This window comes from Nomascus leucogenys, chromosome 12 (assembly GCF_006542625.1).
Source record: "Nomascus leucogenys isolate Asia chromosome 12, Asia_NLE_v1, whole genome shotgun sequence".
In the NCBI taxonomy this organism is placed as follows: domain Eukaryota; kingdom Metazoa; phylum Chordata; class Mammalia; order Primates; family Hylobatidae; genus Nomascus; species Nomascus leucogenys.
In genome coordinates, this window is record NC_044392.1 from 60,915,336 (window position 1) to 61,173,412 (window position 258,077).

Consider the following 258,077-nt stretch of genomic DNA (forward strand, 5'->3'; position numbering starts at 1 on the left):
CTTGTATAAAATTGTGTAGTATTTGCATATAACCTATGCATATCCTCTCATACACTTTATTTTTTTAATTTTTACTTTTTTATTTTTACATAATAGTTGTACATACTTATGGGATATATGTGATATTTTGATATTAGCATACAATGTGTAATAATCACATCAGGGTAATTGGGATATCTATTACCTGAAACATTTATCATTTCTTTGTGTTGGGAACATTGCAGCTCTTCTAGGCCTTTTAAAATATATAATAAATTGTTGTTAACTATAGTCACCTTATTGTGCTACCAAATATTAGAACTTATTCATTTTATCTAACTGTATTTTTGTACCCAGTAATCAACCCCTTTTCATCCCTCCCTGCCTGCTACCCTTTCCAGCCTCTGGTAATCACCATTGTATTGACTACCTCCATGAGATCAATTTTTATAGCTCCCACATACGACTGAGAACATGATTTATCTTGATGATATTTGTCTTTCTGTGCCTGGCTTATCTCACTTAATATCCTCCAATTCTGTCCATGTTGCTGCAATTGACAGGATTTTATTCATTATTCAGCCATTGTCATGGCTGAATAATATTTCATCGTGTATATATAGCACATTTTCTTTATCCATCTGTTGATGGACACTTGGGTTAATTCTGTATCTTGGCTATTGTGAATAGTGCTGCAATAAATATGAACATGCAGACATCTCTTTGATATACTGATTTTCTTTCTTTTGGATATATACCCAGCAGTAGGATTACTGAGTCATATGGTAGTTTTCTGAGGAACCTCCAAACTGTTTCGCATAGTGGCTGTTGATTGTTTCCTTTGTTGTGCAGAAACTTTTTAGCTTGATGTAATCCTATTTGTCAATTTTTACTTTGGTTGCCTGTGCTTTTGAGGTTTTATCCCAAAAATATTTGCCCACACCAGTCTCCTGAAGCATTTTCCCAGTGTTTTCTTCTAGTAGTTTCATAGTTTCAGGTCTTACATTTAAGTCTTTAATACATTTGAATTTTGTGTAGGGTGAGAAATAGGGGTCTGGTCTCATTCTTCTGCATGTAGATAACCAGTTTTCTCAGCACTATTTGTTGAAGAGACTGTTCTTTCCCCAGTGTAAGTTCTTGGTGACTTTGTCAAAAGTGAGTTAGCTGTAAATGCATAGATTTATTTCTGGGTTCTCTATTCTGTTTCATTGGTCTATGTGTTTGTTTTTATGCCAATACCATTCTGTTTTGGTTACTATAGCTTTGCGGTATATTTTGAAGATAGTGTGATGCCTCCAGCTTTTATTCTTTTTGCCGAGGATTGCTTTGACTATTCAGGGGTTTTTGAGTGTGTGGATCCATGTGAATTTTTTTTTCTATTTTTGTGAAAAAATGTCATTGGTATTTCGATAAGGATTGCATTGAATCTGTGGAACACTTTGGGTAATATGGTCATTTTAACAATATCAAGTATTCCAACCCATGAACATGGAATATTTTTCCATTTTTTTCTGTCCTCTTCAATTTATTTCATTAACATTTCATAGCTTTCATTATAGAGACCTTTCACTTCTTTGGTTAAATTTATTCCTGAATTTTTTTGTAGTTATTGTAAATGGGATTGCTTTCTTGATTTCTTTTTCAGATTGTTCACTGCTGGCATATAAAAATACTACTTTTTTTAATTTTGATTTTATATTCTGCAACTTTACTGAATTCATTTATCAGTTCTAACAATTTTTTTGGTGGAATCTTTAGATTTTTCTAAATATAAAACATGTCTTCTGCAAACAAGGATGATTTGACTTCCTTCTTTCCAATTTGGATGCCCTTTTTTTCTCTCAATGAATTGCTCTGGATTGAACTTCCAGTTCTATGTTGAATAGAAATGGTGAAAGTGGGCATTGTTGTCTTTTTCCACATCTTTTAATTTTTGGCCAGGTGCGGTGGCTAACGCTGGTAATCCCAGCACTTCGGGAGACCGAGGCAGGTGGATCACGAGGTCAGGAATTTGAGACCACCCTGGCCAATATGGTGAAACCCTGTCTCTACTAAAAATACAAAAATTAGCTGGACATGGTGGCACATGCCTGTAATCCCAGCTACTTGGGAGGTTGAGGCATGAGAATTGCGTGAGCCTGGGAGGCAGAGGTTGCAGTGAGCCGAGATCACACCATTGCACTCCAGCTTGGGCGACAGAGTAAGACCCTGTCTCAAAGGAAAAAAAAAAAAGAACGGCTTTTAATTTTTTATTTTTCCGTGTTCGATATGATGTTAAGTGTGGGTTTATCTTATATGGCTTTTAATGTTTTGAGTTATGCTCCTTCTATCACCAGTTTGTTGAGAGTTTTTATTATGAAGGATACTGAATTTTATCGAATGCCTTTTCAGTATCTATTCAAATGTTCATATGGTTTTTGTCCTTATTACTATTAATGTTTATTGATTTGTGTATGTTGAACCATCCTTGTATCCCTGAGATGAATCCCAGTTAATTGATCATGGTGAATGATCTTCTTAATGTGTTTTTGAATTCTGTTTGCTAGTATTTTGTTGAGTATTTTTGCATCTATGTTCATCGGGAATATTGGTCTGTCATTTTCTTTGTAGTTGTATTTTTGTTTGGTATGGCTATCAGGGTAATGCTGGACTCATTGAATTAGCTCTTCAATTTTGGAGAATAGTTTTAGTAGAATTGGTGTTCTTTAAATATTTGATAAAATTTGGCAGCGAAGCCATCAGGTCTTGGGCTTTTCTTTGATGGGTGACTTTTATTACTGCTTTTACCTTATTACTTGTTATTAATCTGCTCAGGTTTTCTACTTCTTCATGGTTCAATCATGGTAAATTGTATGTATTTAGAAATTTATTCATTTTTTCTAGGTTTTTCAATTTATTGGCATATAGTTCAAAAGTCTCTAATGATCTTTTGTATTACTGTGGTATCAGTTTTAATGTCTCCTTTTTTGTCTCTTATTTACTTAGATCTTTCTTTTTTCCTAATTAGTCTAGCTAAAAGTTTGTCATTTTTTTGTCTTTTAAAAAATCTCATTTTTCATTGTTGCTCTTTTGCATTGTTTTTTAGTGTCCATTTTATCTCTACTCTGGTTTTTATTATTTCTTTTCTTTTACTAATCTGGGATTTGGTTTGTTCTTGCTTTTCTAGTTCTTTAAGGTACATCGTTAGTTTGTCTATTTGAAGTCTTTCTACTTTTTTGATATAGGCATTTATTACTATAAACTTCCTTCTTAATACTACTTTTGCTGTACTCCATTGGTTTGGTATGCTGCATTTCTGTTTTCATTTGTTTCAAGAATTTTTAAAATATTTTTAATTTCTTCATTGACCCATTGGTCATTGAGGAGCATGTTGTTTAATTTTCATGTATTTATTCAATTTTCAGTGTTCTTCTTGTTATTGATTTCTAGATTTTATTCCATTGCAGCCTGAATATTTGATATTATTTCAATTTTTTGAGTTTATTAAGACTTGTTTTGTGACCTTGCATGTTGTCTTTCCTGGAGAATGTTTTTATATGCTGGCAAGAAGAATGTGTATTCTGCAGCAGTAGGATGAATGTTCTGAAAATACCAGTTATGTCCATTTGGTCTAGAATGTAGTTTACTTTTCATGTTTCTTTTTTTTAATTTTCTCTCTGTATGATCTATTTATTGGCAAAAGTTGGGTTTTGAGGTTCCCTACTATTATTGTACTGGAATCTAGCTCTCTTTTTGTGCTCTGATGTTGGGTACAATTATATTTACAATTGTTATATCCTCTTGCAGAATGATCCCTTTACCATTATATAATGACCTTCTTTGTCTCTTTTTACAGTTTCTGACTTAAAAAGAGACAAAGTGTTGGGTCTTGTTTTTTCATTCATTCAGTCACCCTGTGTCTTTTAAATTGGAGAATTTGGTCCATGTTTACATTCAATGTAATTAATGATGGGTAAACACTACTGCCATTTCGTTGTTTGTTTTCTGATTCTTAAGTCCTTTATTTTATTCTTACTATCTTTCTCTGTGGTTATTTTCCCTGGTAATACATTTTAATTCATTGCTTTTTATTTTTACTGTATCTATTATAGGTTTTTGCTTTGTGGTGGTTATGAGACAAAAAAATCGTATAGTTATAATAACTTGTTTTAAACTGGTAACTTTGGTCACAAAGAAAAGAAGCAAACAAGCAAGTTTTTTAGTTGTTTTTAGGAAAAACTAAAAAACCCTACAATTTAACTCATCTTCCCCCACTTTTTGACTTTTTATTGTCTCCATTTATAAGTTTTTATGTTGTTTATCTCTCTCTCTCTCTCTTTTTTTTTTGAGATGTAATCTCACTTTGTCGCACAAGCTGGAGTGTAGTGGCGTGATCTCAGCTCACTGCAACCTCTGCCTCCTAGGTTCAAGCTATTCTTCTGCCTCGGCCTCTCTAGTAGCTGGGATTACAGGCAACTGCCGCCACGCCTGGATAATTTATTTTATATTTTCAGTAGAGCCAGGGTTTCACTATGTTGGCCAGGCTGGTCTCGAACTCCTGACCTCGAGTAATCCACCCGCCTCGGCCTCCCAAAGTGCTGGGATCACAGGCGTGAGCCACCACACCCAGCCTTACATTGCTTATCTCTTAACAAATTGTTGTAGTTATTATTTTTGATGGATTTGTCTTTTAGTCTTCATACCAAAGATATGAGTGGTTTACTCACCACAGTTAATGTATGAGAATATTCTGAATTTGTGTATTTACTTTTACCAATGAGCTTTATACCTTCAGATGATTTCTTGTCACACTTTAGCATTCTATTCTTTTTTTTTCTGAAATGGAGTCTCGCTCTATCGCCCAGGCTGGAGTGCAGTGGCGCTATCTTGGCTCACTGCAAGCTCCGCCTCCCGGGTTCACGCCATTCTCCTGCCTCAGCCTCTCCGAGTAGCTAGGACTACAGGCGCCCGCCACCACGCCCAGCTAATTTTTTGTATTTTTAGTAGAGACGGGGTTTCACCGTGGTCTCGATCTCCTGACCCTGTGATCCACCCGCCTCGGCCTCCCAAAGTGCTGGGATTACAAGCGTGAGCCACCGCGCCTGGCCTCTATTCTTTCAGATTAAAGAACTGCCTTTAGCATCTTTTGTAAGTCAGATCTGGTGCTCATGAACTCCCTCAGCTTTTGTTTGTCTGGCAAAGTCTTTATTTCTCCTTCATGTTTGAAGGATAGCTTTTTTGGGTACAATATTCTCAGTTGAAAGTTTTTTTCCTCCAGCACTTTGAATATGTCATCCCACTTCCTCCTGGCCTGTAAGGTTTCTGCTGTGAAGTCTGCTGCAAGACATATTGGGGCTCCTCTATATGTTATTTGCTTCAAAAGAAAAGCAGCCCTTGCTGCTTTTAGAATCCTTTCTTTATCCTTTACCTTTGAGAGTATAATTATTATATACCTCAGGGTGGTCTCATTTGGGTTGAATGTGCTTGTTGTTCTCTAACCTTCTTGTGCCTGTATATTCATAACTTTCTTTAGGTTTAGAAAGTGATCTATTATTTCTTTGAATAAACTTTCTACCCCATCTTTTTCTCTACTTCCTCTTTAGGCCAGTAACTCTTAGATTCGTCCTTTTGAGGCTATTTTCCAGATCTCATAATGTACTTCCATCTTTTTTCTTTTTTCTCCTCTGACTTTGTATTTTCAAATAGCCTGTCTTTGAAATCACTCTTTCTTTCTTCTGCTTGATCAGTTCTGCTGTTAGGACACTCTGATTATGCATTTTTCAGTTAATCAGTTGTACTTTTCAGCTACAAGATTTCTATTTCTTTTTTATTATTATTATTTCAATGTCTTTGTTAAATGTCTTTAATAAGTTTCTGAATTTTTTCTGTCTGTTTTCTTAAAGTTCACTGAGCTTCCTCAAAACATCTATTTTGAATTTCCTATCTGAGATATCACATATTTCCACCACTGCAATGTTGGCCATTGGCCCCTTATTTAGTCTGTTTGGTGAGGTCATATTTTCCTGAAGTTTTGTGCTGGATGCTTTTGTATGCTCATTGATGTCTTGGCCCTGAAGAGTTAGGTATTTATTCCAGTCTTCATAGTCTGGCCTTGTTTATCCTCATCCTTCTTCAGAAGGCCTTCCAAGAATTCAAAGGCAGCTGAGTCTTGAGTTCAGTAAGCCTGTGTCATTACAGCTATTTCAGCACTAGAGGGTGTCCAAAGCCCAGGTACACTAAGATTCTTTGCAGATTCCTGGATACCCATCCCTGATGGACTTGGGGAAAATAAGGGAATTCCCTGGATACCCAAGAAAATTCCCTCACTCTCTTCCCTCTGTTTCCCCCAAGCAGGAGTCCCTCTCTGGGGTTGGCCACCTGATGTTGTGGGAGGGGTGACTCAAGCACTCTGTGGCCATTGCAGCTGGCAGTGCACTGAGTTGCATCTGATACCCATGACCTCCCAAACCAGCATAGTACTGGGACACTCAAGGCCCATGGCTGCTATTGTCTGACTGCACTGATGTTTATTCAAGGCCCAAGGCCACTTGTGTCAGCAGGTAGTAAAGCCAGCCAAGAATTGGGTCTGCCCTGCCAGGGCAGTGGATTCCCTCCTGGTCTGGAGTGGGTTTAGAAGTGTGGTCCAGGAGTAGTGGTCTAGAAATAGGGGCTTCAAGATTCTGCTAGGTGCTTTGTTTTGCTGTGGCTGGGCTGGTACCCAGTTGCAAGACAAAGAGTAACATCTTGTTCCCCCAAGCGGAAGGAGTCTCCATCCTTGCTGCACTGCCTGGAGTTGGGGTGAGGTGACACAAGCACTCTCGTGGCTGCTGCAGCTGGTGTTGCACCAGGTCACATCCCAATTCCACTGCCTCCAAGACCAATGCAACACCAGGGTTTGCCCAAAGATGAAAGTCACTATGGCCTGACTGCCACTTGAATTTATTTGGAGCCCCAGACCACTTTAGTCAGCCTGTAGTGAAGCCAGCTGTGACTTGTGTTCCTCCTCCTGCTGCAAAAGATTCCCCTCTGTCCCAGGACTGGTTGAAATGCTCCCTTCTTGAGTATCAGAGAAATTCTGCCTGGTGTTGTGTTCTGTGTCAGAACAGCTCTGAGTTCCAATGCAAAATCCCTCATATTTTGCTTTCCCTCCACTAAGCACGCAGATTCTCTCTCTGTGCTGCACTGCCTGGGATTGGGAATGGGGTGGTGTAGGCAATGCAATACTGTCCTTCCTACCCTCTTTAATGCGTCTTTCCTTGTTATTTTATTAAAACCAAGTGCTATGATCTCTCACCCGATTTTTTAGTTCTTTTGAAAGGGCTTTATTTTGTAGATAGTTGTTCAATTTGATGTTCCTGCAGGTAGGGGGCACTATCACTGCAGGGTTCTATTCTAGCATCTTGCCCCACTTCCTAGCTCCTCCTGTATACTTTAAATCATTTCTAGATTACTTATTTACTTAATTCAAAGTAAATGCTATGTAAATACTTGTTATGCTGTATTGTTTAGGGAATAATGGCAAGAAAAATTTTATACATGTTCAGTACAGATGCAACCATTCTTTTTTTTTTTCATCCAAATTGTTTTAATCTATAGTCGGTTAAATCCACAGATGCAGAACCCACAGATACTGAGGATGAACTATAGTTGTATTTTAATTAATATTTTTTATGTAAGTCATACCTCTTTTCTGCAGAATTGCTCCTTTGTTATCCATGGTTCAAGCTATAAAATTGCACACTGATGCAGGGTCCAGTGTGGTTCCTCATGCAGTCAGCAACTATAATTTATCTCCTTACCCTGTGAGCAGTGTATATAGATTTGGCTGAGTGAGAATGAGGCTGGTGGGAAGATGGCAATGAAGGAGATAGCATTTTTTCCCTTCTGAAACAAGTTTATTGAAGATGAAAAGGAAGAGGTACCCTTCTGTCATGGGTAAAATGCAGTTTCCATGGCCACTGGGAAAGCCACTGGACCTTTAGTAGGTGCACCACACCCCAGCTTTCCTGGTTCATGGCCCCTTTGACATCCTCTTTGACCACCAGCTCCTCAATTTCAACAACTTCATTTTCACCACCCCCGGGAGAGAACACTCATGGGCCTTCAAAGCTAGTAGATTAACTGCATCATCTTAGTTCGCTCATCCAAATCAAATTTATGTTGTTATATTTTAAGAGGGACAAAAAGTTTCTACTTTTTTTCAGCATGATCTTTCATTTTTTACTATAACATGTACCTGTAAGGTATTATATGTAAGTTTCTTTTGAAAGGTAAAAAGACTTCACCAATGCAAAATGATTTTTAAAAATATCCTCATTATAACAACAAAGGCTAAATACATTCCAGGAATCCACTGTTCATATAGTTTATCTCCTGGGGATAGGGGAACCATGAAGAACAGGAGTAACATGTCCTGAGTGTTGCAAAGCATAATCTATGCTGATTTCATGAAGTTTTTGGCTAATGTATCAGAAATCCTTTCAAAGCTTTGGTAGTTGTTTGTGGCGGGAGGCAGCATGGACTGTATAATTTATGATGTTCTTATATTAAATGGAAAAAATTTAAAAGAAATTACCAATATAAAATGCCTAGCATGCCTGGCAACTAATGAATATTATCTGTTGTAATTATGTTAATACTCTGATGAGGAGAGGTCTTGGTTTTTTGGGTTTTTGTTTTTGTTTTTGTTTTTTTTGAGATGGAGTCTCACTCTGTTGCTCAGGCTGGAGGATAGTGGCATGATCTCGGCTCACTGCAACCTCCGCGTCCTGGGTTGAAGTGATTCTCCTGCCTCAGCCTCCCTAGTAGCTGGGATTACAGGCATGCCCCACCACGCCTGGCTAATTTTTGTATTTTTAGTAGAGATAGGGTTTCACTATGTTGGCCATGCTGGTCTTGAACTCCTGACCTCAGGTGGTCTGCCCACCTTGTCCTCCCAAAGTGATGGGATTACAGGTGTGAGCCGAGGAGAGTTTTTTGCTAATTACAAGTCAAACAGTTTTCTAGAAATGATGCAAAACTGAACATATTTCATTATGATACCAATTATCCATTTGAACACATTTATTTGTAGAATTAATGAATAGCTTTTGATATCTTTCCCAATTCTATTTTAATTCAAAGACTTGAGATCACTAGCCATAGCTAGAGTCCTTATGCTTTTCTCTGGGCCTACTCTACCTTATAAGATGAAACCCACACTAATATTGGATTGGTTTTTTACTTTGGGGGTTACTATTTTGTACATTTGGAAAAACTATAAGAATATTGATATGCTAAGATGGGCAAGACAAGTCTCTGCTGTCAAGCAGCTTATTATGGAAAAAAGCAAGCAAGCATATTACTATAGATAAGTGTTATGATACTCATTAACACAGAGTGGGCCCACTCACCTTTGGAGAGAGTGGTCAGGAGAGAGGCTTCCTTTATGTTGGAGTCTCTAAACTGACTCCTAAAGAACCCATACTAATTAGCCAAGTCAAAAGTAGTAGAAGAAGATGAGGGGATTGCTGGGGAACAGCATGCAAGAAGAGCCTGAAACATTAAAGGCATGGAAACATTCAAAGAAAATGAGTCAAGTGCTAAGGAGATAAACAGTCCTATTAAAGTATACTTGAGTGCTATCTTTGTCCTGAGGCCATGGGGAAAATTTTACATGGTGAGTTACAAAATTAGACTTGAACCTTTTAAAAATCACTCAGTCTTAATATGAAGAATTACTGGATGGCAAACACCAGAGCCAGGAAGATTTGTAACTAATGTACTGGAAAGCCTACTAAGAAGTAGACAGACTTAAGAGAAATTGGATGTGAGGGATGAGAGAAAAAGAGGAATCTAGAGTAATTCCCAGGTTTCCGACTTGGCAGGTGGAAGATAGTGGTACACAGGAGGAAAAGCAGACTGTGATGATGACATGGGGTGGAGATGATTATAGGATACCCAAGAGGAAATATAAACAGGCACTAAATATATGGCCCTGAAGCTCAGGAAAATAAGTCTGAACTAAAACTATAGGAATCAATATAAGCATGGTAATGCCCATATTTGAACAAGATAAGCCACCTCTTACGATTAAATCCCCAGCAAGAAAGTTTTAAACTTACTTTAGTAAGTTAAAAGCCCACAGTAATTCTTTGTTCCCCACCTATTTCTTATCCTAAACTTGGAGAGTCTCTCTTAGCTGCCTGTGTTTCTTTAACAACTGCCATCAAAACTGTCTTTAATGAGTATAAATCCTTAGGATATCCAAGGCTGAATTAATACAAACCCAAGTTTCTCATATGCTGTACATTTAACAATGTCCAAAGTGTCAATACGACACATAAAGTTATCACCACACTGACCCTCCTTTCACAAAGTTTAGAATCTTCATTGCTACAGAATCAAGCAAAATCACCAAGCAAAAGTATAGTCCAGACCTACATTACTGTTGCCTGCTAAAGACCATGGCATAGATTTTGAGTCATCTTGGAGAAGGAGGGTAGAAAGAAAACATGAAAAAAGGAGAAAATGTGGATTTCATCTTGATTAAGACTGGTTATAAATGCCATAATGAGGAAAAAGAAAGAAAGGAACTAGTTAGGCAGATAGCTAGGATAAGTCCTCTGTAGGATTCTTTTGTCTAAAAAAGGAACAACCTGAAAGATCAGACTGCAAGCATAGATAAGGAGGCAAGGTCCACCATGAAGATGCCTTCTGTGTAATTAGCAAGGGTCACTTATACACAGCAGGCTTCAGTAAGCACATTCCTTTCCTTTTTTGAACATACTGAGATAAGGGAGTTTGCACAGGGGAGGGAGGAGGGGGCTTGCTTGAAACATGCCCAAGAGCAGTAACACAGAACCCGGCACGTCCACAATGGAGAATTCCGCCCCCTTACACATGCACAGTAAGGGAAGCTAAGTAATATGGAGTAACTTAGGCTAAGAGTCCACATGCACACTAAAAGGACAGGGAGGAACTGTCAGGAATTTGAGTCTTACGGAAATGAAACACCTAGTCCTAACCATTTTTTCACACCTTATGTAAATGAAATATCTTGCCCTACTAGCCTGTTTATAAAAGCCCTTGTATTCCACTGTAGAACGGCAACCCTCTTTCAGGTCCCTGCTCCTCAAAAGGAGAGCTTTCTCCTTTCACTTATTAAACTTTCGCTTCATCCTCACCCTAGTGTTCATGCTCCTTAATTTCCTTGGTGGTAAGACAAAGAACTCTGGATCCTACTTAAAAACAACAAAACTAAAACATTGTGGTGCATTGGCAAGGCTGCTACAATAAGATGTATTACATTGTGAATCCAGATATGTGAGGACCACTGGGCCCTCTAGGGAGAAAGGGAGGTCAGGGCAGATTGGGACTAACAGTTGTCCTGTATATTGGCCCATTAGCAAGTCATTGTTGACCTTACTGAAAACAATTTCAAGAGGGGACAATAGTGGGAGCCAAATTGTAATGATTGTGAAGAGAATGAGAAGTGAGGAAGTAGTTGGTTAGTGTAGTGGGCTCTTTCACACACACACACACACACACACACACAAACTTGAAATAAGAACTCAAGGAGAGAGGGGGCAAATAACTAGATGGTTGCAGAGGATCAAGAGAGGGTTTTTTTTTTTTTTTGCTTTTGCTTTTTTTATGATGGGAAGAGATTTAAGGATGCTTCATACTGAAAAGAAGGAATCAAGAAAAAGGAAGCAAGAGAAAATACAAGAGCAAACAACAAAGTCCTAGGGGAGATGAGGAATGGAATTAGGAGCATCTTCTGAAACTAGTGGGAAAGAGCTGAATCTATCAGAACTTCTCAGTTGCAAGTGTCAGAAACCTAACTCTAACTGGGCAGAAAAGGGAAGTTATGGTTTCTTTTAAGGGGTGAAGCCAGCTTCAGGTTAGGCTCAAATGATATCAGTAGGCCTCTCTCTCCGCAGTCTCTCTTGCTCTCCACTGGGTTGGAGAGCTAGCTGTTTCCAAGGGATGCCAAAGATGGCCAGCAGCAACTCCAGGCTCACATTTTATCAGTTTAGGAATCCCAACAGGCCAACCACTTCTCTTTCTAATAGTCCAGGTTTGGTTGAGCCTAGTAGCATACCCACCCTCATCATCCCCACTGAAACCACTTGAACTCAAACTGGAGGTGAAGAGAACCCCAGAGGGAAATCAAGGTGCAACTACCAGAAGAAGAGACGTGGATGCTAAGCAGGCAGAAACAGCAGGTAGAAGGAGGGTAGCAGAAGTAGAGAAAGTGAGATAGAGTTGTCTTATAAGTGGGGATTAACCAGGAGAGATGAGCAAGTAGGGAAGAACCCAACAGTGAACAGTAGAGTGGAAGTTACCTTTATAAAAGAATTTTTATTGCACTTAGACTCAGACAGTTCAAATCCTTGAGAAAACTTTTTCAGAATCCATGAAGGCATTTGTGACTAGTGCCAGTTAGATTTGAACATTAGACTTTTTATTTATTAATCAAAGATCTATATTTGACATACAGTTTAAGTGGTATGCAGCCTTAAATGTCCATGTTATCAGCTGATATGAGAACCCAAAACCCTAGATTAATATGTGGAGACCACACAAATTTCAATTTCAGATATTAAAGTAAAATAATGTGGGTTCTGACTTTTGTATGTAAATACACATCTATTCCCTCCCCGTTGTACTAATCCATCTACAGGACCCCACCACTACCACCACCACCCTCCTCAGCCCACCCCGTGCACTGTCAGCATACAGACATTTACAGTATGCCTAGCTGAATTTAACTGGTGGCTATAGAATACAGCAAAGGCAACTGGCCCTGCTGACAACTGTTTTTCGCCTTGGTGGGGGCAGTGTGAATGAAAAGGAATGGACAAATAGAGGATATATCAACTTTTTGAGATCAAGTCTACAGGGCACTACATCTGTCTCACATCAATCATCTGTTAAAACCAAATTCTCATGAAAGAGTATCTAACGAAGGAGAAGAAAAATAAACAGCTGCTTACCAAGCACATTTACCAGAAAACAATGTTTCAATATTGATGAAGGTTTAGATTAGAATTTAGGATAATTCCACTCTCTCAAATCCCTTTGCACTCTCCCCCATCCCTAAAACCTTTTATTGTCATACCAGTTTTTCATTACATTAAAAGCCAAAACAACACCAGTTGCTTTTGGTATAAATGCTGAAAGGCATCTCCTATTACTTGAAGGCCTACGAAAGATTTAGACTTCCGCATGTAAAATGATCGTGACCTCTTTTCTAGGCTTTGTAAACTGACTTTTTGGGGTATAACTTTCATAGGTCACTTGGCGCACCAGAGTAATTAATTAAAGAAAATAGTTCCTAGACTCTTCTGAGTTTGGGTGGGGTTTTATCTAGTGCATTTGAATGACCAGGAATGAAGCACTCCATTGCAGATTCCACATGCTCCTTACTCACCACCTCCATGCCAGCCCTGCTTCTAGCCTTTGGAAGTAGATGTCTCCAGTATCCTGACACCATGTGTTCCTTCAGCTTTTGATCACATTACTCTCTCTTCATAACTCTGTAGTCATCCCACATTCACTTTCTATATCATAGAAACCTCCTGGCCCTCTGTTAGGAGAGACTGCTCAAGGTGAGCTTTTTGGCATTTCATATCCCTGTTCTCCATTTTACCTCCACTCTGCTTTTTCACGTGAAAACCAACCTTCAACTGAGCCCAAAAGGCCCATTCATTCACCTTTTCTTCTAAAACCGCTTAAGCTCTCTAATGCCTGTGTAGGTATGGGTATGGATTAAATAATACTCAAAATGAACAGAAGATATTGTGAAACATAATATTTTTATTGGCTTTATTTCAGGCAAGCACATTTAACCAAATTGCAAATTATATCACTATTAGACAGAAAATCCTACCAGATAAGACTTCTGAGGTTTGGTACAGTAGTTTGTCTTGATGGCCTCATGTATGCAGTCACTATAGTCAGTATTGCACTTGCCACACTTACAGCTTAAAGCAACAGGATAGGAAAAATAGGGAGCAACATGGAGTGGGCATCCTGGTATTTCTACAGTCCTGTAGATGAAGTTTCTGTATGTGCAAACATCCTGGGACAGAGCATATTTGGGAAGAAACAGTTTGCCATTGATATCCTGGGGAAAGAACAGAAAAGAGAGCATAATGTGACAGGACTTTAGGAAACATATAGATAATAGAAACATAAAAATAAATTCACTTATATTCCTTCATCACAAATACAACTGGGAAAGAACTTCTTAGCCCCATTCTCCAATACCAACTTAACCACGTTGAATTCTACAGAGACAAAAGTGACACCCTCCTCTCTTTTATCGTTGATCATGGGAACAAGATAAGGTTTAAGTAAAGCTGGGACATAAAACTGTTATGAAATTATCTGTATCCATTGTGCTGAGTAGATTCACATAATATTGTAACCTGTGTACTCTGCTTCTAAGGAGCCAATAACCATTAGATTTGGGAAATGAGGTTGTGATTTATTTCATTTCCTTTCTATATAGGAATGGACTTCTTCAGGGCTTATATAATTTACAGCCAAAAGAAGTGACATGAACTACATACCCGCGTCATACAATATCCAGCACAGATGGTGGTGTTAATGGTTAGGCAATAAGCACACTCTCTCCTTTCGATGTGCATTGTATACTCAGTTGGAATACAAAAAGACATCGCTTGCCCACATGCAAGGCCAAAAAGCATGGACATCAGAAAGACAGCAGTCATGCTAAGTCAAAGATAAAATTAAAGAACCTATTGGTTAAAATCAGAAAGGGCAAAAAAAAAAAACAAGAAAAAGTATAACCAAACTTCAGTACCATCCCAATGTATGTAATCATGCTTATAATTCTACCATTTGTTCAAGGAAGACACCAGAAAGATACAGTCCAAAAAAGGTCAACTGAAATTACAACTGGTGTTAAGGGGCTAACTCAGAATTCTAGGAACCCCCTGATCCCACTTCCAAACCCTTAGGATATCCCTTTAAGGTTGCAATATGTACAGTTGGAACAAATTAAAGATTATTTTACCCAGAACAGGTATGTAATTTGTTCTCAAAAAGATTAACAGGCAAGAGAAAAAAGGTTGACACAATTAGAAGAATACAATCAAGGATGACAGCTCCATTATGGGTTAGCCAGGAATATTAAATAATTTTTGGATGCATGGAAGAAAATAGAGGATCCACAGTGCCTCAGGCAGAAATAGAACATGCATCTCAATAGAGCTTGCATGATGAAGAACTTGTTCAATATCAATTGGATATCATTATCAATATGTATTGATTGGATATAGTTATCATATTGATATGATATCATATTGGATATATCATATCAATATGATATTGATATGATATTGATATTGATATTATCCCTCTGGATAATGTTATGACATAATTATTTTAGTTCTACTACTGAGGAAGGGTAATTAAATTTCAGACTTTTGAATGTAAGTTGATCACCTTGAAGATTAAGAAGACTTTTTTTAATCTTACAAATATTGTACAGCTAGCTAGATGTGTTTGGATTTTTTTCCTTCTCAAGTATCATTGTCAGTAAAGAAAATATATACCTTAATGGAGTAGTATTGTTGTCTATAAACATAAACTTGTTTGCTTGTTCTATTAAATAAATTATAATTTACTAAATATTTTGTTCAATAATCAGAAGTACCAAGATTTCCCCAAATCTGTCAGGGAAGTTATATCCCAACAGCATCTTTAAGCTATATACACTAAAACCTCTGTAAACTGAAACCTCAGAGGTTCAGCCTTGGTTAACCAGGATTTTTTTTTTTCAATCAACTTATAAGAAACCATGAAAACCACATTACACAGGTTACCAGGGATTTATTTTAAATGTCAAATTCCAGAGATTAGTGGTCATTTCAGTCAACCTTCTATTCCTAGAATGAGAATTGCAGATAAATTAGATAAACATATATTGAGCATCTGAACCAGGCACTGACAGACACAAACGGAAAAGATACAGTCCTTTACCTAAAGGGCTGACTGTCCAGTGGAGGAGCTAATATGAACACAAATAATAAAAACACAGATTGTTCTAGCGCTCTGAAAGAGTCCAAATTAAGACTTTAAGACCTACAATTATCAAAGATTTATGTTTACTCTACTTCTTATTACACAAGAAAGTAAACTAACCCATTTTAGGAAGACAACTTTTAAAGGTTAAAATAACAGGGGTTTTTCTCACAAATTCTTTTAAATGAAATGTTGCATATTCAAACATTCCTTGGAGGGTTTTTTTGGTATTTGAGTTAAGGAGCAAAAACATACAAATTCCTTACTCATGGAATCTGGCTTTCTCAAGCGCTTCTCAAATGTGAGCTCCCTCTATGGTACAGAGTTGGTTCCAGTATTTTAGAGATACAGATCTTGATGACCCTCTGTAGGATCTTAAAATTACTAACTGGTAAATTATGTAAAATGCTTACCCATCATGGTCATTATAGTTCTTGCTTGTTTAGACAGCCAGCTACTGAGTTTTTTCTATAGGAAACAATTAACTTCACATATTTTAACTTTTAGCTCTATGATTCTGTATAAAATCAATGTGGTGACCTGGTGATGAAAATATTGGTCTAAAAATTAAGAAACAGAATTCTTCCATAAATCTATGAGAACTTGACTAAAATGTATAATTTATTTGAGTGTTATTTCCCCATCTGCAAAATAGAAAATGACAAGTACACCTGACCCTTTTTAAAATGTAGAATGAAAATTTGTTTTGGTTTTCCTGTTGTCATACTAACTATGGATACTCTATGTTTTTTTGAAGTTTCTCCTATAAATGTAGAACTCTAAACTAACAAAAGTAGAAAATGAAAGTGCTGAATTACCAGCCACAGGAGCTGTACAACTTTGTGGGCATAAAGAAAGCAAGAACTTTTCTTTTTCCTTTACTTCTTTATTGCAAATAGTAAAACTTCACCCACAGAATCTTTCTGGGCCTCAACTTTCTCACCTATAAAAGGAAGGCTTAGAACCAGAAGATGATCATGAAAATCTTCCCAGCACAAATAGTCTATAATTCTATATGATAAATTAGTGTCAGATCTGATTGATTGGTAAGAGTTAGTGATCTAAATTCTACTTTAGGATTTAATTGCAGTTGTGTGCAACTGAGCAATTTAGTATCTCTGTGCTTTCATTTTTCCATATGTCCCTTCCTAAAGTCATAAAAAGAATAAAACAATACATGTGAAACACTTGGCACTCTATATAAGAAAGATCATATAGCTATATAACACTGTACAAATTAGCATTAGTTAATCCCTTCCTCTGTGATATGCCACAATTTCTTCCTCATTGTCATCTGGGTTCTCATCTTTGCCACTTAATTGCTTATTCTGAAATCATCATAAATAATTTGTTGGGTACCTAAACATAGAAGGCATGGTTTCAGGCAGGACTTAAATAATGAGATGGCTTCTTCAGATGCATGACCATATATGTCCCTACTTTCAACATATTTTCGTATTCCAAGATATGTTCTTTCCTTTGCCCCTTTCCTCTCTTTTTTTCTCTTATTTTTGCTCCCAATGCTTCATTCTTAATAAACAATTTCCTCTCTGCTCTGCTAACTTCCTTCACTAATTTTTACTCTCCAAATCCCTTACTATGAAAAGAACTAATTGCCCATCCTATGAATAATCCTAGAGCTTCACTAAAGCAGTATATTTTTCTAGAAAGCAAAATGTACTGTACAGCAGCTGTGTGTGTGTTGAACACTATCAAAGGAGGTTTAGCTATTAAATAACTAAAAAAAACTTATAATACAGAGTGCATTACCCCTGCAGGTACTCAAAAATGAATTTGCTCTAACATTCCCAGAAGTATATTTTCATAAAAGATGACCATTAGTATAGTAATTGAGAGGATTTAATACACAGATCATTAAATTAATAACAATATTTAAATCAAAATGAAAACAGAAGAAAGTCATGAATATCAAATATCCTTCATTAGGAAACTAATCAGTTGTTTCTCTTTCTTTAAGTCAATGAATTTTTTCCTTATCCGTATGTATGTAGTTCTCTCACCTTCATCTACTACTAAACAATTTGGAGCAATAATTTAAAATATTAGAGCCTGTTGAAGCAAATTATCTTTCAGCATTTGCCACTTTCTAAAAAATGATAAAATGGTGAAAATGAAAAAAATAGCTTAAGAACATTTCATTTCACAGAGCCTTCTCACTATAGACACCTACCTTACTTTGCATTGGTGAGCAGATGCTGTGATGACCCAAACTAAAAGCTCTTGGTTCATTTTATACCCTTCAGGATAATCCCTCTGATCTTCTTGTTTATATAATTGCATTTGATTTACTGCTTTCTTATCTGAAAAGCATCTATTGAAAATTCATACTGAACTCTAAATAAAATGAATTTAGACAAACAAGCTCACAATATCTTTACCTGGAAACTGACATTATTAAAGCATGCATTTTCCTCTCTCCTGTTTCAAAATAAAATTACCTTTTAAATATATTCTTTATCAATATTTATTAATATTAATAAAAGATAGATACAAAATGGGAAAAACCAAATTCAAAAAACATTCTAACATCTTCTAAGTCAGTCTTGGGAATAAAAATTTATTTAGGGCTTGAGTGCTTCAAGTTTTACCTAAATGTTCATGTAAAGATATATAAAATTATTCCTCATCTAAAAATTTTGTTTAGAACAAAATGTGTAGTTCAAAATATTTTGGGGGGATTTTAAGATATTAAGTAAAATTTACACGTATGAAAGAATGACTCTCTGAGGAACATGGCCACATCTGACAGGATGTCAAGCTGACCTGAGATAAAATTTTGGCCCTGCCATTTACCTGCTATATGACATTGGCATGCTTGACCTCTTCCGTTTCTATTAAAAGGTAATATCACTTCTCTAATGATTTGTGGTGTTGAGCGTTTTTTCATATGCTTATTGGCCATGTATATATCTTCTTTTGAAAAGTGTCTGTGTCTTTTGCCCACTTTTTAACGGGGTTCTTCAGTTTTTGCTTATAAATTGTTTAAGCTCCTTATAGATTCTGGATATTAGATCTTTGTCAGATGCATAGTTTGCAAATATTTTCTCCCATTCTGTAGGTTGTGTGTTTATTATGTTGATAGTTTCTTTTGCTGTTACATCAAGTAACAAAAGTACACGATCCTAGAGAGATGGGAAACAAACAGTGAGAAACTGCCCGGAGAAAGTTTCTGGGCCATAATGCAGAAGCTCTTTAGTTAAAGGTCCCATTTGTCAATTTTTGTTTTTGTTGAAACTCCATTTGTCGTCTTTGTCATGAAATCTTTGCCCGGTCCTACATCTGGAATGATATTTCCTAGGTTATCCTCAAGGGTTTTTACAGTTTTAGGTTTTACATTTAAGTCTTTAATCCACATTGAGTTGATTTTTCTATATGGTGTAGGGAAGGGATCCAGTTTCAATCTTCTGCATATGGCTAGCCAGTTATCTCAGCACCATTTATTGAACAGGGAATCCTTTCCCCATGGCTTGTTTTTGTCAGTTTAATTGAGCAAAGAACAATTGTCAAATCAGGCAGCCCTCAGAATCAGAAGAGATTCATAGAACTCTGCTCCTCAATGTGGGCAGACAGCATTTATGGACAGAAAGTAGAAATGAGATATCGAAACAGCTTGATTTCATTATACATCAGCACTTGCCTTACTTGGACAAAGTCTGATCAGCTGGCTGCCTGTAATTGACTGAAGTTCAGCTGCTGTGATGAGCTGAAATTCAGCTGTCTGTTACAAAAGTATACTCCTAAGTTAGGCTTTCCTAAGTTAGTGTACATACTAAGTTAGGTTGCAGTTCATTATGTAGGAACTCACAACACAGAGGTATCCTCAGGCCACATTTAGTTTAACAGATATATACCTAGAAATGGCCATGCCAGGGGCTCCAAAGTCTTGGGAATGTGAGCTACTATGTAATAAGATAATTTTGAAAACAGGGAAACTGGAAATGAGGGCACCAACCTAATTTCAGACAAGATGGTAACACAAGAGTATGATAAATGGAAGAATGTTAGATGTGTGTTTCTAATGGAATTAATGCCTCCTTTGTATAAAGCATTGATTCAGGAACTCATTTTCTAGTGGATTTATATACCTATCCCTGGGAGATATATATATATGTATGTGTGTGTGTACATATGTAATGGGCAACTGATAGACACTTGGCCTGTTACTAAAAGAACTATAATAAATACCATGCATTTGGGTAGTGATTTTCTTGCTAAAGAGGCCTTGGTGTATATGATCTCATACTGTTAAAAGAATCCAGGCATGTTGAATTTTTGCTTCTGATCCAGGTTTACTTTCTCGCCTAAAATAATTATAAACCAGTACAAAATATATAAAATAATGTCTCTATATATATTGGACATCAGGTAACAAAAGTACGTGATCCAAGAGAGATGGGAAACAAACAGGGAGAAACTGCCTGGAGAAAGTTTCTGGGCCATAGTGCATGAAAAGTTACCAAGGCAGAGGCCAGAAGCATCACCAAATTGAAGAGATAGACCTGGGAGTCCACCGATCCCCAAGGCAGCTAGAGTTCACAAGAAAGACATTATCAAAAAAGAAAACCACAAACTAATAACCCTCATGAAAAGAACATAGATGCAAAAATTCTTCACAAAATTTAACAAAACAAAATAAACAATATATAAAAAGAATAATACATCATGGTTGAAGTGGAATTTATTTCAGGAATGCAAGTTTAGTTTGCATTCAATTAAGAAAATTCACCCTACTAACAGACTAAAAACTAAAAGCCTTATGATCTCAGTGGAAACACACACACACACACAACCACATACACAAAAAGCATTTGACAAAATCCAACATGGATTCCTGAAAAAATTTTCGGCAAACTTGGAATAAAAGAAAACTTCCTAACTTAATAAAAGGCATCATCAAAAATTTATGATTAATATCATACTTAATATTGAAAGACAGACTACCTTTCCTCTAAGATCAGGAAAAAGGCAAAAACGTCTGCTTTTGCATCTTCTATTAAACACTGTACTGTAAGTGCAATGTTAATGCAATAAGTCAAAGGAAAAAAGACATTCAGATGGGAAAGGAAGGAGTAAAATTTTATTCACATACAACATGACCATCTATGTAGAAAATCTTATTGAATCACTGATTTCAAGATTGTAAAACTATGGTAATTAAGAAAGTGGTGTTAAGAAAGATCATTGGAACAAAATATGGTCCAGTAATAAACCTGTACACATGTGGTCAAATGATTTTCAAGAAAGGTGAAAATGAAATTAAGTAGAAAATAAATAGTATTTTCAACAAATGGTGCTGGAACAATTCATTATCCAGATATAAAAATAAATATTTTTTAAAATAAATAAATAACTTCAATACATATCTTGCATTATATACAAATGTTAACATGAAATATAAAAACTAAAATTCTAAAACTTCTAGAAGAAAGCATGGAATAAAACTTTTGTTAGGCAAAACTTGAATTAGGCAAAACTTTCTTAGATATAACACCAACAGCATGATCCATTTTCAAAAAATGTTAAATTGGACTCCATCAGAATTAAGAACTCTCTTCAAAAGGCATTGTTAAAAGAACAAAGACATACCACAAACTGAAAGAAAAGAAACCTGCAAATTATACATAAGATAAAGAACTTGTATACAGAATACATGAAGAACCTGCTATACTCAATTATAAGAAAAAATTATCCAATTTTTTAAATAAGCAAATGTTTGAATAGACATTTCACAAAATTATATAGATGGGAAGTAAACAGATGAAAAATTTTCATCATTAGTCTCAGAGATAAGCAAATTAAGACCTCAATGACAGCACTACACACTTCTTGGGCTGCCTAAAATTTAAAAATTGGAAATACCAAGGGTTAGCAAGGATGTGGAGCAACCGAAAGTTGTATACAATGTTTGATGGAAACATAAAATGGTACAGGTTCATCAGTCCATAAGTCTCTCAAAAAGTTAAACATACACCTACAATATGACCCAACCATTCCACTCCTCAGTATTTATCTAAGAGAAATAATAAGATATATCCATACATGAACTTGTACACAAACATTTATAGCATCTTTATTTTTAATAGCCCCAAACTGGAAACAATCTGAATGTCCGCCCACAGGTGATAAACAAATATGTCATATATATGCAGTAGAATATTTGTCAGCAATAAATAGGAATAAACTACTGACACAGCAGTGACATGAACATCAATAATTATGTTATAATCTTAATATTATTAAGATAGACCAAAACAGAGTACATGCTATATAATTCTGTTTATATAAAATACCAGAAAATACAAATTAATGTAAGACAGAAAGAAGATTAATGATTGCCTGGGGATGAGGAAAGGCAAGGAAGGGGAAGAAAGAGGGATTTCCAAGGGGCAGAGGAAATATTCAGGAGGTGAAAAATATGTTCATTATCTTGATTGTGATGATGGTTTTATAGGATATACACATGTTAAAACTTACCAAAATATATGCAGGGTTAGGTGTTGAATTATGTACTCTCAAAATTCAAATGTTGAAGTTCTAACCTGCAGTATATCAGAATGTGACCTTATTTGGAAATAAGTTCATTATGAATGAAATTAATTAATATGAAATAATACTGGAGTAAAGTAGGCCACTAGCCAATATGATTGGATATATCCCCTTCCAAAAAGAGGACATTTGGACACAGACACACAAACAAGGAGAATGCCATGTGAAGAATGAAGTTATGTTGCCTCCAACCAAGGACTACCAGAAGCTACAATAGAGGCCTGGAATACATCCTAGCTCAGCAGCTTCAGAGGGAACATGGTCCTGCAGACACTTTGATCTTGGACTTTTGGCCTCTAGAACTGTGAGAAAATAAATCTCTGTTGTTTTAAACCACTCAGTTTATGGTACTTTGTTATGGCAGTCCTAGGAAACTAATATATGCATTTTATGGTATGTCAATTATACCTCAATAAAACTGATAAAATATATGGTAGGTGGAAATCATCTGTGCCTACTTGTCTAACTTCATGTCATACCCACCTCTCTCCACCTTTTATTTATTATGTCCCTTAGAACATTCCAAACTTGTTCTTGGAACAGTGCTTTTACATTTGCTATTTGTTCATTATGGAGCAACCTTACAACAAGTCTTTGAATGGCTTTCTCCTTATCATCTCAGCTTAAAAATTACTTCTTTAGAAAACCCTTCCTTGACCACCAAGTCTAATGCAGCCTACTGCCACTGTCACTTTCTATCCTGTTATCTCATATTTTCTTCATTGCACTTAGCATTTTCTGATACTATATTATTTGTTTATATACTTATTCTCTGTCTCCCCCTTTCCAACCAGACTGTAAGCAATTTAAATGGAAGCTTTGTCTTGCTCATCACCATATCTTCAGAATCCAAACCAGCCTCTGCTATATATTAGGTACTCAGTAAATATTGATTACATAAATAAATGGAAACATAGATCCTATTCTGACATTTCACATCCATGGAGAGGTTATTTAATGCTCTGATGTTCTATAGATAGTTATAGGCAAAGTCAGGCTAAAATCCAAGTTTGTTGACATCGTTTTTGTTGCATTAAAATTTTAACTCATTTTCAAAGAAAAACAAACACTCATACTCTTTACTTAGCTAAACAGAGAAATGGCATTAAAATATGAATCAGATTTACTGACATTATCCTTTAGCCCAAAGACTGGGTACTTTTCTAGCTCCTACTATTCTCTATATCCATAAAATTCTAAAATCCTGCGCAATATAGACACTTTTAAAAAATCAGTTTAGCCATCTTAAGCCTGAGTTATCAGTAAGAGTCATATTAAAATGGCCTGCAACATAAAACAAAACCTGTTTGTTTACTTAATTCCTTTCAATGCTTTTTTTCTTAATACAGATAATTGGTAGCAAATAGAGTTCACCCTATTTGCATATTGATCATTTTATTATTTTAAAGCTCTCAAGTGAGAAGACAAAATTGATTTAATATGTATAAAAATTATGTCAATTTGCTTTTCTCTTTTGGTAACAGATTAAAGCCCCTTGTATACCAGATTTACATGAATGTATGCAAGTTCTTTTCTATTTCAAAACATTTTTTGAAATTAAGGTCATCTATAAATGTTAATAGAAATTGCTAACATCTTCTGTAATAAAATTTGTAGTGTTATAAAGTCAGATTGGTATCCAATTTTCCTTACCTGTATGTCAAAACTAGTTTCTCTATCCCTTAGTATAATATCTTTCTTTCTACTTATGTTACTTTATATAACCTCTTGGTAATTAGATATTATTTATCTGGCTGAATAATGTGAGCAGTATTAATTGTACTCACAATAACAAGTATAACCACTTCTCAGCAACTAATGAACGATATGCTATCAATCTCACCCTAAAATTTTAAACTTTTCTTATCTTTTTTTAGCACACCTTTTATTTCTAAAGAAGTTCGCAGTATGATTATATGCAAAAATTAATCAAAAATTTAGTTAGCAAATTAATCAGTGGTAGTCACAGAACAACAAATCCATAATGTAGTTAACTTGTCTCACTACGTATATATGAGTTTTCCTAGTGTTTAGAATTATCTTCTATTGGGAACAATGGCTATTCATGAACTCACTAATTCATTTGTTCAACAAATCTATGGGATTTCCACCTCATTCCAGACACTGCCCTCAAGAAACTCCTTCTTACCAGTCATCTTCTTCACACAGCTATAAAATAACAGTCTAGACCTCTCCTTGAGCCCCAGACCCATGTATCCAACTCCCTACAAGACATCTCCAATTACATGTTCCACAGGAACTTCAAACTCAGTGAGCACCCTGAATCCCAGGGACTGAGTTACGTGCCTCCTTCTTATACCAGCATATCACCCTCTGGGCTTACTCCCAAAAGAAGGCAGGAGAACAGCACTAAGCCAGCTTTTCTAGCCCAAAACATGAACCAGGTTTGGTGAACCTCCCCATAGGTAAAGTAAGTAAAGGAATAGGGAGAGGACCAAAATGTGCTTAGGTAAACACATTTTGATTTCAAGGAAGTCAAGAGTAGGGAAAAGCTCTTCCCTGCCTGGCACAAGAGGAGGCCTCCCAGTCTCTACTCCAGCACTACTAACAATTGTTTTCATTGGTCAGTGCCCAGACTATTCAGCTTCTCCCCAAAGCCCCACATATTTCTGCTTTCACCCATCAAGGATTAACTGGTATAAGAATTTCCCTTCTACTAAAAACAGTTAGAAAACAGGGCAAAATATATGAACCAATTATTCATAGACTTTGGATAACAGGCACCAGAAGGCTGATACTGAAAGAAAAGAAACAAATAAGTTAAGCACTATGATTGTCCTAGAAACCTGAAGGCAGTTTCTAGGCTACAGCACAGAGAGGGGGAAGAAAACAGAGATTATATTCTTAAGGAATTGTGAAGACACATATAGAAGTTCAGGGAGGCTGAAATGCCTAGAATTTTTAGGACAGAGAAATGAAGAGGAGGGAGCTGCCTAGAAAGAAAATCTGGAGATCTGAAAGGGGTTTTCATTGAGTCTTCGAATGATGACCAATTTGGATATGACGGGATTGAAACTATGAAGCCAAGGAAAGATCACTGAAAATCAGGAGGCTGAACAATTCCTAGAGCTTACTTATGTCTAAAAATAGTTTGTGCTTCCATAAGCCAGAGTGGAGAAGTATTATAATACATAATTAGGTAGAGTCCTCAGAGAAGTCATACTTTAAAAATGAGGATAAATTAACTCTAGAGTTAAGGCTGCTCTGAACCTTCCTGAACAAAGATAAAAAGGAACTTTCAAAAGGATTGAGCAAGCCAAGTAACATGAATGTCTGCCAGAACAAAGTTCAGTATTCCTTTAAAAAATACAACAAAATATAACTCACTTATTAAAATGTAAAATTAACAATGTCTAGCATCCAATAAGAAATTACTAGGCATGCAAAGAAATGAAAAACATGACCCATACCAGAAGGAAAATCAATAAATAGAAACAGGCTCAAAATGGCAGAAATAATGAAATTCACAGACAAGAACCGTCAAAGAGCTTTTACAAACATTTTTAATAGGCTTAAGAATCTAAATGAAAACATGAACATGAGGAAAAGAGAAATAAAAGGTATAATAAAAGACCCAAATGGAACTTCTAGAGATTAAAAATACAGTATCCAAAAATGAAAAAAGAAAATTCACTGAATGAACTGAAAAACAGAGTGGATAGTTCAGAAGAAAGTATCAGTACACTTAAAGACATAACAATAGAAACCATGGTAGCCAACCTCCAAGATGGTAACCATGGTAGCCAACCTCCAAGATGGTACCAGTGATCCTCAATTCCTCGTACTTGTGTCATTGTGTAATACCCACCCATTGTGTAATACCAGGAATTGATATGTCTGTGTGATCTTCAGGATGGAGCAGAATTGAAGTTATGTGATTCCTAAAGCTGTCATAAAAGACATTTCTACTTTCATCTTGCTCAGTTGAATCACTTGCTATGAGGGAAGTCAGCCATCAAGTCACAAAAACACTCAAATGACAGCAACTATGGCACAGTCCAAATGGCAAAGGACAGAGACCTCCTGCCAACAATCAGAACCAACTTATCAACAATGTAACTGAGCCATCTTGGAAGTAGATCTTCAGCCCTTATTAAGTCTTCAAATGACTGCAATCCTAAGACAATATCTTTTTTTTTTTAAATTATTATACTTTAGGTTTTAGGGTACATGTGCACAATGTGCAGGTTTGTTACATATGTATCCATGTGCCATGTTGATTTCCTGCACCCATTAACTCGTCATTTAGCATTAGGTATATCTCCTAATGCTGTCCCTCCCCCCTCCCCCAACCCCACAACAGTCCCCGGAGTGTGATGTTCCTCTTCCTGTGTCCATGAGTTCTCATTGTTCAATTCCCAACTATGAGTGAGAACATGCGGTGTTTGGTTTTTTGTCCTTGCGATAGTTTACTGAGAATGACGTTTTCCAGTTTCATCCATGTCCCTACAAAGGACATGAACTCATCATTTTTTATGGCTGCATAGTATTCCATGGTGTATATGTGCCACATTTTCTTAATCCAGTCTATCGTTGTTGGACATTTGGGTTGGTTCCAAGTCTTTGCTATTGTGAATAGTGCCCCAATAAATATACGTGTGCATGTGTCTTTATAGCAGCATGATTTATAGTCCTTTGGGTATATACCCAGTAATGGGATGGCTGGGTCAAATCATATTTCTAGTTCTAGATCCCTGAGGAATCGCCACACGGACTTCCACAATGGTTGAACTAGTTTACAGCTAAGACAATATCTTGACTGCAACTTGATGAGAGACACTCCAAGCCAGAACCATTAGCTAAGTCACACCCAAATTCATGATCCACAGAAATCATTTGATATATGTTTATCATTGGTTTAACCTATTAATTTTTAGAATAATTTGTTGAGCAGCAACAAATACCTAATTCAGAGACTACTTAAAATGAATAGCACAGGGAAAAAAAGTTTTTAAAAAGCCTTAGTGGAGGCCGGGCGTGGTGGCTCACTCCTGTAATCCCAGCACTTTGGGAGGCTGAGGCAGGCAGATCACAACGTCAGGAGATTGAGACCATCCTGGTTAACACAGTGAAACCCTGTCTCTACTAAAAAAATACAAAAACATTAGCCAGGCATTGTGGTGGTCGCCTGTAGACCCAGCTACTTGGGAGGCTGAGGCAGGAGAATGGCATGAACCCAGGAGGCAGAGCTTGCAGTGAGCCGAGATCGAGCCACTGCACTCTAGCCTGGGCGACAGAGTGAGACTCCGTCTCAAAAAAAAAAAAAAGCCTTAGTGGAATAATATCAAGCAGAATAAAATACATGTAATTGGAGTCCAGAATAAAAGGTGAGAATTGAAGTGGGGACCAAAAAAATTGAAAAAATGTGGCTAAAATATTTCCAAATTTGAAGACTATAAAACCACAAATCCTAAAAGTTCAATAAAACCCAAGTGAAATAAACATTTAAAAAACAATTCTGCTTTTCTCCCCCATGATGGAAGATTAGATGCTTTTCTAGCATCCTTCACCTACTTGGAAGAAGCAAAACAGTGTTTAGAGATTCACACTGTGATCTTTTATTCAAGAAGGAACACGAGAATTCAACCGAAAAACAAAGGACAGTTCAGATCTCAGGAAAGACAAGGTAGGCAGGCAGTTTGCATAGCAGCATCTGGCTGAGAAATGTGAGTGAAGCCCCAGTACATGAGAAGGGGAGACGGTGTCTTTCTATGAGTTAGTCCATTCTCTCATTGCTGTAAAAAAGACCCGGGACTGGGTAATTTATAAACAAAAGAGGCTTAATTGGTTCATGGTTCTGCAGCCTGTACAGGAAGCATAGCAGGTTCTGCTTCAGCGGAGGCTTCAGGAAGCTTCCAATCATGGCAGAAATCGAAAGGGGAGCAAAGTGTCTCACATGGCAGGAGCAGGAGCAAGACAGAGTAAGAGGGGAGATGCTGCACACCTTTAAACAACTAGATCTTACGAGAACTCACTCACTATCACAAGAACAGTGCTGAAAGGATGATGCTAAACCACTCATGAGAAATACACTCCCATGATCCAACCACCTCCCACCAGGCCCCACCTCCAACACTGGGGACTAGAATTCAACATGAGACTTGGTGGGGGCCACAGACCCAAAGCATATCACTCTACATTCTAACTTTCCATTGGGGAATTGTGCCTCCCAGGCCAGAGGAAAGCACCTTGTCCCTCCCAAGCCCTGGAGCTAACTGGGGGAAAGGCTTGGATACTGTGAGAAGAAAAGACACTGAGCAGCGTCCTAGGCATTTTCTCAAATCTAGGACCCAATTGGAAGATACTATTCTCAATCCTGGCTCATCCCAAACTTGGTGGGATAGGGCTACTTAGCAGCAGTGCCTGCCATGGGCATTAGGGAGTCTTGGGCTGGAGATTGGAGTCCTGGGTCTGGAGTGAGGGAAGAGCTCCCACAGATAGAACTGAGGAGCAAGTTTGGAGTGTACTGCAATTACGGACACTGGAATTTGGCTCTGCCTCTTCATGGGATCAGAGAAGGAGGAAGTTTTCTGGAGACCTGTGGTTTTGCACAGGTGGTGAAATTTGCAGACATGAACAGCTTTGCAATTTAAAGCCAATCTGCATGCAACTTTACTGAGTGCCCAGCCTTGCTCTCCTGGTCAAAATGAGGGAGTGAGCACAGCTGGATCTGTGAAGTGAGAGATAAGTAAGTATCACACTCACTCACCTAGTCTAGGAGCTTGTGCCACCCCTCCCTTCCCATGCAAGAAACTTTGTGCAGTGGCTGTTTTTCACTCCTTACCTGGGAATATCTCCAGGCATTTGGCAACTGCCCCCTGGGCTCATCGGAGCAGATACTTGCACCCACCATTAGGAAGCCTGAGTGCAGGCTAGCCCAGCCCAGCTCCAATAGCTTCACCCCCACAACTCCCACTGAGGCTGAGCATAGAACCCAAGCCACTGAGCATTCCACAGCGCAGCCCAATGCCTGGGACACTGGAAAACTTCTCCTGGTAAACAAAGATCAAGAGAAACCCAATTGCTACCACCATAGCCATCTCTTACCTGCAAGTGCCACCTACTGGCCTGGAGGTCAAGCAGCACAACCAAATACAAAATCTGCTGACACAACTGCACAGCAGTTGAGAATGAGAGAAGCTTCTTTGGCCTCCACTCCTCCAGCTTCTCAGAAGACCATAAGCCTGTTCAGCCACCTGGTACACAGCTACTACAGCTGGCATTTGAGAAACCTACCACACTAAGGTTATCTGTAACTAGTCTTTGCCACCAAACACACTCAGAAGCAAAGTGAAATGGCCCTACTCAACATATCTTATAGTCACATCCTCAAGGAAAAATTAAAAAGTCATGTCTATGGCTGGGGAATTCTTGTGGAGGTCAGAGTGGAAGCAGGTGTGGGAAGCTCCAGCAGAAGGAAACATGACTGCCAAAGTGTTTGAGCTCATTAGCAAGTTTGGACCACCCTTAGCTGTTGCAGGAGGTGTGGTGAACTCTGCCTTATGTAATGTGGATGCTGGGTGCAGAGCCATCATCTTTGACCAGTTCCATGGAGTGCAGAACATTGTGGTAGGGAAAGGAGCTCACTTTTTTATCCCATGGGTATAAAAACCAATTACCTTTGACTGCCATCTCAACCACATAATGTCCCAGTCATCACAGGTAGTGAAGATTTAGAGAATGTCAACATCACACTCCACATCCTATTCTGGTGTTTTGCTAGCCAGCTTCCTCACATCTATACCAGCATTGGAGAGGACTATGATGAGCATGTGCTGCTGTCCATCACTATAGAGGTCCTCGAGTCAGTGGTGGCTCACTTTGATGCTGGAGAACTAATCACACAGAGAGAGCTGGTCTCCAGGCAGGTGAGCAATGATCTTAAGGAGTGAGCAGCCACCTTTGGGCTCATCCTGGACAACATGTCATTGGTGTATCAGACCTTTGGGAAGGAGTTCACAGAAGTGGTGAAAGCCAAACAGGTGACTCAGCAGAAAGCAGAGAGGGCCAGATTTGTGGTGGAAAAAGGCTGAGCAGCAGAAAAAGGCAGCCATCATCTCTGCTGAGGGCAACTCCAAAGCAGCCAAGCTGATTGCCAACTCACTGACCACCACAGGGGATGGCCTGATTGAGCTGCACAAGCTGGAAGCCATAGAGGACATCATGTTCCAGCTCTCATGCTCTTGGAACATCACTTACCTGCCAGCAGACAGTCTGTGCTCCTCTAGCTGCCCCAGTGAGGGCTCACCCTGCCTGCACCTCCATGGGCCAACTGAGCCACAGCCTTGATGATTCTTAACACCACCTTCTTTCTGCCCTGACCCCAGAAATCACAGTGAAATTTCAAGATTGGCTTAAAGTGAAGGAAATAAAAGTAAAATCACTTCAGATCTAAAAAAAAAAAAAAGTCCTGTCCAAATAAAAGTAAATGCAAAAATAAAAATTGATTGTTTCTTCAGATGAGAAGAAAACCACATAGCAATATTAAAAGTATGAAAAAGTAGGGTATTATCACATACACCCCAAAAAATCACACTAACTCTCTAGTAATGGATTCTAACCAAAATGAAATATTTGAAATGCCAGATAAAGAATCAAAACATTGATTTTAAAGAAGCTCAGTAAGTTTCAGAAGAAATCTGAAAACTAATACAAAAAAATCAGTTCAGGATATGAATGAGAAATTTACAAGGAGATAAATATCTTAAAAATAGAACTTCTGGAAATGAAAAATATTGAAGGAATAACAAAATACAGTTGAAAGCTCCAACAGTAGACTAGAATACGCAGAAGAGACATCAAAACTTGAAGACAGGTTTTTTAATTAACCCAGTCAAGCAAAAATAAAGAAGCAAGAATAAAAAAGAATAAATGAAGCCTTCAAGAAATATGGAACTACATAAAGTCTCCAAACATACAAATCATTGGTATTCCAATGGAATACCAATATATAGATTCATGGTATACAATGGATTCCATGGGAATACCAATGATTTGTATGGGGGAATAACAAGCAAAAAGTTTTAACAACTGATTAAGGGAAATAATTGGTAAAATGTTCCCTAGTCTTGCAAGGGAGTTAGACATTTAGATACAGGAGGCCCAGTAAACACCAGGAAGATACATTGCAAGATGGACTTCATCATGACATGTCATCAGACAGTTTAAAGTAAACATGAAGAAAAAAAAATCCTATAATCAGCAAAAGAAAAGAATCCAGTCACCTATAAAGGAAACCTTGTCAGACTAACAGTGGAAATTTTAGCAGAAACTTTACAAACCAGAAGAGATTCCATTTTCAAAGTGCTTAAAAAAAAACCTGCCAATCCTGAATTTTGTGTCCTGCCAGAATAAGTTCCATAAATGAAGAGGAAATAAATTATTTCCAAGACAAGCAAATGCTGAGGGAATTTGTCAGTACTTGGCCGGCCCTATAAGAAACGTCCAAAGGACTTATAAACATGGAAAACAAAAGGTTGTTATTCACCATAACAACCTTATGAGTTTTATTCATCATAAAAATTCATGACGTATAAAACTCACAGGTCTTATAAAACAATCACATAAAGGAGAAAGAGAAAGAAATCAATGGCAACATGACAGAACTCCACCAAACCACAGATGGGGTGGGTGGGGGAAAGAAACAAAGAATCTACAAAGCAACTAGATAACAATATTATGACAATAATGAAAAATCAAATATCAATGTTAACATTAAATATAAATGGATTAAATGCATCACTTAAAACATATAGATTAACAGAAGGAATTAAAAAATATGAACTAACTCTACACTGCTTACAAGAAACTCACCTTCTGGAAAAGACACTTATAGATGGATGGTAAAGGGGTGGAAAAAGATATTCCATGCAAATGGAAACCATAAGCAAGAAGGAGTCGATATACTTATATCAGATAAAACAGACATTAAGCCAACAACAGTTAAAAAAAAAAAAAAGACCGAAGTCATAATATGATAAAGGGATCAATTCAACAAGAGGATATAATGATCACAAATATACATGCATCCAACATTAGAGCCCTCAGATTCATAAAACAAATAATGCTAGACCTAAATAAAGCTATAGACAGCAATACAATAATACCAGGGGATGTCAATACCCCACTCATAAGACTAGACAGATCACTGAGACACAAAACTGACAAAGAAAAACTGGGCTTAAATTGGACTTTGAACTAAGTGAACCTGAAAGACATTTATAGAACATTCTACCCCAAAATGGCAGAATAGACATTCTTCTCATCAGTTCAGGGAACATTCTCCAAGACAGATAATATATTAAGCCACAAAACAAGTCTTAATAAATTTTTAAAAAGTGAAATTATACCAAATATCTTCTCAGCGTAATAAAACTAGAAATCAATACCAAGAATAACTCTCAAAACTATACAAATACATGGAAATTAAAAATACTCTTGAATGATCTTTGGGTCAATGACAAAATTAAGATAGAAATTTAAAATTTTTTGAAACAAATGAAAATGGAAACATAACATACCAAAACCTCTAGGATACAGAAAAAGCAGCACTAAAAGGGAAGTTTATAGTGTTAAATGCCTACATCAAAAAAAAAAGAAAGATAACAAAGTAACAACCTAACATTGCACCTCAAGGAACTAGGAAAAAAAAGAACAAACCAAACCAGAAGCTAGCATAAGAAAAGAAATAACAAAAATCAGAGCAGAACTAAATAAAATTAAGAACAAAAGAATTCTGAGGATTAATGAAACAAAAAGTTAGTTCTTTGAAAGATAAAGTTGATAAACCATTAGCTAGACTAACCAAGAAAGAGAGAGAAGATCCAAGTAAACATAATCAGAAATGTAAAAGGAGGTGCTAAAACTGATACCACATAAATACAAAAGATAATCAGAGACTATTGGGAGCAACTATATGCTTACAAACTAGAAAACCTAGAGGAAATGGATAAATTCCTGGAAACACACTACCAACCAAGATTGATTCAGGAAGAAATAGAGATCCTGAACAGACCAATAACAAGTAGTGAGACTGAATCAGTAATTTTTAAATTTCCCAAGAAAATACAAGCCAATGACCACAGGGATTCACAACAAAGTTATGTAAAACATACAAAGAAGAATGGTACCAATTCTCCAGATACTCTTCCAAAAAATTGAGGTAAAGGGAATCTTCCCTAACTCATTCTATGAATCCAGTATCATCCTAATACCAAGGCCAGACAAAGATACAACAAAAAAAGAAAACTATAGACCAATACCACCAATGAACATAAATGCAAAAATCCTCAACAAAATACAAGCAAACTGCATCCAAAAACACATCAAAAAGATACTACACCATGATCAAGTGAGATTTATCCCAGAAATGCAAGAATGGTTCAACATATACAAATCAATAAATGTGATTCATTACATAGACAGAATTGAAAACAAAAACCATATGATCCTCTCAATAGATGCAGAAAAAGCATTTGATAAAATTCAGCATCTCTTCATGATAAAAACCCTCAACAAACTAGGCATTAAAGGAACATACCACAAAATAATAAAAGCAATATATGACAAACCCACAGCCAATATCATACTGTACAGGTTAAAGTTAAAATCATTTCCGAAGAACTGGAACAAGGAAGGGATGCCCACTTTCACCACTCCTATTCAACATAGTACTGGAAGTCTTAGCCAGAGCAATCAGGCAACAGAAAGAAATAAAAGGCATCCAAACTGGAAAGAAGGAAATCAAATTATCTCTGTTGATGATATGATCTTACAGCTAGAAAACCCCAAGTACTCCTCCAAGACTCCTAAATTTGATAAGTGAGTTCAGTAAAGTTTCAGGATAAAAAAAATCAATGTACAAAAATCAGTAGCATTTCCTTATAACAATAGTGATCAAGCTAAGAACAAAATCAAGAAATCAATCCCATTAACAATAGCAACAACAACAAAAATACCTGGGAATATATTTAACCAAGAAAGTCAAAGCTCTCTACAAGGAAAACTATAAAACACTGGTAAAGGAAATTATAGATGACACAAACAAATGGAAAAACATCCCATGCTCATGGGTTAAAAGAATCAATATCATTAAAATGGCCTTACAACCCAAAGCAATCTACAGATTTAATGCAATTCCTATCAAAATATGAATGCCATTTTTAACAGAAAAATACAATCCTAAAATTTATATGGAATCAAAAAAGAGCCTAAATAGCCAAAACAATTCTAAGCAAAAAGAACAAAGCTGGAGATATCAGATTATCTAACTTTATACTACAAGGCTATAATAACCAAAACGGCATCCTACCAGTATAAAAATAGACACATAGATAAAAGGAACAGAACAAAGAACCCAAAAATACAGCCACGTAATTACAGCCAACTGATCTTTAACAAAGTTGATAAAAACATACATTGAGTAAAGGACACTCTTTTCAATAAGTGTTGCTGGGGAAATCGGATTGCCATATGCAGAAGCATAAAATTGGAGCCCTTCCCCTTTCATCTCATACAAAAATCAACCCAAGATGGTTTAAGAATTTAAATGTACGACCTGAAACTATTAAAATACTAGAAGAAAACCTGGGGAAAACTCTTCTAGACATTGACCCAGGCAAAGAATTCACAAAAATTATGGCCTCAAAAGCAAATGCGAGAAAAACAAAAATAGACAAATGTGGCTTAACTAAAAAGCTTATGCACAATAAAATAAATAATCAACAGAATAAACAGACGACCTGCAGAATGGAAGAAAATATTTGCAAACTATCAATCTGACAAGGGAGTAATATCCAGAATCTACAAGGAATTCAAACAACTTAACAACAAAAACAAACAGCCCCATTAAAAAGTGGGCAAAGCAGTTAGAATGGCGATCATTAAAAAGTCAGGAAACAACAGATGCTGGAGAGGATGTGGAGAAATAGGAAAGCTTTTACACTGTTGGAGTGTAAATTAGTTCAATGATTGTGGAAGACAGTGAGGCAATTCCTCAAGGATCTAGAACTAGAAATACCATTTGACCCAGCAATCCCATTACTGGGTATATGTCCAAAGATTATAAATCATTCTACTATAAAGACACACACACACATATGTTTATTGTGGCATTGTTCAAAATAGCAAAGATTTGGAACCAACCCAAATGCCCATCAATGGTAGACTGGATAAAGAAAATGTGGCACATATACACCATGGAATACTATGCAGCAATAAAAAAGGATGAGTTCATGTTTTTTACAGGGACTTAGATGAAGCTGGAAACCATCATTCTCAGCAAACTAACACAAGAACAGAAAACCAAACATGGCATGTTCTTACTCATAAGTGGGAGTTGAACAGTGAGAACACATGGACACAGGGAGGGGAACATCACACACCTGGGCCTGTCAGGGTGTGGGGGGCTAGGGGAGGGATAGCATTAGGAGAAATACCCAATGTAGATGACGGGTTGATAAATGCAGCAAATCACCATGGCACATGTATACCTATGTAACAAACCTGCACGCTCTGCACATGTATCCCAGAACTTAAAGTATCATAATTAAAAAAAAAACAAACAAAAAGTGGGCAAAGGACATGAATAGACATTTTTCAAAAGAAGTCACACAAATGGCCAACAAGCATATGAAAAAATGCTTAACATCATGAATCATCAGAGAAATGCAAATTAAAACCACAATGAGATATCATCTTACACTAGTCAGGACAGCTATTATTAAAAAGTCAAAAAATAATAGACATAATGAGTATGCCTAGAAAAGGGAACACTTATATACTGTCAGTGGGAATGTAAATTAGTGCAACCTCTATGAAAAACAATACAGATATTGCTCAAATAACTAAAAAAAAGAACTACTATTTGATCCAGCAATCCCACTACTAGGTATCTACCCAAAATAAAAGAAATCATTATATCAAAAAGATACCTGCATCCATATGCTTATCACAGGACTATTCACAATAGTAAAGACATAGAATCAACCTAAGTGTCCATCAACAGATGATTAAAGACAATATAGTATTCCATTGTGTGTGTACACACACATGCACACACAATGGAATACTACTCAGCCATGAAAAAGAATCAAATAAAACTGCTGGCCAAGATGGCCAACTAGAAGCAGCTGTTGTGCACACTCAAGGAGAGAAATTGAAAGGGCAAGAAAATACAGCAAGGGCAAGTAAACACAGCATCTTCAATTGAAACATCCATGTACATGCATTGAGACTCATCAAGGAAACAACTCAACTCAGAGAATGAAGAATGGAGAAAAGCAATGCAAGAAGACCACATATCTGGGAGCAAAATGGAGCCAGGGGAGCCTCCCCAGCCTAGGGAAGCAGTGAGTGAGTGAGCCACCCTAGGGATTCACACTTTTCCCATGAATCTCTGCAACCCTTGGGTCAGGAGATCCCCTCATGAACACACTCCACCAGGGCCTTTAGTCTGACATGCAGAGCTCCGTGGATTCTCAGCAAAGTAGTTGCTTAGGCACACATGGAACCTTGAGAGCCTTAGATATCTGGGCTTCCCAGCAAAAGCAGCTGCAACTCTGGCAAAGCAAGAGGTTACACACACCCCTGCCCCACAAATACCCCTAGGAAAGGGGCTGAATACAGGACGCCAAGCAGTGATGAGATGCAGGCCCTGCTTCCACAGTATCTTGCAGGATAAGACCCACTGGCTTGGGATCCAGCTAGCCACTGATAGCAGCATTACACCTCCCTGAGATGGAGCTCCCAGAGGGAGAGGCAGTCCCCCATCTTTGCTGTTTCACAGAGTTAAATGTTGTTGTCTTCTGTACAGCTGCCCTACAGAAAAGTGGCCAGACTGCTTTTTAACATGGGTCCCTGACCCTGCTTCTCCTCACTTGGGGGGCCTGCTGAGCAGGTGTCCAGCCATGCTCAGCAGTGTTTTCCATCCAAAGATGTCCACCATCTTTGCTGTTTCACTGCCTTAGCTATTGTTGCCTTTGGACTCCAGGGAGTCTGCAATGACTAGGGACTGGAGTCATCCTCCAACATAGCACAACTGCCCTACAGAAAAGCAGCCAGACTGCTTATCCACATAGGTCCTGAATCCCATTTCTCTTCAGTGAGCAGAATCTCCCAACCAGGGCCTCCAGCTGCCCCTGCTACTGTTTTCCAGCTGGCAGCGGTTTCAAAGCTCCCTGGGACAGAGCTCCCAAAGGGAGGGGCAGGCCACCATTTTTGCTGTTTCTTAGCCTTAGCCATTGTTGCCTTCAGGCTTTGGAGACTTCAAGGTGACTGGGGGCTGGAGTAGACCCCCAGCACAGCACAGCACAGCTGCTCTACAAAAAAGTGGCCAGACAGCTTTTTTACAGATCCCCAATCCCATTCCTCCTCACTGGATGAGAACTCTTGACTGGGTCTCCAGCTACCCATGCTGTGTTTTCCAGCCAGCAGCAGTTTCAAATCTCCCTGAGACAGAGCTCCCAATGGGAGAGGTGGGCCACCATCTTTGCTGTTTAAGCAATCCTAGCCATTGTTGCCTCCAGGCTTTAGAGAGTTTACAATGACCAGGAGCTAATGTGACCCCAGCAAAGCACAGCTGCCCCACAGAAGAGCAGACATACTGCTTTTTTACATGTCCCCGACCCTATTCTTCTGGACTAGGTGGGTTCTCCCAACCAGGGTCTCCAGCCACCTCCTGCCAGTGTGTTCAGGCTAGCAACAGATCTGTACCTCCCTGGGACCAAGTGCCCAGAGGGAGGGGAGGCCACTATCTTTGCTGTTTCATAGCCTTCAGTGTTGAAACCTTCAGGTACTGGAAAATCTGAGGTGACCAGGGACAAAAGCAGGCCCCCAGCATACTGCAGCAGCCCTATGGAAAAGTGGCAAGACTGTTTGTTATGTGGGTCCCTAATCCTGTATCTCCTCACTGGGTGGGTCCTGCCTGTCTGAGTCTCCAACCACCCCTCACCAGGCTGTCAAGCCAATATCAGCTCTGCAACAACTTGGGGGACAGCTCTCAGTGGGAGGGGCATGTTGCCATCTTTGCTGTCTCACAGCCATTGCCCTTGTTATCGCTAAGCACTGGAGAGTCCGTGGGGTCTAGGGGCTGGTCCAGATCCCCAGCACAGTACACCTACCTTATGGAAAAGTGGCTGGACTGTTCACACAGGTCCCAGTCCTCACTTCTCACTGGGCAGAACTGCCTGACCTGGGACTCCAGCACAACCACCCTGCCCCTGCCCCACCACTTCAATCAGAAGCATTCCAGAATTTCTCCAAGGAGGAAATCTCAGAGCCACAACCCCTCCACCATTGTGGTTGCAGTGTTACCATCCTAGCAGTCCTCAGGCGGGGGAAGGAACAAAGGGCCTAGAAACCACACTGGCACATCCAGCACACCACAGCCACCCTGGAGAGAAGTTCACCCCCTCTTCTCTGGGAACTTTCACCCCCAACTCTTCACTTCACCAAGCAGGGCCCCCAGCTCATGACCAAAGTACAGTCACCCCACCCACCGCTGAGCATACATACTGGTAGTGGCCCAGAATCTCTCTGAGCAGAAGCTCCCAGAGGCATCCAACAGCCCCTCTGCCACTGCTACAACAGCAGATCTATCCCTGCTGCCCCTTGGTATTGGGAAGAAACAAAGAGCCTGAGGACTACACCCAAGCTTATAGCACAGTCACCATATAGAGAGACCAGTCTCTTCTCTCAGTGGCCCCTTGACCCTCTGCTCCCTGACAGGAGGAGCCCAAACTCACACCAGCAGGGCAGCTGCCCCACTCCATTGGCTGAACACTCCTTGTAACAGCAGCTCTGTGTTTCTCCGAGGTGGAACCTCCAGGGGCAATCAAAAGCCTCTCTGCCACTGCCTCTGCAGTGGTACTACCCCTGTTACCATTGGACTAATGAACGAGTAACAACCTCAAGTAACTTATCTACATGTCCAACAAGCTGCAATCGACCTAAGGAAAGGAGGCCAGTCTGTCTCCCATGGGTCCTACCCACCCTCCCTGCTTATCACCAGGCAGGAAGCCCACAGCACAGACCATCCCCCATCCCAGGCTGTTCACACTAAGCAATTGTGGGCCTGCATCTCTCTAGGAGACAAGTAAAAGACTCTCAGCCACGACCACTACTAAAGTCCCTTCTTCTGCTGCCTCCAAGTTGTGGAGGAAATATAAACCCTGAAATCACCCTAGATCTGCAGTGCATAGCCTGTGACTGCCAAGCCGTGATCTACAGTCAGCAAGTGGGACAGGAGCCCACACTTTCTAAGCCTTAAAGGGAGCATGGCTGCAACTGTGAGGAAATATAGGAGAGTGGCACAACTGAGCAGGAGCCTACCAACTGACCACTATGTTGAAGCACCACCTACTAGATCAAACCCCAAAGCTTCAACACCAAAAATACCTCACCAACATACCCCCATGTGAAGCCAAAGACAAGAATCAGCTATAAATAAAGACCTTGTACAAAGCCTTGGTCATGTGAAAACGTCCAGAAAAGAAGTCTATTGACTGTACTTAATCTATACCACATTTAAAGGAACACTCACACACAGAGATTTAAAAAAACAATGCAAGAACTCCAGCAACTGAAATGGCCAGCATGTCTTATGTCCTCCAAACTACTGCACTGGTTTCCCAACAAAGTTTCCTAACCAGGCCAAGTTGCCTGAAATGACAGAAAAAGAATTCAGAATGTAGATAGGAATGAAGATCATCAGGATTCAGGAGAACAGCAAAACTCAATCCAAGGAAACTAAGAATCATAACAAAACAATGCTGGGGCTGACACATGAAATAGCCAGTATAAAAAGGAACCTAACTGATCTGATAGAGCTACTGATCTGAAACACACTACAAGAGTTTCACAATGCAATGGCAAGTATTAACAGCAGAATAGACCAAGCTGAAGAAAGAATCTCAAAACTTGAAGACTTGTTTTCTGAAATAAGACAGTCAGAAAAAAATAAAGAAAAAAGGAACGAAAGTGAATGAGCCAAACCCCTGAGAAACATGGGAGTATGTAAAGAGGCAAAATCTATGAATCATTGGTATCCCTAAAAGGGATGGGAAGAAAGCAAACAACTTGGAAAATATATTTCATGATGTCGTCCCTGGAAACTTTCCCAACCTCACTAGAGAGGCCAACAGTCAAATTCAGAAAATACAGAGAATTCCTGCAAGGTTCTACACAAGAAGATCATCCCCAACACACATAATCATCAGATTTTTTAAGGTTGAAATGAAAGAAAGAATGTTAAAGGCAGCTAGAGGTAAAGGGAATCCTATCAGGCTAACAGCATATATCTTAGCAGAAACCCCGCAAGCCAGAAGAGATTGAAAGCCAATATTCAACATTCTTAAAGAGAAACATCATCAACCAATAGTTTTATATCCAGCCAAACCAAGCTTCCTAAGCAAAGGAGAAATAAGATCCTTTTCAGATAAGCAAATGCTGAGAGAGTTAATTACTATCAGACCCACCTTACAAGAGATCTTGAAAGGAGCACTAAACATGGAAAAGAAAGACCATTATCAGCCAATAAATAAACACTTAAGCACACAGTCTAGTGACACTATAAAGCAACCACACAAACAAGCTGGCATAATAACCAGCTAACAACATAATGATAAGATCAAATACAGATGTATCAATATTAACCTTGACTGTAAACAGGATAAATGTCCCATTTAAAAGGCACAGAGTGGCAAGCTGGATTTAAATAAAAATAAAAATGTTTTAACAAGCAGGACCCAATGATATGCTGCCTTCAAGAGACCTGTCTTACACACAGTAACAGCCATGGGCTCAAAATAAAGGGATGGAGGAAAATCAACCAAGCAAATGGAAAACAGAAAAAAAGCAGAGGTTGCAATCCTAATTTCAGACAAAACATACTTTAAACCAACGAAGATCAAAAACGACAAAGAACCAAATTACATAATGGTAAAGAATTCAATTCCACAAGACCTAACTATCCTAATTAGATATGTACCCAACACAAGATTCCTACAGCAAGTTCTTAGAGACCTACAAAGAGACTTAGACTTCCGCACAATAATACTCCACTTACGGTCTTAAACAGATCATTAAGGCAGAAATTTTAAAAAGGTATGCAGGACCTGAACTCAACATTGGACCAAATGGTTCTGATAGGCCTCTAAAGAACTTTCCACTATCAACCACATAGTCAGGCATGAAACAATCCTCAGCAAATGCAAAAGAACTGAAATCATACAAAACACAATAAAAATAGAAATCAAGACTTTAAAAAAGCTCAAAACCATACAATTACATAGCTATTAAACAACCTGACCATGAATAATTTGGAGATAAATAATGAAATTAAGGCAAAAAGTAAGAAATTCTTTCAAACTAATGAGAACAAAGATACAACATACCAGAATGTCTGGGACACAACTAATGCAGTGTTAAGAGGGAAATTTATAGCACTAAATGCCCATTTCAAAAACTTAGAAAGATCTCAAATTAACAACCTAACATCACAACTAAAAGAACTAGATAAGAGCAAATGAACCCCAAATCTAGCAGAAGACAAGAAATAACTAACATCAGAGCTGAACCGAAGGAGATTGAGACACACACAAAAATTCAAAGGATTATGAATCCAGGAGCTGGATTTTTGAAAAGATTAATAAGATAGACAGGCCACTAGCCAGACTAATAAAGAAAATAGAGAAGATCTAAATAAAGACTATTAGAGGCCGGGCGCGGTGGCTCACGCTGGTAATCCCAGTACTTTGGGAGGCCGAGACGGGCGGATCACGAGGTCAGGAGATCGAGACCATGGTGAAACCCCGTCTCTACTAAAAATACAAAAAAAATTAGCTGGGCGTGGTGGCGGGCGCCTGTAGTCCCAGCTACTTGGAGAGGCTGAGGCAGGAGAATGGCGTGAACCTGGGAGGCGGAGCTTGCAGTGAGCCGAGATTGCTCCACTGCACTCCAGCCTGGGCGACAGAGCGAGACTCCGTCTCAAAAAAAAAAAAAAAAAAAAAAAAAAAAAAAAAAAAAAAAAAAAAAAAAGACTATTAGAAATGGGAAAAGGAGATGTTACCACTGACCCCACAGAAATAGCAATAACCATCAGAGACTACTACAAACACAAACTAGAAAACCTAGAAGAGATGAACAAATTCCTGGACACATACACCTTCCCAAGACTGAACCAGGAAGAAACTGATTCCTTGAACAGGCTAATAATTAGCTCCAAAATTGAAGCAGTAATAAATAGCCTGCCAACAAGAAAAAGCCCAGGACCAGACAAATTCTTAGCTGATTTCTACCAGATATACCAAAAAGAGCTGATACCATTCCTACTGAAACAATTCCAGAAAATTGAGGAGAAGGGACTCCTCCCTAACTTACTCTATGAGGCCAGCCAGCATCATCCTGATACCAAAATCTGGCAAAGACACACCAAAAAAAGAAAAAAACTTCAGGCCAATATCCTTGATGTAAAAATTCTCAACAAAATGCTTGCTAACTGAATCCAGCAGCACATCACACAGCTAATCCACCACGATCAAGTAAGCTTTAACCCTGGAATACAAGGTTGGTTCAATATATGCAAATCAACAAATGTGTTTCATCACATAAACAGAACATAATTATCTCAATAGATGCAGAAAAGGCTTTTGATAAAATTTGATATCCTTTCATGTTAAAAACTCTCAATAAACTAGATATTGAAGGAACATACCTCAAAATAATAAAAGCCATCTATGACAAAACCACAGCCAACATCATACTGAATGGGCAAAAGCTAGAAGCATTCCTCTTAAAAGCCAGCACAAGACAAGGATGCCTTCTCTCACCACTCTTATTCAGTATAGTATTGGAAGTCCTACCCAGAGAAATCAGGCAAGAGAAAGAAATAATCCAGACAGGAGGAGAGAAAGTCCAACTATGTCTGCTTGCTGACAGCATAATTCTATATCTAGAAAACCCCATACTCTTTGCCCAAAAGCTCCTTGATCTGATATAACTTTAGCAAAGTTTCAGGATGCAAAAATCAATGTACAAAACTCACTAGTATACCTATACACCAACAACAGCCAAGCTGAGAACCATACCAATAATGCAATCTTATTCAAAATTGCCACAAAATGAATAAAATATGTAGGAATACAGCTAATGAAGGAGGTGAAGGATCTATAGAATGAGAATTACAAAGCACTGCTCAAAGAAATCAGAGGTAATACAAACAAATGGAAAAACATTCCATGCTCAGGCATAGAAAAAAATCAATATCATTAAAATTGCCCTACTGCCCAAAGCAATTTACAAATTCAATGCTATTCATATCAAACTACCAATGATATTCTTCACCAAACTAGAAAAAACTATTTTAAAATTCTTATGGAACCAAAAAATAGCTCAAATAGCAAAGACAATTCTAAGAAAAAATAACAAAGCCAGAGACATCACATTACCCAATTTCAAACTATGCTATAGGCCTACAGTAACCAAAACAGCATAGTATTGTTACCAAAACAGACACATAGACCAATGGAACAGAATAGGGACCCCAGAAATAAGGCTGCACACCTACAACCATCTGATTTTTGACAGAGCTGACAAAAACAAGCAATAGGGAAAGGACACCCTATTCAATACATGGTGCTGGGATAAAAGGCTAACCATATGCAGAAGATTGAAACTGAACCTTTTCCTTTCACCATATACAAAAATCAACTCAAGGTGGATTAAAGACTAAAATGTAAAACTGAAAACTATAAAAACCCTGAAAAAAAAACCTAGGCAATGCCATTCTGGGCATAGAAACTGGCAAAGGTTTCATGATGAAGATACTAAAAAAAAATGCAACAAAAGCAAAAATTGACAAATGGGATCTAATCAAACTTAAGAGCTTCTGCACAGCAAAAGAAACTATCAACAGAGTAAACAGACAACCTACATAATGGGAGAAAATATTTGCCAACTATGCATGTGACAAAGGTCTAATATCCAGCACTATAAATAACTTAAACAAATTTAGAAGAAAAAAAAAACAACCCCATTGAAAAATGGGCAAAGGACATGAACAGACACTTTTCAAAAGAAGACATACATGCAGCCAACAAGCATATGAAAAAAAGCTGAATATCACTGATCATTAGAGAAATGCAAATCAAAACTATGATACCATCTCACACCAGTCAAATGGCTATCATTAAAAAATCAGTGGCTCATGTCTGTAATCCCAGCACTCTGGGAGGCCAAGGCAGGAAGATCACTTGAGCCCAGGAGTTTGAAACCAGCCTGGGCAATATAATGAGACAGTGTCTCTACAAAAAGTTAAAAAAATTAGCCAGCTATGGCCGGGCGCGGTGGCTCACGCTTGTAGTCCCAGCACTTTCGGAGGCCGAGGTGGGCAGATCACGAGGTCAGGAGATCGAGACCATGATGAAACCCCGTCTCTACTAAAAATACAAAAAATTAGCTGGGCGTGGTGGTGGATGCCTGCAGTCCCAGCTACTTGGAGAGGCTGAGACAGGAGAATGGTGTGAACCCGGGAGGCGGAGCTTGCAGTGAGCCGAGATTGCACCACTGCACTCCAGTCTGGGCAACAGAGCGAGACTCCGTCTCAAAAAAAAAAAAAAATTAGGCAGCTATGGTGGCATGTGTCTATAGCCCCAGGTACTTGGGAGGCTGAAGTGGAAGAATCACTTAAGCCTGGGAGGTGGAGGGTGTAGTGAGCACCACTGCATTTCAGCCTAGGTGACAGAGTGAGACCCTGTCTCAAAAAAAAAGGTAAAAAATAACAGAGAAAAAGGAATGCTTATACACTGTTGGTGAGAGTGTAAATTAGTTCAAACTTTGGAGAAAGCAATGTAGCAGTTCTTCACAGAGCTAAGAACAGAATGACGATTCCACCCACTAATCCCATTACTGGATACATACCCAAAAGAATATAAATTGTTCTACCATATAGGTACATGCATGTGTATGTTGATTGCAGCACTATTCACAATAGCAAAGACATGGTATCAACTTAAATACCCATCAATGGCAGATTGGATAAAGAAAATGTGGCACATATACACAATGGAATACTATGCAGCCATAAAAAGAATGAAATCATGTCTTTTGCAGGAACATGAATGGAAACTGCAGGCCATTATCCTTAGCAAATTAGTGCAGGAACAGAAAACCAAATACCACATGTTCTCCCTTATAAATGGGAGCTAAATCATGAGAACACATGGAAACAAAGAGGGAACAACAGATACTGGGGCCTACTTGAGGGTGGAGGATGGGAGGAAGGAGAGGATTATAAAAAATAACTATTAAGTACTAACTTTAGTACCTGGCTGATGAAATAATCTGTAAGACAAACACCTGTGATACAAGTTTACCTATATATCAAATGTGCACATGTACCCCTGAACTTAAAAGTTAGGAAAAAAAAAGAATGAAATCATGTCTTTTGCAGCAACATGGAGGGAACTGGAGGCAATTATCCTCAGTGAAATAACTCAGAGACAGAAAGGCAAATACTACATGTTCTCACTTACAGGTGGGAACTAAGTAATGTGTACACATAGACATAGAGTATGGAATAATAAACATTGGAGGGAGACTTGGAAGGGTAAAAGGGAAGTGAGAAATGAGAAATTATTTAGTGGGTACTGCTAAATCAAGTTTAGCTTAAAGCTGCCCCCTTACATATTAAGTTTGGCCTAAAGGTATCTCTGTACATTGTGAACTATAACCTAAATGGAGTTGTATACAGACTGTAGTCTACTCTTGTGCCAATCACCAAGTTTTGACTAATCAAAGGGGGCCATTTGTTCAAACCATGTATAATTAAAACACCAACCTGTAGCCATTCTGGCTACTTCTGAACCTCACTTCCATTTTCTATCCATAAATCTTTTACCACATGGCTGCACTGGAGTCTCTGAGCCTAGTCTGGCTTAGAAGACTGCCCAATTCATGAGTCATTCTTTGCTCAATTAAACTCTTTTACATTTAATTGGCTAAAGCTTTTCTTTTAAGAGTACAATGTATACCCTTTGAATGATGGTTACACTAAAAGCCCAGACTTCATCAGTATGAAATATACCCTTGAAACAAAGCTGTACTTTTACCCCTTACATTTATACAAGTAAAAAACTATCCCAAATTATCATAATCACCTGGCTGAAAGTTATTGTTAATAAAAATCTTAAAGGCAACTAGAGAAAAAGGACACATTAAGTATAGACAAACAGAGGTGAGAATTACAACAAACTTCTCATTAGAAACTATGCAATCCAGAATTCAATAGAAAATCCCCACTTAGAGTGTTGAAAGAGAAAAATCTGTCAACCTAGAAATGCGATTTCCCACCAAAAAAAGCTTTTAACAATGAAGGCAAAATTTTAAGATTAAAACAAAGGTGACAGATTGCATCATCAGCAGATCTGTATTACAAGAAATGTTAAAGGAGGTTCTTTGAGAAAAAAAATAAACAGGAGAAAATGTGATACTACTCAATGAAGAGATGAGTAAATATGTGAGAAAATAAAATTGTTATCATTTCTAATATTGGCAAAAGATGACTGAAGTGAAAGAAACCAGATAAAAAATGTCACATATTGTATGAGTGCATTTATATGACATATGTATAATAGGTAAATGCATGGAGACAAAAAGCTGACTGGTGGTTACCAGAAGCTGGAGAGAGTAGGGAATGGAAAATAACAGCTTAATGAGTACAGAGTTTTCTTTTGGGGTGACAAAAATCTTTTGGAACTAGACAGAGGTAGTGGTTGCATAACATTGTGAATGTATTAAATGCCACTGAGCTCTTCACTTTAAAATGGTTACTTTCCTTGTGTAAAATTTACCTCAATTTTCTTAAAAAGACAATTGACAGCTTAAAGCAAAATTAATAATTATTGTCATGTTTGTAGAAGTAAATAGTATGTCAAGAATAAAAGAGAAGATAGGAATAAGAAATAGAAATATATTTCTGTAAGTTTCTTACACTATATATTAGTCCATTCTCACACTGCTAGAAAGAACTACCGGAGACTTGGCAATTTGTGAAAAAAAAGAGGTTTAATTGACCCACAGCTCCACAGACTGTACCATAAAGCATGACTGGGAGCCCTCATGAAACCTACAACCATGGCAGAAGGTGAAGGGGGAGCAAGTACCTTCTTTACGTGGTGGCAGCAGAGAGAGTGAGAAAGAGAAGAGGTAAGTGCCACACACTATTAAACCATCAGGTCTTGTGAGAACTTATGATCACAAGAACAGCAAGGGGGAATTCTGCCCCCAAGATCCAATGACTTCCCACTAGGTTCCTCCTTCACTTCAACGTGAGATTTGGGTAAGAACATAAATATCGTTCCACCCCTGGCCCTCCCAAATCTCATGTCCTTCTCATATTTCAAAACCAATTATGCCTTCCCAACAGTCCCCCAAAGTCTTAAGTCATGCCAGCATTAACTTGAAAGTCCAAATCCAAAGTTTCATCTGAGACAAGGTAAGTCTCTTCCATCTATGAGCCTGTAAAATAAAAAACAAGTTGGTTACTTCAAGATACATTGGGGGTACAGGCATTGGGTAAATGTTCCCATTGCAAAAAGGAGAAATTGGCCAAACAAATGGGTTACATGCTCCATGCAAGTCTGAAACTCAGCAGGGCAGCCATTAAATCTTAAAGCTTTGAAATAATTTCATTTGACTCCATGTCTCACATCCAGGACACACTGATGCAAGCAAGGGGTGGGCGCCCATGGCCTTGGGAAGCTCCATCCCATGGCTCTGCACAGGATGGCACTGAGTGCCTGTAGCTTTTCCAGGCACAAAGTGTAAGCTGTCAGTGAACCTACCATTCTGGGGTCTGGAGGATGGTGGCCCTCTTCTCACAGCTCTGCTATGCAGTGCCCCAGTGAAGACTCTGTGTGGGGGTTCCAATCCTACATTTCCTTTCCACATTGCCCTAGTAGAGGTTCTTCATGAGGGCTCTGCCTCTGCAACACCACATGGAAGTCACCAAGTCTTGGGGCTTGCACTCTCTGAAGCAATGGCCTGAGCTGTACCTTGGCCCCTTTTAGCCATGGCTGGAGCTGGAATGGCTGGGATGCAAGGCACCGTATCCTGAGGCTGCAGAGAGCAGCAAGGCCTTGTGCTTGGCCCAGGAAACCATTTTCCCTCCTAGGCCTCCAGGGTGATGGGAGGTGCTACCTCAAAGGTCTCTGAAATGCCCCAGAGATATTTTCCCATTGTCTTGACTATTAACATTCAGCTCCTGTTTACTTATTCAAATTTCTACAGCCAACTTGAGCTTGAATTCCTCTCCAGAAAATTGATTTTTCTATTCCACCAAATGGTCAGGCTGCAAATTTTCCAAATTTTTATGCTCTGCTTCCCTTTTAAATATAAGTTCCAATTTCAGACCATCTCTTTCTTTATGAAAATGAGCATAGGCTTTTAGGAGCATCCAGGTCACATTTTCAAGGCTTTGCTGCTTAGAAATTTCTTCTACCAGATACCCTAAATCATCTCTCTCAGGTTCAAACTTACACAGATCTCTGGGGCTGGGGCAAAATGCTGCCAGTCTCTGCTAAAGCATAGCAAGAGTAACCTTTACTCCAGTTTCTAATAAGTTCCTCATCTCCATTTGAGATGCCCTCTGTCAAGCCTCTGAGCCCAAGCTAAGCCATCATATCCCCTGTGACCTGCATGTATACATCCAGATGGCCCGAAGCAACTGAAGAACCACAAAAGAAGTGAAAATAGTCAGTTCCCGCCATAACTGATGACATTCCACCATTGTGATTTGTTCCTGCCCCACCCTAACTGATAAATTGACCTTGTGACATTCCTTCTTCTGGGCAATGAGTCTCAGAAGCTCCCCACTGAGCACCTTATAACCTCCGCTCCTGCCCACAAGAGCAAACCCCCGTTTGACTGTAATTTTCCACTATCTACCCAAATCCTATAAAACTGCTCCACCCTTATCTCCCTTTGCTGACCCTTTTTTGGACTCAGTCCACCTGCACCCAGGTGATTAAAAAGGCTTATTGCTCACACAAAGCCTGTTTGGTGGTCTCTTCACACGGACAAGCATGACACCCTCAGCCTGGACTTCATTGTCCATATCACTATCAGCATTTTGGTCAAAAGCATTCACCAAATCTCTAGGAAGTTCCAAGCTTTCACTTGTCTTCCTGTCTTCTTCTGAGTCCTCCAAACTGTTCCAACCTCTGCTCATTACCCAGTTCCAAAGTCACTTCCACATTTTCAAATATCTTTATAGCAATATCCCACTCTTCTAGTACCAATTTTCTGTATTAGTCCATTCTCACATTGCTAGAAAGAACTACCTGAGAGTGAGTAATTTATGAAGAAAAGAGGTTTAATTTACTCCATTAATTACCTGACCTCCATAAGCCACTACTTTAACTGGAGGACCACAATGATGTTTTGGGTCCCTTGGAATCAATGTCAGCTCAGAACCAGTGTCCAGTATTCCCTGAAAGGTCTGATCATTTCCCTTTCCTTAATGCACAATTACCCTGGTAAAAGGTTGAAGGTCAGGCCGGGCGTGGTGGCTCATACCTGTAATCCCAGCACTTTGGGAGGCCGAGGCAGGCAGATCATGAGGTCAGGAGTTCAAGACCAGCCTGGCCAACAAGGTGAAACCCCGTCTCTACTAAAAATACAGAAATTAGCTGGGCATGGTGGCATGTGCCTGTAATCCTAGCTACTGGGGAGGCTAAGGCAGGAGAATTGCTTGAACCAGGACCCAGGAGGCGGAGGTTGCAGTGAGCAAAGATTGCGCCACTGCATTCCAGCCTGGCTCTACAGAGTGAGACTCTGTCTCAAAAAAAAAAAAAAAAAAGAAAAGGTTGAAGGTCTCCTTGGGGAAGGATGGGAGAAAGATTAACAGCATGAATTGTTGGTAGTGTAGTGGGGTCCTTCCTCAAGGGGTTCTGGGTCTGTAAACTGGTTCAAGTCTGAAAATTGATTGAGGGGCTGTGATTCTGTTTTTATAATTCAAATTGGTCTTTCGTCCATTCGACCTAGTTTTCTGCTTATATAAATTAAGTAAGGATGCAGTAGGCTTCCTATAAATTTCACTTCTAGCTATATCATGATTACTTAGCCAATGCCAGAGCTCTACATGCATCAGACTATTCTGATTGCTACCTTGCCTCTGCTGTCCATTATGGTAGCTACGCCCACCTTACCTTTGACAGTTGACTGCTGCCACTTAGCCCCTGCCACCTTGGGATCCAAGTGTTCCCATTGCATTTAAATTTTGTAGTTGAATGACTGCAGTTCCTACTGTAACATCTGGCACACAGAGAAGAGCAATTACAGAGCTCTTCAAGGAGGCAAGTGTTCCCCTCACAAATCTGTTTCACAAAGTATTGGTCAAGGGTATATATTCTAGACCCTCCCAGCTGGGATGAGGGGGTCTAAAGTGACTAATGTACTCTAGCATCCCAATCTCCCTAAGCCTTTGGATCCTCTACATTCAACCAAAAGAGATGAGGCTTTTCCAGCTTGCACACAGTGGGCTTTTTTTTAATCCATATTTTAGCTAACCAAGCAAATAAACTATTAGAACCTTTTTCAACTCCCCAAGCTGCAACATTAAATGCAGAATCCCTACTTAGTGGGCCCAAATCAATAAATTCAGCCTGATTCAATCCTATGTTCCTTTTATCATTATTCCACACCCTTAATATCTATTCCTTTGTCTGTTCTCCAGATTTCTGCTTATATAAATTTAAAAATTGAAGCAGTTAATGGAGTTTTAGCTCAGGTCTGACTTACAGTGGGTGCAGTGCATCCCTGGGCTCATCCTGTGGTCATTTCCTCAGTGTCAGTATGCATGACTGGCATAGATATACTTAGCACCTGGCAGAACCCCCACATTGGCTCCCTGACTGGTAGGGTGAAAGCTATTATGGTGGTAAGGGGCAAATGGAAGCCATTAGAGCTGCCTCTACCTAGGAAAATAGTAAATCAGAAACAATATCACATCCCTGGAGGGATTGTGGAGATTAGTGCCAACATCAAGGACTTGAAAGATGCAGGGGTGGTGATTCCCACCACACTCCTGTTCAACTCTCCTAGTTGGCCTGTGCAGAAGACAGATAAATCTTGGAGAATGACAGTGGATTATTGTAAGCTTAACCAAGTGTTGATTCCAAATGCAGCTGCTGTACCAGATGTGGTTTCATTGCTTAAGCAAATTAACACATCTCCTGGTACCTGATATGCAGCCATTGATTTGGCAAATACCTTTTTCTGCATCCCTGTCCATAAGGCCCACCAGAAGCAATTTGCCTTCAGCTAGCAAGGCCAGCAATATACCTTTACTGTCCTACCTCAGGGTATATCAACTCTTCAGCTTTGTGTCACAATCTTGTTCAGAGAGATCTTGATCAGTTTTCCACTCCACAAGATATCACACTTGTCCATTACATTGATGACATTGGGCTGATTGCATCCAGTAAGCAAGAAGTAGCAAACACACTGGACTTATTGGTGAGACATTTGCACGCCAGACGATGAGAAATAAACCTGACTAAAATTCAGGGACCTTCTACCTCAGTAAAATTCCTAGGGGTCCAGTGCTATGGAGCCTGTGGAGATATTTCTTCTAAGGTGAAGGATAAGTTACTGCATTTGGCCCCTCCTACAACCAAGAATGAGGCACAATGCCAAGTGGGCCTATTAGGATTTTGGAGGCAACACATTCCTCATCTGGGTGTGTTACTCTGGCCCATTTATCAAGGGACTTAAAAGGCTGCCAGTTTTGAGTGGGGTCTAGAACAGGAGAAGGGTCTGCAACAGGTCCAGGCTGCTGTGCAAACAGCTCTGCCACTTGGGCCATATGACCCAGCAGATCCAATGGTGCTTGAGGTGTCAGTGGCAGCAGATAGGGATGCTGTTTGGAACCTTTGGGAGGCTCCCGTAGGTGAATCACTGCGGAGGCCTCTAGGATTTTGGAGCAAGGCCCTGCTATCTTCTGTAGATAACTACTCTCCTTTCGAGAGACAGCTCTTGGCCTGTTACTGGGCTTTGGTGGAAAATGAACATTTGACTATGGGTCAAGTCGCCGTGCAACCTGAACTGCCCATCATGAATTGTGCTTTTTTACCCATCTAGCCATAGAGTGGGGTGTGCACAGCAGCACTCCATCATCAAATGGAAGTGGTATATACATGATCAGGCTTGAGCAGGTCCTGAAGGCACAAGTAAGTTGCATGAGGAAATGGCTCAAATGCTCCTGGTCTCCACTCCTGCCATCCTGCCTTACCTCCCCTAGCCTGCACCAATGGCCTCATGGGGAGTTCCCTGTGATCATCTGACAGAGGAAGAGAAGACTAGGGCCTGGTTCACAGATGGTTCTGCATAATATGCAGGCTCCACCCGAAAGTGGACAGCTGCATCACTGCAGCCCCTTTCCAGGTCATTCCTGAAGGACAGCGGTGAAGGGAAGTCTTCCCAGTGGGCAGAAATTTGAGCAGTGCACCTGGTTGTGCACTTTGCATGGAAGGAGAAATGGCCAGATATGCGATTATATATAGATTCATGGGCTGTAGCTAATGGTTTGGATGGATGGTCAGAAACTTTGAAGAAGCACTGTTGGAAGATTGGTGACAAAGAAATTTGGGGAAAAGGTATATGGATGGACCTCTCTAAGTGGTCAAAGATTATGAAGATATTTGTATCCCATGTGAGTGCTCACCAATGGGTGACCTCAGTAGAGGAGGATTTTAATAATCAAATGGATAGGAAGATTCTTTCAGTGGACACAACTCAGCCTCTTTCCCCAGCCACCCCTGTCATTGCCCAGTGAGCCCATGAACAAAGTGGCCATGGTGGCAGGGATGAAGGTTGCACATCAGCTCAGCAACATGGACTTCCACTCACCAAGGCTGACCTGGCTACACCCACTGGTGAGTGCCCAATTTGCCAGAAGCAGAGACCAACACTGAGCCCTTGATATGACACCATTCTTTGAGGTGATTAGCCAGCTACTTGGTGGCAGGTTGATTATGTTGGACCTCTTCCATCATGGAAAGGGCAGCAGTTTGTCCTCACTGGAATAGATACTTACTCTGGATATGGGTTTGCCTATCCTGCACACAATGCTTCTGCCAAGACTACCATCCATGGGCACACAGAATGCCTTATCCACCATCATGGTATTCTACACAGCATTGCCTCTGACCAAGGCACTCACTTTATGGCTAAAGAAGTGCAGCAGTGGGCTCATGCTTATGGAATTTACTGGTCTTACTATGTTCCCCATTATCTTTAAGCAGCTGGATTGATAGAACGGTGGAATGGGCTTTTGAGGTCACAATTACAACACCAACTATGTAACAATACTTTGCAAGTCTGGGGCAAAGTTCTCCAGTAGGCTGTGTATACTCTGAATTAGTGTCCAATATATGGTACTGTTTCTCCCATAGCCAGGATTCACGGGTCCAGAAATCAATGGGTGGAAGTGGAAGTGGCCCCACTCACCATCACCCCTAGTGACCCACTAGCAAAATTTTTGCTTCTTGCTCCTGCAACATTATGTTCTCCTGGCCTAGATGTCTTAGATTCCAGAGGGAGGAATGCTGCCACCAGGAGACACAATAATGATTCCATTAAACTGGAAGTTAAGATTGCCACCTAAACACTTTGGGCTCTTCCTACCTTTAAGTCAACAGCCTAAGAAGGGAGATAAGTGTTGGCTGGGGTGATTGACCTGGACTATCAAGATGAAATCCGTCTACCACTCCACAATGGAGGTAAGGAAGAGTATGTCTGGAATACAGGAGATCCCTTAGGGCATGTCTTAGTATTTCCATGCCCTGTGATTAAGATCAATGGGAAACTACAATAGCTTGATCCAGGCAGGTCTACGAATGGGAGGGACCCTTCAGGAATGAAGGTTTGTGTCACTCCACCAGGAAAAAAACCACAACCAGCTGAGGTGCTTGCTGCAGGCAAAGGGAATACAGCATGGGTAGTAAAAGAAGGTAGTCATCAATACCAGCCATGACCACGTGACCAGTTGCAGAAACAATGACTGTAATTGTCATGAGTATTTCCTCCTTCTTTTGTTAAGAACATGTTTGTGCACGCATACACTTGTACTAAGAAAAGATCATTTTATTTCCTTTTTCCTTTATCATGTGACATAAGATTTATTGACTTCACATCAGCATTTAAGTGTTAACTTTATGTAATAGCATTTGGGTTGGGGATTGTGCATTTCCCATTGTATGAAGTATAGTTGTATTATGTTAGATGTAATTATGACCTTATTATTGCCTTTATTTGAAGATTATGTGTGATTTCAGGAGATGTGTATGGGTTCAAGTTGACAAGGGGTGGGCTTATGATGGTTAATATTGAGTGTCTGGTTGGGCACGGTGGCTCATGCCTATAATCCCAGCACTTTGGGAGGCTGAGGTAGGCAGATCACTGGAGATCAGGAGTTCGAGACCAGCCTGGCCAACATGGTAAAATGCTGTCTCTACTAAAAATACAAAAATTAGCTGGGCATGGTGGCATGCACCTGTGGTCCCAGCTACTCAGGAGGCTGAGACAGGAGAATCCTTCAGGGGATGGATGTTGCAGTGAGGCGAGATTGCACCACTGTACTCCAGCCTGGGTGACAAAGTGAGACTCTGTCTCAAAAAAAAAAAAAAAAATTGTCAACAAGGTTGGATTGAAGGATACCAAGTATCGTTCCTGGGTGCATCTGTGAGGATGTTGCCAAAGGAGATTAATATCTGAGTCAGCGGGTTGGGAAAGGCAGACCCACCCTCAGTCTGGTTGGGCACAATCTAATCAGCTGCAAGTGCAGCCAAAATAAAAGCAGGCAGAAGAATGTGAAAAGGGTAGACTGGTTTAGTCTTCTGGCCTACATCTTTCTCCTGTGCTGGATGTTTCCTGCCCTCAAACATCGGACTCCAAGGTCTTCAGCTTTGGGACACAGACTGGCTTCCTTGCTCCTCAGCTTGCAGATGGCCTATTGTGGGACCTCATCTTATGATCATATGAATCAATACTCCTTAACAAACTCCCCTTTATATATACATCTATCCTATTAGTTCTGCCCCTCTAGAGAACCCTGACTAATACATTGACTTTATCAAAATTGCAGGATACAAATTCACTGGACAAAAATCTCATTACTGACTTCTCCCTGCCACAGGGTATCTGAAGGGTGAGACCATGCCACATTCATAACCTTTTTTTGGATATTGAAACCCAGACACGAATCTCAAGATCCATGACACGCCAAATAAACCTGACAGGCCAAGAAAGTAGATGGGTCCAAGGATGACCCATCTACTTTCTTGGCCCATCATGCCCATCTGGCATGTCCTATACTGTAGCTACCTATCACTGGCCAGAGCCTCCCTGTGGTAGCCCTCATGTGTTAATTCATCGGAACTACAGCCTGCAATCTACAGTTGATCTTTGACAACACAGGTTTGAACTGTATGGGTCCATTTATAGGCAGATTTTTTTCCAACCAAACATGGATTAAAAATACATAATTCAGCCGGGTGCAGTGGCTCACGCCTGTAATCCTAATACTTTGGGAGGCCGAGGTGGGTGGATCACCTGAGGTCAGGGGTTCGAGACCAGCCTGGCCAATATGGCAAAACCCCATCTCTAGTAAAAATACAAAATTTAGCGGAGCGTGGTGGCACATGCTTGTAATCCCAGCTACTCCAGAGGCTAAGGCAGGAGAATCACTTGAACCTGAGAGGTGGAGGTTGCAGTGAGCTGATACTGTGCCACTGCACTCCAGCCTCGGTGACAGAAGTGAGACTCCATCAAAAAAAAGAAAGAAAGAAAGAGAGAGAGAGAGAGAGAGAGAGAGAAAGAAAGAAAGAAAGAAAGAAAGAAAGAAAGAAAGAAAGAAAGAAAGAAAAAATATAATTTGTGGGTTTCTGTATCCCATGAATTCTGCAACAACCACATATATTGTATACACGGGTTTTGCAGGTTAAATTGTGAGGCATGGATTTTTGGTATATCAGCAGGGAACAGAACCAATCCTCCAGGTATGCCAATATTCCTTTTGTGTTTTCTTAGAGATGAAGTTTCCATTATGTTACCCAGGATGGCCTTGAACTCCTGGGCTCAGGTAATCCTCTCACCTCAGCCTCTGGAGTGGCTGGGACAGTGCTGGGCTCTGTACTTCAATTTTTAAAGAACCTGGGAGAAGCAAGTAGGTAATAATAATGGCTACTTTAAGACACCAACCTAAAAAAAAAAAATACACCCATCTGGTAATATGGGTTCTACTTATGTTGCAGGTCCTTCTAGGACAGGAGAGAGGTTTCTGAGGATGGAGAGAGCACATAGAACAAATTTGTAGCTAAGGAACTTCTGGAGCACCAGTCCTCCTATTTCACTGCCCCTGTTGAATTTCCAGTTTTATATGGTGAATCAAATTCATTACTACATAACCACAATGGGTTAATGGGGGAACTTCGTTCCATGCAATTTTCACTTCAGGAACTGAGGATGACAGAGACTTTGTCATCTATAGTACCACAAATTGCTGCAACAGAAGAAGAGTGTGATAGAGGGTCTCACACCACAGAAGTAATTAACACACATCACTTCTACTTAAAATTCATTTGCTAAAACAGCATCACCAAGGAGGGAGGGAAGTATAATCTTCTCATGTGCCTGGGAGAAGAGAAGATTAGATACAAGTGATCAAGGTCTCTACCACACCTTTTAATAGAGAAATAGTGAATTATTATACACCCATGAAATATTATACAGCCACTAAAAAGAATAAACTGCAACCGTACCACATGTTTAGAGAGATTTACCTGTTTTAGAGAGATTTCCACGACACTGAGTAAAGCAAGACTCTAAAAAATATACATATTATCCCATGTTTGTAATTTAACCATAACCAGAAAATCCTATGTATATGTATATATGTGTAAAAGTATGACAAACTACTAAATACATTATAACTATGTCTTTCTGTCATGGAGAAAAATAAGAAAGTTTACACAGTAGGTCTTTGTCGAGGGTTACCTAAGAGAGGAGAAGTTAACAGAGGGGGACTCAAGTGTGTGGAGCAGGGAAGAGAGAGGTTGAGGGAGAAAGCAAAAGAAAAAAAAGGAGGGCACTAAGATTTTATATGCTCATATTTATGCATTAGTGTAAATTATGTATATGTATACTGAAATTGAGTCGTTTTTTAAAAACTATCCTTTCCTTTTCATTTTTATTGCTTTTATAGGACTCAAATGACTGATCTTTTGAAATCAAATGATCCTTTTGGTTCCCTTCATCTCTAAACTGATTTTGTAACTTAAATAATATTGTCTTATCTGTCTCTTGTTTGTCATTTTGTATTTCTAACCCATGGTTGACCTGTCACTGATTAAAGTTCCTGATGTACTACAATAGCCTGTGGAGTATTAATTATACTGAATTCAGATTACCTAAATTATTAATAATTTATTTCTAACCTTTATATCAACCAAAGCAACTTGCTTTGACATCATTGATTTAAATTTACATGAAGTAGAAGACATTTTATTACTGTTAGAGTGATAAAATTATGCATATTTTTCTCAGGACAGGTATTAGATCTAATCCAAAAGTTTGGAACCTAAGCTTTCAACCTAAGAAATTTTCCCATTGTAATCGAGTACCCCCATTTTCCTAAGAGGTGGTTTAATTTTTTTTCCTCTCTTCTCATTTCCCCTGTTCCCTACTTCCTACTTAGCCCTTTAGAAACACTAATATAACCTTTTATCTCCACTCACCAGACATTCCCTACAGGGGAAGTTCATGTATGTGCTCTTAGATGGATCTCTTCTTGAGAGTTGACAGCCAATTTGCAGACCAAAGCATGTCCCTTGCACCCCACTATGGAATTCTCACCTCCAGGAGGTCCCCTTAGGAGGGTATGTCAAAAGCATGCCCACTTGGCCACTTTTACAACTTAGTTCTTCCCAGGACGTCACCAATTCAACTGCTGGATAGATAAGGCACTGAGCTAGCAGGGGGACACTTGCCCTTGCTCATTTCCTCCCTTACCTTATGAAAGTGCCTGATTTCTACTCCCAAAGTGAAGCAGTATGGCAAGACATATGCATCAGACCTCCCATTTGTTATTTGGACTCTGCATGTGGCAAGCAACTAAACTGCATTTTGGTTATGTTATCTCTTACCTGGACTATTCAATAGCTGCAATTGCTTTATCCAGTTCCAATTATTCTTAGTTGTCTTCCAAAAGAAAAGTATTTTCCTCAAGTTGGGGCATGGATGATAGAGTTAGGAGACCTTATACTTTATAACCTTTTGTAAAATTTAAATTTAAAAATACTATATTTTTTGTTCCATATGAATTTTAGGATTGTTTTTTCTAGTTCTGTGAAGAATGATGGTGGTATTTTGATAGGAATTGCATTAAATATGTACACTGCAAAAAAAGAGCCCGCATAGCCAAAGCAAGACTGAGCAAAAAGAACAAATCTGGAGGCATCACATTACCCAACTTCAAACTATACTACAAGGTTATAGTCATGAAAAGAGCATGCGACTGGTAATAAAAATAGGCACACAGACGCATGGAACACAATAGAGAACCCAGAAATAAACCCAAATACTTACACCCAACTGATCTTTGACAAAGAAAATAAAACATAGAGTGGGGAAAGACACCCTATTCAACAAATGGTTCTGAGATAATTGGCAAGCCACATGTAGAAGAATGAAACTGGATTCTCATCTCTCACATTAAGCAAAAATCAACTCAACATGGATCAAAGACTTGAAACCATAAAAAGTCTAGAAGATAACATCAGGAAAACCCTTCTAGACATTGGCTTAGGCAGAGAGTTCATGAAGAAAAGCCCAAAAGCAAATGCAACTCAAAGGTAGATAGATGGGACCTAATTAAACTAAAAAGCTTCTGCACAGCAAAAGAAATAATCAGCAAACAGACAACCCACAGAGTGGGAGAAAATATTCACAAACTATGCATGTGACAAAGGGCTAATATCCAGAATCTACAAGAAACTCAATCAAATCAGCCAGAAAAAAAAACCAACTTCATCAAAAAGTGGGCTAAGGACATGAATAGCCAATTCTCAAAAGAAGATATACAAATGGCCAACCAACATGAAAAAAATGCTCAACATTACTAATTATCAAAGAAATGCAAATCAAAACGACAATGTGATACTACCTCACTCCTACAAGAATGACCATAATCAAAAAATCAAAAAAACAATAGATATTGGCATGAATATGGTGAAAAGGGGACACTTTTACACTGCTAGTGGGAATGTAAACTAGTACAATCACTATGGAAAACAGTGTGGAGATTCCTTAAAGAAGTAAAAGGAGATCTACCGTTTGATCCAGCAATCCCACTACCAGGTATCTACCCAGAGGAAAAGAAGTCATTATAGGAAAAAGACATTTGCACATGCATGTTTATAGCACAATTTGCAATTGCAAAACCACGGAACCAGCCCCATGGAACACTATTCAGCCATAAAAAGGAATGAAATAATGGCATTTGCAGCAATCTGGATGAAATTGGAGACCATTATTCTAAGTGATGTAACTCAGGAATGAAAAACCAAATATTGTATATTCCCACTAATAAGTGGGAGCTAAGCTATGACAACACAAAGGCACAAGAATGATACAATGGATTTTGGGGACTCAGTGGGGAAAGACAGGAGGGGGTGAGGGATAAAAGACTACTCATTGGATACAGTGTACACTGCTGAGGTGATGGGTGCACCAAAATCTCACAAATCACCACTAAAGAACTTATCCATGTAACCAAATACCACCTGTTCCCCAAAGCTTATTGAAATAAAAACATTTTAATACCATATTTAAATAATAAAGTCTGATTTTCTTTGCTTATACTCTATTCCATTTCCCACACCAGAAAAGTCCAAGCTTTGCAAGATAACACATAAAATCCTACATGAAGAGACCATGGCTTGGTTCTCCTAACTATTCTTCACTTCATCCTTTATATTGCGATTTCTTATGTCTTGGTTTTCTCTTGTCCTCCTTATACACCTATAGCACTCCTATTTATGTCCAAAACCCAGAATTCCTTCTCCGATGCCTGCATTTGTGTCATGAAATTATCATTCACTTCTCTGTAGCTCTTATGTGTGTGTACCGTCAAATTAATTTTAGTTGATTCATTTGTTTACATATAAAATTTTGCTCCTTGACTGTCAGTCATTGAGAGCAGAGATTATATCATACAGATAGCCATAGGTCCAATTATTTATTTTCTGCTTTCATGCTCATTAGGATTTCACACACACATATTCCCTTCTTCTCGAATCACTTTATTCTTTAAGCTTCCATCATCCCTTACACTCGCTTTTTCCCTCTTGCAGCAGTCCCTCCTTCTTAGCTTCTTTGTGGCTCTTCCTTTATTGCTTCACTTTCAAATATTCCTTTACCTCAAGGCTTGGTACTAATTCCTTTCTCTTTTATAACTAACATTTATTACTGTAAAAAGAGTGCATTCAGTTCTGTACTTTAAATAGAACCTATATGTCAATGATTACTAAATACTTACCCTTCTGGAGAATTCTAGATTCATTTATACAATGGTCTACTGAATATCTCCACTTGGGTATCTAAAATATCTCAAATATTACATATGCCCAAAACCGTACTTCAAAACCAAACCTTGTACCTTCTCTTTCCCTTACTTAATCCTTATCTCCAGAAATCTTTTTGGTTCCATCATCAAAATATACACAAAGTATTATCTCTGACTGAGTCTTACCTCTTTGCCCAGTCTAGTGTGGCTAATATTTGTTTTTTAATAGCCAATAATTTGGCTGAGGCCCCTTCAGGCCATGCATCTTCTAAAGTTTATGGCCTGCAGACATATTAAATGCTCATTTTTGCTTCAGATAAAGCTTATGCACTATTCACTTAAGACCCAGAACTTGCAGCCTGTTTCTGTAAAAACAGTAACTCATGTAAAGATAAGGCTACCATAAGCTATAATGACCCAACAAGTGAAAATTCCTATGTGACTATTTTCCAGATTAGTGCCACCAAAGCCACATCAGAGTTTCAATATTGGTATGTTAATTCCTCTGAATTCTACTCTATTTCCTTCTCAAAGTGCCCAGCCTATTCATCAAAATACTGGAACTTGCAAATATTCTTCTGAATTTTTATTTTATTGAACTTATCCCCTCACAACAGGACCACTCTTCCAACTGCCCTATAAAACTTGCAGCATAGAGAAGATCATGTGATTCCTGTAGGAAGCTCCACACCCAAGAGAGAGACAGAGAATAGTGTGTATCCCATATGCCTACTCCTAAACACATCTGATTGATCCTAAATGCATCAGATTAAGTCAATCCCACAAAGAGTGGCTAAAAGGCAGGAAGTTTCCTACCAACTTAAAAATAGGCTTTTTCAAAAGCTTCTTCCTATAATAACCTCCAAAATGCATTCAATGTTTAAAAAGGCATTAGTTAATAATCCTGTAATTAGCTTACAAAATTTTCATAATTAAATAATCAAATTATGAATTTGCCAATTGTTCATTAAGACTAGTGGTTTTTAATGGAATAGTTTAAAAGTAAAAACAATAACATTAGTTATAAATTTTTAGGGGGGACTTTATCGTCAAAACTGAACTCTCCAGAGTGCAAAGAAGAGTCAAATATAGGATACTATAATAATATGCTTTTAGAAAATTTCATGATTTTTGTAGTTTCCAATATCTAATCTTATTTTTAAATCAGACACTCAACATTTAGGTTGTAAGGTGCTACTTATTGTAAGAATCACTAATATGGTATATGTATGTTTTTCTTAAATATGTATTAATATTTTACTTACTCAACAAATACTGAGTACCTACTATGGGCCAGGCATGATTCTAGCCACTTGGAAAGGAAAGCCAAAGCAAAGGAAACGAAAATCCCTTTGTGAAGTTTACATTCTTGTGAGGAGAGACAATGAATAATAAACATACCAAATAAGGTATACGGTATGTTAGAAGATATAAGGGAAATAAGAAATGCTGGAGGAAGGAGGGGGGTTATAAAGCAGGAACATACCCAGCATGTTCAAGGAACAGCAAGGAGAAGCAATCTTCCAAAACTTAGGAGGCTTAACTAACTCATTCTGTTTTAACTAAAAGCAAGGAAGAACAATATTTGAAAATTTGAAGACTGTGAACTAATTGTGGCAGTCTGGCTAGTTGTTTACCCTTTTCCCTAATTTCCTGAGAGATAACTGGAACACGGGTCACAGTCTCCCCTGAAGTTAGGTGTGGCCATATTGACTTGGTTCTAGAAAGTGAAATGTGGGTGGAAGTGCTTATCTCTTTCATGCCTAGGTCATTAGAAACTTCCCACATGGATACTCCATGGTGTTTCCCTTTTAGCATAAACCTGGAAGCCAGCTCCTGAAGATGGCAGAATTAGAAGTTGAAAGGAGCCAAGGTTCCTGAATTACTGCCTAGAGGAATGGTTCTCACTAAACAGAAACATTATGTTGGACTTTAGGTAAGTTAGAAGTAAATCAATAGTTAGCCAGAGCAGCTAGTCTTACTCTAAATACTTGAAAATATATAGCTTAATAGACTAGTCTTTTTGTAAATATTTAAATTAAAACTACATTAAATGTATAGATTAATAGTTATTTTAATTTGAAAATATATTTATTTATATTATTATTTATATTTGAAAATATATAGCTTCAAATGTGAAATTTCACATTTTCAAGACCAATAATTCTCCAAAAATGCTTGCTCAGGAGACTTATTATAAAGTTTCAATTAAGAGATCAAAAGCTAGAAATCCCAAGACCATGGCCAGTTAAGAGAGTATAGTTGTAGTCACACAAATTAAAGGAGGAACAAAATAATTTCTGTAACGTTATTGCATTTCCAGTTTTTCTTGGTTAACCTTTCCTACAAACATAATCTGTACCATAAGAGGATTCTAATTTTACTTCACTATAGTTATTTACAGATAACTCTAAAACCATTTTTATTCATGTATTCATTGTTTTCATAAAGCCCATTTACTTTCCTACTCTGAGTCTTTCATGCTTACTTTTCTCTCCACAACCTCCAACACTGTCTTCCCTATCCTCATTCTCAGTGCATGATCTTAATTCCAGCTTCACTGAGAAAACTGAAATTATGGAACCAAAACTTCTACAAACTCCCATACACTTACCATCATCTTGTGACGTATACTCTTTCTTTTTTCCTATTGCTATGGCAGAAGTGTCTATTCTCCTACCGAAGGCCCAACAGTTTCAATTACCCACTAAATTCCATCCCTCTTCCCTGTTATGACATTATACAAAAAATTTCCCTTTCTCTCCCACATCATCATTTTCCCCATTCTGAATCTTCCTCTAATTATTTAGATATGCTATTAATTCTTATGTCTTAACAAAAAAACCTTCTGTTGATCCATTTCCCTTTCCAGTAACTTCCCTATTTATCATCTTCATGTGAAGTACAACTTCTTGAGTTTATTACACCTGATAGAAATAGCTGTCTCTGCTTACTCTCCCTCTTTTTCCTTTAAGCCCTTCCAATCAAGCTCCACTTTACTAAAACTGACATTAAGATTACCAATGACCTTCATATTAATAACACATTAATCAGTTTTACTTTACCTCTGATTAGCATTTAACACAATTTATCACTCCCTCTTCTCTGAAATACTTTCTTGCTTGGCTTCCAAGAAACCATAGCCTACTTTTTTTACTACCACTCTGGCCATTCCTTTGATGGCCCCTTCTCATCTCTCTGACCTGTTCTCTTTCCTAGGTACACTCACTCCCATGACTGTAAATGTTCTCATCCAGTCTGATAGCTTTAAATATGATGTTGACTCCCAAATTTATATCACTAGTCAGGACTTGTCTCTAAGCCTGCTTACCATCTCTATTTGGATGTCTAACAGGTATTTCAAACCTAACATGTGCAAAACTACACTGTTCAGGCCAAAAATATTGCCCATTCTCTTTCTTTCATATTCTACCTATATCTTCAAAATATATCCAGAAGTTAACTACTTTACTCCTCTGCCGCTCTTGCTCCTGTTTAAGCCATTATCGTCTTTCATAGGCATTACTAAAATAATCTTCTGTTTATTTATGTCCCCTTTTCAATCTGTTCTCAATACAGCAGCCAGAAAGATATTGTTAAAACATAAGTCAAATCCTGGTTCTTCCTTGCTCAAAATCATCTACTAATGTCACATCATATTCAGAGAAGCCAAAGTTCTTACAGTGGCCTAAAGTGCTACATAATCTGCCCGCTCAAAATCTTCATCCCATTAACTATTAGGCCTTCTCTTCCTTCTACTCTTTCTTTTGCTCACTATGCTTCCCAGTACTGGTCTCTTGCTGCTTCCCAGATATGCTAGGCACACTCCCACCTCTGGACCTTTGTACTTCCTATTCCTTCTGTGAGAAATGTTATTCCCTTAGGTAACCCCAGGCTTAGTTGCTTTTTTAATCGTATCTTCACTCAAATGTCACTTCAGTAAGGGATATCATGCCTAAAACGTAGCCTTCTTTATACTCCTTAATACTCTTCCCTGATTTATTTTTCTTCTTAGCAGTTATCATTAACTAATAAACTGTGTTTTATTTATTTTGTTAATTGTCTATTTCCTTCACTACAATGTAAGCTCTAGGAAAACACAAGTTATTTTTCTGTTTTGTTCACTATTACATCCCCAGTATCTAGGACTCTGTTTGACTCTTAGTAAACATTAATAAATATTTGCTTTATAAGTGTTGTATAAATGAAATATTTCAGGAAGTCATACTGGTATAGCCACTTTTTCCTGCCACTAAAATCCATTTCTCAATTTCATAAAATAAAAAAGTCAAAGCTGCCTCAGAAGTACAAAACTCCTCTACAATGCTCTCAAGACTTTAAAATGAATAATATTATCTCAAAATTATAATGATGAGCTGTTTATACGACCTAACAGAATCAATAAGAAGCACTTATTTGCATCCAAAATATTTTAATAGTAAAGAATAAAGAATGACCCTCAATAATGCATTCCTAGCATTCAAAAGCTAACTTTACAAATTTGAAAACTTAGTAAAAACAGTTTTCATGAATACAAGAAAAAGTAACAACAATATATAATCATCTAATTATCTGAATATAATGACAGGTTTCCAGACGATATGTAGTTAACATTTAGGCTAAAAATATAAAGAAACACAAATCATTCATGCAAGTATGTTTTAAAAGTCTCAACTTCCAGATAAAATAAGAACAAAACATTAACTATAAGTTTCATGTTATTAGGCTCCTCAACTACACTGATTCTCTGAAATTAAACAAATAACTTTTCAGCTTCTTTTAGTTTTTTTTTCCTATCCATTTTAGCAATTACAGCCCAACGGTCCTCCCGCATTTTTCTTATAGCTCCAAACTTCAGTGTAGATCCAGGGGTTGTTAGAGATGAAGGGGCCTGAATACAAAATAAAATTTAAAAATCATAACATGTTTAATTTTTTTAAGTGCAGCTTTTAAAATTTGCTTTCTGAAATAAAATTTAAAAGCTACCTTTTTTGGTGTTTTGACACAAAGATGAGAAGCTGGTGGATTATTGTTCCTATATAGTGTTTTCAATGTCTCTTCTTCTGAAACCATGCTCTTGAAGAAAAATTAAAAAATATGATGTTGGGCTTACCATAATTAATATTATATTATTAACATTTTGTCAACATATCACATGTGAGGAGAACAAAGAGTAGAAAGAGGAAGGATGTAGAAGGGAGAAGGGCAAAGGGAGGAGGAAAGAGAAAGAAGATTATAGAGAGACAAAAGAAGACCAAACAAAGAAAACAATAACAAAATAAATCAATTGGCCGAGAAAGGACCTAGATTTTTATTCTATTAACTATATTACTGAAAGGCTATGTGAAATACAAGACATGCATAGCGAGTAGCATTTCTCTATTGATTTCTATTTCAGTTTCAGAGTCTTTATAATACCATCTTGTCCTCCTTCCCTGACCTGTTTATTCAAACTCACATTTATAACTTATAACAAGTATTTATAACTCTATAAAAAATTATATTATCTATGACCCAGTAATTCCACTTCTGGATATACACTCAACAGAATTGAAAGCAGAGTCTTGAAGAGATAATTGTACACCCATGTTCATAGTAGCATTATTCACAATAGTTAAAACATGGAAGCAACCTAAGTATCCATCCATGGATGAATAAATAAGCAAAATGTGGTGTATACATACGATGTAATATTATCCAGCCTCAAAAAGGAAGAAAATTCTGATATATGCTACAACATAGATAAACCTTGAGGACATAAATGAAAAAAAAACTAGTCACAAAAGAACAAATCTTGTATGATTCTACTTATATGAGATATTTAGTGTAGGGAAAATCATAGAGACAGAAAGTAGAATGGTGGCTGCCAGGGCCTGGGGGAAGGTGGAAAAAAGAGTTATTGTTTAATGGGTAGAAGGTTTTAGTTGTGATGAAGAGTTATGGAGATGGATGGTGGTGATGGTTACACAACATTATAAAGGTATCTAATAACATTGAACTATATAATTAAAAATAGTTAAGATGGTAAGTTTTATGTGTATTATATCAAAACAACAAATAAATATAATGTTGTCACTTAATTTACAATTATTGTAATTCTCCCAAATAATGATAGCTAACACTTATTTAGTACTTTCTAGTGCAAGTCTATATTTTAATCACTTTGCATATTTTAATTCCTTTTAATCTTCATAACAATTTTATAAAGTAGGTATACTATTATCCCCATTTTACAAGTGAGAAAACTCAGGCACACAAATATTAAGTAATGTACCCTAGATTATATAGCTAGGAAGAGGTGGAAGGAAATTCAAATTCAGGTAATCTGGCTCCAGAATCCATTCTCTTAATGAATATGAAACACAATTTAGTCATGTAAGCAGTCAGTTCACACAATTTTTTCATGCTTATTAAAGCCACATTTAACAAAAACTTCAGAAGCTTCGTGGATGAGAAATTTCAAACAGATTTTTATACATCTAAGATCTCAACAGAATTCAATAAATAAGTCATAGAGCTACCTTGCAGATATACTCAGAATCATTGTGTACCAACTGACTAGCTTAAACAAGATAAATTATCTTTAAAATCATGTTGTTTAAACTATCATTACAATTTTACTTAGTGCAAGGTAATTGATTATTCATCATGAGTCTCCATATAAAAATGATTAATAAGTTAATCCAATTTAAAACAACAAAACCTTATCATCTGTCCTCATGACTCTTCGTAGCATTCATCTTTTCATGTGTTTATAGGCCATTTATGTTTCATCTTTGGAGAAATGGCTATTCAAATCTTTTCTCCCCATTTTTCAATTGGGACTTTTTGTGCTTGTTAATTGTGGGAGTCCTTTATATATCCTAGATATCAATCCCTTGTCATATATATGATTTTTAAATATTTCCTCTCATTATTTACCTTGTCTTTTCACTTTCTTGATAGTCTCCTTTAATTCACAACAGTTCTTAATTTTGATGCAGTCCAATTTATCTTTTTTTCTTTCATTACCTGTGCTTTTGGTGTTATCCATAAAAGTTGCTGCCAAATCCAATATCATGAAGATTTCGACAGTGTTTTCTTCTACAGTTTTATAGTTTTAGCTCTTAAGTTTAGGTCTTTCATCCATTTTGAGTCATTTTTTATATGATATAAAGGATCCAACTTAATTCTTTTTACATGTGGACAGTTTTCCCAGCACCGTATGTTGAAAAAAATGTTCCTTCTGCATTGAATGGTCTTGGAACTCTTGTCAAAAATCAACTGACTATATATGTAAGAGTTTATCTCTAGGCTGTCTATTCTATTCCATTGGTCTGTATGTCTGACCTTATACAAGTACTATGCTGTTTTAATTACTAGCTTTGTAGTAAGTTTCAAAGTTAGGAACTGTGAGTCCTCCAACTTTATCCTTATTTTTCAAGATTGTTTTAGCCATTTGGGGCCCTTTGCAATTCCACATTAATTTGAGTATTTTTTCCATTTATGCAAAAAAGTTGTTGGAATTTTTATAGAAATTGCATTGAATCTGCAGATTTGGGTACTACTGACATCTTAACAATATTTAGTCTTTCTATCAATAAACATAGGATGTCTTTCCATTTATTTAGGTCTTTCAAAATTTCTCTCACCAGTGTTTTGTAATTTTCAGTGTACAAGTCTTTTACTTCCTTGGTTAGATTTGTTCCCAAGTATTTAAATTCTTTTAGATGCTATTGTGAATAGAATTGCTTTCTTTTTTTTTTTATTTTTATACTTTAGGTTTTAGGGTACATGTGCACAATGTGCAGGTTTGTTACATATGTATCCATGTGCCATGTTGTTTTGCTGCACCCATTAACTCGTCATTTAGCATTAGGTATATCTCCTAATGCTGTCCCTCCCCCCTCCCCCCACCCCACAACAGTCCCCGGAGTGTGATGTTCCTTCCCCTTCCTGTGTCCATGAGTTCTCATTGTTCAATTCCCACCTATGAGTGAGAACATGCAGTGTTTGGTTTTTTGTCCTTGAGATAGTTTACTGAGAATGATGTTTTCCAGTTTCATCCATGTCCCTGCAAAGGACATGAACTCATCATTTTTTATGGCTGCGTAGTGTTCCATGGTGTAATTTCATTTTTTGATTGTTCATCACTGGCATATAAAAACATAATCAATTTTTGTATGTTGATATTGTACCCTACAACTTTGCTGAATTTATTTATTAGTTCTAATAGCTTTCTTAAAGAGTCTTCACAATTTTCTATGCATAGGATCATGTCATCTGTGAAGAGAGGCAGTTTTACCTCTTCCTTTCCATCTGAATGCCTTCTATTGCTTTTTCTTTTATAGTATCTCTAGTTAGAATTTACAGTACTATGTTGAATAGCAGCAGTGAAAGTGGGCAACCTGCCTCATTCTTAATCTTAGGGGGTAAGTCAGTCTTTCACCATTGAGAATGATGTTAGCTAGGGGTTTCCATAAATACCCTTTATCATACTGAGGAGATTTCCCTCTATTCCTAATTTTCTGAGAGGTTTTCTACCATGAAGAGTGTTGGATTTTGTCAGGTACCTTTTTTTGCATCAGGATGATGTTATGGCTATTTTCTCCTTTGCTCTGTTAATGTGGTTTATTACACTGCTTTATTTTCTTATGTTGAACCTCCCTGCCATTCCTGGGATAAATTCCACTTGGCCATGGCAAATAATTTTTAACATGCTATTGATTATGATCTGCCAATATTTTGTTGAGTAGTTTTACATCTAATTCATAAGAGATATTGGTCTGTAATTTTCCTTTCTTGTGGGGTCTTTATCTGCTTTGGTATCAGGGTAATTAATGCTGGCCTCATACAATGAGTTAGGAGGTGTTCCCTCTTCAACTTTTTGGAAGAATTTAAGAAGAATTGATGTTAATTATTTTTCAGGTCTTAACAAATATGTCAAATTTTTATTCTGAAAACTTTTTACCAATTTACACCCCTCTATCAGTGTATTTGGATTCAAGATTCCAATAATAATAATCACAATTTTAATATTAATTGATCATTTGCTCTGTGCCAGATGATCTGTTAAACATTTTATAAGCATTATTTAACTTTTTCTCAAAAAGCCTGTGAGGTGATTACTAATATTATCTGCATGCAAGGGATACAGATAAAGAGATGTGTAGGGCAAGATATGGGGGAAGGTGCATGGCGCTTTCATGCCTTCCTTGGGTGTTCCACCCTGCAGGAACCTCCCTGTGTTCAGCTATCCAGAAGCTCTAGTGTTAATTCTTTAAATATTTGGTAGAATTTATCAATGAAGCCAACAGGTCCAGAACTTTTCTTTGTTGAGGTTTTTGATTACCAATTTAAACTCTTTACTTGTTACAGGTCTATAGAGGTTTTCTATTTCTTTTTGAGTTCATCTAAGGAATTTGTGAGTTATAAGGAATATTTCCATTTCTTCTGGGTTATCTAATTTGTTGGCATACAATAATTTATAGTATTGTCTTATGATTCATTTTATCTCTGAAAGGTCAGTAGTATCACCACTTTCATTTTTAATTTTGTTCTCTCTCTCTAGCTAAAGGTGTGCCTATTTTGTTGATCTTTTCAAAAAACCAACTATTTTTGGTTTCACTGACTTTATTGTTTTCTATTCTCTAACTTAGCTCTGTTATAATCTTTATTATTTCCCTCAATCTACTAGGTTTGAGTTTAGTTTGCTCTTTTTGTTCTAGTTCTTTATTAAGGTATAAAGTTAGGTTATTGATTTGAGATCTTTCTTAATAGACACTTAATTCCCCTCTGAGCACTGTTTTGCTGTATCCCATAAGTTTAGGTATATTGTGTTGTCCTTTTCATTAATCTCTAAGTATTTTCTAATTTCCCTTGTGAATTCTTTGACCCACTGATTGGCTAAAAGTGTGTTGTTTAATTTCCACAAATTTGTAAATATTCCAGTTTTCCTTATCTTATTGATTTCTAACTGCATCCCACTGTGGTCAAATAAAATACCTTGTGTAATGTCTATCCTTTAAAACCTATGAGATTTGTGACCTAACATATGATCTATCCCTGGGAATGTCTCGTGTGCACCTGAAAAGTATATGTATGCTGTTGTTGTTGGGTAGAATGTTCTATACATGTCTGTTAGACCTAATTAGTTTATTGTGTTGTTCAAGTCCTCTATTTCCTTATCTTCTGTCTGGTTGTTCTATTCATTATTGAAAGTGGGTTACTGAAGTGTCCAACAATTATTGTAGAACTGTCTATTTCTCCCTTCAGTTCTATGAAGTTTTGCTTCATATATTTAGAAGGTCTGCTATTAGGCGTGGACATGTTTTAAATTGTCATATCTTCTTGCTATATTAAACTTTTTATTATTATATAATGTCCTTTGTGTCTCTTATACTTTTTAATTTAAAGTCTGTTGTGTCTGATAGTAGTATAGACACTTCAGCTATTTTTTGGTTACTATATGCACAGAATATCTTTTTCCATTCTTTCACGTTTAATCAATTCTTGGCTTTGGATCTAAAATGAGTGTCTTGAAAACAGCATATAGTTGTATCATGTCTTTAAAATATATTCTGCCAATCTATATCTTTTGATAGGAGAGTATAACCTATTTACATTTAAAGTAATGATCTGTAAGGAAGGACATAGCTCTGAATTTTGCTATTTGTTTTCAATATGTCTTATTGGGTTTTATCTCCATTATTACAGGGTTTTGTCTCCTCCATTACTGTCTTATTTTCTATTTAGGTGATTTTTGTACCTAAATTTTTCTGATTCCATTCTCATTTCTTTTTGTATATATTATATAATGTAATTGTAGTTACCATGGAGATTACATTTAACTTCCTAATGTTATAACAATCTAATTCGAATTTATACCAACTTAACTTCAATAGCCTATAAAAACTTTACTCCTACACAGCTCCATCTTCCCTGTTTTGTTTTTGGGGGGTTTTTGGTGTTTTGTTTTGTTTTGTTTTGACAGGATCTCATTCTGTCACCCAGGCTGGAGGGCAGTGGTGTGATTATGGCTCACTGCATCCCTGACCTCCCAGGCTCAAATGGTCCTTACACCTCAGCCTCCTAAGTACCTGGGTTTACAGATGTGCACCACAATGCCTGACTAATTTCCATATTTTTTGTAGAGACAGGGTCTCATTGTGTTACCCAGGCTAGTCTCAAACTTCCACCTTCCTCAGCCTCCCAAAATGCTAGGTTTACAGGTGTGAGCCACTGTGCCCAGCCCGTTTTCTGTTATTGATGTCACAAACTACATCTTTATACATTGTGTGCCTAGTAACATAAATTAACCACTTATATGCATTTGTCTTTAAAATCATATGGAAAATAAAAACTGAAGTTACAAACCAAAATAACAACAATACTAGCTTTTATAAATTGCCCATGTATTTATGTTTACCAGAGATATTTATTTATTCATACAGCTTCACTGTCTAGCAGCCTTTCCATCTGAAGGTGTCCCTTCAGTACTTTTTGAAGAGCAGGTTTAGTGGTAACAGACTCTTTATGGCTTTCGTTTATCTGGAAATATCTCAATTTCTACTTCATTTTCAATGACAGTTTTGCTGGATATAAAATTCTCAGTTGATAATTTTGGTCTTTCAGCACTTTGAATATATAAATTCGCTGTCTTCCGGCCTCTAACATTTCTGATGAGAAATCAGCTGATAATTTTGTTGAGAATAACTTGCATGTAATGAGTTGCATCTCTCTTGCTGCTTTCAAGATTCATTTTTTTCTCCCAACAGTTTGATTATAAAATGTCTTGATGTGGGCTTACTGGAGTTTGTTGAGCTTTGTGGATTTGTATATTCATGTCTTTCATCAAAATTTGGGAAGTTTTTAGCATTTATTTCTTCATATAACTCTTTCTACCTCTCTCTCTTTTTCTCTCTCTGTCTACCCCTCCCCCCACCTCTTCCTCTCTCCCTCTTCTCCTTCTGGAACTCCTACAATGTATATATTGGCCCAGCTGATGCTGACCTACAAGACTCTGAGGCTCTGTTCACTTTTCTTCTCTTTTCTTTTCCTTTTTTTTGCCCTTTATCAGACTCAGTAACTTCAATTGTCTGTCTTTATGTTCACCAATTCTTTTTTCTACTTACTCAAATCTGCTTTTAAATCCCTCTAATGGGTTTCTCATTTCAGTTATCATACTTTCAGTTCCAGAGTTTTTTTCTGGTTCTTTTTATAATTTCTAACTCTCTATCAATATTCTCATTTTATTCACACACAATTAGGGTTTTTTTTTCTTTGTCCATGTCTTCCTTTAGCAATTTGAGCTACTTTAAGACAGCTGTTTTGAAGTCTTTGTCTAGTAATTCCAATGTCTGAGCTTCCTTAAGGATAATTTCTGTTGGTTTGTTTTGTTCTTTTGAATGGATCATATTTTCCTATTTATTTGTATGCCTTATGATTTGTTACTATTGGTCTTTTGGTTTAAAAAAATTTTTAGAGACAAGGTCTCACTCTGTCACCTAGGCTGGAGTGCAGTGACATGATCATAGCTGACTATAACCTTGAACTCCTGGGCTCAAGTGATCCTTCTACCTTAGCCTCCTGAGTAATTAGACTACAGGCCATCTGCCACCACACCTGGCTAATTTTTTAAATTTTTGTATAGAGAGGATCTCACTGTTGCCCAACTTAGTCTCAAACTCTTGGCCTCAAGAAACCTTCCTACCTTGGCCTCCCAAAGTGGTGAAATTACAGGTGTGAGCTATTGTGCCTGGCCCTTGTTGTTGAAAACTGGACATTTGAATATTATACTTTGGTAACTCTGGAAATAAGATTTTCCCTCTTCCCCAGGATTTTCTGTTTTTGTTTGCGTTCTGTTTTCTCTTGTTTTACTGTTGAAAGTCTCTGTGCCAGGGATCAGCCTGAGATAAAAGCTTATGGTCTTCTCCAGTCTTTTTTAAGCCTCTTTGCTTGAACATGTGCTGTAGCTAAATTCCTTTTTGCTTTGCTTTTGAATATCCTAATCCTTAAATGCCTGGCTTCCCAAAGGGTAAAGATGGAAAAAGAGAAAAGGAAAAAAAAAGAAAAGACAGATGTGCTTCATGTAAATTCCTGGAAGTTGCTTCAGCCAGTGGGGGTTGAAACACTGAACTCTGATATTTGAAGGACAAGTCCTATTGCCCCCTCTGGCACCAGCAAGTCACTCAAGGAACATGAGCATGGCTTCCTGACACAGGACTGTAGGCTGGGGAGACTGGTAGCTGCTATCATACTTAAGGCTGAAATCAACCTAAATTAACTGCAATTTACCAGCTAACCTTTCCCCTAAAAGCTATAAACATTCAAATAAGACTGCATATTTATAAAATAGCTACTTCAGTTTCTGCCAGTATACTTTTTGTCTAGGTAGAGAGATGGATTCCTGGCACTTCCTACTCCACCATCTTCCTGAGGTCATGCTCAACAACCCATTTTTAAATCTTGATTTTCATAATTTGAATGTTCAAAATTCAACTACATGAGCTAAGAAAATTACAAAATGACTAACAGGTTCATATAATAATTATAACCAGGAAACTGACTGTGAAATGTGTTTTTAGACTACTTTGAACAATTGTGTGCAATTCTATAATACTGTAATATGTTTATTGTGTTGCAAGTTTGTGATGCTCATTCTGAATCTCAGATCAGCTAAGAAATGGGCCTAAACTCAAACTGCTAGAATAATAACAGAGATTACAACCCTAGAATGTTTAATTCTAAAGCTCATTTTCTTTCTAATTATTATTACATTTTTATATATCTGGACTACAGTTTGAATTGGCAGTTATCATGTGCAATGACTTACATAGTCTGTGAAGCCAGATTGTGTTCAAATTTTGGTTCCATGTCTTACTAACTATGTGATCTTGAAAAATATACTTGTGTGACTCAGTTTCCTCATCTGTAAACTGGAAAGAACAGTATATACTGTGATCTCTTAGTATCCATGGGGGATTGGATCCAGGATCCCTTCATGCATGCCAAAATCTGTGGATGTTTATGTAAAATAATATAATATTTGCATGTAACCTATGTACTTCCTCCTGTATACTTTAATCATCTCCAGGTTACTTATAATACCAAATACAATGTAAACACTATGTAAATAGTTATGTTGTATTGCTTTCTTATTTATATTATTTTCTATTGAATTGCTATTTTTTATTTTTTTCAAATTTTTTGGGCTGTAGTTGGTTGAATACACAGATGTAGAACCTGTGAATACAGAAGGCCAACTGTATTTCTAAAGGCTGGAATTGTTATAAGAAATAATTAAAGTAATCTTCGTTGTATAAAATGTTTAGTACCTGGTTCACAGTTTTAATTGTTAAGATGTTAATAATTATCTATGAAACACAGGGGTTCTGAAGTAGGGACTCTGCATGTTAACTTCAATAGTTAGGATTTTAAGACTTCAACTACTCATTATTCCAGGAAAAAATGAAAATAGAGGGTCCCAAAGCAGTAGAAAAGCTTGGAGGGTCTTCTAGTTATAAGTGGGAATAATAAAACAAATGAATTTAACTGGTATTTTGTCATTAGGAATTTTTGGTGCATTGCTTCATTTGCTCTGGTATGGTTCACCTTTTTAAAAAAATTAAATGAATCTAAGCTTCATTATTCTCAATAAACCATTATTATGCCTTCAGAAAATAGTGGTATATGTGAACGGGAGTAACTAGTGAAACAAAGCGCTAGAGGACATAGCCTGCTTAAACATGCTGTCCGTAATACACTAACTTCTTTAGAGTGATGGAAATGTTATAGTTGTCAACCAATACCTTGATATAAACATCAACCAGTGATGTAAAAGGAGCATGTATAATATGCAAAATAGAGGGGACGCCTAAATAACAGATTTGGCTGCAGTAAAATATTCACTCCATCTCTTTTTAAAAATATAGTAAGAACTCCTTTAAGACATTCTTCTAGAAAACAAGACAATGATTAATCATATCATATGCCCATTATGCTATATCAAGTATTTTCAAAGTGCCAGGTTTTCTGAAATTTACAGGGAAATTATTTGAACCCTAATTTCTCTAAAACGCTGCAAAAGCACAAGGATCTGCATTTTAGCAGAGCTCCACTGTATATCACTATTGCAATGGTAGGTACTATGTAAATATATTATACACCTATATCAAGGAAAATTGTATACAAATAAGTAATATAAATAAATACAAAATATTATTTGTAAAATTTTTACCAAAAGATCAGTAGTTTCTGAACTATCTGAATTAGTATCAAATTCAAAGGCCATTTTTCTCTTTTTATTACTTTCTTCAGTGGGTATATTCAAGTTTTCTCTTTGCTGTAGTTTTGGTTTTGTTGGTGTCTTCACTGTATATGCCTATCCAAAAATAAAAAACAATACATTATCATATCAAATAAAATATGCATTATTAATAAAGAGTTTCACAAATAATTTTAAGGCAATTTGAGTCCTTAGTAATCAGAAACCTCCATTATTATTGGCAAGTATATGAGGCTAAAATTTTGGATAAGAATTTAATTCAGATGTTTTTGATACTATAAGTTGTCTTTCTTCAAAAATTTTACAATGGTAGACTTTCTCTGCCCTTCCTTTAACTTGCTGAAGAAAACAAGAAAGAGAAAGAGTGAAACAGAGACAGACACACTCCAGATTCAGCAATCAACAGTCTTAGGGGCCTTAATATTTCTAATCATGATCGCAAAAAAATAACTGAGTGAGCTTTGCTCTCTCCACAAAACTCCTTATTACTTTGTGAGAAAATATGCTTGCTTATTTTTATATTAGTAAAGTAATTCACATTAATCAATGTTTCACATTCTATACTATCTTGTAATTTTTATAATTTGTAAAAGTATCTGTAAAAAGTAAGGTCAAGCCAGGCACGGTGGCTCACGCTTGTAATCCCAGCACTTTGGGAAGCCAAGGGGGGCGGATCACGAGGTCAGGAGATCAGACCACGGTGAAACCCCGTCTCTATTAAAAATACAAAAAATTAGCCGGGCATGGTGGCGGGCACCTGTAGTCCCAGCTACTCGGAGAGGCTGAGGCAGGAGAATGGTGTGAACCCAGGAGGCGGAGCTTGCAGTGAGCCGAGATCGCGCCACTGCACTCCAGTGTGGGGACAGAGTGAGACTCCGTCTCAAAAAATAAATAAATAAATAAATAAATAAATAAATAAATAAATAGTAAGGTCAAAAGCCAAGTACAGTGGCTCATGCCTGTAATCCCAGCACTTTGGAAGACCAAGGCAACATGATTGCTTGAGGCCAGTTCAAAACCAATCTGAGCAACATAGCAAGACCCCAACTCTAAAATTTTTTTTAATTAAAAAAACATAGCCAGGTATGGTGGCCCATCCCTATAGCCTCAGCTACTTAGGAGGCTGAAGCAGGAGAATTGCTTGAGCCAGGAGTTCAAGGTAGCAGTGGGCCATGATCATGCCACTGCAGCCCAGCCCAGGCAACAGAGCAAAAACAAAAATTTAATTTAATTTAATTTAAAAAGTTAATGTCAGAGACATCAGTAAAAATGGCAGAGTAATGAGCTCTAAAAATTCACTCCTCCATAAAAGCCATAAAAATACTGGTAAAAACTTGTCAGAATCAGTTTTTTTCAGAACTCTGGAAATTAACCAAAGGCTTGCAGCCACCTGGAGAGTGCTTACTCTTTAAAAAAAGAAAATAAAATGGCTAAAACTCTTTAGAAACCCCAAACTTTGTGGTGTCTTAACTTCCCGGTCCCATCTCCTGCTCTAGCTCTATGTTATCCTTAAAGAATAACAGCCCACGTTCCTGGTGCAGCCTGGCAACCACCAGACAGAACAGAACAGAACTGAACTGAAGCTCTTTCAAAGCTTTATTCCGAAAGAATTGTCATTGATTTGTCTGGTGGGTCTCTGCAAGATCTCACTTACAAGGCTGATGGCTGATTACATTCAACCCGAGCGCTCACTAGTGAAAAAATGCCTTCTCCTTGGTGTGTGTGTGAAGCAGGGGGCAGAATTTGTCAAAAACAACAACAAATGTTTTAACTTTGCAGCAACATGAAGCAGTGATGAATAGTTGGGACAAACAAAAGACTAACCAGAAACCTTAAAAGAAAAGCTAGGAAATGAAATATCCATGGCAAAGCTTTGAAAAGCTCTGACATATTCCTGGAAATATAGAAGGCCACGCATATGTGTGAGCCTATCTACAGGCTCAGGAAAGTCCTGAAAAGGCCCTAAGTTTTCACCACTGGCTAATCTTGAGGTTCTGTAGAAGCAGGAATGGAAAGCTAAGGCAGAGTTATCAACTACCAGGCTAAGTGTTGAAAGCATGCCCTTACACACATATAACAGAGACCTTTGACAAAGATTGGAAAATTTATTGATTCTAGGCATTTAAAGAAATTTGAGTCCAAACATTAGCTAAAAACTAAGCTAATCAAGGAGAACCTTTAGTGGCACTCACAACAAAAAATACAAACTTTACAGAATTAGTCTAGAAAAGTCACAAAACAAACAATAACTACAACAAGTAGCAACAACAAATCGTGGGAATAGGAGAGAATCTGATTTCCAGAGTTGTTATATTTTTAAATGTCCAGTTTTAAACAAAATTTATGAGACATGCAAAGAAAGAAGAAAGTATGGCCCAAATAGAAAAGTAAAAAAACAAACAATAGAAACTCTCCCTGAGGAAGCCTTGACATTGGACTTAACTAGACAAAGATTTAAAGTCAGCTATTTTAAATATGTTCAAAGAGCTAAAGAAAATTATGTCTAAAGAAATGAAGAAAAGCATGAAAGCAACATCTCACTAAATGGAATATCAATAAAGAGAAATAAATTATCCAAAGAACCAAATAGAAATTCTGGAATTAAAAACTACAATAGCTGAAATGAAAAATTTACTAGAAGGGCTCAATAGCAGATTCAGGCAAGCAGAAGAAGAATCCATAAGCCTGAATATAATTCAACTGATATGGAATAGAAAAAAAATGAAGAAAACAAAGTCTCAGAGACTTGCAGACACCATCAAACACAACTGGGAAACTGAGAAGGAAAAGGCATAACATTTAAGCTTAGTGGGATGGAGACAATTGAGATCCTTTTCTTTTCAACTCCCAAGACAAGTAAGACAGGAACTCCAACAGCATCTTTATAAAGAATACTAGAAGTGCTTCCAAGAAAGAAAGACTGGCATCTCATTCCCTAGTTAGATATGAATGTAGGGAGCAAATTTGTTTGTCTTTGTATCTAGTTGAGGAGAGGAAAAGTAAATGAGAGAGAGGAAAGAGAGATCAAAAGTAGAGCATCTGCAGTGCCATTTAGCATGGCAAAGTTGTATGAATTCCCCATGGATTAAGTGGATATATGAAAGACAGTCAGAATTGAGCCACTTTGCTAGAGGCATCTGCTCCAAGATGACTGCTAAGGACTACAGATGCAAGATGATGTGGGGTAAACAGCAAAGGGAAGTAGTAACTGTGGTGATGCTATAAAATGTCAAGTCAGAATCCGATTTCCTGTGTCAGGGCCTTAAACACTGATACATAACAAGTAAGTTATGAAATCTGCCCAAGATGACATTAAGTTGTGGACAGTGATCGAAAAAAATGAAAAAATTTCATGTTGAAGGCCAGGCACAGTGGCTCACACCTATAATCCCAATACTTTGGGAGGCCAGGACAGGAGGATGAGTTAAGGCCAGGAGTTCAAGACCATCCTAGGCAATACAGCAAGACCTTGTCTTTACATTTCATGCTGATACCACAAAAAACATTGAAACTTTCAAGAAACTAGTTATATATGTGTGCGTGATGCCAGGTATATGGTGATAACAGAACTTTATTTATTTATTAAAAAATTACTACTAACATGGAAAGTTGAGACACAAACCTTTGGTAATGGTGTGGATAAAGCATTTTTGGCAGATGTCCACAGATAGTCTCTTTTATCTTTGGATATGCCATGATCAACTGATGTGAAATTTCGAGATATAGTTTGTGAAGGAACTGCTTTAGAATCAAATTTCCAATAAATTTCAGATGTTTCCAATAAAGATGTCTGTGTTTTCTGCATTGAACAACAAGAGTGAATAAAACCATCACTAAATGTCATATTAATTATTTATTTCTTTAATTAAAGTGCAGCAACTAGTAGAATTAACAACAAAATAAGCAAATTTATCCCTAAATTTATCACTAACTAGATGTTTGAATAAATTACAGTTGTCTTGTCACTTTACTTGCCCATTTAAGATGCAAATGTTATCTGCCCCTGCCTGTCTTCACAGAGCCTCTATGAAAACAAATAAGATATCTTGGAGGTCGTTATTCTTAGCAAACTAATGCAGGAACAGAAAGCCAAATACCACATGGGCTCATCTATAAGTGGGAGCTAAATCATGAGAACACATGGACACACAGAGGGAGACAACAAAACACACTGGGGCCTATCAGAGCATGCAGGATGGGAGGAGGGAGAGGATCAGGAAAAATAACTAACAGGTATAGGTTTAATACCTGGGTGACAAAATAATCTGTACAACAAACCCCCATGACAGAAGTTTACCTGTATAGTAAATCTGTACATGTACCCCTGAACTTAAAATAAAAGTTAAATTTTTAAAAATGGAAACAAATAAGATATCTCAACTCTCTAACCAAAATTTGAGGATTCTCTTTAAAAAATAAAAATAAAAAATCTTTACTCCTCGTGGCAAAAAGCCCTAATCTATGGTTCATTGCGGTAGCCTAAAAGTCAGAAGGAAATCTATTCTAATTTTCATTCATTCTCTTTCATACATTGATACTTCTTCTTTTTCACCTATAAAAATATCAGCCTTTTCCTATCCACCAGCCTAACTTGCTTCCAAAAGCAAGGAGAATAATTATGAAAGTAAAGAATGAGAAAAATTTTCAGGGAAAAAACTGAGAAAATGGCTATTTGCTTCAATTATAAATAAATAAATTGCAAGTTTACTCTAAATACTTGACATTTTTTCAACTCAGTTTCCTCAGTTCTCTTTCACTCTACCTTTGTATACAGCTTCTTTTAGCACCTGACCTAACTTTCTAGTAAAAGCTAGTAATAGTTGCTTTAGTGGGATTCTACATGAAACTCATGCCGATCACTTTCTATTTTACACTTTCTTTGGTCACCACCATCTCCACGAATACAATCGTGGCAATTACTCATAAGGAAATTGTAAGGAAATTGAGGCATGTTAATTTACTCAATTCCACAGCTAATTAGCTGTGAAACTCAAATTCCCCTTTTTCTAGAATTGTGTTCTTTCAGTTCTCCTACTGCCTTTCATTGTAGAGCCCTCCTTTACAGGACCGTGTTCTTCTGAGATCATCTCTCATTTCTCTGAATTCTCTAGAGCACACACACACAAAAAGGGAATACAAGGACAAAATTTGAAAGCATGGTGGCTGAACTTTCAGTGCGTTTAAATTAGGGTATAGGATAAAGAGGCAACTACATGTACTATAAAAAAATCATTGAACTAGGAGCCAAGTACATCATATGGTCTTTTCTCCTAGATCTTTCCTATCTTTCCAGATTATTTAAGTAAATCTACAAGTATCTCCAAGCTTAAATTTATTCATCTATAAATCAAGGGGCTAAATGAGATGGCTTATATCTTTCCTGCCCAGTTCTAGTGATCTGTCATTTCATAATCCTTTTTCTAGCAAGTATGAATTTTTTCAGAATTGCATTTCTGTATCCTTTTCCCTATATATTTATACATCATAGTTGATGACAAAATTTTGATGAAAGCAATTTTTTTACTGCTCTCTGGATTCATCAGGGGTAAACTTTGGAAGCGCCAAAATGTAACTGCTTTAATGGACAAATTGTTCCTCCCTACAGGTAGAAGAATGACAATTTAAGGTCACTGCACCACCTTGTGGCCATATCTGGAATTTGACATTTCCCTGGTAGCCTAAAGAAAATTCTGCATGTGACAATACTGAACTATCCCTTTCCAGAACACATGATGGAAACATGTACTTCCTTACAAGTTATATTCTTTTTTGGAAGGATGTTACATTTATAGTTATTCATGTAGACAGAAAATTCACAATTTTCTCTGTCGCATTTTTCAAACAAACATTTATAAGGCATGTGCTATGTGCCAAGCACTATTTTAAATGTTTTACAAATACCATCTCATTTAATCCTCATAACAACTTTAGGAAATAGGTATTATTATTATCCCTTTATAGATGAGAAAATTGAAACATGAAGAAGTTAAGTAACTTGTCCAAACTCAGAAACGTTTGGTAAATTTAACAAGGCTTATGTTTCAGTAGTGTTGGAATAAAGCATAGCAAAAAAAAAAAGAAAAAAAAGCCTAGTTAAATTTCTTCATTTATCATCTTTTTCATTTTGCAACCTATATATGGTTCATTTTCCAACATATATATCTAGACTCTCAGATAAAATATATGGCATTTACTAATCTACTTGATAATGGAAACATATAGAATTATACATGAATCAAAACATCTCTGTAAGAATATGTGATACATACTTTCATAATATGAACACATTCTAAATTTAAAAAAGAATATTGGAGATTAACCAATTTGCTTATATTCATTAGATACTTCCTTAAGTCTATATCTAACCATTCTGGCTAATTTTATTATGATTATAATTTCTCCAAATATAATGTTTTCACTGTATAGCACAGTGTCTGGAACATACGAAGCACTCAGTATTCACTCACAGGTTCAGTACATCTTTCCTTTATTCTCTTTTAACCCAAATGTAATCAAATGTAATGAACTGTTCTCAAACTACTCTGAGTGTCATTTCCTTCCAGTTTAACTATAATCATAGCAACCTCTGTGGGAACTTAGGAGATTATATCACTATATGTAAAGAAAATTCTTAATCATTTTAACCAAAAATTTGCTAAATCAAAATTCCTCTGCAACGATCCTATATTATCAAATAGGTTAGAAGCTGAGGGGTATTCTTCTTCTCTATGACTGATAGTTTCCTTCCATATACAGGGAGTACTACTAGGGTAACATACCAAACCTCTTCCTGATTCCTTAGGGGAGAAAAAATTACTTAATGTGATTGGTGAATTTAAAGAAAAGGAGAAGGTGGACACATACAGCTCAGCCTCTTCCTTATTCCTCCCTTTGAGAACTATTAGAATTACATATAAATTCTGCTCTTCTCCTTTATACCCTAAGTTTTACAACAGCAGATGATCGAGTGAGTAGACCTATGCTAGTCAAGCTCTACTTGTGACAGAAGATAAATTTGTCTAATTTGGGATTTCAAGATTAAGAGATCCTCTTGCTTTCAAATATAAACTGCATTCTCCAGTATTTAAAATATTGATACTTTTTAATAAAGTCTTCAATAATAAAAATATTATTTTTATTCTCCCTTGTCTTTCTCAATTGGTTCAGAACATAAATGAGGAAAACAGGATGTCATTTATTAAGCCCCCTCAAAACTCAAAATTAGACATAATCTAAATAAACTTTAGAATTGTTTATGAAAATATTTTGCCTCTAACATTAAAAAATTCTTAAGAGAGAAACACAGAGGTACCTAATTAAATTAAAACTACAATAAGAATTGTAGAGAAAGACTGAAACCTTCTTTTTTTCTTCTTTTCTGTTTCTGCATTAGACTGAAATCTTCTCCAAATCTCCAAATGACAAAATTTTGAAATTTTTAGCTAAAATGCTTTTGAATTAATAAATAGCAAGAAAGAACTTAGAAAATGAAATGTATGATATTTAAAATGTTATTTTCCTACTTATAAACAAAAAATCATTTCTAAGTAGATGTTAGAAAATGAATTGATATTTTAAAACTATGAGAATTATATGCTCTTACCTTGTCTTTTTTTTCTTTAAGAGTAGCTGTGTTTTCTTTTGCCTCTCTTTTGAGTTTTTCCTATTAAAAATAAGTATCAAGTACAAATAACATAAACATCATTATGATCACAAATGAATATTATCAAAATCTTTCCTAGTAAGTATTAACAAAGAAAGATGACTAACCTCTCAATCTCATAAAGTAATAAAAAGAACAAAAAGAAAAGTTAGTTCCTTTCTACAGAGGTATTATTTGGTTTTGATGATCTTTTCCTTTATTCTAATCAGTCTCTAGTGTATATCTGCAGACTTTTGAATAAGTCTCTTAAAACTCTGAATCTCAGCTTTCTTATTTGTAAAATAAAGCTAATGGAACAAATTACAGAATGAGAGATACACACAAGTAACTAAGCTGTGAAAAGTTGCAAAAAGATCTAAAATATTGTGAGCCTTTACAGGCAGAATTAGATTTTTCCATGCATGTTGAGAAAAGGTGCAGTTCAGTTAGACTTTCAATAATGAACAAGTTTTCAACAGGGGATAAGTAGAGATGACGGGTAAAAGGAAAAACTGAGAAGCAAAAATCATCACACGAATAAATACAGAAAAGAGCACAATACTTAGGAAATAATACATAACTTTTGCTGAAGAATAGGGTATGTGTATAGTCAAGATAAAAATGGAAAGGAGAGCTGTGGTCAGAGTGGAAAGAGTGATATGCTAATATCACTAGATAGAATTTATTCAGTAAGATAAAAGAAAAGCCTGGTCTACAAAAGTGAATAAATAGGGTGCCTGTAATATGACAACTATCTGAAGAACAAAATTTTTACAACTCCAGGGAGCATTAGAGGTCTTAGAAAGTAAAAATCTCCAAGTGTGCAGAACTGTAGGCAGTAAAACTTGCCCATGATGTCTATGCCAGTATCTATCCTCACTGAATACCTTGCATACACCATGTTATCTCTCCCATACCATTGCTCCTAATCACAGAACTCACTTCACTATGAAAGAAGCTGGCTGTAAACTGATGTAATAGTATTTACTGTTCTTATTATGCATCCTATCACCTACCAATGGTTGATCTTCAGTTATAGTGATAATTAGAGTGTACTCTAAGGGGCTGGAATGCTGTCTTTTAGGACAAAGCACATTTTCTAAACCAGCAATATCGTAATGACTCTCAGAATATGTATCTTGGCTTCTAGAGGACAGACGGGAGAAACCATCGCCTACAACTGCACTGTCTCTGCAATTCTGACTTTTCCTGGTCTGGAGATCTTTGTAAAGTCTGTTCTAGTATAATATATGTTTCCAAGGTGTGAAACAGCTCATACAAGAACGTGTATCTTTAGTGGTAGCTAAATAATCATCAGTTCCCTTAGACCAAAGAGATGGCCAGACCACTAAGGTTCCTATTTAATCTGAATAAGTAAGATATTCCTATAATATGGCCTGGCAAACAGAGGGTTGACTTGATCACCAGAGTAGAGAATGACAGCCTTGTAACCAAATTTTGGATCTAAATAAATTTATCAGTCTATAGCCTTTTGAATAAAAAGGAAGACTGGTACTCTAGTGGAAAAGTTCTGAAATAATATCACAAATACAGACTGCATCCTTCCTACTATCTTGTGCACCAAGGATTAAAATATTAATACATGGGTAATTGCACATCAACTAACATTAATTCTTGGAATCTATAATGCCACTATTTTTTCACTAGTCAGAGTGCAAGCATATCAGCGTCAAGCAATAATTAGAATTTTATCAGAGTCTACTTCATGGTGAACCCATGGAACCATAAACCTATCTTGTGCTCATTTTTTTAGATTCTAAGAATATAGTTTGAATGAACTCAATAAAAGGAATAATCCCCATGTTGGTTCTGACCACAGAGTCACAGAGTAAGAGATTTTAAGGTTGAAAGGACCAATTTTGAATCTCTTTCTCCATATCAAGATAGTAAGCAAATTTCACATTGCTAGGCAGAGATTAAGGCCCCATCAAATTAATGAAAGATACAGGAAAAATGATTTATCATAATCCCAAAAAGCCCATCTATTTTAATTAGAAGTTAAGATGGTCATCTAGTAACAGTTTCCTATGCCAATGGGCTTATAGGTAAAGTGGGGATTGTCATATTGACTGAGAACTTGGAAAAAAGTTGCATATAAAAGATGAGCTGAATCTATGTAAATATAAAGCTCAAGTTAAAGAGATAAAGGAATCATAGTGAAATAATAGAATATACATTTTTATCAATCTTGACGATGTAAAATAATAAATACTAAAATTGTATATGCAGGGGAATATGAAACAGAAGACAGTATTAGATACATTATTTTAAAATATAAATGTAATCAATAAACTAATTTAAAAGACTACATATACCTTCCAAATCAACCAAAGTAAGACACACACCCACACACACACTTTAGAGAATAAGAAAGAAAATAAATATTACTATGTAGTGAAAAATAAGATGACAAAAACATTATTAAAATATATAATCAATGAAGAGTTAATATCCAGAATCATAAACAACTCCTACAACTCAACAACAAAAAAATTGCATTAAAATTATTATTAACCCAATTCAAAAATGGGCAAAAGACTTGAATAATCAAACCACCAAAGAAGATATACAATGTCCAACAGGCATATTAAAAATAGTCACCATTGCTAATCATATGAGAAATGCAAATCATAGCCACATGAGATGTTGCCTACACACATTAGGATGGCCACTATCAAATGAATAGGAAATAACAAATGCTGATGTGGATGTACAGAAATTAGAATCCTTATGCACTGTTGTGTGGGAATGTCAAATGGTACAGTCACTACAGCCAATATAGAGGTTCTCAAAAAATTAATGATACAATTGCCATATGATCCAAGAATCCCACTTCTGGAAATATATCCAAAAGAATTCAAAGCAAGATCTTAAAGAGATAGTTGCACACTCACATTCATTACAGCATTATTCACAATAGCAAGAGGTAGAAGCAACCCAAATGTCCATCAAGAGAAAAATAATAAGGAAAACATGGTATATACATATAATAGAATATTATGCAGCCTTTAAAAAGGGCATCCTGTTACATATTACAACATAGATAAACCTCGAGGACATTACGCTAAGTGAAATAAGCCAGTCACGTAAACACAAATATTGTATGATTCCACTCATATAAAGTATTCAAAATCAGAAACAGGATGTGCAAAGGTGGTTGCCAAGGACTGGGAGGAAGAGGAAAAGGGAATTCGTGTTGAATGGGTATAGACTTTTAGTTTTACAAGATGGAAAACTACTAGAGATCTGTTGCACAACAAGGTGAATATACTCAACACTGCTGAACTGTACATTTAAAAAGTGTTAAGATGGTGCACTTAATGTTATATGTTTTTATCACAATAACAAAGTTAAAGTACAAACCATTCAACTTATGCGTATCAACATAAAAGTGCTAAATAAAATATTGGCCAGCATAATCTAACATTATATTTTAAAAATACATTGTGACCAAATAGAGTTTATTACAGAAACACAAGAATAATTCAAAACTGATACATATCGTATCAACAAATACAATCAGGATAACTAACCTATTAGTCAAAAAAAGACTCTTGGGTTACAGATTCAATCAAGGTTAATAAAAAATAGACAAAAACACAGGAGACAAATACAACAAGAAAGTGAGGGTCACAATATGAATACCAGATAAAGCTGACTTTGGGGCAAAAATACAAAAATAAAGTATACTATTTCCAAAAAAAACAATGAATTAGTATAAACTTTTATACGACAAATAGTATTCATCAAAATATACAATGCAAAATTAGTAAAGAATTCAAAAGGAAGAGAAAGATAATAGTAATAGAACGCTCAACTCCTTTTAGCTCATGATTGATCAAACAGAAAAAATATATAAGAAACTTAAAGTATACACAACTGAAATAACACAGTAAATCAAACTTCTTGGTAAAGATGGTAAAGCCAGATTACAAAATCTTCCTTCTCCTAAACTAACAACAACAACAAAAAAGCAAGAGAGGAAGAGAGGAAAGAAATAAAAGTAGTTAAAAACTGGCAAAAATACATTCAACAACAAAAACATACAATCTCATGCTATAATCTGTAATACTAGTGAGGCTCAGTAAAAGAGCCACAATATACAATTGTGCTCATTTCACCCTACTCACTGTGGCTCCTCACCCTATAACTACTTGTATAGTATTGGTGAAAGAAAATGAAAACATATAATAATGAAAGTAAAGGTCACTAATATACCTGAATTTTATAAGAAGAGATTTGAGGACATAAATAGGCAATACAGGAAAAAGATGCCTAGAAAATGCATATGAGTGATCAGCAGGAAAAAACCACTTAAGTTTCTATTTTGGCCTGTCTTGATTGGAGAAAGGAAGCACAACTACAACCATAAAGAATTAGTTATCCTTGCCAATAAACAGAACATACTAGACATAAAGTCAAAAGATAAACTTCTTAAACAGAAGATTCCCCTAAAAGAATACAAAGCACAAAAGAGACTCACTAAGAGCACCAGGTAAACTTTATATTTTTCTCTGGGCTCCTCTCATCACCCTGTAAGCAGAATATCCCAAATCATGATATTTATATATTTTCACTCACAAAACTGTGCAAGTGACATAACAGAGCTTGAAGAGACTGGTAAAATGCCACATTTACAGTGTAAACAAAGCCACTGGGAAGTTTGAACTGAGCAGAGCCCACCACAGCATGGCAAAGCCGCTGTAGCCAGACCACCTCTCTAGATTCCTCCTCTCTGGGCAGGGCATCTCTGAAAGAAATGCCCTGGAACAAAGCACCTGGGGGAAGGGGCACCTGTGGGTGCAGCTTCAGCCAACTTAAATGTTCCTGCCTGCCAGCTCTGAAGACAGCAGAGGATCTCCCAGCACAATGCTCGAGCTCTGCTAAGGGACAGACACTCTCCTCAAGCAGGTCCCTGACCCCCGTGCCTCCTGTCTGGGAGACACCTCCCAGCGGGAGCCAACATACACCTCATATAGGAAAAGTCCGGCTGGTATCTGGTGAGTGCCCCTCTGGGATGAAGCTTCCAGAGGAAGGAGCAGGCAGCAATATTCGCTGTTCTGCAGCCTCCGCTGGTGATACCCAGGTAAACAGGGTCTGGAGTACACCCCCAGCAAACTCCAGCAGACCTACAGAAGAGGACCCTGACTATTAGAAGTAAAACTAACAAACAGAAAGCAGTATCATCAACATCAACAAAAAGGATGCCCACACAAAAACCCCAACTGAAGGTCTCCAACATCAAAGACCAAAAGTAGATAAATCCATGAAGATGAGGAAAAACCAGTAAAAAAAAAAGGCTGAAAATTCCAAAAACCAGAATGCCTCTTCTCCTCTAAAGGATCACAACTCCTCTCCAGCAAGGAAACAAAACTGGATGGAGAATGAGTTTGATGAATTGACAGAAGTAGGCTTCAGAAGGTGGGTAATAACAAACTCCTCCAAACTAAAAAAGCATGTTCTAACCCAGTGCAAAGAAGCTAAGAACCTTGATAAAAAGTTACAGGAACTGCTAACTAGAATAACCAGTTTAGAGAACGGAAATGACCTGATGGAGCTGAAGAACACAGCATGAGAACGTCGTGAAACATACACAAGTATCAATAGCCGAATCAACCAAGAGGAAGAAAGGATATCAGAAACTGAAGATCAACTTAATAAAGTGTGAAGACAAGATTAGAGAAAACAGAATGAAAAGGAATAAACAAAGCCTCCAAGAAATATGGGACTATGTGAAAAGACCAAACCAATATTTGACTGGTGTACCTGAAAGTGACAGGGAGAACGGAACCAAGTTGGAAAACACACTTCAGGAGATTATCCAGGAGAACTTCCCCAATCTAGCAAGACAGGCCAACATTCAAATTCAGGAAATACAGAGACCACCACGAAGATACTCCTAGAGAAGAACAACCCCAAGACACATAATTGTCAGATTCACCAAGGTTGAAATGAAGGAAAAAATCTTAAGGGCAGCCACAGAGAAAGGTCAGGTTACCCACAAAAGGAAGCCCATCAGATTAACAGTGGATCTCTCTGCAGAAACTCTACAAGCCAGAAGAGAGTAGAGGCCAATATTCAACATTCTTAAAGAAAAGAATTTTCAACCCAGAATTTTATATCCAGCCAAACTAACCTTTATAAGTGAAGGAAAATAAAATCCTTTACAGACAAGCAATGCTAAGGGATTTTGTCACCACCAGGCCTGCCTTACAAAAGCTCCTGAAGGAAGCATTAAACATGGAAAGGAAAAACTGGTACCAGCCACTGCAAAAACAAACCAAAATGTAAAGACCATCAACACTATGAAGAAACTGCATCAATTAATGGGCAAAATAACCAGCTAGCATCATAATGACAGGATCAAATTCACACATAACAATATTAACCTTAAATGTAAACGAGCTAAATGCCCCAATTAAAAGACACAGACTGGCACATTGGATGAAGAGTCAAGACCCATTGGTGTGCTGTATTCAGGAGACCCATCTCACATGCAAAGACAAACACAGACTCAAAATAAACAGAAGTGGAATATATAAATATAAAAGCAAGTGGAAAGCAAACAAACAAACAAAAAAAGCAGAGATCGCAGTCCTAGTCTCTGACAAAACAGACTTTAAACCAACAAAGATCAAAAAAGACAAAGAAGGGCATTACATGATGGTAAAGGGATCAATGCAACAAGAAGAGCTAACTATCCTAAATACATGCACCCAATACAAGAGCACCCAGATTCATAAAGCAAGTTTTAAGAGACCTACAAAGAGACTTATACTCCCACACAATAATAGTGGGAAACTTTAACACTCCACTGTCAATATTAGACAGAACAATGAGACAGAAAATTAACAAGGATATTCATGACTTGAACTCAGCTCTGGACCAAACAGACCTAATAGACATCTACAGAACTCTCCACCCCAAAAACAACAGAATATATATTCTTCTCAGCACCACATAGCACTTATTCTAAAATCGAACATATAATTGGAAGTAAAACACCCTCAGCAAATGCAAAAGAACGGAAATCATTACAGTCTCTCAGATCACAGTACAATGAAATTAGAACTCAGGATTAAGAAACTCCCTCAAGGCTGAGTGCAGTGGCTCACGCCTGTAATCCCAGCACTTTGGGAGGCCGAGGAAGGCCAATCACCTGAGGTCAGAAGTTCAACAACAGCCTAGCCAACATGGTGAAACCCTGTCTCTACAAAAAGTACAAAAATTAGCCGGGTATGCTGGCACATGCCTGTAGTCCTGGCTACTTGGGAGGCTGAGACAGAAGAATCGCTTGAACCCGGGAGGCAGAGGTTGCAGTGAGTCAAGATGGCACCACTGCACTCCATCTAAAAAAAAAAAAGAAAGAAAGAAAACAGGAACTCACTCAAAACCACACAACTATGTAAAAACTAAACAACCTGCTCCTGAATGACTACTGGGTAAGTAACAAAATTAAGGCAGAACTAAATAAGTTCTTTAAAACCAATGAGAACAAAGACACAACGTACCAGAATCTCTGGGACACAGCTAAAGCAGTGTTTATAGGGAAATTTATGGCACTAAATGCCCACATCAGAAAGCGGGAAAGATCTAAAATCAACACCCTAACATCACAATTAAAAGAAATAGAGAAGCAAAACAAATTCAAAAGCTGGCAGAAGACAAGAAATAATTAAGGTCAGAGCAGAACTGAAGGACATCGAGACATGAAAAACCCTTCAAAAAAATCAATGAATCCAGGAGCTGGTTTTTTGAAAAGATTAACAAAATAGATAGACTGCTAGCCAGACTAATAAAGAAGAAAAGAGAGAAAAATCAAATAGACACAATAAAAAATGATACAGGGGATATCACCACTGATCCCACAGAAATAGAAACTACCATCAAAGAATACTATAAACACCTCTACACAAATAAACTAGAAAATCTAGAAGAAATGAATAAATTCCTGGACACATACACCCTCCCAAGACTAAACCAGGGAGAAGTCAAATCCCTGAATAGACCAATAACAAGTTCTGAAATTGAGGCAGTAATTAATAGCCTACCACCCAAAAAATCCCAGGACCAGATGGATTCACAGCCAAATTCTACCAGAGGTACAAAGAGGAGCTGGTACCATTGCTTCTGAAACTATTCCAAACAGAAAAAGAGGGACTCCTCCCTAACTCAGTTTATGAGGCCAGCATCATCCTTATACCAAAACCTGGCAGACACAACAAAAAAGGAAAATTTCAGGCCAATATCCCTGATGAACATTGATGTGATAATTCTCAATAAAATACTGGCAAACCTAATCCAGCAGCACATCAAAAAGCTGATCCACCACGATCAAGTTGGCTTCATCCCTGGGATGCAAGGCTGGTTCAACATATGCAAATCAATAAACATAATCCATCACACAAACAGAACCATGTAAAAGGCACATGATTATCTCAATAAATGCAGAAAAGGCCTTCAATAAAATTCAATATCCCTTCATGCTAAAAACACTCAATAAACTATGTATTGATGGAACATATCTCAAAATAATAAGAGCTAATTATGACAAACCCATAGCCAATATCATACTGAATGGGCCAAACCTGGAAGTATTCTCTTTGAAAACCAGCACAAGACAAGGATACCCTCTCTCACCACTCCTATTCAACATAGTATGGGAAGTTCTGGCCAAGGCAACCAGGCAAGAGAAACAAATAAAGGGCATTCAAATAGGAAGACAGGAAGTTAAATCGTCTCTGTTTGCAGAAGACATGATCGTATACTTAGAAAACCCTATCATCTCAGCCCAAAAACTCCTTAAGCTGATAAGCAACTTCAGCAAACTCAGGATACAAAATCAATGTGCAAAAATCACAAGTATTCCTATACACCAATAACAAACAGCCAAATCATGAGTGAACTCCCAGTCACAATTACTACAAAGAGAATAAAATACCTAGGAATACAACTTACAAGGGATGTGAAGGACCTCTTCAAGGAGAACTACAAACCACTGCTCAAGGAAATAAGAGAGGACACAAACAAATGGAAAAACATTCCATGCTCATGGATAGGAAGAATCAATATCATGAAAATGGCCATATTGCCCAAAGTAATTTACAGATTCAATGCTATCCCCATCAAGCTACCATTGACTTTCTTCACAGAATTACAAAAAACTACTTTAAATTTCATATGGAACAAAAAAAGAGCCCATATATCCAAGACAATCCTAAGCCAAAAGAACAAAGCTACAGGCATCATGCTACCTGACTTCAAACTATACTACAAGGCTACAGTAACCAAAACAGCATGGTACTGGTACCAAAACAGAATGGAACAGAACAGAGCCCTCAGAAATAACACCACACATCTACAACCATCTGATCTTTGACAAACCTGACAAAAACAAGAAATGGGGAAAGGATTCCCTATTTAATAAACGGTTTTGGGAAAACTGGCTAGCCATATGCAGAAAACTGAAACTGGACCCCTTCCTTACACCTTATATAAAAATTAACTCAAGATGGATTAAAGACTTAAACTTAAGACCTAAACCCATTAAAAGCCCTAGAAAAAAAACCTAAGCAATACCATTCAGGACATAGGCATGGGCAAAGACTTCATAACTAAAATGCCAAAAACAATTGCAACAAAAGCCAAAATAGACAAATGGGATCTAATTAAATGAAAGAGCTTCTGCACAGCCAAAGAAACTACCATCAGAGTGAACAGGCAACCTACAGAATGGGAGAAAATTTTTGCAATCTATCCATCTGACAGAAGGGTAGTATCCAGAATCTACAAGGAACTTAAACAAATTTACAAGAAAATAACAAACAACCCCATCAAAAAGTGGGCAAAGGATATGAACAGACACTTCTCAAAAGAAGACACTTATGCAGCCAACAAACATGAAAAAAAAGCTCATCATCACTGATCATTAGAGAAATGCAAATCAAAACCACAAGGAGATACCATCTTACACAAGTTAGAATGGCAATCATTAAAAAGTCAGGAAACAACAGACACTGGAGAGGATGTGGAGAAATAGGAATGCTTTTACACAGTTGGTGGGAGTGTAAATTAGTTCAACCATTGTGGAAGACAGCGTAGTGATTCCTCAAGGATCTAGAACCAGAAATACCATTTGATCCAGCAATCTCATTACTGGGTATATACCCAAAGGATTATAAATCATGCTACTATAAAGACACATGCACACATATATTTATTGCAGCATTATTCACAATAGCAAAGACTTGGAACCAACCCAAATGTCCATCAATGATAGACTGGATAAAGAAAATGTGGCACATATACACCATGGAATACTATGCAGCCATAAAAAAGAGTTAGTTCATGTCCATTACAGGGACATGGATGAAGCTGGAAACCATCATTCTCAGCAGACTAACACAGAAACAGAAAACCAAACACCACATGTTCTCACTTGAAAGTGGAAGCTGAACAATGAGAACATATAGGCACAGAGATGGGAACATCACACACTGGGGTCTGTCAGGGGGTGGGGGTCAAGGGGAGGGATAGCATTAGGAGAAATACCTAATGTAGATGACGGGTTGGTGGGTGCAGCAAACCAACATGGCACATGTATACCTATGTAACAAACCTGCATGTTCTGCACATGTATCTCAGAATTTAAAGTATAATAAAAAAGAAAAAATACTTTTAAAAAAATGAACAAAGCCTCCAAGAAGCTTGGGATTATGTTGAACAAACAAACCTAAGAAAAATTGGTGTTCCTGAGGAAGAAGAGAAATCTAAGACTTTGGAAAATTTATTTGAGGGAGTAATCAAGGAAAACTTCCCTGACCTTGCTAGAGATCTAGACATCCAAACACAAGAGGCTCAAAGAATACCCAGGAAATTCATTGCAAAGGATCATAATCTAGGCACATAGTCATCAAATTATCTAAAGTCAAAATGAAGGAAAGAATCTTAAGAGCTGCGAGGCAAAAGCATCAAGCTAACCAATAAAGGAAAACCTATTGGATTAACAGCAGACTTCTCAGCAGAAACCTTACAAGCTAGTAGGGACTGGGGTCTTATCTTTAGGCTCCTTAAACAAAATAATTATCAGCCAAGAATTTTGTATCCAGTGTAACTAAGCTTCAAAAATGAAGAAAAGATAAAGTCTTTTTCAGACAAACAAATGCTGAGAGAATTCGCCACTACCAAGCTAACACTACAATAACTGCTAAAAGGAGCTCTACATCTTGAAACAAAACCTAAAAATACACCAAAATAGAATTTCCTTAAAGCATAAATCTTACAAGGCCTATAAAACAATAATACAATGAAAAAAAGTCAAGGTATTCAGGCAACAAATAGCACAATGAATGGAAGAGTACCTCACATCTCAATACTAGTGTTGAATGTAAATGGCCTAAATGCTCCACTTAAAAGATACAGAATGGCAGAATGTATAAGAATTCACCAACCCAAGTATGTGCTGTCTTTAAGGGACTCACCTAACATAACGCATAAGGACTCACATAAACTTAAGGTAAAGGGGTGGAAAAAGATATTCCATGCAAATGGACACCAAAAGCAGGCAAGAGTAGTTATTCTTACATCAGACAAAACAGACTTTAAAGCAACAACAGTTTAAAAAGACAAAAAAAAAAAAATAAAAAATAAAAAAAATAAAAAAATAAAAAGACAAAAAAAAGACATTACATAATAATAAGAGGACTTGTTTAACAGGAAAATATCACAGACCTAAAAATATATGCACCTAACACTGGTTCTCCCAAATGTATAAAACAATGACTACTAGACCTTAAAAATGAGATAGACATGCTGGGTGCAGTGGCTCACACCTGTAATCCCAGCACTTTGGGAGGCTGAGGTGGGCCAGATCACCTGAGGTCAGGAGTTCAAGACCAGCCTGGCCAACACAGTGAAACCCTGTCTCTACTAAAAAAATACAAAAATTAGCTGGATGTTGTGCCAGGTGCCTATAATCTCAGCTACTCTACTTGGGAGGCTGATACAGGAGAATCACTTGAACCTGAGAGGCGAAGGTTTCAGTGAGCTGAAATCGTGCCACTGCACTCCAGCCTGGGCAAAAAGGTAAGACTCCATCTCAAAAAAAGAGAGAGAGAGATAGGTGGCAACACAAATAATAGTGGGGGACTTCAATACTTCACTGGCAGCACTAGACAGGTCATCAAGACAGAAAATCAACAAAGAAAAAATGGACTTAAACTATACCCTGGAACAGAAGCACTTAACAGGTATTTACAGAACATTCTACCTAACAACTGCAGAATATACATTCTATTCATCACCACATGTAACATTCTCCAAGACAGACCATATGAAAGGCCACAAAACAAGTCTCAATGAATTAAGAACATCGAAATTATATCAAGTACTCTCTCGGACCACAGTGGAATAAAATTGGAAATCAACTCCAAAAGGAACTCTCAAAACCAGGCAAATACGTGGAGATTAAATAATCTTCTCCTGAATGATCTTTGGGTCAACAATGAAATCAAGATGGAAATTTTAAAATTCTTTCAACTAAACTATAATAGTGACACAGCCTATCAATGCCTCTGAGATACAGCAAAAGCAGTGCTAAGAGGAAAGTTCATAGCATTAAATGCCTACATCAAAAAGTCTGAAAGAGCACAAATAGACAATCTAAGGTCACATCTCAAAGAGCTAGAGGAACAAGAACAAACCAAACCCAAATTCAGCAGAAGAAAAGAAATTACAAAGATCGGAGCATAACTAAATGAAATTGAAACAAAAAATACAAAAGATAAATGAAACAAAAAGCTAGTTCGTTGAAAACACAAACAAAATTGATAGACCACTTGTGAGATTAACCAAGAAAACAGAAGATTCAAATAAGCTCAATTAGAAATGAAACAGGAGATATTACAACTGATACCAGAGAAATAAAAAAGATCAAGGCTACTATGAACACCTTAACATGCACAAACTAGAAAACCTAGAAGAGATGGATAAATTCCTGGAAATATACAACCCTCCTAGATTAAACCAGGAAGCAAGAGAAACTCTGAACAGACCAATAACAAGCAGCAAGATTGAAATGGTAATTTTAAAAAACTGCCAATAAAAGTAGTCCAGGAGCAGGTGGATTCACAGTTGAATTCTGTCAGACATTCAAAGAATTGGTACCAATCCTATTGAAACTATTCCAAAAGATAGAGTAAGAGAAAATCCCCCCTAGATCATTCTATGAAGCCAGTATCACCCTAATACCAAAACCAGGAGAGAACAAAATAAAAAAAGAAAACTACAGACCAATATCCCTGATGAACACAGATGCACAAATCCTCAACAAAATACTAGCTAACCGAGCCTAACAGCATATCAAAAAGATAACACATTTCTCAAAAGAAGATATACCAATGGCAAACAGGTATATGAAAAGGTGCTCAACATCATTGATCATCAGAGAAATGCAAATCAAAACTACAATGAGATACCATCTTACCCCAGCTAAAATGGCTTTTATCCAAAAGTCAGGCAATAACAAATGCTGATGAGGACGTGGAGAAAAGGGAACCCTCATACACTGCTGGTGGGAATGTAAATTAGTACAATCACTATGGAGAACAGTTTGGAGGTTCCTCAAAAAACTAAAAATAGGCCGGGGGTGGTGGCTCACGCCTGTAATCCCAGCACTTAGGGAGGCCAAGGTGAGTGGATCACCTGAGGTCAGGAGTTTGAGACCAGCCTGGCCAACATGGCAAAACCCCATCTCTACTAAAAACACAAAAATTAGCCAGGGGTGATGGTGCATGCCTGTGATCCCAGCTACTCAGGAGGCTGAGGCAGGAGAATCACTTGAACCCAGGAGGTGGAGGTTGCAGTGAGCTGAGATCACACCACTGCACTCCAGCATGGGCAACAGAGCAAGACTCCATCTCAAAAAAAAAAAAAAAAAAAAAAAGCAAACTAAAAATAATCAGCTACTATAGACTATATGATCCAGTCATCCCACTGCTAGGTATATACCCAAAAGAAAAGAAATCCATAATCCATATACCTAAGAAATATCTACACTCCCATGTTTACTGTAACACTGTTCACAACAGTCAAGATTTGGAAGCAACCCAAATGTCCATCAACTGATGAATGGATAAAGAAAATGTGGCGCATACACACCATGAAGTACTATTCAGCCATAAAAAAGAATAAGATCCTGTGATTTGCAACATGGGTGGAACTGGAGGTCATTATGTTAAGTGAAATAAGCCAGGCACAGAAAGACAAACTTTGCATGTTCTCACTTGTCTGTGGGTACTAAAAATTGTAGCCATTGAACTCATGGAGATAGAGAATAGAAGGATGGTTATCAGAGGCTGGGAAGGGTAGTAGGGAGGAGGGGAGGGGGTGTGTGGGGAAAGGGGAATGGTTAATGGATATAAAAAATAGAAAGAATGAATAAGATATAGCATTTGATAGCACAATAGAGTGATTATGGCCAATAATTTAATTGGACATTTTAAAATAACTAAAAGAGTATAGTTGGATTGTTTGTAATACAAAGGATAAATGCTTGAGGTGATGGATACCTCATTCACTCTGATAAAATTATTACACAATGTATGCTTCTATCAAAATATCCCATATACCCCATAAATGTACACACCTACAATATACCCACAAAAATTAAAAATTAAAAGAAAGAAAACTATAGCTCAATAGCTCTCATAAATGTAGATGCAAAAAATTCTCAGCTCAAAATGCTAGCAAACCAAATCCAGCAAAATAAAATGAGGATTATATACCATGACCAAGTAGAATTTCTGCCAAGAATGTAAAGTTGGTTTCACATCTGAAAATCAATTACTGTAATACGTAATATTAATGGAATAAAGGGAAAAACCCACATGATCATCTCAACAGACATGGAAAAAGCATTTCACAAATTTAACACCCTTTCATGGTAAAACAAAAGAGAACAAAACAACCTTTAAACTAATTAGGAATAGAAGAGAACTTTCTCAGTTTGATAAAGGACATCTAGATAAACTGAATTTCATTAAAATGAAAACTTTTGTGTTGCAAATGATACCAACATGAAACTGAAAAAACAACCCAAAGAATGAGAGAAAATATCTGCAAATAGTACATCATATAAATAACATGTATCTGAAATAAAGAACTCTTTTTTTTTTTTTTTTTGAGATGGAGTCTCATTCTGTCACCCAGGCTGGAGTGCAGTGGCAAAATCTCAGCTCACTGCAAGCTCTACCTCCCGGGTTCATGCCATTCTCCTGCCTCAGCCTCCCGAGTAGCTGGGACTACAGGCACCCACCACCATGCCCGGCTAATTTTTTTTTTTGTATTTTTAGTAGAGACGGGGTTTCACCGTGTTAGCCAGGATAGACTCAATCTCCTGACCTTGTGATCCGCCCACCTCAGCCTCCCAAAGTGCTGGGATTACAGGCATGAGCCACTGCACCTGGCCTGAAATAAAGAACTCTTAAAACTGAATAATAAAAAGATAAATTACTAAATAATTTTTATTGATATATAATAGTTGTATATATTTTGGGAGTACATGTGATATTTTGGTATCTGTATATGATACATAACGATCAAAATCAGAGTAATTAGGATATCTATCATCTCAAACATTTATCATTTCTTTGTGTTGGAAATATTCCAATTCTTCTCCTATAGCTCTTTTGAAGTATTCAATATTTTGAAACCTACACTAGCCCTATTGTGCTACCAAACACTGGAACTTATATCTTTTATCTAATTGTATATTTGTACCCATTAATCAATCCCTCTTCATCCCTCCCTCCCCACTACCCTTCTCAGCCTCCAGTAACCACCACTGTATTTACTACCTCCATGAGATAATTTTTTAAGCTCCCACATATGAGTGAGAATATTTAACAGTTGGTTTTCCTGTGCCTAGCTTATTTCACATAACCTAATATCCTCCAGCTCCATCCATGCAGTTGCAAATGACAAAATTTCCTTCTTTTTTATGGGTGATTAATATTCCATTGCATATGGAATGTATACCACATTTTCTTTATCCAATCACTTGTTAATGAACACTTAGTTGATTCCATATTTTGGCAATTGTGAATAGTGCTACAGTGAACATGGGAATGTAGATCTCTCTTCAATATGCTGATTTCCTTTCTTTTGGATATATACTCAGTAGTGGGATTGCTGGGTCATAAGGTAGCTCTATTTTTAGTTTTTTGAGGAACCTCTAGACTGTTTTCCATAATGGCTGTACCAATTTACACTCCCAGCAACAGTAAACAAGGGTTCCCTTTGCTCCACATCCTCATCAACACTTACTATCTTTTGACTTTTAACAGGTTATATCTCATTGCGGTGGTGCTGATTTGCGTTTCCCTGATGATTAGTGATGTTGAGCATGTTTTCATATACCTGTTTCCATCTGTATGTCTTCTTTTGAGAAATGTTGATTCAAGATTTTGCCCAATTTTTAATCAGATAATTTGGGGTTTTTTGCTATTGAATTGTTTGAGTTTCTTATATATTCTGGTTATTAATCTCTTGTTGGATGGATAGTTTCCAAACATGTTCTCCCATTCCAAGGGTTGACTTTTCTCACTTTGCTGTTTCCTTTGCTGTGCAGAAACTTTGTAGCTTAATATAATCCTGTTTTATCCATTTTTGCTTTCATTGCCTATGCTTTTTGAGGTCTTACTCAAATAATCTTTGACCAGACCAATGCCCTGTAGCATTTACCCAGTGTTTTCTTTCAGTAATTTCATAGTTTCAGGTCTCGTATCTAAGTAAACAATGTTTACTTAAGGAGTTCAAGACCAGTTTAGGCAACATAGCAAGACCCCTGCAAAAAAATTTAAAAATTAGCTGGGTGTGGTGGTGCTCACTTGTAGTCCCAGCTACTTAGTAGGCTGAGACCAGAGGATCTCTTGAACCCAGGAGTTGGAGATTCCAGTGAGCTATGATTGTACCATTGCACTTCATCCTGGGCAAGAGAGAGAAATCCTGTTTCCACAAAAAACAAACTAACAAACAAGAACAACAACAACAAAGCCTGGCCATTTCTAATTCTTTGAGAGATCACACATTTCTATCAATTTAGGGTCAGTCTCTGGCACCTTATTTTGTCTGTTTGGTGAGGTTATATTTCCCTTAATGTTCTTGATGCTTGTGGATATGTGACAATGTCTGCACACTGAGAGATTAAGTATTTAATTGTCTGCACAGTCTGCCTTTGTTTGTGCTTCTCAGTGATTCTAGTGATTCTAAGAAGTCTGGTTGTTGTGTTTCCTGAGCCTGTGACCACTGCAGCCATCTCGGCACTAGAGGATGCTTGCCATCAGTCTTGCCATCAGTCTGCTGCATCTGCCATCAGATGCTTGCCATCAGTCCACACTTGCCATCAGTCTTGCAAGGACTCCAAGGTTGACATGCTGTTCCAGCCCAGATAAGACTGGGAAAGATCCAAGGAGGGTACTAGAGCTGTATGGGAATGCTGACCAGGGACCTGAGTTCAGAAGATTGTCCCAGTGGCTGAGATGGACATGCCTCCCAGCAGCTCTCTGCATGGGCAAGATAGGATGTCAAGTGCAGCTTGAGGGGCTGGAGTTGACATAGTTCCCCTCAGGATCTGCTGTGGGTTGGAGGCTGGAGAGCCTAGTCTTGGTGGCTGAGAGAACACATGTCTCCTAGGAGAACCCTGCACAGACAGAATAGTTTCCTAAGTGTAGCAGGATGGACTGCAGCTGAGAATCAGCTCCCTCAGATTACTGTGAGATAGAGGTTGGAATGCCCATCCCATTGGATTAGAGGAATGTACATCTCTCAGCAGGGCCCTGCACAGACAGGATATTTCCCTGATTGCAGCAGGAAGGGCCAGACCTGTGACTGTCCCCCCACCACCCATCCAAGATCTGCTGAGGGACACGGGCTGGAGAGCCCATCTTGTTAGCCCAAACAGGTACACATCTCCCAGACAAGGTAGATCTCAGAGACAGCACAAGGAAAGAGGTTGGTGATCCTATTCAGGATGGCTTAGACTCCTCAGCTGCGAGGTATGGGTGAGTCTCCCTCTGGGTCCTTGTGTTAGCAGTTCTCAGCTGGGACCTCAAATAAAGTGGGCTAGAGAAGTGCCACAAAGCAACTATTATGTTCACTGCCAAAACCAATATCAGCAAGCAGACAAGCCTTTCTATCAAGGCACTAATAGTGTGATTCCCCCTGGACTCTTTGGCAGATGGTTTTGATTGCAAGCTCAAGGACAAACAGGGCTATAGCCAAGCCACTTAGAGGACTGGGCCATTCCTGGGCTTGAACCTAGGAGCAAGCTCAGTAGGTCAGCCACCTGTGACCTACTGTCAGTCTGCACTCTCAAAATGACCCTCCAAGGTCTTCGGTTCCATGAGGGTTTCAGAGACTCCCACTGTTGTCCTGAGGCTCCCAAAGTGAGATTTTGACTGGATAGGTGCAGAATTCTTGTTGTTTTGAGGAGATATGAGTGGGTTAATGGTGACCCTGAAACAGCCTAATTAACCATTACAAAAATTGAATTTATTGTTTAAAAGTCCTTTTCAGAAATCTACAAGCCTGGATACTTTCAGTGGAGAAGGCTACCAGTCTACCAAACAGAAAGAAAAATTAACACCAATTTTATACAATCTCTTCCTGCAAACAGAAGCAAGGAAAACAGTTCCAGACTCACGATATCATAACCAGACAAGATAGTATAAAGAAGAAAACTACAGACCAATATTTCTCATGAACTTAGATTTAAAATCCTCAACAAAATATTAGCAGATTAAATCTAGCAAGTGCCCTCTCTCTCTCTCTCTGTTTCTCACTCTCCATATGTATATGTCATACACCAAATGGGACTTATTCTAGGGAATAGCATTCAAAAATCAACCAAAGTAATCCACCATATCAACAAGATAAAAAGAAAAATCATATGATAATATCAATCAATGCAGAAAAAGCATCTGATAAAATCCAATACCAATTCATGATTTTTAAAAACTCTAATTAAATTACTACAGGGAGATTACATCAACTTGATTTTTTAAATCTAGAAAAAAATCTATAGCTAACATCATACTTATTGGCTAAAAAATTGAATGCTTTTCTCCCTACATTTATCAATACTGCAAGTATGTATGCTCTCGCCACTTATTAGTCTACCACATGGTACTGGAAGTTCTAGTCACTCACTGCAATAAGTCAAGAAAAAGAAATAAATGCCAGGCGCAGTGGCTCATGCCTGTAATGCCAGCACTTTGGGAGGCCAAGGCAGGCAGATCACGAGGTCAAGAGATTGAGACCATCCTGGACAACACAGTAAAACCCCGTCTCTACTACAAAGACAAAAATTAGCTGGGCATGGTGGCATGTGCCTGTAGTCCCAGCTACTCGGGAGGCTGAGGCAGGAGAATCTCTTGAACCCGGATGGTGGAGGTTGCAGTGAGCCGAGATCATGCCACTGCACTCCAGCCTGGTGACAGAGCAAGACTCCATCTCAAAAATAAATAAAAATAAAAATAAAAATAAATAAAAAGCATACTGACTGGAAAGGATAAAATAAAATATAATAATTATTATTGTATTTATTAATTTTTTTATCCTTTCCAATCATCCTGCAGATGACAAATGTCTGCACAGAAAATCACAAAGAATAAAAATAAGCATTATAGAGCTAATAAATAAGTTTAGCATAGGCACAGGATACAAAATAAACACAAAAATCAATCATGTTTCTATACACTAATGATGAGCATATAGGAAACAAAATTAAAAACACAATCTATTGCACTGCATGATGACCACCACTAATAATAAGATATTGCATATTTTAAAATTGTTAAAAGATTTTTAACGTTCTCACGTCAAAAAAATGATAAGCTGGCAAGGTCATAGACATGTTAATTAGCTTGACTGAATCTTCTATAACGTACACGTACGTATATCAACATGTCACATTGCATCTCATAAATGTACCCAATTACTATTTGTCAATTCAAAATTAATAAAAATAAGAACAAATGTCTATTTTTTTCAATTGCATGAAAGGAAATGAAATAGATATACATTTAACAAAACAGGTTTAGAGGCTATATAATAGAAATTATGAAATTCTTATGAAAGAAATCAAATATCTAATAAATGGAGAAAAATACCATGCTATATATTTGAAAACTCAACAAAGATGTCAATTTTCCTCAAACTGTGATCTATAGGTTTAATAAATTTTCTATCAAAATCCCAGCAAGGTTTTTGTAAAAATAAACAAATTTATTCTAAAATATATGGAAAGTAACAGGTACTAAAACATCTAAAACAATCTTGACAGAGAAAAATAAAGTAGGAGAATCATTTTACTTGATATTAAGGCTTACTATAAAATAATCATGGCAGTGATATTGGTGAAGAGACACATAGATCAATGGAACAGAATAAAGACCATAGAAATAGATCCATAAGAACATGCCTAACTAGTTTTTGACAAAAGTTTGAAAGTAACTCAATGGAGATAAAGTAGTCTTTTCAACAGCTGGTGATAGAGCAATCTGAGATCCATAGGCAAAAAACTGAACTTCACGCTTTATATAACAATTAACTCAAAATGGATCACAGACATAAGCATAAAAAATAAAATTCCAAATAAAGCTTTTACAAAAAGACACAGGACAAAGTCTTTGGGATCTAGAGCTAGGCAAAGAGTTCTTAGACTTGGGATCAAAAGCATGATCCATAAAAAGAAAAACTGAGAAATTAAAATTTATCAAGATTAAAAACTTGTTCTGCAAAAAAACCGTTAGAATAAAAAGATAAGCTATAGACTGGGAGCATACACTGGCAAACCACATATTTGATGCTATGGTTTGAATGTTTGTACCCTCCAAAATTCATGGTGAAATTTGGTTGTCATTGTGGCACTGTTAGGAGGTAGGACATTTGGAAGGTGATAGGGCCATGAGGGCTCTGCCCTTATGGGTGGCAGGAATCCCATCATAAAAAGGCATGTTTGGCCCTCTTTTTATTCTTTGCCTTTTTGCCTTCCACCATATGAAGACAGGGCATTTCTCTCTCTGGAGGATGCCACAGAAGGCCCTCACCAGATGCTGGCACCTTGATCTTGAACTTCCCATTTTCCAGAACTGTGAGAAAAATACATTTCTGTTCTTTATAAATTACCCAGTCTCAAGTATTCTGTTATAGCAACACAAATGGACTAGGTCCTCTGACAGAGGACTAATAATTACATTATATAAAGAATTCTCAAAATTCAACAGGTAAAAACAAGTCTAATTAGAAAATTAGTTAAAAATAAAAACACAGATACAAATCTCATCTTGAATTGTAGTTCCCATTATCCCCACATGTTGTGGGAGGGTACCTAGAGGGAGGTAATTGAATCATGAGTTTGGTTACCCCCATGCTGCTGTTCTCGTGACAGTGAGTTCTCACAAGATCAGTGGTTTTATAAGGAGCTTTTCCCCCTTTGCTTGGCATTCATTATCCTTCCTGCTGCCATGTGAAGGGCATGTTTGCTTTCCCTTCCACCATAATTGTAAGTTTCCTGAGGCCTCCCCAGCCCTGTGGAACTGTGAGTCAATTAAACCTCTTTTCTTTATAAATTACCCAGTCTCAGGTATGTCTTTATTAGCAGCATGAGAATAGACTAATACACTGTTCAACAGCAGAAAAATGCAAATTAGAACCACAATGAATTATGACTACAAACCTGCAAGAATAACTAAAACAAAAAATAGCAAGTTGCTGCTGGTAAGGATGCAGAGAAACTGGATCATTTATACATTGCTTATGGTAATGTAAAATGGTACCACCACTTTGGAAAATAGTTTGGCAGTTGCTTATGAAACTAATATGCAACTGCCATACAATTTAGCAATTGTATTCTTAGGTAGTTGTTTCAGAAAAATGAAAACAGGTTCACACCAAAACCTGTACACAGGTGTTCATAACAGCTTTATTTATAACAGCTCAAAACTAGAAACAACTAGGTACCCTTGACTGGGCAAACTCTTAAACTGTGGTACATCCATACCACAGAATACTACTTGGCAATAAAAACTAAAAAAAATTTATTTACATTTTTCTATCTGCTTTCCAACTTTCTATATACTCAGGTTGGACTAACAACTTGGATAAATCTTCAAGGAGCAAAGCTGATAACAAAAGGTTACATAGTGTTTGAATCCATCTAGATAACATTCTCGAAATGGCAAAATTATAGAAATGGAGAACATGTTAGTGATTGCCAGGGGTGGGGGAGGGAGGTGGATGTGGCTATAAAAGGGCAATATGAGGAATCTTTATGGAGATGGAACTGTTCTGTATCTTGTGTCAATGTCAAAATCCTGGTTGTGATATTGTCCTACAATTTGTAAGATGTGACCATGGGGGGAAACTTAATAAAGGATACATGGGATCTCTCTATATTATTTCTTACAACTGCATGTGAATCTACAACTATCTCAAAATAAAAAGCTTAATTAAAAGAAACTACACTGGCACCTATAACTTTCCTCCCTCTTCAAAGTGTTTTTCAGTCTGTTTTCTTCACCTTAGAATCTAAGCTCTTTCAAGAACTATTAAATATTTTGTAAAGAAATATCTATCTTAAGTTTAATAATAATTCTGCAATTCCAATTTCAAATTATTTTTTCCAATAAATTCAAATATAATATGCATATTTTAGTTTAACTAATATGGCATTTTGTTCAAAGGTATTCTTTATCTTTCTTGATATGTGTAAGTGTATCTGACTATGGTTCTTTTTGTTTTTGTTTTTTCATAAAGGAGCCATATGAAGTGATATATGCCCAAAATAAATAAAAGTTATTCTGGGATGTAAACTCTAGAATCCCATCAACATTTTCCTCTACATTTGTATATATTACTTACATTCTTAAAATGTGTATAAAAGTGTAATTTAGGCCAGGCGTGGTGGCTCAGGCCTGTAATCCCAGCACTTTGGGAGGCCGAGGCAGGCAGATCACAAGGTCAGGAGATCGAGACCATCCTGGCTAACACAGTGAAACCCCATCTCTACTAAAAATACAAAAAATTAGCCAGGCATGGTGGCGGGCGCCTGTAGTCCCAGCTACTCAGGAGGCTGAGGCAGGAGAATGGTGTGAACCTGGGAGGCGGAGCTTGCAGTGAGCTGAGATTGCACCACTGCACTCCAGCCTGGGAGACAGAGTGAGACTCCATCTCAAAAAAAAAAAAAAAGTGTAATTTAACATAATAATGTATATATGTATGTATAATTAGCATTCATCATTAGCTAGATAATCAGTCTATAGATTATAATTATACCTTCATTTTATGTCCTCATGTACATTCATAAATACTGACTATATTTTACAGCATAAAGAAAATGCCAAAGAAATTTCCAAAAAGTAACAATAGTATAGACAATGCAATAAAAGTAGACATTTTTTAAATAGAAGAAGACCACCTAAAGGTATTATCTCTATAACTATTAGTCCAATCTGAGTATATAGAAAGTTGGAAAGCAGATGGAAAAACAGTAAACTCTGAGACATGGGTTTGTAGGCTATTCTTACCCTTTTTGTACTTTTCTGTATTAATATTTTATAAAATATAAACATAATGTGTTTTTATTAAACAATATAAATTTATGTATACAATAAATCCTTATATCAACGAGCTCAGACTAAATTATACTGTAGCAACAACCCTAGACCTTAGTGGATTACAAGAGAAGTTTATTTCTCAACCACATTACATGTCAGTTACAGACTGGTTTCTACCCTACTCCTTGTTATCTCCAGGAATCTAGGCTGAAGAAGCAACTTCTACGTCAGTCTCAAGGCCAAAGGAAAAGAGAGGCTGGGAAGACGATGTGGTGTCTCTTAAAGCATCCTCTCAGGAAAGCCACTTTTGCTCACATTCCATTGGGCAAAATAAAACATTTGGCCAAATCTGAAGTCAGCAAGGTGGAAATACATAATTCTTCCTTTGGGAGGGACCCTAATAGAAAAGGGCAGCATACATTTTGAATAAAACAATCTATCACAAGCCCAAATTTTTTAAATATATCTATGTAATGGCATATTTGTGTGTGTGCATGTGTGCACATGTGTGTGTTTATATATTTTTTCATAGATAAATGATCAGAAAGAAACACAATATGATGTAAATGGAGGTCCTAAATTATTTTTGATATGCAAATAAAAAAGAAGCCCTTAAATTTGTTAATAAGGAGTTCAGTGTGACCCAAGACAAGAAAGCAGTTAGGCCAATAGCTAAATTGTAATAGGTGAGGGGATAAGAACTGAAGAAACAGACTAATACTTAAGAAAAGAACAGAATAGTATAGCAGCTTAAGCAGTTTAATGGTTTAAGTTTTTATAAGATGATAGAAATGAGACAGTATAGGGAAGGGATTCAGCCCTGGTAGACCACAGACATGGTAATCAAGACTCCATGGGCCTCACATATCAAGGCATATTCTCTCCCCTACCTTCCTGTCTCCCTTAATAAGCTGACCCAAGTCACATAGCAGAAGGAGGACCTCCCCTAACTTAGCTGACTAGGCTGAATTCTTAAGTATCAAAAGAAGAAACTAATTGTTTATCTCCTTGAAGTGATGTCTCCCAAGGTTACTAAAAGTTGGACTCTAGCATTTCTGATAAGAACCTGACCATCTTTCAAGGTCAGTGAGGCTCTGGCATTCCCGATAAGAACTGGACCAGATCCAGTCTGCTGAAGACAAGACAGACTCCAACACTGACTTTTCGCTGATTTTTTTCCTCATTATAATATCATTTTAATACTAAAATCACCACCCAAGGCAGGGTTTTTCCACCATTTTCTGATCAGGCAATGTATGTCAGAGCATGATGCCCCATTGTGCAAATGCAAAGAAAATTTCACCTAAACATGCTTGTACATCATTTCAGTTTCTGCCTCAGCTTCTAAAATGACAGGAGCTGAGCCTCAGGGAGCTAGCACCGAGATCCGTTTGCCGTAAACTGTTCCCTTGCTTTGACTGAGCCACAAGCCTATTAAACCTTCCCTGAGAAAAATGTCTCTTTGGCCTGGTGTTAATTTCTACTTATGTGAGAGCCAAAGAACTTGGGATACAAGCTACAGTAACAGAATTCTTATTTATGTTTACTGACTAGAGTAAAAAGTAAAGATTGCTGAGGGTTTAATAGCATCGAGAGTTAAGCCATAGAAGAATTCCTCTTCTACTGAAACAGTAGGATAAAGGTAAGCATGAATCTTATCATTGCAGATGAAGGGAAAGCCATTTTGTTAGTTCTTTAATTGAAAATATAAAAATTTCAAAGCCCTGTACTCAGATAAAGGGAAAACAAAGATAAATAAGGCATAATTAGCCCTTGCAGAGCTTGCAATATAACACGGGGCACAGAGTGAAATAACCATTTTAACATTAAAAACAAAGTGCTATGAGAACACACACATATATATATAGTAAGCTCCCAACTATAAGATGAAAGATGTGTGAGATTTTCCAAGATAGAAAAGGATGAAAGGAATTAAATGCAGGAAACAAAATAAACAAATTCTCAGAGGCTTGAAATTGAAAGTGTATGTTACCTAAGCTGCTGCAGAGTGATTAAGAGAATAGGTTTGAAGCCATGCAAAAATAGACCTAGGTTTAAATTCTAGTCATTCTGCTCTCTTACTATGTAATCCTGAATAAATAATGTAATCTCTGTCAAAATAAAGATAATAATAAAGTATTGCATATAATATTGCTGTAAAGATTAAATTAAATGTAAGTAGGGTACTAAACACAGTTCCTATCTCATAGAAACCAAAAAAAGTATTTGTCATTTATAGTGTGAATCAATTCACTTTGCAAACTGTAAAACACTACAGAGATAGCCTTTTTTTCTTAAACATGATGAATAGCTTCAAAAAAAAGCATATCTAAATACATAAGCATTTTAATACGAGATAATATTACTCAAATACAGTATATTTAAAAGTGTTCCGGGGGAGGGATAGCATTAGGAAATATACCTAATGTTAAATGACGAGTTAATGGGTGCAGCACACTAACATGGCACATGTATACATATGTAACAAACCTGCATGTTGTGCACATGTACCCTAAAACTTAAAGTATAATAAAAAAAAAGGAAACATGCTAGAAGGATATACATTAAAAATGTTAACAGTATTTGCAGGAAAAAAAAAGTGTTTCTTTTCTTTTTATTTATTTATTTTTTTTTTTGAGACGGGAGTCTTGCTCTGTCTCCCAGGCTAGAGTGCAGTGGCGTGATCTCGGCTACTGCAAGCTCCGCCTCCCAGGTTCGTGCCATTCTCCTGCCTCAGCTTCCCGAGTAGCTGGGACTACAGCCTCCCGCCACGGCGCCCGGGTAATTTTTTGTATTTTTAGTAGAGATGGGGTTTCACCGTGTTAGCCAGGATGGTCTCGATCTCCTGACCTCATGATCCGCCTGCCTCGGCTTCCCAAAGTGCTGGGATTACAGCTGTGAGCCACAAAAGTGTTCCTTTTCTTAAAAGTACACTTATATTTACATATGTTTTGCATTTACATTAGGAAATTTTCTAAATGTTTCTAGAAAAAAGCTTATTGGAGAAAACTATTTTCTCATCCTGTTATTGAAATTTATCAAATTATTTTATAATATGACATAATTCTAAAAATGCAAAGTTGCTCCTAAACCTTACAATCATTTTATCTATAATGCCAAAAAACCTACCTTCTCTTCTCTTTCTATTTCAAGTTGCTTCTTAACAGACAAAAGTTCAGTTTTGAGATTGGATAGTTCAATCTCCTAAAGAAAAAGAAACATGAAGTTTAGAAGAGCTTCCATGTATTTCTCAAGACAATGAAAATATAAACTAGTGCTCTGAGTAAATTTAATATTGTAGAGAAATAAATTCACTCATAAAATGTAGATACTCTTAAAGTCAATTGATATAAAGGCTGCTAGCTTAACATAGCTAAAAACCTCATTTAAGCAAGTTTTTGGGCTGGGTGCAGTGGCTCATGCCTGTAATCCCAGCACTTCCCTGGGAGGCAGAGGCAGGTATATCACTCGAGGTCAGGAGTTTGAGGCAAGCCTGGCCAACATGGTGAAACCCCGTCTCTACTAAAAATATTAATACAAAAATTAGCGGGCTGTGGTGATGCACACCTGTAGTCCCAGCTACTCAAGAGGCTGAGGCCGGAGAATTGCTTGAACCCGGGAGGTGGAGGTTGCAGTGAGCCAAGATCATGCCAGTGCACTCCAGCCTGGGGGACAGAGAAAGACTCCATCTCAAAAAACAAAAACAAAAACAAAACAAAAAAAATCAAGTTTTTTATAGTTTTCTTTAAAGAAAAATTTAACACAAAGTATATCTCTCCTCATCCTCTCCCAATTTATCCCACTCTCTTCTCCCAATTTCAATCACAGCTCCAAACTTATTTGTTTACTGGAGTTTATAAAATTTCACTTGAAAAAATAGTTTGTTCCACTATTTCAAAAACTAAATTAGAAAAAAAATGTAACTAGAAGATCTATAATATCCCTTTCAGATTTAAGACTCTGATTCTATAGCTCAAAAATTAGTTTTACTTAATATTATTCTTTACCACCAGTCACTGCTGACATTATGAAAACTGGCCGTTACTGCTATTTTTTCTGTATCTCACCAAAGATGCTCTCAGTGATGACTGTTCTTGTTCTTTGCTCTTATAAAGTCCTAATTCTGAGTCTCTTTCTTCAATGATCTTATCATATTGGTGCTATATTAAACAAAGAAGACATTTTAGATATATTAAAACTGAATAGATTATAAGATTGACATCCTAACACATTTTAATATTTAATTTAGTATTTAATTAATTATTTAGTATTTAATTTTGCAGAAACTTATGTTTATAAATTCAGTAATATATATGGGTATATATTTTTAATATTTCAGTTATATTTTTTCATTCAAACAACCTCAACAGTGAAACACACAACAGTCTTGGAAATAACCTAAGAGCAAAAGATAATTCTTTTATTGGAAACATTGAATTTTAACATTTAAAAATGCCAGAAACACCAGGACTTCTACAAAACTGACTGATTCCAAATCTGGGACAGGAAATATAAGCCTCAAACTAGCATTAGGAGATATACCTAATGTAAATGACAAGTTAATGGGTGCAGCACACCAACATGGCACATGTATACATATGTGACAAACCTGCACATTGTGCACATGTACCCTAGAATTTAAAGTATAATATTAAAAAAATTATTACATCAAAAAAAGAAGCCTTAAACATTTTGTCATAACTCAAAGAAAGTTATCAGAGAAAATTACAGTTAAGTCAAAAGGACTTGCCAGTCAGCTTAAAGAGGCTCCTGCTAGCCAAAGGTGGGAAAATGTGAGTTATCAATAAGGACAGATGCTGCACTGGATTGAAACATACCAAATGTGTTTAAATCTATGAGTTTACAATGTTATTTAAATTATTTTTTAAATCCTCACCGGTTCCCTCATAATAATCTTGTATTCCAGCAGCTTTTTTTTTAAATGAATAGGTAGGTATACCCTACCTCTTCTCCAAATCTTAAGGAGAATGAGGCTTAATTCCTTAACAGATGGATGCTCTAAAATAACAATTAAAAATATAAGACACAAACACATCAAACACTAAGTATTTCATCTATTTATTCCTTTGATAAAAATTGATTTAGCCTATTATATGTTAGATATCAATGAGATACTTATCCTGGTTATGTACTTAAAAATATATAAGGTAGAAAGTGCTGTAAGAGACTATTAGGAGAATCCAGAAAAAGAGTGATCACTTCCATTCATCACAGATAACAAAGAGAGATGTCCTCAAGGATGTGACACACAGGCTCAACTTTGTATGGTTAAGATCTGAACTTGAAGAAATGGGCATCAAGGGTATTCTAGCTATAGTCAGTCACTGTTGCATAGACAATAATCTTCTCTGACAAATATGAATACTATCTTGATTTCACCATTATTTAACAGAAATATGGCTCCAATTAATAATTTTCATTATATAAGAAGAAAAAAATTACCTTATGTTTTTCCATAAGTGCTACCATTTCAGCTATTTTATGTTGACATCGTTTATCAATTTCTTTCTGTAATTTTACTGCTTCATCGGCTATTACTTTTGCTTTCTCAACCTATCAAATAAGCAAAAAAGAAGTTTCTTAAAATAAATGCACAAAAAACAAACTTAAGTGTAAAAAGTATATGTTCTACTTAAATAAAAGCAAACCTCAAACACGAGGAAACTGGAAAAACAAGTAGAAAATGCACTGTTTGGGGTTTTTTCAGGGTGTTCTATGAAGTAAGATGACAGTATACCACTGTGGCAATCATTTAATCCTTTCAAAATAATTATATACTCAAATACTTAGAATAGCAAGGATACTTTTAGCTTCTATAAAAACTGATAAACTGACCCTTATATAAATTTACTAAACGTTTTTTAAAATCATAATTTAAAAATTAAGATTTTTTTACTTTTCTCTTAAAATCCTAATAAAAATATAGATTTTTAGTATAATAAGTTCTTAATACATTAAGTTTTTCCCACCTCTTCTAAAAGATTTTCTTCTGATATCTTTTTGTCCTCAATTTCTTTCTGATAGGTGTCCGTGATTTCTCCAAATTTCTGTTTGGCACTTTCTAGTTCTAACTCTAATTTATTGACCTTTAAGTAAAAAAAAATAGCATGAATATTAGTAAATGCTATGGATTACTTGAAAACATTCCATATTCATTTTGTGGTTTTGTGAATCTTAAAAGATTACTTATTCGTGGAAATTAGGTTGGATCACTTTCCTTACATTTTCATATGGTGAGAAGTGTTTTGTTTTCACAAAATCTATCTTCTCCCCTAAAATATGTATTTTGTCTTGACGAGTAATATAAAATAAAAACCCGTGCATTTATTTTTAATGAATTTCTCAACAACATTTACATTGGTTACTCTCACTCAGTTTAACATGTTTTATTAGAATAAGTATTTCCATTGTGCAGTAAACTCATGTGATTCAAAGTAAAGGCATATTCTTAATGAGATTAATTTTCTATAAAGAAGCAACAACTTCCATTTATATTATTCTTACATAGTTTGTGTAAATATTTACTGAGCTGTGTAGATATAATTCAAATATAGAAATTATCAAGAGGGAAGGAAAGCCCTGAATTAGCACCCTTCATATTCACTTTTATCTTAGGGCTAAATTAATACTGGAAAGGTGTTATACGGCAGGGACAGGAATTGGGAAGAGGGTTATGGGTAATATAATGATGAATCAGACTGTATTTTGTACATGAGTCAATCATCGACTTTAAAATACAGACCATTACCAATATTGATAAAAGCTATTAAATGCCCCTCCCTCTTCATTAGTTTTCCCCTACTGCCCTTTCAAGCATAAAAAACATTCTTAATTTATATTCCCTTACTCTTCTTTATAGATTCATTGCATAATTATGTGTCCCTAAACAATATTTCAAGATTTTTTTTTGAACTTCATATAAATGTTTTCTTAGTACATTATTTTTCTGGCTTGCTTTTCTCATTGAACAGTTATGTTTGAGGTATTTATGTGTAAAAATACAGCTCTTTCATTTTCACTGCTGAGTGGTGTTCTATTGTATGAATATAACACTGTTTATGTAATCAATTGTTCAGGGCACTGAGTTGTCTCCATTTTGGGACTGGTATGCACACAATAGTGCTATGAATGTTCTTGTAAACATCTCCTGGTGCAAATGTAGAATTTCTCTATAATATGTACCTAGGATTGGAATTGCCGGGTCATAAGGCAGATTACATATTCAACTTTAAAGATGACATTATTTTCTATATGCATTTATACCAATTTAAATTCTCAGCAACAAGGTTATGACTTTTCCTGCTTCACAACCTCACCAAGAGTTGATAGTGTCAGACAAAAGTATTTGACTGAAGTTTTGTTGTATTATTTGCATTTTCCAGAAAATTATGTAACATGTTTAACTCTTCAGGTTTTCTGTTCTGTGACCATCTCTGTTCATATATTTTACTCATTTATCTACTTGGTGCTTCATTTTCTTCTTAATTACATTTAATGGGTTCTAATCCTTTGTTCTTTATATATGTAAAGTTGGGATATTTCTCCAACTTTGAGGTTCGTTGCTTTACTTTCCAAGTAACCAGAAATTATTATAGCATATTTGAATGTATCAATATTTTCAAATATGGTTGTGTTTTTTAATCTTATTTAGGAAATCTTTCTTTACTACCAGGTCACAAAGATATTGTCCCACATCTTCTTCAAATGTTTTGAAGCCCTGCCCTTCACATTTATTTATATCCTTAAGGAATTTGTGTTTGTATGTAGTGTAGAGGTAGACTTTCATATTTTTCCATATAGATAGTCAAATGTTCTAGCACTACATATCTGCAATATCACTTCTGTATTGTGTCTAGTTACCATGTACCCCTGGATCTTTTTCTAGGCTTCTCTTTTATTCAATTGACTTGACAACTTCTGTGCCAATGTCATACTGTCTGAATTACCTTAGCTGTACAATTAATCTTTATATCTGGTAGGGCACATTTTCCTACTTTGTTCTTAAAGATTGCTTTAGTTATTCTTGGCCTATATGATCATTTTTGTTAAATAAAAAGTTGCACATATTCTAAATAATGTACACCCAATAATATGGCCTTGAAATAAAGACAAGTTAACAGAACTGCAAATAAGAGAACAGAAATCCACAATCATTGTGTAAAATTTTTAAACACATCTATCTCAGTCAACTACTTAATAAAACACAAATACAAAAAAGCAGAGGCTACAGAATAAAAAAAGATACACAAATATAAAGAATATAACTGGTATTCTTTACATAAAGGAACACTCAGTGGGAAATTTATAGCCTTGAAATGTGTACATTAGAAAGACTGAAAATCAATGATCTAAGAATTCATCTTAAGATAGGTCCAGGCTCAATGGCTCACACCTGTAACCTCAGCACTTTGGGAGACCGACATGGGCGGATCACTTGAGGCCAGGAGTTTAAGACCAGTCTGGCCAACATAATGAAACCCCGTCTCTACTAAAAATACAAAAATTAGCCGGCGTGGAGGCGCACGCCTGTAATCCCAACTACTCAGGAAGCTGAGGCAGGAGAGTTGCTTGAACCCAGGAGGTAGAGGTTGCAGTGAGCCGAGATCACAGCCACTGCACTCTAGGGTGGGTGACAGAGGCAGACTCCATCTCAAAAAAAAGGAAAAAAACTTCCCAAATTGACAAACTCCTGGTGACACTGATAAAGAAAAAAACAAAAGAAGGAACAAATAACCAACATCAGATTAAAAACAGGCTATTACTGTTTTTAACAGTAAATGCTACAGACAATTCTGAAACTGTAGAAAATGTGGATGAACTGGATGAAACCCAGAAAAATATTATTTATCAAACTTGAAGAAATAGGACAACTAAGTTATACTGTAACTACGATTAAATTGCTTCAGAAATTAAAAGCCTTTGCATAAAGAGAACTCTAGGCCCAGTAGCTTTCATTGATGAGTTCAACTTCACTGAGACATAATTTACATATAATAAAATACATGGTTTTAAGTGTAAAGTTTAATAAGCTTTGACAAATTGTTTTTAAAACCATGTAATGCCAATCAAGACACAATTTCCATAATCCCAGAAAGTTCCCTCATATCTCTTAACAAACTAATAGTACCCCACTGAGGCAACCATTGTTCTTTCTGTCTCCATAAATTGGTTTTGTCGATTCAAAAACTTCATTTAAATGAAATCATGACAAACATACTCTCTTGTATATAAGTTATTCATTCAGCATATTACAAGACTCATCCATGTTCCTGTGAGTATCAGTAGGTCTTTTTTACTTCTGAGTAGTATTCCATTGTATGAATATACCAAATTTGTTTATCCAGTCTCTTCTTAAAGAACATTTTATGTGTTTCCATTTTTTATCATCGTGGATAAAGCTACCATGAATATTCTTGTACAAGGTTTTTAGTGGACATGTTTCCATTTATTTTAAGTAAATATCTAGGAAAATAATTGTTGGATCACACAGTAGATGCATGTTTAGTTTTAGAAGAAATCACCAAAACATTTTCCATACTGTATGGAATACTGTATGTAGAGGCCACATTTAGTCTACCCATTCATCTGTCAATGGACACATTGGTTGCTTCCAACTTTTGGCTATTGTGAATAATGTTGCTATGAACATAGGTGAACATGTATCTCTTTGAGACTATACTTTCAATTCTTTTAGGTATATATCTAGAAGTGAAATTAGTGGATCACATAGCTATTCTAATTTTATTTTTTTGAGGAACTACAAAATTGTTCTCCACAGTGACTGTACCATCTGACATTCCCACCAACAGCGCTCGAGAATTCCAATTTCTCCACAAACTCATTAACATGTTATTTTCTGTTCTTTCATTAGTACCCATTCTAATGGGTATGAGGTAATATCTCATGAGATTTTGATTTGCAATGATTAGTGATATTAAGCATATTTTCATTTTTATGTGCTTATTGGCCATTTGTGTATCTTTGGAGAAATACCTATTGAAGCCTTTTGCCCACATTTTATTTTATTTTTTTTCCAGGCAAAGATGAATTTATTGATGAATCCTACAAAGCTATTGAGGAAAAAATAATACCAATTCTAAACAAATGGTTCCAGAATATTGAAGAGGAGAGTATAGTTTCCACTCATTCTTCTTTTTTCCTTTATCAAACTTATTTATTTACTTATTTATTTTTTATTTTTTTAATTATACTTTAAGTTCTAGGGTACATGTGCACAATGTGCAGGTTTGTTACATACCTATACATGTGCCATGTTGGTGTGCTGCACCCATTAACTCGTCATTTACATTAGGTATATCTCCTAATGCTATCCCTCCCCCCTCCTCCCACCTCACAACAGGCCCTGGTGTGTGATGTTCCCCCACCCTGTGTCCAAGTGTTCTCATTGTTCAATTCACACCTATGAGTGAGAACATACGGTGTTTGGTTTTCTGTCCTTGCAATAGTTTGCTCAGAATGATGGTTTCCAGCTTCATCCATGTCCCTACAAAGGACATGAACTCATCATTTTTTATGGCTGCATAGTATCCCATGGTGTATATGTGCCACATTTTCTTAATCCAGTCTATCATTGATGGACATTTGGGTTGGTTCCAAGTCTTTGCTATTGTGAATAGTGCCACAATAAACACACATGTGCATGTGTCTTTATAGCAGCACGATTTATAAACCTTTGGGTATATACCCAGTAATGGGATCTCTGGGTCAAATGGTATTTCTAGTTCTAGGTCCCTGAGGAATTGCCACACTGTCTTCCACAATGGTTGAACTAGTTTACAGTCCCACCAACAGTGTAAAAGTGTTCCTATTTCTCCACATCCTCTCCAGCACCTGTTGTTTCCTGACTTTTTAATGACTGCCATTCTAATTGGCATGAGATGGTATCTCACTGCAGTTTTGATTTGCATTTCTCTGATGGCCAGTGATGATGAGCATTTTTTCATGTGTCTGTTGGCTGCATAAATGTCTTCTTTTGAGAAGTGTGTCTCTTCATATCCTTCAGCCACTTTTTGATGGGGTGGTTTGATTTTTTTCTTGTAAATTTGTTTAAGTTCTTTGTAGATTCTGGATATTAGCCATTTGTCAGATGGGTAGATTGTAAAAATTTTCTCCCATTCTGTAGATTTCCTGTTCACTCTGATGGTAGTTTCTTTTGCTGTGCACAAGCTCTTTAGCTTAATTAGATCCCATTTGTCAATTTTAGATTTTGTTGCCTTTGCTTTTGGTGTTTTAGTCATGAAGTCCTTGCCCATGCCTATGTCCTGAATGGTATTGCCTAGGTTTTCTTCTAGGGTTTTTATGGTTTTAGTTCTAACATTTAAGTCTTTAATCCATCTTTAATTAATTTTTGTATAAGGTGTAAGGAACGGATCCAGTTTCAGCTTTCTACATATGGCTAGCCAGTTTTCCCAGCACCACTAGTTAAATAGGGAATCCTTTCCCCATTTCTTGTTTTTGTCAGGTTTGTCAAAGATCAGATGGTTGTAGATGTGTGGTATTATTTCTGAGGGCTCTGTTCTGTTCCATTGGTCTATATCTCTGTTTTGGTACAAGTACCATGCTGTTTTGGTTACTGTAGCCTTGTAGTATAGTTTGAAATCAGGTAGCATGATGCCTCCAGCTTTGTTCTTTTGGCTTAGGATTGTCTTGGCAATGAGGGCTCTTTTTTGGTTCCATATGAACTTTAAAGAAGTTTTTTCCAATTCTGTGAAGAAAGTGATTGGTACCTTAATGGGGATGGCACTGAATCTATAAAATGCCTTGGGCAGTATGGCCATTTTCATGATATTGATTCTTCCTTTCCATGAGCATGGAATGTTTTTCCATTTGCTGTGTCCTCTTTTATTTCATTGAGCAGTGGTTTGTAGTTCTCCTTGAAGAGGTCCTTCACATCCCTTTTAAGTTGGATTCCTAGGTATTTTATTCTCTTTGAAGCAATTGTGAATGGGAGTTCACTCATGATTTGGCTCTCTGTCTGTTATTGGTGTATAGGAATGCTTGTGATTTTTGCACATCGATTTTGTATTCTGAGACTTTGGGGAAGTTGCTTGCTTATCAGCTTAAGGAGATTTGGGGCTGAGACGATGGGGTTTTCTAAATATGCAACCATGTCATCTGCAAACAGGGACAATTTGACTTCCTCTTTTCCTAATTGAATACCCTTTATTTCTTTCTCTTGCCTGATTGCTCTGGCCAGAACTTCCAACACTATGTTGAATAGGAGTGGTGAGAGAGGGCATCCCTGTCTTGTACCCATTTTCAAAGGGAATGCTTCCAGTTTTTGCCCACTCATTATGATATTGGCTGTGGGTTTTTCATAAATAGCTCTTATTATTTTGAGATACGTTCCATCAATACCTAGTTTATTGAAAGATTTTAGCATGAAGGACTATTGAATTTTATCAAAGGCCTTTTCTGCATCTATTGAGATAATCATGTCGTTTTTGTCTTTGGTTCTGTTTATGTGATGGATTACTTTTATTAATTTGCATATGTTGAACCAGCCTTGCATCCCAGGGATGAGGCCAACTTGATTGTGGTGGATAAGCTTTGTGATGTGCTGCTGGATTCGGTTTGCCAGTATTTTATTGAGGATTTTTGCATCGATGTTCATCAGGGACATTGGTCTAAAATTCTCTTTTTTTGTTGTGTCTCTGCCAGGCTTTGGTATCAGGATGATGCTGGCCTCATAAAATGAGTTAGGGAGGATTCCCTCTTTTTCTATCGATTGGAATAGTTTCAGAAGGAATGGTACCAGCTCCTCTTTGTACCTCTGATAGAATTCGGCTGTGAATCCGTCTGGTCCTCAACTTATTTTGGTTGGTAGGCTACTAATTATTGCCTCAATTTCAGAGCCTTATTGGTCTATTCAGGGATTCAACTTCTTCTTGGTTTAGTCTTAGGAGGGTGTATGTGTCACGGAATTTATCCATTTCTTCTAGATTTTCTAGTTTATTTGCGTAGAGGTGTTTATAGTATTCTCTGATGGTAGTTTGTATTTCTGTGGGATCAGTGGTGATATCCCCTTTATCATTTTTTATTGCATCTATTTGATTCTTCTCTCTTTTATTCTGTATTAGTCTTGCTAGCAGTCTGTCAATTTTGTTGATCCTTTCAAAAAACCAGCTCCTGGATTCATTGATTTTTTGAAGGGTTTTTTGTGTCTCCGTCTCCTTCAGTTCTGCTCTGATCTTAGTTATTTCTTGCCTTCTGCTAGCTTTTGAATGTGTTTGCTCTTGCTTCTCTAGTTGTTTTAATTGTGATGTTGGTGTGTCAGTTTTAGGTCTTTCCTGCTTTCTTTTGTGGGCATTTAGTGATATAAATTTCCCTCTACACACTGTTTTAAATGTGTCCCAGAGATTCTGGTATGTTGTGTCTTTCTTCTCATTGGTTTCAAGGAACATATTTATTTTTGCCTTCATTTCGTTATGTACCCAGTAGTCATTCAGGAGCAGGTTGTTCAGTTTCCATGTAGTTGAGTGGTTTTGAGTGAGTTTCTTAATCCTGAGTTCTAGTTTGATTGCACTGTGGTCTGAGAGACAGTTTGTTATAATTTCTGTTCTTTTACATTTGCTGAGGAGAGCTTTAATTCCAACTATGTGGTCAATTTTGGAATAGGTGTGGTGTAGTGCTGAAAATAATGTATATTCTGTTGATTTGGGGTGGCGAGTTCTGTAGATGTCTATTAGGTCGGCTTGGTGCAGAGCTGGTTCAATTCCTGGATATCCTTGTTAACTTTCTGTCTCGTTGATCTGTCTAATGTTGACAGTGGGGTGTTAAAGTCTCCCATTATTATTGTGTGGGAGTCTAAGTACCTTTGTAGTCTCCAAGGACTTGATTTATGAATCTGGGTGCTCCTGTATTGGGTGCATATATATTTAGGATAGTTAGCTCTTCTTGTTGAATTGATCCCTTTACCATTATGTTATGGTCTTCTTTGTCTCTTTTGATCTTTGTTGGTTTAAAGTCTGTTTTATCAGAGACTGGGATTGCAACCCCTGCTTTTTTTGTGTTCCATTTGCCTGGAGATCTTCCTCCATCCCTTGATTTTGAGCCTATGCATGTCTCTGCACATGAGATGGGTCTCCTGAATACAGCACACTGATGGGTCTTGACTCTTTATCCAATTTGCCAGTCTGTGTCTTTTAATTGGAGCATTTAGCCCATTTACATTTAAGGTTAATATTGTTATGTGTGAATTTGATCCTGTCATGATGATGTGAGCTGGTTATTTTGCCATTAGTTGATGCACTTTCTTCCTAGCATCGATGGTCTTTACAATTCGGCATGTTTTTGCAGTGATTGGCTGGTACTGGTTGTTCCTTTCCATGTTTAGTGCTTCCTTCAGGAGCTCTTGTAAGGCAGGCCTGGTGGTGACAAAAATCTCTCAGCATTTGCTTGTCTGTAAAGGATTTTATTTCTCCTTCACTTATGAAGCTTAGTTTGGCTGGATATGAAATTCTGTGTTGAAAACTCTTTTCTTTAAGAATGTAGAATATTGGCCCCCACTCTCTTGTGGCTTGAAAGAATATTGCTTTCTTTTCCCTAAGAAATCTTTGCTGACCTTCAGGCCATGAAAGTACCCCCCTACGTTTTCTTCTAAAGGCTTCTGAGTTCAAGATTTTATGCCTATAACCCATTTAAAATTAATGTTTGTATATGATCTGATGTAAGGGTCAAGATTTGCTTTTTTTCTTTCCCATATGAATATCTGGTTATTCCAAATCATTTGTTGAAAGACTTTCATTTCTCTCCATTGATTTTTTGGCACCTTTGTTGAAAATTAACAGTCTGTACATTTAGTTTATTTCTAAACTTTCTATTAGATTCCACTGATCTCTTTGTCTGTCTTGAAAATAATACCTCATTGTCTTAAATACTATAGCTTTACAGCAAATCTTGAAATCAGGCAGCCTAAATCTTCCAATTTTGTTCTACTTTCTCAAAATTGTTGGGTATTTTGATGTTCACATGCATTTTACAAGCAGTATGTAAAAGTCTACTAAAAAATACTGCTGAAATTATGATGGTGACTCAATCTCTAGATGAATTTGGTGAAATCTGACATTTTAAAAGCATTAAACATCCAATCAGTGAATACGGTACATATGTATTTACTTAGGTCTTCTTTCATTGGTCTCAGTAATGTTCAGTACTGTTCTCTGTATGGGTCTTGCACACATTTTGTAAAATTTATCCCTATTTAATGGATTTTTATGCTACTGTAAATGGTATCATGTTTTAAAATTAATTTTTCAATTACTAGCTGTTAGCATATAGAAATAAAATTGATTTTTGGCCATTGACCTTGTATCCAGTGACTTTGTCAAATTCATTTACTAATCTTGTAGTGACTTTGTAGAAACCTCAGAAATTTCCATGTAGATAGTCATGTCATTTATGAAGAGACAGTTTTACGTATTCCTTTCTCATTTGTATATATTTATTTTTGTTGCCAGAACCTCCAGTACGATGTTGAATAGGTGTGGTAAGAGCAGACATTGCTCTTGACACTGCCTTTCATCAGTAAATAGGATGCTAACTGTAGGTATTTTGTAGATGTTCTTTATCAGATTGGAGAAGTCCTCATCTATTCCTAGTTTGCTGAAAGTTTTTTTTTAGTCATGAATGAGTGTTCAATTCTGTCAAATGCCTTTCTGCAACTATTGAGATAATTATATTATTTTTCTCCTTTATTACTTGATACAGTAAATGACACTGATAGCTTCAAATTTTAAACCAACCTTACATTTCTGATAAATCCCATTCCTAATAAATTGCTTGATGTAATATGGTTTTTATCATGTATTAAAATCTAGATTAGATTTACTGATACTTTATTAAGAATTTTATATTTATACTCATATTCATAGGGATATTGGCCTGTAATTTTCTTTTATTATAATGTCTTTGTTAGGATTTGGTATCAAAAACCTACTTGAGAATTGTTTTCACTCTTCTATTTTTTGTGGAAGACTGGTATTATTTCTTCTAAAGTGTTCGACAGAATTTACCAGTGAAATCATCCAGATCTGGATTTTTCTCCAGGAGATATTTTAATGACAAATTCAACTTCCCTAAAAGGTATATAAGAAATTTGCCCATTTTATCTACATTTCAAATTTACTGGCATGAAGTAATCCATCACAGTCCCTCCTTTCTTATCTTTTTAATGCTTGTATTATCTGTACTTATGATGTACTCTTTCATTCTTGCCTGTAGTGAATTTTACTTTCTCCCCCTTTTTTTGTGGTCAGTTCTGCTAGGGTTTATCAGCTTTATTGATATTTTCAAATAATCAACTTTTGACTTCATTTAATTGTTTCTCCTATTTATTTGATATATCTTATTCTAATTATTTCCTTTTGTCTACTTTCTGTGAATTTAATTTGCACACTTTTTTAGTTTCTAGATAAAAACCTAGGTCACTTCTTCTTTTCTAAAACAAACATTTAAAACTCTAAATTTCCCTCTAAGAGCTGCTTTATTTGTACCCTACAAATTTTTATGTTTTATGTCTATCATCATTCCGTTTAAAATTTTCCTTGTGATTTCTTCTTTGGCCCATGAATTATTTACTAGTCTGATGTTTAATTCCCAAATATTTGGGCTTTTCCAGATATCTTATACTTACCTACTCCTGATTCAATTCTACTGGAGTGAGAGAACATATTCTGTAAGACTTTAGTCTTCTGAAATGTATGGAGACTTGTTTATGGCTCAGCATGTAGTCTATTTTGGTAAACATTCTATGTGAATTTCAACAGAATTTATAGTTGCAGATATAGTGTTCTATAAATATCAATTAAATCAAGGTAGTTAATAGTGATGTTCAGGTTTTCTACATCCTTACAGATGTTTTAATAATTGTTCTATCAGTTGTTGAAAGGGGATATGAGTATGGCATTTTCTATTGCTCATTTTTTCAAGTTTTTGCTTCATTTATTTTGAAGCTCTATTATTAGGTGCAAAGATATACCTAATTAATTGTTATATCTTTTTAATGAATTGACACCTTTATCATTATAAAATGCCCCTACTGATTTTTAATAATACTACATGTCCCCAGCCCCAGCGACACAGAAGACGGGTGATTTCTGCATTTCTGCTTGAGGTACCGGTTTCATCTCACTAGGGAGTGCCTAACAGTGGGTGCAGGACAGTCGGTGAAGCGCACTGTGCGCGAGCCGAAGCAGGGCGAGGCATTGCCTCACTCGGGAAGCGCAAGGGGTCAGGGAGTTCCCTTTCTAGTCAAAGAAAGGGGAAGCAGACGGCACCTGGAATATCGGGTCAGTCCCATCCTAATACTGCGCTTTTCCAACGGGCCTGGAAAACGGCACACTAGGAGATTGTGTCCCGCACCTGGCTCGGAGGGTCCTATGCCCACGGAGTCTCGCTAATTGCTAGCACAGCAGTCTGAGATCAAGCTGCGAGGCGGCAGCGAGGCTGGGGGAGGGGCGCCCGCCATTGCCCAGGCTTGCTTAGGTAAACAAAGCAGCCAGGAAGCTTGAACTGGGTGGAGCCCACCACAGCTCAAGGAGGCCTGCCTACCTCTGTAGGCTCCACCTCTGGGGGCAGGGCACAGACAAACAAAAACTCTGCAAGAACTTCCACAGACTTAAATGTCTCTGTCTGACTGACAGCTTTGAAGAGAGTAGTGGTTCTCCCAGCATGCAGCTGGAGATCTGAGAACGGTCAGACTGCCTCCTAAAGTGGGTCCCTCACCCCTGAGCAGCCTAACTGGGAGGCACCCCCCAGTAGGGACAGACTGACACCTCATTCAACCCGGTACTTCTCTGAGACAAAACTTTCAGAGGAACTATCAGACAGCTGAATTTGTGGTCTCACAAAATCCGCTGTTCTGCAGCCACCGCTGCTGACACCCAGCCAAACAGGGTCTGGAGTGCACCTCCAGTAAACTCCAACAGACCTGCAGCTGAGGGTCCTGTCTGGTAGAAGGGAAACTGACAAACAGAAAGGACATCCACACCAAAAACCCATCTGTACATCACCACCATCAAAGACAAAAAGTAGATAAAACCACAAAGATGGGGAAAAAACAGACCAAAAAAACTGGAAACTCTAAAAAACAGAGCACCTCTCCTCCTCCAAAGGAACGCAGTTCCTCACCAGCAACGGAACAAAGCTGGACGGAGGATGACTTTGATGAGTTGAGAGAAGAAGGCTTCAGACGATCAAACTACTCTGAGCTACGAGAGGAAATTCAAAACAACAGGAAAGAAGTTAAAAACTTTGAAAAAAAATTAGAAGAATGGATAACTAGAATAACCAATGGAGAGAAGGGCTTCAAGGAGCTGATGGAGGTGAAAGCCAAGTTTCGAGAACTACGCGAAGATTGCAGAAGCCTCAGTAGCAGATGCGATCAACTGGAAGAAAGGGTATCGCTGATGGAAGATGAAATGAATGAAATGAAGAGAGAAGGGAAGTTTAGAGAAAAAAGGATAAAAAGAAATGAACAAAGCCTCCAAGAAATTTGGGACTATGTGAAAAGACCAAACCTACGTCTGATTGGTGTACCTGAAAATGATGGGGAGAATGGAACCAAGTTGGAAAACACTCTGCAAGATATTATCCAGGAGAACTTCCCAAATCTAGCAAGGTAGGCCAGCATTCAGATTCAGGAAATACAGAGAACGCCACAAAGATACTCCTCGAGAAGGGCAACTCCAAGACACATTATTGTCAGATTCACCAAAGTTGAAATGAAAGAAAAAATGTTAAGGGCAGCCAGAGAGAAAGGTCGGGTTACCCACAAAGGGAAGCCCATCAGACTAACAGCTGATCTCTCAGCAGAAACTCTACAAGCCAGAAGAGAGTGGGGGCCGATATTCAACATTCTTAAAGAAAAGAATTTTCAACCCAGAATCTCCTATCCCGCCAAACTAAGCTTCATAAGTGAAGGAGAAATAAAACACTTTACAGACAAGCAAACGCTGAGTGATTTTGTCACCACCAGGCCTGCCCTAAAAGAGCTCCTGAAGGAAGCACTAAACATGGAAAGGAACAACTGGTACCAGCCACTGCAAAACATGCCAAATTGTAAAGACCATCGAGACTAGGAAGAAACTATAGCAACTAACGAGCAAAATAACCAACTAACATCATAATGACAGGATCAGATTCACACATAACAATATTAACATTAAATGTAAATGGGCTAAATGCTCCAATCAAAAGACACAGACTGGCAAACTGGATAAGGAGTCAGGACCCATCAGTGTGCTGTATTCAGGAAACCCATCTCACGTGCAGAGACACACATAGACTCAAAATAAAGGGATGGAGGAAGATCTATCAAGCAACTGGAAAACAAAAAAAGGCAGGGGTTGCAATCCTAGTCTCTGATAAAATAGACTTTAAACCAACAAAGATCAAAAGAGACAAAGAAGGCCATTACATAATGGTAAAGGGATCAATTCAACAAGAAGAGCTAACTATCCTAAATATATATGCACCCAACACAGGAGCACCCAGATTCATAAAGCAAGTCCTGAGTGACCTACAAAGGGACTTAAACTCCCACACAATAATAATGGGAGATTTTAACACCCCACTGTCAGCATTAGACAGATCAACGAGACAGAAAGTTAACAAGGATATCCAGGAATTGAACTCAGCTCTACATAAAGTGGACCTAATAGACATCTACAGAACTCTCCACCCCAAGTCAACAGAATATACATTTTTTTCAGCACCACACCACACCTATTCCAAAATTGACCACATAGTTGGAAGTAAAGCTCTCCTCAGCAAATGTAAAAGAACAGAAATTATAACAAACTGTCTCTCAGACCACAGTGCAATCAAACTAGAACTCAGGATTAAGAAACTCACTCAAAACCGCTCAACTACATGGAAACTGAACAACCTGCTCCTGAATGACTATTGGGTACATAATGAAATGAAGGCAGAAATAAAGACGTTCTTTGAAACCAATGAGAACAAAGACACAACATACCAGAATCTCTGGGACACATTCAAAGCAGTGTGTAGAGGGAATTTATAGCACTAAATGCCCACAAGAGAAAGCAGGAAAGATCCAAAATTGACTCCCTAACATCACAATTAAAAGAACTAGAAAAGCAAGAGCAAACACATTCAAAAGCTAGCAGAAGGCTAGAAATAACTAAAATCAGAGCTGAACTGAAGGAAATAGAGACACAAAAAACCCTTCAAAAAATTAATGAATCCAGGAGCTGGTTTTTTGAAAAGATCAACAAAATTGATGGACCGCTAGCAAGACTAATAAAGAAGAAAAGAGAGAAGAATCAAATAGATGCAATAAAAAACGAAAAAGGGGATATCACCACCGATCCCACAGAAATACAATCTACCATCAGAGAATACTACAAACACCTCTATGCAAATAAACTAGAAAATCTAGAAGAAATGGATAAATTCCTCGACAAATACACCCTCCCAAGACTAAACCAGGAAGAAGTTGAATCTCTGAATAGACCAATAACAGGTTCTGAAATTGTGGCAATAATCAATAGCTTACCAACCAAAAAGAGTCCAGGACCTGATGGATTCACAGCTGAATTCTACCAGAGGTACAAGGAGGAACTGGTACCATTCCTTCTGAAACTATTCCAATCATAGAAAAAGAGGGAATCCTCCCTAACACATTTTATGAAGCCAGCATGTCCTGATACCAAAACCTGGCAGAGACATAACCAAAAAAGAGAATTTCAGACCAATATCCTTGATGAACATTGATGCAAAAATCCTCAATAAAATACTGGCAAACCGAATCCAGCAGCACATCAAAAAGCTTATCCACCATGATCAAGTGGGCTTCATCCCTGGGATGCAAGGCTGGTTCAACATACGCAAATCAATAAATGTAATCCAGCATATAAACAGAACCAAAGACAAAAACCACATGATTATCTCAATAGATGCAGAAAAGGCCTTTGACAAAATTCAACAACCCTTCATGCTAAAAACTCTCAATAAATTAGGTATTGATGGGACGTATCTCAAAATAATAAGAGCTATCTACGACAAACCCACAGCCAATATCATACTGAATGGGCAAAAACTGGAAGCATTCCCTCTGAAAACTGGCACAAGACAGGGATGCCCTCTCTCACCACTCCTATTCAACATAGTGTGGAAGTTCTGGCCAGGGCAATCAGGCAGGAGAAGGAAATAAAGGGTATTCATTAGGAAAAGAGGAAGTCAAATTGTCCCTGTTTGCAGATGACATGATTGTATATCTAGAAAACCCCATTGTCTCAGCCCAAAATCTCCTTAAGCTGATTAGCAACTTCAGCGAAGTCTCAGGATACAAAATTAATGTACAAAAATCACAAGCATTCTTGTACACCAATAACAGACAAACAGAGAGCCAAATCATGAGTGAACTCCCATTCACAATTGCTTCAAAGAGAATAAAATACCTAGGAATCCAACTGACAAGGGATGTGAAGGACCTCTTCAAGGAGAACTACAAACCACTGCTCAATGAAATAAAAGAGGATACAAACAAATGGAAGAACATTCCATGCTCATGGGTTGGAAGAATCAATATCGTGAAAATGGCCATACTGCCCAAGGTAATTTATAGATTCAATGCCATCCCCATCAAGCTACCAATGACTTTCTTCACAGAATTGGAAAAAAGTACTTTAAAGTTCATATGGAACCAAAAAAGAGCCCGCATCGCCAAGTCAATCCTAAGCCAAAAGAACAAAGCTGGAGGCATCACGCTACCTGACTTTAAACTATACTACAAGGCTACAGTAACCAAAACAGCATGGTACTGGTACCACAACAGAGACATAGACCAATGGAACAGAACAGAACCCTCAGAAATGATGCCGCATAGCTACAACTATCTGATCTTTGACAAACCTGACAAAAACAAGAAATGGGGAAAGGATTCCCTATTTAATAAATGGTGCTGGGAAAACTGGCTAGCCATATGTAGAAAGCTGCAACTGGATCCCTTCCTTACACCTTATACAAAAATTAATTCAAGATGGATTAAAGACTTATATGTTAGACCTAAAACCATTAAAATCCTACAAGAAAACCTAGGCAATACCATTCAGGACATGGGCGTGGTCAAGGACTTCATGTCTAAAACACCAAAAGCAATGGCAACAAAAGCCAAAATCGACAAATGGGATCTCATTAAACTAAAGAGCTTCTGCACAGCAAAAGAAACTATCATCAGAATGAACAGGCAACCTACAGAATGGGAGAAAATTTTTGCAACCTACTCATCTGACAAAGGGCTAATATCCAGAATCTACAATGAACTCAAACAAATTTACAAGAAAAAAACAAACAACCCCATCAAAAAGTGGGCAGAGGACATGAACAAACACTTCTCAAAAGAAGACATTTATGCAGCCAGAAAACACATGAAGAAATGCTCATCATCACTGGCCATCAGAGAAATGCAAATCAAAACCACAGTGAGATACCATCTCACACCAGTTAGAATGGCCATCATTAAAAAATCAGGAAACAACAGGTGCTGGAGAGGATGTGGAGAAATAGGAACACTTTTACACTGTTGGTGGGACTGTAAACTAGTTCAACCATTGTGGAAGTCAGTGTGGCGATTCCTCAGGGATCTCGAACTAGAAATACCATTTGACCCAGCCATCCCATTACTGGGTATATACCCAAAGGACTATAAATCATGCTGCTATAAAGACACATGCACACGTATGTTTATTGCGGCACTATTCACAATAGCAAAGAGTTGGAACCAACCCAAATGTCCAACAACGATAGACTGGATTAAGAAAATGTGGCACATATACACCATGGAATACTATGCAGCCATAAAAAATGATGAGTTCGTGTCCTTTGTAGGGACATGGATGAAACTGGAAAACATCATTCTCAGTAAACTATCGCAAGGACAAAAAACCAAACACCGCATGTTCTCTCTCATAGGTGGGAATTGAACAATGAGAACTCATGGACACAGGAAGGGGAACATCACACTCCGGGGACTGTTGTGGGGTGGGGGGAGGGGGGAGGGACAGCATTAGGAGATACACCTAATGCTAAATGACGAGTTAATGGGTGCAGGAAATCAACATGGCACATGGATACATATGTAACAAACCTGCACATTGTGCACATGTACCCTAAAACCCTAAAGTATAATAAAAAAAAATAATAATAATAGTACTACATGTCTTATATTTGTTATTAAAATTGTCATTTCTTATTAAAATTGTCACTCCACTTTCTTATGCTTACTATTGGCATGATAGTATTTCTTTCTTTCATCTTTTCCCTTTAAACCTCTTTGTGTCTTTATACTAAATACAATGTGTCTCTTGTAGTAGCATATGGTTTGCCCTTGATTTTTTTAATCTAGCATGACCATTTCTGCCTTTTTATTAAAACATTTGTCCATTGACATTTAATGTAATTATTGATATGCTTGAGTTCAGATCATTATGTTATTTGTCTTCTATTCATGTCTGTTTTTTTGTTTCTCTGCCCTTCCTTTGGAGTTTATCAAAGTGTTTTCATATTCCACTTCATTTCAATTCCTCTACTGACTTTTTTGCTGTTGTTATGGACTAGATATTTGTATTCTCCCAAAATTCATATGTTGAAATCCTACCTCCAGTGTGATAGTATTAGAAGGTAGGGCCTGTGGGAAGTGATTAGGTCATAAGGGTGGAGCCTTCATTAATGGGATTAGTGTCACATTGTAAAAAGGATCCCAGAGAGCTCTCTTGTCCCTTCTGCCATTTGAGGACACAATGAGAAGCTGGCTGTTTATGAACCAGGAATCAGGGTCCCACCAGACACTGAATCTGCCAGTGCCTGGATTTTTTAATTCCCAGCCTCCAGTACTATAAGAAATAAATGTTCATTGTTTATATGCCACCTAGTCTACGGTACTTTGTTTTAGAAACCTAAACTAAGACAGCTATACTTCGTTACTTTATTTTGTAGGGGTTGCTCTAAGGAAGATAGTATGTATCACTAACTTACCAAACTGTATTTAAGTGTTAATATTGTACTATTTCATATGTAATATAAAAATGTTACAACAAAATAGTTATATTTACTCCCCTGTCCTTTGTGTTATGGTAGTCACACAGATTATAAACTCTATAATAGCAATTTATTTTCCTTTAAGCTGGTACAGCTTTTGAAGTCACGTTGTCTTCATTTAATAAAGATTTTTGCTGCATACAGAACTCTGGGTTGATGGTTATTTTTGTTAGCATTTTATAAATGTCATTCCTTTGTCATCTGACCTTCACTGTCCTGATACAAGGTCAGCCATCATCTGTGTCATTGTTGTGCAATGTGAATTTTTTTCTGTCTGCTTTTAAAAGTTTCTTTTTATCTTTGGTTTTAGCACTTTGACTAAGATATGACTGCCTACATATGGTTTTATGTCTATCTTGCTTTGGGTTTGCTGAGGGCCATGGATCTGCAAGTTTGTTTTAAGTGTGATAAATTTTTAAGAAATTTCTCAATTAATTTTATTTGCCCAGGTCAGGTACAGTCACTCACAACTGTAATCCTAGCAATTTGGGAGGCTGAGGCAGGTGGATCACTTGAGCCCAGGAGTTCAAGATCAGCCTGGGAAACGTGGCAAAACTCCATCTCTACCAAAAATACAAAAATTAGCCGGATGTGATGGCATACTCCTGTAGTCTCAGCTACTCAGGAGGCTGAGGTAGGAGGATCACCTGAGTCCAGGAGGTCGAGGCTATGGCGAGCTGTGATCGCTCCACTGCACACTCCAGCCTGGGTGCCAGAATGAGACTCTGTCTCTAAAATGAAAATTTTATTTGCCCTATTCTCTCTCTCTTCTTACTTGGGGACTCCAATTACATACTTAAAAACACTTGTTATTGTTCTACAGGCCACCGAGGCACTATTCCTTTCTTTTAAAAACTCTTCTTCTGTGTACTTCTGACTAGATAATTTCTATTTACCCAGCTTCCAATTTACTGACACTTGATTCATTTGTCTTCAATCTACTATGAGGACCATTTGGTTTTTGTTTTGGTTTTGGTTTTTAAAGACATTTTACTTTTCAGTTCTAGAACTTACATTTGATTATTTTCAGTTTCCATTTCTTCGCTGACACTCCCATCTGATCTTTCATTATGACCATATTTTCCTTTCTGTCTTTGAAGATGTTTATAATAGCTGCATAAAAGACTTTATCTGCTAATTCTAACATTTGGGTTATTTTGGTGTTATTTTTTATTGACTGATTTTTATACTATTGATTGACATTTGTGTTGTCTTCTGTTTGGGGCTAATACAAAGAACGTTGCTATGAATGTTTTTGTACCTTTCTCCTTACTCTACCTAGGAGTAGAAGAGTTGAATTATAAGATATATGAATCTGCTACATTTATATAGAATATCAACAGTTTATGAAAATCCTTACTTGATTTAATTTTTAATCACATTTACATATTTTAATTTCAAATACTATTAAAGGAAGGTATAAGATTTTTATGTTTCCTCCCAAAAAGCACATAATTAATACAATGAGAACTGCTGTTTTCCATTCACAATTCAAAAACTATTTATTGAATACTTACTGTCAGTCATTGTTCAAAGACATAGGAAGAAGATTACAAAATATGGCTCTAATATCAGGAGCTTACACTGTAAGGTTTTAATTTGTTTTATACAAGTAAATGGTTCTCAGTCCCCTTCTGCAGCAGGATAATCACACATAGAGCTTTTTAAAATGTAGATTCCAAGAATCCATTCCACGTATTCAATTTCACTTTTTAATATGGAAGTAGGGAATATGACCACACACAAAGAGCTCATGCATGCACATATATTCTTAAGCTGCTTGAATCCAAGCTTAAGAATATATGTGCATACTAAATCACAGATGTGTACTCTATTACAACTAAAAGAATTGATCTCCTCTATTTAAAAAGATAACAACCTTTCAACTTTTCAATTTATACTGTATAAACAAGTGGAATAAAATGTCTAAATTCTCATCTATTAGTATTTAAAAAACGAAAATAAAGATGCCAAATACCTTTATCTCATAAACATTCAGTTGCTTGCTTTCTGCTGTACCTTTTTTTTTCAAGGCCTTATTCTGTTAAAAGTAAAAATAATTATATTTAGTACTAAAGTTATTCAAATTTATCTTGCCACTGACTTAGACTTAAATTACTAAAGGAAAGGAAAGCATTATTCTTTAAAACTGTGGTGAAAATATCAGTTTGATTTTGAGAATATTTTTAAAAAATACATACCTCCTGCTGAAGTTCTTCAATATACTTGTTTTTATTTTCAACTTGTTTCCTTAAATTGTTACACTAAAAAATTGTGAGAAATTATAGCTATTTTATTCAGTATACCAGTCAAAACAGGCCATTTCAGACTAATAAAAATATTGCATAAAGTACTATAAAGGTCGCTTCAAAATCATGGTAATTCCATTAATATAAAAATTATACTAAAATCACAAATTTCAATAAAGATCATCTAAATACAAATGCAATCATAGCTCACTGCAACCTCCAGCTCCTGGGTTCAAGTGATCCTCTCACCCCGGCCTCCCAAAATGCTGGGATTACAGGTGTGAGCCACTATATTCAGCCTCAGTATCTCTTTTTTTAAAAAAAAATTATCTTTGTGAAGTGATGAATATGTTAACTAGCATGATTTAATCATTTCACAATGTATACATATATCAAAACATCATTTTGTATACCATAAATATATACAGTTTCTCTCAGTCAAAAAAATCATTTTCATGTTACTGCTTATATGTCAACATTTATCATTGTTATCTTTGCAGTGTTTTATCAGCTTTCCCAGTTTATCTCGAATTTTTTAAATTGTCTTGTATATAAACATTTATAATCCCTTAAATATAGCTTTCACAAACATTTATTAATTCTGAACTTTGCAACAATCCAATGAGATAGAAAGAATAGGTATTATCTCTATTTGAGAGATGAGGAAACTAAGGCTCAGACAGATAAAATATATATAAAATAAAAAATGTCTGAACTAAGGTAGCAGATTGGGGGAAGAAAAGTGTAATGAAATTCAATCTCACACAAAATATCTGGGAAATATTTACAACCTGGATTCTTTCTGGGAAACTGTTTTAACAGGTAAGTTGAAATCCAAATATGGAAAACTGAAATATGCTAAAAATCTGTCATGCATTTCATTTTTTTCCTTAAATCGTCACTAATATTTTCTATATTGGCAAAATAAATTATGTTTTAAATTCTTAATGGGGGATTTTATTTTACATTAAAAATTAAATTCATGTTTTTCTCCATTAACAAACAACAGGCTTAATGATCTGCAGTGGCCTCTGATACAAATTTTAAAGTAGTGAATTACATACCAAGTATTTGGCATATTAAGTTCATTTTTTCAGATTGAATTTAACTAATAAATATGAACTAAAAGAAAAATAGCTTTTCAGGGAGGAAAATGTGGTATAGTTTAAAGAATGTAGAAGATCACCTCTACTAATTCTTAGTCATGTAAGCTTTTGAAGGTTTTTATCCTTTGGAGGTCTGATTTCCCAATTTATAAAATAAGAGCAATAATGACTTCTAGTTAAGTAAGATGATACATAGAAAGAACCTAGAATGCACCTGGTCTATTGTAAGCCCTTTAAAATGGTACCTTATCTCATCCTTGAACTATTCCAATAGTTTTACAGCTCTCAAAAGTGTAAATATAATTTTAACAATCCTCATGTCAAAATTCTTCAATGACCTCAAACTCCTAAATGTAGCTTAGGTGGCCATAAATGACCCACCCTCATTTTTCCCCACCTTCATCTCTCCATGCTTACCTCTCCCTACCCTCATCTTTCCTCACTCTGCCCTCTGCCACCACTACCTTAAACTCCATCTTTTAGTCACAATGAATTTTTTGTAGTTACTTAAATATGCCATGCTCTGATACTTTCAGGCTTACCCATATAATGTTTATTTTTTTTAACTTAGAATATTATCCTTCCTGCTATACTTGTGTCCACCACCTGTCCTCCACTAATTCCTATTAATCTAAGGCTTCACACTGAATGTGACTTCTTTCAGGAAGCATGCCCTAGCTCAAGTTCGGATTAGATGTCCTTTCTATAGACTCTAATAGTATCCAAATAGAGAACCTATGTTTTGATCTGGCCAGCACCCTTTACTGCAAGAATTCCTCTTCTATAAAATCCATAGTAGTCCTGCTGAGTTCATGTAATTTGATGGGGGCTAACGCTATCTCTAAGATTCGACATGCAGTTCAGGCTTAGCTAGGTTACTCTATCCCCTAGCCACAGTGATTGACTCAGGAATAAGTGTGAACTGAACTAGGCCAGAGTCCTCTCCAAGATTTTTTTAGAACTTTCAAGGTGACTTTTAATAGCTTTCCAGCTGATTCCAATGCCTTTTATCTCTCCCCATTCCATTCTCAAATATTAAAAGGTGTCACCTCCTCAATAAAAAACTTTAATTAGATCACTACTCTACCAAATAAATGAAATCCAAACGTAACACCCAGAACAGTGCCTGGCACATAGTAGGTGGTCAGTAATATTTGTTGAATGAACGAAAAAAGACAATCAAAGACCTCATAATCTAGATCAATCTTCCACTTTGGCACAATTTTCTTCCACTCTGTATAATATATACTATAATCATGTCACATATCTTGTACTATTCCATTTTCATGACACTCTTCCCTAAAAACCTTATTATCTTAATTTGATATCATATTCACCAAAGCATGACACAAACTTATTAAACAATTTGTCATCCATATATTTTATATTACTGAAGTATGAGCCTTTTATTTAGCCTAAAAAATGTTAAGTCTACATTAAATATTGAACACATGTTAAAAGAAAATCAGAATTATGCCACTATTTCTTCTAGATATAGATAATAGATTAATAGTAAAATAACCCAACTTTTCCTAGATATTTAAGGTTGATGGCTGATGACAGTCTTTAGATCACTATTATTTATACAGCAGTATACTTCCCTTTATTTTAGTTTAGACATATGGTGTTGCTTTTATGATTTGAAATTTTGTGATACAATCTATTATTAAATATAACATACATTTTCTTCACTCTTGTCCAATTTACATTTAACTTCATCTCTTTTCTGTTTTAGCTCTTCTCTCACATATTCCAGTTCATTTCTAAAAGAAAATAGAAGAGTGACATTATACTAAAAATTATTAGGCCTAAAGAGGATCTCAAATAACTTAAAATAAGGAAGTCTTAAAGACCACATTCTTTAACCAAATGTAAAAAACCAAAACTGAATACTTCAGAATATAAGTACAAACAAGAGCCCCCAAATATGTGGAATTCATCTAAGCTACTAATGGATTAAACAGAAACTTAAAATATAAAAACAAGTTGTTTAGAAAATAATGAACATGGAAATACTACATATCAAACACTGTATCATAAATTCATCATTGTGTTCAGAAGTAAATTCATGGCTTAAAATGTTTTTATAGTTTTAAAAAACAGAAAGATAAACTAAATATCAAAATACAAAGCAACAGGGGCAGAGCTGCCCAAGGCCTTAGGAGTCCACCCTTTGCAGCAGTGTTCTCTGGATGTGGCATATGGAGTCAAAGGAGATTATTTTGCAGCTTTAAGATATAATGACATCCCTGCTGGGTTTTAGATTTGCATGGAACCTGAACTCAATTCTTCTGGCTGATTTCTCCATTTTGGAATGGGAGTATTTATCCATTGTATCTTGGAAGTAATTAACTTGTTTTGATTTTACAGGTGGAGGGGACTTGCCTTGTCTCAGATGAGATTTTGGCTTTTGGACTTTTGAGTTAATGGTGGAATGAGTTAGACTCTGGGGGACTATTTGGAAGGCATGATTGTATGTAGGAATGTGAAAAGTACATGAGATTTGGGTGCGGGGAAGTGCAATGATACATTTTGGATATTTGCTCTCTCCCAAATTTCATATTGAAATGTAATCGCCAATATTGGAGGTGGGGCCTGGTGGGAGGTGTTTGGGTCGTGGGGGAGGATCCCTCATGGCTTGGTGATGTCTGCAATAGCGAACTCTTGCAACATTTGGATGTTTAAAAGTGTGTCCTCCCCACCACTCTTGCTCCTGCTTTTGCCATGTGAAGTGCCTCCTTTGCTTTCTATCATGAGTGAAAGTTCCCTAAGGCCTTCCAAGAAGCTGAGCAGATGCCATCACCATGCTTTCTGTACGGCCTACAGAACTATGAGCCAATTAACCTCTTTTCTTTAGAAATTACCCAGTCTCAGGTATTTTCTTTATAGCAATACAAGAATGCCTAGTAGACATGCCTACAAGATCTAGAAAACAGCCTCAAAAGGGCAAATCTAAGAGTCATTGGCCTTAAAGAGGAGGTAGGGACAGAGATAAGAGTAGAAAGTTGATTCAAGGGGATAATAACAGAGAACTTCCCAACCTAGAGAAAGATCTAAATATTCAAGGACAAGAAGGTTATCAGAACACCAAATATATTTAAACCAAAGAAGGCTGCCTTAAGGCACTTAAAAATCAAACTCACAAGGGTCAAGGATAAAGAAAGAATCCTAAAAGCAACAAGAGAAAAGAAATAAATAACATATAGTATGTCTGGCAGCAGACTTTTCAATGGAAACCTTACAGGCCCAGAGAGGGTCATGACATATTTAAAGTGCTGAAGGAAAAAACTTTTACCCTAGAATAGTATATCCAGTGAAAATATCCTTCAAACGTGAAGGAGAAATAAAGACTTTCTCAGACAAACATAAACTAAGAAATTTCATTAATACCAGACCTGTCCTACAAGAAATGGTAAAGAGAGTTCTTCCATCTGAAAGAAAAGAATGTTAATGAGCAATAAGAAATCATCTGAAGATACACAACTCACTGGTAACAGTAAATACATAGAACATTATAACACTGTAATTGTGGAATGTAACTATTCATATCTTTTTTTTTTTTTTTGAGACAGTCTCACTCTTGTCACTCACTGCAACCTCCACCTCCCGGATTCAAGCAATTCTCCTGCCTCAGCCTCCCCAGTAGCTAGGATTACAGGTACCCGCCACCATGCCCGGCTAATTTTTGTATTTTTAGTAGAGACAGGGTTCCACCATGTTGGCCTGGCTGGTCTCAAACTCCTGACCTCAGGTGATCTGCCTGCCTCGGCCTCCCAAAGTGCTGGGATTACAGGAGTGAGCCACCTTACCTGGCCTCGTATCTTAAGTAGGAAGACAAAAAGATGAACTGATGAAAAATAATAACAATTTTTCCAGACATAAACACAATAATAAAATACAAATAAAAACAACAAAAAGTTTAAAACCAGGGAAACAAAGTTATAGAGTTTTTATTAGTTTTCTCTTTGTTTATTTGCTTATGAATCAGTTAACTTGTCATCAGTTTAAAATAATGGGTTATATTGCAAGAGGGTTCACACTCCTATGGGAATCTAAGGGATAGATTAGATTCTATCTGCTGCTGCTCTGACAGGAGGCATAGCTCAGGCAGAAATGTGAGCGGTGGGGAGCAGCTGTAAACACAGATGAAGCTTCACTTGCTCACCCGCTGCTCACCTCCTGCTGTGAAGCCTGTTTCCTAACAGGCCACAGAACAGAACCTGTCCATGGTCGGGGGGTTGGGAACCCCTGTTCTATTGTATGAATATATCACTTTTTGTTCATCTATTTATACATCAATGGACACTTGAGTTGTTTCTACCTTTTGGTTATTACAAATAATGCTGCTATGAACATGAGTGTACAAATATCTATTAAAGCCATCGCTTTCAATTCTTTTGGGCATATGCCTTGTCTTACCATTAGGCTGCTATAATAAAAATACCACAGACAGGGTGGCTTAAACAACAAACACTTGTCTCACAGTTCTGGGGGCTAAGATAAACGCACTGAGAGATTCGGTATTTGGTGAGGGCCTGCTCCCTTGTTCATAGACAGCCATCTTCTTGCTAGGTCCTTATGTGTTGGAAGGGACAAGGAAGCAGCTTTCTGAGGTCTCTTTTACAAAGGCACTAATCCCATTCACGAGGTTATGCCTTCATTACCTAATTATCTCCAAATGCCTCGCTTCTAAATACCTAACATTTGGATTAGTTTTCAACATATAAACTTGGGGGGACATAAATATTCAGTCTATGGCATACTAACAGTGGAATTCCTGGATCATATGGTAATGCTATGTTTAAGTCTTTGATTGGCTGCCATACTGCATTGCACATGATTTTACATTCCCACCAGAAATACACAAGGGACTTAATTTATCCACATCCTTGCCAATGCTTCAACATTTCTGGTTTTTTCTACATAATAGCTATCCTAATATGTAAAGTGGTATCTGATTGTATTATTATTATTAATGTATAAACATGTGTAATGGGACAAATCTCCAATTTTAGAACTATGCATGGATACTGTCATTGCAGCATTAAAAAGACTCAATAGGTAGAGAGGGGTGGCTTAATTGATAGTTTTCTCACTCTAACTCTGACACTACCACCACCATTATTATGTTCCCTGGGATGGCATAAACCTTTTCTTTTTGTTGCTTTTACATAACACAGATAAGCTAGACTAAAAAAATGTCTAGTAAATTTGGAAGAAAAGCATAAGAAAATAGACTAAAAATGTGAGGGGCAAGATAAATCATCTATTAATAGTTGATTTTATAGTTTTTTCTTACTTGGCTGGGTTCAGTTTGGTCTAGAAAAAGTTATTGAGAATCTAAAAAATGTTCCAGGTTCCATTTTATGCACTAGAGACATAGACTTAATTAAGCAAAGACTTTGCCCACCCTCCCACCCCTGTCCAAGAAGATCACTACCAGCTAGTATCAGTCAGTGAGTTTTAATCTATTAAAGTATATTGAGGATAAATCATTACACAGCTCACAGGATGTGCCACTCTACTATCTGGATTTCAGCCTTAAAATATGTCTTAATATAACTGAGTACCTCTTTCCAGCCTGACTCAACCTGTCGAATCCTATGCTACTTAATCTGGGTCTTAAGGAGATGATCAATGGGGTGAAACTATCTGTTTAAAAGTAGCTTCAAAAATCTTTGGAGAGAGGAAACTATCTTTGTCTAGGAAAATGCATTGAAAACCTTCCTGGGGTGGTTGATGCCATCGTGAAAATATGGATTAAATGGGTCTAGGAAACAAAGAAACAGCTAAACCCATCTAGGCAGAAATTTGGGGATGAAAAGAAAAATAGAAAACAGAGAACAGAGATGAACAGAGAGGAAACGGGACAAAAGAAGACCTGAAACGTGCTAGAAGGATGAACATTGAAAAGTGGGAACAATTAATGGACTTTCAGAGACAGAACTGAGTTTTTACGTTTTGTGTGTGTATGTGTGTGTGTGTGTTGTCTCAGTATGAATCACTTTCTATCATTTGATTCTTCAATAAAGTCATCAACCCATGTATAAGACTGTCAAAATGGAATAAAATAAAAATAAAAAATAAAATAATGGGTTATATTATTTGCAAGCCTAACGGTAACTTCAAATAAAAAAATACACAACAAATAAACAAAAATGAAAAAGTAAGAAATTAAAATATACCACCAAAGAAAATTGCCTTCACTAAAAGGAAAACAAGAAGGAAAGAAGAAAGAAGAGAACACGAAACAACCAGAAAACAAATAACGAAATGGCTAGCGTAAGTCCTTACTTATCAATAATAACATTGAATGTAAATGGACTAAACTCTTCAATCAAAAGACATAGAGCAACTGAATGGATAGAAAAACAAGACCCAACAGGCTGTTACCTAACAAGAAACACCTCTTCACCTGTAAAGATACACATAGACTGAAAATATAGGAATGGTAAAAGAAACTCCATGCAAATGGAAAATAAAAAAGAGCAGAAATAGCTATACTTATGCCAGACATTATGGATTTCAATACAAAAACTATAAAAAGAGACAAAGAAGGTCATTATATAATGAAAAAGGGGTGAATTCAGCTACAGAATATAACAATTATAAAGATATATGCACCCAACACTGGAGCACACAGATATATAAAACAAATATTATTAAGCTAAAGAGAGATAGGTTCCAGTAAAATAATAGCTGGTAACTTAAACACCCCACTTTCAGCATTGGACAGATCATCCAGACTTTGATCATCCAAAGAAACATCAAGCAATCTGCACTTTAGACCAAATGAACCTAATATATATTTACAGAACATTTCATCCAACAATTGCAGAATAAACATCCTTCTCCTAAGCACATGGAACATTCTCAAGGACAGACCATATGTTAAGCCACAAAACAAGTCTTAAAACATTTTAAAAATTGAAATCATATCAAGTACTTACTCTGACTACAATGAATTGAACTGAAAGTTAATAACAAGAAGAATTTTGAAAACTGTAAAAACACATGAAAATTTTAAAATGTGCTCCTGAATCGTTAGTTGTTCAATAAAGAGATTAAGAAGAAAACTGAAAAATGTCTTGAAACAAAGGATAATAGAAAGACGACATACCAAAACCTATGGGATACAGCAAAAGGAGTATTAAGAGGTGTGTTTATAAGTGCCTACATCAAAAAAGTTTTAAAAAGTCAAATAACCTAACGATGCATCTTAAAAAACTAGAAAAGGCAGAGCAAACCAAACCCAAATTAGTAGAAGAGAAGAAATAATAAAGATCAGAGCAGAAATAAATGAAATTAAAACAATACAAAACATCAACAAAACAATAAGTTGGTTTTTCGAAAAGATAAAATTGACAAAACTTTAGGAAGACGAACTAAGAAAAAGAGAAGACCAAAATAAATTTTAAAAAGGAGATGAAAAAGGAGACATTATAACCGGTATCACGGAAATTCAAAGGATCATTAGAGGCTACTCTAAGCAACTATACATCAATAAATTGGAAAACCTAGAAGAAATGGATAAATACCTAGACACATACAACCTACCAAAATTGAACCATGAAGAAATCTAAAACCTGAACAGACCAAAAAAACAAGTAATGAGATCAAAGCTATAATAAAAAGTCTTCCAGCAAAGAAAAACCCAGGACCTAATGGCTTCACTGCTGAAATTTTCAAAACATTTAAAGAAGAATTAATATCAATCCTACACAAACTATTCCAAAAAATAAAGGAGGAGGGAATACAGCTAAACTCATTCTGTGAGGCAAGTATTACCCTGATACCAAAGCCAAATAAAGACACATAAAAAAAGGAAACTAAAGGGCAATGTCCCTGATGAACATTGATGCAAAAATCTTCAACAACATACTAGCAAACCAAATTCAACAATACATTAAAAAGATCATTAATCATAATCAAGTGAGATTTATCCCACGAATGTAAGGATAATTCAACATATACAAATAAATCAATGTGATACATTGTATCAACATGCTACAGGACAAAAACCATATGATCATTTCAATTGATGCTGAAAAGCATTTGATAAAATGCAACATCTGTTCATGATAAAAACCCTCAAAAAACTGGGTACGGAAGGAACATAGCTCAACATAATAAAAGCATATATGTCTGACCCACAGTTAGTATCACACTGAATGGGGAAACACTGAAGGCCTTTCCTCTTAGACCTGGAACACAACAAGGATGCCCACTTTCACCACTGTTATTCAACATAGTACTGGAGGTCCTAGCTACAGGAATTAGACAAAAGGAAGAAATAAAGGGCATTCAAATTGGAAAAGAAGTCAAATTATCCTTGCTTGCAGATGTATATTTCTTGGAAATACGTATATTTCCAAGTATAATCTTATACTTGGAAAAGCCTAACGATCCCACCAAAAAACTATTAGAACTAATAAGCAAATTCAGGAAAGTTTCAAGATAAAATAATCAGTAGCATTTCTATATGGCAACAGCAAACAACCTGAAAAATAAATCAAGAAAGTACTCCCATTTAAAATAGCTATAAATAAAATTAAACATCTAGAAATTAACCAAGCAAAAAAGTGAAAAATCTTTACAATGCAAACTATAAAACACTGATTAATGAAATTTAAGAGGACACACAAAAAAAGGAAAGACATTCCGTGTTCATGGACTGGAGCAATCAATATTGTTAAAATGTCTGTACTACCCAAAGCAATCTACAGATTCGATGCAATCTCTATCAAAATACCAATGACATTCTTCACGGAAACAAAAGAAACAATCCTAAAATTTATATAGAACCACAAAAGCCCCAGAATAGCCCAAGATATTCTGGGCAAAAAGAACAAAACTAGAGGAATCACATTACCTGATTTCAAAATCTACTACCTAGCTATAGTAACCAAAACAGCATGGCACTAGCATAAAAACAGAAATATAGACCAATGAAACAGAACAGAGAACTCAAAAAGAAATCCATACATCTGCAGTTAACTCATTTTTGACAAAGGTGCCAAGATCACACATTAGGGAAAGGATAGTCTCAATACACAGTGCTGCGAAAACTGGATATCCATATATCCATATGCAGAAGAATGAAACTAGACCCCTATCTCTTGCCATATATAAAAATCAAATCAAAATGGATCAAGGACTTAAATCCAAGATCTCAAACTATGAAATTACTAAAAGAAACCATCGAGGAGACTCTCCAGGACATTGGACTGGGCAAAGATTTCTTGAGTAATATCCCACAAGTACAGACAACCAAAGCAAAAATAGATAAGTCAGATCACGTCAAGTTAAAAAGCTTCTGCACAGCAAAAAAAAAAAAAAAAAAAAAAAAAAAAAAAAAAAAAAAAAAAAGAAAAAAATCAACAAAGGGAGGAGACAACCCACAGCATGGGAGAAAATATTTGTAAACTATCCATTTGACAAAGGACTAATGCACACAATATATAAGGCGCTCAAAAAACTCTATGGGAATAAATCTAATAATCCTATGGGAAAAAATGGGCAAAAGATCTAAATAGGGATTTTTCAAAAGAAGACATACCAATGGCAAACAGGTATATGAAAAGGTGCTCAACATCACTGGTCATCAGAGAAATGCAAATCAAAACTACAATGAGATACCATCTTACCCCAGTTAAAATGGCTTTTATCCAAAAGTCAGGCAATAACAAATACTGGCAAGGATGCGGAGAAAAGGAAACACTCATACACTGCTGGTGGGAATGTAAATTCGTACAACCACTATGGAGAATGGCTTGGAGCTTCCTCAAAAATAGAGCTACCGTATCACCCAGCAATCCCACTCCTGTGTATATACCCAAAAGAAAGGAAATCAGTATATCTAAGAGACATTTGCACTCTGTTAATTGAAGCACGGTTCACAATGGCCAATATTTGGAAGCTACCTAAGTGTCCATCAACAGGTGAATGGATAACAAAAATGTGATGCATATACACCACGGAGTACTATTCAGCCATAATAAAGAATGAGATCTTGTCATTTGCAACAGCATAGATGGAACTGGAGGTCATTAGGTTAACTGAAATAAGACAGGTACAGACAGACAAACTTTGCATGTTCACTTATTTGAAGGAGCTAAAATTACAACAATTGAACTCATTAAGATAGAGAGTAGAAAGAGGGTTTCCAGGGGCTAGGAAGAGTAGTGGTGATAGGGGGAAATGGAGATGGTTAATGAGTACAAAAAATAGAAAGTGAATCACATCTAGTATTTAATAGCACAACAAGGTGATTATAATCAATAATAATTTACATGTACTTTTTTTAAAAGTAAAAGAGTATAATTGGGTTATTTGTAACACAAAGGATAAATGCTTAAAGTGAAGCATACCCCATTTACTCTGATATGATTATTATACATTGTATGCCTGTATCGAAATGTCTTATATACCCCATACGTATATATACCTACTATGTACCCACAAAAATTAAAAATTGAAAATTAAAAAGAAACCTTAAAAGAAGCAATGGTAAAATCACAAAAGACAATCAAGTTTAATAAAAAATTGAAACCTTTCATATAATAAAAAGTTCTCTGAAGTTAAAGGAAAACAACAGGTTAGGGAAAATATGTGCTATAATTAACCAGTTAAAAGATTAATATATTTTTAGAAGCTCAAGCAAATCAATAAAAAAAAACCTCAAAAGATTAGAGGGCAACAGGTATAAGCAGACAATTTTAAAAAGAAGAATTTCTAAAATCAAACTTGAAAGCTTCCAAAGCTTATCCAAAAAATAAAAATCATAAATCATATCAAAAATGACTTATCCTTATCTTTTAAATTATCAATAAATTAATAATACCCAATATCAATTAAAACATTTTAGGACCAGCATTTTCATATAATATTTGTTGTATTGCATGGTTTACAATGATACAACCTATTGGAAACTATTTAACCATCACACCATAGAAATTATTATTACTATGATCTAATTCAAAATAAGGAAAAAGTATTTATGTGCCAACATGTTTACTAGTATTATTTATGAAAATGAAAAACTAAAAAACATAAATATCCAAAAGTAAAAATGACTAAAATAATGTCATTACATCCACTTGAATGACTGGTAGATGGGCATTAAAATAGATGACTGTGAAAACACATGAAAACATTAATAATGCTAAAAATAATATTAAATGAAAAACCACATATAAAATTATATATGTATGATTATAAGCAATGACCAAATACATTCTTTAAAATATAGAGTGGGTATAAATACTCCAGTATTATAATAGTTCATATGATTAGAAGTAATTTTTAAGATTTCTGTATTTTATGAAATATGATTAATATATTTTCTTAATTAAATATTAAAGAATTAGAAGGTTTATGATGCTTTAAAATTTCTGTCTAATCTCACTAACTTTTAACACTAAGTATAAAGTAGGCATTATTATAATTTTATTTTTCAGCAGGATTCCACAACAGTGATTTATGTCTAATTTTTACTTTATAAAATATTTGACAGCAGTCCAATTTAAATTAATGATAACAAGTTAATAGAAAAGAAATATCAAAATCTTTTGCCAGACAAAAAAAGGCCAATTTGTTAGTCTTGCCTTAATTGGGTTTCTGTTTCTTCCAGATTTTCTATTTGTTTCAACATCCTTTCTTCTTGCTTTTTGTTATTCTAAAGAAATAGTTGTTTATATCAATTATTTTGTTTAAACAAAAATAAAATTTAAACTACTATTTAAGACCTTTATCTATCAGCATAAAATTTATTTAGTTATATATAAAGAAAAAAATGGGCTTTTCAACTTGTATAGTTCCATACTACTTTTTAAGCCTTACTTTAATTATTCACCCAACAATCTCTATATAACAGTTAACAAAACAAGTATCATTTGGTTTTCCAGTGTTACTTTGAGTCTGTATCCTTTGTTCATATTGTCACTTCAAGTAATGTTTTCCATTCATTGTTACCTACTGAACTCATAATTCATCTTTTAAGACCAAAATCAATGCTATATTCTCTCAGAAGCCTTCTCTTTATCCAAAGCAGAAGTGATCCTGCAAACTCTGATAGCACCTTGTTCCACTAACAACATATATGACATAGTATTTTGCTTAAGTTATGTGAGAAATTACTATTTTTTATTAAGTCATAAGTTTTTAAAGAAAAAGGGTGACATTTTATTCACCACTGTATCCTCCACAATCTTATATGACTTAATAAATACCTATTGACTAAATACTTTTTTAAAATCTTGATGCCTAAAATTAGATTAACTTTTTCTAGGAGTGGCCTCCATATTAATCAGGCCTCTGTTGCCTATTACCACCCTATAAGACCAATATGCATATTTTTCTTCTAAAACAAAGTTTTAGCTCTAAAGCAATCAGACTTTAAAGGTCAAACGGTCTTTAGAGGTCATCTATTTTAACCTACTAATTGGAAGAAAACTAAGTCACCAGCACTTTCTTTTTCAACTCACATTAATATCTTCTTGCTGATTCTTGAGTTCTAGGGTCATATCACTTGTTTCCTGTGTGAGCTCTTTGTTTTCCAGTGAAAGCTTGTTGCAGTGTGAAGTTAATTCAGTATTCTTAAGCCTGTTTTTTAAAAAAAGTCATACCAAAATATTTACAAATGTAATGACATAATATGGAATTTAATTCAACATAATGATAGGGGAAAGGGATGAAGGGCCGGGGGAAAAACATGAAACAAAATTGACTATTGATTTATAATTCGTGAAGCTGGGTGATAGGTTGATCATTACATTATTCCCTCTAATTTTTATATTTTTGAAATTTTTTTTTACTAAATTTTCAAATGTCATACAATATATTTCCTTGCATGTTCCCTGTTTGCTCATCCTTTCATACTTTCCACAAATTTTGAAGAGTACATTATTTTCTTCAATAATTTTTTCCTCTCCATTAGACTGTCTCTTAGAAGTTATTTCAAAACTTCCTATAACTTGATTAAAGTAGTACATGAGGCATGAGCTGTGTTTAATTAAGATATTTTTACCTGCACGTTGTGCACATGTACCCTAAAACTTAAAGTATTAAAAAAAACAACTAAGTTTAACTTTTGTGCACAACACCTAACTTGCTCTTAAAAGATCTCAAATGCTCTACATTGGAAGAGAGATTATTGCTGTATTGCTTACATCCAATGTCAATTTTAAATGAAGGCAGAGGAGTATGTGGCTCTACAGAGTGATTTTAGGAGCATCTATTATCTATTTCTACTTAATGATACTGGAAATTCATCAAAGAGGAAATAAAGTGTTTCACTAAGCCATGAAAAGTTGAAAAGCAAATAAACTAAGGATAACAAATTTACATTAAAGTACAAATAACTAACCAGTCCATTCATTAACAGGGACATTAGTTAATAGATGAGTTTAACCTAGGGCCCTTAAAAAAGTACTATTGAAAAGGTACCAGAAATAGAGAATTAGATAAAAAGGAAGGGAGAGGATGCTGCATAAACTGTTTACTTCTCATATTTAATCTAGCACTGAGAAGCCACCAAAAGGGAAAAATCATGCTCACCACCACTATACGAGCTACTTGAATTTACTTTTCTCTGAGCAATAATACCATAATAATTTCCCCCGCTTTCTCTCCAAATTAAACTTACTGAGTAGGTAAAAATCATCTAATTCAATATTTTATTTGGATAATGTAAGAAATAAATTTTTATTTTGACACTTCATCAGCAAAAACCTATAAAATAATTTAGCAAAACAACTAGTTAGAACTGAAAATGATTATTTTTATGGGGAACTAAATACCACTAAGAAAAGTAACACATTGATCTAAAGTGGTTCTCAACTTTGGGATGTACTCTTTTTATGTCAGTGATATGTACTTTCCTTAGCAATGAAATTAGCACATTATTTAGATCCTTAAGAATAAAATACAATTTCAATTCTATTCAAATAAATATTAAATATAATTTACTAAATTATTGTTTATTACCAGAAAGCTTAGGAATTGAGTACATAAGCTATTTTTAGATAAATGGAAAACATACTTCTCATTTTCAAGCTCAGTTTTCAGATCTTTAACCTCTTTTGAATAATACTGTTCACTTGTGGTAATGGCAGTTAACTGTATTTCCAAATCATGTACTTCTTTCTGCAAAATAAACATATATAACTATGGCAAGTGTTTTTCGAATTTTCTCATTTAAAAGGTATAGTCACTGTGTAATTAAGTCATATATTTGGCAAAAATTCGGCAGGTTATGTCAAATATTTAAATGAGTAAATTTAAAGTGAATAATCACCATAATTTTAAAACAATGAACAATGACACATTCAATATAAGTAAATTCTATCTTGATATTGTAAAATTGAACCAGAAAAACATTTATATGCTATAAAATATTCTCATCACTCTGCCAAGTAATTAATTTCTATTAAAATGTTATATTATCAAGGAGAAATATATTAATTGATGAAATCAGATAGTGTCTTAAAAAACTAAAATGTTCTTATTATTATAAAAAGATAAGATGTAATATTGTCATGGACTGGAAACATACTTTAACATGCAAATTCTAAAACTATAACATGAGCACTATAAAAAGTACTATAAACTAAGAACCTAACTTAATGAAGGCTAAATTTCAAATGTACCAATTAAGAAATACTTGGCTAGGCATGGTGGTGTGCCCCTATAATCCTAGCTACTTGAGGGAATGAGCCAGGAAGCACAGGAGTTCAAAGCTACAGTGTGCAATGATTGTGCCTTTGAATTAGCTACTCCACTCCAGCCTGGGCAACATAGCGAGACTCTGTCTCAAAAGAAAAAATACTCAAGACATCAAGAAATATAACTATTATAAACCATAGCATAGTGCATCATATTGATCTTTCAAATGCTGATCTTTCTCACATTATAATATGGAGGTTGTCTAGATGTGTTTTAAATCAATCATAAACATATTAATGTAATAATAAATGCTTGGAAAGGAATTTTGTGAAGAAATCTTTAACAAAACAAATACTTATACCATAATCCACAAATCTATATTCTATTAACAAAATATTTAAAATAAAAATGTTTCCTTAAACAAACCTCTCTGGCTTGGAGAAGACCAATTAGTTCTTGTTCTGATCCTTTTAATTCTTCAACAATCTTCTCAAATTGTTTATTTTCATATGAAAGCTTTTCCTTTTCTCCCTATTTTTAAACATTAACAAATCAGGAACGCCAAACCATACACCTATTGAAAGTAATCAAACTGCCCAAATGGAGCTGTGGAAAGAACTGTGAGCTTCCCCCTGGCTAAAATTCTTTAAAAAGAGAAAATTAGTCAATATTAAGTAAATTCAAAGACTAAACACGATGACAGACAATTCAGTAGACACAGCCCTGGAACACAATAATTAATTTAGTTACAGATGATTAATTTCTCATCATTCCTTCTACTATCCAACACAGCATATATTTATGAACTCACTTTTTACTTTGTCTTCCCAAGCACGACATCACAACAATTTTATAAAAGGCCTCATAATAAAAGGTCCTATATTATTAACCATAAAAACTACTAATTGTAGTTAAGGAGTTTGAATTTTATCTATAGACAATGTGGAATCATCATAAATTTTACTGTAACAATATGTCATCATATTTGTGATTTTAAAAGATAACACTAGCAATAGTGCAGAAGAAAGCTTCAGTAGGGTGAACCTAAAAACAAGAAAGCCAGTAATGCAACTACTGTGCCAAAACAAATGCAAGATGAAAAGTGTTTAAATTATATCAAGGACTGTGGAGACAGATTGATAATAATAACCATGGTTTCATGCTTTCGAATGACTTCTGTATGACCAGCCCTCACTAGATGCTTAAAATATATTTTCATTCTTTACACTACTCTATGAAAGTCAGATTTTTATGTCTCCATTTGACAGATCAAAAAATAGAAGCAGTCTTTTAGCTTTTAGTATTTCACTATAATCTCATGCCCAGAGACCAACTCTCCCACTGAAAACTTCTATAAACTCTGGACAAAATGCATAAATACATATAAATATGTGTGTGTGTGTGTGTGTGTGTGTACAGCAAGGGAGAGAGAGAGGGAAGAAGGAGGGAGGGAGGGAGGGGGAGAGAGAGAGAGAGAGACAATATATAACCTAAGGATTTTAACAAGTAAAAAAAGAAAAATTAACATAAGTGGCTGGAAGAGGAGTGAGTTTGTCAGTTTTTGGTAGCTTTGTCCCAGTGGTGAAATGTCACTGCTAAGCAGTGTGGTATAGGCAGCTAAAACTACAATAGAAACCCCACCATCTCTCTTGCTAGAGGAACCTGGTAGAACCAGGAAAAGGATCCCTGGGAACCACAACCAGCTGCCACAATATAAAGGAGAAATCATACAGAACAAAGAACCACCGAAATTAATCTCCTGATTCTATGTATGAATACTACACAAATTTAAAAACAACCCATGAAGCATACATTCATATACAGAGTCAAAAGTAGTACACCAAAGGCTCAGAGAATTAAACTAAGATTTGAAGCACCATTTATAGAAGGTGAGATAAAGTTTATTTTTGAATCTAGCAAGCTAATTGATAGATAAAAACATATACATTATTCAGAAGAATATAATAGAATCTACATAATATAACCTTCACAATGTCCTGAATATAATCCAAAATTATTCAACATACAAAGAACTGGTAAAATGTCAACATTCTCAAGGGAAAAGGCAATAAATATATGCTAACCCCAGTATAACCAAGATGTGAGAACTTTATCAGATGAGAACTTTAATGCAGCTAATTCAGTTATGCTCAGTCAGGTATAGTAAATACTCTTAAAATGAATAAAAAGATAGAAAATCTAAGGAAAGAAATACAAAATAAGAACAAATGGAAATTTTAGAACTGGTAAAAAAAATTCATTGAATGCTCATAGGAGCACAATGGAGATTACAAGGAAAGATTCAGTGAATCTGACTATCAGAACAACAGAAACGATAGTCTGAAGAACACAGAGAAAAAATATTGAAATAAAATGAATAGCACCTCAGGAACCCGTGGAACAATATAAAAAGATCAAATCAATGTACAATTGTAATCTTAGAAGGAGAAGATAACAAAAATAGGGCAGAAAAATATTTAAATGGCCAAAACTTCCCATATTTGAAGAAAGTCAAAAATTTACAGATTTATGAAGTGCAGTGAATCTCAAATATAATAATTCAACTTCACTTACATACTGCTGAAAATCAAAGTTAAGGAGAAAATCTTGAAAGTATGTGGGTCTCTCATTAGAAAACATGGAGGATCAAAGACAATAAGACATCATCTTTAAGGTGCTGAAAGAAACAAAACTGTCAACCCACAATCCTATACCAAAAAAAAAAAAAAAATCTTCCAGAATGAAGAGTAAATAAATAATATATTCAAAAAGAAAAACTAAGAAAATTTGTCAGCAGCAAAACTGCACTACAAGAAATACTAAAGGAAGTTCTTTAGGCTGAAGGAGAACAATATTAGAGGTAAACGTGGATCTTCAGGAAAAAATAAAGAATATCACAACTGGTAAATATTGCAGTAAATATAAAAGATCATTTTTCTCAAGTTATTTAAAAAACATATGACTACTAAAGCAAAAATTATAGCACTGTCTTGGAAGATGTAAATGCATGTAGGTGTAATATATATGACAACTCTAGCATAAAGGACAAAGTGGGAAAAGAACATAAATAGGGAGGCCAAGGCAGGTGGATCACGAGGTCAGCAGATCGAGACCATCCTGGCTAACACGGTGAAACCCCATCTCTACTAAAAACACAAAAAATTAGCCAGGTGTGGTGGTGGGCGCCTGTAGTCCCAGCTACTCGGGAGGCTAAGGCAGGAGAATGGCGTGAACCCAGGAGGCGGAGCTTGCAGTGAGCCGAGATCGCGCCACTGCACTCCAGCCTGTGCAACAGAGCAAGACTCCGTCTAAAAAAAAAAAAAAAATGTTTCAACATTTAACATGAAGTGGTACAATATTAACTGAATATAGACAAGGTAATGGATACATGTTGTAATCCTTAGAACAGCCACAAAAATAAATGCAGAGAAGTGTAGATAAAATACCAGTAGATACATTAAAACGGAATACCAAAAAATATTCAAATAACCCAAAAGAAGGCAGAGAGTTTAAAACAGAAACAAAACAAAAGGAGCAAACGGAAAACAACTTTTAAATGGTGAATCTAATCTAAGCCACATCAACACTGAAACAACAATTTTTAAAGATATCAATGGTCTAAATTCTCCAATTAGCAGTGAATATTGGAGTGCATAAAGAAAGAAGACCCAATTATATGCAGGCTACATATAAGCACATATGTACAAATATAAAGTCAAATGTAGGTTGAAAGATATATTATGCAAACAACAAGCATAAGAAACATGGAGTGGCTATAATAGTATGTTTAAATAGACTTTAAAACAAAAAAGTATTATCAGAAATTGAGGGCATTTAATTATAATCAAAGGGTCAATTCATCAAGAAGAAATGGTAGTTACATATAAATGTGAAGTTTATAGCAGAAGTTCAAAACACATGAAGCAATCACTGATAGAATTAAAGAGATAAACAATTCCAAAATTGTACCAGTTTTAACACTCTTCTTTCAATAAATAATAGAATTAGACCCAAGAATTCAATTAAAAACATATATTTGTACAACACCATCAGCCAACTGAGCCTAACTGACAATTATAGAACACTCTACCTAACAATAGCAGAATACATATTATTTTCAGTGCACATGGAACATTCACTAAGGTATATCAGATATCTGATATATAAAACAAACGTTAACAAATTTTTAAAAAAGTACATTCTCTGACCATAACAAAGTTAAACTAGGAAAGAATAACAAAAATTAACAGGAAATTCTCCAAATACATGGAAATTAAACAACAGACTTCTAACTGGGATCAAAGGAAAATCCTCAAGAGAAATTTAAAACTATTTTAACCTAAATGAGAATACAACATATAAAAATTTGTGAAATGCAGCTGAAAAGGTGACTAGAGGAAATTTATAGCATGCAAATGCTTATAGAAAAGAAAGGTCTCAAAACAATCTAAGCTTCCACCTTAGGAATCTAGAAAGAGAGCAAAATAAACTCAAAGTAGCAGAAGTAAGGAAATAATAAAGCTAGGAGCAGAAAACAATGAGATTGAAAACAGAAAAACAATAGAAAGAATCAATGAAATATAAACTAATTATTTGAAAAGATCTATGAAATTAAGAAACTTCTACCAAGACTAATAAAAAAGGGGCCGGGCATGGTGGCTTACACTTGTAATCCCAGCAATTTGGGAGGTCAAGGTGGGTGCATCACTTGAGGTCAGGAGTTCGAGACCAGCCTGGCCAATATGGTGAAACCCCATCTCTACTAAAAATACAAAAAATTAGTAGGGTGTGGTAGTGCATGCCTGTAATCCCAGCTACTCAGGAGGCTGAAGCAGAAGAATCACTTGAACCCAGGAGGTGTAGGTTGCACCTAGATTATGCCACTGCACTCCAGCCTGGGTGATAGAACAAGACTCCATCTCCAAAAAAAAAAAAAGACAAAAAAGAGAAATGACACAACAACCAGTATCAGTAACAAAAAGAAGGTAATCTTACAGACCATACAGATATTAAAAAGGATAACAGGAAATGCTACAAAAAATTCCATGCACAGAAATTTGACAACTTGGGGGAAATGGACTAATTTCTTTAAAACCAAAAACTACCAAAATCATTCAAGATTAAACAGGTAACCTGCATATTTCTATAACAATAAAAAAAATTAAATCCATAGTGAAGACCTTGCCGAAAAGAAATCTCTAGGCCCAAGTGATTTCACTAAAGAATTCTACCAAACACTTAAAGAAGAAATTATACCAATTCTATACAATCTCTTCCAGAAAACAGAAAAGAAACAAAAGCTTTAATGGAGCCTAAAACAACTCTATCTTGGAAGCTAATCTACCATGTTGGCTTCTGCTTAACCCCTGTTCCAGGAAGGCCTCTAAGATTTCCAGTTTATCTACTGTTCCTTGTATACAAGAAGGTACTTCCCATAAATCCTGCCCTTAGGACATATTCCTAGTATTGCCTCTGAAGCACATGTGCCCCTCCTCTAAGGTATATAATCCTTGGATCTGGGGGTTAATGATGTAGGGATTCATCATCTTTTCTTACCACTACTTGAGACACACATGGCTTCTGTTTGTAAGTCCCTATTAAACGTTTCCAAGAAACTGGATTTGTAAGCCTCTTTCTTCAGCCTCTAAGCTTCTTTGAACTTTGGGATAGGTTTGCAAAGACCTGCCTCTGTGAAACAGCTTCTCAGTTCATTTTACAAAGCCAGCATTACTTTGTCTCCAAAACCAGACACAGATAGCAAAAGAAAAGAAATCTACAGACCAGTATCTCTTATGAACTCAAATATAAAAATCCTCAGCAAAATATTAACAAATAAAATTCAGTAATATAGAAAAAAAAAGTACAATACTCAACACCAAATGGGGTTTATCCTGGAAATGCAAGGCTCATTCAATATTTGTAAATCAATGAATACACCACATTAATGGTCTAAAGAAGAAAAACCACATGATCATATAAATTGACACAGAAAAAGCATTTGACACAATTCAACATCAATTCATAATATAAACTTTCAGTGAACTAGAAATACAAGAGAACTTTCTACAAAAACCATCAAGTAACATCATAACTTAATGGTAAAACACTGAATGTTTTTCTCTTAAAATCAGGATATCAAAGATTTACAAGCTCACCACTGTTATTCAGCATACTGGAAGTCTGAGCCCATGCAATAAGGCAAGAAAAAGAAACCAAATGCCTATTTGGTAGTTATTTAAAATACCTGCAAAAAGAGAAATACTCTGGTATAAACCTAATATAACATTTACAGTACTGTATGCTGAATACTGCAAAATGCCAATGAAATAAATCATTATAAAGAAGATCTATAAAAATAGAAACAGATACTATGTTCATGTACTAGAAGATTCAACATACTAATGATGTCAGTTCAACCCGAATTAATCTATATATTTCACACAATTCCAATAACAATTTCAGCAAGGGTTTTTTAAGGTATAGAAAAGCTAATTCTAGGCCGGGCACGGTGGCTCACGCCTGTAATCCCAGCACTTTGGGAGGCCGAGGCAGGCAGATCATGAGGTCAGGAGATCGAGACCATCCTGGCTAACACAGTGAAACCCCATCTCTACTAAAAATACAAAAAATTAGCCAGGTGTGGTGGTGGACGCCTGTAGTCCCAGCTACTCAGGAGGCTGAGGCAGAAGAATGGCATGAATCCAGGAGGCGGAGCTTGCAGTGAGCCGAGATCACACCACTGCACTCCAGCCTGGACAACAGAGTGAGACTCCATCTCAAAAAAAAAAAAAAAAAGAAAGAAAGAAAGAAAATCTAATTATAAAATTTATATGGAAATGTAAAGGAACTAGAATAGCTACAACAATTTTGAAAATGAATAATAAAGTTGGAGGAATCATATTACCCAATTCTAAGACTTAGTATTAAATCTACAGTAATCAAGACACTGCAACATTGGCAAATGAATAGACAAATACACCAAGAAAACATAAGAGTCCAGAAATAGACCCATACGAACATGGCCAATTGATTTTTTTAATAAATGTGCAAAAGCAATTCAATGGAGAAAAGACAGTATTTTTAACAAACGGTAATGTCATCCTACATCACTTTTTCTCACTACCACTATGACCTCCCAGACTAAGCCACCATCATCTCTCCTCTGGCTACTGTGATTGTCTGTCTACTCTTAACTGTTCTACCTTAATATACTATTCTCCTGCAGGCCAAATGTGCTTTTTGAAATGCAAATCTGATCAAGTCACTCCCTGCTAAAATTATCTGGAGTGTCCCATTCCTCTTAGGATAAATACAAAATTCCTTTGATATGATTTACAAGGCCATGAATTGTAAGGCTCCCATTCCTCTTAGGATAAATACAAAATTCCTTTGATATGATTTACAAGGTCATGAATTGTAAGGCTCCTATCTAACTCTCCAGCAGCATCTTTCACTTCATCGTGTACTCACCATACTCCCTCCCATGAAAAAAATCTTAGCATGTTTCCTCCATCTGATATGCTGTATTTTTTCTCCAGATTTCAGTTCAATCCTTACTTCTTCAAAAAAGCCTATCCTAACCTAACTAGTTCAAATCCTTTTTATCATAGGCCTCATCATACTATGAACTAATCCTTTAATGCCCCTGTCACCACTGTAATGTTACATTTCAACGAGTGATTGAATTTAAGTGTGACTACTTGATGGCTGTCGTTCCATGAAGGCAGTATATGCATCCATTTGCTCCCCACTGTATCCCCAGAGTTTTAGCATAATTAAAACTCAACAAATGTTTGTTTTTGTTTTTCAGACAGGGTCCACTCTGTTGCCCAGGCTGGAGTGCAGTGGTTCGACCTCGGCTCACTGCAACCTCCGCCTCCAGGGCTCAAGCGATTCTCTGTCTCAGCCTCCCGAGTAGCTGGGATTACAGACACACTGCCACCACGCCCAGCTAATTTTTGTATTTTTAGTAGAGATAGGGTTTTGCCATACTGTCTAGGCCCATCTCGAACTCCTGGCCTCAAGTGATCTGCTCACCTCAGCCTCCCAAAGTGCTGAGATTACAGGTGTGAGCTGAACATGCCCAGCTGAAAAACTCAACAAATGTTTGTTAAATGAGTAAGTGAATTATCTTATTTATTCCTCACAATCACCCTATGAAATATGTACAATTATTTTTTCCATTTCATAGATGGAAAAGCTGAGGCATCAAGAGTTTAGGTAAACTGCTCTTGATCATACAGCTAGCAAGTAAAGAGCTGCACACCAATCAAGACATACGGATCCTGAGAATCCAGATATTGATTGTTGTTCATATATAATGAGACAGCCAAGTAAAAAGAGCACCCTGGAGAACCTCCGATAAGCCTGTCCACTGGGAGGACAGGGCGGGGCCTCAGGAAGCTCCTGCCGTTTGCGGGGTGGGGGGATGAACTTGACCCCTTCTCCTCTTATGTGGTAACCAGGAATTCAATCTGTGATGCAGAAAGCCTGCTAGCAGGACTCTCTTTGCTGAGAGTCCCTGTGGCCCTTTTTGTCCTTTTCACCCAATAAATCCTGCCATACTCACCCTTTAAAGTGTCTGCAAGCCTAATCTTTCCTGATCCTGTGACAAGAACCCGGTTTTTTCCTACAACATATTGTTTGTGAAACATAAGGCTTGAGAAAGGGTGAGTGAGATGCAAACCAAAAAAAAAATCTTTTTCTCTTTCGCTTCTAAGCCTTTTTTCCTTCGGATTTCTTCTGAGGATAGAGGAAACTGTGCCCCCACTCCCATTGCTCCCGGAGATCTGGAATGTCGGCCTCGGTCCAACCCAGCCTTTCCATGGCCTTTTCTTTCTTTTTTTGGTACAGATGGGCAAGCAGCAGTTCCCCGCCGCCCTCCCCTCCCTGCTGGGACGCATGACCCAAAGGCCCCAGGAGGCTGGCTGGCATTCCCTGCCAAGAACCCGTGGAGTCTCCCCCTCCCCTAGCCAGGGAGTCCAGCTCCATCCCACAGCAATTATGCTTCTCTCCCTAGTGGAGGAACAAATTGCATAAGAATAAGTTCTTCCCCCAGGCATCATTTTCTCTTCACCCTGTCAGCAGTTAACACAGCCTAGCATCTAAGCTGTCTCATCCTTTTCGCTACCTTGTCAGCAGGTAACTTTTAAACCAGGTTTTTTTCTTTTTGGAAGACATTTTGCTAGGCCGGGAATGATGGGGATCACTACTTAATATTTTCCGTAGTTTTAGTTGTGAGAAAGGATTTGTGAGGTTCGTCTTAAGCTGCAACCAATCTAGTGTGCTTTGCATGACGTTCTGTATAGTCCTCAGCAAACTTTGCTGCAGGCCTGTGAGAAAGACCTGTAACCACGTAGCAATGTTTTATTCTAGCCTTTGCCATTTTACAGTGGTGGCCCCTGGTTCAATCCTAGCTTAGCGAATGAGTCCTTTATGGTTTCATATCTGCATAACCTTTTGCTGCTTATTGACTCTCTTCCCCTCCACGCACTGCCTTGGATTTTCCTTTCTCTGAGGCTTTAGTAAAGTTTGAAAGCCAGAAGTATTGGTAGCTTGGCCCAACTAAAGTTGGCTAATAATGGAGTTAAAAGGATTTTCTTAAGGACCACTCAGCTTAATTAAAGTGGATATCCAAGTTATAGTTCTATTTATAAGGCCTTTATGTTTTCCTTTTATTGGACCTTGTTGTTCTGGAAAAAGGTTTTTTTCAGTTGACTGAATTATTTTTCTCGATTTTGCCTTGCCACTTTTAATGCACATCTGAGTGGGGAGAGACCTCTGTTATCCTCATGGAACCCCAGGAATTAAATGCAGATAGATCCCTCTCCCCATTTGAAAAGATCTTATGACAACTGGGGTTTCTTCTGCCTGTCTATGTAGTTACATATGTGTGATGTCTCTAAAAAGAGCTCTAATTAATTGGCTTAAAAGAAGATAAGTGCTTGGATCAAATATTTTTTAAAGGGAAGATAAAAGCTGTGGTACCTTTCAGTTCATATAACTTTAATCTTTGTAAAATAAAGACTGGCTTAAAGATTATTGGTAAAAAGCAGATATCATCAAAATATAAATAGGTAGACTAAATTATGCAGGTCAAATGCAAGGTTTGTTAAGTGTTTTAAGGTTATAAACTGCTTTTTGGTTTTTGAGAACTGTTCAACTTGGTAAGGCATGGGGACATATGGAACTAACCACACCCTTAATTACGCAGGAAGGAGTCAAACCTTAGCTGCTCCTAGCACATACTCAAAACAACTTACCAGATTTTACATTGAAGTTAAAAATTGCCAAAAGTTACCATTATGACATGTAATTGAGACTACTGGAAATAGATTTACGTGTGAGGTGTGTAAGAACAGTAAAATGTATTTTTAATAAAAGGTTATAAGAGGCTAGGTGCAGTGGCTCATGCCTGTAATCCCAGCACTTCGGGAGGCCGAGGGAGGTGGATTATTTGTGGTCAGGAGTTTGAGACCAGCCTGGCCAACATGGCAAAACTCCATCTCTACAAAAAATACAAAAATTAGCCAGGCATGGTGGTGGGCACCTATAATCCCAACTACTCGGGAGGCTCAGGCAGGAAAATCACTTGAACCTGGGAGGCAGAGGTTGCAGTGAGCTGAGATCATGCCACCGCACTCCAGCCTGGGTGACAGAGTGAAATTCCATCTCAAAAAAAAAAGGTTATAAGAAGGCATTAAAAATGTAAATTCTTGCCTAAGATTAAAGAATTGTTTCAAATTAGATAAAATAAAGTTAAAAGTTCAAACACATGGTGGAAGGATTGTAAAAATTAATCTTGCAAAAACTCTGTGTGTGCATATATTGACTAAATTCAAAAAGGCATTATAGGGTTTTTCTGTAAATTGAGCATTAAAATAAAAGCACAACAAGGTATTCATAAGGCACTAATCTGCTCTTAAGCAAAATTTGTAGCAGGTTATAAAAGTTTCTGAATCACGATTTTGGCAAAATAAATGATTTATGTCATCTGGAATTCTATTTCATAACATTAAGTGTTTTCAACCTCTAACATATTTAACAGGCTTCCCACAATCAAACTTCAGTTTCAAAATTGCCTTTCCTGACGCCAGGCTTTTCCGATGCTTCAGAAGGGCCTCTGGAGTATCCAGAAAAGAGGCAAACAGGATTATGTGACATGTTTAGTTACATAGGATTGCCAAAATGGTGTTCAATATTCTTTAAGTTATATTTTGGTGAATAATACTAATATATGTTCCCAAATTGTATGGGATTTCTAAAATTCTAATGTCTGAGTATGCTATCAATCACAATTAAGGTTAAGTTATTGTAAACCACAGAGGTACCAAACTTCTTTGTCAATTGTGTTTCTAGTTGTAACTACCCTGGACATTTTGTTATTCACAGACAATTGTTGTCTTGTTTTAATTCTTTTCAAAAGATGGTTTATAATAAGCTATAGAACTTTGACAGGTGCTCTCAAATACAGGTCTGATAACTTTGAAGATTATGACACTGGAATAAAGGGAAATGTACAGAATTCATGAAGAGCTAAAATGTTCATGAATATCAAGGAAAAGAAGAGCTAACTGAATGAATTCAGAAAATTGGAGCAATCTTTTTGACTTTTGCTTGGAATATTGCTAATCCTTGTTTTGTTTTTCAGAGTAAAGGAAACATTTTGGACTATTTACAGCCTTTAATAATTGAGTAAGGTGTACTCTTGCGAACAAAATTTAGAGCATGTTTGTTTCTCTCGGCCTGGTTCCTCTAGAATTTGGAAACTATCTCTGAGTATTCTTAACTTATGGCAATATAGTTGTTTGCATTGGTGCAATAAGAATCCATTTTCTTTTGCAACAGGACACAATCAAAGAAACTGGTTGTTTTACCAAGGCTTTGACTAGAAGGGTATGCTTCCCTTTAAGGAGTCAAACTTGACTTGCAGAGCCAATAAAAGCCCCTTGGGAAAAAACTGGCCTCACACCCTTGTCTGCACAGCCCCATACAGGGTTCCTGACCTGTGGTCAGTAAAGAATGTCACTTTCTAACAGGCCAGGAGTTCCAAGTATGTCTTCAGACCTTAGGAGGACAGGATTACCCAACTCAGAGGCATTTGAGGATACAAACCCATGGCTGGGCTTAGCTTTAAAAGGTGTTATCTGAGATTCCTTGTGGAACAGAGTACCATCAAAGCCAATCTAGAAGTCCTATGTAGAAATAGTTATTCTTGCTGTACTGTATGCAAAAAATCAGGCCAAGTATAAGACTGAAGTCTATTTTGCAAACAACTCAGTCCTATCATGATTTGTTTTTTTAACAAAGATGAGGACTGGAGAGAGAGAAATTATGTTTCAAAACTTATCATACATTTGTCATTACATTCTAAACTCATTAGTTGTTTTTAAGTTTTTGCCTACATTTTAGACTAACCCTGCTTGTTCCTATGAACCAACCAGCATTCTCCAGATGTGGCACAGAAGGAAGAAAAGGGGATGGGTAATGTAAAAATCTGGATCAATATTCTAGTTCTGAGCAATTATCTTGTAAATCCGGACAGATGATGGGAATAAATAGGGTGCCTATCACCTGGAGGTTTCTTTTTTGGGAAAGTAAGACCAAGGGAGCTAGCCAAAGCCAAGCACAATGCACCCAAATCTTAGCAAGCATAATGATAGCCACCAGTTATCTGGGCATGTCACAAGACATCCTTTTCTCTCCCTTGTTGGAGGAAAACTCAATTCCACAGTGTTACCTTAGCATTCAGCTTACAATAAGGAGTCCATGCAACACCCCTGAGACACATTTTGGTCCCAAACTCAATTCTAAGCTTTGGGTCAAAGCACTAGGAAAGAAAACTGGATCCAGAGGCAGACAATAATGGAAGTTAAAAGGCACAGTGCAAGTGAGTGTGGCTGATTCTTGTCAATTAAGCCAAGTTTCCCATTTCATGGATAAAGCCTACGCTCGTATCCATGACATAAATGAGGTCTAGGGAATTCAAAGGCTACTGACAGCAGGGGAGATATAGCATATGTGGGTAAGAGCAGATACTTCCACCCTCTAGGCTCCCCTGTTAACATTAGTGAAAGCCACTAAAACACCAATGGGTGGTACCCTGTCATGGTTGCCAGGACTCAGGGATGCAAGAACAGAGGAAAGAAAGAGGAATGCCTCACTTTCTCTCCCTCACATATCCCAGGTATTCGCTAGGGATGCCTGCTCTCCTTTTTCTAGATGAGTAGCCATTCATTTCCAGTCTGTACCCCTTTCAAATGCATCCTGAACTCCTGGGACTCCTTTGGAAAAAAACCTTCTTTTTTCCTTTTTCCTCCTATCTCCTCTCTTCACTGATAGGTAATTGTGTCTCTGTACTATGGGAGACACCCCTCAGATACATCCTCCAAACTGGGAAGAGTTAATTTCTCAAACCTTAAACTGGTCAGCTTAAGATTGGGCTCAGGGGAAGGGAACCCAGAAGCCTGACATACCAGCAAAAGGGTAAAAGTTTTTCTTACCAGTCAGGCTTTTGGCCCTCCCTTCCCCGTGCAAACTGGTAAAAGGCCTTGGGATTTTTGAGCTGTCCTCACTGCCCACCCCACATTTTATTTTGATACATATTTTCTAATAACCCTGTTTGTGTCTTCTCACCTTCAGGCTATCAAACAAACTCCAAAACGGTCATGCAACCAGAGCCTCAGACATTGGCCCCTTTTGCCAGGAATCCTTAGATCGGTCTCTAAGGGAGATCTGACTGCTGTTTTCCCAAAACAGCACCTCCTGTCAGCAGGAAGCAATTAAGATTGGTCTTTGTCCTTATCCTTATCCTTATTCTAATGGCAGTTAGATGTACTTCTTTAGAATGGAGAATGTAAAAAGGTCTCCAAGTAAAAAGGTCTCCCCACAGAACCTCCGACCAGCCTGTGCACTGGGAGGACAGGGTGGGCCTTGGGTTCATGCCATTTGCAAGAAAGAGGAGCCTGATCCCTCCTATTCCTGTGTGGTAACTCGGGATTCAATCCGTGAGGCAGAAAGCTTGCTAGCAGCACTCTCACTTTGCTGACAGTCCCTGTTTCCCTTTTTTCCCTTTTTACCAAATAAAGCCTGCCTTACACACCCTTCAAAATGTCTGCAAGCCTAATCTTTCCTGGTCATGTGACAAGAACCCAGTTTTTTCCTACAACAATAACAAAACCTCCAAACCAATCCTTGTCCATGCAGAAGTGAATCGTTATATAAAAGCCAATGCTTTAGTATTCATTCAACAAATATTTATAAAGTGTTACAAAGTGTCACTTTCTGTGCTAAGTACTAGAGTTACAAGGTAAACAAGACAAAGACTCCTAACCCTTGTTGAAGCATACATTCATTCCACTATTTATTTATTGAGCACCTACTATGTGCCAGCCACTATGCTAGGTAAGGAGTCTAAAGGGTGAATAAAGCCTTAAATAATAATACCAAAAATAAATGAATTTCATTTGTGATAAGTGTTATAAAGGAAAAATTCAGGGTGCTATGGAAATAAGCCATACAAAGACCTAAACCTAGCCTAGAGTATCAAGAGAGGTTTCATAAAGCAATGACACTTAAGCTAAGACCTGTATAAGTATGCATTAATAAATCTGAAAGCACTGAAAACATTATTATTAGTTACAAAGAGTTTGTCCCAGAGCAATTAATGGAGAAAAGAAAATTTTTTAAAATAATGCTTCCCAAGGGACAGAAGAACTAGGAGCTGCGAAATCAGGTACAGATGTGATAGGTAAACACAAAATCAATTATCAGTCATCATAAACAATATTATATTCTACATCAGGGGCCAGAAAACTGCAGTATGCAAGATAAATTCAGCCTGCAGTCTCTTTTCCTAGACCCTTAAGCTAGGAATGGTTTTTATATTTTTACAAGGTTCTTAAAAATAAAAGAGAGAAGGCAGAGGAGGCAAAGGCAGAGAAGGAGAGAAGAGAGACCATGTATGGCCCACAAACTGTAAAATATTTACTATCTAGTCCTCTACAGAAAGTTTGCTTACCCATGTTCTATACACTGTAATCAGTTAAAATATAATGAAATTTTACCCTACATCTTCACTAAACATGATTTTACCTGAACATTAAATATAGGTACTGAATATATATCATACACTTTTTTCAAAATTGCATCTTTATTGCTCAAAGGGTACAACATCCAAAATTGCCAAATTTACAATCAGCTACATAACATGCAAATTTGATCTTAGTGTGCTATCAACACATATTCAAATGATTTAAACAGCTTGATGAAGACAGTTAACAAGGTATATAAAAATTGGTATAAAAAATGCATCTTTACTTAAAACCAAATATAATTTTTACATTTTAGCTGAAAAAAATAGTATAAAACATCTATAGTGTGAGAGTCTATAAGTCAAGGGATTCAATAGTCTTCTGAAAAGTAATTGCTATATATTAATAGGAAAGACTATACTTACCAAGACTTTTTTCAATTCTTCAAGTTCTACTTCTTTGTTATTTGTAAGCTTAGTCATCTCTTCTAAAATGAGCCAAAAAAATGTGTTAAAAAGCTGGATTAAAAGAATAGGAAAAGAGACAGAAGGAACAAGCATAATACTATGCAAAAGGGAAAAATCAGGAGAGATAAATGCAACTAGAGCAATGTAAAGCATAGAGGGAGTCCAAATCTAACTATGCAAAGCTAATAAAAGATAAATATTAATAGTAATGTTTCTCTAAGTTAATGCCATTGCCAAATAACCCAAAGTTCATAAAGCAAAATAAGTAATAAATCTATATAAAATATATTTGAAATGAGGTCAGAATGTACATTTACCTTCAACTCATCACTACCTAAATATCTGACCTTAATCTTCACTCCAAACTTAAAAAAAGTGATTCTCTTTTCTCAAGCTAACTCTGAGCATTGTACTTTGGATTTCAACATTCCCACCTCCTCTGAGACTTTGTTCTTACACTACCAATACACACAGATTCTATGTAGAGGAATCTTTAATTTCCCCTATCTCATCCAAACATTCTATTTGAATATAAAACAATATCTGACCTTTCTGCTCTTTCAAGCAGCTATCAAATTTCTTAGTTTGTTTTTCCAACAAATTCCTATTTGTTACCTACACGTTTCATTTTGAAATCCAAGTAAAACTAATGCCTATCACCATAATAATAAAATTATCATCTTAAGGATCACCAATAACCATTTTGTGATACAATTCTTAAGTCTTCATCATTGTGGAGGTTTGTACTATTTGATACTATTAACTTCTCCCCGTTTTTTCCTCTTTGATTTTGCACTATTCATATTTCCTGTTTCCTCTCTAACTCTTGTTCTTGTTTTCTTTGCTGACAGCCTTCTTTCTTGCCATCCTAAAAAATAAAGCCCAGTGTTTTTTCTTTCTATACTTCCATGAGTTCAACATTATGCTAATAAATTGAAAAATCTTTCCAGCCCAAGCCTCCCGCATTTTTCTAATTTCTTATATTTTTAACCTGCCCACAAAAAATTAAACCAAAAAAGAAACTGCCTACAGAGTTCCCTAATATGTCCAGCTGTCAGCTAAAAATTTATTGTGTCTGAAATATTGTCCTTCCTCACTGTTAGGGTCATTATTGATTACTGGAGATGTAATAGACTTACTGAAAATTTCTCAAACTCTGTACATTTTTAAAAACACTTGTAATAATTGTCCACAGTCTTTAAAGAAAATTAATAAAATATAAAATGTCAATATAGAATCCAAAAGAAAAACCTGACATATACATAGCTTATTTAACTAGAAAGTGTTATTTCAGGTAAAAATACTTAATTTTTAAAAACTCAAAAATTGATTAAAGACAGTGAACTGAGCATGTCTCTATATGTTCTCTCACCCCAATCCCACAAAATTAGAAAAAAAAGTACAAGAAAAAATATATATAAAAGAACAACATTAACAAAATAAGAGACTATCATTAACAAACCTTGGAGAAAAAAAAAAACTCACACTAATTCAATGAAGGCTATGTGGAACAAGACCAAGTGACCATACCTCTCACCACAAAGCCCACCTCAGGATAAAGTAAGGATCCTAGGAATTTGGGTGGCAGATGAGGTAGTGTTCCAAATAGCTCATTATTCTTAAGCAGGATAAACATCCCCTATAGTAAAAGACAAGCCACTATGCCCACTTTTCCCTACAACAACTCCCACTCACTCCCATAATCAGAAGAATTAGATTGTAATACACAAGTGGGAAAAGAAGAATACTTATACTTAGAGAGTCAACAATCAGGTACCAACAATTTGTGAAGAAAAGCAAAATAATGAAAAAGAAAGCTCCAAATTAAACTGTGAAAAAAACTAAAACCCAAAGAAAAAGAGTTAATAGAGTGAACAGAAACAGATATTTGACTAAGTATAGTGTTCCACAGGATACCAGATCCCTGAAATAGATTACCTAGAGCTCTTAGAAATTTAAAATTTGACAACTGAGATTTTGAAAATAGCAAAACAGACATATTTAAAGATTGAATTAGCAAGGGAGAAACAAATTTAGATAGATACAGAGATGAGATAGAGATAGAGATACAGATACAGATGGAGACACAGATAAAGATAGAGATACAGACAGAGATAGGATAGAGATATCTCCCAATTCAGGAAAAACAACAAAGAGGTAGAAAATGTAAGACGAAAGTTTAAAAACAAGAAAGGTTTCAAGATGGCTGACTAGAGGCATCTGCCCACTCACCTCCTCCACAAAGAATAACTAAACTAGTGAGTAGATAATTACACTTCAAATAGATCCTCTAAGAAAGAACACTGGAATTCAAAAGAGATGTGTCAGGAAACACCAAAGGCAAGGAAGGAGAGGAAAGCTAGGCAGCCTGCTCAGGATGGGCTGGGAGCCTGGAAAGGCTCCCTAATGCAGGGAAAGGGTAAGTGAGAAAGCCCCAACCATCCACAGTTCCACTGCAGACTCCTGCAATCCTAGCCATTGTAGACTCCTTTGGACCCTGAGATTAACATAGGTAGCTGCCTAGAGATCTCACAAAGGCATTGCTCCACAGAGGGAATTTATGCTGGGTCCTACCCACCCTCTGAGTTCTAAGCAGCTATAGCCCAGTGCCATTTTGAGAGCCCGACCCCCAGGAGACTACATCCTGCTCTGGGGCCTAACAACCCCTGCATCTCCATATCCCTGGAGCCCCACTGACATCCCCCACTGCCAATACTCACTGCTGACTACTGCCACCAACACTGAAGTGCACCCCACTGGCAGCAGCCCTGCACCCTACCAACAGCAGGACTGCAGCACATCTTCCCGTGCCCCAGGAAAAGGCTCCCCCTCCCTCAGCTGCTACTACTGGCTGCTGCTGCTGGAGCCAAAGCATAAGCCAATGGCATCAATCCCATGTCACCCTAGCAGCAGGGCCATCACACATTTGCACACACCCCAAGGACAAGCTACCTTGCTCACTGCCACTGCCAGCTACCAGGTGAAGCCAGAGTCACTAGCAGCAACCTCATTGCCCCCAGCAGCTGGGTCACATGCCCTGAGTACAGGCTCACAGACAGCTGATGCCTGGGGCTGAAGCGCACACTCTTCAGAGGCCTGCCTGTAGCTGCTGCCATCTACAACAATCCCACCCTCCCTGGCAGCAGGGCCGCAGCACACTTGCACATGCTCTAAGGGCAGGCTCCCCCAGCTCACCACAACTGCTGCAGCACTCACCTGAGTGCTCCACCAGGGGCCTAGGAATCACCCCACCCCTGCCCACCAGAGCTGGCACCTATAACCACAACTGGGAAGCCTGAAGATAGGCCCACCAGGACTATCTCTGCTCCCTCAAGTGCCTGAGTACACTGTCCAAGAGCCTAGGGATCACACTGCCCCATCCACCACTATTAGCACCTAAGCACTCCTCCTGGGTGCCTGATGAAGGGTCAGCCAGGCCTGCCACTACCACCACAGCTGGCACTCACCCACATGCGCTTGCCTGTAGGCCTGGGGACTGGCCCACACAGTCCATTGCAGCCACTGCATTGCATCATTTTTATTTCCTTCACGGCACTTATCCCAATTTATAATTAAATATTTATTTGTGATTATTTGTTTTGTATGTCTCTCCAAGAAGAGTGCAAACCTCATGAGAACAAAAACCATGTCTGTTACATTGCTCATTACATATCCAAGGCTAAATAAGGAATAAACATCTAAGCCTTAGTTCAATAGTTATTATATTATATATCTAATAATCAAAGCAGAAGCAGTAGAACATACTAGGAGGGGAATCTGTTACATAACCAAATTGAAAGCAAAGATAGATCCAGATATGGAAAAATGAGTACAAGAATAAGACACATTTACAGCAATATTAGACTGAATTGAAGATGGGCAACCCATGAAGCACCAAAGAAAACTGTAACAAGTTAAGAAACTGGGAAAAAATTACTTGCCTAGATTTCCTATTGCAGTTGACTTCAACTCACTTGGTATGCAGTACTCCCACTCTTTAAATGAACAATGAAAAGATAACTGATATCTAAGTAGTCTGAACTTAGGCAATGAGATGCCTCTTAAATTTGCCACATAGAATAATCAGATTTGTATTTTTAAAGAAACACTAGCAGCAATGTAGAAAATGAGCAAAAGGTGGCTATCCTAGAAAGAAAAGGACTGATTCTCAAGCTATTGTAACTATAATAGCACTGGTCAAAGATTTCTGACCTAAAAGATACAAGGAGTAGAGCAGGCTATATCTGAGCAGTACATAGGTTAAAAGTGTTTTGAGGATTGAGACTGCTGAGGAACTGATGGAAGACCACTTTAACCAAGATGTAAGCCTAAGAAAATACCATCAAGGAAGAATGTAAAGTGTAGCCAGGAAACAAAGAAGAATGAGAGTTGTTGGGGTAAGAAAAAAGATTATTAAAGAAAGGCAAAGCAAACAGAAGCTTAGTTAAATATAGCAAGGGATGAATAAAGATTAGGACAAATGGGGGTAATCTGAAGCACGGTTTTATGATTAATCTCACAAATACAATTTTTGTACCATTATGTTCTTTACATGCATCCTGAAACTCTAAAACCAAGAAAGAGAAAATGAGGAATTGAACTGTTCTAGGTCTGTGGAAATCAAGAAAAGGAAAAGATTCAAATGATAGTTAAGAGGAACTTTTAAGTTAGTTATATTTTATGAGTTAGATGTTAAGGAGCACCAGATAACCAATTAGCAGTAAAGCATAAGGGAAAGAGAATAAATAGTACAGAATATCCTTCAAGATTTCTGGTTTTGAGACTATATTGTCACCCAAAGAAGTTGAGTACCTATGTCATTGTTAATCCTACTTTCCTACACATGATGTTTCTTGCACTCCTTCATCCTCTACAACTATCCAAAGCCTTAAAGTCTACTTTTAAATTTAAATCTACCTTTTCCATAAAGCCTTTTCCAGCTATGCAGTACACATTGCTATCTTAGGCTTCCTCTTGGTATCAGTATTAACATACCTCCATCAATAAGAAATCTGTGAGCATTCACCCAAAATATATAAGTATGTATAAAATACAAATGCATATTTATATTTACATAAATGTATAATCAATGTTATAAATTAATGTTTACAAATATAAATTTATAAAATATAAATATGTATTATAGTATTCATTATAAAACATATTTAAAACATAAAAATAAATAAAAATAGAAATTCTAATATTTTCTTCCCTTTTCCTAAAGGAAATTTTGCTCACCCCTTCATTTTGGACACCATTACTCTAAAGGTTTTATGTATTTAAGCTTTCTCCAGCAATAATCAGAGATTTCTCAAAAGGATGGTATTTTACTTCTGTACATTCCTACAACATCTAAGGCAATGCTAAAAAACACACATGGTTCTGTTTCACAATTCTAGAATACTTTTTCAAATTTGTCAAAATATATTGCTCTACCATGAGAAAATCATATAATACAATTGCATTTTTAATATGACAAATAGCAGCCACTTAATTTCAATATTAGACTGAATTATTACAAATAAATATCCATTAAAGACATTTTAAGAAACAAAATTATTCCTTAGCCTAAGACATTAAATTAAACAATTCTAAAGAAAATAAGTACAGGTATACAAAAATTAACTCAAGATGGATTAAAGACTTAAATGTTAGACCTAAAACCATAAAAACCCTAGAAGAAAACCTAGGTAATACCATTCAGGACATAGGCATGCGCAAAAACTTCATGACTAAAACACCAAAAGCAATGGCAACAAAAGCCAAAATTGACAAATGGGATCTAATTAAATGAAAGAGCTTCTGCACAGCAAAAGAAACTACTATCAGAGTGAACAGGCAACCTACAGAATAGGAGAAAATTTTTGCAATCTACTCATCTGACAAAGGGCTAATATTCAGAATCTACAAAGAGCTTAAACAAGTTTACAAGAAAAAAATAAAAACCCCATCAAAAAGTGGGCAGAGGATATGAACAGACACTTCTTAAAAGAAGACATTTATGCAGCCAACAGACATGAAAAAATGCTCATCATCACTGGTCGTCAGAGAAATGCAAATCAAAACTACAATGAGATACCATCTCACAGCAGTTAGAATGGCGATCATTAAAAAGTCAGGAAACAACAGATGCTGGAGAGGATGTGGAGAAATAGGAACGCTTTTACACTGTTGGTGGGAGTGTAAATTAGTTCAACCATTGTGGAAGACAGTGAGGTGATTCCTCAAGGATCTAGAACTAGAAATACCATTTGACCCAGCAATCCCATTACTGGGTATAATAAGGATTATAAATCATGCCACTATAAAGACACATGCACACATATGTTTATTGCAGCACTATTCACAATAGCAAAGACTTGGAGCCAACCCAAATGTCTATCAGTGATAGATGGATAAAGAAAATGTGGCACATATACACCATGGAATACTATGCAGCCATAAAAAAGGATGAATTCATGTCCTTTGCAAGGACATGGATGAAGCTGGAAACCATCACTCTCAGCAAAAATATCACAAGGACAGAAAACCAAACACCGTATGTTCTCACTCATAAGTGGGAGTTGAACAATGAGAACACATGGACACAGGGAGGGGAACCTCACACACCAGGACCTGTTGGGGGGTAGGGGGCTGGGGGAGGGATAGCATTAGGAAAAATACCTAATGTTAATGACGAGTTGAGGGGTGCAGCAAACCAATGTGGCACATGTATACCTATATAACAAACCTACACATTGTGCACATGTACCCTAGAACTTAAAGTATAATAATAATTTTTAAAAAGTAAGTATAGGTATATATAATGATTTAAAACAGTACTTTGTGCTCAGAGGAAGAATAAAAAATGGAATGGTTTATATTATAACCATTCTAATTTAAAGTTATCCTAAGAAGATAAAATTATTTGCATTTGATAGTACAGTTTTAGATGATAAAGGGTTAATCTACAGTGGAAAATAAAGCCTCACCAAAAAAAAGCATAAATATGGTCCAAAAGTTCAACCAAACAACCTAACTACTTGTGAAATGTAAAGCACACATTTCAGATAATATTTTACTTGACAATTTTTTTAATTATACAAGTATTTAAATCTAATAATAAAGCTTACATAAAGTTATAAAAATATTTTAAAAAATACTTGCCAATTCATGAATATTTTTAATTTATAAAAAATATTTTTTCACTAAAATTGGAAAATATTTTATTCTTTGCAATTTTCCACATTTATAGATATGAAGATTTATGAATATGAAGCATATGTTATTAGAATTATCTAATTACATGGCCATAAATTATAAAATAACTGCTGTAGAGAATGTCTCTCTCGTGGCCATGAAAGTTGTTGAATTTTAATAACACCTTATGATAAAATAGGATCACATTTTCCTGTGAATAGTACATAATGTAACACGACAAAGCAATGAAATTTCAAAATTCAATTAAACAATAACAGACATTTCTCACTAAGAATTATTAAGGTCTCTGAATCCTAAAATAAAGAAAACAGAATATCAACCTCTCTTAGTTGTATTCTGTTAGGAGCCTCAGACCTCTCTTAGGCTCCCCACACTTCTAAATATCTATTAACTGCATAATAAAACTGAATAAACTAGTCTTTCTTAAGGTTTAAATTTTCTACCTTCAAATATTGAAATAAAAATATTATCAAGCAATCTCTACTGGCAAATGACAGAGGGGAAATTATATTTTATTTCAAAACAGTGTTTATGATTCTATAATAAGCTAATATTATTAAAGTACACACATTATTCTCTAAGTCTTACCCAGTTCACTTGATTTCTTTTGAAGCTCCATGGTAAGTATTTTCAATTGATCTTCATTTTTTTCCAATCTTGTAAAATATATCATTTTCATTACAAAATATTATTTTAGTCAGAATTCATCTCATAACTGAAATTGGTGCAATTTAGCAACTGATATATCTTAGAATAGATTCACCCACTGAATTGTTAAACATTTATTAAGTACCTACTCTGTGCAATATAGTGTAACATTTTAAAATAAGATATTACTATTATAAATACATAATTGTACATTACATTTATGTAATATACATAGATATACCTTAAAGCTTATGGTATAAGTTTTCTCTTAGCTGTTGATGATAATCAGATTAACACATCCTAGAACTCTGAAAGAAATTGAGTATGTAACTACTATTATACTGAGTTCTGCCTTAGGAACAATATAATTATGAGAACATGTATAATTTGGTTAACTTCTCTGGCTTTCTGTTTCCTCAAAGTATAAAACTGAGGTAATAGGGATAGAGGAATCTTAGGTAACCTACCATTTTAAAAATGAAAAATCACTGGATAGGTCAATCAAAAATATATAAATTAGAGGAGCTAGAAAGACTAGCTTTTCCCTCACCATGCACAAGCAACGGAGAAAAAATATTGCTAAGCCCCAGCTGTGGCTTCAGAGAGAAACCTGTTCTCCTTTATCCTACCAAACTTAATTAACCCTAATGCTAATGAGACAAAAAATAATTATCTAGGCCTCCTAACACAGCTTTATATAAATATTTCCTTAATATAGAGTAGTAAAAAATAGAGTCTTTAAGACTCAAGTGTTAGAAAAACTGCTATTTAGATGAAATGAAAATACTAGTTTATTTTTTATGTAATCACATTTGTTAAACCATTTATTTAATAAGTTAATGATAATTATATTAATTAAATTGATACTGATTAATTGGTTAATTTAATAAACATAGAGTAGTACTTACCTATGCCAGGCTAGCTGTTAAATTTATAAATCAGAAAGTTCTACAGACCTCAGTAAGATAAACCCTACAGCCTGGAAGTTACTTCTAGGAAGGTAATAATAATCTACAGAGTCATTAAATATATCATATCACTGCATCAAGCCTTCATGAGTTTATGTATATAACTAAATTCTATGGCAAAGCATACATGAGAACTATCCTAAAGACCATCTTCTTTTACATCTTTTCCTAAGATATCTGTCTGTCCAAAGAAACTTTTAAAATGTATTCCCACTTTATAAGTAAGAGACCTCACTACAGTTGTTATATGAATTACACATCAGTTGGCAATGCAAAGAAAATGGCATTGAATATTAAAAGTAAATTGTTTTTTATTCACTTATTTCATGTGTTAAAAATAATAAATATTTTACCTTTGCTGTTCTGTTCTCAATAATTCTTTCAAGCTGCAGACAGTAGTTTCAAATTCAGTAACCACAAACGAATGAGCAACTCTAGCTTTATTAGATTCTTCCATTTGAGCTTCTTTTTCTTCAGTTAGCTGACAAATTGTTTTTGTTGCTATCTGTAAATCTTCCTCTAAAGCCTTTTGAGTACTCTAAATGAAATAAAGTATAAAATAAGAGCAATGATCCAAAGGCCTTAACCAAAAAAGCTGAACTCATCTGCTTCTATACATTTACTGCCCCTTTCCCACCCTCATATTTTCCTAACTATTATTCCTCCTCCCTACCCTGGAATGCCCACTCACTACTCTTATTTCAATTCACTGTTCTCCAAATCCCACCTACAGTTCCAACTCCTCCATGGAGGCTTCCTAGCCAACCCAGCCATACTGTTCTCGCAATTCTTAGAACTATTAGTTTATTACCTAAACCACCCTGTTGTCACCTGTCCAGGGTCTTGTATTTTAATTATACTTTTGATGTGTTTTTATCCAATGTCTCTAAACTATAGCATTTTGCAGAGTAGGATTGTGTCTTCTCTAACTATTTGAAACTCCAGGTCCTTGTACATTGTATTAGTATTTAATAAATATTTGTTGACTGATTGATAGTGTGAGACTTATTACACACTAATGAGTTTTTAAATCATACCACGCTTCTTTGTAATGACACTTTAATATCTTCTAGTTCTTTAGTCAAATGATGCTGCTTCTCAATTGATTGTTTTAAGTTTTCACTCTGTAATTCTAAAAGAGAAAGTTATAAATAGATAGTACTTAGGAGAAGATATATACCAAGAAAACTAAGTATTATTTGTGACAATTAGTCTTTTTCTTCCATTAGATAATAGTCCAAAATGAGGGGGAAATATGCAAATATAGACACACAAATATTGGTCACCATCAAGCTTTATTGACTTTTCAGGACTGTTATCTCCCAAGAACTCAAAAATAAATATTTAAGGACTTACATTTTTTATAATAGCAAAACATTAGAAACAACCTAAATATCCAAAAGTAGACAAATTATGGAGGTACATATATGGGATGGTATACCATGTAGCCACTGAAAATGTAATACAAATTTTATTGATTGATTCTTAATTTGGATATTCATAAAATATAGAATAAAAAGAGTGGGTTTAAAGCAATATTTAAACACTGCATGCAAAAGGAAAAGATCCACACTAAAATATGAAAAGTAATTTATCTCCCGATGATAAAATTATTCACAATTTTATTTTCATTATTGATTATCTTGATTTTTTTATTTTTCAAAATATTCTCTTTATTTATTAAATGGTAAATAAAAGCTTCTGTCTCCACTTAAGAGCCCATTTTTAATAAATACTAAGTCTCAGGTACTAGTCTATATGTTTTATATTTGTGCACTCATTTTTAAACATCATAAAAACAATAGGAGAAAAAAGAAGTTCATTATATTCTCTGAATTCAAATTATACGATTTCCTTTTACTAAGCTACCTGGCCTCGGGCATGATACTTAACCAGTCTGACTACTTTTCCCACCTGGCATATTAGAATAATGATAATTGTTCATATTATGAAGAGTCACCTGCTGTTAGAATTAAACAAGATAATGCAACTTAAAATGCTTAAGCACAGTGTCTAATCTATAATCAATAAATGATAACTGCTACTAAGATGATGATAATGGTGATATATGGTAGAAATTGGACCCTAATATTCATGATAATTTACAATATATTGGTCAGGCAGGCAAATAAACAATGAGTGTGCTGATGGGTACTCACTAGAAGTTCTGAGTTTACATAGAGGGGACACCTAAGCCAAATAAGATCAGTCAGGGTTAGAGGTACAGGGAGACAGAAAAAGTTTAAAGACTTCAGGAAAGTAGCAGCTGAGTTGAAACATTTGAAAGACAGTAAGAATTAAATTAGCAAAGGTAATGGGAGTTAGGAGAGAAAAGGTCACGGGCAAGTGTAAGAGCATGTACAAAGGAAAACACAGAAGAGATAGAATGACACGTTCTGGCATCTAAAGAAAATGTATTTTAGGAGCATAAGGCTTGAAGTATAACGAATAAGCCACAGGAGATATGATTGGAAACATAACAAGGACAAGATCATAACAGGACTTTTATAACTTGTTCAGTCTTCTGGTTCATAATTCATGAAGACCATGCAAAACAATAAAGGATGTTAAGCAACAGAAGTACGTGCCAAGTTTATATTTTTAAAATTTCATTCTGAAAAAACTACATAGAATGAAAGGGTCATTGGTCCAACTCTGGGGAAAAAATAGAAAAAGTAAATCTGGGCCGGGCCCGGTGGCTCATGCCTGTAATCCCAGCACTTTGGGAGGCCGAGGCGGGCGGATCATGAGGTCAGGAGTTGGAGACCATCCTGGCCAACATGGTGAAACCCCGTCTCTACTAAAAATACAAAAATTAGGTGGGCATGGTGGTACACGCCTGTAGTCCCAGCTACTAGGGAGGCTGAAGCAGGAGAATCACCTGAACCAGTAAGGCAGAGGTTGCAGTGAGCCAAGATTGCACCACTGCACTCCAGCCTGGTGAGGGAAATGTTGACTAATGATTGTGGTGTCCATTATCATACTATTTCTTATGGTCTGGTGATAAATGTCTCCTCTGAAAAATCATAAGCACAAACTAGCCCTTAGGCATGTATGGGAACAGAATGCATACTGCCAGAATTTTCCAAAGAGCTCCGAGCCAAAATTTAATTTGAAGTGCTCCTGTTTCCCCAGGATCCTAGAAAATGGAATATGCAAATTTTCTCCAGGCCTAATATACTGCTAATCCAGGCCTTAAAGAATTTCCACAAATAAAGTTACATGACCTCACAATCAACAAACACAATAGGAAACAAAGCACCATGAACAGAGTCAGAAAATGAACAAAAGGCTAACTTAGATCTGCAAAGATTTCATATTTTAGAATTATTGGCTATGAAATTTAAAAACAAGTATTATCACATACTTTGTAAACTAAAGGAAGATATCAGTAAATCAATAAAACTACGAGAAGTAATACATAAAATTGAAACTGGAAACTCCAAAGGGATAATGTTGAGCTTTGTCATTTAAACACTCCTGTAAAAGGGAATAAAAATTCAAGATCAAATATTAAGAATATTAAAGCATTAAGCTCCTGAAAAAATAGGAATTTGACAGGCCAAAAATGAAGAGAAAATAGAAACCTATAGAAGTAAGGTAACCACAAAATTTGTTTGTGCCCAGAGGGCATTTGCAGACCCTGGCAAAGTTGGACTTTTAGTTTGAAATATGATGGGATAAAGAATTTAAAATATATGAAAACCCAAAGATTACAGAAGGTAGAGGGTGTCTAAGAAGTAAACGTTTGTACAATAAGTTGGGACAGTTTTGATGTAAGGAGCAAGCAAAAGTAAACCAACTCACAGGCAGATTTGCAGCCCAGGTTCAAATCACCTGAGTAGTTCGGGACACCCCAGGCCTTCAAGCGGCCTTAATGTTGTCGCAAATATAGAAATATCAAGTGCATGGGGGAAAAAACAACAAATTCTCCCAGGGGGATGTTAAGCAGGCCTTAACTTATTCCTACAAGTAATCTTTTTTTTCAAGTAAAAAAAATGAGGATAAAGTCAAAAACAATAAGGCACACAAGCAAACAAGGCACTTCGACTAAAAACTATCATAAACAAGACAGAATGAGAATCACAAACATTTAAAATAAAAAAATCAGAAAAGGACTATAAAACAGCTATGGTTTGTATATTTAAAGAAAAGACAACCTTGAAAATAAGAAGAAATAGAAAACTAGATAAAATAGAATGGCAAGTTAGAAAAAGAAGAATAACATCTGAAAATAAACATCTTAGTAACTAAAAATAAAATGGAGGAATTTCATAATGTGTGAGAAATAAAAGAGAAGAAAATTAGTGAATTACAATATAGGTAAAAAGAAATTAGGATACAGTATAGAAAGGCAAAACTGTTGAAACAGAAAAAAAGAGATTAAGAGTCAAAGAAGAGTTAGAAAATTAATGTAGGTTTTTATTTTGGTTTTGGGTTTGGTTTTGTTTGGTTTGTTTGTTTGTTTGTTTGTTTGTTTGTTTGTTTGTTTTGAAACAGGGTCTCACTCTGCCACCCAGGCTGGAGTGCAATGGAGCAATCATAGCTCACTGTAACCTCGAACTCCTGGGCTTATGTGATCCTTCCACCTCAGCTTCCCAAGATGCACACAGGTTTTTTCCTCAAAAATTTTTTCTTACTCAGAAAATGAGGAAACAGAAAGTAGAGCAAATACAATATCTGAAGAGATTATTGTTGAGAATTTCCAATAAACAATAGTAACAGACAGTAATTTACAGATTGAAGAAGCTATTAAACGAAACTAAGCCTATGAGTTAATATATTATACTGTAAATGCTAAAAATCAAAGATGAAGAAAATCTGAAAATCCATTAGAGAGGGAAAAGATATTACCGACTTCTTAAAATCAACAAAGTAAGCCAGTCATGGTGGTTCACATCTGTAATCCCAGGACTTTGGGAAGCCAAGGCAGGAGGATCGCTAGAGCCCAGGAGTTTGAGACCATCCTGGGCAACACAGTGAGACCCTGTCTCTACAAAAAATGTTAAAATTAGCCAGGTGTGGTGGCATCTGCCTGTATCCCAGCTACTCAGGAGGTTGGGTTGGGAGGATCACTTGAGGGCATGATTGTGCCACTGCACTGCAGCCTGGGCAACAGAGCGAGACTCCATCTAGAAAGGAAGGAAGGAAGGAAGGAAGGAAGGAAGGAAGGAAGGAAGGAAGGAAGGAAGGAAAGAAGGAAGGATAATACCTTCCATGTGCTAAAAGAAATGTCTAGAAATAATGTAGGGTGTGCCAACCGAGAAAGACATATCATGCAAACATATCCTTTATGGATGAGAATGAATAAACAAATTTTCAGATAAATGGAATCTATGACAGCTAATCACAAGCATATTCTCACTAAAGGAGATTCTGAATATTCCTCTTTAAAACAGAAAGAAAATGGTCTGAATGAAAAGTTTAAGATACAAAAAAAAAGAGCAAAGAAATTGAAAAAAATACATGGGTAAAACGAAATAAATATTGTCTGTATAAATCAGTAATAATAATGTCCTGTCTATAGAACTAAAATACACATATTGTAGCACTGTTCACAATAGCAATATGGAATCAACCAGTGTTCATCAACAGATGACTGGATAAAGAAATGTGTGTGTGTATACATATATAAATATATATATACACAAATTGGAATACATATATACAAATTGGAATACTGTTCAGCCATAAGAAATAATGAAATCATGCAAAATCTGATTGTTATCTACTTAAATTTTTGATAATTAATACTCTTGAGGAACCAACTGTTATTAGCAAGTGACAAAATAAATTAAGTAATAACAGGCAAACATTGAAAAGGAAAACGAAAATTAGTTGATCATAATTAATTTAAATGAGTATTTCTAGGCGGGGTGGAGTAGTTAGTAGCATACCAACTCTCACGCTGGAAACAACCAGAAAAGACAGAATGACATAAAAGGACTAAATGGGCTAAGATTCTTAAAAGAAAACTGCTGAAAGTGAACTGATAAAGTACAACTGACACCTGCCGATCTGCGCATAAGCAAAAGACTAAGATGCTGTCTTAACCCAGGCAGAGTCCTGTTGCTAAGGTACAGAAAAGCCAGCTTACTTTTGAGAGGTCTCAAAGAGCTGAAGAAACAAAATTGAAGACTTGAAAAACCTTATATACTTGGCCAGTTTCCTTTCATTTAGCTCAGTCTCTAACTGGAATCAGATAATCAGCCCAACACACCCCCAATTTCTCTCCAGCAGAGAAAAGACAACATCATCGGGAAGCTCCAAGATTTTTCTTATTGCAATGTACAGAATTTAATTTTAAAAATTACTGGGCACACCAAAGGATAAGAACAAATGCCCAAACAGCAAAATAAAAAAGAAAAAGTAAAAAGAAAGAAAATCAAATAGTGGTTGCCAGAAGCTGCAGGAAGAAGGGAATGGAGTGTTATTTTTTAATGGGTACAGAGTTTCCATTTTGCAAGATGAAAAGAGTTCTTGGATGGTGAGTTCTTGGAGAAGACAGATGGTGGTTATGGTTGCATAACAATGTGAACATACTTAATGCTATAGAACTGGACACTTAAATATGATTAAGATGGTAAATTTTATGTTACACGTATTTTACCACAGTTTTAAAAAAGAAACAATAGAAATAAACAAACAGATGAGACATATATTGAAATAAACAGAGAATAGCTATAAAATATCAATGATGAATATATATTTAAGAGGTGAAAAATGAGATTTTTAAAAGAGGAGAAAACTTAACCAGAGTATTGGACTCTTAAGTAATCAAATGGAAACTTCAAAATGAAAAATACATGATTCATTTAAAGTTAAGAATTCAGTAGATGGGTTTAAAGGAAATTAGACACATCACAGCCAGGATTAGATAACAGATCAGTAAAAAATATCCACACTGAACACAGAGAAAAACAAGTAGAAGATACATACCTATGGAAAATAATGAAAAGTCACTTAAATGAACACACTTCAGTGGGTATGAGTCTACAGAAATCATACAGAATTATAGTTGTTTATTACTTTTTTCACTTTATATGATAAGATTAAATATTATTTCATTCATCCAACTATTGAACTCATGTGCAAAACCATATACTGGGCACTACAGTTACAAAGATATTTAAGACCCAATCCCTCCTCAAGACACTCCTAGTCACAGGGGACAAACAGATAATGTTTATGCCCTTACTAAGAATTTAGCCAACAGACTTGGGGTGGAGAGAAGAGATTCATTTTGAGTACAGGAAGTAGCCAAAAGCATGGGGTGGGATCGAAAGAGCACAAAATATAGGTCAAGTTAAATTATTTCAATATATCTGGAGTATATCATATAGTAATGACAGTAAGATGAAATTAGCAAGTATAGATTGGCAGAAACCAGATAATTATTTGCCATGTGAAGACAAGAGAATGTTTTGAAGAATAGAAAAACAACAAATGCCATAAGATCCCTATAATGTTCTGGAAGGTGCATGGTGTTTCACAAACACTATGCCAAGTGTCCTGCCATTTAAAAAAGTTTGAAAAATATTCCCTAATAAGACAGTCTAAACATGACATAACACTCAGGATCCTTCATAAAGGGATCCAAATCTTTTACAATTTCATCTGTCTGAGTTCAATAAGACATTGCCACACCAGTCAGTTTACTAAAAATATACCCTAACATTCCTACTTCCATGACTTGCACAAGCCATTTATTCCACCTGTATTGTCTCCTCCAGTTCACTGTCTAGTAAACTTTTACGCAGTTCAACAGTTTTTCCCTAATGCCTTCTAAAGGTCTCTCTCTGAGAAAAATTAGTAACTCTCTCCATCGTACTCCCATATGATTTGTTCATTCAAAAAATGATGTTTGCTAGGCACAGTGGCTCATGCCTGTAATCCCAGAACTTTGGGAGGCTGAGGCGGGTGGAACACCTGAGGTCAGGAGTTCGAGATCAGCCTGGCCAGCAAGGCGAAACCCTGTCTCTAGGAAAATACAAAAATTAGTCAGGCGTGGTGGTACACACATATAGTCCCAGCTACTAGGGAGGCTCAGGCAGGAGAATCGCTTGAACTCGGGAGGCAGAGGTTGCAGTGAGCCAAGACTGTGCCACTGCACTCCAGCCTGAGTGATAGAGAGACTCCATCTCAAAAAAATAATAATATTATTAATTTTGAGTGCTTTATATGTGCCAGGCACTGCTCTCGGCACTTAGAATGCAACAGTTCCAAGTTAGTGAACAAAAAAGACAAGGTCTCTGTCTCTGTGGAGCATATAGTTGAAACATTTGAAAAAGGTAAGAGCATGGAAAAGGGAAAAGAAGAGTACATGTATTTTACAAAAGCTCCCCAGGTTAATCTATTATGCCCTCCTCCAACCGAACCAACTCAGATTGAGAAGTACAGTACTAGAAAGCATTACAACAAACTTGTAATGAAAGTCAACGTTTAGAACATAACAAGAGGAATACATAAGGCACATTATATTATCTTATATAAATTCTTACTTGTCTTTTCCTCTAATTGATTAACTTTATCTCTGGATTCCTCTAGCAGAAATGTTAAATCTTTCATTTTATTTTCTTTCTCAGTGATTTGGATCAATAGTAGTGATACCTAAAATATTTAAATAATACATTATCAATATAAAAAGTTAAATATGACAACTTAACATTTATAATACCTACAATTATTTTATGTACTTGTCTACATGCTTTTCAGCTGGTCCAGTTAACCCTCCCACCCTGGTCTCTACTCCCTGGCAGCCAATGTAGAGGCAGTGGCATATCAAATTGAAAAAGGCAATCTCTAAACATGGGTATTCCAGGCACAGGGATGGGTGGGGGTATATATAATGGAAAAGTCAACATATATAATGGTAAGATTCAGTCTGTCTTTGCTATCCTGCCCAATTCAGTTCCAGAATGCCATCAGCCAAGTTTATATCCGCAAGCAAGAATTTAGAAACCCCCAGCAAAAAAAGTGTTACAAATAATGACATTTAGGAGTCCTCAGCAAAAACACTAGCTGGCCATGCCATCATTTTACAAGGAAGCCCAACAATCTGTAAGCTCTGCCCATGCACGTAGAACTCCAAAAAGCGTTTTAGTACTTCACTCTATTTTTGTGGTTTTTATTATCCTCTCTGTACTGTGAATTAATTTTTTAAATTATTAAGTAGATATCCCTGTTAACCATATTAGAAGACATCTTGTGGCAAATTAGACAAGAAAAACTGCAAATATAGTGAGAAATAGAAGAGGATTCTATTATATATATTGCTTTCCATTTGGGAAGCAGAAGACTTGAAACTGATAGAGATGGCATAATAATAATCTGAAACATTCTTGTGAATGCCAAAGGATATAGAGTTAACATTTTCAAGTCTTCCACTACATGACATTAATATAAAAAAATCTGCGTCTTGTTTTCTTAGGCTAAAAAAGAAAAAAGAAAGACGCAACAGAATATTTTAGTTCCTCTTCATTGGTATTATGAATAGCACATTTCAAAACAAACTGCAAAATGTAAGTTGAGTAGTCAATGATCATCTATATGTTTCGTGAATTTTTTGTCTGAACAAAAGTTCTCACAAAATAATATATTTTGAGGCAATATCCTATTACCCACTGATATAAATATTATAGAAGAATAATTGATTAAAACCCAAAAAAAACTAGAGTGAGTACATATTTGAGTCAATTAAAATTAAGTGAGTCTAAAGGCTAAATATTTATAGATGTATAATATTAAAATTCTCTCACAGGAATTTATCATACATTCAGCAAATATAAACTTCTTTTGAAATTTTAAGTATTTAATGAATTAGCAAATATAAAGAATACAAAGAGTTGGTTTTTTAAAAAACCTGCTTTTCCTTGTCATTTATTTCCTTCTTGTATTCTTGTTCAAGGTGTTGGATTTTTTCATAATCTTCCTTTACTTTAAAAATAAAACAAATATACTGTAATGTCATAACATAATTGTATAACATTTCTATTACAAACAAAATTTAAAGTTTATTTCACCTCATTTATCTCTAAATTATATTAAACTCTAAAAGTTTGTAATGAGCTAATATTGCTGTTTCCTTCCTTTCTGTTTAGTAAAATAGTAAATATAAATAATATCAGTTATAATAACCTAAAATTCTACAATTCTTATATATAAAAGTTTATTTTCTAAAACACTAATCTGAAATAACAGGTTTTAACTATATATAATATGATACATATACAATTATTTTAGCATGCATACTATACCAAGATATGTAAAAAGAGACCAAATCACATTTCTAAAAAAAAATAAAATTAGTTTGATTTCACGAAAGATGTAGTTTTAAAGCTCAAAACTATTTTTAACAAATATTAATTCCCCGCCACATTCCACAAGATTTAGAGGGGCTTACAGAAATAAAGAAAATAGAAAATAGTTGAGAGCATCAGGCTAAAGAGATGAAAACATTAATGGAATCTGATAAAAATATAAGTAGCAAAACAGTAATAGAAAAATTAAGATCCCTATACCTACACTTAAAAAGCATTTCCAGTCTGGAATTCTCAGCTTGCACACGAAGTTCCTCAAAAGCTGTTATCATTTTCTGAAATATAAAGTTTAACTTTTAAGAATCATACTTAGATTTTTTTCAATATCTTTCTTCAAACTATGAAAAATTACCAAATTTGTATCATGTGATCATTAAATTAAAACCATACAATTTGGAATAACTAAAACACTGTAATTTGAATTACTTACTCAAAATTTATTAAGAGGGCCTTACGTTAGTTTCCTAGATGCTTAAATGCACTGGCAACATGTTATACAATACAAAATAGCAGCAAATGGATTGTTGGTACACCAGCCATTTACTTAATAGCATGTATCAAAATCTGTAATTTTATATTTATTTGTGCTTATTTATTTATGTCTTCTCCAGTAATGTGAGGCCTCTCCCCGTAAATCCAAAGTTCCATCATCTAGCAGCATGTGTTCATTCAGCATTCAACAAATCCTGCTTTGTAAAATCAGGTTAATTAATTAATTAATTACTGAGTGCCTATTATGTGCCAGGAACTCTTTTAGGCAATAGGGATAGAAGACAAAGTCTCGGTCGGGCGCGGTGGCTCACGCCTGTAATCCCAGCACTTTGGAAGGCCGAGGCGGGCGGATCACGAGGTCAGGAGATCGACACCATCCTGGCTAACACGGTGAAACCCCGTCTCCACTAAAAATACAAAAAATTAGCCGGGCGTAATGGCGGGCCCCTGTAGTCCCAGCTACTCGGGAGGCTGAAGCAGGAGAATGGCGTGAACCCGGGAGACAGAGCTTGCAGTGAGCCGAGATTGCGCCACTGCACTCCAGCCTGGGCGACAGAGCGAGACTCTGTCTCAAAAAAAAAAACAAAAAAAAAAAGACAAAGTCTCTACCCTACTGGAGCTTACAATAAAGTGTAAAAAAGAATACAAATACACACACACACACACACACACACACACATCAAATAAATGCCATGTAGCTTTACATGCTCTTGAGAAAAGTTAAATGAGGTGGATATATATAGAATAATCAAATAGAAATTTTAGATAAAGTATTAAGGGGAGAATAACAAAAAAGCAGAATGAAGTTTAGAAATGTGCATAAGATCTTAGACATAAAAGTTCTGAAAAGGGTACAAATTCAAAGAACCACCATCAGAAAGAGCTTGGCAAATTTGAGAAACATAAAAGAGTGACTATAGCAGAAAAGCAAAGTGGACAATGACAGGAGATGAGAAAACAAAGGTAAACAGAAGCCAGACACAGATGAATAATACTTTATATGTTTTCAAATTAACGGTTATGTGTCACAATGTGCTGATTTCTGACAAGAGTCAGTAAATATTTGATAAATTAAGTGATGTCACTAACATGTAAATCAAAAAACTCCTACATAACAAAACATTAATGCTCATAGTATAAAACCTTAGGAATTTTATTGGTGATACAATAATGTATCAACAAATAAATAATAATCTTTTTAGTAAGAATAGTTGTCCATATCTTTGTAGCAATCGCTCTAATTTGCTCAGAAATTCCTATGTTTAAAACACTCAGATTTCATTAACACTCACCTCAATGTTATTATTTAGATCCATATAAACTTGCCTGGTTTCTTCCCGTTCATATTCATCTATTGTTAATATAAAAATTTCAAGATTAAATTTTAAAATAAGATGTCAACAAGACAATACTCAAAATGCCTCCAGAAAACATTAAAATATTTAAAATTATGTGTTAATGATGAACATTGGATTATCTAAATCATTACTGGGTCTTTTTAAGTTGCATCAAAAGCTGTTTGGGTCCAGTCTGTTGTGAAGAAGCTCAGAAGTCACTGCTCCATCCTAACGACAGGTAAAAAGCTGAACAAACTAAAATATTAACAACTCTTCTCAGATCCTTAAGAGAAGTAAAGTCGCAGGACAAACTACTACCCCAAAATTGGAGAAACAGGCAAACACAGAGAGAATCACAACTTACCAAGGCAGAAACCCATAAGCAGAAAACTCTGTGGGAACCAGAGTTAGGGAAAGAAAACCTGAACTATAATTGACGCATTGCTGGAAATTCAGTGTAAACAAATCTGAGAGATACACTTTGTGGAGGCTGGGTGTGGTGGCTCACACCTGTAATCCTAGCACTTTGGGAGGCAGAGGTTGGCAGGTTGCTTGATACCAGGAGTTCAAGACCACCCTGGCCAACGTGGTAAAACCCCATCTCTACTAAAAATACAAAAATTCTCCAAGCATGGTATCACATGCCTATAGTCCCAGCTACTCAGAAAGCTGAGACATGAGAATCGCTTGAACCCAGAAGGCAGAGATTGCAGTGAGCTGGGTGACAGAGCGAGACTGTATCTCAAAAAATAAAAATAAAAAACCTCTGTGGAGACCCAGTCATCAGAGAGGCCCCACATTCTTGTGAGTTTAACCTTCTGGAGCTCTACCAGGTTTCTCACAATGAACATAGGAAAAACATCCCCTTGTGCTTCTGACAGGAAAAGCCGTTTTGAACTATACCAATGTGTCCCATTCTTAACAAGGCCTCCCTTGGGAGAGCAAAATCTGCTGGGAATTTGTCAGAGCCTAACTAACCTGGGGGAAGGGAAATACCCAATTCCAGACAGCTCTAGCCTTCCATGTGAAGTAAGGAAAATGTCCAACTCCATCCCCCTCTAGCCATCCAGATGGAAAATGGGAAATTCACAACTGCAGCCCACTCTACCACCTTGTCCCGTCTAACGAGGAGAGCGATGCAAGGGCTGAGAAGTATTTATGAAATTCATAATCTGGAGGCAAAAATTTGCTAAAAAACTGAGACCTAACCATAGGTCTATAGAACACTCCTCCCTCTATACTTTACCAGCACATTACAACAATTCCTTTACCCAGTACATCATGTGTAGCTATCCAAAACAATAAAAATACAAGCATACTAAAAGGCAAAAAATACACTTTGACAAGACAAGACAAGCATCAGAACCAGACTCCGATACAGTTAAGGACGTCAGAATTATCCCAGACCAGTAATTTAGAACAACTATGATTGATATACTAAGGGCTCTAGTACATAAAGTAGACATCACACAAGAATAGATAAGCAATTTAAAGAGATAGGTGAAAATTCTAAGAATGACTCAAAACAAAAATGCTACAGATCAAAATCACTGTAACAGAAATGAAGGGCTTGTGGGTGTGGGGGCTCATGCCCATAATCACAGCCACTCAGAAGGCTCAGGCAAGATGATTACTTGAAGCCAGGAGTTGGAGACCAGCCTAGACAACATAGAAAGACACTGTCTCTAAAAAAAATAAAACGAAGAAATGAAAGGCTTATTAGTAGACTAGACACAGCTGAGGAAAGAAATCTTTGAAGTTGAAGATACTTCAACAGAAACCTCAAAAACTGAAAGGCAAAGAGAAAAAAGACTAGAAAGAACAGAACAGAATATCCAAGAACTGTAAGACAACTACAAAAAGTATAATGGGAATACCAGAAGGAGAAGAAAGAGAAAAAAGAACATAAAAAAATATTTGTAACAATAATGACGAGAATTTTCCCTAAATTAATTTCAGACACCAAGTCACAGATCCAGGAAGCTCAGAGAACGGAAAGCAGGATAAATGCCAAAAACACTACACCTATGCATATTACATTCAAACTACAGAAAATCAAAGATAAAGCTAGAGGTAAAAAAACATTTTACCTATAGAGGAGCAAAAAGAAAGATTATATCTGACTCCTCCTCAGAAACCACACAGGCAAGAATAGAATGGAGTAAAATATTTAAAATGTTGAGAGAAAAAACCAGCAACACAGAATTCCGTAATTTGAGAAACTATCCTTCAAAAGTGAATAAATACTTTCTCTGACAAAAGTAGACAGAATGTGTTGCCAGCAGACCTGCCTTCCAAGAAATGTTAAAAGAAATTATTTAAAGAGAAAGAAAATGATTTATGTAAGAAATTCAGATCTCTATAAAGAAAAAAAAGAGCAACAGCTCGTCTCAGTGGCTCACACCTGTAATCCCAGTGCTTTGGGAGGCCAAAGTGGGAGGATCACTTGAGGCCAGAAGTTCAAAACCAGCCTGGATAACATAGCAAGACCCCATCTCTACCAAAAAAAAAGAAAAAGAAAGAAAAAAAGAGTATCAATGCAGAAATAAGTGAAGGCTAAATAACTTTTATTTTTCTCTTTCTTAATTGATCTAACATATAAGTTTGTCAAAAATAGTAATACCAATAATGGGCCAGGCACAGTGGCTCACACTTGTAATCCCAGCACTTTGAGAGGCCAAGGTAGGTGGATCACTTGAAGTCAAGAGTTCAAGACCAGTCTGGCCAACATGGTGAAACTCCATCTCTACTAAACATACAAAAGTTAGCAGGGTGTCATGGCACATGCCTGTAATACCAGCTACTCGGGAGGCTGAGGCAGGAGAATCACTTGAACACAGGAGGCGGAGGTTGCAGTGAGCCAGGATCATACCACTGCACTCCAGCCTGGGCAACAGAATGAGATTCTGCCTCAAAAAACAAAACAAAACAAAATAGCAACAATGTATTAGATTATAAATGCTTATTTATGCTTTATATAAAAGAAATTAATGACAGCAATGATACAAAAGGTGGGAGGAGGCCAGCCGGGCCTGGTGGCTCAAGCCTATAATCCCAGCACTTTGGGAGGTGGAGGAGGGTGAATCACTTGAAGTCAAGAGTTCAAGACCAGCCTGGCCAACATGACAAAACCCCGTCACTACTGAAAATACAAAAATCAGCCAGGCTTGGTGGTGGGCACCTGTAATCTCAGCTACTCAGGAGGCTGAAGCACGAGAATCACTTGACCCCAGAAGGTGGAGGTTGCGGTGAACCGAGATGGCATCACTGCACTCCAATCTGGGCAATAGAACAAGACTCTGTAACCAAAATAAAAGAAAAAAAAAAAGATGGGAGGAAAGAATTATAAGGTACTCATATTAACCTTGAAGCAGTAGAGGGTTATTTGAAAGTCGACTTGGATTACTGTAAATATATATTGCAAACTCTAGTGAAATCACTTTAAAAAATAAAAATAGAAGTATAACTAATATTCTAAGAAAGGAGAGAAAATGGAATCACATAAAATGCTCAATTAAAACCACAAATAGCACAAAAAGAGTAAAAGACAAAAATAGGAACAAAGAACAGGACAACAAATAGAAAAACAGTAATAAATGTGGTAGATAATAATCCAACTATATCAATAATCATTTTGAATGACAATAGTCTAAATGACCAACCAAGAGATTGTCGGAGTGGATCAAAAAACAATACCCAACTACATGCTGTCTATAAGAAACTCACTTTAAATGTAAAATCACATCTAGAATAAAAGTAAATGGATAAAGATATACCATATTAACACTAATCACAAGAAAGCATATTAACACTAATCAAAAGAAAATTAAAAACTTCTGCTCTACAAAAGAGAATGTCAAGAGAATGAGAATACAAGCCACAGACTGGGAGAAAATGTCTGCAAAAGAAACATTTGATAAAGGACTGTTATCTATAATTTACAAAGACTCAAATATTGTTAAGTCTTTTCTCTTATTGTTGATTAAAATTCAACAATAAGAAAACAAGCAACTTGATTAAAAAGTGGGCCAAAAACCTTAACAGACACCTTACAAAAGGAGACATACGGATGGCAAATAATCATATAAAAAGAGTAGCTATATTAATTTCAGACACAGCCAACTTCAAAGCAAGGAAAGTTGTCAGATATAAAGAGGGCCATTTCAAAATGCTTTTAGAGCTGGGCACAGTGGCTCATACCTGTAATCCCAGTACTTTGAGAGGCTGAGGATGATCACTTGAGCCCAACAGTTCAAGACCACCCTAGGCAACGTAGCAAACCCCATCTCTACAAAAAATAGAAAAATTAGCCAGAAGTGGTGGTACACACCTATAGTACCCACTACTCAAGAGGTTGAGGTAAGAAGATCCCTTGAGCCCAGGATCTCAAGGCTGCAGTGAACTATGATCACATCATTGCAGTGCAGTCTGGGTAACAGACCAAGACCCTGTCTCAAAAAATAGATAAATAAATAAAAATAAAATGCTTTTGGGTCAATTCTCCAAGAAGATATAATAATTTTTAACATGCATAGGCCTAACAATATGGTGTCAAAATACATGAAGCAAAAACTGGTAGAACTGCATAGAGAAATAAATTAATCCACTATTATAGTTGAAGATTTCAACATCTCTATCAGAAATGGACAGATCCAGCAGGCAGAAAATCAGTAAGACATGTAAGTTGAGTGTCCCTTATCCAAAATGTTTGGGAACAGAACAATTAATATATCAGATTTCAGGGTTTTTTTTAGATTTTGGAATATTTGCATTGTGTTTACCAGTTGAGCATCCCCAATCTGAAAATCCAAAATCTGAAATGCTCCAATAAGCATTTCCTTTGATCATCATTTTGGCACTCAATTGGATTTTGGAGTATTTCAGATTTGGGATTTTTGGATTAGGGCTGCTTAACCTGTAGTTGGATTCAATAAAACCATCAATCACCTTGACATTTACAGACTGCTTAATCCAACAGTAACAGAATGCATAGTCTTCTGAAGCTCACATGGAACACTCATCAAGATAGACCACAGTTTGGGCCATAAAACACACCTTAACAAATTTAAAAGATTATGAATTGTACAGTATCTGCTCTCAGATCACAATGGAATTAAACCAGAAATAAATAACAGAAAGATAGTTGGAAAATCACAAAATGCCTGGAGATTAACCAAGACACTTCTAAATGCCACCTGAGTCAAAGAAGAAATCTCAAGAGAAATTCAAAAACATTTTGAACTAAATGAAAATTAAAACACATATTATCAAAATCCATGGGATACAGGAAAAACTGAGAGGGAAATTTATAGCACTGAATGCATAAATTGGAAAAGACGATCTGAAATCAATCATCTAAGTTTCCACTGTAGGCAACTAGAAAGAGAAGAGCAAATTAAATCCAAAGTAAGGAGAAAAGAAGTAATAAAAATTAGAGCAAAAACCATGAAAGTGGAAACAGAAAATCAATATTTTAAAAAATCAATGAAACCAAAAGCTGGTTATTTGAAAAGATCAATAAAATCAATAAATTCTAGCCAGGCTAAGAAAAAGAGAGAGAGGATTCAAATTACTAATCCATAAATGAAAAAGGAGACATCACTACAAACCTCATGGATGTTAAAATGAAGAAATATTATGAACAATTCTATGCCCACAAATTTGCTAACCTAAATGGAATGGACCAACTGTCAAAAGACACAACTGCCAAAACTCACAGAATTAAAAACAGGCAATCCGAATAAGCCTATATCTATTAAAGAAATTAAGTCAATAGTTAACAACCCTCCAGAACAGAAAGCACCAGGCCTGCCAGCTTCACTGGTGAGTTCTATAAACATTTAAGGAAGAAACTATACCAATTCTGTACTATCTCTTTCAGAAGATAGAAGCAGAGGGAATATTTTCTAACTCATTCTATGATGCCAGCAGTACCCTAAAACCAAAACCAGACAAAGACATTATAAGAAAATTACAGACAGATATCTCTAATGAACATAGATGCAAAAATACTCAAAAAAAATTAGCAAATCAAATCCAACAATGTATAAAAGGAGCCTGACACAGTGGCCCACACCTATAATCCCAATTCCAGCTACTCAGGAGACTGAAGTGGAAGGATTGTTTGAGGCCAAAAGCTTGCGACTAGCCTGGGCAACATAGCAAGATCCCATCTCTAAAAAGAAATTTTAAAATTATCTGGGTGCAGTGGCACACACCTATAGTCTCAGCCACTGAGGAGGCTGAGGCAGGAGGATCACTTGAGCCCAGGAGTTCAAGGCTATAGTGAGCTATGATCATGCCTGTGAATAGCCACTGCACTCCAGCCTGGGTGACAGAGCAAGATTCTGTCTCAAAAAAAAAAAAAGTATAAAAAGAATTATACAACACAATCAAATTGGATGCAGTCAAGGTATGCAAGGCTGGCTCAGCATTTTAAATCAATTATTGTAATCCATAACATAACAGGCTAAAAAATTACATGATCATATCAATAGATATAGAAAAATTATTTGACAAAATCCAACACCCATTAATGATAAAAACTCTTACTAAACTAGGAATAGAAGGGAACTTGCTCAACCAAGTAAAGAATATCTACAGAAACCTATAGCTAATATCATACTTAATGGTGAGAAACTAGAAGCTTTTCCACTAAGATCAGGAACAAGGCAAGGATGTCCCCTCTCACCATTCTTTTTCAACATTGTACTTAAAAGTTTTAATTAATACAATAAAACAAAAAAGGAAACAAATGGAATCAGATTGAGAATAAAGAAATAAAAACTATTTTATTCACAGATAACATAACTGTCTATACAGAGAATTTGAAAGAATTAACAAAAAAAAATCCTGGAACCAATCAGCAATTACAGCAAGGTTGCATAATACAAGATTAATATACTACTATCTGATCTTTGACAAACCTGACAAAAACAAGAAATGAGGAAAGGATTCCCTATTTAATAAACGGTGCTGGGAAAACTGGCTAGCCATATGTAGAAAGCTGAAACTGGATCCCTTCCTTACACCTTATACAAAAATTAATTCAAGATGGATTAAAGACTTAAATGTTAGACCTAAAACCATTAAAATCCTACAAGAAAACCTAGGCAATACCATTCAGGACATAGGCATGGGCAAGGACTTCATGTCTAAAACACCAAAAGCAACGGCAACAAAAGCCATAATAGACAAATGGGATCTAATTAAACTAAAGAGCTTCTGCACAGCAAAAGAAACTACCATCAGAGTGAACAGGCAACCTACAGAATGGGAGAAAATTTTTGCAACCTACTCATCTGACAAAGGGCTAATATCCAGAATCTACAATGAACACAAACAAATTTACAAGAAAAAAACAAACAACCCCATCAAAAAGTGGGCAAAGGACATGAACAGACACTTCTCAAAAGAAGATATCTATGCAGCCAAAAAACACATGAAAAAATGCTCATCATCACTGGCCATCAGAGAAATGCAAATCAAAACCACAGTGAGATACCATCTCACACCAGTTAGAATGGCCATCATTAAAAAATCAGGAAACAACAGGTGCTGGAGAGGATGTGGAGAAATAGGAACACTTTTACACTGTTGGTGGGACTGTAAACTAGTTCAACCATTGTGGAAGTCAGTGTGGCGATTCCTCAGGGATCTCGAACTAGAAATACCATTTGACCCAGCCATCCCATTACTGGGTATATACCCAAAGGATTATAAATCATGCTGCTATAAAGACACATGCACACGTATGCTTATTGCGGCACTATTCACAATAGCAAAGAGTTGGAACCAACCCAAATGTCCAACAACGATAGACTGGATTAAGAAAATGTGGCACATATACACCATGAAATACTACGCAGCCATAAAAAATGATGAGTTCATGTCCTTTGTAGGGACATGGATGAAACTGGAAAACATCATTCTCAGTAAACTATCACAAGGACAAAAAGCCAAACACTGCATGTTCTCACTCATAGTTGGGAATTGAACAATGAGAACTCATGGACACAGGAAGGGGAACATCACACTCCGGGGACTGTTGTGGGGTGGGAGGAGGGGGGAGGGACAGCATTAGGAGATACACCTAATGCTAAATGACGAGTTAATGGGTGCAGCAAAACAACATGGCACATGGATACATATGTAACAAACCTGCACATTGTACACATGTACCCTAAAACCTATAGTATAATAAAAAAATTTAAAAAAAATAAATAAATAATAAAAAAAGATTAATATACTATACAAAAGTCAATCATTTTCCTATACACAAGCAATGAATAAGTGGAATTTGAAATTGAAAACACAATACCATTTACATTAGTATGCAAAAAAATGAAATACTTAGGTACAAATCTAACAAAACGTGTAAGATCTATATGAGGAAAACTATAAAATTTTGATGAAAACAATCAAATAATAATTAAATCAATAGAGAAATATTCCATGATCATGGATAGGAAGATTCAATATTGTCAAGATGTCAGTCCTTCCCAACTTGGTCTACAGATTCAATGCAATCCCAATAAAAATCTCAGCAAGTTATATTGTGGATATCTACAAACTGATTCTAAAGTTTATATGGTGAGGCAAAAGACTCAGAAGAGCCAACACGATATTAAAGGAGAAGAACAAAGTTGGAGAACTGATACTACTCAAATTCAAGACTTACTATAAAGCTACAGTGATCAACGTAGTGAGGGATTGGTGGGGAAAAAAGACAAAGAAATCAAGGGAACAAAACAGAGAGTCCAGAAATAGACCCAATAAATATAGTCAACTGATCTTTGACAAAGGAGTCACAAATAGACCCAGACAAATACAGTCAACTGAAATTTGACAAAGGAGTAACAGCTATAAAACAGAGAAAAGATGGTCTTTTCAACAAATGATGCTGAAACAAGTGGACATCTACATGCAAAAAAAAAAAAAATCTGGACACGGATCTTACACCCTTAACAAAAATTAACTCAAAATGTATCATAGACCTAATGTAAAATACAAACCATAAAACTCCAAGATAAATAGGAGAAAACCTGGATGATCTTGGGTATCACGATGACTTTTTTTTTAGATACAATCCATGAAAGACATAATTAATGAGCTGGACTTCATTAAAATTAAAAACTTCTGCTCTCCGAAAGATAATGTCAAGAGAATGAGAATACAAGCCGCAGACTGGGAGAAAATGTCTGCAAAAGAAACATCTGATAAAGGACTGTTTTCTATAATATACAAAGACTCAAAATTGTTAAGGCTTTTTTCTTATTGTTGATTAAAACTCAACAATAAGAAAACATGCAACCTGATTAAAAAATGGGACAAAGACCTTAACAGACACCTTATCAAAGGAGACATACAGATGGCAAATAATCACATGAAAAGATTCCCATCATATGTCATCAGAGAAATGCAATTTAGAACAACAAAGATAGACCAATACACACCCCTATTCGAATGGCCAAAATCCAGAACTTTGACAACACCAAATGCTGGTGAGAGTATAGAACAAAAGAAACTCTCATTCACTGCTGGTGGAAATAAAAAATTGTACACCCACTTTGGAAGACAGTTTGGCAATTTCTTACAAAACTAACATACTTTTACCAGGTGATCCAGGAATTGTGCTCCTTGGTATTTACCCAAAGGAGTTTAAAATGTCCACACAAAAGCCTGCACATGGATATTTATAGCAGCTTTATTCATAACTGCCAAAACTTGGAAGCAACCAAGGTGTCCTTTAGTAGGTGAATGGATAAATAAGCTGTGGTATGTGCAAACAATGAATGGAATATTATTCAGTGCTTAAAAAATGAGCTATCAAGTGATGAAAAGACATGGAGGAAACTTGAATGCATATTACTAAGTGAAAGAAGCCAATCTGAAAAGCCTACATACTATAGGATTCGAACTACGTAACATTCTGGAAAAGGCAAAATTATGGAGACAGTTAAAAGATCAGTGGTTACGGGAGTAGGGTGTAGAGAATCAACCGACAGAACACAGAATTTTAGGGCAATGAAACTATTCTGTATTATACTACAATGGCAGACATATTTGTCCAAATCCATAGAATGTACAACACCAAGAGTGAACACTAATGTAAACTATGAACTTCGGACAATTATGATGTGCCAATGTAGGTTCATCAATTGTAACAAATGTGCCACTCTGGTGAGTATGTTCATAATTGGAGAGGTTATACATGCATGGGGCAAAAGCTTTGCAAACTGGACTCTGCATAAAACACTACCCAAGTCCCAGAACTATCCTTGAGTACAGCATACATGAAATAGACCCACGGCAGCACAGCAAAGGCATTGAAAATTGAACTGATATTGGAACACCCACACTGAAAAGGCAAGACAGAACCTATTCTAAACCTAAGTGAGCTGACTGCCTGTTAGAAAACAAACAAATAAACATTCTCTAGGAAATCTGAAGAGGACTCAGATTCTCATAACATAATCCAGGATATAATCCAGAATTGCTGAACATTCAATGAACTAGGAAAATTTAACCATTCTAAGTCTCAAATTATTAATTATTATCTAAGATAGCTGATGAGATAACCAATAAAACTAGGATCTATGGCAAAAAAAATCACAGAAATGGACCCCAAGGTATTGCAGACATTGGCATTATTGGATACAACTATTTTTATTATGTTCATAGAGATAAAAAGTAGAGCTTTAAAAAGTCAGCAAAGAACTTAAAATTCTGGAAAGTGACACTACAAATTTTTAAAGAACCAGCTAATACTCAACCAGTAAATGCAATAACAGAAATTAAGACACCAACTGATAAACTTTAAAACAGACAAGAATTAACTAAATAGAAAATCAGTAAACTGGAAGAGAGATTAGAAGAAATTATGTGGGCCAGGGCAGTGGCTAACACCTATAATCCCAACATTTTGGGAGGCCAAGGTGGGAAGATCACTTGAGCCCAGGAGTTTGAGACTATCCTGGGCAACATGGTGAAACCCTGTCTCTAAAAAAATACAAAAATTACACAGGCCTGGTGGTGTGCAGCTGTAGTCCCAGCTACTTGGGAAGCTGAGGTAGGAAGATTGCTTGAGCATGGGATGCGGGGGTTATGGTGAGCCAAGATGGAACCACTGCACTCCAGCCTGGGCGACAGTGTGAGACCACCCCACCCCCCGCCAAAAAAAAAAGAAAAAGAAAAAAGTATCCTGAGTGGAGTGCAGTGAGAAAAAAGATGAAAAATACAGAGTCAGAAATACAGAACAGTGGCCTCATTATTGTGACCTGAAAAAATTGAACAGGCTCTCATCTCAGGGACTTTGCATTTAACTGCTTCCTCTGCCTGAAATATCCTTTCCTAAAATAGATGGCCCACTCCCTTATTCAGGTCTCTACCCAATGTCACTTAACCAGAAAAAACTTCCCAATCACCCTGTCCCAAAATATTCTCTCCTTAAGCAGTTATCACCTAACATATATTTTATTTATTCATTAATGATCTGTATCCTCCTCCCTCACTAGAGTGTATACTCTTTTTTTTTTAAGTTCTGAGATACATGTGCAGAATGTGTAGGTTTGTTACATAGGTATACATGTGCCATGGTGGTTTGCTGCACCTATCAACCCATCATCTAGGTTTTAAGCCCCACATGCATTAGGTATTTGTCCTAATGCTCTCCCTCCCCTTGCCCCCCACCCCCTAACAGGCCCCAGTGTGTGATGTTCCCCTCCCTGTGTCCATGTGTTCGCATTGTTCAACTCCCACTTATGAGTGAGAACATTTGGTGTTTGGTTTTCTGTTCCTGTATTAGTTTGCTGAGAATGATGGTTTCCAGCTTCATCCATGTCCCTGCAAAGGACATGAACTCATTCTTTTACAGAAAAAAAAGAACCCCATTCAAAAAGTGGGCAAAGGCTATAAACAGACACTTCTCAAAAGAAGACATTTATGCCGCCAACAAACGTGAAAAAATGCTCATCATCACTGGTCATTAGAGAAATGCAAATCCAAACCACAATGAGCTACCATCTCACGCCAGTTAGAATGGCAATTATTAAAATGTCAGGAAACAACAGATGCTGGCGAGGCGGTGGAGAAACAGGAACTTTTTTTTTTTTGAGACGGGCCCTTGCTCTGTTGCCAGGCTGGAGTGCAGTGGCATGATCTCAGCTCACTGCAACCTCCACCTCCTGGGTTCAAGCCATTCCCCTGCCTCAGCCTCCTGAGTAGCTGGGACTACAGGCGCGTGCCACCACGCCCAGCTAATTTTTTTGTATATTAGTAGAGATGGGGTTTCACTGTGTTGGCCAGGCTGGTCTTGATCTCTTGACCTCGTGATCTGCCTGCTTCAGCCTCCCAAAGTGCTGGGATTACAGGTGTGAGCCCCTGCGCCTGGCCTAGGAACACCTTTACACTATTGGTGGGAGTGTAAATTAGTTCAACCATCGTGGAAGACAGTGTGGTGATTCCTCAAGGAAATAGAACCAGAAATACCATTTGACCCAGCAATCCCATTACTGAGTGTATACCCAAAGGATTATAAATCATTCTACTATAAAGGCACATGCACACATATGTTTATTGCAGCACTATTTACAACAGCAAAGACTTGGAACCAACCCAAATGCCCATCAATGACAGACTGGATAAAGAAAATGTGGCACATATACACCATGGAATATATACTCTTGTAAGAGTAGAGCCTTTGTTCACTGCTGTTTTTCATCAGCATCTAGAAGATTTCATGACATAGCAGGCACTAAAAAAAATATTGAATGAATGAATAAAAAAAGAAAAAAGCACAATAACAAAAAGACTGGTCAACAACTTAAGGCAAGAATCTGCATAGAGTTTAAACTAATAATAAGGCAAGTATCAAGACTTTAAAAAAAAGAAACTTTCTACATGTCACATCAAGACATACCTCAACTTTAGTTTATTAAACAGACCACCTTGAAAAATGTTGGGTTCTCTAAACCTTCCTCACCATCTGATTTCTAACTTAGCTAAAAACTAAATGTAAGAAAGAACTATTGCCCGGCGCAGTGGCTCACACCTGTAATCCCAGCACTTTGGGAGGCCGAGGCAGGTGGTCAAGAGATCAAGACCATCCTGGCCAACATGGTAAAACCCCATCTCTACTAAAAATACAAAAAATTAGCCAGGGGTGGTGGCGGGCACCTGTAGTCACAGCTACTCAGGAGGCTGAGGCAGGAGAATCACTTGAACCCGAGAGGCGGGAGGTTGCAGTGAGCTGAGATTGCACCACTGCACTCCAGCCTGGCCACAGAGTGAGACTCCGTCTAAAAAAAAAAAAAAAGAACAAAAACAAACTATCAGACTTGTCTCTCTAACCCAAGTTATTTTCTGCAAGACAGCCAATGTACTATCCTTCTACCCTACCACTGTACTTTTCACCACTTTCTATATCTAGGCAGAAAAATTAATCTCGAATGTTGAATACACAGGATATAGTAGAGGAGCTGGTAGTGGTATGGTACATTCTGGAAGATATATATAGTGTTGAAAAGCAAGGTACTACAGGCAGGGACTAAGAATAAAAAACCTGGCTGGGCGCAGTGGCTCATGCCTGTAATCCCAGCATTGGGAGGATCACCTGAGGTCAGGAGGTCGAGACCAGCCTGGCTAACATGGTGAAACCCCATTTCTACTAAAAATACAAAAAATTAGCTGGGCATGGTGGCGCACACCTGTAATCCCAGCTACTCGGGAGACTGAGGAAGGAGAATTGCCTGAACCCAGGAGGCGGCGGTTGCAGAGAGCCGAGACCACACCATTACACTCCAGCTTGGGCAACAAGAGTGAAACCACATCTCGAAAAAAAAAAAAAAGAATAAAAAATCCTAACAGTCAATGTTAGAAATAATGACAATAATAATAATAAAATACCCAACATTTATTGAGCACTTTGCATTGTTCTAAGCATATTTATTAACATTTAATTCTCAGGGCAATACTAAGAGGCATTTAATTAATAAACAGAGTGACAGAGAGACTACATAATTTACTCAAATTATTCAAGCTCCCTAGGTGGACAGAAACTGAAAGTCTAAATTTGAGCACAGGCTATCTAATCCTTAAGCCCAAGCTGTTAAGTAGTAAGCTGCATGATACAAATTAAAATTTTTAGCTAAGAAAAATAGAGAATATCCTGAAAAAGCAGGTAGACAGTATTTCCCAATGGATTCTTGGCAGAAACAAAGTAAAGCTAGTGTCAAATTACGGCAAAAATAAAGAATTATATTTTATAATCACACATTTTTATTTTTCATCAAAATGGGAAAAAATCCTACTTTACAATTAAAAAAATGAAAACATGCTTAAAAATGTTTAAACTGTTCTTTCACATACACAACACAATCATATCAGAATATTTTTAAAAAATGTTTCTTTAGGAAAAATTTGAGAATTCTATTTAGATTGAAAATAAACATTGCACCACTATTCATAAATACAATGGCTTTAGCAAAGCCTCTACTGGTATTTTCTGTTACGAGCATGGCTATGTATCTTATTCTTGATTGAATTTCCTAGTTGTTCCAGACAGAGGTTAGTCTCAAAATCATACCTTACTTGAAACCAGGATTAACTATAAATATCAAGAATATACCTTTTGACATATATTACCTTTCAAAAAATTTTGAGATTTCAAAAGTCAAAGAACTGTGACTCTCCTTATTACTTATATAAAAATAGTCTGAGGCACATATAATTTGTTCAAATCAAATTGGTTCCAAAAATTAAAAAGACAATTTCTTCCTCTCTCCACCTCTACCAGTAAAATAAATTGATAAAATCACATAAAACAAGAAAGATATTTACATTTCTTTGTCTTTTCTGCAGATCTAGCACAGGTTTCTTTGAGTAGATTACATAAATGCCTTGTGGCATTATTCCTGAAACAAAGGAAAGAGTTTGCCTGTGTGTAATCTGATCTCAAAGCAAAATCACAATATGTAAGTTATGAAATATATTGTTACAATTTTTAAGAAATTTTTAAAATATTATAATATTTGGCATAGATCATATTATTCATAAATGACTATATGAAGAAACAGTGGGTTGACTGTACTACTAGCAAAGATGATTTAGTAATTGCCTCCCTTTAAAAGTAAAAGTTCTAGTAACGGGCCACTAAAATAAATAAACAAATAAAAATGACAGCTCCTTAACAAGTTTCTACCCAAGTTGCTATCAATAAACGTTCAGTAGACAGGTCTAGATTTGCCTAAGGAAAAATAATGAGAATACATTGGGCCATTCATTAACAAATTAATATATGTCTAACCTTCAAAACACAAAATAAGGTAACTTTCTGATTAGGCATTCATTATGTGAATAATGAGACCTGTGGCTATCCCGAAGTTACTAACACATATGGCAGTTAGACTTAATTTTCTAACATCATTTTTCTGTAGAAATAAACTGTTACATTTTCAAAAACAGGAATTTGAGTAAGAATTAACTTGGAACTAAGTTAAGCCCTATTTTATAAGTACTGTACTCAAGGCAGCAGTGAAACAGACAACATATATAGGTAGTTGTAGACACAGAATTATCAGGCATCTTTTTTGACACCAAGGAATGTTTATTCCTGATGCTTGACATTTTAAAAAGTTATTAGTCAGTGACTACAGTTTGCCAAACACAAGAATGTATGTCTTCCTTTTTCCATAGCACTCAGATATAATTCTACTTATACATTCATATGATATAACATATAGAAAGTGCTCAATACGTTTTTGAAAATTATTTTAGTAGTAAATTTGGAATAAAAAATGTGAAAAGAACAAATTCATTAAATTACTACTTACTCTTTTATTAAATCTTTATTTTCTTGAATTCCTTCTTCTAATTTCAAACTTACTTTTTCATTTCCAAACTAATTTATAAAACAGAACAGTTCATCACATTTTGCTTATTAGCAAAAATAAACATGAATATAATCATTAAGCAGTATTTCTTTACTAATGCACAATAGTCTAAAAGAATTCTTTTCTTTCCACATAAAAAGGAAACATTTTTGTAATAGCTTATGATTTCCCTTAAGAATATGGCCTTCATCAATCTAAAATAAAGATGGCTAAATCATCTCCAAAAAACATTCAACAATATTTTAATGCAATATTATCTTCTCTAAATATTTTTGAAGTAATGTTTTTTTCTTTGTCCTAACACAATGTCACATTTTCTCAACTTTTTTTCACTTATGCTACACATAAAGTTACACAGTTTCAGCCGGGCGCAGTGGCTCACGCCTGTAATCCCAGCACTTTGGGAGGCCAAGGCGGGCAGGTCACGAGGTCTGGGAGTTCGAGACCAGCCTGGTAAATATGGTGGCATCCATCTCTACTAAAAATACAAAAATTAGCTGGGCGTGGTGGCTCGCGCCTGTAGTCTCAGCTACTTGGGAGGCTGAGGCAGAAGAATCACTTGAACCAGGGAGGCGAAGGTTGCAGTGGGCCGAGATGGTGCCACTGCATTCCAGCCTAGGTGACAGAGAAAGACTCTGTCTCAAAAAAATAAATAAAATAAATAAAGTTACACAGTTTCAAATTTAAAGTGTTACCGACAACTATTGTATTCTAAGAGAATATATTTATATAAAACATCAATAGGAATAAAAATTGAAACTCTTTATAATAAATTAGAATCATTAAATCAATTTTTATATAGTGATTTATTATTTCCCTAATCATTTGCATTAAGCGTTATACAACTTGTTGTCTATGCTCATTCTTAAAGTTAAGATGTATCCAGTATTGATGTAACTTTTAAAAAGCATTATCCTTAAAATATTCCTCACAAAATCAAGATCCAATTTATCCCAAATGATACTCTACTTTCAACAGTATTATGATAAGATTTACTATACTATGTTTACAATTCAAAATTGTGTCATACCTGCAGTTCCTGAATGGCTTTTCGCTGTGCTTCAATTATCTTTCTGTTTTCTTGCAACTTACTTTCTTTCTGTCTCAGTTCAGCTTCTATACTTACTTTCCATTTTTTTATCTTTTCAGCCTCCTTATACAGTTTTGAATACACTCTGCTCAATGCCTCTGAATTCTATTAAAATAGGTTTTCAAAAATTAATTGTTCAAAATTCTAATATAACCAAACTACGGCTGCCTACTGAAAATATCCATATACTAATAGTTGAGACCAAATGTCTCCTCAATTTAAGCACTAATAGCATACTAAAAGCCACATTAACTCTTTTAAACTACTAAGGCAATATTAACTACTTCATTAAAGTTATCGGTCACTTGACTAAATTATACCTTGCTGAATAAAATGAAATGGCTCCATAAAAATATTTCAGTTAGTGAGAGAATCTGGCTGGTTAAAAGCTAAAATAAATCACCCTATAAGAAATCTATAAATCTTAACAATGGTCTTGAAACACTTTGATTATACAAACAGTTTGAAGATTCACTAAAGGACATGAAGTTTAAAATATAATGACAAGAAAAATAAAAATGAACACAAGATATAATTTTCATCAAGTCTGATTTTTATATAGATTTCCTGCCTTTTTAAAAATCCACATTATATTGCAAATATCAGAGATTTTTAATCACATCAATTTTTGCTGGTTGATAACTTTTTCTTATAAAAATATATAAATAAGTTCTATATATTTTAAATTCTGTGATACTATAATCACAGCAACAAACATACAGTACCTTACCAGGCTATGGAATTTCTCTTCATTTTAAAGACATCTATATGCCATAAATAAGAAATATTTTCATAACTAAAATCAAAAGTATAAGGAATATATATATTCCTTATACAATAAACCAGTCAACCAGTCCATTTCATCTATTAATTAAAGGCTGATTTTGTAAAGTACTCTCTTGATACTATACTTTTCACGTATAGTACCCATTTCCCCTCTTCTTGATTTCATGGTTTAAAATTAAATTGCCTCTACATAAATGGAACTTTCATAACCCAAAAAATACAGAAGCAGAAAAAAAGGTTTTAAAGGATATATCTTAAAACATTAATCAAATAATAATCCTTTTGAAGCTTCAAAAGAAATATACATATAGGTAATAAGTTATATTCCAGTTACAAGAAATTTAATATGAATGGGAAATCTTCTGACCTCCAAATCAGAGTCTTTTAGTCCTTCCTGATAGTGACAGTCAGAATTACCAACCTAAAAAGATAGATGTTTCTATAAGAAAATACTTCTGATAAGAGCTTCCAAATAATAACAATGAAATACAGAAGACTAGTAATGCAATAACTAAAGACTTTTTTCTTCTTCAAATAAGCAGTTCATTACCTAAACAGATTATATCTATATGTACTATGCTTAACTGACCTGCTCAAGCATGGGCAAGAAATTAACTTTTTGTAAAGCAGGATCTGCAAGATAAAAGACAACAGGTATTAAATATGCCAACATCTTTTTCTCTTTCTTTCTTTTTTTTTTTTTTGAGAGAGAGAGGGCAACTGGCTCTGTTGCCTAGACTAGAGGGCAGTGGCCCATCATGGCTCACTGCAGCCTCAAAGCCTCCATCTCTAGGGCTCAAGTGATCCTCCCACCTTAGCCTCCCAAGTAGCTGGGACTGCAGATGCATGCCACCATGTCCAGCTAGTTTTGGGGGTGGTGGGGTTTGTTTATTGGTTTTTTTTGTACAGACAGGGTTTCCTTATGTTGCCCAGGCTGGTCTCAAACTCCTGGCCTCAAGTGATCCCCCTCCATCAGCTTCCCTCCCAAAGTGCTGGAATTACAGGTGTTAGCCACCGTGTCCAGCCTTATTTTTTATATTAAGTATTATATCTAGCTTTTGTGTCAAGAATACTGATATAATACTTATGTTATATTTTCAATAACTACCGATGTATATAACACAATGTTTCTATATAAGCTGATACGCTGCTTTTCCAGGCTCCTACCTGAATCAATGTTTTCCCCATTTTTGGAGAGATTAGTCTTTGCAAATGGAAACTCAAAATCATCTTCAGTACATTTGTTGAAACTCTAGAGACACAAAGAAGTTCTTAAATATGCTGTTATATACTAATATACACTCTGATATACTAATAATGTAATATATACATACATAATATACATCTGCTTAAAGAGGTTGCTATAATTGCAAATTCTTTAATGTACATAGTGTTTAAAATATCAAATGCCTTTTCTATATAAACAAAGAAAAAATTCTAATTAGGTATTTCCACTTGTAAGATGAAGCTAAACTATAAATTACTCAATATATGGCTTTGTAGGTATTCAAGAATAATAGTAAATCTAACTAGTAGTATAGAATAATATTAGTAGATTTCTTCAGTTTATGATTTCCCTTGATAGAATTAAAGATTGTCTTTATTGAATAGCATTTAAAATATATTATTGCCTATAGCAGCCACAAGAATTGTTTTACAGCATATACAATAAAATATTCATTACATCATCGCATCTCCAATATAAGGATCCACATGATAAATTTTTTAAAATAATTTTTAAAGCTCTGTTTCACCTGAGAAACTTGGTATAATTCCTCCTATCCAACGATAACTCCATTACATAAATGAATTTCCCTCTTTGCCCTATCCACTAGGAAGCTCAGAGCCAAATCTGAAGCTCAGTCACAACACCAATTATTACTCATATATAGGCATTTGTCCAAATAGTCCTCATTTTTCTCGATAATTTTCCTAATTTTCTCCTAACATATTCTACTGTCTCGTAGTATCTGTCCTTTAAGTTGCCTCGAATCAAATACGGAAAGAAAGAGGATTAAAATAAGCAGGTTCCACTATGTATGCAGAGTTCTACGGCAGCAGTCATTATTTAAATGAATGATGCCTAAACAATAATGCTCACTGTTCATTTAAAGCAGTGGGATTCAAAATTCTTGGGTAAATGAGACCATTTATTGAGAAGAAATAATTATAAAACACCACCAGGAAGAAAGTACACTTTTCTTCATTTCCCTAAAGTTAAGAAGAGTCCAATTAAGAGTCACATGGAAATTTACCTTGAAGAAAGTGGAATCTCCTCCCAGGGTCTGAGGTTTCACCGCAGACACCTGACTGCTGCTTAATCTTGGTGGTACGAACAATGCAAAGGGCTTTTGCTTTTCCATTTTCTCTGTTACGGTTGTAAATATCTACTGCCCCGGGGGGCGGGAGGGGAAGGAAAGTGTTTTTCACCGTGTGCCATGAATACACTATGTATTCTTTGAAGTGATGTTTACAAACTAAATGGCTAAAAAAAAAAAGAAATCCACGGGGCTCTCGCTACAGTGGAGTCCTACAATGTCGCTTACCCGCGGAGTGGGCAACGGGATAAACCCTCGTTTTCTTCTCCCTTTCGCCCCACCGCCCGCCGCCACGCTGGCCTGAAAAGAAAGCCCGTTCCCTTCTCCTGCCCCATTAAATTCCATCACATCGCCAGGAGGAACTGTCTTAAGTTCCTGGACCACTACCCAAAAGAAAACGGCGGAGGGCTGCGGCGGGGAGGTGCAGTAGCACCATATCGCCCCGCTCTGGGCTCAGTCCCCAGGAAAAGAACTCGGGGCACCTGCCCTCACCTTTGAAGAACTAGCGGGAAACCATGGGCTCTGTGCCCACGCGAACTGCTACATATGGTCTATGAGGGCAACAGAAAGAACCAATAGCTCCCGCCTCAGAACCTCAGAAAAGGCGGGAAATCGCTCAGCCTGAGCGGCCCGGAGCGCGTGGGCCCCGGGCGGCTGGCAGTTCAACGGCTAAATAACCGTCGCTGCATGGGCTTGTCAGCCTCCCAGGACCTGAATCTCGCGAGATTTCCCTAATCGCTAGGAACAATTCTTTCCCGGATTCTGTATTTCCTTGGAGTGGAAGTTCTTTAGGCTTCTGCCATTGTCAAAGAATGCTGGGGAAACAGTCAGGCGCTATGACAGACTGAAGCTGAAAGTGAAAAATCCATTTCTGCCCTCCAAGAGGTCACAATCTTAGGAAGGAAACAGATGGGCAAGCAATTACAATGTCGTATAATCATTTAGGGTAATTCCTATGATAAGGACGTAGGCAAAGTTGCTCTTAGGGTGGCTTGGGGAGTCAGGAGAAGCTCCACAGATGTGGTATGGTTCTGTTACTGCTTCACGTAAGAATGAGTGAATGGAGAGTTGGCTAGGCGGGCCGGTGGCTCACGCCTGTAATCCCAACACTTTGGGAGGCCAAGGCGGGAGGACTGCTTGAGCCCAGGAAGGAGTTCAAGACCAGTTTGGGCAACGTAGTGAGACCCTGCCTCTCCTAAAATAGCCGGGTGTGGTGGCACGCACCTGTGTCCCCAGCTACTTAAAAGGCTGAGGTGGGAAGATCGCTTGAGTCCTGGAGATAGAGGCTGCAGTGAGCTAATGATCCTGCCACTGGCTCCAGTCTGGGCAACAGAGCCAGATTCTGTCTCAAAGAGAGAGGAGACAGAGGAGAGAGAGGAGACAGAGGAGAGAAAGGAGGCAGAGGGAGGAAACGGGGGAGAGTGGGGAGAGAGGGGAGAGAGGGGGAGAGAGGGGAGAGCGGGGAGAGGGGGAGAGAGGGGAGAGAGAGGGGGAGAGCGGGGAGAAGCGGGAGAGGGAGAGGGAGAGGGAATGGGGAAAGAGTATTACTGGCTGACGGAAGGCGAGCAAAGGCATTGGAGTTGTGAGAGACATTAGTACAACTAATTCCAAGAAGCGTTCTGTGTGAGGATTAAGTGGGGAAAATGGCAAGAGATGACACTAGAGATTTCAAGAGCAAGTATTAGCCGGGCGCAGTGGCTCACTCCTGTAATACCAGCACTTTGGGAGGCCAAGGAGGGCGGATCACTTGAGGTCAAGAGTTTGAGACCAGCCTGGCCAACATGACGAAACCCTGTCTCCAGTAAAAATACAAAATTAGCCAGGCACGTGGCACACGCCTGTAGTCCCAGCGACTCGGGAGGCTGAGGCAGGAGAATCGCCTGAACCCCCGGGGAGGCAGACGTCGCAGTGAGCCGAGATCGCCCCATTGCATTCCAGCCTGGGCCACAGAGTGAGCCTCAGTCTCAAAAAAAAAAAAAAAAGAAAGAAAGAGAGAGAGAGAGCAAGTATCATAGAAAGGCCTTAGAAAAGTGTCTGGATTTTTGACTTCGTGGACGGAGATCTTGAAGACTTTTGAGCAGAAAGGATTACATGATCGAATTCGGAAGAAAACTTGTAGTATGAAGAATGGTTTAGGTTTAAGAGACCAGAGTAGCGAGACAGTTTTAATAGCCTGGGTGAGACATGAGGACCTGAGCAATGACACGGACAGTGGAGCTGAAGAGGAGGTGTCAAATGTAAAAGATATTTAAGAAGTAGAATTAGTAGAATTTGATAACTTTTTAATAGTAAGAAGTGAAAGAAAGGGAGCAGTCTAAGATGACTACCTGGTTTCAGGCTTGAGTAACTAGCTATTATCATTATCCTAATTCTAAGTTACTTAATTTTGAGCAATAAAATAATGAGCTCCATTTTGAATATAACATTGACTTTGTTTTCCAACTTTCTCTGGGCAGCATAATATAATTGATGCTTTTTCTAAGGACTTTAGCAATATTTTAATAGCTCATTTTGTATAAAGTAATCAGAAACAATCATTCCCGATATAACAAAATTTTTGAGCAGTAAAGGATGATCCAGTTTAAGTCCTTCATTTTACTATTTAAGGAAACTGAGTCTAGATACTCTGAAAAAGATAAGATACTCCCTCAGAGAGATGATACTAAGAATATACACAAAGTACCACCAGAGGCAATAATTGATCTAATTAAAAATTTTCATTCAATTGAGGCTATAAATCTAATATCCCGATATTTTTAAAAGTTTTACAACAGTGAAAATTTCAACTATGGTCACCTTTTTCTTTATTGAAAACCAAAATGCTACTCCTAGTGTTATATTAAATTTACCATATTTTATTTACTTAAAATCAGTCTTTCAAAGCAATAGTGCCACCATAGAATTTCTCACTTCCATGTATTTCACATGAAATTTAATTTAACATATTAACATCCTGTCCATATAAGGACTTAAAAATTTGTAGAAAGATTTCTGGTTTTAAGAACTTTGTTTTTTTCCACAAAAGATGTTGGCAAAAATGTTAAAATATTCTGTGCCAGAATGAGAAGTAAATTATGTTTAATTTCCTAATATATGTTAAAATATTCTAATAATTTGCATTTGAATTTTTCATTATTCTTGCCATCACAAAATTTCTACTTTGTTTTTATAAAGCATCTCTTTTTTTAAGGCATTAAGAAACGATAAGATTTGAACGGTTTTGCTCGTCTTTAATCATTCATAAAATGCTGTAACAGGAATAGGTTTAAAATGTTACTTCCTTATTCCATCAGTCTGGCTTTAGTTAATGAAGGTCACAAACTCTCTTTATTCTGCTGTTGTTGTCACTGTTGTTGTTGAGATGGAGTTTTGCTCTTGTCGCCCAGGCTGCAGTGTAATGGCATGATCTTGGCTCACTGCAATCTCCACCTCCCGGGTTCAAGCCATTCTCTTGCCTCAGCCTCTGGAGTAGCTGGGATTACAGGCACGCATCACCATGCCTGGCTAATTTTTGTATTTTGTTTTGCATTTTTAGTAGAGACGGGGTTTCGCCATGTTGGTCAAGCTGGTCTTAAACTCCTGAACTCAGGTGATCCACTCGCCTCAGCCTCCCAAAGTGTTTGGATTACAGGTGTGAGCCACCACGCCCGGCCAAACTCTCTTTATTCCGATTACAACTGTTTGCACTAGCTAGCCTTTCTTATATCCATAAATTTATATATTTTCATTCAATGTTTTACTGAATGAAAAAAGTGAAGCTTCTTCAGGTAATAACTCTCTGGCTCCTTTTGAAGGAACCATGAGGAAACAACTTTTGCTTCTTTTGAGTCCAATCATAGGAAGAGTCCTAGATATCCCTCAGTGATAGTTCTATATTGTACAAAATTTTGATAAAATTTTGATGAGCATTGATGATGTCCATTTTACGGTGACATATTGGTAACACAGCAATACCGTTCATGTTGTCCAAATCAGTCCTCCTATATGATAAAGGAAACAATTCAGATTTAGGAAGTTTAAAACAGACTACAACATTCTAAAATTTCAGCAAGAATACAAATTTCACTTCTCAGAGAGTAAAGTAGCCAATTTGGGGTCCTTTGTTTTCCAAGTGCTCAGTATTTCTGAATGGTTATAATTCAGAGTTCTCAGTTCAGTAAGCTTCCATATGAGATGAACAAAATGCTGTGGGTCTTCTGGATGATACATTTTTGAATATTTATACAGTATTTGTAAAACTGGTTCTTGTAAATTTTCCATATATTGCTTATTTTTAAGGCATGGACGATCTGAAAAATATCATCATATTTATCTTAATGTATATTGGAAAGTAGCAAAAGATACATAATCTTTTAAAACAATGCAGCTTTTAAATAACAAAAAACAAATATTTACAGAGCCCTTAATATATGCTAAATATTATGCTAAGTGACTTGCCTCTATGTATTATTTTATGTAGTTGTCACAATACTGTATGAGGTAGGTTCTATTATTACCACCGTTTTCCAGATGAGCTTCTTGAAACTTAGAAAATTAAGTAATTTCCACTAAGTTACATAGGAAGGAAGGGTCAGTAAGTAGTTATAAGAATACAAAAGCAGCCGGGCCAGGCATGGTACCTCACACCTGTAATCCTAGCACTTTGGGAGGCTGAGGCTGGTGGATCACCTGAAGTCAGGAGTTGGAGATCAGCCTGGCCAACATGGTGAAACCCCATCTCTACTAAAAATACAAAAAATTAGCCACGTGTGATGGTGGACGCCTGTAATCCCAGCTACTCGGGAGCCTGAGGCAGGAGAATCACTTGAACCCAGGAGGCAGAGGTTGCAGTGAGCCAAGATCGCACCACTGCACTCCAGCCTGGGTAACAAGATCGAAACTCCTACTGAAAAAAAAAAAAAAGAATATAAAAGCAACCAAGGGCTTACTTGAAACTTAAAAAAATTCAGTAATTTTCCCAAGGTCAACAGTAACTAAAAGGCAAAGCTGTTTGTTCAAGTATCCAGCTGTAAAATATAAGAGCCAATCAATAATTTATTAATGTTTAGGCAGCATTCATTCATCCATCCAGTCATTGTGCTAGTGATACAGCAGTGAACATCACAGACAAAATTTTCTCCCCTCACTGAATTTATATTCTGGGTCTGAGAGGAGTCGGGGAGGAAAGAGACATATACACATTTTTTAAAGTAATAACGTAATATACCAGAGTGGTGTGTTATAGACCAAAAAAAACAGGGAAGAGGATAAGAATTTAGGGTAAGGGGTGGCAACTAATTTTTCAAAGGCGAATCAGAGATAAAATGGCATTTAGCAGAAATCTAAGATGGTGAATGAGGGAGTCATATGACTATCTGGGGAAAGAGGTTTCTAGGCAGAAGACTTATCAAATACACTAGAACCTGTACCAGGAGCCTGCTTGAAATTTTCTAGGAATATCTGCATCAAAAGCAGTATGGCTGGAATGGAATAAGAAAAAGGAATAGTAATAGGCAATGATGAAAAGAACTTTGGCTTTAATCTGTGTAAAATAGGAAGCCATTTAAGGGTTATGAGCTGAGGTGTATCACATGATCTGACTTACATTTTCGAAGAATTACTCTGGCTGCTGTATAAACAATAGACTGTAGAGAGGCAAGGGCAGAAACAGAAAAAGCCAGTTAGGAGAGTAGTTTAAAGTAGGATGGTAAGGATAGAAATACTAAGTTCTGGTTAAGTTCCAGATATGTTTTGAGAGCAGAGCCAGTGGGATTTGTTGTATATTTGATATGGGTATAAGAGAAAGAAAGAAGTTAAGGATGACAAAAAATTTTAGCTTATACAACTTCAAGGATGGAAAATACCATTTAGTAGAGATGGAGAACAAATATAGAAAGATGGAGGGGGAGGCAACTAGGAATTCACTTTCAAGCATGTTAAATTTGATATGTCTACTAGATATACAAGTTAAAATCTTGAATAGGCTATTTAATGGGGTTTGGGATAGCACTCCAGGTTGGTATATATAATAAATTTAGGAGTGGTCAGCATACACATGGCCTTTAAAGCCATGAGATAGGATGAAATTGCAAAGAAAGTGAGTACAGAAAAAAGACAACTGAGCTCTGGAATATTCTTGTCGTTTGTCACTGTGGGAGATGAAGAGGAATTAACAAAATAAACTGAAAGTGCAACCACTAACGAGAAAAATCAAGAGTGTGTGGGGTCTTGGAAATCAAGAAAAAAACATGCATGTCAAGAAGGAAGAAAGTGATCAACTGAAGCCAAGTGATCAAAGTGTTCTAAGAGAGGGGACATGATCTGTTCTGTCAAATATAGCTCATGGGTCAAGTAAGCTGAAGACTAGGAATTGACCACCGGAATCAGCAATGCCAAGATCCTAAAGATATTGACTAGTTATGGTGATGTGGAGAGGAGAGGACATAATCTTACTGCAGAAGGTTTAGGAGTTAACAAAAGGAATGGAGACGGGAGTATACACAACCCTTTAAAGAAACTTTTTCTGTAAAGTGGAACAGAGAAATAAGAGTAGATGAAAGTGGATATGAGGTCAAGAAAGCATTTTTTTAAGTTGCAAAAAATTATAGCATGTATATAAGCTTAAAGGAATGCTCCTGTAGAGAAGGAAATTGTGATAAAACAAAATTGGTACATTTGGCTGTAATTAATAATTTAGTAACCACAAACCTCATCATTTCATTGCCAAATTTAATACAGATTTTTACCACTGAATGGTTTTTACCTAAAAAAAAGTTTTTACCTGAAAAAACAATTGTTGCTGCAAGCAGAGCATATTCAATATTAGTTATATCAAATTCGCTCATTCTTTTGTAGAAGTAAAACAATGTGTAATAAATTCTTCAGTAACACCTAAAAAACTGATATGAAAATGTATTTTCATCCAAACATAGGGTAGAATCAAACATGGAAATCATCATTGTATCTCAAAGCGATATAAGAAAGTGAAACATTATATACAAATTTTTCCATCCAATATAATATTTCATATTGAGTCATATTACCAGTTAGAGTAGTAGAAGGACATTCTTCATTGTAAAATTTTTCCATAGAACAAATAAGACTTCTATCACCACTCCTACTGTGACAATTTGGTATATAATCTGAATGATTTAATATTCTCACAGAACCTAGTAAAAAGGAAAAATATAAAGCCTGATTTTCTTTCTAATCTTTAAACTCAATCTTTCAGAATCCAGCATAGTTGTTAGATCAGAAATACTCCCAGCAAATGATAGATTTATAATTTTTATTACTGAAACATGAAGTCAAATTAATAGTTTGTAGTTTCTAGAAAGATTGTATAAGAGACCCTCCAAAAACGTGTTTTCCATGACACTATATAATAAAAAATAGCTTTTTATTAAACTACTTATAAAGAGCTATTATTAAGTATTTTTGCCTATAGTAACTGGCAAAATTAAAATAAAAATAGCTCAATGTTATACAATTTGTTGCTAAATTTAACAGTAACTATTAACATTAAAGTTAGAAAGAAATCCATTTTTACTTTCAGAGGCTGATTCTTTCTGACTGTAAAGTTGGGCCCCATGGAGAAATATCACTTCAGTTTTTGATCCCTTCTGTAGTGCAGTTTGATCCTCACTGGTCAAATTTTCAAATCCTTTAAAGAGAAGATCACATAATTGTTTGAAATCGATAATCAAAAGATAATTTTCAGATGTAGTATTTTAACATTTTAAATTATTCATATAATAGTATGAATCTTAAATGCTCCCTTAGAATAATCATAATATGTTATTTCAAATTTGAAATAAATTCTTGATTCCACATGGTAATATTTTGGGGCACTTCTATCAGAACTGAATAATATTTTTCCTATGGCAAGAGCAAATTAAACATAGTTGATTTAGCCTTGAAGAATTTATGTTTACAATGAGATATCTGTACATGTAAATAGACAGCTAATTTTTGGCCAACAGTGGTTTGATTTTTCAGTATTATACAGGGAATTTTCTTTGTTACATGCTTTATAGAAAAAAAAGTCATTTTCCAAAAATAAACAATTAACCTTTTGTTTGTCTTAACTCTCAAGTCTTTTTTTTTTATTATACTTTAAGTTTTAGGGTACATGTGCACAACGTGCAGGTTTGTTACATATGTATACATGTGCCATGTTGGTGTGCTGCACCCATTAACTCCTCATTAACCCTCAAGTCTTTGAAGTCATTTGAATAATTTCACTTTTTTATTTTTAATTCTTATGGGTATATCGTAGGTATATATATTTATAGGGTACATAAGATATTTCGATACAGGTATACAACGTGTAATAATCACATCAGGAAAAATGGGTATCCATCACCTCAAGCATTTATCTTTCTTTGTGTTACAAATATTCCAGTTATAGTTTTGTGGGGTTTTTTGTTGTTGTTGTTTAGAGACAAAGTTCTCACTCTGTTGCCCTAGAGTGCAGTGGTGTTACAGCTCACTGTAACCTGGAACTCCTGGGCTCAAGCAATCTTCTAGCCTCAGCCTTCTGAGTAGCTGGGACCACAGGCACACCCCACCAGGCCTGAGATTTTTTTGATTTTTTTAATTTTTTGTTGAAATGGGGTCTTGCTGTGTTGACCAGACTTGTCTCAAACTCCTGGGCTCAAGTAATTCTCCTGCCTGGGCCTCCCAAAGTGCTGGAATTACAGGTGTGAGCCACTGCATTAGCCTCTTTTAGTTATTTTTAAATGTACAATAAATTATTGTTGACTGTAATCAACATGTTGTGATATCAAATACTAGATCTTATTAACTCTAACTATATTTTTGTACCCATTAACCATCCTTACTCCCCTCACCACACTACTCTTCCTAGCCTCTTTATTTGAATTCTACGCTCTGAGCAGTATTTTTTAATATTTAGATTTTCACCCATCTGATTAAAGCAGACAAAATAAACATGTTTTTGCATTGAGAGGCAGCTTTGTGAGCCCAGGAGTTTAAGATCAGCTTAGGCAAAATGGTGAAAGCCTCTGTTTACAAAAAATACAAAAATTAGCCGAGCATGGTGTGCATGCCTATAGTCCCAGCTACTCAGCAGGCTGAGATGGGAGGATCACGTGAGCCCAAGAATTCAAGGCTGCAGTGAGCCGTGATCATGCCACTGCACTCCAGCCTGGGCAACAGGGTAAGACCCCGTCTCAAAAAAAAAAAAAAAAAGGAAAAAAAAAAGAAAAAAGAAACAAAACGTTGGTGAAAAAATAGAGGGTTTTTTTCCTTTTCCTAAAATATCCACTTCCCTTAAAACAGGGAACTTTTTATAAAATTAGCTTAAGTATTAAATTAATTTTTCCCAAAGGTAATTACGTGGGAGCCCCTTGGTAAAATTCATTAGCCCACGTATGTGTAGGACTGCTGTCTCTGAGAGTCGCAAAAAGCTCAGTTCAGGATTTGCATGTTCCTGCAGCTAACCCATAAAAAAAGCAATAAGATTAATGAATTTTATTTTTTCAAGTATCTTTTGAAATTTTAAACTGTTACTCTTGTGCCTTTGTTTCCTAACATAATTATACATTATTTCTTTCACTAATGAACACATACAAATTTGTTTCTTCTATAGGAATGGTATATTTTTGATGAGCAGCCACAATGTTATTAATGAGTTGATGTTCCTCTTGAGTTAGTTCCATGCTTTCCTGAATCTATAAGAAAATACAAGAGGAAAATTATAAATATAGAATTCATAGTTATTAAACAAAACACCATAATTAAAGAAACAAATTTTATAAGAAAAGCCTTGCCACTTTTCCAGATCTAGTGGTGGATGATAGAAATGTGTTGTCTACTCCTTCCTCTTCCACTTTGATGTTAGAGTAAAAATGATTCTTCTGCTTAAAGTTCTTTTGAAGTCTCTTTGATTTACATTGGATTTCTGTGAGCAAACCTGTGTTATTACAAAATTCATATAAAATGTTTTTGATATGACAGATAACATGATAGGATTAAAATTCTCTTATATTGTGCACATATATATACATATATCATCATAGACTTGTCTTTTTACAAAGAATCCTTCTTTGGGGCAAGTATGTACATAGCAATAACATTTACTACATTACTTTCTCCTTTTCATTCCACAACTATCTTGTCTACTTAAAAGTACATAGCGATCCTAGACATAAATTATACATTAATTTTGCATCTCCAAGTTATAAATTTAGACTTTTTAATATTAGAACAATTTTCACGTTAATTATATTTTGGAAACAACATAAAATATCAACTCACAAAGCAGTTGAGCTACCTTAGCTACAGGCTTTTATCTTTGATTTTTACATCATATGGTCAAGAGAGTATCTTGTGATGTTCAAAATCAGCTCAGTCAATTTTTTTCTTATAATCAAGACAAGGCAGTGGACACTCTTTATAAAGTGAACAATTTTTATTTTTGGCTTGCCACCTTTACACATCTTTGAATCTTCAACTAGAACTTCTACCTGAAGAGCAACAGTTGTTGTAAATAACTACTAAAACTAACCAAATATTAATCTTTATCATTTATTATGTTCATCATTTTTTCATAAGTGTTTAAAACATACCAATCACATAAAAAGTGTATCAAGAGCTGAGGTAGAAAAAAAAAAAAGCCTTAGCCTCTTTCTAAATTATTTCATTATTTTATTGGGAAACAAGAATATATCAAAATATGAAGCCATTTAAAGAATATCAAATATTAAAACATTAGAACTGAATACACAAATGCAAAAATTATATAAAGAAAAGGAGTCATTAGAATCAGAGGGAATTAATTGTGGGGAGGCTTACTAAAGATGTATATTTTAAGAGGTTTTAGTTATGAGAAAGAAGAGTACCCTAAAGGAAAATGGAATGGCAGAGAAGTGAAGATAAGTCATGAAAGGGTGAAAAATAAATTCATAAAATCTTACACAGGCACAAGAGGAAATGGTGGTAAAGAATTTCAACTACAGAAAGATTTCAAATTAACAATTAACTGTTTGGAAAGAGAAATTATAGACTCCTTTAAAGAAAGGGGCCATGCAGGAGTTTGAGAACAGCCTGGGCAACATGGTGAAACCCTATCTCTGCAAAAAATATAAAAATTAGCCAGACATGGTGTGTGTGTCTGTAGTCCCAGCTACCCAGGAGGCTGAGGTGGGAGGATCTCCTGAGCCCAGGAGGTCGGGTCTTCAGTGAGCTGTAATAACACCACTGCACTGCACAGACTGAGCAACAGAGTGAGATCCTGTTTCAAAAAAAGGAAAAAGAAAAAGAAAAATAAGAAGCCATGTCAAAATGGAGTCCATGATATATGGGAAAAGGGCATGTTTTTAGTTACATTCAAAGCAAGAAATTAGACTCATAGCTTGGTGCCTGTACGTAATATTGATGACAACTTAAAGGAAACAAGTCAACCTTTTTGGACAGCACAAAATAAAATGGTCATCTAAATGGGTGAAAAAATTCTTTAAAAGCAAGTGTTCTTAATGCATTTATATCTCTTCAACTGAAAAACATTTGTTTCTATAGAATTGAACTATAGTCTGATATTGGAGGAATAGTAGATAATAAGGGAAATGTCATTAGAAGTCAGAATGCTTCATAATGATTTTCAAAAAGAGGCAGAAAGATAAATTCATACAAACTAAACCTGAACAATTTGTTTATGGAAACTCAAAAGGAAAAGCAATAATCAGTGAAACCCAGTATAAATTAACAGAAAAACTAATCATGTCAGCTTAATTTCAATTCTGTCTTGGACAGATTCTTAGAATGGAAGATCAAGGAAATACTTTAGACAAAGTATATATGGAATTTAACACGTCATTTAACAAGTCCTCTTAATATATGCTTAGAGCCAGAATGGAGATGTAGGTTGGATTCAAGATTGTTGGTGTAAAGTAATAACTACTTGAGGAACCATACTCAAAGAAAGTTGATAAATAGATAAATGCCAGTCTATAAGAATATTTTTAATGGTAAGTCATAAGGTTTCACATTTCATCTAGTTCTAGACAATATTTTAAACCACAATATGGATCAAATTGTCAATGTTATCTTAAAGAAATAACCCAAACATCATATGACAAAAAAATTTTAAAAGCTCTTCAGACTTAATATTATGCTGAAATATAACAAAGGAAAAGTTTACTGAAGATAGATATTAAGACCTGCACATGATGTCAGTCCCTGACTTTTCCAGTGCTCTTTAGCAGGAAGTGCTAGTATCTTTAACCTGCAAGGTCGGCTTTGCAATGTTTTTGAACCAATCTTGAATAACATGAAGGAGGACACAGTCACACACATTGCATTTCTGACTGTAGCACCACATAATGTTTAACATAACCAATACTGGAGCTGGTCAGCATGCCTGGGTTTGAATGTTGGCTCTACCACCAAGTTAGCTATGTGACTCTATGACTTGCTTTCCTCATGCATAAAATGGAATGATAAAATGCGTATTTCATTGTGGTTATAGTGAGAATTAAGTAAGATATGTGGAAAATGGTCGGTTCTATTTTTTATTTTTATTAGCTTTCTGTTCAGCTCCCCAGTGAGAGTGAAACCTTCTCTTGAGCCCTCGCCTATTTTTCTAGTGGCCTATAAACATTCTTAGATCTCACCAGCTCCCCTGAAAGTAGAGGACTTGGTCTCCTATGTCTGAAACCTTTGGCTAGGATCTTAATTCACTAATAATCTGGAACCATGACATTACAACTCATCTCACTTCAAATGACTTCCACTACCTGGGATATCCTACGGTAATCATACCTCAGAGTGTGGTTAGGGGACACCCTTGCTAATAAATCAAATTTGTCCTTGGCATACAACTTTTGAACTTTGTAGAGTGAACTGGTTAGTAACAGTAAATTAATAGCAGTACATGTACAAGCAAAAGGAGGTAGTCTGTCAACTCTTAGCTCAATATAAGATAATAGTTTCAGGGTCCAGACTTACTAGCAGCCAGTAAGATTGAGCTGAGATTAAAACAGAGAAAAAGGATCTATAGTGCAGCCACCTTTAAAAGCCAATGTGTTCTTAAACTATATTAATATACCCATAGTACCTAGAAAGACTGAATTCCACTCTGCTTTGCACATGTTTGATTACCATGTTTGGTAGTGGACATGATACTTTAAAATGAGAGAAAGGAATTCATGAGGAACAAGATAGTTATATTCAGATACTTAAAGTATCATCATATGGCAAGGGAATTAGGACTCCACAGGAAAGAAAGTAATGTTGTACAGGCTCTGTTTGTACAGGCTTCTATAACTACTTATGAAACTGAAAAAAAGAAAAAGTATATTACTTCAATTTAATGGTGAGTGTAGTATGAATATCTATGGTAATGGTGGCAGGATCATAAAAACAAAGTCATGCATTACTTTAGGGCAAATTTGGGGCAACCCTCAAATCACTAGGTCTTGACAATTTCAAATTTTACCTGAGTCCTATGCTCCTATAAAATAGCGAAAGCTAAAGGAATCTTCCCATCCTTTTATGTTCTGGAAAATGGCTTCCTGCAAAGAACTACCTTTCCCAATCTGACTTAGGTAAGACTCGTGGATGCCCCTTTGTTTACCTATGACAGAGCCAGACGCAGACCGTGCAAATTCACATTCTCTGCTTCCTGAATGATTATCTTAACTGTTTTATCCCCACTGATCAATCAAAACATAATATGAATTAATCAAACTTCGGCTAACCTTCATTTCTTGCTCCAGGCCCTGAAACTTTGATCCACCCTAAGCCTGAGCCAGCAAACATAGCTTTCTGAGACTAGGCTAGACTCAGAGTAAAACATTCTCTGATACATTATCTGATCATATCACCTTTTTATCCTACTCTATAATCAGTTATTTCTAGCTTTATTTATTCCTTTCTATAAACTCTTCTTTGCCTAACTCTTGAATTGCTTGTATATCTTTTAACTACAGCATTCTTCCTATTGCAGTAGTCCCCCTTGCCCTATTGCAAAAGTCCCTTCCCCCCTTGCACGGCGCCTTTCAAATAAAATATCTCCATTGTTCTGTGTTTTATTTGACACATATAGATTTAAGCAGACTTAAGTCTAGAGAGATATGCACATTGTTCTGTGAACACATCTCTCAGATAAATAGGCACCAAATGCTTGAGAAGCAAGTGTACTAGCTTGGTGTACTCCATAGGAATCACAAAGTTTTAATGATATGCCGATTACTTTACTGGGACTCCTGTATTCCATGAAGATAGGAATGTACTATGTATTTAATACTTTTGGTTCATCTTTTTTCCAGTTCCATCATTTCAGTTGTATGCTTATGGAATGAAACCAAGCCACATAAAAATCCAGGGCTTTCCTGATGAAAACTCCTTTTACCTAGAATATGGGGTCAGACAGCCAGAAATTCAAATATAGAAGGATAAACGAGAGAGAGGCATAGAAAGATGCAGCGGGAGACTGGAAAGCATATAAATAACATTTGAATAATGTTTATATTCATATTCCATGACAACTACACTCATATCGATTCTCTTTTTTCAATTTTGGAATAATTCCTTCAAGTTTAGAGGAAAGGAGGACTGATCTCATTTATGGATTGTCCTGGGAGAAAATGAGTTCCCTTTCACATAGGTTTTCAGGTATAGGTTAAAAGACAACTTACCAGGGATTGCTAGGAACTGAATTGCATCCTTCAAAATTCATGTATTGAAGCCCTAACCCCCAGTGTGATGGAATTTGGAGATGGAGCCTTTGGGAAGTAATTATGTTTAGATAAGGTCATGGGGGTGGAGCTCTGGTGATGGGATTTGTGCCCTTCTAAGAAAAGACACTGGTGAGCTTGCTCTTTCTTCTCTCCACTGTGTAAGGACACACAGAAAAGGCAGACATCTGCAAGCTAGGAAGGGAGCCCTCATCGGAACCTAACTGTGCTGGCACCCTGATCTCAGACTTCCTGCCTCCAGAATTGTAAGACAATAAATTTCTTTTTAAACCACCCAGTTTATGGTATTTCTTATGGCAGCACAAGCTAACTAAAACAGGGCTAAAGTAAAGGATTCAGGCTAGTTGGACAGGATAACCTTAAGATCTATAACATATCTAAAATTTTAAGTAATAGGAATCCTTTTGATGAAGAACTTTGACAAAAGAGATTGGGTTTTATAATAATAATCAGTATGAAATAAAAGGAATATTGCATGGGCATTTATTGAACAAGAGTATAGCTTAATAAAAAAATGAAGATTATTATGACAGCTAAAGATAAATTGACCAAAAAGAGAGAATGAAGAAATGGCCAGGAAACTAATATAATAGCATAAATGCAAAATAATAAGAGTTTGAACAAGCCTAGATTAGACATGAAAAGAAAACATTAATAGTACTCTTTAAAGAAAAATTAGCTGGGCATGATGGGATGCCTGTAATCCCAGCACTTTGGAAGTCTGAGGTGGGAGGATCACTGAGCCCAGGAGTTTGAAACCAGTTTGGGCAATAAAGCAACGTCTCATCTCTACACAAGAATTTTATTGTAATTAGCCAGATATGGTGGCATGTGCCTGTGGTCCCAGCTACTCAAGAAGCTAAGGCCAGAGGTGGAAGCTGCAGTGAGCTGTGATTGCACCATTGCACTCACAGCTTGGGTAACAGAGCAAGCCTTGTCTAGAAAAAAAAAAAAAAAAAAAAAAGAGGGAGGGAGGGAAACAAGAAAAAAATTAATTTAAAAATTAAGCCACAAGGAATAGGAGAAATTGAGGAAATTATGTCAAAATTGTAGTACTACTGTAAGGATGAAATAACATCATATAATCTAAGCAAAAAACACAGTGAACATAGAAGGGATTCAAAAAGATTACATACTCTTCTGCCTATAGAGTTGAGTTTTAACACTTGTGTGTTAATTACCAGCAGATGCTACATAACTAGGTATCTTGTAAGCTTTTGGAAACTACTGACTTAAAATTCTGTTCTTTCTAGATGCAATACATGACTTTAGGTTAAGTAACATGAAAATACAAAGATTTTCAATTAAGAAGAAAATGTGATTATTTCCAAAATTAGAGCAAGATAGTATGGAGCAGGGTCTATGGAAATAATTACTTACATTCGTAACTGGCCATCCAAATTGAGTAGTTTGCTAGAGAAATAGCTTAAATCCAAACAAATAAGTAGACATTCAAAATGACAACCTGAAGAATGCATTAAGTTCTCAGTAAGGTAAAAAAAAAAATCAAAATCTGCCTCAGAAAAAAGCAAAACACATGGCACTTACATTCTGCCAACATTCTTACTGCCTTACACTTTTTCAGTCTGCACTCTTGACATTTTCTACGCATGTACATGTCCGTTTCACAGTGACTACCATTCCTGCAACTATATACTGCATTTTTGTTGATGCTACGTTGAAAAAAACCTAATAACAAGGTTTTAAAATATTTTGCCATAGGTATTTCTAGTTTATTATTTTTATTAATATATGCCTTCATATTAATCAAGTTAACTAAATTATTTCAATAAAATGTTTTTTCGCTCAATAAGTTTGTTTGATATACATTTATCTGGATAGTTGTCTTAATCCTCTCCTGATTCATGTATTCTATTCCAAGGTTATTCCTTTCAGTAATCACATCTGGAAATTAAACTCAATAGCTCTATTACATTAAGTCAACTCTCTATTTTACTGTGGTTATATCAGCTAAAAGCATTTTTTACACTACGTTTTACAGAATATCAAGATTTAATGAAGCATCTCTCAAGACTTCCTTTAAAGAGTAGGTGGTCATGTAAAATAAAACTATAGAGAAAATCTTTTTTCTTCTCTCACATTTCCACTCAACCCACAAAGGAAGAAATATTCTGCCAAACTTACTTCCCTACGTATGTCTCTTTTTTAGCACTTTCCCAGATGAGAAAGTGTTGCTAGTTTATTTGGACTGAGACATTGAGGGGGCCATGTTTGGCAGGGGGAGGGGGAGGTCTACATTCTCTCTTTCACTTTCTAAATCCATGCATAGTAGTTCCTCTTCATATTTCCTCCTTCAATTCCTGTTCTTATGCAATAATCCCTGCTATCTTTTTCTTCCGTTCCAAGCAGTGACATCAATAAACTTAGTCAATATCCCTCTTAAAGTCCAGCCATATCGTCTTTTTCCATAGACACTTGAGAGTGGGAGTTTCAGGATTTAGATGCAACAAAAAGAGTAAAAAGTTCAACTTTGGTTTCCAGAACTATGTCTCATTTGTCAATCTAGTTTTAATAGCAAGGCCTTGCATTTCAAGAGTAAGCAAACATGTGCCCAGCTATTCTGTTCACAAAGCTGTTACTTCATTTCCCATAGTCTTCATTTAGCTATTCTTTGTAAGGGGTGACCTGTAAGATTCTAACAGTGCAACTTCACTCTGAACCTCTACAAGACATGTTTTCCTACTATATTGACCTAATGATTCGCAAGTTCTCTTCCCAAACTGCATTTTTTAATAAAAGCCAGGCAGGAGTATTTCAAAACCTCAAATTTTATCAAGGACTGTTTCACTCTTGGAAAATGCAATGGTCTTCACTTTCAGACCTTTAATTTGTTTTTGCAAAGCATTAAAAAATATAGACTCTTATTAGTCATTCAATTCAAATTTCCTCCAAATGCATGAATTATAGCAACCACATAAAAAGATGTGATAGTAAACATTCAGATCTTTTAAAACATCATTTTCTCTTCCAACATGAGACTGATCTAGGAATATGGAAACCTTCTACTCTGTAAATATCAAATTATACATTTAAATGTAAAAGTCCTCATGAAAAATGAAAAATATATAAACTTTACATTCATTCCATTTTCATGTCTTTGATCCAACAGATTGATCCATTTAAACACAGCATGGCTCTCCCTGGTTTTAACTCTCATACTTTAAAAAGTAAGAGTATTTTCACATGCCTAAAATTTTGTACTAAGATTTCAATTTTATTTTAATCTTATCCTTACCTTTGTAACCTTCACAAGTAAGTGCATTATAATGATATCCTGATGCTTTATCACCACAAACTACACAGAATTCTTCCTGTCCCTTATTTCTCAAGGAAGAATAGTTTGGTCTGGACCTTTTTATTCCAGGGTATCCATCTTTAGCATCATGAGCAACCACATAAGTGGGTTTATTTAATTCACAGGAACTAAATCCACACTGTCCACCATCACTGTACCGTGGATCCAATCTATAAGTGTTGAAATGACTTTGTAAAGATTCAGACTGCAAAGCTGGAGGAAACTGAGCAGTAGAATACTGGCAATAAGGTGATTTTTGAAAATGAGTGTTATGCAGCTGATAACTAATTTGTTCTGGTAAAACATCTAGTTTTTAAGACATGAAAAAGAATTTTGTCAAAGGCCTTTTCTGCATCTATTGAGATAATCATGTGGTTTTTGTCATTATTTTAGTGTGTACTCCTATTTATTAAAAAAAAAAAAAGGTTAACTGTAAAACAACCTCAGGCAGCTCCTTCAGGAGGTATTCCAGGGAAGGCATTGTTATCATAGGAGATGACAGCTCCATGTGTATTATTGCCCTGGAAGACCTGCCAGAGGGACAACGATATGGAGATGGAAGATGACTGATGATTCTGACCCAGTGTAAATCTAGGTTAATGCATGTGTTTGTGTCTTGTCCTTAATAAAAAAGTTTTAAACGTTTTAAAAATTTTTAATAGAAGAAAGTTAAGAATAGGAAAAGGATATAAAGAAAATATTTTCATACAGCTGTACAATGTGTTGGTGTTTTAAGAAAAGTATTATTGCCAAAGAGTCAAAAAGCTAAAAAAATTAAGTTAATAAAGTAAAAAAGTTACAGTAAACTAGAATTAGTTTATTATTGAAGAAAGAAAATACTTTTTTATAATTTTAGGGTAGCCTAAGTATACAGTATTTATAAGTTCTATAGTAATGTACAGTGATGTCCTAGGCCTTCGTATTCACTCACCATTCATTCACTGATTCACTCAGAACAACTTCCAGTCCTGCAAGCTCTATTCATAAGTACCCTATACAAGTGTATCATTTGTTATCCTTTGTACCGTATTTTTACTGAACCTTTTCTATGTTTAGAATAATCTACCAAATACTTACCATTGTGTTACAATTGCCTACAGTGTTAAGTACAGTAATATGCTATACAGGTTTTAGCCCAGGAGCAATAAGCTAGGCTATAGAGCCCAGGTATGTAGTAAGCTATACTCTCTAGGTTTGTGTAAGTACATTCCATGATATTCACACAATGATGAAATTGCCTAAGAATGCATTTCTCAGAACATATGTAAGCAGCACCTGTTATTAAGTGACACATGACTATACGTAATTAAAAGCATGTATATACTATAAAATGATACATAATGTATATCATTATTATCAGAAGCTCCCAAACACCAACTTACTTCCTGCTTTCAGGAGAATTACTAAATTTAAAATTTAAAAATTGGCTGTAGAAGGATCCAGGAATACTTAATTGTTCAATGTCTTTAATATGTGTGCTTCCCCTGGTGCTGAATCATTAGACGATTAGACTTATTCTTATCCTCAAAATTCTGCCACCAAGATTGGTAAACATCATAATTTTAATTAATTTACATAAATCATTTACAATCTTACAGTATCCAAAGCAATGCTAAATGTTGAATGAATACCAAATGACAGCCTTATATAAGAAAAAAGGTTAACAGTAAAACAATGTGGCTTTCTTTAAAGAAAAAAAAAAAAGAAGAGGACTTTTCTTGGATGACTGTCAAAAAAGACTGTCTCTTTTTCACTACAGTAGAAAACTGGCTGATGTTCTGTTGGCATGGAAATCAGAGTTCAAACTGTAAAAGATAGCTGCATTTAAGATTAAATTTATATTATAATCTTATTCTTTTCGCAAAAAAATTCCTGTTTCTCTTGCATTCTGTTTTCTTTCTCTTTACCTTTTATAAGAATCTTATGTTAAGATTGAAATGTGAGCCATATGTAGAAAGCTGAAACTGGATCCCTTCCTTACACCTTATACAAAAATTAATTCAAGATGGATTAAAGACTTAAATGTTAGACCTAAAACCATTAAAATCCTACAAGAAAACCTAGGCAATACCATTCAGGACATAGGCATGGGCAAGGACTTCATGACTAAAACACCAAAAGCAATGGCAACAAAAGCCAAAATTGACAAATGGGATCTAATTAAACTAAAGAGCTTCTGCACAGCAAAAGAAACTACCATCAGAGTGAACAGGCAACCTACAGAATGGGAGAAAATTTTTGCAACCTACTCATCTGACAAAGGGCTAATATCCAGAATCTGCAATGAACTCAAACAAATTTACAAGAAAAAAACAAACAACCCCATCAAAAAGTGGGCAAAGGACATGAACAAACACTTCTCAAAAGAAGACATTTATGCAGCCAAAAAACACTTGAAGAAATGCTCATCATCACTGGCCATCAGAGAAATGCAAATCAAAACCACAGTGAGATACCATCTCACACCAGTTAGAATGGCCATCATTAAAAAATCAGGAAACAACAGGTGCTGGAGAGGATGTGGAGAAATAGGAACACTTTTACACTGTTGGTGGGACTGTAAACTAGTTCAACCATTGTGGAAGTCAGTGTGGTGATTCCTCAGGGATCTAGAACTAGAAATACCATTTGACCCAGCCATCCCATTACTGGGTATATACCCAAAGGACTATAAATCATGCTGCTATCAAGACACATGCACACGTATGCTTATTGTGGCACTATTCACAATAGCAAAGAGTTGGAACCAACCCAAATGTCCAACAACAATAGACTGGATTAAGAAAATGTGGCACATATACACCATGGAATACTATGCAGCCATAAAAAATGATGAGTTCATGTCCTTTGTAGGGACATGGATGAAACTGGAAAACATCATTCTCAGTAAACTATCGCAAGGACAAAAAGCCAAACACCGCATGTTCTCACTCATAGGTGGGAATTGAACAATGAGAACTCATGGACACAGGAAGGGGAACATCACACTCCGGGGACTGTTGTGGGGTTGGCGGAGGGGGGAGGGACAGCATTAGGAGATATACCTAATGCTAAATGACGAGTTAATGGGTGCAGGAAATCAACATGGCACATGTATACATATGTAACAAACCTGCACATTGTGCACATGTACCCTAAAACCTAAAGTATAATAATAGAAAAAAATTTTAAAAAAAGATTAAAATGTGAAGCATGTGAAAAGCTATTGCGAACTGCATTTACTAAATTGCATGAAAACTAGTTTGAGCCAACCCATAAAAATAACTTCAAATTTGCATGTTAATTCTCTTTTTTAAAACTGAATACAATTTTAGGCTATTGTGCTTTTCCTTCCTTACCTTTCATTCTGGCTTACAATATTTCAGTATTGATTTTTGAAGTTAATTATTTTCTTTCATAGAGAATAATTTACAGCTTTTTGTTCATTTGTTAATTTATTTTTTAAATCTCTGTAATTAACCATAATTCTCACAAAAAAAGTCTTATTAACAACTTTTTACTATAGTTTTTGTCACATATCATAGCAATGCACTGACTGGTTCAGCAAGACAATACCTATCAGATGCAGTGACATAAGTATTTGCCATTCTCTGGTCCAGTTCTCACTGCTTCATTCATTTCAGTCAATGCTGGGCTTTTCAGAGTAAAACATGAAGGAAACAAAATTTTTGCAGACTATTTGAAAGTATGGTTATCAAATCAGTATGGTTTGATGAAAGTACAATGCTATTTTTTAAACTGAGGATTTAGCAGAATTTATACAAGACATTCATATTTACACTTTAATTGGGAAAATGTTGATTTTTTCATCTCTAAACACCAATTTATTTAATTCTGTTACAGTAGATAGTCAGGCGGATATGAGCAGGGCAGGAGAAGCTATGGATCAGCAGCTTTCCAATAAGAGCTCAGGAGTTAGGTGAGTGGGCTCAAGCATGCGCAATTAAGAGGCAAAATGGCAGAGTTTAACTGGTATATGACCTTCTAGGGACATTCAACTGGTAAGGAAAGAACACCTCAAGTGAGCATTCGTACAACTCTAGTAAACACACTGCATATGCTCCCCTCCCAACTGCTAGCAGGCCACTACACATGCAAACAGCCCATCCCAAGGGAAGAATCAGGGGAGAAGGGATGCAAGAACCCAGAAGGATGCCAATGTATAAGACCCATGTCAAAGGTCAAACAGCATCTCTCAAGTTGCCTGCTTGGCCCTCTTCTAAGTGTACTTTACTTCTTTTCATTCCTGCTCTAAAGCTTTCTAATGAACTTTCACTCCTGCTCTAAAATTTGCCTCAGACTCTCCTCCACCCTATGCCCTTCAGCTGAATTCCTTCTTCTGAGGAGGCAAGAACTGAGGTTGCTGCAGACCCATGCAAATTCACCACCACTGGTACACTTTGGTGCTGTGTGACTCGGATGCAATCTGTTGCTAACACATTTGGTGCCACGTGACTTGGATACATTCCCCAGTGGTAAGACACCTCTATGCATTGCCTTCTTCATCTGGAGGCATTTAACCCCCATACACTATTTTCTTCTCCCCTTTCCCTCTCCTGCTGACTAATTAACACCCAGAATTGTACCTCTCAGCCACAGTGGTCTGCTCCCTGCGCTGATCTCTCAGTTCACCCTGGCTCATGGGATGGCTCTTGGGGGTGGGAAGGAACTTGGGGTCCACACTGAGTAGAACTGGCCCTTCTGGACAGGCAACTCTCAAGAGTGAGAGGGCTAAAGCCTAAAACCAGGCAATGTCTGGGATTTCTTCTGCCTTTTCAACTAAAATCAGCTCTTTCCAAGAACCCAAACTGCCTATTCTCCTATTTTCTCTGTGTGTTTTCAGAAATGACCTTACACACCCACCAGGCCATCCACCAGAGGGGCAAGTTTGCCTCTTTTGCTTTCACTTTGCATGCCACATGGCTTCTTAAACGCACACTCCCTGTTATTTGTGTCCCCGCAGCTCTTACCGTGTTTATGTGGCAGCAAAGACATAGGCTCCCTTGCAGATATCCCCTGAGATTTATACTTGCTTTTACCATACCAGCTTGCATGACCTCCAAATCTTCCCCTGTGTGCTGGCAACGTTGCTGGGACATACACTAATTGGAACCCCTGCTCTGACAGCTCCTTATAACTTACTGAAACAGCCAAGTGTAAGGGGGTCTCTGGAAATCCAACTGGCCTGTGCACTGGGAGGAGTGCGCACTGGGGTGGAGCCACAGAATTTCACACCATTTGCAGTGGGGAGGAGTCTGGCCCCACCTCTACCCGGGTGAAACCCAGGGTTCAATCTGTGAGGTGGGAAGCACACTAGCAGGGACTCTGGCTTTGCAGAGAGTCCCAGTTTCCTTTTTTCCTTTTTGTCCAAAAAACTCCATTAGTCTCAACCTTCAAATTGTCTGCAAGCCTAATTTTTCATGGCCGTGTGACAAGGACCCAGCTCTTAGCTGAACTAAAGAGAGAGTCCAACATCTTTGGCACCTAACATGGGGCTACAGAAGCAGTGAAGGAGATGCAAACCAAAAAGAAATCTTTTTCCCTTTTGCTTCTAAGCCTTTGCATCCTCGGACTTCTGAGGGTAGGGGAAACTGTGACCCTACCCCCATCACTCCTGGAGGTCGAGAAGGTCAGCTTCGGTCTCCATGGTCTTTTCCTTCCTTTTTTGAGATGGACAGGCCAGCAGCTGCTTCCTCCTCCCCTCACCTTCCCCTCTGCCAGGGCTGAAATGCATGGCCCAAGGGCCCTGAACAACCAGCTAGCTGGCATTCCCTGCCACTCACTGTCAGAGACTTTCCCCGTCCCTGGCCAAGGGGTTCAACTCCATTGGACAGTAATTAAGCTTCTCTCCCCAGTGGAGGAAACACTTGCATAAGAATAAGAGGTTGTTCCCCCCAAGCATCCTTTTCCCTACGCCATCAGCAGTTAAAAGTTTTTTTTCTTTTAGAAGGTGTTTTACTTAGCTGGAATGATAAGGATCACTGTTTATATTCTCTGCAAAGTTATAATTGTGAAGAAGGCTTTGTGAGGCTGGTCTTAAGCTGTAGACAATCCGGTGTGCTTTGCATGTCTGTATGAGTCATAGCAAACTTCGCTGCAGGCCTTCATCTTGTTTTACATCCTGCAGTCGTGGCCTGTAACCCGTGGCAAGGCTTTCTTTAGCAATCCTGCTTTAGGAAATAAGTCCTTTCTGGTTTGATATCTGCAGATTTTCCTAGCCCTGTCTCTTAAAGGGCTCCACCTGAGGACTGGGTTTTCTTCTGCTTGTTTGTGTAGCAATATGTGTGCTATGTGTGATGTCTGTAAAAAGAGCTCTAATTCATTGACGTAAAAGAAGACAAGCAATTGGATCAAGTAGTTTTTAAAGGGAATATACAAGCTGTGGTACCCTTCAGTTCACATGACTTTGATCTTTGAGAAATAAAAGCAGCCTTTAAGATTATTGGTAAAAAGCAGATGTCATCAAAATGTAAATAGGTGGACTAAATTATGCAGGTCATATGCAAGGTTTGCTAAGTGTTATAAACTACTTTCTGGGTTTTAAGAACTATTTGACTTGCTGGCTTTATAATTGGTGAGGCCTGGGGACATGTAGAACTAAACATGCCCTTAATTATGCTGGAAGGAGTCAAACCTTGGCTGCACATAGCACACAATTAAACAAGTTACCAGGTTTTACATTAAGGTTAAAAATTGCCAGGAATTACCATTATAACATGTAATTGAACTACTGAAAATAGATTTACATGTGAGATGTGTAAGAACAGTAAAATGTGTTTTTCTATAAAAGGTTATAAGAAGGCATGGAAATATAATTCTTGCCTAGGGTTAAAAGATCATTTTACATTAGATATGATAAAGCTGAAGGTTCAAACAAAAGTAGTGTAAGCATTGTGGAAATTAATCTTGCAGAAGTGGTCCTCTGTGTGAACATATTGAGTAAATTCAAAAAAGGTATTATGTGGTTTTTCCGTAAATTGAGCATTAAAATAAAGGCACAAGGTACTCTTTAGGCATGAATCTGCTCTTTAGCAAAATTTGTAAAGGGTTATAAAAGGTTTTTGTCTCTTTACAATTTCTGAGTCATCATTTTGGCAAAATAAATAACTTATTATAATCTGAAATTCTATTTCATAACATTAAGTATTTTAAAAATCAAACATCTTTAACAACCTTCCCAAAATGAAACTTCAGTTTCAAAATTGTCTTTTCCTGATTGTCTGGTTTTTTGGGTGGATTAGAGGGCCCCTGAAACATCCAGAAAAGAAGTGAACAGGATTTTTTGACATATTTAGTTACATGAGATTGCCAAAATGATGTTCAATTTTATTTAGGTCACATTTTGGTGAATAATACTAACATATGTTCCAAAATTGTATGGGATTTCTAAAATTTTAATGTCTAAGTATATGCTATCAATCATAATTAAGGGTGTTATGTTAAGTTATTGTAAACCACAGAGATAACCAAACTTCTTTGTCAATTGGGTTTCTAACTGTAACTACCCTGGACATTTTGTAATTCACAGGCAATTGTTGTCTTGTTGTAATCCTTTTCCAAAGATGGTTTATAGTAGGCTATAGAACTGTAACAGGTGCTCTCAAATACAGGTTTGGTTTTTGATAATTTTTGGAGATTGTAACATTGGAATAAAGGGAAATGTACAAGACTCATGAAGAACTAAAATGTTCACAAATTATCAAGCAAAACAAGAGTTAACTAAATGGACTGAACTCGAAACTGAAGCAAATCTTTTTTACGTTTGCTTGGAATATTGCTGATTCATGTTTTTTTCAGAGTCAAGGAAACTTATTTTGAACTATTTACAGCCTTTAATAATTGAGTAAGGTATACTTCTGTGAACAAAATTTGGAGCATGTTTGTTTCTCTCTGCCTGTTTCCTCTAGAATTCAGAAACTATCTGAGTGTTCTTAACTTGTGGCAATATAGTTGTTTGCATCAGTGCAGTAAGAATCTATTTTTCTTTTGCAACAAGGCCCAATTAGAGAAACTGGTTGTTCTATCAAGGCTTTGACTGGAAGAGTATTCTTCCCTTTAAGGAGTCAAGCTCAACTTGCCTAGTCAATAAAAGCGCAGTGGGGAGAGTGGCCTCATACCCTTGTCCCTGTACAGGGTTCCTGACTGGTGGTCAGCAAAGAATGTCACTTTCCAGCTAGAGGAGACAAATCCTTCTCTCTTTAGAAGGGGTGGAGAGGCAGCACTCTTCATACACTCCAGACACACTGTAGAGCCATGCATTAGCTCTTAGAGACAAACTTCCCACACAATCATCTCTTGGGTCAAAACAAGGACAATTACAAGCTGACATAAATCAGATAACCAGATCATCAGGGATAGAGGCCTTTGGAATATCCAGGTTACACTCTCCCAGAGATCCTTGTTGTTTACTTAATAAATATTTTGTTTTCTTTATTGAATTTGACATTCTTCCACTTTGGTTACAAAACATTAGATCTCTACAAACTAATGAGTAAAATACAAAGGAAGGGGAAACAAACCCTGATTAATTCAAACTTCATTAGTACAGATGCTAAAATGATTCATCTTGATGTTTATCTTTGCATTATCTACAAATAAAGTTTTCAACCAATTAGAAATATGTGGTGCATACCTGTAATCCCAGCACTTTGTGAGACTGAAACTGGTGGATCACTTGAGCCCAGTAATTCAAGACCAGCCTAGCCAACATGGCAAAACGCCATCTCTACAAAAAAAACACAAAAACTAGCACGGCTGTGGTGGTAAGGCCTGCAATCCCAGCTATTCGTGGAGCTGAAGTGGGAGGATCGCTTGAACCTAGGAGCCGGGGGTTGAAGTGAGGCAAGATCGCACCACTGCACTCCAGCCTGGGTGACAGAGAGAGACCCTGTCTTAAAAAAAAAAAAAAAATTAATCTCTTGGCTAGCACCATGGCTGTAATCCTAGCACTTTGGGAGGCCAAGGTGGGAGGATTGCTTGAGCCCAGGAGGTTGAGACCAGCCTGGACAATATGACAAGACCCTGTCTCTACAAAAAATAAAAAAACAATTAGTCGGGCATGGTGGCATGTGCCTGGTCACAGCTACTCAGGAGACTGAGCTGGGAGGAGGATCGCTTGAGCCCAGGAGGTCAAGGCTGCAGTGAGCCACCATTGGGCCACTGTGCTCCAGCCTGGGCAACAGAGTGAGACCCTGTCTCAAAAAAATTTTAAAAAAGAAGATGAAGAAAGAAAAAAAGAAATATAAATAATCTATAGATTGATACAATGTTAGATATGTACATTCTAATCCAACTTGCTCTTTTTTTGGCTAAGAAAAATTGCAACACAAATAGATGTTACTACTTGTTCAAGTTCTCATAGCTAATTAGTAGCGGAAATGAGAATCAATGAAAATCCAAGCAGTTGTACAGAATATATAAATAACTTGATCATGATTTCTTTTTAATATCACTTACAATAACAAAGTGTGTTGGATACTAAGCTCATAGTCTCATCCCTTTAAGAGGCAAAGTTTCAAACGGGTTCAGCCAGTAAACTCTGACTCTCCTGGTTACATCTCCTCTGATCTGATGACTCACCTTTTTTTTTTTTTTTTTTTTGAGACTGGTCTCTAACTCCTGACCTCATGATCCACCCACCTTGGCCTCCCAAAGTGCTGGGATTACAGGCATGAGCCACCATGCCCGGCCGACTCACCTTTTTTACCTGACTCTAGGGTTTGGTCTCAGTCCTGCCCAATTCTAAGTTCATAGGAACAACACACTGCTTCAGTATACGCCTCGACTTTCCCTGGCATATGATCTTAGCCCTCATCTTGTTTCTGGCTTCCCAACGACTATATTCATGTTGAATTTTTCAAGGGTCCTCATCTACACAGGGTAGAATTTATGATAAAACCTGTAAGTCATGTTACTTGGAGTTTTGTTTACTTTTTTAAATAATGGGGCCTGTGCCTGTGAATTTTAGTCAGTGAGCTAAAAAATAATAATCATAGCATTACAATTCTTTTGTGTTGATTAAAAAATATTCCAAAAATAGGCTCCAAATTATGCCTTAAAAGAAGTGACACTCTACTGGCAACCTCACATTGAAGAATAGCAAAAGAGGTCCTGACGACATGTGCCCAAAGTGGTCAGCACAGTTTGGTTTTGTACATTTTAGGGAGACACGAGACATCAATCAACATATATCGGGGGAAATTCAGCCAGATATCGGGTGAAATTCACCCGCGATATTTCATGTAGGTTCTTTTCTATTTTCCCTAAGTGTCGGCTGGTCTGAGAAATAAAGGGACAGAGTACAAAAGAGAGAAATTTTTAAGCTGGGAATCCAGGGCAGACATCACATGTCAGTAGGTTCCGTAATGCCCCACAAGCCGCAAAACCAGCAAGTTTTTATTAGCGATTTTCAAAGGGGGAGGGAGTGTATGAATAGGGAGTGGGTCACAGAGATCACATGCTTCACAAGGTAATAAGATATTACAAGGTAAATGGAGGCAGGGCTAGATCACAGGACCACAGGACTGGGGTGAAATTAAAATTGCTAATGAAGTTTCAGGCACACATTGTCATTGATAACATCTTATCAGGAGACAGGGTTTGAGAGCAGACAACCAGTCTGACCAAAATTAATTAGGCGGAAATTTCCTCATCCTAATAAGCCTGGGAGCGCTACGGGAGACTGGGGCTTATTTCATCCCTACAGCTGCGACCGTAAAAGATGGCCACCCCTGAAGCGGCCATTTCAGAGGCCTACCCTCAGGGACGCATTCTCTTTCTCAGGGATGTTCCTTGCTGAGAAAAAGAATTCAGTGATATTTCTCCCATTTGCTTTTGAAAGAAGAGAAATATGGCTCTCTTCCACCTGGCTCACTGGCAGTCAGAGTTTAAGGTTATCTCTCTTGTTCCCTGAACATTGCTCTTATCCTGTTCTTTTTTCAAGGTGCCCAGATTTCATATTGTTCAAACACACATGCTTTACAAACAATTTGTGCAGTTAATGCAATCATCACAGGGTCCTGAGGTGACATACATCCTCCTCAGCTTATGAAGATGACGGGATTAAGAGATTAAAGTAAAGACAGGCATAGGAAATCACAAGGGTATTGATTGGGGAAGTGATAAGTGTCCATGAAATCTTCACAATTTATGTTCAGAGATTGCAGTAAAGACAGGTGTAAAAAATTATAAAAGTATCAATTTGGGGAACTAATAAATGTCCATGAAATCTTCACAATTTACGTTCTTCTGCCATGACTTCAGCCGGTCCCTCCATTCAGGGTCCCTGACTTCCCACAACAAACATATGTAAGATGAACATTGGTTTTGTCTGGAAAAAGTGGGGCAATTCAAAGCAAAGGTGAGACAACTTGAAGTGGGGAGGGAGCGTCCAGGTCATAGATAGATAAGGGACAAATGGTTGCAGTATTTCAAGTTTCTTATTAGCCTCTCCAAAGGAGGCAATAAGATATGCATTTATCTCAGTGAGCAAAGAGGTGACTTTGAATAGAATGAGAGGCAAGTTTGCCCTAAGCAGTTTCCAGCTTGACTTTTCTCTTTAGCTTAGTGATTTTGGGGCCCTAAGATTTATTTTCCTTTCACAAACCTATTGATTAGTTTGAGGAACATTAACATCTTTACTCTGTTGAGCCCACCAGTCCATGAACGTGATATAGCTCTCCATTTATTTAGGTCGTCTTTGAGTTATTTTTTCATAGTTGTTAGAATACAAATCCTGTATATGTTTTATTAAGTACATACTATGTATTTCATTTTCTTTGGAGTGATTGTAAATGGTACTGCTTTTAATTTCAGTTTCTTCATGTTCATTGTTAGTATATAGAAATGTGATCGTATTTTTCTGTATTGTCTTATATCCTGCAACATTACTGAACTTACTTGTTATTTCCAGAGTGAATTTTTAATTCCTTGGAATTTTTTATACAGACCATCATCTCATTGGCAAATGGGAACAGTTTTATTTCTTTCCTTCCAATCTATATGCCTTCTATTTCTTTTTCTTGACTTATTGCAATGGCTAGAATTTCCAGCACTATATTGAATAAGAATGGTGTGAGAAGACATCCTTGCTTTGTTCCTAGTCTTAGAGAGAAAGCATTCAGTTTCTCATTCAGTGATGTTAGCTGTAGGATTTTTATACATGCTCTTTATCAAATTGAGATAATTCTCTACTCCTAACTTGCTGAGGGAATTTAATTTCCAAATAACTCAGGATATTATATGGGGACTAGAATGGAGGAGAGAAAGAGAGAAAGTGAGGTAACTAGTTAGGTGACTATCACAGTATATAAAACTAGGATGGCAGCTGTGACTTGAAGTAGAGCATGGAGATAAGTTGACAGATTCAAGATACATTTTGCTGTAGAATCTGTAGGTTTTTCTAATGATTGGATGATTAGAATGAGAAATTGCATTTGGCAGCAAATAATAGAAAATTCTACTACAATGTAGAAATAAATACAGAATAAATAGAGAAATGTTAAGAATAAATAGAGAAGTGTTTCTCCCATTTAACAAGGAGTCTGAATCTGAGTAGTCCAGGGCTGGTATAGTAGTTCTATGATGTCATCAATGTCATAAGATCTTTCTATCTTTTGCTCTCTCATCATTAGGTATGGCTTTCAAACATACGGTCACAAGATAAATGCCATACTTTCAGGCACCACTGCTGAGTTCCAGTAAGGAAGATAGAGGGAGAGTTACAAAGATTTTCTTTTAGTGAGATTTTATCCAGAAACATAAGCACTTCTAGAAACATCCATCAATAGCTCCTTGATCAAAAGTATGTTATTAACCACTCAGATTCAAGGGAGGCTAGAAAATGAGTATTTCATTTTCCAGCCCCTAGAAAGTTTATTACAATAGTGTCAGGTGGGCCAGTTCATAGTATCTGCCACAGTAGGAATGATGGAGAGTAATGAATCATGGATGACTTCCAGGTTTTGCATTGATGGATTATTGGATCAATTTACAGTTTAGTAAGGATAAATAAGATTTGAATAACAATGAATTTTTAATAGAAATCAATAATTCAATTTTGGACATGTTGAGATTAAAATGAAGTAGTAGGACATGGCCTTGAGGAACTTCAATATTTAAATGTTAGTTTGAGAGTAAACTCACAAAATAGATTGCATAGCTAAAAAGGTAAAAGAAAAAAACAATAGAGTGGTATCAAAGAAATCAAAAGGGACATACGTTTCATGGAGAAGGTACTCAACAGTATGGAATGCTACTGAGAAGCTAAATAAAATGAAGAAAAAAATTTTCTATTGGATTTGGCAAAATGAAAGTTGCTGATGATTGTATTCATTAGAAGTTATTTCAGAAGCAAGAAACAAAAATCCAATTAAACCCAAATAGGGCTCTGCTTTTTTATCCCCACACAACAAAACATCTGTATGTAAGCAGCTAAAGACATTGGTTGGCAGCTGAACATCAGGGCCTGCTTCTCTGGGATTTCCTTGGACTTTCTCTACTAGTTGCAAGGTGGGTGTCATTGCTCTGGACTCACATCTATGCACAAGGCAGGAAAAAAAGGCAAAGGTGTGGTACCAGCAACATATGTCCTTTATCAAGAATAGAAAAACTTGACATGAATCCACATGGAACTAATCCTGAGTAGTAGGAGAAGGAAAGTCCAGAGCTCTTCTTTTCTGAGGCTTTAGCCCCATGTGTGAGGGTCTGCCCTCTCAGATCAGTACAGTGACCCCAAGGATGATCATGTCTTGAATGGGGGGATGCTGAGATTGTTTTGGCAGCTGAAGTAGCACCAGCCTGTTTGGTAATACATGGGAATGATAACCTTTAATACTTAGGCCTAGCTTGTCCCATAAAGTGTTAGGTAAATTGAACAACATCATATACAAGTGAAGTTACATTACATCCTTCACTAGGTTCTTCATCCATGGACACATTAAAGATGAACTGAATCTTGGTCTAAGAATAGGTTTTCTAAACCTATTCTAAACCTATTCTTGAATGGAAGAAATTTGTTAAAACTTAGAACCTTGATATGGTAATTATCTGTAAAGATAGTTATCTATAAACATCTAAAGTAAAATAAACTAAAATAAATAAACTAATAAAAGAAAACAGAACAACTTTCCAAGAAGCCCTTACCCCCAGAATTCTTTTACATCTCATTAGTCAGAACTATGTCACGTGACCACCCTAAACTGCAAGGGAAGCTCTGGGAAAGAGACCATTTAATTTTTCTAGTATCTACAGTGAAAATGGACAAGGGAAAAATGCACTGGAATTGGATGATTTGAACAACCAAAACTGCCTTCTTTGATGACCTTGATCACAGCAGCTTTACTGGTGTGGTGAGAATGAAATCAGATTCTAAGGATTAATAAGAGTAATTGCGAGGTGAGGTAGTGAAACACAATGGGTCGAAATGTTTTCTATCTATCTGACCAGAAGTTTGTGAAAAAAAAAGCAAAAAATCTCTCCAGACCCCATGACTCAATCTAGATAGCATTCCACTTCTCTGCCTCTCTTCACATGAAGCAGTAGGCTGTGTTTGTAAGATGATGGAAATGGTTTTGTAGTGAAGAGGGGGAAAGACTAATGATGCAGGGAGGCAAGAGAATGAAAAAGAAGACTCCAAATGGTTCATGCCTGTGGGTTTCAGCTTGTGATCCCTTCCTGACCACCATCCTATGGACTTTTGACTTGCTTAAACAGCCTCCACAATTGCATAAGCCAATGCCTTGTAATAAATCTCTTAAAATCCCTGGTTTGGCTTCTCCAATTGATCCCTAACTGATAACAGAATTTGGTCCCTGAAAAGTCCTTGAAAAGGCAATAAAGTTATGTACTGTTTTCTATGAAAGCAGAGAAGAGGGACACTTGCCTATAGAGGTGAATGAAGGCTTCTGAAATGTAGTTTTATTTAAACTAAGTCTTAAAGAATTATTAAAAATGAGTAAGACAAGGAAGGAAGTGTGCTGGCAAAACAGCTCACTGGAAAAAAATCAAACTTTATCTGTAGCATTTGCTAATTTCCTGGTATATATATATACTCCCACCATGCCCAATTTCAAGCTACCAATGTAATGTCACAGAATATGGAGTTGGAAAAAGGTATACACAATCAGCTTTCATAACTGGTGTGAGTTTGCATCACTGATTAGAAGGGCGTAGGGGGAACATCATGTACAATAGAAAAGTAAACCCCAAACTTCTTTCTTCCACAATATGCGTTATCATGGAGAAAAAAATCTAGTGGACACCCTTCTTCGCCCAGTTGTCATTGCAGTAAAAAGCAAAACTCAGAAGCATGCCTGAGGTTTTTGACAACATGTGATAATGAGCACCATGATGATTAATTCAAACAAGAAACTCCTAGACATTTTCTTATAAAGGCAGATATTATTGTTTGGCTGGGGTCAGTGACTAGCAAACTCACAGATGAGATTCAAACCTAGGCAGCCTAGAAAGAATGCTATTTCAACTATAGAATGCTTCTTCCCTACTGTATCCTATTATAAGAACAAAGTCAAGAGACCAAAATATGTATCTGGAAAATTCTTACATACCCTATTAATCTGGAGTCAAATTTTTGAGCATCTCTGTAGTAAGATTAAAATGTCCACTTGGTGGCAGGACACATTGAATGCCCTGGATTACAGTGGATCTGTAATCCCAGGACTTTGGGAGGTCAAGATGGGAGGCTCTCTTGAAGCCAGGAGGCCCAGAGCAGCCTGGGCAACATAGCAAGACCCTGTCTCTAAAAACAAAACAAAAATCGACTTAGTTTTGCAATAATTTAAAAGTCAGATTCTAACTCATACATCTATGGCTAATTGACTTTAGGCAAGGGTACCAAGACCATTCAATTGGGAAAGAATAGTCTCAACAAGTGGTGCTAGGACAAATAGAGCTCTACATGCAAAAGAATGAAGTTGGACCCCTACCTCACACCATATGAAAAAAGTAAACTCAAAATGTGTCAATGAGAACTAAAATCATAAAACTCTTAGAAGAAAACATAGGGGTAAATCTTCATGAGTTTGGATATGGGAATGGTTTCTTAGATATGACATTAAAAGAGCACAAGTAATACAAAAATAGATAAATTAGATTTCATCAATATTAAAAACTTCTGTGCATCAAAGAACATTACCAAGAAAGTAGAAAGATAATCTACAATCTACAAAATGGGAAGAACATATTTGCAAATAATATATTTTTGCAATATATTTTGCAATCTACAAAATGGAAAAAACATATTTGCAAATAAGGGTCTAGTGTCCAGAATACACAAAGAACTCTTATAACTCAACAACAAAAAGACTAAATTTAAAAATGGGTAAAGGACTTGTATAAGCATTTCTCCAAAGATATACAGATAACCAAAAGCACATGAAAAGATGCTGAACATCATTGGCCATTAGGGAAATACAAATCAAAACAATAATGAAGTACCACTTCACACCCACTAGTATGACTATAAAAAAAAACAGAAAATAAGTACTGGTGAGCATGTAGAAAAGTTATAAACCTCACACACTCCTGGTGGGAATGTAAATGGTTCAATGCAGTAGAAACAAATTTCGTGACTACTCAGAAAGTTAAATATAGAATTTACCCTATGATCAAGCAATTCCACTCCCAAGTCCATAACAAAAAGAATTTAAAACAGGTATTCAAAGAAACACATGTTCATAGCAGCATTATTTACTATAGTCAAAAGACAGAAACAATAAAATGTCCATCAAGAAATGAATAGAGGCCGTCATGGCAGCTCACACCTGTAATCCCAGCACTTTGGGAGGCCAAGGCAGGCAGATCACTTGAGGTCAGGAGTTTGAGACCAGCCTCGCCAACATGACGAAACTCTGCCTCTACTAAAAATACAAAAATTAGCTGGGCCTGGTGGTGCATTCCTGTAATTCCTATTACTCAGGAGGCCGAGGCACAAGAATCGCTTGAACCTGGAAAGCAGAGTTTGCAGAGAGCCAAGATCGAGCTACTGCATTCCAGCCTGGGTTATAGAGTGAGACTCTATCTAAAAAAAAAAAAAAAAAAAAAAAAAAAGAAGAAGAAGAAAAGAAATTAATGGATAAATAAACTGTGGTATATACATCAAATGGAATATTACTCAGCCATAAAAAGAAATGAAGTACTGCTACATGTGAATGAACCTCACAAACATTACATTGAGTGAAAAAAGCTAGAAACAAAAGGATACATATTATATTATTCTATTTGTATGAAATATCCAGAATAGGTAAATCTATAGAGACATAACACACATTGGTAGTTGCCAGGACTTGAGGATGGGGAGTACACAGCTCATTGGGTATGGGCTTTCCCGTTGGGGTGATGAAATGTTTAGAACTACATGGAGATGGTAATTGCATGGTATGGTGAATGTACTAAATGCTACTGAATTGTTCACTTTGAAATGGTTAATTCTATGTCATATGACTCTCACTTGATTTTTTTTAAGCCAGGCCCTACAGATGGAACTCATATTATGCAACCAGAAATAATGTCTCCTAAAGTACTGATTTTCACTTTATGTTTAGATCAAGCGAATTCTATTTCATATTTTGGAGTTATTTCACTGAATTTAAAAACTAAACTAGATATAGCTTTCAATCCCCCAAAAAAGCAGTATAAATTATAGTTACAAGATAGATGGTTGAGTGGTTTTTTTCTCAAGTGGTTTAAAACATATTTAAGTTTCATAACAGGAAAGGTAAATAATATTTAATACAGCTGGATTATTTCTACATAATTGGCTTTTCATTTGTGTTCTGGTTTGGGACTGTTTATTCCAGTTTAGTAGTTAACCATTATAATCCTCATTAATGAAACAGAAACCACCTCTTCTAATCATTTATGAAACACTTGTCACACAAAGTCTAAAAAAAAACAGGATCTGGGCAAAGTAACCACCCTTTAAAAGCTACTGCCACTAATTATAAGATTATTCAAGTTATTTTGTTGTTGTTTTCCATTTATTATGATAAAATCCTAGAGACCTACAGCATTTCTCTTGGCATAGCTCTTCTAGAATCTATCTGAATTCTTTTATACAAGGGTAATTATTTTAATAGTACTTTTATCCACTAATGTGAAAAGCTGAGTTTTCAGCTGCTTATTTATGTCTATTAAGTTATTTTTTTAAGTTCCCTATTAATCAAGACACCCTTAGAGACTTTTTTTTTCTATTCTACTTAATCTTTAGTTGACTGAGTGAAAAGACATGGGAGAGAGTTTAAGATACATTTCCCATTTTAAGATATATCTCTTGCAGCCGGGCGCAATGGCTCACACCTGTAATCCTAGCACTTTGGGAGGCCGAGGTGGGCGGATCACTTGAGGCCAAAAGTTCAAGACTAGCCTGGCCAACATGGTAAAACCCCATCTCTACTAAAAATACAAAAATTAGCTGGGCACGGTGGCGGATGCCTGCAATCCCAGCTACTAGGGAGGCTGAGGTGGGAGAATCACTTGAACCGGGGAGGCAGAGGTTGCAGCGAGCCGAGATGGCACCACAGCACTCCAGCCTGGGCAGCAGAGAGAGATTCTGTCTCAAAAATAAATAAATAAATAAATAAGATATATTTCTTTCCACACTACTATGACAGACACATGAAGTCTCAGCTACTCAAGCAACTAAGGCAAGAGGATTGTTTGAGCCCAGGAGTTCTAGTCGAGCCTGAGCAACATAGAAAAACTCCTGTCTTAAAAAAAAAATACATGGTGTAAGATGATACAAGCAAAATTATCAATTTGTGTACCCCAAAACAAAATTAGATTTAAATTTCCAATTTTAAAAGATTATTTACTGAGATTTAATGAGAATGCCGGAAAGTTTTAAATGGTTTATAGAAAAATATATTGCACTGTTGTAATTCTTTCTTTCCAAAGTTTCACATTTCACTGAGTTGAGAATATTATTAATTTAGGAATATGAGGCAAAAAACTAGAATGCTAATCAGAATATAAGGAATAATCATGGGATGCCAGCTTTATATACATATGATACCAGTGACTGGTCATCAATTGAATATGTTCTTTGAGCTGCTTTTCTAGCACTTTTCACAATTCACAGCTGCACTTTGCTAGCTAAAGGGATCAATCTGTAGCTGTGAAACAGGAAAAGGCTCTAATCTGTGATTGATGATCCAATTCATGATCTTTTTTTCATTATCATTCCATTAGACTCTTGGTCTGTGACTATCTTCTTTACTGTTGTGTCAACAGGGCCATCACAGGGCCTGGGTCACAATAGGTACTCAATAAGTATTTACTGTATAACTGAATATATGATCAAGAATGAATGGCTATGTTAATCAACCGAGATGCCTCTAGGATTCAAGAAAGTCAGAATACTCAAGGCGTTCTTTATCTTACACCTTCTATTTTGAATTCAAGACTTATTCTCATTTTGTAGAAGAAAAACTGAGCACTAGTAGTTGACAATTTGTTTATGCATCTATTAGTACTTTATCTTGCTGGGCTGTAATTGCTTTCATTCATATGTATCTAACCAATTGATTGTGTATAGCTTACAAGCAGTGGTCATTTTTACTTTTATTTCTCTGGTACTTAATATGGTGACTTGCATGTAAGAGACACTTAATAGATGTTTACTGAGTCCAATGTTGATACTTTTTCTAAAATATTCTCTTCATTTTATGTTGTTTCTAGTACTCTAGTGTAGTACAGACTTCAGAATTCAGAAATCTACAGAAAATGACAGAGGCGTTTCTACCCATGTATAACTTTAATATATTTTCTAAATCTTATTGATAAGCACTACATTTTAAAAATCATATTAATAAAATCACCAATGAATAAATAAAATCTCATGACAATCTCAATTTCAAGGGCGGGAAAATTTTCTAAAGTGTTCTAGTTACAGTTTTCCTGTCTAGATAATTTGGAAAACAATACTGCCCAATATATTTCCATAATACCAGTCAAAATCTTCTGGGGAAATAGTACTTTTTCTCCAAAGTGTCAAGGTATATGAGCACCTGTTAAGGATCTTATTCTGGGGAATGGGGAGTAGGGAGAAGGAACACCTGGTCAAACGGCCAGGTGAATCACCCTTGTATGAATTAAAGAACTGAACAATATAAAGGAGAATTTGTGGTTTCACCATTTATGACCCTGAAAACCTTTACCTTGAAATTTCACCATTGATTTTGGACTGTCAGATATTTTGTATAAATGCACTTTAAAATGTAAAATTAAATACTCTAAGACTTTTTTCATTATATCCCCCTTTCTTCAAACAATCAAATGTTTGATATAATATTATAGAAATACACATCATATGTGGAGACTGTGTCATTGTTGTTGTCAGTCTGTTTTGTGTAATGGGGAACTGACAGACCAGCTCGGGCTCTAATTGTAAGAGTAAAAAGTTATTCACATTTTTAATGCAGTGTTTATGACTATTTGGCACTTCTCTTTATATTAGTTCTAGAATTAGAATGGGTATTTTAAAGACTATCTATGGAGAAGGACGGTTGCTCTTTCTTGTTTTTTAATTAAATCAAGTAATTCTTTATTAGGAATTCTTCTGGGTCCTGCCAGAATAAACTTGTATCATTTTGACAAGATGCAGAATTGGCACTGACAGTTATTAAAAGCACCAAAGCATTAACCTTTAACAACCTCATTTTTCACTTGGAATACACATTTAAGTATTTTATCAAGCTGAAATCAAACACTAAAAATTAGAGTGAAAAATTGACCCATTCTCTTTAGCCTAAAAAGAATAAATGTGATCAAAAGTAAGGGCATTAGTATAAAGAGGGTGTTCATAGTTGTTTTAGTGTCAATTAATGTAATCCTATTCACTTATGGTTGGTGTAACTTAAGTGTCAGGAAATTATTTTAGAAATATTCACTACAACTATCATTTAGTCTTCAGTATTTCAAGATTATAGAACACAAAAAATTAGCCAGGCATGGTGGCATGCACCTGTGGTCTCAGCTACTCAGGAAGCTGAGGTAGGAGGGTCACTTGAGCTTGGGAGGCAGAGGCTGCAGTGAGCCGAGATCACACCACTGCACTCCAATCTAGGTAACAGGGTGGCATCCCAATCTCAAAAAAAAAAAAAAAAAGAAAGAAAGAAAATAAGAACAAAGTTTATAGAATTTGTAGTACCAATAACTGCTTTATTATGCATTACATAAGAACTCTACATTCACGAATTTTCAGATCAGAGTATTGAGATAGCAGATCCCCAATGACAAATTTAATTTAGTTCAATTTACAGCTATTCACAACACACCTCAATAGTAGATTCTCAACAACTACTAATGACTACCCCAAATCTCTTGCCACATGACTACACCCCAGGCACTTCACTGGCCACTAAATGAACACAGAGATGAATGCAACATAAGTCCTTTGCAGGTGGGAAGACATGTCTGCAAGGAATACTACACAGAATAGAACATGATAAGTACTATGCAAACAAAGAACTATGAGGACATAGCGAAAGGAGAAATAATTAGCACGGCCACAATAAACCTTTATAATTGACATCTATCATACTTTCTAGCTACCTAGTATCTGAAACTTCATTGTTTGTAAAATTCCCTCACCTTGTGATTCTTGGTAAGGCAGAGCCCAGCCTCCACTATGAAAACTAAAAATGTGACTTTTCCCATCCTCTCTTTTTTTTTATTTTCTGAGACAGAGTTTCACTCTGTCGCCCAGGCTAGAGTGCAGTGGCGCGATCTCGGCTCACTGCCTCCCAGGTTCACGCCATTCTCCTGCCTCAGCTTCCCAAGTAGCTGGGACTACAGGCGCTTGCCACTGCGCCCGGCTAATATTTTGTATTTTTAGTAGAGACGGGGTTTCACCGTGTTAGCCAGGATGGTCTCGATCTCCTGACCTTGTGATCCACCCGCCTTGGCCTCCCAAAGTGCTAGGATTACAGGCGTGAGCCACTGCGCCTGGCCTCCAACCTCTCTTGAAGCTACAGCATAGGCCCATCCCATGATTTAAGCTCAACTGACCAAACTGCACCCCCAACTCTGCCCAGTAGTAAAAACTTCCACAAAACTCTCTCTGTGGTAGTAACTACAATTGCAAGTAAAGTTCCTGAAGCAACTACAGCAGTTGTTTTCAAACAATGCTTGCAGAGCAAGCTGAAGCATCTAGTGATGAGGATAGTGGTGGCAATGTCCTCACTAGACCAGCTCTGCAACATAATTTTTTTTTTTTTTTAGGCAGAGTCTCACTCTTTTGGCCAGGCTGGAGTGCAGTGGCATGATCTCAGCTCACTGCAACCTCCGTCTCCTGGGCTCAAGCGATTCTCCTGCCTCAGCCTCCCAAGTAGCTGGGATAATAGGTGTGTGGCACCACGCCTGGTAATTTTTGTATTTTTAGTAGAGAAGAGGTTTTACCATGTTGGCCAGGCTGGTCTTGAACTCCTGACCTCAGGTAATCCACCTGCCTCAGCCTCCCAAAGTGCTAGGATTACAGGCGTGAGCCACCACACTGGCCTGCAACATGATTTTGAATGTTGCTCCTGGTTGCACAAGTGTAACCTGATTCTCCAGTCTTCCTAATAATTCTGTAGGAAACCCAATATCCTTAAAACAAATAATCCTTCACTCAAACCCACCAGAATTTATTTCTACAGCTAGCAACAAACAATGTTGGAAGACACAGCAACTAATAACTAATAAGTACTTGGCTTTTCTTCTGTCATATTTCCACATGTTGACCCAGCCCAGAGTATTAAGCAGGACCATCTATCACATATCACAGCAATGATCCCCAAACCTGGCTGGACATCAAAATCAAATTTGGAAGCTTTCAAATTCAAAATAAGAGTATTTGATCAAGGGGCCCAAAGAGCACCATTCATTCATTATATTTATTTATTGAGTTCCTGCTTATTTTTAGGCACTCTGCAGGTGCTAGGGATCAATGGTAAAAAAAAAAAAAAATTGTTGTCTCTACTGGAAATGACTGCCTTGTGGGAAAAAAGAAAGTAATCTCCCAAGCACCCTGACGAATATGTAATTATAAATGAAATAAATATTTTTAAAAAACACAACTTTGTGACAGCATGTAATAAAGGAATCTAATCAAAACTGAAGGGTTGCAGAAGGCTTCCCTCGTGAAGGATGCTTGAGTTGAGATCTGAAGAATGAGAGACATTTGAGTTGGCCCATAAGGGATCTCAGACTGAAATGCAAGAATGAAAATGCCAGATCAGTGACCAAATTAGATTGTCTCATCTCCTGGAATTATGAGACAGTGTGAGACCGAAAGACAGCTACATCCTTTTGAGAGTGTTCAAAAGGACTATCATCAAAGGAAAGTCAAGTTTCAGAAAAGGGAAGATGGAAAATATGTTTGAAGAATCCAGACAGCCAGTGAATTTGTTCACAAAAGAAAGCATGTTCTTGGGGAAAAAAATGTAAGGCAGCAGTCTCCAAACTGGGGTACTGGTACCCCTGGACACACATGAAAACTTTCTTAGATCATCCAATGATGTTTTTGAGAAATCAACCTCTAGATCCACAAGAAACGTTTTTCTACAATTGATCTTCCTGATAATATGCTTATATTCATAAAAGTCTTTCTCCTACTTTCCAAAATAAATGCATACCTCTCATCCAACCCAAATCTTAACATGCTACTTTCCCCTAGGTTATGCCTCCAGAGTATCAGACAAGCGCATACCTGAAAATACTGGTTTGGAAGAAATCTCCCTTAACAATGAACCAAAGCACCTAATCCATAGGGCTTTCTATCTTTTTTATAAGGCTTGGCATTACAGATGGGGCATTTTGGCCCACATTGCATATTAATTCAGAACAGATAAAGCAAGTATGTTTGTCAGGATTATTCTTTCCAATATAAATGGAATATTTTGTGGGACTCCCAAATTTTTTCAGATGCACTGACTGAAATCTGTAGATACATGGTGTGCTTTATTCAATTAGGCATTAAAACCAAATTTATCAAACCATATAATTAAATGTTTATTCCAGTTAGTCAATTCTCATCTTATAAAATGTTTATTTTCTACTTAATATTAACAAAAATTAAAATTATTTAAATGTCTGCTGAAAAATCATTGAGGACAACTTAAAAATTATCAGTAGATGTCAGGTACAGTGGCTAATGCCTGTAATCCCAGCACTTTGGGAGGCTGGGGTAGAAGGTTCACTTGAGGTCAGCAGTTCAAGAACAGGCTGGTCAACATAGTGAGATCTCGTCTCTACAAGAAAATTTTTAAAAATTAGCCAGACATGGTGGCATGTTTCTATACTCTCAACTACTCAGAAAGTTGAGGAGGGAGGATCACTTGAGCCCCAGAGATTGAGGCTGCAATGAGCTATAATCACACCACTGCACTCCAGCCTGGGCAACACAGTGAGGCCCTGTCTTAAAAAACTATAAATATACGTATATATACATATACACATATACATATATACACACAGGTATATATACATACATACACACATATATACACATATATATACATATATACACACATATATACACATATATACATATATACACATATATATGTAGATATGTATTTTTCCAAGATTCTTGTAGAGGGTACACAAATACAAATGTGTAAGGAAGCGGTCATGCTCATCACTGAGTGTGAAAAGTGACAATAGTTTTACTTGACAAGCACTATTATTTAAAATTTGTTTAATCTGAATGTCTTCAGGAAATGGGGATAGGGAGGAGCATGCTTTCTTGAATTCATCTTCACCACAGAGCCTGCCACTCCCTATTATTAGCACTTAGCTCAATAAACTTATTTACAATGCCTGTATGCACCCCACCCCTCACCTTGGTCCTTTGAGTTTACAATTCCCATAAGGAAATAGTGTGCCTTTGTAATAATACAGGAAGGTAATTGTTGAGAGACAATTCTCCAAGTGTCTTACACATTTCTGCACTTACTTCCCTTTATTCACACTATCTTTTCAAAGATGTTTGAATGGCAAACAGCCCTCAAAGATGACATAGTGTCTCCCTCCATACCAGAAGGGAGACATGCTCACTAGCCTTAGGAAAAAGATTCAAGTTTCCTAAGCTCTGGATTTCTCTCCTGCCACAAACCCACTACATGTGCTTGTGTCACCTAGCCCCACTTTACATCATCCTCTGGTAATTATGGATTGGAGAACCAGTGCAAAAGTGCTGATACTCTGGCTATTGCTACTGTGAGAGTGTAAACCAAAAGCATCTAAGATGGGTCTCAATCAATTTAGGAAGTTTATTTTACCAAGGTTAAGGACACACCCATGACAGCCTCAGGAGATCCTAACAACATGTGCCCAAGATGGTCAGGGTACAGCTTGGTTTTATATTTTTTAGAAATGCGTGAGACATCAATCAATACATGTAAGATGTACATTGGTTTGGTCCAGAAAGGTGGAACAACTCAAAGCAGGGGCTTCCAGGTCACAGGTAGATTTAAAGATTTTCTGATTGGCAATTGGTTGCAAGAGTTATTATCAATAGAAAGGAATGTCTGGGTTATGCTAAGGAGTTCTGAAAACCAAGGTTTATCATGCAGATGAGGCATCCAGATAGCAGGCTTCAAAGAGAATAAACTGTAAATGTTTCTTCTCAAACTTAAAGAGTGTGTTCTATCAGTAATTTCAAAAGGGAAAGGGGTATAATGAGGCATGTCTGGCTCCCCGTTACAATCATGGCCTGAACTAGTTTTTCAGGTTAACTTTGGAATACCCTTGCAAAGAGGAGGGTCCATTCAGATGGTGGGGGGCTTAGAATTTTATTTTTGGTTTACAAGAGTAATACACTTCCCTTAGTTTCTGCTTCAAGAGTTTCAAATATGGTTCCCTCTAATCTTTTTAAGTGGTCTTTGTCCAGCCTCATGCAGTTTTCTCACCTGCTTGTGCTCAAGCAAGTACCTAAATATGAGTGTCTCCTTACAGTTTGTTGTCTAAGTATCTCCCTTGCCTCACCCTAAACCCAGCTCTGTCCATATCTCCAGAGCTCACTCTCTCCCTCTCACTCATTCTTGCTTTCCGTCTTGGTCTCACTGAAGCTTTTTCCTCTCTGGTATTCTGACTTGTGAACTCTGGGATGCCTGGGCCTCCCTCAGACCCCCAGTTTCTTCTCAACTCAGGGAGACCATTAGGCTCTGCCTGTGTAGCTCCTCTCCGTGCCGTGCCTGGAATCTCTCTCTAGGTTGCCATTTGAGCAATCACAGGCCTCACCTTGTTTGTTTCCTCTCTCAGGATCACTTTCCAGTGCTACCTGATACACACTGTCTTGAAAATCATTATTGCATGTATATTTTGTGCAATTTTTTAGTTGGTTCAAAACAATCAAGCAGGCAGGAGGGTAACTCAAGTCCTGGTTACAGCATTTTGGCTGAAGGTTGGAAGCAGAAGTCTTATGTTTTGATGGCATGTTTTGCTGTCCTTTTCTCTTTCTCTCTCTCTCTTTTTCTGAGACAGAGTCTCACTCTGTCACCTAGGCTGGAGTGCAGTGGCAGGATCATAGCTCTGCAGTAGCAAACTCCTAGGCTCAAGTGATCCTCCCTTCTCAGTCTCCTGAGTAGCTGGGACTACAGGTACCCACCACTACACCTGGCTTACTGTCCATTTTAAGGCACAAAAGATGTTTAGTGGATGTTAGTACTTGGGCTGTCCAAAGCACAAGGCTCTAACAATCTCAGACAGATGAACTGCCTTTAAGAGGTGCAGTTGCTACATGGCACTTTGGGCAGAGACTTCCCAGGAATCTGGACAGATAACTGTACAGAGTAAGGTGATATCTGTGGTAATGCCTGAAGAGTATCATAGCAGGACTCATTCTTCCAGTACACTATGGTCAGTTTTCCTACTTCTGCCTCACCATAGGATTCTTTTCACTGAGGTTTTTGTTTTTTTTTTTTTGAGACAGAGTCTCATCCTGTCACCTAGGCTGGAATGCAGCAGCATGATCTCAGCTCACTGCAAACTCTGCCTCCTGGGTTCAAGTGATTCTCATGACTCAGCCTCCTGAGTAGCTGGGACTACAGGCAAGCACCACCACTCCCAGCTAATTTTTGCATTTTTAGTAGAGACGAGGTTTTGCAATGTTGGCCAGGCTGGTCTTGAACTCCTGACCTCAAGTGATCTGCCCGCCTCAGCCTCCTAAAGTGCCAGGATTACAGGCATGAGACACTGTGCCTGACTGAGTCATTTCCTTTTTTTTTTTGAGATGGAGGCTTGCTCTGTCACCCAGACTGGAGTGCAGTGGTGTGATCTCAGCTCACTGCAACCTCCACCTCCAGGGTTCAATCGATTCTCCTGCCTCAGCCTCCCGAGTCACTGACACTACAGGCATGCACCACCATGCCTGGCTACTTTTTGTAGTTTTCATAGAGACAGGGTTTCACCATGTTGGTCAGGCTGGTCTTGAACTCCTGATCACAGATGATCCACCCCGCCTCAGCCTCCCAAAGTGCTGGGATTACAGGCATGAGCCACTGCACCCAGCCGTCATTTCTTAATAAACTGACACGTTCCACAGCTTAAGTTTCTGTGCTGTTTAATTTTGCAATCATCCCAAACAGACTGGTACAATCTATTTATGGTCCAGGCACTATAATTATTTTTTTTCTACATATTGCCTCTTTAGTTTTCACAAGCACCACATTACACAGGTACTGTGTTATTCTCATTTTACAGATGAGGAAACTGAGGCTCAGAAAAGTTAAATGACTTTTCCATCATCACATAGCTGGTAGGTGTGTATACAATTAAAATGTATACACTTCTAACCTCATGTAATGGTTCAAGAAGAAATAACTTTACACGGGAGATAAACTGGACTATTCTTCTCAAAACACTGATCAAAATATGTATGGCCAGATGACCACAGGAAAGAAAGGGACCTAACATAGAAATCATAATCCTTATGTTCTAGGAGTAACCTGTTGAGACTTCTTGACTTGTCCTTGAACATGGCCCATCTCATACAAAACCATCAAAAGAACTGGCAGAGTGAGTCCTACGCCTATGGAGTCTCACTGATCGCTAGCACAGCAGTCTGAGATCAAACTGCAAGGCAGCAGCGAGGTTGGGGGAGGGGCGCCCGCCATTGCCCAGGCTTCCCTAGGTAAACAAAGCAGCCAGGAAGCTCGAACTGGGTGGAGCCCAACACAGCTCAAGGAGGCCTGCCTGCCTCTGTAGGCTCCACCTCTGGGGGCAGGGTGCAGACAAACAAAAAGTCAGCAGTAACCTCTGCAGACTTAAATGTCCCTGTCTGACAGCTTTGAAGAGAGTAGTGGTTCTCCCAGCATGCAGCTAGAGATCTGAGAACGGGCAGACTGCCTCCTAAAGTGGGTCCCTGACCCCCAAGCAGCCTAACTGGGAGGCACCCCCCAGTAGGGACAGACTGACACGTCACTCGGCTGGGTACTCCTCTGAGACAAAACTTCCAGAGGAACGATCAGACAGCTGAATTTGCAGTTCACAAAAATCCACTGTTCTGCAGCCACCGCTGCTGACACCCAGGCAAACAGGGTCTGGAATGGACCTCTAGCAAACTCCAACAGAGGGTCCCGTCTGTTAGAAGGAAAACTAACAAACAGAAGGGACACCCACATCAAAAGCCCACTGTACATCACCATCATCAAAGACCAAAAGTAGAAAAAACTACAAAGATGGGGAGAAAACGGAGCAGAAAAACTGGAAACTCTAAAAAGCAGAGCGCCTCTCCTCCTCCAAAGGAACACAGTTCCTCACCAGCAACAGAATAAAGCTGGATGGAGAATGACTTTGACGAGTTGAGAGAAGAAGGCTTCAGACGATCGAACTACTCTGAGCTACAAGAGGAAATTCAAACCAATGGAAAGAAGTTAAAAACTTTGAAAAAAAATTAGATGAATGTATAACTAAAATGACCAATGCAGAGAAGTGCTTAAAGCAGCTGATGGAGCTGAAAGCCAAGTTTTGAGAACTACGTGAAGAATACAGAAGCCTCAGTAGCTGATGCAATCAACTGGAAGACAGGGTATCAGTGATGGAAGATGAAATGAATGAAATGCAGCGAGCAGGGAAGTTTAGAGAAAAAAGAATAAAAAGAAACAAACAAAGCCTCCAAGAAATATGAGACTATGTGAAAAGACGAAACCTACATCCGATTGGTGTACCTGAAAGTGACGGGGAGAATGGAACCAAGTTGGAAAACACTCTGCAAGATATTATCCAGGAGAACTTCCCCAATCTAGCAAGGCAGGCCAACATTCAGATTCAGGAAATGCAGAGAACACCACAAAGATACTCCTCGAGAAGAGCAACCCCAAGACACATAATTGTCAGATTCACCAAAGTTGAAATGAAGGAAAAAATGTTAAGGGTGGCCAGAGAGAAAGGTCGGGTTACCCACAAAGGGAAGCCCATCAGACTAACAGCTGATCTCTCCACAGAAACTCTACAAGCCAGAAGAGAGTGGGAGCCGATAGTCAACATTCTTAAAGAAAAGAATTTTCAACCCAGAATTTCATATCCAGCCAAACTAAGCTTCATAAGTGAAGGAGAAATAAAATACTTTACAGACAAGCAAATGCTGAGAGATTTTGTCACCACCAGGCCTGCCCTAAAAGAGCTCCTAAAGGAAGCACTAAACATGGAAAGGAACAACCGGTACCAGCCACTGCAAAATCATGCCAAATTGTAAAGACCATCAAGGCTAGAAAGAAACTGCATCAACTAACGAGCAAAATAACCAGCTAACATCATAATGACAGGATCAAATTCACATATAACAATATTAACTTTAAATGTAAATGGGCTAAATGCTCCAATTAAAAGAAACAGACTGGCAAATTGGATAAGGAGTCAAGACCCATCAGTGTGCTGTATTCAGGAAACCCATCTCACGTGCAGAGACACACAAAGTTTCAAAATAAAGGGATGGAGGAAGATCTCCAAGCAAATGGAAAACAAAAAAAGGCAGGGGTTGCAATCCTAGTCTCTGATAAAATAGACTTTAAACCAACAAAGATCAAAAGAGACAAAGAAGGCCATTACACAATGGTAAAGGGATCAATTCAACAAGAAGAGCTAACTATCCTAAATATATATGCACCCAATACAGGAGCACCCAGATTCATAAAGCAAGTCCTGAGTGACCTACAAAGGGACTTAAACTCCCACACAATAATAATGGGAGATTTTAACACCCCACTGTCAACATTAGACAGATAAATGAGACAGAAAGTTAACAAGGATACCCAGGAATTGAACTCAGCTCTGCACCAAGAGGACCTAATAGGCATCTACAGAACTGTCCAACCCAAATCAACAGAATATACATTTTTTTCAGCACCACACCACATCTATTCCAAAATTGACCACATAGTTGGAAGTAAAGCTCTCTTCAGCAAATGTAAAAGAACAGAAATTATAACAAACTGTCTCTCAGACCACAGTGCAATCAAACTAGAACTCAGGATTAAGAAACTCACTCAAAACTGCTCAACTACATGGAAACTGAACAACCTGCTCCTGAATGACTACTGGGTACATAACAAAATGAAGGCAGAAATAAAGATGTTCTTTGAAACCAATGAGAACAAAGACACAACATACCAGAATCTCTGGGACACATTCAAAGCAGTGTGTAGAGGGAAATTTATAGCACTAAATGCCCACAAGAGAAAGCAGGAAATATCCAAAATTGACACCCTAACATCACAATTAAAAGAAAGAACTAGAAAAGCAAGAGCAAACACATTCAAAAGCTAGCAGAAGGCAAGAAATAACTAAAATCAGAGCAGAACTGAAGGAAATAGAGACACAAAAAACCCTTCAAAAAATTAATGAATCCAGGAGCTGGTTTTTTGAAAAGATCAACAAAATTGATAGACCGCTAGCAAGACTAATAAAGAAGAAAAGAGAGAAGAATCAAATAGATGCAATAAAAAATGATAAAGGGGATATCACCACCAATCCCACAGAAATACAATCTACCATCAGAGAATACTACAAACACCTCTACTTAAACTAGAAAATCTAGAAGAAATGGATAAATTTCTCAACAAATACACCCTTCCAAGACTAAACCAGGAAGAAGTTGAATTTCTGAATAGACCAATAACAGGCTCTGAAATTGTGGCAATAATCAATTACCAACCAAAAAGAGTCCAGGACCTGATGGATTCACAGCTGAATTCTACCAGAGGTACAAGGAGGAACTGGTACCATTCCTTCTGAAACTATTCCAATCAATAGAAAAAGAGGGAATCCTCCCTAACACATTTTATGAGGCCAGCATCGTCCTGATAACAAAGCCTGGCAGAGACACAACAAAAAAAGAGAATTTCAGACCAATATTCTTGATGAACATTGATGCAAAAATCCTCAATAAAATACTGGCAAACTGAATCCAGCAGCACAACAAAAAGCTTATCCACCATGATCAAGTGGGCTTCATCCCTGGGATGCAAGGCTGGTTCAACATATGCAAATCAATAAATGTAATCCAGCATATAAACAGAACCAAAGACAAAAACCACATGATTATCTCAATAGATGCAGAAAATGCCTTTGACAAAATTCAACAACCTTCATGCTAAAAACTCTCAATAAATTAGGTATTGATGGGACGTATCTCAAAATCGTAAGAGCTATCTATGACAAACCCACAGCCAATATCATACTGAATGGGCAAAAACTGGAAGCATCCCCTTTGAAAACGGGCACAAGACAGGGATGCCCTCTCTCACCACTCCTATTCAACATAGTGTTGGAAGTTCTGGCCAGGGCAATCAGGCAGGAGAAGGAAATAAAGGGTATTCAATTAGGAAATGAGGAAGTCAAATTGTCCCTGTTTACACATGATTGTATATCTAGAAAACCCCATTGTCTCAGCCCAAAATCTCCTTAAGCTGATAAGCAACTTCAGCAAAGTCTCAGGATACAAAATCAATGTACAAAAATCACAAGCATTCTTGTACACCAATAACAGACAAACAGAGAGCCAAATCATGAGTGAACTACTATTCACAATTGCTTCAAAGAGAATAAAATACCTAGGAATCCAACTGACAAGGGATGTGAAGGACCTCTTCAAGGAGAACTACAAACCACTGCTCAATGAAATAAAAGAGGATACAAACAAATGGAAGAACATTCCATGTTCATGGGTTGGAAGAATCAATATCGTGAAAATGGCCATACTGCCAAAGGTAATTTATAGATTCAATGCCATCCCCATCAAGCTACCAATGACTTTCTTCACAGAATTGGAAAAAACTACTTTAAAGTTCATATGGAACCAAAAAAGAGCCCGCATCACCAAGTCAATCCTAAGCCAAAAGAACAAAGCTGGAGGCATCATGCTACCTGACTTCAAACTTTACTACAAGGCTACAGTAACCAAAACAGCATGGTACTGGTACCAAAATAGAGACATAGATCAATGGAACAGAACAGAGCTCTCAGAAATAATGCCGCATATCTACAACTATTTGATCTTTGACAAACCTGACAAAAACAAGAAATGGGATAAGGATTCCCTATTTAATAAATAGTGCTGGGAAAACTGGCTAGCCATATGTAGAAAGCTGAAACTGGATCCCTTCCTTACACCTTATACAAAAATTAATTCAAGATGGATTAAAGACTTAAATGTTAGACCTAAAACCATAAAAACCCTAGAAGAAAACCTAGGCAATACCATTCAGGACATAGGCATGGGCAAGGACTTCATGTCTAAAACACCAAAAGCAATGGCAACAAAATCCAAAATTGACAAATGGGATCTAATTAAACTAAAGAGCTTCTGCACAGCAAAAGAAGCTACCATCAGAGTGAACAGGCAACCTACAAAATGGGAGAAAATTTTCGCAACCTACTCATCTGACAAAGGGCTAATATCCAGAATCTACAATGAACTCAAACAAATTTACAAGAAAAAAACAAACAACCCCATCAAAAAGTGGGTGAAGGACATGAACAGACACTTCTCAAAAGAAGAATTTATGCAGCCAAAAAACACATGAAAAAATGCTCATCATCACTGGCCATCAGAGAAACGCAAATCAAAACTGCAGTGAGATACCATCTCACACCAGTTAGAATGGCCATCATTAAAAAGTCAGGAAACAACAGGTGCTGGAGAGGATGTGGAGAAATAGGAACACTTTTACACTCTTGCTGGGACTGTAAACTAGTTCAACCATTGTGGAAGTCAGTGTGGTGATTCCTCAGGGATCTAGAACTAGAAATACCATTTGACCCAGCCATCCCATTACTGGGTATATACCCAAAGGACTATAAATCATGCTGCTATAAAGACACATGCACACGTATGTTTATTGCGGCACTATTCACAATAGCAAAGAGTTGGAACCAACCCAAATGTCCAACAACAATAGACTGGATTGAGAAAATGTGGCACATATACACCATGGAATACTATGCAGCCATAAAAAATGATGAGTTCATGTCCTTTGTAGGGACATGGATGAAACTGGAAAACATCATTCTCAGTAAACTATCGCAAGGACAAAAAGCCAAACACCGCATGTTTTCACTCATAGGTGGGAATTGAACAATGAGAACACATGGACACAGGAAGGAGAACATCACACTCCAGGGACTGTTGTGGGGTGGGGGGGAGAGGG

At 36.7% G+C, this 258,077-nt stretch overlaps 3 protein-coding genes and 1 pseudogene across 6 annotated transcripts; 1 reads left to right on the forward strand and 3 right to left on the reverse strand.

Annotated features, from left to right (window-relative positions):
- Positions 1-13,741: 13,741 nt before the first annotated feature.
- TSHB (thyroid stimulating hormone subunit beta) lies at positions 13,742-18,216 on the reverse strand. The gene is made up of 3 exons (XM_003268025.3): positions 18,188-18,216; positions 14,520-14,682; positions 13,742-14,071 (listed from the first exon to the last, which is right to left on the reverse strand). Exons 2-3 carry the CDS (start codon positions 14,679-14,681, stop codon positions 13,817-13,819), a joined length of 417 nt encoding a protein of 138 aa, XP_003268073.2. The 5' UTR covers position 14,682; positions 18,188-18,216; the 3' UTR covers positions 13,742-13,816.
- Positions 18,217-30,006: 11,790 nt separating this feature from the next.
- LOC100592893 lies at positions 30,007-30,824 on the forward strand (annotated as a pseudogene).
- A 34,792-nt stretch (positions 30,825-65,616) lies between these two features.
- On the reverse strand, positions 65,617-207,123 carry SYCP1 (synaptonemal complex protein 1). 4 transcript variants are annotated; one of them, XR_001114183.2, is made up of 33 exons: positions 206,908-207,063; positions 206,353-206,484; positions 205,265-205,349; positions 204,687-204,730; positions 204,465-204,518; positions 203,252-203,416; positions 202,162-202,229; positions 201,170-201,243; positions 186,287-186,345; positions 184,708-184,777; positions 184,046-184,119; positions 182,685-182,793; positions 175,221-175,315; positions 174,537-174,721; positions 173,156-173,223; positions 165,326-165,387; positions 150,295-150,399; positions 149,246-149,349; positions 147,690-147,807; positions 146,811-146,881; positions 136,886-136,967; positions 134,051-134,113; positions 133,828-133,890; positions 113,735-113,851; positions 113,208-113,318; positions 111,812-111,904; positions 110,874-110,948; positions 84,070-84,129; positions 80,089-80,265; positions 76,419-76,562; positions 75,015-75,117; positions 66,188-66,277; positions 65,617-66,092 (listed from the first exon to the last, which is right to left on the reverse strand). XR_001114183.2 is itself a non-coding variant. In XM_012500321.2 (32 exons), the coding sequence occupies exons 2-32, from the start codon at positions 206,458-206,460 to the stop codon at positions 65,955-65,957; spliced, it is 2,931 nt and encodes a 976-aa protein (XP_012355775.1). In that variant the 5' UTR covers positions 206,461-206,487; positions 206,908-207,123; the 3' UTR covers positions 65,617-65,954. The 4 variants fall into 4 exon arrangements, 3 of the variants coding, with proteins under 3 accessions (XP_012355775.1, XP_003268072.1, XP_012355776.1); XM_012500321.2 differs by lacking the exon at positions 75,015-75,117 and having other exon boundaries at positions 206,353-206,487; positions 206,908-207,123; XM_003268024.4 differs by lacking the exon at positions 75,015-75,117 and having other exon boundaries at positions 206,908-207,092.
- A 6,773-nt stretch (positions 207,124-213,896) lies between these two features.
- On the reverse strand, positions 213,897-227,775 carry LOC100589626 (bile acid receptor-like). Its single transcript, XM_012500307.1, has 7 exons — positions 227,769-227,775; positions 224,371-224,736; positions 222,663-222,803; positions 216,189-216,331; positions 215,985-216,089; positions 215,755-215,854; positions 213,897-214,057 (listed from the first exon to the last, which is right to left on the reverse strand). The coding sequence occupies exons 1-7, from the start codon at positions 227,773-227,775 to the stop codon at positions 213,897-213,899; spliced, it is 1,023 nt and encodes a 340-aa protein (XP_012355761.1).
- Between the last annotated feature and the right edge of the window lie 30,302 nt (positions 227,776-258,077).

Coding starts and splice junctions, on each gene's coding strand:
- SYCP1 (XM_012500321.2), bottom strand. CDS start 206,460: ATGGAAAAGCAAAAGCCCTTTGCATTGTTCGTACCACCAAGATTAAGC. Junction 134,114..136,885: donor TGGACAAGAGTGAAGAAAAT/GTATGTTATATT, acceptor ACAATTTTTTAG/TGTAACAATTTAAGGAAACA. Junction 113,319..113,734: donor AAGAAAATCTTTTAGAAGAG/GTGGGAAAAACT, acceptor CTTATTTGATAG/GTTGAGAAAGCAAAAGTAAT.
- TSHB (XM_003268025.3), bottom strand. CDS start 14,681: ATGACTGCTGTCTTTCTGATGTCCATGCTTTTTGGCCTTGCATGTGGG. Junction 14,072..14,519: donor CTGGATATTGTATGACGCGG/GTATGTAGTTCA, acceptor TTCTTTCCCCAG/GATATCAATGGCAAACTGTT.
- LOC100589626 (XM_012500307.1), bottom strand. Junction 222,804..224,370: donor TACTTGTGAAGGTTACAAAG/GTAAGGATAAGA, acceptor CCTTGTTATTAG/GTTTTTTTCAACGTAGCATC. Junction 216,090..216,188: donor CCACTAGATCTGGAAAAGTG/GCAAGGCTTTTC, acceptor ATTTTCTTATAG/ATTCAGGAAAGCATGGAACT.